At 41.6% G+C, this 243,793-nt stretch overlaps 2 protein-coding genes across 4 annotated transcripts; both read left to right on the top strand.

Annotated features, from left to right (window-relative positions):
* The first annotated feature begins 393 nt into the window (after positions 1-393).
* On the top strand, positions 394-122,016 carry ARR3 (arrestin 3). Of its 2 annotated transcripts, none has more exons than XM_088444975.1 (16): positions 394-467; positions 12,740-12,768; positions 94,950-94,980; positions 95,165-95,225; positions 95,335-95,379; positions 95,957-96,153; positions 96,239-96,298; positions 98,408-98,475; positions 99,174-99,309; positions 102,544-102,628; positions 104,391-104,463; positions 106,624-106,761; positions 107,234-107,317; positions 109,255-109,278; positions 114,773-114,828; positions 121,758-122,016. In XM_088444975.1, exons 2-16 carry the CDS (start codon positions 12,752-12,754, stop codon positions 121,853-121,855), a joined length of 1,173 nt encoding a protein of 390 aa, XP_088301101.1. In that variant the 5' UTR covers positions 394-467; positions 12,740-12,751; the 3' UTR covers positions 121,856-122,016. The 2 variants fall into 2 exon arrangements, with proteins under 2 accessions (XP_088301101.1, XP_088301100.1); XM_088444974.1 differs by having other exon boundaries at positions 395-467; positions 114,773-114,825; positions 121,765-122,016.
* Positions 122,017-162,719: 40,703 nt separating this feature from the next.
* Positions 162,720-228,462, top strand: RAB41 (RAB41, member RAS oncogene family). 2 transcript variants are annotated; one of them, XM_088445006.1, is made up of 8 exons: positions 162,720-162,890; positions 182,407-182,465; positions 191,157-191,210; positions 194,572-194,677; positions 212,695-212,806; positions 214,306-214,399; positions 216,178-216,244; positions 226,711-228,462. In XM_088445006.1, exons 1-8 carry the CDS (start codon positions 162,815-162,817, stop codon positions 226,773-226,775), a joined length of 633 nt encoding a protein of 210 aa, XP_088301132.1. In that variant the 5' UTR covers positions 162,720-162,814; the 3' UTR covers positions 226,776-228,462. The 2 variants fall into 2 exon arrangements, with proteins under 2 accessions (XP_088301132.1, XP_088301130.1); XM_088445004.1 differs by having other exon boundaries at positions 194,569-194,677.
* Positions 228,463-243,793: the final 15,331 nt, after the last annotated feature.

The raw sequence follows: 243,793 nt of genomic DNA, 5'->3' as shown, positions 1-243,793 counted from the left end.
AAAGATCAGATGGCTTGATGACCCATATTTTAATTTCCTCATGCAGTAGATGCTTATTAAATAGGACTGTAGATATAACCTATTCTGTGGGGATTTGCGTACCAGGGCATATAAATGTATTATGTTTGCAGACAACATCCATCTGTACTAACCTCGGCAATGCTTCGGTACAACATGACTTTTGATAAATGATGCTCACCTCTAGTACTAGAATATAAGTCCAGTTCCAACCTTGCCTCACCCTGTAATCCCCCTGAAGCCCTTTAACTAAGCTTCTTCAGAAATATCTTTATAAGTCACTGTTACTGCTTACTATGCCTCTTAGGATTCGTTGGCTAATAGGATTCTAGACCCCCCTCTCAGGCTCTGAGATGGGGGATAAGAAGTATATAAAAAGCAGGGACACATAACATGAAAAGCTGACTATATACAAGAAACCTTCAAACATAGTATAAAACTGAATTCAGGTAACAAGTGCATATTTATCTATATGTATATGTTTACAACTGTGAATTTATATGTATTTATGTATATTATTTATATTTGTGTATTGTTATGGGATTTAAATATTTGTATGTGTGAATTATGTGTCAGATAAGTTGCACTGTTTTGGATATTGTTCCCTATGGCCCTACTAGCACAGGACACTTATACAGAGAGGATGAAATGGAAACTATTAATTACTATGATTTAATTCCATCAAGGTGAATGGAGTAGCAGCAACCACTGATCTAATTGGAGTTGAACCCCAGTTGAAGAATACACTAAAGTTGGGACTTTTTTCCTGACCCCAATCTTGTTCTTTCAACCGGGATGTACAGTCTGTGCAGAGCTGAAATAACCTCCACGCAATGCATAGTTGATGTACTTATTCTATGTACTAGAAAATTACTATAGATATACTGTACACAATATAAATGTAACTTTATTTTAGGAAATTAATAAGCACTAATTCTAACTTTCTTTTTATTGGATCTTATCACCAGTCTGTCCTTTCCTTGTCATTATATTACAACATTAATATATGCCTATGAGTCTTTGCATGTGATGTATTTGAACTTACTGTTATAAATCCTATAAATCATGAAAAAAACATGCATACAATGATAACTCCAGGGGAGAGTAAGTTTTTGCTTGTTCAGAAAAGCGGCGATATTTCCTGTTCATTTTCAGAAGTTACGCTAAATAAATCTGACAAATTTTTGCCCTGATTCCTGACTTTTGCCTTAGTACATCTCCTCTTTGTATTTATTCTACCTACCAGAATACTGATTACTTTTTCACTTTTTCCAATCTGTACTTTGTAACTTATTTTAAAATCTAGTATTCTGATACATGTAATTTGTACTTATAATGTTGCTTCTCCATTTTTTATTTATCAGTTGGCCATGGACTATTTTCATTACAGACTGCAGAAGTGTCTGTTCTCAATTATAGTTATATATAGTTTTAGTTATGCAGTACAGTGGCACAGTGGTCAGCACTGTTGCTTCTCGGAAGGATATTGGTTATATTTCAACCAGGCCCTACTTGTTGGAGTATATATATTCTCCCCATGTTTGCACTTTCTCTGGTTATTTCCCACAGAGGCATACTGTTAGGCCAATTGGCTTCTGATTACTGTTATTAGGGAAATGAATACAAATGAACGCAGTGATTGTTTTACTTTCATTTTAAAGACAATATTCATTTATAGCAAAGTTATATCAATTCTGCATATAACTTGTAATTACTCTGCGCTGGAAAAGAAATAGAGCAGAGAAAGTGATGTTATATTATAGCGATTATTTCATATTTGTCGTTTTGGTCCTGTTTGTGCACATCCAAATCAGCGTCCATTTACAGTTGTTATACTTCTAGCAGGAATGGATATAGGACTGTAAAAATAATTTTATCTTTATATTTTATGGCTTTATTTTGTTGGAATGAGAGATATTTTATTGCATTTTACTATGGTGTGCTACGTTGTACAATATTAGCTGGCCTCTAAAACTATGATATTTATGCACACTAAAATGTCCAATTAATTAAGGGCCTGATTCACTACGGATCGCAACTGTGTATACAATTGCGATTACGCACGCAGTTCAACTGTGATGGTATGCTAATCCACTGCGATCGCTATCTCGTCGCAGCACTACACAAGGACGCCCACTTTACTTAGCACACATACATACTGTTTTGCAAGACTGCAAAACCATCGGTACAATCGAGTACAATCGCAGCCTCACGCACACTTGCACAAGCCCTGACCTTCCTCAGAAATTGCTAACTTCCACGCAGGTTATGAGACCTCAGATTAAGTAGGCCATCGCAGTGGTTATTTTATGCACACCCCTGCAACGGTGTGCGAATGCACTGGGACGCCTGCGTTTCACAGACAACCCCCGTCACCTCCCACAAACGGCACTGTCAAGCCTTCTGCGATGGATCTGCGTAGTCACTGCGATCGCAGTCCTGATCGCAGCAGCCGGTTTGCGCACGCAAACTGCGACCCATACACATGTGCAGAACTCCCAGTAACTGTTACAAGTAACATGCCTGTTTTTTGTCCTTAAAAATATGTTAATTAACCAGTGGAAGCAATAAAGGTTCCATTAGAATCAATATAACATATGACCACAACTTTAAGCGGTTCTGAGCACTGTCATAATACTACTGTATGTAACATTCCAATTTGTTAGGTCAGACAGCAATATAGTACTTTAATCACAGCGTACACATATTTGCCTTTTAAATTATTACCGTTTTAAAAATACAGTTTTGCCTTTTAAATTATTGCTGCTTTAACAATACAGTTTTGTCTTTTAAATTATTGCTGCTTTAAAAATACAGTTTTGTCTTTTAAATTATTGCCACTTTAAAGGTACAGGTACACAGTTAAGTGCTATCTCTCTTTCTATTCCCAACTCCGAATCAGGCCCTTAGTGCTTTATACAAACTATATAATTGGGCCAAATATGATTTATAGGTAAGAGATATTTGTGAATTGCATAAAAAATAGCTTTACATTATACTCTAAACTAATGAGCGGCAGAATTTTCAAGAGTTCCACAAAATATTCACCTCATTCTGCATTTAGCTGCAAAGGTTTGCACATTTTGATTGCAAAATTTGGAGCTAAGTGTTTCCAACCACACCATACAGTGTTCCCAACCACACCATACAGTGTTCCCAACCACACCATACAGTGTTCCTAACCACACCATACAGTGTTCCCAACCACACCATACAGAAGAACAAATTGAGCATTATTAATTTTAAATCCAGAGTATCCTACAATGTAATTGTCTGCTTACCAACTTTGTGTACTATAGTATATAGTACAATTCTCAAATTCAGCCTGTGAAAATCACTTAAGGATGATAATATGATATTTTATTTGTATGATGAGTATATATTACCTTACCCTTCCCCCACTTCAGGTACAGATTAGTGTACAAAGTAAAATAATTGTAGGTTGCACAAAAAATTACAATGTAATCTTTTTGTTTTATATCTAGCAAGTAAATTATAATTTGCACCTCATTCCCATGACTACAGTTGATTGAGACTTAAGTGATTCATTACACAATACAAGAACTAAAACGGGAGTATAAAGTTGAAGATTTTATTTGACAGTATGGGGGGAAATTCAATAAGTCCCGATTATTTTTTGGGCGTAAAAAAGGGACTTACTGCATTTTTTACCGTGGGGCAATTCAATTAAAGCCCATTTTATCCACCCCAAAAATTACCTGTTTTCGGGCGAATGCACATAGGATCCGTGAGAAGTTCACAGACCTAAATGTTTTTGCCGCCTGCTTCACGATAACAGGATCATTATCGGGGATTTTTTTTTCGGAGCCTGCTGAGCATGTGAAGAACAATTGCGAATAAGGGCTGCCAGCGGCCGCACTTCTGGCTAAGTGAATAGCCCCTGGGGGATCTTTACAGCGGCTAATTGAATTCCCCCTATGTTTTGTGCGTGATGGCATAGTTATAGTTTGGCAAATGTATATACTAAAATGTAAAAAATGTGCTTGCCCTCTCACACAAGCTCCTTGTCAGAATCAATTGGTCTATCACCTGGCTTGAATAATTTTTCTTAATATTTACTAACATGTAGAAAGTAGCTGCAGTTTGTTCATAAACTTTTATTTAGGATTAGCAACCTATCAGTTTCTAGCTACTATCTTCTAGAACAGAGGTGGGGAACCTTTTTTCAGCCGAGGGCCATTTTGATATATATAACATTATTCGGGGGCCTGGTGTAGGTCATGCCCCCTCCATGTGATGTGACATGGGGCGGAGCCACAATCGCCGGTGATTACAGCAATGCCCGAAGCATCCTGAGGAGCTGTAAGGGTGGCGGTGTGACTGTCTGAATAATTAAAGTGAGCCGCGGGCCTTATACGGCCCACGGGCCTGAGGTTCCCCATCCTTGTTCTAGAAGGTGCTAGATAAATGTTAAGTAGAATCTGATTGGTTGCTATAGGCAACATTTTGACTTCTAAAAACCCGCACTTTAGTAAATATACAAAATTTCAGTTTGGACACCGCCTTCCCAAATCTAAATCTCTCTGCACATTTTAAATTTGCACCACCTGCAGTGCAGCATGGGTTTACCAAGATGACCAGTTAGTTGCTCTATCTTACTCTATTCCCAAATCTGATTCAGGCCCTAAGTCTACCGCACAAGCACACCTGAGTTTATTTTGGAGAGGTGCTTAAGGTTAGGATGACTCTGAAGCAGCCTGAGATGGATCTCTACCCTGCAATATTTGCCTCAAGATGTTCTAATGTTACATTCCAAACTAGGGCAGAATGAGAAGAAATCTTTATCTGCACTAGTCCACTACGAGATATTCTGATAATTTCAAGTGCTCATTCACATCTATCGGCTTTTTGGAGCTTTTCACATGTTAATAACACATGACATGTTTTATACAACAAATAGAACAAATAAAACCATGGTTAAAAGATTTATTAAAAGCAATGTTTTCTCTGCACAAAGAAAGGCATTAGTTACCGAAGAGGGATCCTTCGAATTGCAAAAATGTAGGCTATAGGCCGTCAAAGACATACAGGGCCTGATTCAGAGCCGGACGCTCTGACCAGAGCGCTCGCTCTGAATCAGGGCCCTCCTACCTAAAATTGGAGCGGTCTCCTGGCCGCTCGCATAGCTGTGGGTGACCACCCACAGCTTATGCGAGCGGCCAAAAAGATGGTCGCGATGGTCAAGAAACCTATGTTTTTAGAAACCTATGTTTTTGCAGTTGAGAAAAGAGGGATCACAGCAGCCATCTGTGATATCTGCTGCGGTGCATTCTTAATATATTGAGGGGATATTTAAGTTTTGTGGAAATGAGCAAAATATGCGTAATACATATGCCCCTTATACACACTACACACTAGTGCCACCTGCAATCCAGTTATCTATATCCGCCACATGGTGACCACCTCAATGCTACATGTTATCATAAGGATCACTGAGTTATAGGGGAAATGTGTATTTTTCTATGTTTCCCTCATTTATGTATCTATCTGTTTTATATCCGTTTAATATATATTTAGATCCATTAACAAATACATAAAAAATTTAAACATGCATCTGTATCAGAACAGGAAATCTTCACCTTGTCCAAGTCAAATATATGATGAACTACATATATACAATCATCAAAACCACATTTAATTGAATTTATAATGCATTGCCATTCAGATTAATGTAGAGTAGTTTAGAGTCAGAATTTGGCATAAACATATATCTATGGATCCATCCTGCCTTGTGTTAATGGATAAGATATGATCCAGGACCCCTAAGGAATGTTTCCAGCGTCTTGTTGAATTCATGCCATAAAGAATGCAAGTTGTTCTGGAGTTAAAGGGGGATCCTACCCAGTATAAGTAAAAAGTGGCCATTGAGTGCATATTAATCTACTAGGCCTCAGTATAACATATGAAGCGTACTTGTCTGCCTTTCATTTCTCCCCTGCTCCATCAGCTGACCACTAATGGAGGTGGGGCCGGGCATTTCATCATTAGGCCTGCCCCCTTGTGGCATAATGCCATACATTTCGACATATTAGCCCAGCATCCTCCTAATAGACCCACAAATCACAGCATTACACCCATTTTAATAGGGAGTGGGCAAAATGCAGGAGGATCATCTTCTTTGGGAGACTCCTTGACAATTTGGTAGTCTCCCATACGTGCTGTGAGAGTAGGTAAGCATTATATAAAGATATGATACTGGAAATAGGTAAAATAGATTTACAGTCAGCCACCCTTTATTTACCCTATAAAATATATGTTGTTTGTTTACTACTAAAATGTAATCAATTGGTTAAACCTATGAACGATACTTCACAGTGATCACTGCATGTGTCAGAGGGCAGATGTATACCTACAAATATTAAGTATCCCCTGAATGTACCATGGAGATACCGCAGCAGATACTTGTGTTATCTGCTGCGGTCCCTTAAATTCTGGCAGTAGCTGCAACCCCCATAGGTTTCTATGGGGGCTGCTAAGATGTCAGATTTAGCGGGCCAATAGACAAACTCCATCTCCAGATGGCATTGCCCTATAGTAGCCTATGGGCTAGTGACTCGTAAAATTTTTCAGAGTGCCTGAAGCTCCCTCCCCATTTCCCCTCAGGTACACATGTGCCAGCTGACGACCGCGCATGCGCAGTGTGTGTCGGGGATCTGAACCAGGGAGCACTGTGATAGCATTACGCTATCACACTGCTTCCAACTCTTCACCAGGATGGGCTCTTATCGGAGCTTGTCTCCTGGCAAGAGGATTTTAGTAAACTTGTGTAAAAATATTTATCTTTAATTTGCAAATTTAAGTGAAATTTTTTTATCATGTCGCCTTACAAATGGGGATTATGATAAATATGCCCTTCAGTAATTGAATCGTGGCTTAGCAAAGATTATGTATTATGCCGGTTATTTGCAGAATTGCATTTGTAGATAGAACAAAGGAAAGTTGGAAGTGCTTTAGTGATCTGTGGAGCTGATTCAGACCCGCTAGCTGGGATACGATCGCTCATAGCTGGCCGATATTTGCAATCTGCGCATGTGTATGTTTCGCAGTGCGCGTGCGCGAACCACTGTGAAAGATCGGGATGCGCTCGCCCAGCATAGACAGCCCAGTTGAATGAGTGACAGGAGAGGCCATTTGTGGGTGGTAACAGGGGCAGGCCACTAGAAACGGGGGAGTGGAGGTATGAACGCAGGCATGCCTGAGTGTTTCAACGGCGTTTCAGGGTGTGCATAATTAATAGGCATTGTCATAGTACATGTCACCTGATTGTATTTCACACTGAAGTGATCGCAGTGCTTGCGGCAAGGTATAGTCAACTTCAAGCGCAGCGAGCACGTCCGATGGTGCTCGATGTACCAATGTTTTTATGCACTTCCAGGATATGACGTGCGCAAGTGGGCGTCTTCAGAATGGCTGGTGGGTGTCTGCATACACAAAGTGATCGCACGCCAAGACATAGTGGGCATACTAATGCCTTGCCGTACGATCACCTGCCTCGCTGGGCGTGTGTTAGATTTGCATACGCTGGGAGCAAGCAAAAGCATCTAGCGAGCGGGTCTGAATGAGCTCCTGTATTTGTACTGATTACAGAATGTACATCCTGTGTCTTAAAATATCTGTACATAATCTTGAATGTGAAAGTGTTTGTGCATGCATCGTGTATAACTTGCTGTGCAGTACGATTGGTGCAGCCTTATATTCACTCTTATATATCATCATATAGATAGATAAAAGTATAGCAACTTCAGTGTGTTATTAGAGGTAGCAGCCTGAATGTCAGTGTAAGTGCCACAAATAGCCATTGTGTACTTTCTGCCCTATACTTTCAGCAGGAACTTTAATGGTGCAAGTAAGAGTAGATGTCAGGTCAACTATGTGTGGTTTCCTATAGTGGTTCTGCTCACTCTTGTGGGGTATAGACAGGAAAATATGATTATGGCTGGACCAACTAATGCAAACCGGTGATAAAAAACACACCGCCTAGCTGTACCTTTTCAGTACAGTTAGCAGCAACAGTACTGAGAGGCCTGCAGAAATGAGATCTACATAGAGCAGGATACACCTTAAGAATGAAAACACAATACTGATACTATAAGTTGGGTGTGGTATATCTTGTCGACATTCACGATGTTGACATTCATCATGTCAACTCTGAAGTAAGAGTCCTTTTTGCCTATTACTATCTCTATCCTTAATGCTAACCCGAAACCTAATGGAAATGTCAACATTCCGGTGTCAACATTCTGTCAGCGTCAACATTATGGTATCAACATTAATGATGTTGACATTTTAACCATCAATGTCGATCTTCTGCTGTCAAAGTGGTGAATGTCGATATTCTGATGGCAGACATTGTGACTGCATGCCTATAGGTCAAGCCACAGGGTAACGAGGGAGAGAGTCACTAATGACTGAATTACATGAACAGCACCATCACAAGCATCATAAATTCAGTCACCACTTGATCCAGATACAGACATGAAGGTCAAACAGCTTAGCCCTTCCATAGAAGGTAATACAGCCTAAGATTTGTATGGAGAGTCTCAGCACACCTGTGTTGATAAGGATTTTATTACAATTAGTAAATTAAAATAATACAAAACCATTCCTAATATTGATCAGTGGGACACAAGGAGCCTCATGCAGAGCTGAACATATATCTGTTTTATTTGCATAAAATACACATTATCTTCCTGTACTTGCATATATCCATAGGCAGCTTTTGACACAACCTATATGTAGACTCCTTATGACTAAAGAGGTGAAATGGAGTAGGCAGTAGCGTACGCAGGGGGGGGGGGTTCTGAGTACCCAGAAACCCCCCCTGACAGACTGAAGAGCAGAAACCATGTTCTTAAGCCCTGCCCCCTCACAGCAAATTGCTGCGATTCGTATGTATATGGATATGGAGGGGGCGGAGCCAATATGACGCAATTTCATTAGACTCAAGTCATTTGACCCCGCCCCCTCCCGATTGACCCGCGAATCGCGGCAATTTGCTGTGAAGGGGCGGGGCTTAAGAACATGCTGCAAGCCTTCTAGGTCCTGGCCTGGTCAGATCTGCTGCAAGGTAAGTTTGTGTATATGTGACATGTGTGTGTGTATATATGTGTGTGCATGTAAGGTATGTGTGACAAATGTATGTGTGTGCGTGTATATATTCACACACACACAAATATATATATATATATATAGCGTTCCCGTTAGGCTGTTTTAGCGGGGCGCGGCACCCTGCCCTCCTCCTGGAGGGCAAAAAGCACCCTGCCCTCCAGGAGGAGGGCAAAAAGCGCCCTGCCCTAACAGCCTGCGGGAACCGTTCTCACCCGCGGGACGCAGTGTCCCGCGGGTGGAGAAACATGCGGTGACCCGGTCACCGCCGGAGAATAGACGCCGGGTGCATGCACCCGGTATCTATTCTCCCTTTCTGCAGCGCTTGGGGGCTGCCCGGCATGTCCGTAAGCGCCGGGCACGCCCCCAAGTATGACGAAAAGGGGACGCGTCTTATAGACACGCCCCCTTTTCATGACCACGCCCCCTTTTCGGTCGCGCGCGCAGAAGGTTGCCCTCTCTAGCTCCGGCGCCCTGCCTGCCGCCGGAGCTAGAGGGAACACTATATATATATATATATATATATATATAAATACAGTATATAATCAGTATATAATATGGAACCCCCCATAAAAATCCTGCTTTTGTCCCTGGTAGGGAAGGCTCAGGCAAGTCTAAGCTGAGTACGGTAAGGACATGTTCATGTAAATACTACTGTCTGTAAAAGACCTAGATAGACATGTCAGGAGGCATACCTGTTGTGGGTGCTGAAGGTCTGGTGCATGAGATGTAACGAAGATGGCGATGATTAACAGCACTGTTTTATTACCTCTAATTAGCTGAGCATTCTCGCTGGCAGTTCTGTTATAGTATATGAAGTCATAACTGTGCATTTTTATTACTTGATATCTCCATTTAGATGGCGGCAGTAAATTAACTTCCCATTTAGTTTTTTAAGCCGAAAACAGATGTTTGTATTTAATTGAATCCAGTTGGTATATTATATTTGTATTTAATTACATTTAGCATGATAATTGCAACTTTTCATTTTTTAATTAATATGACAATAATTAAGACGGCACTTCTTGTGTATGTGTGATGCCACAAGCAGAGCACAAAGCGCCTTTTTCAGGGGGCATTTTGCGCTTGCAACTAAGATGCAAATTCTGCCCAACTCCACAAAAGAGACCCTTAGTGTTTAATCTTTCAAACTGTGTTTGTCTTATACAGATAATCCCATTTCTTATCCATGAGATTTATTACAAAAAAAAAAAAAGGTCATCTTGTAACTTATCTTCTCCTGTCAGATAGGATACAATTACTGCCGTTCTTTCTTGGATATTTCATCATCCAGTTAAATTGTTTTGGAGGTTGCACTTGGATAATGTTCTTAGGAATACTGTCCAAACATTTTGCTGCTTTTCAATTGATATGAAAATCCTTATCCCAAGTTCCACAAAATTGGTTTTCCTCTTGCAGGCGAGTACTAAAAAACATAAAAATAAAAATATCTGTTACCTAACAAGTAAACAGCCCTTAGCAGGGGCCCGGCTTACCTAGAACGGTTTATTTTTTTAGGGTAGGGTTCAGGCAATTTCCTGCAAGCTATAGGAGTGGCCATAAATACAGCAGGTGTTGATGTATCCAGATCTGCACTCATACCATATAGTAGGTCTATATCAGGGACACATACACGCTAATACGCATACACGCAACCAGGTCACAAGCGTAAAACAAAAGTATATAACATTTGTTTTGATAGCAAAAAACACATTCACATTTAGGCTTGATACATAGAACATATGTATAATATTCCATCTCATGCCATACTGTACAAAAAATTGTGCTTAAAATACACATAAAAAATCCTATTATCCATGTATTATCAATAAATAAAACACTGATTAGGTGCAGAGGTGAATCTGTAGTGGATTGCTAGTGCTGGCGCATCTCAAATTCATAGGCATATCCGCTTCTCTGTACAGGTCTGCATCTGCTTGCAATTACAGAAAAACACCTTTAGTTAGTCATCTCTGCCTATGTGAGACCATCCCTTCCCCTCCCTGTCCCTCTCCAGTCACAGGTGCAGTCTAGATGGGATGCAGTCACACATTTACAGATTTTGCGCTATGCAATGGGTGTACATCCAGCACAGAATCAGGTCCTTTGTCTCTATGCAACTGCTTTGAACTAATGTATAGGATAGTGGCTGAGGGTTCAAGGGTCCCAGTAGAAATTATCTGCATACTATATTTGTGAAGTAATGCATGTAACTGCAGTTGTTGATGTGAAAAAGGAGAGCAGACAGGACTTGCTGAAAAGGGAAAATAATCTAAACTTAGAGAGCAGGGTGTGAGTGGTGATGCCTTGGAGAAAAGGAGGAAGGTGGCAAAGGAGGAAGGTGGCAAAGGACTGCTTTCCCAACAACTCTGAGGAAACGAGGCATGTGGTGCTTCCACCTCAATATTGTATGAGATTATTGAGTCATTCATTTTATACATTTCTCAAAATAACCAAAATTAAACAAGGAACCTCCTTAAACATTTTATAATATAGTTTCATAAAGAAACACATAATGTATGCTATAGACAAGAATGGGCTCAGATGCAAAGAAGCTTGTGAGCATGGGAGCGCATCCATACAGCATAGGTTCCACAAGGTAATCTGATGTAAATGGATGGAAGGTTGTGGAGTCCCACGGAAAGGATTTAGCCCCAATATTCAGTCTCATACGGGATCTTCCAGATAGAACCCACTTTAATGAAAAATGAATAACAGTATGTAACAAATGAGGCGTGATACTGGAGCTTACTCTTCAATTACCAATACTAACCATGGATTCTATCCAGACACTTAGTGTGCTGTGATTGCGTATGTTCACCAGCAAGTGGTGTCAAATATTTATTCCTAATAAAATAATTAATAACCACTATCCAAATCACACAGATTAGGATATAACCTTTCATAGGCTAAAACCTCAGAATGCAGATGGGGATTGAGTATTGTAATTCCATATATCAGCATCTGCAAGTCACTGCCTTTGTCATGTCTACCAGAAACTGGTGCTAGACAAAAATGCAGTCAAGTGAGGGACTTTTGTCCATCTATTCTATATTAATATAAGAACGTTGTGTCTGGCTGTTCCAAGTTGATGCGAAAACTACTGAAACGATTTTCATGAAAACAGCATCAATTTGTAGTGGAATAATAACCTGCACTATGTTTCATCTGGATCTGTCAAGCTAAAGCTGAGCAATGACAAACAAAAATATTTACTAACATCATCAATGCAGGAGATAGGTGTGGCAGCCGGGTAAGGGGTTATGGGAGAGGTGCTTTGGGGCCGCGTTCACTTGAATAGGATAGGCTACATAGCAGTCCATGCACAGTGCACTCTGTGAAATTGGAGTGAGAGGTGGGTGAAGGTGCTGCTGCCACCAGTCTGCATAGCACTGCTGATCACGTGGACCATTCTCACGAAAGGCCCCCTATGCAAAGCAATACAACTAGATCACCTCAAAAAAAAAAATGTTGGCAGAAGCGATTTCAACGTGGACAAAGCCGCTGTCAATAGCTAGTAAATATATTATCATTCAAGTCTTACATTAGTTTTTAGTTTCAAACATGGTAATTATATTTGTCTTCTCTCTTTCAGGTTCAAGTCATTATGGCAGATGGCTCCAAGTAAGATTTTAATAATAAAACAATGGCTTGGAAACAAAATATCATAAAACATATATTAGCAACATAACCAGACAGAACCAGATAAATTCACTGCATTCAATGCTCCCACCAGAACATTATAAAGTAAACATCTCCATAATATCAAACACCAAGTTAAAGTTCAAACATATCGCATCTCCAGAATGTTACATACTATCCATCTCCAGTATGTTACACACTATCCATCTTCAGTATGTTACATACTATCCATCTCCAGTATGTTACACACTATCCATCGCCAGTATTTTACACACTATAGACCTCCAAAATGTTACACACTATCCATCTCCAGTATGTTACATACTATCCATTTCCAGAACGTTACACACTATCGATCTCCAGTATGTTACACCATATCCATCTCCAGTATTTTACACACTACTATCCATCTCCAGTATTTTACACACTATCCATCTCCAGTATTTTACACACTATCCATCTCCAGAATTTTACATACTATCCATCTCCAGTATGTTACACACTATCCATCTCCAGAGTGTTACATACTATCCATCTCCAGTATGTTACACACTATCCATCTCCAGTATGTTACACACTATCCATCTCCAGAATGTAACACACTATCCATCCCCAGTATGTTACATACTGTTCATCTCCAGGATGTTACAAACTATCCAACTCCAGTATGTTACACACTATCCATCTCCAGAATGTTACACATTATCCATCTCCAGTATATTACACACTATCCATCTCCAGTATGTTACACACTATCCATCTACAGAATGTTACACACTATCCATCTGCAGTATGCTACATACTGTTCATCTCCAGACTGTTACACACATCTCCAGTATGTTACATACTGTTCATCTCCAGAATGTTACAAAGCATCCACCTCCAGAATGTTACACAATATCCATCCCCATTATGTTACACACTATCCATCTCCAGTATGTTACACACTATCCATCTCCAGTATTTTACACACTATCCATCTCCAGAATATTACACACTATCCATCTCCAGAATGTTACATACTATCCATCTCCAGTATGTTACACACTATCCATGTCCAGTATGTTACAAACTATCAATCTCTAAAATGTTACACTATCCATCTCCAGTATGTTACACACTATTCATCTCCAGTATTTTACACACTACTATCCATCTCCAGAATGTTACACACTATCCATATACAGTATGTTACACACTATCCATCTCCAGAATGTTACATACTATCCATCTCCAGTTTGTAACACACTATCCATCTCCAGTATGTTACATACTGTTCATCTCCAGAATGTTAAACACTATCCATCTCCAGTTTGATACATACTATTCATCTCCACTATTTTACACACTATCCATCTCCACTATGTTACATACTATCCATCTCCAGTATGTTACACATATTCATCTGCAGAATGTTACACACTATCCATCTCCAGTATGTTACACACTATCCATCTCCAGTATTTTACACACTATCCATCTCCAGAATATTACACACTATCCATCTCCAGAATGTTACATACTATCCATCTCCAGTATGTTACACACTATCCATCTCCAGTATGTTACACACTATCAATCTCTAAAATGTTACACTATCCATCTCCAGTATGTTACACACTATTCATCTCCAGTATTTTACACACTACTATCCATCTCCAGAATGTTACACACTATCCATATACAGTATGTTACACACTATCCATCTCCAGAATGTTACATACTATCCATCTCCAGTTTGTAACACACTATCCATCTCCAGTATGTTACATACTGTTCATCTCCAGAATGTTAAACACTATCCATCTCCAGTTTGAAACATACTATTCATCTCCACTATTTTACACACTATCCATCTCCACTATGTTACATACTATCCATCTCCAGTATGTTACACATATTCATCTCCAGAATGTTACATACTATCCATTTCCAGTAAGTTACACACTATCCATCTCCAGTATTTTACACACTATCCATCTCAAGAATGTTACACACTATCCATCTCCAGTATGTTACATACTATCCATCTCCAGAATGTTACACACTATCCATCTCCAGAATGTTACACACTATCCATCTCCAGAATGTTACACTCTATCCATCTCCAGTATGTTACACACTATCCATCTCCAGAATGTTAAACACTATCCATCTCCAGTATGTTACATACTGTTCATCTCCAGGATGTTACACACTATCCATCTCCAGTATGTTACACACTATTCATCTCCAGGATGTTACACACTATCCATCTTCACAATGTTACACAATATCCATCTCCAGTATGTTACATACTATCCATCTCCTGTATTTTACACATATTCATCTCCAGAATGTTACATACTATCCATCTCCAGTATGTTACACACTATCCATCTCCAGTATTTTATAAACTATCCATCTCCAGAATGTTACACACTATCAATCTCCAGTATGTTACACACTATCCATCTCCAGAATGTCACATAATAGCCATCTCCGGTATGTTATACACTATCCAACATCTTCAGTATTTAAAAAACTATCCATCTCCAGAATGTTACACACTATCCATCTCCAGTATGTTACACACTATCCATCTCCAGAATGTTACATACTATCCATCTCCAGTTTGTTACATAATGTTCATCTCCAGAATGTTACACACTATCCATCTCCAGTTTGATACATACTGTTCATCTGCCGGAATTTTACACACTATCCATCTCCACTATGTTACATACTATCCATCTCCAGTATGTTACACATATTCATCTCCAGAATGTTACATACTATCCATTTCCAGTAAGTTACACACTATCCATCTCCAATATTTTACACACTATCCCTCTCCAGAAAGTTACACACTATCCATCTCCAGTATGTTACACACTATCCATCTCCAGAATGTTGCATACTATCCATCTCCAGTATGTTACACACTATCCATCTCCAGAATGTTACACCCTATCCATCTCCAGTATGTTACACACTATCCATCTCCAGTATTTTATACACTGCTATCCATCTCCAGTATTTTACACAATATCCATCTCCAGTATTTTACACACTATCCATCTCCAGAATGTTACACACTATCCATCTCCAGTATTTTACACACTATCCATCTCCAGAATATTACACACTATCCATCTCCAGAATGTTACATACTATCCATCTCCAGTATGTTACACACTATCCATCTCCAGTATGTTACACACTATCAATCTCTAAAATGTTACACTATCCATCTCCAGTATGTTACACACTATTCATCTCCAGTATTTTACACACTACTATCCATCTCCAGAATGTTACACACTATCCATCTCCAGTATGTTACACACTATCCATCTCCAGAATGTTACATACTATCCATCTCCAGTTTGTAACACACTATCCATCTCCAGTACGTTACATACTGTTCATCTCCAGAATGTTAAACACTATCCATCTCCAGTTTGATACATACTATTCATCTCCACTATTTTACACACTATCCATCTCCACTATGTTACATACTATCCATCTCCAGTATGTTACACATATTCATCTCCAGAATGTTACATACTATCCATTTCCAGTAAGTTACACACTATCCATCTCCAGTATTTTACACACTATCCATCTCAAGAATGTTACACACTATCCATCTCCAGTATGTTACATACTATCCATCTCCAGAATGTTACACACTATCCATCTCCAGAATGTTACACACTATCCATCTCCAGAATGTTACACTCTATCCATCTCCAGTATGTTACACACTATCCATCTCCAGAATGTTAAACACTATCCATCTCCAGTATGTTACATACTGTTCATCTCCAGGATGTTACATACTATTCATCTCCAGAATGTTACACACTATCCATCTCCAGTATGTTACACAATATCCATCTCCAGTATGTTACATACTATCCATCTCCAGTATTTTACACATATTCATCTCCAGAATGTTACATACTATCCATCTCCAGTATGTTACACACTATCCATCTCCAGTATTTTATAAACTATCCATCTACAGAATGTTACACACTATCCATCTCCAGTATGTTACACACTATCCATCTCCAGAATGTCACATAATAGCCATCTCCGGTATGTTACACATTATCCAACATCTTCAGTATTTAAAAAACTATCCATCTCCAGAATGTTACACAATATCCATCTCCAGTATGTTACACACTATCCATCTCCAGAATATTACATACTATCCATCTCCAGTTTGTTACACACTATCCATCTCCAGTATGTTACATAATGTTCATCTCCAGAATGTTACACACTATCCATCTCCAGTTTTATACATACTGTTCATCTGCCGGAATTTTACACACTATCCATCTCCACTATGTTACATACTATCCATCTCCAGTATGTTACACATATTCATCTCCAGAATGTTACATACTATCCATTTCCAGTAAGTTACACACTATCCATCTCCAGTTATTTACACACTATCCCTCTCCAGAATGTTACACACTATCCATCTCCAGAATATTGCATACTATCCATCTCCAGTATGTTACACACTATCCATCTCCAGAATGTTACACCGTATCCATCTCCATTATGTTACACACTATCCATCGCCAGTAATTTATACACTGCTATCCATCTCCAGTATTTTACACAATATCCATCTCCAGTATTTTACACACTATCCATCTCCAGAATGTTACACACTATGCATCGCCAATACGTTACGCATTATCCATCTCCAGTATGTTACACATATCCATTTCCAGAATGTTACATACTATCTATCTCCAGTATGTTGCACAATATCCATCTCCAGTATGTTACACACAATTATCCATCTCCAGTATGTTACACACTATCCATCTCCAGAATGTTACACACTATCCATCTCCAGTATGTTAAACAATATCCATCTCCAGTATTTTACACACTATTATCCATCTCCAGTATTTTACACACTATCCTACTACAGAATGTTACATACTATCCATCTCCAGTATGTTACACACTATCCATCTCAAGAGTGTTACATACTATCCATCTCCAGTATGTTACACACTATCCATCTCCAGTATGTTACCCACTATCCATCTCCAGAATGTTACACACTATCCTTCTCCAGTATGTTACATACTGTTCATCTCAAGGAAGTTACACACTATCAATCTCCAGAAATTTACACACTATTATCCATCTCCAGTATTTTACACACTATCCATCTCCAGTATGTTCCACACTATACATCTCCAGAGTGTTACAAACTATACATCTCCAGCATGTTACACACTATCCAGCTCCAGTATATTACACACTATACATCTCCAGAATGTTACACACTATCCATCTCCAGTATGTTACATACTGTTCATCTGCAGGATCTTACACACTATCCATCTCTAGTATGATATACACTATCCATCTCTAGAATGTTACACACTATCCATCTCCAGTATAAAACACACTATCCATCTCCAGTATGTTACACACTATCCATCTCCAGAATGGTACACACTATCCATCTCCAGTATGTTACACACTATCCATCTCCAGTATTTTACACATATTCATCTCCAGAATGTTACATACTATCCATCTCCAGTATCTTACACACTATCCATCTCCAGTATTTTATATACTATCCATCTCCAGAATGATACACACTATCCATCTCCAGTATATTACACACTATTCATCTCCAGAATGTTACATACTATGCATCTCCAGTATTTTACACACTATTCATCTCCAGACTGTTAAACAATATCCATCTCCAGTTTGTTACATACTGTTCATCTCCAGTATGTAACATACTATCCATCTCCAGTATGTTACATAATGTTCAACTCCAGTATGTTACACCCTATTCATCTCCAGTATGTTACATACTGTTTATCTCCAGAATGTTACTCACTATCCATCTCCAGAATGTTACACACTATCCATCTCCAGTTTGTTACACACTATCCATCTCCAGTATGTTACATACTATCCATCTCCAGAATGTTACACACTATCCATCTCAGGTATTTTACACACTATCCATCTACAGAATGTTACACACTATCCATCTCCAGTATGTTACACACTATCCATCTCCAGAATGTTACCTACTATCCAACTCCAGTACGTTACACACTATCCATCTCCAGTATGTTACACACTATCCATCTCTAAAATGTTACACACTATCCATCTCCTGTATGTTTCACACTATCCATCTCCAGTATTTTACGCACTACTATCCATCTCCAGTATTTTACACACTATCCATCTCCAGAATGTTACACACTATCCATCTCCAGTATTTTACACACTATCCATCTCCAGAATGTTACATACTATCCATCTCCAGTTTGTTACACACTATCCATCTCCAGTATGTTACATAATGTTCATCTCCAGAATGTTAAACACTATCCATCTCCAGTTTGATACTTACTATTCATCTCCAGTATTTTACACACTATCCATCTCCACTATGTTACATACTATCCATCTCCAGTATGCTACACATATTCATCTCCAGAATGTTACATACTATCCATTTCCAGTAAATTACACACTATCCATCTCTAAAATGTTACACACTATCCATCTCCTGTATGTTTCACACTATCCATCTCCAGTATTTTACGCACTACTATCCATCTCCAGTATTTTACACACTATCCATCTCCAGTATTTTACACACTATACATCTCAAGAATATTACACACTATCCATCGCCAGTATGTTACATACTATCCATCTCCAGAATGTTACACACTATCCATCTCCAGAATGTTACACACTATCCATCTCCAGAATGTTACACCCTATCCATCTCCAGTATGTTACACACTGTCCATCTCCAGAATGTTAAACACTATCCATCCCCAGTATGTTACATACTGTTCATCTCCAGGATGTTAAACACTATCCATCTCCAGTATGTTACACACTATTCATCTCCTGAATGTTACATACTATCCATCTCCAGTATGTTACACATATTCATCTCCAGAATGTTACATACTATCCATCTCCAGTATGTTACTCACTATCCATCTCCAGTATTTTATAAACTATCCATCTCCAGTATGTTACACACTGTTCATCTCAAGAGTGTTACATACTATCCATCTCCAGTATGTTACCCACTATCCATCTCCAGTATGTTACCCACTATCCATCTCCAGAATGTTACACACTATCCATCTCCAGTATGTTACATACTGTTCATCTCAATGATGTTACACACTATCAATCTCCAGTATTTTACACACTATTATCCATTTCCAGTATTTTACACACTATCCATCTCCAGAATGTTACACAATATCCATCTCCAGTATGTTACACACTATACATCTCCAGAGTGTTACATACTATACATCTCCAGTATGTTACACACTATCCAGCTCCAGTATATCACACACTATACATCTCCAGAATGTTACACACTATCCATCTCCAGTATGTTACATACTGTTCATCTCCAGGATCTTACACACTATCCATCTCTAGTATGATACACACTATCCATCTCTAGAATGTTACACACTATCCATCTCCAGCATAAAACACACTATCCATCTCCAGAATGTTACACACTATCCATCTCCAGTATGTTACACACTATCCATCTCCAGTATTTTACACATATTCATCTCCAGAATTTTACATACTATCCATCTCCAGTATGTTACACACTATCCATCTCCAGTATTTTATATACTATCCATCTCCAGAATGATACACACTATCCATCTCCAGTATATTACACACTATTCATCTCCAGAATGTTACATACTATCCATCTCCAGAATGAAACACACTATCCATCTCCAGTATATTACACACTATTCATCTCCAGAATGTTACATACTATGCATCTCCAGTATTTTACACACTATTCATCTTCAGACTGTTAAATAATGTTCAACTCCAGTATGTTACACCCTATTCATCTCCAGTATGTTACAAACTGTTTATCTCCAGAATGTTACTCACTATCCATCTCCAGAATGTTACACACTATCCATCTCCAGAATGTTACATCCTATCCATCTCCAGTATGTTACACACTATCCATCTCCAGAATGTTATACACTATCCATCTACAGTATGTTACATACTGTTCATCTCCAGGATGATACACACTATCCATCTCCAGTATGTTACACACTATTCATCTCCAGTATTTTATAAACTATCCATCTCCAGAATGTTACACACTATCCATCTCCAGTATGTTACACACTATCCATCTCCAGTATTTTATAAACTATCCATCTCCAGAATGTTACACACTATCCATCTCCAGTATGTTACACACTATCCATCTCCAGAATGTCACATAATAACCATCTCCGGTATGTTACACACTATCCAACATCTTCAGTATTTAAAAAACTATCCATCTCCAGAATGTTACACACTATCCATCTCCAGAATGTTACACACTATCCATCTCCAGTATGTTACACACTATCCATCTCCAGAAAGTTACATACTATCCATCTCCAGTTTGTAACACACTATCCATCTACAGTATGTTACATAATGTTCATCTTCAGAATGTTACACACTATCCATCTCCAGTTTGATACATACTGTTCATCTGCTGGAATTTTACACACTATCCATCTCCACTATGTTACATACTATCCATCTCCATTACGTTACACATATTCATCTCCAGAATGTTACATACTATCCATTTCCAGTAAGTTACATACTATCCATCTCCAGAATGTTACACACTATCCATCTCCAGTATGTTACACAATATCCATCTCCAGTATTTTACACACTATCCATCTCCAGTATATTACACACTATCCATCTCCAGAATGTTACATACTATCCATCTCCAGTTTGTAACACACCATCCATCTCCAGTATGTTACATAATGTTCATCTTCAGAATGTTACACACTATCCATCTCCAGTTTGATACATACTGTTCATCTGCTGGAATTTTACACACTATCCATCTCCACTATGTTACATACTATCCATCTCCATTATGTTACACATATTCATCTCCAGAATGTTACTTACTATCCATTTCCAGTAAGTTACATACTATCCATCTCCAGAATGTTACACACTATCCATCTCCAGTATGTTACACAATATCCATCTCCAGTATTTTACACACTATTATCCATCTCCAGTATTTTACACACTATTCATCTACAGAATGATACATACTATCCATCTCCAGTATGTTACACACTATCCATCTCAAGAGTGTTACATACTATCCATCTCCAGTATGTTACCCACTATCCATCTCCAGTATGTTACCCACTATCCATCTCCAGAATGTTACACACTATCCATCTCCAGTATGTTCCATACTGTTCATCACAAGGATGTTACACACTATCAATCTCCAGTATGTTACACACTATCCATCTCCAGAATGTCACATAATAACCATCTCCGGTATGTTACACACTATCCAACATCTTCAGTATTTAAAAAACTATCCATCTCCAGAATGTTACACACTATCCATCTCCAGAATGTTACACACTATACATCTCCAGTATATTACACACTATCCATCTCCAGAATGTTACATACTATCCATCTCCAGTTTGTAACACACTATCCATCTCCAGTATGTTACATAATGTTCATCTTCAGAATGTTACACACTATCCATCTCCAGTTTGATACATACTGTTCATCTGCTGGAATTTTACACACTATCCATCTCCACTATGTTACATACTATCCATCTCCATTATGTTACACATATTCATCTCCAGAATGTTACATACTATCCATTTCCAGTAAGTTACATACTATCCATCTCCACTATGTTACACACTATCCATCTCCAGTATTTTACACACTATCCATCTCCAGTATATTACACACTATCCATCTCCAGAATGTTACATACTATCCATCTCCAGTTTGTAACACACCATCCATCTCCAGTATGTTACATAATGTTCATCTTCAGAATGTTACACACTATCCATCTCCAGTTTGATACATACTGTTCATCTGCTGGAATTTTACACACTATCCATCTACACTATGTTACATACTATCCATCTCCATTATGTTACACATATTCATCTCCAGAATGTTACATACTATCCATTTCCAGTAAGTTACATACTATCCATCTCCAGAATGTTACACACTATCCATCTCCAGTATGTTACACAATATCCATCTCCAGTATTTTACACACTATTATCCATCTCCAGTATTTTACACACTATCCATCTACAGAATGTTACATACTATCCATCTCCAGTATGTTACACACTATCCATCTCAAGAGTGTTACATACTATCCATCTCCAGTATGTTACCCACTATCCATCTCCAGTATGTTACCCACTATCCATCTCCAGAATGTTACACACTATCCATCTCCAGTATGTTACATACTGTTCATCTCAAGGATGTTACACACTATCAATCTCCAGTATTCTACACACTATTATCCATCTCCAGTATTTTACACACTATCCATCTCCAAAATGTTACACAATATCCATCTCCAGTATGTTACACACTATACATCTCCAGAGTGTTACATACTATACATCTCCAGTATGTTACACACTATCCAGCTCCAGTATATTACACACTATACATATCCAGAATGTTACACACTATCCATCTCCAGTATGTTACATACTGTTCATCTCCAGGATCTTACACACTATCCATCTCTAGTATGATACACACTATCCATCTCTAGAATGTTACACACTATCCATCTCCAGTATAAAACACACTATCCATCTCCAGTATGTTACACACTATCCATCTCCAGAATGTTACACACTATCCATCTCCAGTATGTTACACACTATCCATCTCCAGTATTTTACACATATTCATCTCCAGAATGTTACATACTATCCATCTCCAGTATGTTACACACTATTCATCTCCAGTATTTTATATACTATCCATCTCCAGAATGATACACACTATCCATCTCCAGTATATTACACACTATTCATCTCCAGAATGTTACATACTATGCATCTCCAGAATTTTACACACTATTCATCTCCAGACTGTTAAACACTATCCATCTCCAGTTTGTTACATACTGTTCATCTCCAGTATGTAACATACTATCCATCTCCAGTATGTTACATAATGTTCAACTCCAGTATGTTACACTCTATCCATCTCCAGTATATTACATACTGTTTATCTCCAGAATGTTACTCACTATCCATCTCCAGAATGTTACACACTATCCATCTCCAGTTTGTTACACACTATCCATCTCCAGTATGTTACATACTATCCATCTCCAGAATGTGACACACTATCCATCTCAGGTATTTTACACACTATCCATCTACAGAATGTTACACACTATCCATCTCCAGTATGTTACACACTATCCATCTCCAGAATGTTACATACTATCCATCTCCAGTACGTTACACACTATCCATCTCCAGTATGTTACACACTATCCATCTCTAAAATGTTACACACTATCCATCTCCAGTATGTTACACACTATCCATCTCCAGTATTTTACGCACTACGATCCATCTCCAGTATTTTACATACTATCCATCTCCAGAATGTTACACACTATCCATCTCCAGTATGTTACACACTATCCATCTCCAGAATGTTACATACTATCCATCTCCAGTTTGTTACACACTATACATCTCCAGTATGTTACATACTGTTCATCTCCAGAATGTTAAACACTATCCATCTCCAGTTTGATACATACTATTCATCTCCAGTATTTTACACACTATCCATCTCCACTATGTTACATACTATCCATCTCCAGTATGCTACACATATTCATCTCCAGAATGTTACATACTATCCATTTCCAGTAAATTACACACTATCCATCTCCAGTATTTTACACACTATCCATCTCAAGAATGTTACACACTATCCATCTCCAGTATGTTACATACAATCCATCTCCAGAATGTTACACACTATCCATCTCCAGAATGTTACACACTATCCATCTCCAGAATGTTACAGCCTATCCATCTCCAGTATTTTACACACTATCCATCTCCAGAATGTTAAACACTATCCATCTCCAGTATGTTACATACTGTTCATCTCCAGGATGTTACACACTATCCATCTCCAGTATGTTACACACTATTCATCTCCAGAATGTTACACACTATCCATCTCCAGTATGTTACACAATATCCATCTCCAGTATGTTACATACTATCCATCTCCAGTATTTTACACATATTCATCTCCAGAATGTTACATACTATCCATCTCCAGTACGTTACTCACTATCCATCTCCAGTATTTTATAAACTATCCATCTCCAGAATGTTACACACTATCCATCTCCAGTATGTTACACACTATCCAACTCCAGAATGTCACATAATAACCATCTCCGGTATGTTACACACTATCCAACATCTTCAGTATTTAAAAAACTATCCATCTCCAGAATGTTACACACTATCCATCTCCAGAACGTTACACTCTATCCATCTCCAGTATGTTACACACTATCCATCTCCAGAATGTTACATACTATCAATCTCCAGTTTGTTACACACTATCCATCTCCAGTATGTTACATAATGTTCATCTCCAGAATGTTACACACTATCCATCTCCAGTTTGATACATACTGTTAATCTGCCGGAATTTTACACACTATCCATCTCCACTATGTTACATACTATCCATCTCCAGTATGTTACACATATTCATCTCCAGAATGTTACATACTATCCATTTCCAGTAAGTTACATACTATCCATCTCCAGTATTTTACACACTATCCATCCCCAGAATGTTACACACTATCCATCTCCAGTATGTTACACACTATCCATTTCCAGAATGTTGCACACTATCCATCTCCAGTATTTTATACACTGCTATCCATCTCCAGTATTTTACACACTATCCATCTCCAGTATGTTACACAATAAGCATCTCCAATATGTTGCGCATTATCCATCTCCAGTATGTTACACATATCCATTTCCAGAATGTTACATACTATCTATCTCCAGTATGTTACACAATATCCATCTCCAGTATGTTACACACAATTATCCATCTCCAGTATGTTACACACTATCCATGTCCAGAATGTTACACACTATCCATTTCCAGTTTGTTACACAATATCCATCTCTAGTATTTTACACACTATTATCCATCTCCAGTATTTTACACACTATCCATCTACAGAATGTTACATACTATCCATCTCCAGTATGTTACACACTATCCATCTCCAGAGTGTAACATACTATCCATCTCCAGTATGCTACACACTACCATCTCCAGTATGTTACCCATTATCCATCTCCAGAATGTTACACACTATCCATCTCCAGTATGTTACGTACTGTTCATCTCAAGGATGTTAAACACTATCAATCTCCAGAATTTTAAACACTATTATCCATCGCCAGTATTTCACACACTATCCATCTCCAGAATGTTCCACACTATCCATCTCCAGTAAGTTACACACTATACATCTCCAGAGTGTTACATACTATACATCTTCAGTATGTTACACACTATCCAGCTCCAGTATATTACACACTATACATCTCCAGAATGTTACACACTATCCATCTCCAGTATGTTACATACTGTTCATCTCCAGGATCTTACACACTATCCATCTCCAGTATGATACACACTATCCATCTCAAGAATATTACACACTATCCATCTCCAGTATAAAACACACTATCCATCTCCAGTATGTTACACACTATCCATCTCCAGAATGTTACACACTATCCATCTCCAGTATGTTACACACTATCCATCTCCAGTATTAAGCACATATTCATCTCCAGAATGTTACATACTATCCATCTCCAGTATGTTACACACTATCCATCTCCAGTATTTTATACACTATCCATCTCCAGAATGATACACAATATCCATCTCCAGTATATTACACACTATTCATCTCCAGAATGTTACATACTATCCATCTACAGTATTTTACACACTATTCATCTCCAGACTGTTACACACTATCCATCTCCAGTTTGTTACATACTGTTCATCTCCAGTATGTAACATACTATCCATCTCCAGTATGTTACATAATGTTCAACTCCAGTATGTTACACCCTATACATCTCCAGTATGTTACATACTGTTTATGTCCAGAATGTTACTCACTATCCATCTCCAGAATGTTACACACTATCCATCTCCAGTATATTACACACTATCCATCTCCAGTATGTTACTTACTATCCATCTCCAGAATGTTACACACTATCCATCTCAGGTATTTTACACACTATCCATCTACAGAATGTTACACACTATTCATCTCCAGAATGTTACATACTATCCATCTCCAGTATGTTACACACTATCCATCTCCAGTATGTTACACACTATCCATCTCTAAAATGTTACACACTATCCATCTCCAGAATGTTACACACTATCCATCTCCAGTATTTTACGCACTACTATCCATCTCCAGTATTTTACACACTATCCATCTGCAGTATTTTACACACTATCCATCTCCAGAATGTTACACACTATCCATCTCCAGTATGGTACACACTATCCATCTCCAGTATGTTACATACTATCCATCTCCTTTATGTTACACACTATCCATCTCCAGTATGTTACATACTGTTCATCTCCAGAATGTTTCACACTATCCATCTCCAGTTTCTTACATACTGTTCATCTCCAGTAATTTACACACTATCCATCTCCAGTATGTTACATACTATCCATCTACAGTATGTTACACATATTCATCTCCAGAATGTTACATACTATCCATCTCCTGTATTTTACACACTGTCCATCTCCAGAATGCTACACACTATCCATATCCAGTATGTTACACACTATCCTTCTCCAGGTTGTTACATACTGTTCATCTCTAGTATGTAACATACTATCCATCTCCAGTATGTTTCATAATGTTCAACTCCAGTATATTACACCCTATCCATCTCCAGTATGTTACATACTGTTTATCTCCAGAATGTTACTCACTATCCATCTCCAGAATGTTCCACACTATCCATCTCCAGTAAGTTACACACTACCCATCTCCAGTATGTTACATACTATCAATCTCCAGAATGTTACACACTATCCATCTCAGGTATTTTACACACTATCCATCTACAGAATGTTACACACTATCCATCTCCTGTACTTTACACACTATTCATCTCCAGAATGTTACATACTATCCATCTCCAGTATGTTACACACTATCCATCTCCAGTATGTTACACACTATCCATCTCTAAAATGTTACACACTATCCATCTCCAGTATGTAACACACTATCCATCTCCAGTATGTTACACAATATCCATCTCCAGTATTTTACACACTATTATCCATCTCCAGTATTTTACACACTATCCATCTACAGAATGTTACATACTATCCATCTCCAGTATGTTACACACTATCCATCTCCAGAGTGTAACATACTATCCATCTCCAGTATGTTACACACTATCCATCTCCAGTATGTTACCCACTATCCATCTCCAGAATGTTACACACTATCCATCTCCAGAGTCTTACATACTATACATCTCCAGTATGTTACACACTATCCAGCTCCAGTATATTACACACTATACATCTCCAGAATGTTACACACTATCCATCTCCAGTATGTTACATACTGTTCATCTCCAGGATCTTACACACTATCCATCTCCAGTATGATACACACTATCCATCGCTAGAATGTTACACACTATCCATCTCCAGTATAAAACACACTATCCATCTCCAGTATGTTACACAATATCCCTCTCCAGAATGTTACATACTATCCATCTCCAGTATGTTACACACTATCCATCTCCAGTATTTTATACACTATCCATCTCCAGAATGATACACACTATCCATCTCCAGTATATTACACACTATTCATCTCCAGAATGTTACATACTATCCATCTCCAGTATTTTACACACTATTCATCTCCAGACTGTTACACACTAACCATCTCCAGTTTGTTACATACTGTTCATCTCCAGTATGTAACATACTATCCATCTCCAGTATGTTACATAAAGTTCAACTCCAGTATGTTACACCCTATCCATCTCCAGTATGTAACATACTGTATATCTCCAGAATGTTACTCACTATCCATCTCCAGAATGTTAAACACTATCCATCTCCAGTATGTTACACACTATCCATCTCCAGTATGTTACATACTATCCATCTCCAGAATGTTACACACTATCCATCTCAGGTATTTTACACACTATCCATCTCCAGAATGTTACACACTATCCATCTCCAGTATGTTACACACTTTCCATCTCCAGAATGTTACATACTATCCATCTCCAGTATGTTACACACTATCCATCTCCAGTATGTTACACACTATCCATCTCTAAAATGTTACACACTAGCCATCTCCAGTATGTTACACAATATCCATCTCCAGTATTTTACGCAGTACTATCCATCTCCTGTATTTTACACACTATCCATCTGCAGTATTTTACACACTATCCATCTCCAGAATGTTACACACTATCCATCTCCAGTATGGTACACACTATCCATCTCCAGTATGTTACATACTATCCATCTCCAGTATGTTACACACTATCCATCTCCAGTATGTTACATACTGTTCATCTCCAGAATGTTACACACTATCCATCTCCAGTTTCTTACATACTGTTCATCTCCAGTAATTTACAAACTATCCATCTCCAGTATGTTACATACTATCCATCTACAGTATGTTACACATATTCATCTCCAGAATGTTACATACTATCCATCTCCAGTATTTTACACACTATCTATCTCCAGAATGCTACACACTATCCATATCCAGTATGTTACACACTATCCATCTCCAGTTTGTTACATACTGTTCATCTCCAGTATGTAACATACTATCCATCTCCAGTATGTTACATAGTGTTCTACTCCAGTGTGTTACACCCTATCCATCTCCAGTATGTTATATACTGTTTATCTCCAGAATGTTACTCACTATCCATCTCCAGAATGTTACACACTGTCCATCTCCAGTATGTTACACACTATCCATCCCCAGTATGTTATATACTATCCATCTCCAGAATGTTACACACTATCCAGCTCAGGTATGTTACACACTATCCATCTCCAGTATTTTACGCACTACTATCCATCTCCAGTATTTTACACATTATCCATCTGCAGTATTTTACACACTATCCATCTCCAGAATGTTACACACTATCCATCTCCAGTATGGTACACACTATCCATCTCCAGTATGTTACATACTATCCATCTCCAGTATGTTACACACTATCCATCTCCAGTATGTTACATACTGTTCATCTCCAGAATGTTACACACTATCCATCTCCAGTTTGTTACATACTGTTCATCTCCAGTAATTTACACACTATCCATCTCCAGTATGTTACATACGATCCATCTACAGTATGTTACACATATTCATCTCCAGAATGTTACATACTGTCCATCTCCAGTATTTTACACACTATCCATCTCCAGAATGCAAAACACTATCCATATCCAGTATGTTACACACTATCCATCTCCAGAATGTTACATACTATCCATCTCCAGAATGTTAAACACTATCCATCTCCAGAGTGTTACACCCTATCCATCTCCAGTATGTTACACACTATCCATCTCCAGTATTTTATACACTACTATCCATCTCCAGTATTTTACACACTATCCATCTCCAGTATTTTACACATTATCCATCTCCAGAATGTTACACACTATCCATCTCCAGTATGTTACACACTATCCATCTCCAGTATTTTACAAACTACTAACCATCTCCAGTATTTAACACACTATCCATCTCCAGAATGTTACACACTATCCATCTCCAGTATTTTACACACTATCCATCTCCAGAATGCTACACACTATCCATCTCCAGTATGTTACACACTATCCATCTCCAGAATGTTACATACTTTCCATCTCCAGTATGTTACACACTATCCATCTCCAGAATGTTACACACTATTCATCTCCAGTATTTTACACGCTATCCATCTCCTGAATGTTACACACTATCCATCTCCAGTATGTTACACATTATCCATCTCTAGAATGTTACACACTATCCATCTCCAGTATGTTACATACTATCCATCTCCAGTATGTTACACACTTTCCATCTCCAGTATGTTACATACTGTTCATCTCCAGAATGTTACACACTATCCATCTCCAATTTCTTACATACTGTTCATCTCCAGTGTTTTACACACTATCCATCTCCAGTATGTTACATACTATCCATCTACAGTATGTTACACATATTCATCTCCAGAATGTTACATACTATCCATCTCCAGTATTTTACACACTATCCATCTCCAGAGTGCTTCACACTATCCATCTCCAGTATGTTACACACTATCCATCTCCAGAGAGTTACACCCTATCCATCTCCAGTATGTTACACACTATCCATCTCCAGAGAGTTACACCCTATCCATCTCCAGTATGTTACACACTATCCATCTCCAGAATTTTATACACTGCTATCCATCTCCAGTATTTTACACACTATCCATCTCCAGTATTTTACACATTATCCATCTCCAGAATGTTACACACTATCCATCTCCTGTATGTTACACACTATCCATCTCCAGTATTTTACACACTACTAACCATCTCCAGTATTTAACACACTATCCATCTCCAAAATGTTACACACTATCCATCTCCGGTATTTTACACACTATCCATCTACAGAATGTTACACACTATCCATCTCCAGTATGTTACACACTATCCATCTCCAGAATGTTACATACTATCCATCTCCAGTATGTTACACACTATCCATCTCCAGTATGTTACACACTATCCATCTCTAAAATGTTACACACTATCCATCTCCAGTATGTTACACACTATCCATCTCCAGTATTTTACACACTACTATCCATCTCCAGTATTTTACACACTGTCCATCTCCAGAATGTTACACACTATCCATCTCCAGTATGGTACACACTATCCATCTCCAGTATGTTACATACTATCCATCTCCAGTATGTTACACACTATCCATATCCAGTATGGTACATACTGCTCATCTCCAGAATTTTACACACTATCCATCTCCAATTTCTTACATACTGTTCATCTCCAGTATTTTACACACTATCCATCTCCAGTATGTTACATACTATCCATCTACAGTATGTTACACATTTTCATCTCCAGAATGTTACATACTATCCATCTCCAGTATTTTACACACTATCCATCTCCAGAATGCTACACACTATCCATCTCCAGTATGTTACACACTATCCATCTCCAGAATGTTACATACTTTCCATCTCCAGTATGTTACACACTATCCATCTCCAGAGTGTTACACCCTATCCTTCTCCAGTATGTTACACACTATCCATCTCCAGTATTTTATACACTACTATCCACCTCCAGTATTTTACATACTATCCATCTCCAGTATTTTACATATTATCCATCTCCAGAATGTTACACACTATCCATCTCCAGTATGTTACACACTATCCATCTCCAGTATTTTACACACTACTAACCATCTCCAGTATCCAACACACTATCTATCTCCAGAATGTTATATACAATCCATCTCCAGTATGTTACACACTATCCATCTCCAGCATGTTACACACTATCCATCTCCAGAATGTTACACCCTTCCCATCTCTAGTATGTTACACGCTATCCTTCTGCAGTATTTTATACACTACTATCCATCTCCAGTATTTTACACACTATCCATCTCCAGTATGTTACACACTATTCATCTACAGAATGTTACACACTATCCATCTATAATATGTTACACACTATCCATCTCCAGTATTTTACATACTCTTCATCTCCAGAATGTTACACACTATCCATCTCCAGTATGTTACAGGCTATCCATCTCCAGTATGTTACAAACTGTCCATCTCCAATATGTTACACACTATCCATCCCCAGTATGTTACACATATTAATCTCCTGAATATTACACACTATCCATCTCCAGTATCTTACATACTGTTCATCTCCAGTATGTTACACACTATCCATCTCCAGTATGTTACACATTATCCGTCTCCAGAATGTTACACACTATCCATCTCCAGTATGTTACACACTATCCATCTCTAGTATTTTACACACTACTATCCATCTCCAGTAGTTTACACACTATCCATCTCCAGTAGTTTACACACTATCAATCTCCAGAATGTTACATACTATCCATCTCCACTATGTTACACCATATCCATCTCCAGAATGTTACACCCCAATCCCTCTCCAGTATGTTACACACTATCCATCTCCAGGATTTTATACACTACTATCCATCTAAAGTATTTTACACACTATCCATCTCCAGTATTTTACACACTATACATCTCCAGAATGTTACACACTATCCATCTCCAGTATGTTACACACTATCCATCTCCAGTATGTTACACATTATCCATCTCCACAATGTTACACACTATCCATCTCCAATATGCTACACACTATCCATCTGCAGTATTTTACACACTACTATCCATCTCCAGTATTTTACACACTATACATCTCCAGAATGTTACACACTATCCTTTTACACACTATCCATCTCCAGTATTTTACCACAATATCCATCTCCAGAATGTTACATACTAACCATCTCCATTATGTTACACACTATCCATCTCCAGAATGTTACACCCTATCCATCTCCAGTATGTTACACACTATCCATCTCCATTATTTTATACACTACTATCCATCTCCAGTATTTTACACACTCTCCATCTCCAGTATTTTACATACTATCCATCTCCAGAATGTTACACACTATCCACCTCCAGTATGTTACATACTATCCATCTCCAGAATGTTACACACTATTCATCTCCAGTATGTTACACACTATCCATCTCCAGAATATTACACACTATCCATCTCCAGAATATTACACTCTATCTATCTCCAATATGTTACACACTATCCATCTACAGTATGTTACATAGTGTTCATCTCCAGTATTTTACACACTATCCATCTCCAGTATGTTACACACTCTCCATCACAGGAATGTTACACACTATCCATCTCCAGTATGTTACACACTATCCATCTCCAGAATGTTACACACTATTCATCTCCAGTATGTTACACACTATCCATCTCCAGAATGTTACACACTATCCATCTCCAGAATATTACACACTATCCATCTCCAGTATGTTACACACTATCTATCTCCAGAATGTTTTATACTATCCATCTCCAGTATGTTACACACTATACATCTCCTGTATTTTACACACTACTATCTATTTCCAGAATGTTACACACTATCCATATCCTGAATGTTACACACTATCAATCTCCATAATGTTACACACTATCCATTCTACAGAATGTTATACAATATCGGTTTCCAGAATGTTACGCACTTTCTGTCTCCAGAATGTTACACACAATCCATCTCCAGTATGTTACACACTATGTATCTCCAGAATCTTACACACTATCCATCTCCAGTATGTTACACACTATCCATCTCCAGAATGTTACACACTCTCCATCTCCAGTATGCTACACAATCTCCATCTCCAGAATGTTACACATTATCCATCTTCAGAATGTTACACACTTTCTGTCTCCAGAATGTTACACACAATCCATCTCCAGTATGTTACACACTATGTATCTCCAGAATCTTACACACTATCCATCTTCAGTATGTTATATACTGTTCATCTAAAGTATTTTACACACTATCCATCTCCAGTATGTTACACACTATCCATCTCCAGAATGTTACACACTCTCCATCTCCAGTATGTTACACACTCTTCATCTCCAGAATGTTACACATTATCCATCTCCAGAATGTTACACACTATCCATCTCCAGTATGTTACACACTATCCATCTCCAGTATGTTACACACTATCCATCTCCAGTATCCATCTCCAGTATGTTACACATATTCATCTCCACAATGTTACATACTATCCATCTCCAAGGTTTTTACACATTATCCATCTCCAGTATTTTACACACTATCTATCTCCAGTATGTTACATACTGTTCATCTCCAGAATGTTATACACTATATATCTCCAGTATGTTACATATTGTTCATTTCCAGTATTTTACACACTATCCATCTCCAGAATGTTACACACTCTCCATCTCCAGAATGTTACACACTCTACATCTCCAGAATGTTACACACTATCCTTCTCCAGAATGTTACACACTATCCATCTCCAGTATGTTACACACTTTCCATCTCCAGAATGTTACAGACTATCCATCTCCAGTATGTTACACACTATCCATCTCCAGAATGTTACAGACTATCCATCTCCTGTATGTTACACACTATCCATCACCAGTATGTTACACATATTCATCTCCAGAATGTTACACACTATCCATCTCCAGTATGTAAAATACTGTTCATTTCCAGTATTTTACAAACTATCCATCTCCAGAATGTTAAACACTATCCATCTCCAGTATATTACACATTATCCATTTCCAGAATGTTACACACTATCCATCTCCAGTATTTTACACACTACTAACCATCTCCAGTATTTTACACACTAAACATCTCCTGTATTTTACACACTATCCATCTCCAGAATGTTATATACTATCCATCTCCAGTATGTTACACACTATCCATCTCCAGAATGTTACACCCTACCCGTCTCCAGTATTTTACACACTATCCATCTCCTGTATTTTATACACTACTATCCATCTCCAGTATTTTACACACTATCCATCTCCAGTTTTTTACACACTATCCATCTCCAGAATGTTATATACTATCCATCTCCAGTATGTTACACACTATCCATCTCCAGAATGTTACACCCTACCCACCTCCAGAATGTTATACACTATCCATCCCCAGTATGTTACACAATATTCATCTACATAATGTTACATACTATCCATCTTTAATATGTTACACACTATCCATCTCCAGTATGTAACATACTGTTCATCTCCAGAATGTTAAATACTATCCATCTCCAGTATGTTACATACTGTTCATCTGCAGTATATTGCACACTATCCATCTCCAGTATGTTACACACTATCCATCTCCAGCATGTTACACACTATCCATCTCCAGAATGTTACACCCTTCCCATCTCTAGTATGTTACACGCTATCCTTCTCCAGTATTTTATACAATACTATCCATCTCCAGTATTTTACACACTATCCATCTCCAGTATGTTACACACTATTCATCTACAGAATGTTACACACTATCCATCTATAATATGTTACACACTATCCATCTCCAGTATTTTACATACTCTTCATCTCCAGAATGTTACACACTATCCATCTCCAGTATGTTACACATTATCCATCTCCAGTATGTTACAGGCTATCCATCTCCAGTATGTTACAAACTATCCATCTCCAATATGTTACACACTATCCATCCCCAGTATGTTACACATATTAATCTCCTGAATATTACACACTATCCATCTCCAGTATCTTACATACTGTTCATCTCCAGTATGTTACACACTATCCGTCTCCAGAATGTTACATACTATCCATCTCCAGTATGTTACACACTATCCATCTCCAGTATTTTACACACTACTATCCATCTCCAGTAGTTTACACACTATCCATCTCCAGTATGTTACATACTGTTCATCTCCAGAATGTTATACACTATATATCTCCAGTATGTTACATATTGTTCATTTCCAGTATTTTACACACTATCCATCTCCAGAATGTTACACACTCTCCATCTCCAGAATGTTACACACTCTCCATCTCCAGAATGTTACACACTATCCTTCTCCAGAATGTTACACACTATCCATCTCCAGTATGTTACACACTTTCCATCTCCAGAATGTTACAGACTATCCATCTCCAGTATGTTACACACTATCCATCTCCAGAATGTTACAGACTATCCATCTCCAGTATGTTACACACTATCCATCACCAGTATGTTACACATATTCATCTCCAGAATGTTACACACTATCCATCTCCAGTATGTAAAATACTGTTCATTTCCAGTATTTTACAAACTATCCATCTCCAGAATGTTAAACACTATCCATCTCCAGTATATTACACATTATCCATTTCCAGAATGTTACACACTATCCATCTCCAGTATTTTACACACTACTAACCATCTCCAGTATTTTACACACTAAACATCTCCTGTATTTTACACACTATCCATCTCCAGAATGTTATATACTATCCATCTCCAGTATGTTACACACTATCCATCTCCAGAATGTTACACCCTACCCGTCTCCAGTATTTTACACACTATCCATCTCCTGTATTTTATACACTACTATCCATCTCCAGTATTTTACACACTATCCATCTCCAGTTTTTTACACACTATCCATCTCCAGAATGTTATATACTATCCATCTCCAGTATGTTACACACTATCCATCTCCAGAATGTTACACCCTACCCACCTCCAGAATGTTATACACTATCCATCCCCAGTATGTTACACACTATTCATCTACATAATGTTACATACTATCCATCTTTAATATGTTACACACTATCCATCTCCAGTATGTAACATACTGTTCATCTCCAGAATGTTAAATACTATCCATCTCCAGTATATTACATACTGTTCATCTGCAGTATATTGCACACTATCCATCTCCAGTATGTTACACACTATCCATCTCCAGCATGTTACACACTATCCATCTCCAGAATGTTACACCCTTCCCATCTCTAGTATGTTACACGCTATCCTTCTCCAGTATTTTATACAATACTATCCATCTCCAGTATTTTACACACTATCCATCTCCAGTATGTTACACACTATTCATCTACAGAATGTTACACACTATCCATCTATAATATGTTACACACTATCCATCTCCAGTATTTTACATACTCTTCATCTCCAGAATGTTACACACTATCCATCTCCAGTATGTTACACATTATCCATCTCCAGTATGTTACAGGCTATCCATCTCCAGTATGTTACAAACTATCCATCTCCAATATGTTACACACTATCCATCCCCAGTATGTTACACATATTAATCTCCTGAATATTACACACTATCCATCTCCAGTATCTTACATACTGTTCATCTCCAGTATGTTACACACTATCCATCTCCAGTATGTTACACACTATCCATCTCCAGTATTTTACACACTACTATCCATCTCCAGTAGTTTACACACTATCCATCTCCAGTATTTTACACACTATCAATCTCCAGAATGTTACATACTATCCATCTCCACTATGTTACACAATATCCATCTCCAGAATGTTACACCCCAATCCCTCTCCAGTATGTTATACACTATCCATCTCCAGGATTTTATACACTACTATCCATCTCCAGTATTTTACACACTATCCATCTCCAGTATTTTACACACTATACATCTCCAGAATGTTACACACTATCCATCTCCAGTATGTTACACACTATCCATCTCCAGTATGTTACACATTATCCATCTCCACAATGTTACACACTATCCATCTCCAGTATGCTACACACTATCCATCTGCAGTATTTTACACACTACTATCCATCTCCAGTATTTTACACATTATCCATCTCCAGTATTTTACCACAATATCCATCTCCAGAATGTTACATACTAACCATCTCCATTATGTTACACACTATCCATCTCCAGAATGTTACACCCTATCCATCTCCAGTATGTTACACACTATCCATCTCCATTATTTTATACACTACTATCCATCTCCAGTATTTTACACACTCTCCATCTCCAGAATTTTACATACTATCCATCTCCAGAATGTTACACACTATCTACCTCCAGTATGTTACATACTATCCATCTCCAGAATGTTACACACTATTCATCTCCAGTATGTTACACACTATCCATCTCCAGAATATTACACACTATCCATCTCCAGAATATTACACTCTATCTATCTCCAATATGTTACACACTATCCATCTACAGTATGTTACATAGTGTTCATCTCCAGTATTTTACACACTATCCATCTCCAGTATGTTACACACTCTCCATCACAGGAATGTTACACACTATCCATCTCCAGTATGTTACACACTATCCATCTCCAGAATTTTACACACTATTCATCTCCAGTATGTTACACACTATCCATCTCCAGAATATTACACACTATCCATCTCCAGTATGTTACACCCTATCTATCTCCAGAATGTTTTATACTATCCATCTCCAGTATGTTACACACTATACATCTCCTGTATTTTACACACTACTATCTATTTCCAGAATGTTACACACTATCCATATCCTGAATGTTACACCCTATCAATCTCCAGAATGTTACACACTATCCATTCTACAGAATGTTATACAATATCGGTTTCCAGAATGTTACGCACTTTCTGTCTCCAGAATGTTACACACAATCCATCTCCAGTATGTTACACACTATGTATCTCCAGAATCTTACACACTATCCATCTCCAGTATGTTATATACTGTTCATCTAAAGTATTTTACACACTATCCATCTCCAGTATGTTACACACTATCCATCTCCAGAATGTTACACACTCTCCATCTCCAGTATGTTACACACTCTCCATCTCCAGAATGTTACACAATATCCATCTCCAGAATGTTACACACTATCCATCTCCAGTATGTTACACACTATCCATCTCCAGTATGTTACACACTATCCATCTCCAGTATCCATCTCCAGTATGTTACACATATTCATCTCCACAATGTTACATACTATCCATCTCCAAGGTTTTTACACATTATCCATCTCCAGTATTTTACACACTATCTATCTCCAGTATGTTACATACTGTTCATCTCCAGAATGTTATACACTATATATCTCCAGTATGTTACATATTGTTCATTTCCAGTATTTTACACACTATCCATCTCCAGAATGTTACACACTCTCCATCTCCAGAATGTTACACACTCTCCATCTCCAGAATGTTACACACTATCCTTCTCCAGAATGTTACACACTATCCATCTCCAGTATGTTACACACTTTCCATCTCCAGAATGTTACAGACTATCCATCTCCAGTATGTTACACACTATCCATCTCCAGAATGTTACAGACTATCCATCTCCAGTATGTTACACACTATCCATCACCAGTATGTTACACATATTCATCTCCAGAATGTTACACACTATCCATCTCCAGTATGTAAAATACTGTTCATTTCCAGTATTTTACAAACTATCCATCTCCAGAATGTTAAACACTATCCATCTCCAGTATATTACACATTATCCATTTCCAGAATGTTACACACTATCCATCTCCAGTATTTTACACACTACTAACCATCTCCAGTATTTTACACACTAAACATCTCCTGTATTTTACACACTATCCATCTCCAGAATGTTATATACTATCCATCTCCAGTATGTTACACACTATCCATCTCCAGAATGTTACACCCTACCCGTCTCCAGTATTTTACACACTATCCATCTCCTGTATTTTATACACTACTATCCATCTCCAGTATTTTACACACTATCCATCTCCAGTTTTTTACACACTATCCATCTCCAGAATGTTATATACTATCCATCTCCAGTATGTTACACACTATCCATCTCCAGAATGTTACACCCTACCCACCTCCAGAATGTTATACACTATCCATCCCCAGTATGTTACACACTATTCATCTACATAATGTTACATACTATCCATCTTTAATATGTTACACACTATCCATCTCCAGTATGTAACATACTGTTCATCTCCAGAATATTAAATACTATCCATCTCCAGTATGTTACATACTGTTCATCTCCAGTATATTGCACACTATCCATCTCCAGTATGTTACACACTATCCATCTCCAGAATGTTACACACTATCCATCTCCAGAATGTTACAGGCTATCCATCTCCAGTATGCTACACGCTATCCATCTCCAATATGTTACACACTATCCATCTCCAGTATGTTACACATATTAATCTCCAGAATGTTACACACTATCCATCTCCAGAATATTACACACTATCCATCTCCAGTATGTTACACACTATTCATCTACAGAATGTTACATACTGTCCATCTATAATATGTTGCACACTATCCATCTCCAGTATGTTACATACTGTTCATCTCCATAATGTTACACACTATCCATCTCCAGTATGTTACATACTGTTCATCTCCAGTATGTTACACACTATCCATCTCCACTATTTTACACATTATCCATCTCCAGAATGTTACACACTATTCATCTCCAGTATGTTACACACTATCCATCTCCAGTTTTTTACACACTACTATCCATCTCCAGAATGTTACACACTTTCCATCTCCAGAATGTTACACACTATCCATCACCAGTATTTTACACACTACTATCCATCTCCACTATTTTACACACTATCCATCCCCAGTATTTCACACACAATCCATCTCCAGTATGTTACACACTATCCATCTCCAGAATGTTACACACTATCCATCTCCAGTATTTTACACACTATCCATCTCCTGAATGTTACACACTATCCATCTCCAGTATGTTACACATTATCCATCTCTAGCATGTTACACACTATCCATCTCCAGTATGTTACATACTATCCATCTCCAGTATGTTACACACTATCCATCTCCAGTATGTTACATACTGTTTATATCCAGAATGTTACACACTATCCATCTCCAGAATGTTAGACATTATCCATCTCCAGAATGTTACACACTATCCATCTCCAGTATGTTACACACTATCCATCTCCAGTATGTTACACACTATCCATCTCCAGTATCCATCTCCAGTATGTTACACATATTCATCTCCACAATGTTACATACTATCCATCTCCAAGGTTTTTACACATTATCCATCTCCAGTATTTTACACACTATCTATCTCCAGTATGTTACATACTGTTCATCTCCAGAATGTTAAACACTATATATCTCCAGTATGTTACATATTGTTCATTTCCAGTATTTTACACACTATCCATCTCCAGAATGTTACACACTCTCCATCTCCAGAATGTTACACACTCTCCATCTCCAGAATGTTACACACTATCCTTCTCCAGAATGTTACACACTATCCATCTCCAGTATGTTATATACTGTTCATCTAAAGTATTTTACACACTATCCATCTCCAGTATGTTACACACTATCCATCTCCAGAATGTTACACACTCTCCATCTCCAGTATGTTACACACTATCCATCACCAGTATGTTACACAATATCCATCTCCAGAATGTTACACACTATCCATCTCCAGTATGTAAAATACTGTTCATTTCCAGTATTTTACAAACTATCCATCTCCAGAATGTTAAACACTATCCATCTCCAGTATATTACACATTATCCATTTCCAGAATGTTACACACTATCCATCTCCAGTATTTTACACACTACTAACCATCTCCAGTATTTTACACACTAAACATCTCCTGTATTTTACACACTATCCATCTCCAGAATGTTATATACTATCCATCTCCAGGATGTTACACACTATCCATCTCCAGAATGTTACACCCTACCCGTCTCCAGTATTTTACACACTATCCATCTCCTGTATTTTATACACTACTATCCATCTCCAGTATTTTACACACTATCCATCTCCAGTTTTTTACACACTATCCATCTCCAGAATGTTATATACTATCCATCTCCAGTATGTTACACACTATCCATCTCCAGAATGTTACACCCTACCCACCTCCAGAATGTTATACACTATCCATCCCCAGTATGTTACACACTATTCATCTACATAATGTTACATACTATCCATCTTTAATATGTTACACACTATCCATCTCCAGTATGTAACATACTGTTCATCTCCAGAATGTTAAATACTATCCATCTCCAGTATGTTACATACTGTTCATCTCCAGTATATTGCACACTATCCATCTCCAGTATGTTACACACTATCCATCTCCAGAATGTTACACACTATCCATCTCCAGAATGTTACAGGCTATCCATCTCCAGTATGCTACACGCTATCCATCTCCAATATGTTACACACTATCCATCTCCAGTATGTTACACATATTAATCTCCAGAATGTTACACACTATCCATCTCCAGAATATTACACACTATCCATCTCCAGTATGTTACACACTATTCATCTACAGAATGTTACATACTGTCCATCTATAATATGTTGCACACTATCCATCTCCAGTATGTTACATACTGTTCATCTCCATAATGTTACACACTATCCATCTTCAGTATGTTACATACTGTTCATCTCCAGTATGTTACGCACTATCCATCTCCACTATTTTACACATTATCCATCTCCAGAATGTTACACACTATTCATCTCCAGTATGTTACACACTATCCATCTCCAGTTTTTTACACACTACTATCCATCTCCAGAATGTTACACACTTTCCATCTCCAGAATGTTACACACTATCCATCACCAGTATTTTACACACTACTATCCATCTCCACTATTTTACACACTATCCATCCCCAGTATTTCACACACAATCCATCTCCAGTATGTTACACACTATCCATCTCCAGAATGTTACACACTATCCATCTCCAGTATTTTACACACTATCCATCTCCTGAATGTTACACACTATCCATCTCCAGTATGTTACACATTATCCATCTCTAGAATGTTACACACTATCCATCTCCAGTATGTTACATACTATCCATCTCCAGTATGTTACACACTATCCTACTCCAGTATGTTACATACTGTTTATCTCCAGAATGTTACACACTATCCATCTCCAGAATGTTAGACATTATCCATCTCCAGAATGTTACACACTATCCATCTCCAGTATGTTACACACTATCCATCTCCAGTATGTTACACACTATCCATCTCCAGAATGTTACAGACTATCCATCTCCAGTATGTTACACAATATCCATCACCAGTATGTTACACATATTCATCTCCAGAATGTTACACACTATCCATCTCCAGTATGTAAAATACTGTTCATTTCCAGTATTTTACAAACTATCCATCTCCAGAATGTTAAACACTATCCATCTCCAGTATATTACACATTATCCATTTCCAGAATGTTACACACTATCCATCTCCAGTATTTTACACACTACTAACCATCTCCAGTATTTTACACACTAAACATCTCCTGTATTTTACACACTATCCATCTCCAGAATGTTATATACTATCCATCTCCAGGATGTTACACACTATCCATCTCCAGAATGTTACACCCTACCCGTCTCCAGTATTTTACACACTATCCATCTCCTGTATTTTATACACTACTATCCATCTCCAGTATTTTACACACTATCCATCTCCAGTTTTTTACACACTATCCATCTCCAGAATGTTATATACTATCCATCTCCAGTATGTTACACACTATCCATCTCCAGAATGTTACACCCTACCCACCTCCAGAATGTTATACACTATCCATCCCCAGTATGTTACACACTATTCATCTACATAATGTTACATACTATCCATCTTTAATATGTTACACACTATCCATCTCCAGTATGTAACATACTGTTCATCTCCAGAATGTTAAATACTATCCATCTCCAGTATGTTACATACTGTTCATCTCCAGTATATTGCACACTATCCATCTCCAGTATGTTACACACTATCCATCTCCAGAATGTTACACACTATCCATCTCCAGAATGTTACAGGCTATCCATCTCCAGTATGCTACACGCTATCCATCTCCAATATGTTACACACTATCCATCTCCAGTATGTTACACATATTAATCTCCAGAATGTTACACACTATCCATCTCCAGAATATTACACACTATCCATCTCCAGTATGTTACACACTATTCATCTACAGAATGTTACATACTGTCCATCTATAATATGTTGCACACTATCCATCTCCAGTATGTTACATACTGTTCATCTCCATAATGTTACACACTATCCATCTTCAGTATGTTACATACTGTTCATCTCCAGTATGTTACGCACTATCCATCTCCACTATTTTACACATTATCCATCTCCAGAATGTTACACACTATTCATCTCCAGTATGTTACACACTATCCATCTCCAGTTTTTTACACACTACTATCCATCTCCAGAATGTTACACACTTTCCATCTCCAGAATGTTACACACTATCCATCACCAGTATTTTACACACTACTATCCATCTCCACTATTTTACACACTATCCATCCCCAGTATTTCACACACAATCCATCTCCAGTATGTTACACACTATCCATCTCCAGAATGTTACACACTATCCATCTCCAGTATTTTACACACTATCCATCTCCTGAATATTACACACTATCCATCTCCAGTATGTTACACATTATCCATCTCTAGAATGTATCACACTATCCATCTCCAGTATGTTACATACTATCCATCTCCAGTATGTTACACACTATCCATCTCCAGTATGTTACATACTGTTTATCTCCAGAATGTTACACACTATCCATCTCCAGAATGTTAGACATTATCCATCTCCAGAATGTTACACACTATCCATCTCCAGTATGTTACACACTATCCATCTCCAGTATGTTACACACTATCCATCTCCAGTATCCATCTCCAGTATGTTACACATATTCATCTCCACAATGTTACATACTATCCATCTCCAAGGTTTTTACACATTATCCATCTCCAGTATTTTACACACTATCTATCTCCAGTATGTTACATACTGTTCATCTCCAGAATGTTATACACTATATATCTCCAGTATGTTACATATTGTTCATTTCCAGTATTTTACACACTATCCATCTCCAGAATGTTACACACTCTCCATCTCCAGAATGTTACACACTCTCCATCTCCAGAATGTTACACACTATCCTTCTCCAGAATGTTACACACTATCCATCTCCAGTATGTTACACACTTTCCATCTCCAGAATGTTACAGACTATCCATCTCCAGTATGTTACACACTATCCATCTCCAGAATGTTACAGACTATCCATCTCCAGTATGTTACACACTATCCATCACTAGTATGTTACACATATTCATCTCCAGAATGTTACACACTATCCATCTCCAGTATGTAAAATACTGTTCATTTCCAGTATTTTACAAACTATCCATCTCCAGAATGTTAAACACTATCCATCTCCAGTATATTACACATTATCCATTTCCAGAATGTTACACACTATCCATCTCCAGTATTTTACACACTACTAACCATCTCCAGTATTTTACACACTAAACATCTCCTGTATTTTACACACTATCCATCTCCAGAATGTTATATACTATCCATCTCCAGGATGTTACACACTATCCATTTCCAGAATGTTACACCCTACCCGTCTCCAGTATTTTACACACTATCCATCTCCTGTATTTTATACACTACTATCCATCTCCAGTATTTTACACACTATCCATCTCCAGTTTTTTACACACTATCCATCTCCAGAATGTTATATACTATCCATCTCCAGTATGTTACACACTATCCATCTCCAGAATGTTACACCCTACCCACCTCCAGAATGTTATACACTATCCATCCCCAGTATGTTACACACTATTCATCTACATAATGTTACATACTATCCATCTTTAATATGTTACACACTATCCATCTCCAGTATGTAACATACTGTTCATCTCCAGAATGTTAAAAACTATCCATCTCCAGTATGTTACATACTGTTCATCTCCAGTATATTGCACACTATCCATCTCCAGAATGTTACACACTATCCATCTCCAGAATGTTACAGGCTATCCATCTCCAGTATGCTACACGCTATCCATCTCCAATATGTTACACACTATCCATCTCCAGTATGTTACACATATTAATCTCCAGAATGTTACACACTATCCATCTCCAGAATATTACACACTATCCATCTCCAGTATGTTACACACTATTCATCTACAGAATGTTACATACTGTCCATCTATAATATGTTGCACACTATCCATCTCCAGTATGTTACATACTGTTCATCTCCATAATGTTACACACTATCCATCTCCAGTATGTTACATACTGTTCATCTCCAGTATGTTACACACTATCCATCTCCACTATTTTACACATTATCCATCTCCAGAATGTTACACACTATTCATCTCCAGTATGTTACACACTATCCATCTCCAGTTTTTTACACACTACTATCCATCTCCAGAATGTTACACACTTTCCATCTCCAGTATGTTACACACTATCCATCACCAGTATTTTACACACTACTATCCATCTCCACTATTTTACACACTATCCATCCCCAGTATTTCACACACAATCCATCTCCAGTATGTTACACACTATCCATCTCCAGAATGTTACACACTATCCATCTCCAGTATTTTACACACTATCCATCTCCTGAATGTTACACACTATCCATCTCCAGTATGTTACACATTATCCATCTCTAGAATATTACACACTATCCATCTCCAGTATGTTACATACTATCCATCTCCAGTATGTTACACACTATCCATCTCCAATTTCTTACATACTGTTTATCTCCAGTATTTTACACACTATCCATCTCCAGTATGTTACATACTATCCATCTACAGTATGTTACACATATTCATCTCCAGAATGTTACATACTATCCATCTCCAGTATTTTACACACTATCCAACTCCAGAGTGCTACACACTATCCATATCCAGTATGTTACACACTATCCATCTCCAGAATGTTACATACTATTCATCTCCAGTATGTTACACACTATCCATCTCCAAAGAGTTACACCCTATCCATCTCCAGTATGTTACACACTATCCATCTCCAGAATTTTATACACTACTATCCATCTCCAGTATTTTACACACTATCCATCTCCAGTATTTTACACATTATCCATCTCCAGAATGTTACACACTATCCATCTCCTGTATGTTACACACTATCCATCTCCAGTATTTTACACACTACTAACCATCTCCAGTATTTAACACACTATCCATCTCCAAAATGTTACACACTATCCATCTCCGGTATTTTACACACTATCCATCTTCAGAATGTTACACACTATCCATCTCCAGTATGTTACACACTATCCATTTCCAGTATGGTACACACTATCCATCTCCAGTATGTTACATACTATCCATCTCCAGTATGTTACACATTATCCATCTCCAGAATGTTACACACTATCCATCTCCAGTATGTTACATACTATCCATCTCCAGAATGTTACACACTATCCATCTCCAATTTCTTACATACTGTTCATCTCCAGTATTTTACACACTATCTATCTCCAGTATGTTACATACTATCCATCTACAGTATGTTACACATACTCATCTCCAGAATGTTACATACTATCCATCTCCAGTATTTTACACACTATCCATCTCCAGAGTGCTACACACTATCCATATCCAGTATGTTACACACTATCCATCTCCAGAATGTTACATACTATCCATCTCCAGTATGTTACACACTATCCATCTACAGAGAGTTACAACCTATCCATCTCCAGTATGTTACACACTATCCATCTCCAGTATTTTATACACTACTATCCATCTCCAGTATTTTACACACTATCCATCTTCAGTATTTTACACATTATCCATCTCCAGAATGTTGCACACTGTCCATCTCCTGTATGTTACACATTATCCATCTCCAGTATTTTACACACTACTAACCATCTCCAGTATTTAACACACTATCCATCTCCAAAATGTTACACACTATCCATCTACAGAATGTTACACACTATCCATCTCCGGTATGTTACACACTATCCATCTCCAGAATGTTACATACTATCCATCTCCAGTATGTTACACACTATCCATCTCCAGTATGTTACACACTATCCATCTCTAAAATGTTACACACTATCCATCTCCAGTATGTTACACACTTTCCATCTCCAGTATTTTACGCACTACTATCCTTCTCATGTATTTTAAACACTGTCCATCTCCAGTATTTTACAAACTATCCATCTCCAGAATGTTACACACTATCCATCTCCAGTATGGTACACACTATCCATCTCCAGTATGTTACATACTATCCATCTCCAGTATGTTACACACTATCCATCTCCAGTATGTTACATACTGTTCATCTCCAGAATGTTACACACTATCCATCTCCAGTTTCTTACATACTGTTCATCTCCTGTATTTTACACACTATCCATCTCCAGTATGTTACACACTATCCGTCTCCAGTATTTTACACATTATCCATCTCCAGAATGTTACACACTATCCATCTCCTGTATGTTACACACTATCCATCTCCAATATTTTACACACTACTAAGCATCTCCAGTATTTAACACACTATCCATCTCCAAAATGTTACACACTATCCATCTCCGGTATTTTACACACTATCCATCTACAGAATGTTACACACTATCCATCTCCAGTATGTTACACACTATCCATCTCCAGAATGTTACATACTATCCATCTACAGTATGTTACACACTATCCATCTTCAGTATGTTACACACTATCCATCTCTAAAATGTTACACACTATCCTTCTCCAGTATGTTACACACTATCCATCTCCAGTATTTTACGCACTACTATCCATCTCCAGTATTTTACACACTGTCCATCTCCAGTATTTTACACACTATCCATCTCCAGAATGTTACACACTATCCATCTCCAGTATGGTACACACTATCCATCTCCAGTATGTTACATACTATCTATCTCCAGTATGTTACACACTATCCATCTCCAGTATGTTACATACTGTTCATCTCCAGAATGTTACACACTATCCATCTCCAGTTTCTTACATACTGTTCATCTCCTGTATTTTACACACTATCCATCTCCAGTAGGTTACATACTATCCATCTACAGTATGTTACACATATCCATCTCCACAATGCTACACACTATCCATCTCCAGTATGTTACACACTATCCATCTACAGAATGTTACATACTATCCATCTCCAGTATGTTACACACTATCCATCTCCAGAGTGTTACACCCTATCCATCTCCCGTATGTTACACACTATCCATCTCCAGTATTTTATACACTACTATCCATCTCCACTATTTTACACACTATCCATCTCCAGTATTTTACACATTATCCATCTCCAGAATGTTACACACTATCCACCTCCAGTATGTTACACACTATCCATCTCCAGTATTTTACACACTACTAACCATCTCCAGTATTTAACACACTATCCATCTCCAGAATGTTACACACTATCCATCTCAAGTATTTTACACACTATCCAGCTCAAGAATGTTATATACTATCCATCTCCAGAATGTTACACACTCTCCATCTCCAGTATGTTACACACTCTCCATCTCCAGAATGTTACACATTATCCATCTCCAGTATGTTACACACTATCCATCTCCAGTATCCATCTCCAGTATGTTACACATATTAATCTCCACAATGTTACATACTATCCATCTCCAAGGTTTTTACACATTATCCATCTCCAGTATTTTACATACTGTTCATCTCCAGAATGTTACACACTATCCATCTCCAATATGTTACATACTGTTCATCTCCAGTAATTTACCCACTATTCATTTCCATTATGTTACACACTATCCATCTCCAGAATGTTACAGACTATGTATCTCCAGTATGTTACACACTATCCATCACTAGTATGTTACACATATTCATCTCCAGAATGTTATACACTATATATCTCCTGTATGTTACATACTGTTCATTTCCAGTATTTTACACACTATCCATCTCCAGAATGTTACACACTATCCATCTCCAGCATGTTACACACTATCCATCTCCAGTATGTTACACACTTTCCATCTCCAGAATGTTACAGACTATCCATCTCCAGTATGTTACACACTATCCATCTGCAGAATGTTACAGAGTATCCATCTCCAGTATTTTACACACTATCCTTCACTAGTATGCTACACATATTCATCTCCAGAATGTTACACACTATCCATCTCCAGTATGTTACATACTGTTCATTTCCAGTATTTTACAAACTATCCATCTCCAGAATGTTAAACACTATCTATCTCCAGTATATTACACATTATCCATTTCCAGAATGTTACACACTATCCATCTCCAGTATTTTACACACTACTAACCATCTCCAGTATTTTACACACTAAACATCTCCTGTATTTTAAACACTATACATCTCCAGAATGTTATATACTATCCATCTCCAGCATGTTACACACTATCCATCACCAGAATGTTACACCCTACCCGTCTCCAGTATTTTACACACTATCCATCTCCTGTATTTTATACACTACTATCCATCTCCAGTATTTTACACACTATCCATCTCCAGTTTCTTACACACTATCCATCTCCAGAATGTTATATACTATCCATCTCCAGTATGTTACACACTATCCATCTCCACAATGTTACACCCTACCCATCTCCAGAATGTTTTACACTATCCATCCCCAGTATGTTACAAACTATTCATCTACATAATGTTACATACTATCCATCTTTAATATGTTACACACTATCCATCTCCAGTATGTTACATACTGTTCATCTCCAGAATGTTACACACTATCCATCTCCAGTATGTTACATACTGTTCATCTCCAGTATTTCACACACTATCCATCTCCAGTATGTTACACACTATCCTTCACTAGTATGTTACACATATTCATCTCCAGAATGTTACACACTATCCATCTCCAGTATGTTACATACTGTTCATTTCCAGTATTTTACAAACTATCCATCTCCAGAATGTTAAACACTATCCATCTCCAGTATTTTACACACTACTAACCATCTCCAGTATTTTTCACGCTAAACATCTCCTGTATTTTAAACACTATCCATCTCCAGAATGTTATATACTATCCATCTCCAGTATGTTACACACTATCCATCTCCAGAATGTTACACCCTACCCGTCTCCAGTATTTTACACACTATCCATCTCCTGTATTTTATACACTACTATCCATCTCCAGTATTTTACACACTATCCATCTCCAGTTTTTAACACACTATCCATCTCCAGAATGTTATATACTATCCATCTCCAGTATGTTACACACTATCCATCTCCAGAATGTTACACCCTACCCATCTCCAGAATGTTATACACTATCCATCCCCAGTATGTTACACACTATTCATCTACATAATGTTACATACTATCCATCTTTAATATGTTACACACTATCCATCTCCAGTATGTTACATACTGTTCATCTCCAGAATGTTACACACTATCCATCTCCAGTATGTTACATACTGTTCATCTCCAGTATATTACACACTATCCATCTCCAGTATGTTACACACTATCCATCTCCAGAATGTTACACACTATCCATCTCCAGAATGTTACACACTCTCCGTCTCCAGAATGTTACACACTATCCATCTCCAGAATGATACACACTATCCATCTCCAGTATGTTACACACTTTCCATCTCCAGAATGTTACAGACTATCCATCTCCAGTATGTTACACACTATCCATCTCCAGAATGTTACAGAGTATCCATCTCCAGTATGTTACACACTATCCTTCACTAGTATGTTACACATATTCATCTCCAGAATGTTACACACTATCCATCTCCAGTATGTTACATACTGTTCATTTCCAGTATTTTACAAACTATCCATCTCCAGAATGTTAAACACTATCCATCTCCAGTATATTACACATTATCCATCTCCAGAATGTTACACACTATCCATTTCCAGTATTTTACACGCTACTAACCATCTCCAGTATGTTACACACTAAACATCTTCTGTATTTTACACACTATCCATCTCCAGAATGTTACACCCTACCCATCTCCAGTATTTTACACACTATCCATCTCCTGTATTTTATACACTACTATCCATCTCCAGTATTTTACACACTATCCATCTCCAGTTTTTTACACACTATCCATCTCCAGTTTTTTACACACTATGCATCTCCAGAATGTTATTTATTATCCATCTCCAGTATGTTACACACTATCCATCTCCAGAATGTTAGACCCTACCCATCTCCAGAATGTTACACACTATCCATCACCAGCTTGTTACACACTATTCATCTACAGAATGTTACATACTATCCATCTTTAATATGTTACACACTATCCATCTCCAGTATGTTACATACTGTTCATCTCCAGAATGTTACACACTATCCATCTCCAGTATGTAACACACTATCCATCTCCAGAATGTTACACACTATCCATCTCCAGAATGTTACAGGCTATCCATCTCCAGTATGCTACACACTATCCATCTCCAATATGTTACACACTATCCATCTTCACTATGTTACACATATTAATCTCCAGAATGTTACACACTATCCATCTCCAGAATATTACCCACTATCCATCTCCAGGATGTTACACACTATTCGTCTACATAATGTTACATACTATCCATCTATAATATGTTGCACACCATCCATCTCCAGTATGTTACATACTGTTCATCTCCATAATGTTACACACTATCCATCTCCAGTATGTTACATACTGTTCATCTCCAGTATGTTACACACTATCCATCTCCACTATGTTACACACTACTATCCATCTCCAGAATGTTACACACTATCCATCTCCAGTATTTTACACACTACTATCCATCTCCAGTATTTTACACACTATCCATCCCCAGTATTTTACACACTATCCACCTCCAGTATGTTACACACTATCCATCTCCAGAATGTTACACACTATCCATTTCCAGTATTTTACACACTATCCATCTCCAGAATGTTACACACTGTCCATCTCCAGTATGTTACACATTATCCATCTCCAGAATGTTACACACTATCCATCTCCAGTGTGTTACTCACTATCCATCTCCAGTATTTTACACACTACTATCCATCTCCAGTATTTTACACACTATCCATCTCCAGAATGTTACATACTATCCATCTCCATTATATTACACACTATCCATCTCAAGAATGTTATACCCTATCCATCTCCAGTATGTTACACCCTATCCATCTCCAGAATTTTACACACTATCCATCTCCAGTATTTTATAACTATCCATCTCCACTATTTTACACATACTCATCTCCAGAATGTTACACGCTATCCATCTCCAGTATGTTACACACTATCCATCTCCAGTATGTTACATACTGTTCATCTCCAGTATTTTACACACAATCCATCTCCAGTATGTTACACCATATCCATCTCCAGAATTTTACACACTATCCATCTCCAGTATGTTACACACTATCCATCTCCAGTATGTTACACACTATCCATATCCAGAATGTTACACACTATTCATCTCCAGTGTGTTACACACTATCCATCTCCAGAATGTTACACACTATCCATCTCCAGAATATTACACCCTATCCATCTCCAGTATGTTACACCCTATCCATCTCCAGAATGTTTTATACTATCCATCTCCAGTATGTTACACACTATACATCTCCAGTATTTTACACACTACTATCCATCTCCAGAAAGTTACACACTATCCATCTCCAGAATGTTACACACTATCCATCTCCAGTATGGTACACACTATCCATCTCCAGAATGTTACACACTATCGGTCTCCAGAATGTTACGCACTTTCTGTCTCCAGAATGTTACACACTATCCATCTCCAGTATGTTACGTTACACACTATGTATCTCCAGAATGTTACACACTATCCATATCCAGTATGTTATATACTGTTCATCTACAGTTTTTTACACACTATTCATCTCCACTATGTTACACACTATCCATCTCCAGAATGTTACACACTCTCCATCTCCAGAATGTTACACACTATCCATCTCCAGAATGTTACACACTATCCATCTCCAGTATGTTACACACTGTCCATCTCCAGAATGTTATAGACTATCCATCTCCAGTATGTTACACGCTATCCATCTGCAGAATGTTACAGACTATCCATCTCCAGTATGTTACACACTATCCATCACTAATATGTTACACATATTCATCTCCAGAATGTTACACACTATCCATCTCCAGTATGTTACATACTGTTCATTTCCAGTATTTTATACACTATCCATCTCCAGAATGTTACACACTATCCATCTCCAGTATATTACACTTTATCCATCTCCAGAATGTTACACACTCTCCATCTCCAGAATGTTACACACTCTCCATCTCCAGTATGTTACACACACTCCATCTCCAGAATGTTACACACTATCCATCTCCAGAATGTTACACACTATCCATCTCCAGTATGTTACACACTGTCCATCTCCTGAATGTTACAGACTAGCCATCTCCAGTATGTTACACACTATCCATCTCCAGAATGTTACAGACTATCCATCTCCAGTATGTTACACACTATCCATCACTAGTATGTTACACATATTCATCTCCAGAATGTTACACACTATCCATCTCCAGTATATTACACATTATCCATCTCCAGAATGTTACACACTATCCATCTCCAGTATTTTACACACTACTAACAATATCCTGTATTTTACACACTAAACATCTCCAGTATTTTACACACTATCCATCTCCAGAATGTTATATACTATCCATCTCCAGTATGTTACACACTATCCATCTCCAGTATTTTACACACTATCCCTCTCCATAATGTTATATACTATCCATCTCCAGTATGTTACACACTATCCATCTCCTGTATTTTATACACTACTATCCATCTCCAGTATTTTACACACTATCCATCTCCAGTTTTTTACACACTATCCATCTCCAGAATGTTATATACTATCCATCTCCAGTATGTTACACACTATCCATCTCCAGAATGTTACACCCTACCCATCTCCAGAATGTTTTACACTATCCATCCCCAGTATGTTACACACTGTTCATCTACATAATGTTACACACTATCCATCTTTAATATGTTACACACTATCCATCTCCAGTATGTTACATACTGTTCATCTCCAGAATGTTACACACTATCCATCTCCAGTATGTTACATACTGTTCATCTCCAGTATATTACACACTATCCATCTCCAGTATGTTACACACTATCCATCTCCAGAATGCTACACACTATCCATCTCCAGAATGTTACACACTCTCCGTCTCCAGAATGTTACACACTATCCATCTCCAGAATGATACACACTATCCATCTCCAGTATGTTACACACTTTCCATCTCCAGAATGTTACAGACTATCCATCTCCAGTATGTTACACACTATCCATCTCCAGAATGTTACAGACTATCCATCTCCAGTATGTTACACACTATCCTTCACTACTATGTTACACATATTCATCTCCAGAATGTTGCACACTATCCATCTCCAGTATGTTACATACTGTTCATCTCCAGAATGTTACACACTATCCATCTCCAGTATGTTACACACTGTTCATCTCCTGTATGTTACACACTATCCATCTCCAGTATGTTACACATTATCCATCTCCAGAATGTTACACACTATCCATCTCCAGTATGTTACACACTATCCATCTCCAGTATTTTACACACTACTATCCATCTCCAACATGTTACACACTATCCATCTCCAGTATGTTACTCACTATCCATCTTCAGTATTTTACACACTACTATCCATCTCCAGTATTTTACACACTATCCATCCCCACTATTTTACACACTATCCATCTCCAGAATGTTACATACTATCCATCTCCAGTATGTTACACACTAACCATCTCCAGAATGTTACACACTATCCATCTCCAGTATTTTATACACTACTATCCATCCCCAGTATTTTACAGACTATCCATCTCCAGAATATTACACACTATCCATCTCCAGTATATTACACATTATCCATCTCCAGAATGTTACACACTATCTATCTTCAGTATTTTACACACTACTAACCATCTCCAGTATTTTACAAACTAAACATCTCCAGTATTTTACACAATATCCATCTCCAGAATGTTATATACTATCCATCTCCAGTATGTTACACACTATCCATTTCCAGAATGTTACACCCTACCCATCTCCAGTATTTTACACACTATCCATCTCCTGTATTTTATACACTAATATCCATCTCCAGTATTTTACACACTATCCATCTCCAGTATTTTACACACTATCCATCTCCAGAATGTTATATACTATCCATCTACAGTATGTTACACACTATCCATCTCCAGAATGTTGCAGACTATCCATCTCCAGTATGTTACACACTATCCATCTCCAGTATGTTACAAACTATCCATCCACAGAATGTTACACACTATCGGTCTCGAGAATGTTTCGCACTTTCTGTCTCCAGAATGTTACACACTATCCATCTCCAGTATGTTACGTTACACACTATGTGTCTCCAGAATGTTACACACTATCCATCTCCATTATGTTATATACTGTTCATCTCCAGTTTTTTACACACTATTCATCTCCAGTATGTTACACACTCTCCATCTCCAGAATGTTACACACTCTCCTTCTCCAGTATGTTACACACTCTCCATCTCCAGAATGTTACACACTATCCATCTCCAGAATGTTACACACTATCCATCTCCAGTATGTTACACACTGTCCATCTCCAGTATTTTACACACTATCCATCTCCAATATTTTACACACTATCCATCTCCAGAATGTTATATACTATCCATCTACAGTATGTTACACACTATCCATCTCCAGAATGTTACAGACTATCCATCTCCAGTATGTTCCACACTATCCATCACTAGTATGTTACACATATTTATCTCTAGAATGTTATATACTATCCATCTACAGTATGTTACACACTATCCATCTCCAGAATGTTGCAGACTATCCATCTCCAGTATGTTACATACTGTTCATCTCCAGTATGTTACACACTATCCATCACTAGTATGTTACAAATATTCATCTCTAGAATGTTACACACTATCCATCTCCAGCATGTTACATACTGTTCATTTCCAGTATTTTACACACTATCCAACTCCACAATGTTACACACTATCCATCTCCACTATATTACACAATATCCATCTCCAGAATGTTACACACTATCCATCTCCAGTACTTTACACACTATTAACCATCTCCAGTATTTTACACACTAAATACCTCCAGTAATTTACATACTATCCATCTCCAAAATGTTATATACTATCCATCTCCAGTATGTTACACACTATCCATCTCCAGAATGTTACACCCTACCCATCTCCAGTATATTACACACCATCCATCTCCTGTATTTTATACACTACTATCCATCTCCAGTATTTTACACACTATCCATCTCCAGTTTTTTACACACTATGCATCTCCAGAATGTTATTTATTATCCATCTCCAGTATGTTACACACTATCCATCTCCAGAATGTTACACCCTACCCATCTCCAGAATGTTACACACTATCCATCACCAGTATGTTACGCACTATTCATCTACAGAATGTTACATACTATCCATCTTTAATATGTTACACACTATCCATCTCCAGTATGTTACATACTGTTCATCTCCAGATTGTTACACACTATCCATCTCCAGTATGTTACACACTGTTCATCTCCAGTATGTTACACTCTATCCATCTCCAGTATGTTACACACTATCCATCTCAAGAATTTTACACACTATCCATCTCCAGAATGTTACAGGCTATCCATCTCCAATATGTTACACACTATCCATCTCCAATATGTTACACACTATCCATCTCCAGTATGTTACACATATTAATCTCAAGAATGTTACACACTATCCATCTCCAGAATATTACACACTATCCATCTCCAGTATGTTACACACTATTCATCTACAGAATGTTACATACTATCCATCTATAATATGTTGCACACTATCCATCTCCAGTATGTTACATACTGTTCATCTCCAGAATGTTACACACTATCCATCTCCAGTATGTTACACACTGTTCATCTCCTGTATGTTACACACTATCCATCTCCAGTATGTTACACATTATCCATCTCCAGAATGTTACACACTATCCATCTCCAGTATGTTACACACTATCAATCTCCAGTATTTTACACACTACTATCCATCTCCAACATGTTACACACTATCCATCTCCAGTATGTTACTCACTATCCATCTTCAGTATTTTACACACTACTATCCATCTCCAGTATTTTACACACTATCCATCCCCACTATTTTACACACTATCCATCTCCAGAATGTTACATACTATCCATCTCCAGTATGTTACACACTAACCATCTCCAGAATGTTACACACTATCCATCTCCAGTATTTTATACACTACTATCCATCCCCAGTATTTTACAGACTATCCATCTCCAGAATATTACACACTATCCATCTCCAGTATATTACACATTATCCATCTCCAGAATGTTACACACTATCTATCTTCAGTATTTTACACACTACTAACCATCTCCAGTATTTTACAAACTAAACATCTCCAGTATTTTACACAATATCCATCTCCAGAATGTTATATACTATCCATCTCCAGTATGTTACACACTATCCATTTCCAGAATGTTACACCCTACCCATCTCCAGTATTTTACACACTATCCATCTCCTGTATTTTATACACTAATATCCATCTCCAGTATTTTACACACTATCCATCTCCAGTATTTTACACACTATCCATCTCCAGAATGTTATATACTATCCATCTACAGTATGTTACACACTATCCATCTCCAGAATGTTGCAGACTATCCATCTCCAGTATGTTACACACTATCCATCTCCAGTATGTTACAAACTATCCATCCACAGAATGTTACACACTATCGGTCTCGAGAATGTTTCGCACTTTCTGTCTCCAGAATGTTACACACTATCCATCTCCAGTATGTTACGTTACACACTATGTGTCTCCAGAATGTTACACACTATCCATCTCCATTATGTTATATACTGTTCATCTCCAGTTTTTTACACACTATTCATCTCCAGTATGTTACACACTCTCCATCTCCAGAATGTTACACACTCTCCATCTCCAGTATGTTACACACTCTCCATCTCCAGAATGTTACACACTATCCATCTCCAGAATGTTACACACTATCCATCTCCAGTATGTTACACACTGTCCATCTCCAGTATTTTACACACTATCCATCTCCAATATTTTACACACTATCCATCTCCAGAATGTTATATACTATCCATCTACAGTATGTTACACACTATCCATCTCCAGAATGTTACAGACTATCCATCTCCAGTATGTTACACACTATCCATCTCCAGAATGTTACAGACTATCCATCTCCAGTATGTTCCACACTATCCATCACTAGTATGTTACACATATTTATCTCTAGAATGTTATATACTATCCATCTACAGTATGTTACACACTATCCATCTCCAGAATGTTGCAGACTATCCATCTCCAGTATGTTACACACTATCCATCTCCAGTATGTTACATACTGTTCATCTCCAGTATGTTACACACTATCCATCACTAGTATGTTACAAATATTCATCTCTAGAATGTTACACACTATCCATCTCCAGCATGTTACATACTGTTCATTTCCAGTATTTTACACACTATCCAACTCCACAATGTTACACACTATCCATCTCCACTATATTACACAATATCCATCTCCAGAATGTTACACACTATCCATCTCCAGTACTTTACACACTATTAACCATCTCCAGTATTTTACACACTAAATACCTCCAGTAATTTACATACTATCCATCTCCAAAATGTTATATACTATCCATCTCCAGTATGTTACACACTATCCATCTCCAGAATGTTACACCCTACCCATCTCCAGTATTTTACACACCATCCATCTCCTGTATTTTATACACTACTATCCATCTCCAGTATTTTACACACTATCCATCTCCAGTTTTTTACACACTATGCATCTCCAGAATGTTATTTATTATCCATCTCCAGTATGTTACACACTATCCATCTCCAGAATGTTACACCCTACCCATCTCCAGAATGTTACACAATATCCATCACCAGTATGTTACACACTATTCATCTACAGAATGTTACATACTATCCATCTTTAATATGTTACACACTATCCATCTCCAGTATGTTACATACTGTTCATCTCCAGATTGTTACACACTATCCATCTCCAGTATGTTACACACTGTTCATCTCCAGTATGTTACACTCTATCCATCTCCAGTATGTTACACACTATCCATCTCAAGAATGTTACACACTATCCATCTCCAGAATGTTACAGGCTATCCATCTCCAGTATGTTACACACTATCCATCTCCAATATGTTACACACTATCCATCTCCAGAATGTTACACATATTAATCTCAAGAATGTTACACACTATCCATCTCCAGAATATTACACACTATCCATCTCCAGTATGTTACACACTATTCATCTACAGAATGTTACATACTATCCATCTATAATATGTTGCACACTATCCATCTCCAGTATGTTACATACTGTTCATCTCCAGAATGTTACACACTATCCATCTCCAGTATGTTACACACTGTTCATCTCCTGTATGTTACACACTATCCATCTCCAGAATGTTACACATTATCCATCTCCAGTATGTTACACACTATCCATCTCCAGTATTTTACACACTACTATCCATCTCCAACATGTTACACATTATCCATCTCCAGTATGTTACTCACTATCCATCTTCAGTATTTTACACACTACTATCCATCTCCAGTATTTTACACACTATCCATCCCCACTATTTTACACACTATCCATTTCCAGAATGTTACATACTATCCATCTCCAGTATGTTACACACTAACCATCTCCAGAATGTTACAAACTATCCATATCCAGTATTTTATACACTACTATCCATCCCCAGTATTTACAGACTATCCATCTCCAGAATATTACACACTATCCATCTCCAGTATATTACACATTATCCATCTCCAGAATGTTACACACTATCTATCTTCAGTATTTTACACACTACTAACCATCTCCAGTATTTTACAAACTAAACATCTCCAGTATTTTACACACTATCCATCTCCTGTATTTTATACACTAATATCCATCTCCAGTATTTTACACACTATCCATCTCCAGTATTTTACACACTATCCATCTCCAGAATGTTATATACTATCCATCTACAGTACGTTACACACTATCCATCTCCAGAATGTTGCAGACTATCCATCTCCAGTATGTTACACACTATCCATCTCCAGTATGTTACACATTATCAATCTCCAGTATGTTACAAACTATCCATCCACAGAATGTTACACACTATCGGTCTCCAGAATGTTACGCACTTTCTGTCTCCAGAATGTTACACACTATCCATCTCCAGTATGTTACGTTACACACTATGTGTCTCCAGAATGTTACACACTATCCATCTCCAGTATGTTATATACTGTTCATCTCCAGTTTTTTACACACTATTCATCTCCAGTATGTTACACACTCTCCATCTCCAGAATGTTACACACTCTCCATCTCCAGTATGTTACACACTCTCCATTTCCAGAATGTTACACACTATCCGTCTCCAGTATGTTACACACTGTCCATCTCCAGTATTTTACACACTATCCATCTCCAATATTTTACACACTATCCATCTCCAGAATGTTATATACTATCCATCTACAGTATGTTACACACTATCCATCTCCAGAATGTTACAGACTATCCATCTCCAGTATGTTACACACTATCCATCTCCAGAATGTTACAGACTATCCATCTCCAGTATGTTCCACACTATCCATCACTAGTATGTTACACATATTCATCTCCAGAATGTAACACACTATCCATCTCCAGTATGTTACATACTGTTCATTTCCAGTATTTTATACACTATCCATCTCCAGAATGTTACACACTATCCATCTCCAGTATAATACACTTTATCCATCTCCAGAATGTTACACACTATCCATCTCCAGTATTTTACACACTATCCATCTCCAGAATGTTACACACTATCCATCTCCAGTATATTACACATTATCCATCTCCGGAATGTTACACACTATCTATCTCCAGTATTTTACACACTACTAACCATCTCCAGTATTTTACATACTAAACATCTCCAGTATTTTACACACTATCCATCTAAAGAATTTTATATACTATCCATCTCCAGTATGTTACATACTGTTCATTTCCAGTATTTTACACACTATCCATCTACAGAATATTACACACTATGGATCTCCAGTATATTATACATTATCCATCTCCAGAATGTTACACACTATCCATCTCCAGTATTTTATACACTACTATCCATCTCCAGTATTTTACAAACTATCCATCTCCAGACTGTTACACACTATCCATCTCCAGTATATTACACATTATCCATCTCCAGAATGTTACACACTATCTATCTCCAGTATTTTACACACTACTAAACATCTCCAGTATTTTACACACTAAACATCTCAAGTATTTTACACACTATACATCTCCAGAATGTTACATACTATCCATCTCCAGTATGTTACACACTATCCATCTCCAGAATGTTACACCCTACCCATCTCCAGTATTTTACACACTATCCATCTCCGGTATTTTATACACTACTATCCATCTCCAGTATTTTACACACTATCCATCTCCAGTATTTTACACACTATCCATCTACAGAATGTTATATACTATCCATCTACAGTATGTTACACACTATCCATCTCCAGAATGTTACAGACTATCCATCTCCAGTATGTTACACACTATCCTTCTCTAGTATTTTACACATTATCCATCTCCAGTATGTTACATACTATCCATCTACAGAATGTTACACACTATCGGTCTCCAGAATGTTACGCACTTTCTGTCTCCACAATGTTACACACTATCCATCTCCAGTATGTTACGTTACACCCTATGTATCTCCAGAATGTTACACAGTATCCATCTCCAGTATGTTATATACTGCTCAGCTCCAGTTTTTTACACACTATTCATCTCCAGTATGTTACACACTATCCATCTCCAGAATGGTACACACTCTCCATCCCCAGAATGTTACACACCATCCATCTCCTGTATTTTATACACTACTATCCATCTCCAGTATTTTACACACTATCCATCTCCAGTTTTTTACACACTATGCATCTCCAGAATGTTATTTATTATCCATCTCCAGTATGTTACACACTATCCATCTCCAGAATGTTACACCCTACCCATCTCCAGAATGTTACACACTATCCATCACCAGTATTTTACACACTATTCATCTACAGAATGTTACATACTATCCATCTTTAATATGTTACACACTATCCATCTCCAGTATGTTACATACTGTTCATCTCCAGATTGTTACACACTATCCATCTCCAGTATGTTACACACTGTTCATCTCCAGTATTTTACACTCCATCCATCTCCAGTTTGAAACACACTATCCATCTCCAGAATGTTACACACTATCCATCTCCAGAATGTTACAGGCTATCCATCTCCAGTATGTTACACACTATCCATCTCCAATATGTTACACACTATCCATCTCCAGTATGTTACACACTATTCATCTACAGAATGTTACACACTATTCATCTACAGAATGTTACATACTATCCATCTATAATATGTTGCACACTATCCATCTCCAGTATGTTACATACTGTTCATCTCAAGAATGTTACACACTATCCATCTCCAGAATATTACACACTATCCATCTCCAGTATGTTACACACTATTCATCTACAGAATGTTACATACTATCCATCTATAATATGTTGCACACTATCCATCTCCAGTATGTTACATACTGTTCATCTCCAGAATGTTACACACTATCCATCTCCAGTATGTTACACACTGTTCATCTTCTGTATGTTACACACTATCCATCTCCAGTATGTTACACATTATCCATCTCCAGAATGTTACACACTATCCATCTCCAGTATGTTACACACTATCCATCTCCAGTATTTTACACACTACTATCCATCTCCAGTATTTTACACACTATCCATCCCCACTATTTTACACACTATCCATCTCCAGAATGTTACATACTATCCATCTCCAGTATGTTACACACTAACCATCTCCAGAATGTTACACACTATCCATCTCCAGTATTTTATACACTACTATCCATCCCCAGTATTTTACACACTATCCATCTCCAGAATATTACAGACTATCCATCTCCAGTATATTACACATTATCCATCTCCAGAATGTTACACACTATCTATCTCCAGTATTTTACACACTAAACATCTCCAGAATGTTATATACTATCCATCTCCAGTATGTTACACACTATCCATCTCCAGAATGTTACAGACTATCCATCTCCAGTATTTTACACACCATCCATCTCCTGTATTTTATACACTACTATCCATCTCCAGTATTTTACACACTATCCATCTCCAGTTTTTTACACACTATGCATCTCCAGAATGTTATTTATTATCCATCTCCAGTATGTTACACACTATCCATCTCCAGAATGTTACACCCTACCCATCTCCAGAATGTTACACACTATCCATCACCAGTATTTTACACACTATTCATCTACAGAATGTTACATACTATCCATCTTTAATATGTTACACACTATCCATCTCCAGTATGTTACATACTGTTCATCTCCAGATTGTTACACACTATCCATCTCCAGTATGTTACACACTGTTCATCTCCAGTATTTTACACTCTATCCATCTCCAGTTTGAAACACACTATCCATCTCCAGAATGTTACACACTATCCATCTCCAGAATGTTACAGGCTATCCATCTCCAGTATGTTACACACTATCCATCTCCAATATGTTACACACTATCCATCTCCAGTATGTTACACACTATTCATCTACAGAATGTTACACACTATTCATCTACAGAATGTTACATACTATCCATCTATAATATGTTGCACACTATCCATCTCCAGTATGTTACATACTGTTCATCTCAAGAATGTTACACACTATCCATCTCCAGAATATTACACACTATCCATCTCCAGTATGTTACACACTATTCATCTACAGAATGTTACATACTATCCATCTATAATATGTTGCACACTATCCATCTCCAGTATGTTACATAGTGTTCATCTCCAGAATGTTACACACTATCCATCTCCAGTATGTTACACACTGTTCATCTTCTGTATGTGACACACTATCCATCTCCAGTATGTTACACATTATCCATCTCCAGAATGTTACACACTATCCATCTCCAGTATTTTACACACTACTATCCATCTCCAGTATTTTACACACTATCCATCTCCAGTATGTTACACACTGTTCATCTTCTGTATGTGACACACTATCCATCTCCAGTATGTTACACATTATCCATCTCCAGTATGTTACACACTATCCATCTCCAGTATTTTACACACTACTATCCATCTCCAGTATTTTACACACTATCCATCCCCACTATTTTACACACTATCCATCTCCAGAATGTTACATACTATCCATCTCCAGTATGTTACACACTAACCATCTCCAGAATGTTACACACTATCCATCTCCAGTATTTTATACACTACTATCCATCCCCAGTATTTTACACACTATCCATCTCCAGAATATTACAGACTATCCATCTCCAGTATATTACACATTATCCATCTCCAGAATGTTACACACTATCTATCTCCAGTATTTTACACACTACTAAACATCTCCAGTATTTTACACACTAAACATCTCAAGTATTTTACACACTATCCATCTCCAGAATGTTATATACTATCCATCTCCAGTATGTTACACACTATCCATCTCCAGAATGTTACACCCTACCCCTCTCCAGTATTTTACACACTATCCATCTCCTGTATTTTATACACTACTTTCCATCTCCAGTATGTTACACACTATCCATCTCCAGTATTTTACACACTATCCATCTACAGAATGTTATATACTATCCATCTACAGTATGTTACACACTATCCATCTCCAGAATGTTACAGACTATCCATCTCCAGTATGTGACACACTATCCATCTCTAGTATGTTACACATTATCCATCTCCAGTATGTTACACACTATCCATCTACAGAATGTTACACACTATCGGTCTCCAGAATGTTACGCACTTTCTGTCTCCACAATGTTACACACTATCCATCTCCAGTATGTTACGTTACACACTATGTATCTCCAGAATGTTACACACTATCCATCTCCAGTATGTTATATACTGCTCAGCTCCAGTTTTTTACACACTATTCATCTCCAGTATGTTACACACTATCCATCTCCAGAATGGTACACACTCTCCATCTCCAGAATGTTACACACTATCCATCTCCAGAATGTTACACACTATCCATCTTCAGTATGTTACACACTGTCCATCTCCAGAATGTTACAGACTATCCATCTCCAGTATGTTTCACACTATCCATCACTAGTAGGTTACACATATTCATCTCCAGATTGTTACACACTATCCATCTCCAGTATGTTACATACTGTTCATTTCCAATATTTTACACACTATCCATCTCCAGAATGTTACACACTATCCATCTCCAGTATATTACACATTATCCATCTCCAGAATGTTACACACTATCCATCTCCAGTATTTTACACACTACTAACCATCTCCAGTATTTTACACACTAAACATCTCCAGTATTTTACACACTATCCATCTCCAGAATGTTATATACGATCCATCTCCAGTATGTTACACACTATCCATCTCCAGAATGTTACACCCTACCCATCTCCACTATTTTACACAATATCCATCTCCTGTATTTTATACACTACTATTCATCTCCATTATTTTACACACTACCCATCTCCAGTATTTTACACACTATCCATCTCCAGAATGTTATATACTATCCATCTCCAGTATGTTACACACTATCCATCTCCATAATGTTACAGACTATCCATCTCCAGTATTTTACACACCATCCATCTCCTGTATTTTATACACTACTATCCATCTCCAGTATTTTACACACTATCCATCTCCAGTTTTTTACACACTATGCATCTCCAGAATGTTATTTATTATCCATCTTCAGTATGTTACACACTATCCATCTCCAGAATGTTACACCCTACCCATCTCCAGAATGTTACACACTATCCATCACCAGTATGTTACACACTATTCATCTACAGAATGTTACAAACTATCCATCTTTAATATGTTACACACTATCCATCTCCAGTATGTTACATACTGTTCATCTCCAGATTGTTACACACTATCCATCTCCAGTATGTTACACACTGTTCATCTCCAGTATTTTACACTCTATCCATCTCCAGTTTGTTACACACTATCCATCTCCAGAATGTTACACACTATCCATCTCCAGAATGTTACAGGCTATCCATCTCCAGTATGTTACACACTATCCATCTCCAATATGTTACACACTATCCATCTCCAGTATGTTACACATATTAATCTCAAGAATGTTACACACTATCCATCTCCAGAATATTACACACTATCCAAATCCAGTATGTTACACAGTATTCATCTACAGAATGTTACATACTATCCATCTATAATATGTTGCACACTATCCATCTCCAGTATGTTACATACTGTTCATCTCCAGAATGTTACACACTATCCATCTCCAGTATGTTACACACTGTTCATCTTCTGTATGTTACACACTATCCATCTCCAGTATGTTACACATTAGCCATCTCCAGAATGTTACACACTATCCATCTCCAGTATGTAACACACTATCCATCTCCAGTATTTTACACACTACTATCCATCTCCAACACATTACACACTATCCATCTCCAGTATGTTACACACTATCCATCTTCAGTATTTTACACACTACTATCCATCTCCAGTATTTTACACACTATCCATCCCCACTATTTTACACACTATCCATCTCCAGAATGTTACATACTATCCATGTCCAGTATGTTACACACTAACCATCTCCAGAATGTTACACACTATCCATCTCCAGTATTTTATACACTACTATCCATCCCCAGTATTTTACACACTATCCATCTCCAGAATATTACAGACTATCCATCTCCAGTATATTACACATTATCCAACTCCAGAATATTACACACTATCTATCTTCAGTATTTTACACACTACTAACCATCTCCAGTATTTTACAAACTAAACATCTCCAGTATTTTACACAATATCCATCTCCAGAATATTATATACTATCCATCTCCAGTATGTTACACACTATCCATTTCCAGAATGTTACACCCTACCCATCTCCAGTATTTTACACACTATCCATCTCCTGTATTTTATACACTAATATCCATCTCCAGTATTTTACACACTATCCATCTCCAGTATTTTACACACTATCTATCTCCAGTATTTTACACACTACTAAACATCTCCAGTATTTTACACACTAAACATCTCAAGTATTTTACACACTATCCATCTCCAGAATGTTATATACTATCCATCTCCAGTATGTTACACACTATCCATCTCCAGAATGTTACACCCTACCCCTCTCCAGTATTTTACACACTATCCATCTCCTGTATTTTATACACTACTATCCATCTTCAGTATGTTACACACTATCCATCTCCAGTATTTTACACACTATCCATCTACAGAATGTTATATACTATCCATCTACAGTATGTTACACACTATCCATCTCCAGAATGTTACAGACTATCCATCTCCAGTATGTGACACACTATCCATCTCTAGTATGTTACACATTATCCATCTCCAGTATGTTACACACTATCCATCTACAGAATGTTACACACTATCGGTCTCCAGAATGTTACGCACTTTCTGTCTCCACAATGTTACACACTATCCATCTCCAGTATGTTACGTTACACACTATGTATCTCCAGAATGTTACACACTATCCATCTCCAGTATGTTATATACTGCTCAGCTCCAGTTTTTTACACACTATTCATCTCCAGTATGTTACACACTATCCATCTCCAGAATGGTACACACTCTCCATCTCCAGAATGTTACACACTATCCATCTCCAGAATGTTACACACTATCCATCTTCAGTATGTTACACACTGTCCATCTCCAGAATGTTACAGACTATCCATCTCCAGTATGTTTCACACTATCCATCACTAGTAGGTTACACATATTCATCTCCAGATTGTTACACACTATCCATCTCCAGTATGTTACATACTGTTCATTTCCAATATTTTACACACTATCCATCTCCAGAATGTTACACACTATCCATCTCCAGTATATTACACATTATCCATCTCCAGAATGTTACACACTATCCATCTCCAGTATTTTACACACTACTAACCATCTCCAGTATTTTACACACTAAACATCTCCAGTATTTTACACACTATCCATCTCCAGAATGTTATATACGATCCATCTCCAGTATGTTACACACTATCCATCTCCAGAATGTTACACCCTACCCATCTCCACTATTTTACACAATATCCATCTCCTGTATTTTATACACTACTATTCATCTCCATTATTTTACACACTACCCATCTCCAGTATTTTACACACTATCCATCTCCAGAATGTTATATACTATCCATCTCCAGTATGTTACACACTATCCATCTCCATAATGTTACAGACTATCCATCTCCAGTATTTTACACACCATCCATCTCCTGTATTTTATACACTACTATCCATCTCCAGTATTTTACACACTATCCATCTCCAGTTTTTTACACACTATGCATCTCCAGAATGTTATTTATTATCCATCTTCAGTATGTTACACACTATCCATCTCCAGAATGTTACACCCTACCCATCTCCAGAATGTTACACACTATCCATCACCAGTATGTTACACACTATTCATCTACAGAATGTTACAAACTATCCATCTTTAATATGTTACACACTATCCATCTCCAGTATGTTACATACTGTTCATCTCCAGATTGTTACACACTATCCATCTCCAGTATGTTACACACTGTTCATCTCCAGTATTTTACACTCTATCCATCTCCAGTTTGTTACACACTATCCATCTCCAGAATGTTACACACTATCCATCTCCAGAATGTTACAGGCTATCCATCTCCAGTATGTTACACACTATCCATCTCCAATATGTTACACACTATCCATCTCCAGTATGTTACACATATTAATCTCAAGAATGTTACACACTATCCATCTCCAGAATATTACACACTATCCAAATCCAGTATGTTACACAGTATTCATCTACAGAATGTTACATACTATCCATCTATAATATGTTGCACACTATCCATCTCCAGTATGTTACATACTGTTCATCTCCAGAATGTTACACACTATCCATCTCCAGTATGTTACACACTGTTCATCTTCTGTATGTTACACACTATCCATCTCCAGTATGTTACACATTAGCCATCTCCAGAATGTTACACACTATCCATCTCCAGTATGTAACACACTATCCATCTCCAGTATTTTACACACTACTATCCATCTCCAACACATTACACACTATCCATCTCCAGTATGTTACACACTATCCATCTTCAGTATTTTACACACTACTATCCATCTCCAGTATTTTACACACTATCCATCCCCACTATTTTACACACTATCCATCTCCAGAATGTTACATACTATCCATGTCCAGTATGTTACACACTAACCATCTCCAGAATGTTACACACTATCCATCTCCAGTATTTTATACACTACTATCCATCCCCAGTATTTTACACACTATCCATCTCCAGAATATTACAGACTATCCATCTCCAGTATATTACACATTATCCAACTCCAGAATATTACACACTATCTATCTTCAGTATTTTACACACTACTAACCATCTCCAGTATTTTACAAACTAAACATCTCCAGTATTTTACACAATATCCATCTCCAGAATATTATATACTATCCATCTCCAGTATGTTACACACTATCCATTTCCAGAATGTTACACCCTACCCATCTCCAGTATTTTACACACTATCCATCTCCTGTATTTTATACACTAATATCCATCTCCAGTATTTTACACACTATCCATCTCCAGTATTTTACACACTATCTATCTCCAGTATTTTACACACTACTAAACATCTCCAGTATTTTACACACTAAACATCTCAAGTATTTTACACACTATCCATCTCCAGAATGTTATATACTATCCATCTCCAGTATGTTACACACTATCCATCTCCAGAATGTTACACCCTACCCCTCTCCAGTATTTTACACACTATCCATCTCCTGTATTTTATACACTACTATCCATCTTCAGTATGTTACACACTATCCATCTCCAGTATTTTACACACTATCCATCTACAGAATGTTATATACTATCCATCTACAGTATGTTACACACTATCCATCTCCAGAATGTTACAGACTATCCATCTCCAGTATGTGACACACTATCCATCTCTAGTATGTTACACATTATCCATCTCCAGTATGTTACACACTATCCATCTACAGAATGTTACACACTATCGGTCTCCAGAATGTTACGCACTTTCTGTCTCCACAATGTTACACACTATCCATCTCCAGTATGTTACGTTACACACTATGTATCTCCAGAATGTTACACACTATCCATCTCCAGTATGTTATATACTGCTCAGCTCCAGTTTTTTACACACTATTCATCTCCAGTATGTTACACACTATCCATCTCCAGAATGGTACACACTCTCCATCTCCAGAATGTTACACACTATCCATCTCCAGAATGTTACACACTATCCATCTTCAGTATGTTACACACTGTCCATCTCCAGAATGTTACAGACTATCCATCTCCAGTATGTTACACACTATCCATCACTAGTAGGTTACAAATATTCATCTCCAGATTGTTACACACTATCCATCTCCAGTATGTTACATACTGTTCATTTCCAATATTTTACACACTATCCATCTCCAGAATGTTACACACTATCCATCTCCAGTATATTACACATTATCCATCTCCAGAATGTTACACACTATCCATCTCCAGTATTTTACACACTACTAACCATCTCCAGTATTTTACACACTAAACATCTCCAGTATTTTACACACTATCCATCTCCAGAATGTTATATACGATCCATCTCCAGTATGTTACACACTATCCATCTCCAGAATGTTACACCCTACCCATCTCCACTATTTTACACAATATCCATCTCCTGTATTTTATACACTACTATTCATCTCCATTATTTTACACACTATCCATCTCCAGTATTTTACACACTATCCATCTCCAGAATGTTATATACTATCCATCTCCAGTATGTTACACACTATCCATCTCCATAATGTTACAGACTATCCATCTCCAGTATTTTACACACCATCCATCTCCTGTATTTTATACACTACTATCCATCTCCAGTATTTTACACACTATCCATCTCCAGTTTTTTACACACTATGCTTCTCCAGAATGTTATTTATTATCCATCTTCAGTATGTTACACACTATCCATCTCCAGAATGTTACACCCTACCCATCTCCAGAATGTTACACACTATCCATCACCAGTATGTTACACACTATTCATCTACAGAATGTTACATACTATCCATCTTTAATATGTTACACACTATCCATCTCCAGTATGTTACATACTGTTCATCTCCAGATTGTTACACACTATCCATCTCCAGTATGTTACACACTGTTCATCTCCAGTATTTTACACTCTATCCATCTCCAGTTTGTTACACACTATCCATCTCCAGAATGTTACACACTATCCATCTCCAGAATGTTACAGGCTATCCATCTCCAGTATGTTACACACTATCCATCTCCAATATGTTACACACTATCCATCTCCAGTATGTTACACATATTAATCTCAAGAATGTTACACACTATCCATCTCCAGAATATTACACACTATCCAAATCCAGTATGTTACACAGTATTCATCTACAGAATGTTACATACTATCCATCTATAATATGTTGCACACTATCCATCTCCAGTATGTTACATACTGTTCATCTTCTGTATGTTACACACTATCCATCTCCAGTATGTTACACACTGTTCATCTTCTGTATGTTACACACTATCCATCTCCAGTATGTTACACATTAGCCATCTCCAGAATGTTACACACTATCCATCTCCAGTATGTAACACACTATCCATCTCCAGTATTTTACACACTACTATCCATCTCCAACACATTACACACTATCCATCTCCAGTATGTTACACACTATCCATCTTCAGTATTTTACACACTACTATCCATCTCCAGTATTTTACACACTATCCATCCCCACTATTTTACACACTATCCATCTCCAGAATGTTACATACTATCCATGTCCAGTATGTTACACACTAACCATCTCCAGAATGTTACACACTATCCATCTCCAGTATTTTATACACTACTATCCATCCCCAGTATTTTACACACTATCCATCTCCAGAATATTACAGACTATCCATCTCCAGTATATTACACATTATCCAACTCCAGAATATTACACACTATCTATCTTCAGTATTTTACACACTACTAACCATCTCCAGTATTTTACAAACTAAACATCTCCAGTATTTTACACAATATCCATCTCCAGAATATTATATACTATCCATCTCCAGTATGTTACACACTATCCATTTCCAGAATGTTACACCCTACCCATCTCCAGTATTTTACACACTATCCATCTCCTGTATTTTATACACTAATATCCATCTCCAGTATTTTACACACTATCCATCTCCAGTATTTTACACACTATCCATCTCAAGAATGTTATATACTATCCATCTACAGTATGTTACACACTATCCATCTCCAGAATGTTGCAGACTATCCATCTCCAGTATGTTACACACTATCCATCTCCAGAATGTTACATACTATCCATCTCCAGTATTTTACACACCATCCATCTCCTGTATTTTATACACTACTATCCATCTCCAGTATTTTACACACTATCCATCTCCAGTTTTTTACACACTATGCATCTCCAGAATGTTATTTATTATCCATCTCCAGTATGTTACACACTATCCATCTCCAGAATGTTACACCCTACCCATCTCCAGAATGTTACACACTATCCATCACCAGTATTTTACACACTATTCATCTACAGAATGTTACATACTATCCATCTTTAATATGTTACACACTATCCATCTCCAGTATGTTACATACTGTTCATCTCCAGATTGTTACACACTATCCATCTCCAGTATGTTACACACTGTTCATCTCCAGTATTTTACACTCTATCCATCTCCAGTTTGAAACACACTATCCATCTCCAGAATGTTACACACTATCCATCTCCAGAATGTTACAGGCTATCCATCTCCAGTATGTTACACACTATCCATCTCCAATATGTTACACACTATCCATCTCCAGTATGTTACACACTATTCATCTACAGAATGTTACACACTATTCATCTACAGAATGTTACATACTATCCATCTATAATATGTTGCACACTATCCATCTCCAGTATGTTACATACTGTTCATCTCAAGAATGTTACACACTATCCATCTCCAGAATATTACACACTATCCATCTCCAGTATGTTACACACTATTCATCTACAGAATGTTACATACTATCCATCTATAATATGTTGCACACTATCCATCTCCAGTATGTTACATACTGTTCATCTCCAGAATGTTACACACTATCCATCTCCAGTATGTTACACACTGTTCATCTTCTGTATGTGACACACTATCCATCTCCAATATGTTACACATTATCCATCTCCAGAATGTTACACACTATCCATCTCCAGTATGTTACACACTATCCATCTCCAGTATTCTACACACTACTATCCATCTCCAGTATTTTACACACTATCCATCCCCACTATTTTACACACTATCCATCTCCAGAATGTTACATACTATCCATCTCCAGTATGTTACACACTAACCATCTCCAGAATGTTACACACTATCCATCTCCAGTAGTTTATACACTACTATCCATCCCCAGTATTTTACACACTATCCATCTCCAGAATATTACAGACTATCCATCTCCAGTATATTACACATTATCCATCTCCAGAATGTTACACACTATCTATCTCCAGTATTTTACACACTACTAAACATCTCCAGTATTTTACACACTAAACATCTCAAGTATTTTACACACTATCCATCTCCAGAATGTTATATACTATCCATCTCCAGTATGTTACACACTATCCATCTCCAGAATGTTACACCCTACCCCTCTCCAGTATTTTACACACTATCCATCTCCTGTATTTTATACACTACTATCCATCTCCAGTATGTTACACACTATCCATCTCCAGTATTTTACACACTATCCATCTACAGAATGTTATATACTATCCATCTACAGTATGTTAAACACTATCCATCTCCAGAATGTTACAGACTATCCATCTCCAGTATGTGACACACTATCCATCTCTAGTATGTTACACATTATCCATCTCCAGTATGTTACACACTATCCATCTACAGAATGTTACACACTATCGGTCTCCAGAATGTTACGCACTTTCTGTCTCCACAATGTTACACACTATCCATCTCCAGTATGTTACGTTACACACTATGTATCTCCAGAATGTTACACACTATCCATCTCCAGTATGTTATATACTGCTCAGCTCCAGTTTTTTACACACTATTCATCTCCAGTATGTTACACACTATCCATCTCCAGAATGGTACACACTCTCCATCTCCAGAATGTTACACACTATCCATCTCCAGAATGTTACACACTATCCATCTCCAGAATGTTACACACTATCCATCTTCAGTATGTTACACACTGTCCATCTCCAGAATGTTACAGACTATCCATCTCCAGTATGTTACACACTATCCATCACTAGTAGGTTACACATATTCATCTCCAGATTGTTACACACTATCCATCTCCAGTATGTTACATACTGTTCATTTCCAATATTTTACACACTATCCATCTCCAGAATGTTACACACTATCCATCTCCAGTATATTACACATTATCCATCTCCAGAATGTTACACACTATCCATCTCCAGTATTTTACACACTACTAACCATCTCCAGTATTTTACACACTAAACATCTCCAGTATTTTACACACTATCCATCTCCAGAATGTTATATACGATCCATCTCCAGTATGTTACACACTATCCATCTCCAGAATGTTACACCCTACCCATCTCCACTATTTTACACAATATCCATCTCCTGTATTTTATACACTACTATTCATCTCCATTATTTTACACACTATCCATCTCCAGTATTTTACACACTATCCATCTCCAGAATGTTATATACTATCCATCTCCAGTATGTTACACACTATCCATCTCCATAATGTTACAGACTATCCATCTCCAGTATTTTACACACCATCCATCTCCTGTATTTTATACACTACTATCCATCTCCAGTATTTTACACACTATCCGTCTCCAGTTTTTTACACACTATGCATCTCCAGAATGTTATTTATTATCCATCTTCAGTATGTTACACACTATCCATCTCCAGAATGTTACACCCTACCCATCTCCAGAATGTTACACACTATCCATCACCAGTATGTTACACACTATTCATCTACAGAATGTTACATACTATCCATCTTTAATATGTTACACACTATCCATCTCCAGTATGTTACATACTGTTCATCTCCAGATTGTTACACACTATCCATCTCCAGTATGTTACACACTGTTCATCTCCAGTATTTTACACTCTATCCATCTCCAGTTTGTTACACACTATCCATCTCCAGAATGTTACACACTATCCATCTCCAGAATGTTACAGGCTATCCATCTCCAGTATGTTACACACTATCCATCTCCAAAATGTTACACACTATCCATCTCCAGTATGTTACACATATTAATCTCAAGAATGTTACACACTATCCATCTCCAGAATATTACACACTATCCAAATCCAGTATGTTACACAGTATTCATCTACAGAATGTTACATACTATCCATCTATAATATGTTGCACACTATCCATCTCCAGTATGTTACATACTGTTCATCTCCAGAATGTTACACACTATCCATCTCCAGTATGTTACACACTGTTCATCTTCTGTATGTTACACACTATCCATCTCCAGTATGTTACACATTAGCCATCTCCAGAATGTTACACACTATCCATCTCCAGTATGTAACACACTGTCCATCTCCAGTATTTTACACACTACTATCCATCTCCAACACATTACACACTATCCATCTCCAGTATGTTACACACTATCCATCTTCAGTATTTTACACACTACTATCCATCTCCAGTATTTTACACACTATCCATCCCCACTATTTTACACACTATCCATCTCCAGAATGTTACATACTATCCATGTCCAGTATGTTACACACTAACCATCTCCAGAATGTTACACACTATCCATCTCCAGTATTTTATACACTACTATCCATCCCCAGTATTTTACACACTATCCATCTCCAGAATATTACAGACTATCCATCTCCAGTATATTACACATTATCCAACTCCAGAATATTACACACTATCTATCTTCAGTATTTTACACACTACTAACCATCTCCAGTATTTTACAAACTAAACATCTCCAGTATTTTACACAATATCCATCTCCAGAATATTATATACTATCCATCTCCAGTATGTTACACACTATCCATTTCCAGAATGTTACACCCTACCCATCTCCAGTATTTTACACACTATCCATCTCCTGTATTTTATACACTAATATCCATCTCCAGTATTTTACACACTATCCATCTCCAGTATTTTACACACTATCCATCTCAAGAATGTTATATACTATCCATCTACAGTATGTTACACACTATCCATCTCCAGAATGTTGCAGACTATCCATCTCCAGTATGTTACACACTATCCATCTCCAGTATGTTACACATTATCAATCTCCAGTATGTTACAAACTATCCATCCACAGAATGTTACACACTATCGGTCTCCAGAATGTTACGCACTTTCTGTCTCCAGAATGTTACACACTATCCATCTCCAGTATGTTACGTTACATACTATATGTCTCCAGAATGTTACAAACTATCCATCTCCAGTATGTTATATACTGTTCATCTCCAGTTTTTTACACACTATTCATCTCCAGTATGTTACACACTATCCATCTCCAGAATGTTACACACTCTCCATCTCCAGTATGTTACACACTCTCCATCTCCAGAATGTTACACACTATCCATCTCCAGAATGTTACACACTATCCATCTCCAGTATGTTACACACTGTCCATCTCCAGTATTTTACACACTATCCATCTCCAATATTTTACACACTATCCATCTCCAGAATGTTATATACTATCCATCTACAGTATGTTACACACTATCCATCTCCAGAATGTTACAGACTATCCATCTCCAGTATGTTACACACTATCCATCTCCAGAATGTTACAGACTATCTATCTCCAATATGTTACACACTATCCATCTCTAGTATGTTACACACTGTTCATCTCCAGAATGTTACACACTATCCATCTCCAGTATGTTACACACTATCCATCTCCAGAATGTTACACACTATCCATCTCCAGTATTTTACACAAAATCCATCTCCAGAATGTTACACACTATCCATCTCCAGTATGTTACACATTATCCATCTCCAGAATGTTACACACTATCCATCTCCAGAGTGTTACTCACTATCCATCTCCAGTATTTAACACACTACTATCCATCTCCAGTATTTTACACACTATCCATCTCCAGAATGTTACATATTATCCATCTCCATTATGTTACACACTATCCATCTCCAGAATGTTAAACCCTATCCATCTCCAGTATGTTACACCCTATCCATCTCCAGTATTTTATACACAGCTATCCATCTCCAGAATTTTACACACTATCCATCTCCAGTATTTTATACACTATCCATCTCCAGAATGTTACACACTATCCATCTCCAGTATGTTACACACTATCCATCTCCAGAATGTTACATACTATCCCTCTCCAATATGTTACACACTATCCATCTCCAGTATGTTACACACTATCCATCTCCAGTATGTTACACACTATCCATCTCCACTATGTTACACATAGTCATATCCAATATGTTACACACTATCCATCTCCAGTATGTTACATAGTGTTCATCTCCAGTATTTTACACACTATCCATCTCCAGTATTTTACACACTATCCATCTACAGAATGTTCTATACTATCCATCTACAGTATGTTACACACTATCCATCTCCAGAATGTTACAGACTATCCATCTCCAGTATGTTACACACTATCCATCTCTAGTATGTTACACATTATCCATCTCCAGTATGTTACACACTATCCATCTAAAGAATGTTACACACTATCGGTCTCCAGAATGTTACGCACTTTCTGTCTCCACAATGTTACACACTATCCATCTCCAGTATGTTACGTTACACACTATGTATCTCCAGAATGTTACACACTATCCATCTCCAGTATGTTATATACTGCTCAGCTCCAGTTTTTTACACACTATTCATCTCCAGTATGTTACACACTATCCATCTCCAGAATGGTACACACTCTCCATCTCCAGAATGTTACACATTATCCATCTCCAGAATGTTACACACTATCCATCTTCAGTATGTTACACACTGTCCATCTCCAGAATGTTACAGACTATCCATCTCCAGTATGTTACACACTATCCATCACTAGTAGGTTACACATATTCATCTCCAGAATGTTACACACTATCCATCTCCAGTATGTTACATACTGTTCATTTCCAATATTTTACACACTATCCATCTCCAGAATGTTACACACTATCCATCTCCAGTATATTACACATTATCCATCTCCAGAATGTTACACACTATCCATCTCCAGTATTTTACACTCTACTAACCATCTACAGTATTTTACACACTAAACATCTCCAGTATTTTACACACTATCCATCTCCAGAATGTTATATACGATCCATCTCCAGTATGTTACACACTATCCATCTCCAGAATGTTACACCCTACCCATCTCCAGTATTTTACACAATATCCATCTCCTGTATTTTATACACTACTATCCATCTCCATTATTTTACACACTATCCATCTCCAGTATTTTACACACTATCCATCTCCAGAATGTTATATACTATCCATCTCCAGTATGTTACACACTATCCATCTCCATAATGTTACAGACTATCCATCTCCAGTATTTTACACACCATCCATCTCCTGTATTTTAGACACTACTATCCATCTCCAGTATTTTACACACTATCCATCTCCAGTTTTTTACACACTATGCATCTCCAGAATGTTATTTATTATCCATCTCCAGTATGTTACACACTATCCATCTCCAGAATGTTACACCCTACCCATCTCCAGAATGTTACACTATCCATCACCAGTATGTTACACACTATTCATCTACAGAATGTTACATACTATCCATCTCCAGTATGTCACACACTACTATCCATCTCCAACACGTTACACACTATCCATCTCCAGTATGTTACACACTATCCATCATCAGTATTTTACACACTACTATCCATCTCCAGTATTTTACACACTATCCATCCCCACTATTTTACACACCATCCATCTCCAGTATGTTACATACTGTTCATCTCCAGATTGTTACACACTATCCATCTCCAGTATGTTACACACTGTTCATCTCCAGTATTTTACACTCTATACATCTCCAGTATGTTACACACTATCGATCTCCAGAATGTTACACACTATCCATCTCCAGAATGTTACAGGCTATCCATCTCCAGTATGTTACACACTATCCATCTCCAATATGTTACACACTATCCATCTCCAGTATGTTACACACTATTCATCTACAGAATGTTACATACTATCCATCTATAATATGTTGCACACTATCCATCTCCTGTATGTTACATACTGTTCATCTCCAGAATGTTACACACTATCCATCTCCAGTATGTTACACACTGTTCATCTCCTGTATGTTACACACTATCCATCTCCAGTATGTTACACATTATCCATCTCCAGAATGTTACACACTATCCATCTCCAGTATGTCACACACTACTATCCATCTCCAACACGTTACACACTATCCATCTCCAGTATGTTACACACTATCCATCATCAGTATTTTACACACTACTATCCATCTCCAGTATTTTACACACTATCCATCCCCACTATTTTACACACTATCCATCTCCAGAATGTTACATACTATCCATCTCCAGTATGTTACACACTAACCATCTCCAGAATGTTACACACTATCCATCTCCAGTATTTTATACACTACTATCCATCCCCAGTATTTTACACACTATCCATCTCCAGAATATTACACACTATCCATCTCCAGTATATTGCACATTATCCATCTCCAGAATGTTACACACTATCTATCTTCAGTATTTTACACACTACTAACCATCTCCAGTATTTTACAAACTAAACATCTCCAGTATTTTACACAATATCCATCTCCAGAATGTTATATACTATCCATCTCCAGTATGTTACACACTATCCATTTCCAGAATGTTACACCCTACCCATCTCCAGTATTTTACACACTATCCATCTCCTGTATTTTATACACTAATATCCATCTCCAGTATTTTACACACTATCCATCTCCAGAATGTTATATACTATCCATCTACAGTATGTTACACACTATCCATCTCCAGAATGTTGCAGACTATCCATCTCCAGTATGTTACACACTATCCATCTCCAGTATGTTACACATTATCAATCTCCAGTATGTTACAAACTATCCATCCACAGAATGTTACACACTATCGGTCTCCAGAATGTTACGCACTTTCTGTCTCCAGAATGTTACACACTATCCATCTCCAGTATGTTACGTTACATACTATGTGTCTCCAGAATGTTACAAACTATCCATCTCCAGTATGTTATATACTGTTCATCTCCAGTTTTTTACACACTATTCATCTCCAGTATGTTACACACTATCCATCTCCAGAATGTTACACACTCTCCATCTCCAGTATGTTACACACTCTCCATCTCCAGAATGTTACACACTATCCATCTCCAGAATGTTACACACTATCCATCTCCAGTATGTTACACACTGTCCATCTCCAGTATTTTACACACTATCCATCTCCAATATTTTACACACTATCCATCTCCAGAATGTTATATACTATCCATCTACAGTATGTTACACACTATCCATCTCCAGAATGTTACAGACTATCCACCTCCAGTATGTTACACACTATCCATCTCCAGAATGTTACAGACTATCTATCTCCAATATGTTACACACTATCCATCTCTAGTATGTTACACACTGTTCATCTCCAGAATGTTACACACTATCCATCTCCAGTATGTTACACACTATCCTTCTCCAGAATGTTACACACTATCCATCTCCAGTATTTTACACAAAATCCATCTCCAGAATGTTACACACTATCCATCTCCAGTATGTTACACATTATCCATCTCCAGAATGTTACACACTATCCATCTCTAGAGAGTTACTCACTATCCATCTCCAGTATTTTACACACTACTATCCATCTCCAGTATTTTACACACTATCCATCTCCAGAATGTTACATATTATCCATCTCCATTATGTTACACACTATCCATCTCCAGAATGTTACACCCTATCCATCTCTGGTATGTTACACCCTATCCATCTCCAGTATTTTATACACAACTATCCATCTCCAGAATTTTACACACTATCCATCTCCAGTATTTTATACACTATCCATCTCCAGAATGTTACACACTATCCATCTCCAGTATGTTACACACTTTCCATCTCCAGAATGTTACATACTATCCCTCTCCAATATGTTACACACTATCCATCTCCAGTATGTTACACACTATCCATCTCCAGTATGTTACACACTATCCATCTCCACTATGTTACACATAGTCATCTCCAATATGTTACACACTATCCATCTCCAGTATGTTACATAGTGTTCATCTCCAGTATTTTACACACTATCCATCTCCAGTATGTTACACACTATCCATCTCCTGTATTTTATACACACTATCTATCTCCAGTATTTTACACACTATCCATCTCCAGAATGTTATCTACTATCCATCTCCAGTATGTTACACACTATCCATCTCCATAATGTTACAGACTATCCATCTCCAGTATGTTACACACTATCCATCTCCAGAATGTTACAGACTATACATCTCCAGTATGTTACACACTATCCATCACTACTATGTTACAAATATTCATCTCTAGAATGTTACACACTATCCATCTCCAGTATGTTACATACTGTTCATTTCCAGTATTTTACACACTATCCATCTCCACAATGTTACACACTATCCATCTCCACTATATTACACAATATCCATCTCCAGTATGTTACACACTATCCATCTCCAGTATTTTACACACTATTAACCATCTCCAGTATTTTACACACTAAATATCTCCAGTATTTTACATACTATCCATCTCCAAAATGTTATATACTATCCATCTCCAGTATGTTACACACTATCCATCTCCAGAATGTTACACCCTACCCATCTCCAGTATTTTACACACCATCTATCTCCTGTATTTTATACACTACTATCCGTCTCCAGTATTTTACACACTATCCATCTCCAGTTTTTTACACACTATGCATCTCCACAATGTTATTTATTATTCATCTCCAGTATGTTACACACAATCCATCTCCAGAATGTTAGACCCTACCCATCTCCAGAATGTTACACACTATCCATCACCAGTATGTTACACACTATTCATCTACAGAATGTTACATACTATCCATCTTTAATATGTTACACACTATGCATCTCCAGTATGTTACATACTGTTCATCTCCAGATTGTTACACACTATCCATCTCCAGTATGTTACATACTGTTCATCTCCAGTATTTTACACTCTATCCATCTCCAATATGTTACACACTATCCATCTCCAGAATGTTACAGGCTATCCATCTCCAGTATGTTACACACTATCCATCTCCAATATGTTACACACTATCCATCTCCAGTATGTTACACATATTAATCTCAAGAATGTTACACACTATCCATCTCCAGAATATTACACACTATCCATCTCCAATATGTTACACACTATTCATCTACAGAATGTTACATACTATCCATCTATAATATGTTGCACACTATCCATCTCCAGTATGTTACATTCTGTTCATCTCCAGAATGTTACACACTATCCATCTCCAGTATGTTACACACTGTTCATCTCCAGTATGTTACACCCTATGCATCTCCAGTATGTTACACATTATCCATCTCCAGAATGTTACACACTATCCATCTCCAGTATTTTACACACTACTATCCATCTCCAACATGTTACACATTATCAATCTCCAGTATGTTACAAACTATCCATCCACAGAATGTTACACACTATCGGTCTCCAGAATGTTACGCACTTTCTGTCTCCAGAATGTTACACACTATCCATCTCCAGTATGTTACGTTACATACTATATGTCTCCAGAATGTTACAAACTATCCATCTCCAGTATGTTATATACTGTTCATCTCCAGTTTTTTACACACTATTCATCTCCAGTATGTTACACACTATCCATCTCCAGAATGTTACACACTCTCCATCTCCAGTATGTTACACACTCTCCATCTCCAGAATGTTACACACTATCCATCTCCAGAATGTTACACACTATCCATCTCCAGTATGTTACACACTGTCCATCTCCAGTATTTTACACACTATCCATCTCCAATATTTTACACACTATCCATCTCCAGAATGTTATATACTATCCATCTACAGTATGTTACACACTATCCATCTCCAGAATGTTACAGACTATCCATCTCCAGTATGTTACACACTATCCATCTCCAGAATGTTACAGACTATCTATCTCCAATATGTTACACACTATCCATCTCTAGTATGTTACACACTGTTCATCTCCAGAATGTTACACACTATCCATCTCCAGTATGTTACACACTATCCATCTCCAGAATGTTACACACTATCCATCTCCAGTATTTTACACAAAATCCATCTCCAGAATGTTACACACTATCCATCTCCAGTATGTTACACATTATCCATCTCCAGAATGTTACACACTATCCATCTCCAGAGTGTTACTCACTATCCATCTCCAGTATTTAACACACTACTATCCATCTCCAGTATTTTACACACTATCCATCTCCAGAATGTTACATATTATCCATCTCCATTATGTTACACACTATCCATCTCCAGAATGTTAAACCCTATCCATCTCCAGTATGTTACACCCTATCCATCTCCAGTATTTTATACACAGCTATCCATCTCCAGAATTTTACACACTATCCATCTCCAGTATTTTATACACTATCCATCTCCAGAATGTTACACACTATCCATCTCCAGTATGTTACACACTATCCATCTCCAGAATGTTACATACTATCCCTCTCCAATATGTTACACACTATCCATCTCCAGTATGTTACACACTATCCATCTCCAGTATGTTACACACTATCCATCTCCACTATGTTACACATAGTCATATCCAATATGTTACACACTATCCATCTCCAGTATGTTACATAGTGTTCATCTCCAGTATTTTACACACTATCCATCTCCAGTATTTTACACACTATCCATCTACAGAATGTTCTATACTATCCATCTACAGTATGTTACACACTATCCATCTCCAGAATGTTACAGACTATCCATCTCCAGTATGTTACACACTATCCATCTCTAGTATGTTACACATTATCCATCTCCAGTATGTTACACACTATCCATCTAAAGAATGTTACACACTATCGGTCTCCAGAATGTTACGCACTTTCTGTCTCCACAATGTTACACACTATCCATCTCCAGTATGTTACGTTACACACTATGTATCTCCAGAATGTTACACACTATCCATCTCCAGTATGTTATATACTGCTCAGCTCCAGTTTTTTACACACTATTCATCTCCAGTATGTTACACACTATCCATCTCCAGAATGGTACACACTCTCCATCTCCAGAATGTTACACATTATCCATCTCCAGAATGTTACACACTATCCATCTTCAGTATGTTACACACTGTCCATCTCCAGAATGTTACAGACTATCCATCTCCAGTATGTTACACACTATCCATCACTAGTAGGTTACACATATTCATCTCCAGAATGTTACACACTATCCATCTCCAGTATGTTACATACTGTTCATTTCCAATATTTTACACACTATCCATCTCCAGAATGTTACACACTATCCATCTCCAGTATATTACACATTATCCATCTCCAGAATGTTACACACTATCCATCTCCAGTATTTTACACTCTACTAACCATCTACAGTATTTTACACACTAAACATCTCCAGTATTTTACACACTATCCATCTCCAGAATGTTATATACGATCCATCTCCAGTATGTTACACACTATCCATCTCCAGAATGTTACACCCTACCCATCTCCAGTATTTTACACAATATCCATCTCCTGTATTTTATACACTACTATCCATCTCCATTATTTTACACACTATCCATCTCCAGTATTTTACACACTATCCATCTCCAGAATGTTATATACTATCCATCTCCAGTATGTTACACACTATCCATCTCCATAATGTTACAGACTATCCATCTCCAGTATTTTACACACCATCCATCTCCTGTATTTTAGACACTACTATCCATCTCCAGTATTTTACACACTATCCATCTCCAGTTTTTTACACACTATGCATCTCCAGAATGTTATTTATTATCCATCTCCAGTATGTTACACACTATCCATCTCCAGAATGTTACACCCTACCCATCTCCAGAATGTTACACTATCCATCACCAGTATGTTACACACTATTCATCTACAGAATGTTACATACTATCCATCTCCAGTATGTCACACACTACTATCCATCTCCAACACGTTACACACTATCCATCTCCAGTATGTTACACACTATCCATCATCAGTATTTTACACACTACTATCCATCTCCAGTATTTTACACACTATCCATCCCCACTATTTTACACACCATCCATCTCCAGTATGTTACATACTGTTCATCTCCAGATTGTTACACACTATCCATCTCCAGTATGTTACACACTGTTCATCTCCAGTATTTTACACTCTATACATCTCCAGTATGTTACACACTATCGATCTCCAGAATGTTACACACTATCCATCTCCAGAATGTTACAGGCTATCCATCTCCAGTATGTTACACACTATCCATCTCCAATATGTTACACACTATCCATCTCCAGTATGTTACACACTATTCATCTACAGAATGTTACATACTATCCATCTATAATATGTTGCACACTATCCATCTCCTGTATGTTACATACTGTTCATCTCCAGAATGTTACACACTATCCATCTCCAGTATGTTACACACTGTTCATCTCCTGTATGTTACACACTATCCATCTCCAGTATGTTACACATTATCCATCTCCAGAATGTTACACACTATCCATCTCCAGTATGTCACACACTACTATCCATCTCCAACACGTTACACACTATCCATCTCCAGTATGTTACACACTATCCATCATCAGTATTTTACACACTACTATCCATCTCCAGTATTTTACACACTATCCATCCCCACTATTTTACACACTATCCATCTCCAGAATGTTACATACTATCCATCTCCAGTATGTTACACACTAACCATCTCCAGAATGTTACACACTATCCATCTCCAGTATTTTATACACTACTATCCATCCCCAGTATTTTACACACTATCCATCTCCAGAATATTACACACTATCCATCTCCAGTATATTGCACATTATCCATCTCCAGAATGTTACACACTATCTATCTTCAGTATTTTACACACTACTAACCATCTCCAGTATTTTACAAACTAAACATCTCCAGTATTTTACACAATATCCATCTCCAGAATGTTATATACTATCCATCTCCAGTATGTTACACACTATCCATTTCCAGAATGTTACACCCTACCCATCTCCAGTATTTTACACACTATCCATCTCCTGTATTTTATACACTAATATCCATCTCCAGTATTTTACACACTATCCATCTCCAGAATGTTATATACTATCCATCTACAGTATGTTACACACTATCCATCTCCAGAATGTTGCAGACTATCCATCTCCAGTATGTTACACACTATCCATCTCCAGTATGTTACACATTATCAATCTCCAGTATGTTACAAACTATCCATCCACAGAATGTTACACACTATCGGTCTCCAGAATGTTACGCACTTTCTGTCTCCAGAATGTTACACACTATCCATCTCCAGTATGTTACGTTACATACTATGTGTCTCCAGAATGTTACAAACTATCCATCTCCAGTATGTTATATACTGTTCATCTCCAGTTTTTTACACACTATTCATCTCCAGTATGTTACACACTATCCATCTCCAGAATGTTACACACTCTCCATCTCCAGTATGTTACACACTCTCCATCTCCAGAATGTTACACACTATCCATCTCCAGAATGTTACACACTATCCATCTCCAGTATGTTACACACTGTCCATCTCCAGTATTTTACACACTATCCATCTCCAATATTTTACACACTATCCATCTCCAGAATGTTATATACTATCCATCTACAGTATGTTACACACTATCCATCTCCAGAATGTTACAGACTATCCACCTCCAGTATGTTACACACTATCCATCTCCAGAATGTTACAGACTATCTATCTCCAATATGTTACACACTATCCATCTCTAGTATGTTACACACTGTTCATCTCCAGAATGTTACACACTATCCATCTCCAGTATGTTACACACTATCCTTCTCCAGAATGTTACACACTATCCATCTCCAGTATTTTACACAAAATCCATCTCCAGAATGTTACACACTATCCATCTCCAGTATGTTACACATTATCCATCTCCAGAATGTTACACACTATCCATCTCTAGAGAGTTACTCACTATCCATCTCCAGTATTTTACACACTACTATCCATCTCCAGTATTTTACACACTATCCATCTCCAGAATGTTACATATTATCCATCTCCATTATGTTACACACTATCCATCTCCAGAATGTTACACCCTATCCATCTCTGGTATGTTACACCCTATCCATCTCCAGTATTTTATACACAACTATCCATCTCCAGAATTTTACACACTATCCATCTCCAGTATTTTATACACTATCCATCTCCAGAATGTTACACACTATCCATCTCCAGTATGTTACACACTTTCCATCTCCAGAATGTTACATACTATCCCTCTCCAATATGTTACACACTATCCATCTCCAGTATGTTACACACTATCCATCTCCAGTATGTTACACACTATCCATCTCCACTATGTTACACATAGTCATCTCCAATATGTTACACACTATCCATCTCCAGTATGTTACATAGTGTTCATCTCCAGTATTTTACACACTATCCATCTCCAGTATGTTACACACTATCCATCTCCTGTATTTTATACACACTATCTATCTCCAGTATTTTACACACTATCCATCTCCAGAATGTTATCTACTATCCATCTCCAGTATGTTACACACTATCCATCTCCATAATGTTACAGACTATCCATCTCCAGTATGTTACACACTATCCATCTCCAGAATGTTACAGACTATACATCTCCAGTATGTTACACACTATCCATCACTACTATGTTACAAATATTCATCTCTAGAATGTTACACACTATCCATCTCCAGTATGTTACATACTGTTCATTTCCAGTATTTTACACACTATCCATCTCCACAATGTTACACACTATCCATCTCCACTATATTACACAATATCCATCTCCAGTATGTTACACACTATCCATCTCCAGTATTTTACACACTATTAACCATCTCCAGTATTTTACACACTAAATATCTCCAGTATTTTACATACTATCCATCTCCAAAATGTTATATACTATCCATCTCCAGTATGTTACACACTATCCATCTCCAGAATGTTACACCCTACCCATCTCCAGTATTTTACACACCATCTATCTCCTGTATTTTATACACTACTATCCGTCTCCAGTATTTTACACACTATCCATCTCCAGTTTTTTACACACTATGCATCTCCACAATGTTATTTATTATTCATCTCCAGTATGTTACACACAATCCATCTCCAGAATGTTAGACCCTACCCATCTCCAGAATGTTACACACTATCCATCACCAGTATGTTACACACTATTCATCTACAGAATGTTACATACTATCCATCTTTAATATGTTACACACTATGCATCTCCAGTATGTTACATACTGTTCATCTCCAGATTGTTACACACTATCCATCTCCAGTATGTTACATACTGTTCATCTCCAGTATTTTACACTCTATCCATCTCCAATATGTTACACACTATCCATCTCCAGAATGTTACAGGCTATCCATCTCCAGTATGTTACACACTATCCATCTCCAATATGTTACACACTATCCATCTCCAGTATGTTACACATATTAATCTCAAGAATGTTACACACTATCCATCTCCAGAATATTACACACTATCCATCTCCAATATGTTACACACTATTCATCTACAGAATGTTACATACTATCCATCTATAATATGTTGCACACTATCCATCTCCAGTATGTTACATTCTGTTCATCTCCAGAATGTTACACACTATCCATCTCCAGTATGTTACACACTGTTCATCTCCAGTATGTTACACCCTATGCATCTCCAGTATGTTACACATTATCCATCTCCAGAATGTTACACACTATCCATCTCCAGTATTTTACACACTACTATCCATCTCCAACATGTTACACACTATCCATCTCCAGTATGTTACACACTATCCATCTTCAGTATTTTACACACTACTATCCATCTCCAGTATTTTACACACTATCCATCCCCACTATTTTACACACTATCCATCTCCAGAATGTTACATACTATCCATCTCCAGTATGTTACACACTATCCATCTCCAGAATGTTACACACTATCCATCTCCAGTATTTTATACACTACTATCCATCTCCAGTATTTTACGCACTATCCATCTCCAGTATGTTACACACTATCCATCTCCAGAATGTTACATACTATCTATCTCCAATATGTTACACACTATCCATCTCCAGTATGTTACACACTGTTCATCTCCAGAATGTTACACACTATCCATCTCCAGTATGTTACACACTATCCATCTCCAGAATGTTACACCCTAACCATCTCCAGAATGTTACACACTATCCATCTCCTGTATGTTACATACTGTTCATCTCCAGTATTTTACACACTATCCATCTCCAGTATGTTACACACTATCTATCTCCAGAATGTTACAGGCTATCCATCTACAGTATGTTACACACTATCCATCTCCAGTATGTTACACATATTAATCTCCAGAATGTTACACACTATCCATCTCCAGAATTTTACACACTATCCATCTCCAGTATGTTACACACTATTCATCTACAGAATGTTACATACTATCCATCTATAATATGTTGCACACTATCCATCTCCAGTATGTTACATACTATTCATCTCCAGAATGTTACACACTATCCATCTCCAGTATGTTACATACTGTTCATCTCCAGTATGTTTCACACTATCCATCTCCAGTATGTTACACATTATCCATCTCCAGAATGTTACACACTATCCATCTCCAGTATTTTACACACTATCCATCTCCAGTATTTTACACACTACTATCCATCTCCAGTATTTTACACACTATCCATCTCCAGAATGTTACATACTATCCATTTCCAGTATGTTACACACTATGCATCTCCAGAATGTTATACCCTATCCATCTCCAGTATGTTACACACTATCCATCTCCGGTATTTTATACACTACTATCCATCTCCAGTATTTTACACACTATCCATCTCCAGAATGTTACACACTATCCATCTCCAGTATGTTACACACTATCCATCTCCAGAATGTTACATACTATCCATCTCCAATATGTTACACACTATCCATCTCCAGTATGTTACATACTGTTCATCTCCAGAATGTTACACACTATCCATCTCCAGTATGTTACACACTATCCATCTCCAGAATTTTACACATTATCCATCTCCTGTATTTTACACACTATCCATCTCCAGAATGTTACACACTATCTATCTCCAGTATGTTACACATTATCCATCTCCAGAATGTTACACACTCTCCATCTCCAGTGTGTTACTCACTATCCATCTCCAGTATTTTACACACTACTATCCATCTCCAGTATTTTACACACTATCCATCTCCGGTATTTTACACACTATCCATCTCCAGAATGTTACACACTATTCGTCTACAGTATGTTACACACTATCCATCTCCAGAATGTTACACACTATCCATCTCCAGAATATTACACATTATCCATCTCCAGTATGTTACACCCTATCCATCTCCAGAATGTTTTATACTATCCATCTCCAGTATGTTACGCACTATACATCTCCAGTTTTTTACACACTACTATCCATCTCCAGAATTTTACACACTATGCATATCCAGTATGTTACACACTATCCATCTCCATAATGTTACACACTATCCATCTACAGAATGTTACACACTATCGGTCTCCAGAATGTTACGCACTTTCTGTCTCCAGAATGTTACACACTATCCATCTCCAGTATGTTACACACTATCTATCTCGAGAATGTTACACACTATCCATCTACAGTATGTTACACACTATCCGTCTCCAGAATGTTACATACTATCCATCTCCAATATGTTACACACTATCCATCTCCAGTATGTTACATACTGTTCATCTCCACAATGTTATACACTATCCATCTCCAGTATGTTACACACTATCCATCTCCAGAATGTTACACATTATCCATCTCCAGTATTTTACACACTATCCATCTCCAGAATGTTACACATTATCCATCTCCAGTATTTTACACACTATCCATCTCCAGAATTTTACACACTATCTATCTCCAGTATGTTACACATTATCCATCTCCAGAATGTTACACACTATCCATCTCCAGTGTGTTACTCACTATCCATCTCCAGTATGTTACACCCTATCCATCTCCAGAATGTTTTATACTATCCATCTCCAGTATGTTACGCACTATACATCTCCAGTTTTTTACACACACTATCCATCTCCATAATGTTACACACTATCCATCTACAGAATGTTACACACTATCGGTCTCCAGAATGTTACGCACTTTCTGTCTCCAGAATGTAACACACTATCCATCTCCAGTATGTTACACACTGTCTATCTCGAGAATGTTACACACTATCCATCTACAGTATGTTACACACTATCTGTCTCCAGAATGTTATACAATTTCCGTCTCCAGAATGTTACACATTATCCATCTCCATAATGTTACACACTATCCATCTCCAGGACATCACATATCTCCATAATATAAACATGATGCATTATAACTTATTTCAACATCTAATACCAACATAAAAACTGAACATCTACATCTCCTTGGTAGGTTACTATGCTTCCCAATTTTCTTATTCGTATCTTGGGGACATAGTGAAATACAGCTCCAAGCTGGAACAAAATCCCACAACTAAAGATTTCTGCTGTGGTTGTCACCTTCTCTGGAGAACTTACTGGCCTTCTTATGTTACACAAGAATTTCAAAATATTCTGCGCAATGTTGAATATTTTTGTGCTTACTGCAAGTAATTACTTCATATGAATCAGCTACAGACATATTTTCATCACAAATCATAGATACAGAATATCTCACAGCTGTAGCTGAATAAGATCACAATACCAGCTTCTTCATCACTCTAACCAAGGATTTTCACATTCATTTTCAGAGTTTTCAAGAAAACCAGTTCTGATGGAAAGGTAAGAACAAGCTTTTAAATTGCCTTATATAGTTTTCTTTACAAAATGCAGTTTATTTCCACATGTGCAGCTTAATCAAATGAAGAACATAATTAATAATGATAAAAAAATGGTACATACTTCAGAATTGTCTTACTTTAACGATAACAATGTAAAACAGCTTTTGGTTTTCCTGTTCTTCTAGTTATCCATCTATCTTGCAAAACGGGACTTTGTGGATCATGTCGAGTTTGTAGAGCCTGCAGGTCAGTCTCTTATATGCTTTCTTACATCACTATAAATAATATTCATAATAAGACCATGCAGCCTAATCTCACAATCTTGGCATCCTTACTGTCTCCTATCTTCCTGCAGATGGAGTGATTTTAATTGATCCAGAGTATCAAAAGGACAAGAAAGGTAAACAGAATTTATTTTCAATGTTCTTTTGCTAATGTTCCCATGGGCTTGCTCTGAATTTATTGATTGCTTTTAATATGAAGATTTATGTCATGATTTGCAATAACTACATGTATCACCTAACACAACATTATCCTTTTTTGGAAGTGTTTGATGGCAGATTGTGTAACGAATTAGAGAAGGCAAACGCTAAGATGTTAGCTATGTGGACTCTGTATAAAGGCAAATATGGAGGAAATAGTAGCTCATGTTTACCTGGGGATGGACATCTTGTGTTGGTGGCATGAATGGAGATTGAGCGACAAAGTTGATGAGATTAATCGTTACCAAGTATGTAGTCGCCTCCATTCACTCCTCCATGCATCAAAATCTTCCATCATCTATGAGGTCAGCTTTGCTGTTTTGAGCAGAGTTGCATTCTATGTAATAACTGTGGGTCTTTGTGTGTGTCAGGACTTTAAGTATGTTAGGGCTCTATGAAAATTAGGGCTGTGTATATGTTAGTATGTTAAGACTTGGTATATGTCTTTCTGCATCTATCCTGGATATACATTCTTCCCTACTCTATTTGTTTTAGTATTTGTGACATTGACTTGTGCTTTCCGCTATGGACGAGATGACATGGAGCTCATTGGCTTGAGTTTCAGAAAGGACCTCTATGCACTGTCTTGTCAGGTGTATCCCCCTTTGCCAGAGGACAAGAAGTCACTCACACAGCTTCAGGAGAAACTGCACGCAAAACTGGGAGCAAATTGCTTTCCTTTCTGTTTTAATGTAAGACATTAACAAATTTGGATATGGAAAGGAAGATCCCCTGCCAGTGACTTTTGTTTTATCTTCTTTATCTCATGTATTGCAGATGGCCAAGAACTTGCCATGTTCTGTGACTCTGCAGCCTGGGCCAGAGGATGCTGGGAAGGTAAGATAGGGTAGTACCTTCAAGGCAATACCACAAATGTGTGATAAAAATCACATATGCACTAAATAAAGCATTATTGCTAAGTACAAGACATTTGGCCATGCCTTTTTTATGATTAACCTCCATTATAAATGAAATTAAGTTCCATGTTTACTGTTCAATTTTTTTATTCTCTTATTCACAGTACTCATTCATATTCCCACATTCCCATAAGGCTAAAAAAATCCATTTATCAGTCCTAAACCCTAATTTTATACAGCTTCACACAGAGATAATTTGTATTATTATTTTCCTTAAGGCCAATGAACCTTAAGAAACATTCATTATAAATTCTTAGCCTCTGGCATTCTGTCTGCAACTTTTCCTTCCCAGTGAGAAATGTCCTTTTTCCATATGTCTCTCTGCCCACCCCAAGTGTGCTTTGATTTTGGGTGCTTTGAGGTGCAGTAGTATCATCACCTCAAGCGCCTCCAACCCACCATAATGTAACCCTTATGTTTCACAATCCACTCAAATAGTGAGCTTGGAGATATGTTGTAGAAATACAGTAGTCAACAGGACTGTACTTTCAAACCTCTGCTCAGGGCTCAACAAATCTGTCCAGAATCCAGTAGCCAACTCCAAAATGTAATGGCTAAGAGCATTCTACTGTCTTTCTATAAAGAATCATGGTTTAATTAAATAGTTGTAGTGGGTCATCTGAAAAGAGCTGCGGATATATACAGACAATACATGTACAGTTCTCATTTGGCCAGTGGACATATCCAGTGGCGTCCCTCCCCGTGGTGTCACCCGGTGCAGGGAGAGACATTGTGTGTATGGCACAGCTGCGCTCACCCCGAAAAGGGGGCGTGGCCTCATTGTAAGGGCGTTGCCTTGTGGGACAGGGCATGACCTCACGTCCCGATCCCCCGTGGTCCCGTTCTTAATATTACTAGACGGGGGTGCAGACTGCCTTCTCTTACAGTGCCGGCTCGCTCACAGTGTCAGGAGCCGGGTGCTGCACTTAATACTACAGTGCAGCACCCGGCTCCTGTCACTGTGGGGGAGTGTCAGTCTGCACCTTGGTGTCACCCCTCGGCGGGTGACACCTGGATGCGGCCCGCACCCCCCTTATGACGCCACTGGACATACCATCACACTTCATTTAATCATGCTACAAGATGGGCCCATTCTGGTGACCAGCTAAATTTGTTCCACTGGACTGTGTTCATGCTATTATTTGGAAGATCAGCCCAACCCTAGCTAACTAAACTAAATCATGGGGCCCATACATCAGCAATAAAAAAAAAACATGTAAGCTTTAATAAAACTTTACTTTTAATGGTGTGTGTGTGTCTTGTGGTTCTTTTAATATTTCTTTTGCATGTGAACTACAGGTACCAGCAGGCCCTTAATGCTCTGCCTGCTGGTATTTGTGTTTCTCCAAGTGCCCGCATGCGGGAGAAGCTTGCTGGGACCTGTAGTTCTCCAGCAAAAGACAATATTATTAAATCTATTTTTTACAATACACTTTAACACAATCAACCCGGCACCCACCGGTCAGGGGTGCCGGGGATACTTCCGGGCCCTGTTTATTGGGGGGGTCCCCACCTCCCCAGGGATCCTCCGCCTGGGCTCACTAACGGTCAGGTGTAATGCTTTGGCCAAGGGGACCCGGTGAAAGGGTTCCCCTGCATGTGGTATTGCACCCCCGTTAGAAAGAGTCCAGTGTTGGTTATGGAAAATACAGGGGACCCCTACTCATTTTGTCCCCTGTATTTCCATAACCATGACCGGCTCAGCAGAGCCTTGTGAACGTTCGTAAAATACAGGGGAACCCTACGCATTGGTCTATCAAATTCAACATGTTGGACAACCTGATTCACCAATTCCAATCACTTTTTGGCCAGCATCTGCAATCTGTGAACCCCAAATATTGCCATTTTTTTTTACATAATCATCTGCAAAATGCAGAATTGCACCAATTGATTGTTGATGTATGCGCCCCTTTAGAAAGGGACCACTTTCACAGCTTGTTTCGAGCAAGGTGTTTGCATTATTCATAACACTCATTTTATCTTTTCTTTTACTTACCGCCATGTCCTAGTGACTGTTCTTCTCTTGCAGCCCTGTGGGGTGGATTTTGAAGTGAAAGGATTCTGTGCAGAAAATGTAGAGGAGAAAGTCCATAAAAAGTATGATTCCTTTTTTTATGTTTCAAAAAATAAGTTCTGGCGATTATATTATTTGTTTATGAGTCCCCTCACCAGTGACATAAAGCAATCAATCAACTATGCACTAAAAATAATTCAAGTCAATAATATAGATGTATGTTACACAGCAATCTGTTGGCCGTCACCTGAAGATCTGGAGACCATCCATACTGTGCCAGAAGCATCTATTGTAACATACCTGTCATTTTAATGATAGAGAGAAAAGATAGAATAGTATACACCTATTTTCAATTATGTATTCAGGGGTAAATCATTTTAATTGTATATTGTGAATTTGTTAAAACAGTTGGCAGAACGTAATTACCTGTTAATTTTTATTATCTGGTATTCAGTTAGTTGGCTTGGACAAAAACATATGTATAGATTGGTCTAATATTTTAACAATTGCCATGCAAGCATATAATGCAGATTTTATTGTATTCTCATTAAGGGATCCTGGATTCCCTTTATATCTTAAGAAGGCAGCCAACCTCATTGGTTGCCTTATTTCAAAGGAGTGGCGTGGAATTTAACTCTCTGCTAGTTTCATTGTGTCTGTACTTGCAGTAGGTGCTTATTGGTATGCAGCAAATAATGTTTTCTGCTATTAATAATAAATAATAATTAATATATATAATATATTAATAATAAATACCCCTCTCTCCCTTCCCCATAACCAGGAACACAGTTCGCCTCATTATTAGAAAAGTCCAGTATGCCCCAGAAACATCAGGAATGGCTCCACGTGCAGAAATTACACGTCAGTTCATGATGTCAGACAAACCGCTGCAACTGGAGGCGTCGCTAGACAAGGAGGTGAAACTTATCTCATACCAGTCATAATCTTCTTGCTTTTACCTTTTGCTAGTATGCCTAGCATTGTCGATCTGTGCAGGGAGTCTTGTAGCATATTTGTGCCCAACAGACATGTGATACCCACACAAATTGACACAGTTTAAACACACAAGTAACCTTTGACAGGTAATGTCTCTGTCTTGGAGACTTTCTTTCCTGATCTTCCCCTATACAAGGAGTGAAAAGCGTGGCGACGTGGACCAGTGGAGAAGTTGTCCATAGCAACCATTCAGCTCCTACCTATAATTTATAGACTGTATAAATCTATAAATTACTTGATAAATGCTACTTCAAAGCTGATTGGTCGCTTTCATTGCTTGATACAGCAACCTCTGAGAGCTGTTTGTCCCTCTGCTCACAAACTGAGAGGCCATATCCATTAGTTGCCTGGTTTTCACTATGTGACTGACCCCCTGCACCCAAAGAGCAACTCTTTATTATTTAATCTTGTCTGAAAATCCTTTCCAGCTAACTGAAACCATAATTTGGATCTCCCCTTCAGGAGATGCTAAAGGGGAGGGGATCTAAGAGACAAGTGCATGGGACATCATAGCAGAATGGCCATGATGATGCACTTTGCATTGAATCATGTAATCAAGGCCCCACCCTTCCCACATTAGAAGGTGGCATACTCTGCCAGGAGGACTCCCCAAAATTCGTGAGTCTTCCAGATATTTTGTGAGAGTATACAAGTATGATTGATCATGGCCATCACAGTCACTTCTACCCAGTTCACCCTCCAAATGTTCTCCCCTCTCGTTAGCATGTAATTTCTCACGAGCAGTGTCCTCCTCCTTCATATTCCTCCACAGCACTATCCTTTCTTCCAGTGTTACTTGTTTCCTTGCCCCTCTCAGTGTCTCTGTGTGCTTGCCTTTGATGGGTACAGGCTCATTGAGTGCTGATCTCATGACCCTTCCAATGACTCACCTCCACTTGCCTGTCAAGAAACAGTGAATACCCAACCTTATTTTTCTAGACCATATCCTACCTAGTTTGTCAATTCATTTGCTCTGTAATGTCTGTAATATATCATTGTTGTACATTTAGGGGCATATACAATTGGGAACAAGGTCTTTTCCGCAAAAAATCACCTTGCGCCTAATTGTGGAATACCGCGGTTATGCACTCTCCCGATACCCACGTTATTCAATTTAGAAAAATGCACTCAGGATTTTCAGCACTGAAAACTCTGCTGTGCGAGAAAAATAAAAATACTTACCGGTCCGATGGTCTCTGATGATCTTTGCACTGGGGAGGGGGCTGCTGGGAGGCCAGGGGGCTGCTGGGAGGGGAGGTGGCTGCTGGGAGATGTAGTTCTCCCTGCAGCTACCTCTGGGGGGCTCACACATACACAAGGGATGCAGAGACACTCACACACACACACAATCACTTACACACACACACTCACACATTACTACACACACTGACACAACATACTTACACACACCGCTGCTGCAGGACACCAGGTCCCGACACTGGAGGGAGAAGACACAGCTAAGGAAGGTGAGCATTTACTGACTAATTAAGCTAATTGGAAACTTCCAATTGCTTAATTAGTCATTAGGAGGGAAGCCGCCAATGTCCCAGAGCATTTCCCAACCATTTATCCTGAAAATGTATTTTAGGAAAAATTGGTCATGCTCTGGAGGTGCTCAAAAAAAAAACTCCCGGCGCTCAAAAAATTAAAAACCCTTCACCTAATTGAATAGCAAAAATCCCACACCTGCAGGAAAAACCCAGTGGGCTATGGATTTTTGGTATTGTCGCACCTAATTGAATATGAGCCTTATACCCCTTTCACACTACTGTACCATTGATCTGTCACGTTTTACTGTTACTGTGTATATACCCTATACGGCACTGCAGAAAGTTTGTGGTGCCTTAAAAATAAAGGGTAATAGTGATGATGATGTAGATGATGATAATAAGAGATATAATATAGAATGATATTAGATAGCTAGCTATAAATGAGATGCATTGATATAGAGATATATATTACATTAATAAAGGTGAGATATATGTGAGGTATTCATTAAATACATAGGAGATAGATTAGACAGATATGATAGACAGACAGATGTCAACCTCCCTAATAAAATAGTGCATGTTTAAACTTATTTTATTCTCCTCCTATTGCTTCTCCTTGCATATGTTTTTCTAAAATCTGTCATTTTTTTGTTTCATTTAATTTACAGTAGTTATACTCATGAATGTGCTGCATAATGCTCCCAGACATTAGATATTGTTTGTGCACCTGATTCAGAGATGCATACAAGTTTGATTTGCAGATGTATCTTGCAATTTTTCGAATGAGCATAAGTAACTACGAGCAACTACGGGCATTCAGTATCTTAGCTGCTTCTCAACTGGCGGCTGAATGGGCATACCTGAGCAGCATCCGGGCATTCGTATGTGTACCATATGCTGTACGGACGTGATGTAAGCATGTAGACGGAATTGCGGGTTATGTAGATGTGAGCGTATTGTGATGTTCTGGGGTATGTCGCCCAGTAGAGTGGTCAGTGGTCAGTCACTATCACTATTATCTCAGTGCTCAAATAAGGGTCACCACACAGCTTGTCTGGGACAAAACAAACATAATGGTACTTTTAATATTGTCAGTACGCAGTATGAGAAAGCAACAATAAGCCTCTCAGGAAGCTACCTCACTTCATCTGCCTTATTTATTCAGGACAGCTAGTCTGCAAATGGCTTCTCAATAAGTCTCACAGTCCTGCCTGCTTTTTGCAGGTATGGTCACTGGCATCCGGGCCTAGCCTGGTTGCCTCAGCCCCACCTGCGTGGTGTCCTCAAGACAGCCCCCAGGAGTGGGCACACCCCCTTTTTCTTACTTGTATGGGTGGATACCTCCAGCTTAACACCGAATCAGTGTCTCACCACCCCCACCTAGCCTAACTCTACCACAGTATGCAGTGATTCATCTGAGTTTAGATGGATCTCTTGCACCAGGGATAGGGCTGGTGCAAATGTGCACTGATAATGATGAAGGCTATTTTCTCAATGAGATGGACAGGAGCAGTGTATCTGCATAGATGGTGAAGAGCCGCATTTATTTCTGTACGCGCAACGGGGACGCAATTGCCTGCAACTCTGAACCAGGCCATAAATTATCATCACTATATTCAGTTGATCTATCTTGATACTTGTAATCTTTTTTTTTCTGTGTTATAGATACATTACCATGGTGAACCCATCATTGTTAATTTGACAATCAACAACACAACCAATAAGGTTGTGAAAAAGATCAAGATCACAGGTGTGCAAATCATTTGCCAGGGTTTAGTTGTGTTTATGATTGACATCCCATGTAAAGTGTACACAATGTTCATCAACCAAGGGAAGAAATTTACACATACTTTTACAGCCGGCCAACTTTTTAAAGGACAACTAAGTCCCAAAATAAATTTTCATGTAGAGAACACAGTGGTAAACTATATTGTTCACTTACCCTGACTTTGCAGTGCATATTTCCCAAGTATATAATTATTCCCAGATCTTCTTTTCCTGCAAAACAAATAACTTTTGCTACTCACTGGACTCTTACATAGTGTACAAATGTGATTTGCTACAGGACTGGCAGCTCACATGATAAAACACCGAATAGTCATGACATCAGATTTGCCCCTGTGAATGAATTTACCAAGCTGTCTGTAATTTATTGTTCTGATACCATCTAGCAAGTCAGGTGGTCAGTGCTTCCTCAGAATTCTTAGCGCTTCAGAAAGCATAAACACATGGAGAGTGAGATCACATAGGGATCGCTACACCCAAGCATCTTGACGGAACACTTCAGGAAGAAATGTTGATGTGATTTTCATCAGAGAAAGGGGTGTTTCTCAACTACATTTATATTCAATTTATTAACTGGTTAACACAAGAGAAATATCAGTTTGAGCCACCTACCTCTGCATCAATAGACCTCTATGGGGATGGAGGTTACCGCAATTTATTACACAATGAAAAGTTTTGCTTTTTGTTGCTGGCTGATGCTATCTTGAGATGATATTACCCTATAACTGGGACATGTGAAGCTGGGAAGAGTTTGCTTTGACTCCCACAAGGTCGAGCTACTGTGGGCATCTGTGCAAACTGGTTATGCTAAGCAATTTACTGTGACCCGTCACTGGCAGCGCTAGACTGCTGGTGAGAGAAAACCCTCAAAAACGGGTGTGGCTTTCACAGTCATTCCAAAAGGATTGAAAAATAGCGGCGTAACTAAAATTTGTATTGCTGCAAAAATTGGTGATTCCGACTTTTGTTGAGTATGTTTTTAATAAATAGATCCCAAATCTGGATTTAGACCAAGATCAGCTAAGCAAAAGCACCCCAACAATTGGAGGATGCATTTACAGGCTCTCACATAAACTTACATGTTTACATCAACATTTTGTAGATCATTTTTTTTTTTTAAACAATATTTGTTATTGAGATAGAAATAGACTTACATATGTGAAAAGAAGAAACATTTGAAAGACATAAAATGCACGGATTAACCATAAACAAAAGTATATTGTGCAGTACGAAGGTTAAGTCCACGGACATTACATTAACATTAGATTATATTTTTCAATGTGAATTCAAATGTCCTTTGAGGAAAGGTTCCATATGAACAACCTGTGACAGGTGAAAAGTCCTTGTTCATTACGAGTTTCATAGATACATTTTAAAAATATATATTTAATAAAAATCTGACACAGCACAAAAATATGAAAAATAGTAAATCCTTAAGGGCACCATTTTGCACAGATCCCTAGCAAAGGAACGGTTAAAATGTCATTATTTGTGCTTTTGAGTGTACTCTTTACATGATGCGGTTGTATGCTTCCTCCATGCACTGGAAATCACTGATTCCTGTGACTATCACAATCCAAATATCTGTTCTCATATTATCCCAAGTAAAGGCGCCATAGCCCATAATGCAATGGCTCAGTGTACTTCAAAGCACAAGTTAATTTGAATGGTTCTGTGTTTTGTAGTTAGTTAAAATGTAATGACTGTCTTCCCATAACTCCCCACAGTGGAGCAGGTGACAGATGTGGTGCTGTACTCATTGGACAAGTATTCCAAGACTGTTTGCACTGAGGAGATTAAGTGAGTATATGAAAAAGAAGCTGATTAATGACATGAAAGAATAAGGAGTGCAGTCATCTGGTAACTCACAGTACAGCTTGAATTTAGAGAAAATGGTCAGCATATATTTTATATAGTAAATGCTATAATAGATAATATGGTGAAAAACACTGGCAGATGTGCGCTAATGGTTTATTTAGTACAGGTCGAGTCTCCCATATCCAAAATGCTTGGGACCAGGGGTATTTTGGATAATGGAATATTCCGTATTTGGAATATTTGCATATCATAATGATATATATTGGGAATGAGACCCCAATATACACACAGCATGCATTGATGTATTATATACACCTTATACACACAGCCTGCAGGTCATTTTCTACAATATTTTCAATAATTTTGTGGCTCAAGCAAAGTTTGTGTACAGAAATGAAATTAATTTATGTTTTCATATCCACCTTATACACACAGCCTGAAGGTAATTTTATACAATGTTTTTAATAATTTGTGCCTAAGACAAAGTTTGTGTACATTGAACCATCAAAAATCAAAGGTTTCATTATCTCATCATGACAAAATTATTCCGTATGTTGGAATATTCCGTATTTCGGAATATTTGGATATGGGAGACTCAACCTGTACTTGTAAATATGTGCTTTAAGTACACCTATCAGCTATCACTAAAGGCAGAGGGCAATATCTGCTAAATACAGAGTATGTGCATCTAGTTTACCAGAAAACATTAGATATCTTGTTCTGAAACAAGATTAAAATTATTACTGAAATTAGATAAGAGATGAAAATACAATGATGTGATGTGGAGTGCACAGCTATTGCCACTCCCCACACAGATATGATTATTGCACTAGCTCTGAGCTGGCGAATATTGTCTCTTGTCTTATACTATTAATGGGACGCACCCAGTTGTATTCCAACAGTGAAAATTAATCTTCAAACACAAAAAAGCACACAAAGCACCATATTTGATAGTCAGTTCCAATGTCCCCTCACTATAATAATTAGCTTGAAGCATAAATCTGACAGTATTTTAGGAGTAAAGCTGAAAGGATTTTTGCATTAAGCACCTAGTGCAGTGGTTCCCAAACTGTGCGCCGTGGCACCTTGGGGTGCCTCGGGACACTTGCAGGGGTGCCTCAGGTTGGTGGTTCAGCACCAAATCAAATTATTTGTGGTCAATGTAATGTAAATATGTGTACAAACGGAAGCACAAACCTGCCCACCACCACATACCTCAACCTAAGAATGACAGGATCACAGTATAGAGCAAAGGTTGTGAATACTTATGTACATGTGATTTCTTCAGTTTTTTTTTTATTTAATTTGCAAAAATCGCAAAAAAACTTTTTAAACGTTGTCATTATGGGGTATTGTGTGTAGAATTTTGAGGACAAAATGAATTTATTCCATTTTGGAATAAGGCTGTAACATAACAAAATGTGAAAAAGTGAAGCATTGTGAATACTTTCTGGATGCACTGTAGTTTGCTTGGGTAAATTTGCCAATGTTATAATAATATTTAAAAATATGTTTCTGCTTTTTTGAAGTCTGTAAACGGCACCCTACTTTGTGTAATTGATTGTTTAATCAAGTGGTTCCCAAACATTCTTGAATCACGGCGCCCTAGAGTATCAGTACTTTTTCACGGCACCCCTAGGCCAAAAGTTTAAACTGTGCTTACTGTACCTGTTATCCAGTTCTGTGGTGGTGGACAGGGTTGCGCTTCTGTTTGTCCACATATTTTATGATAGGTAAAACCAGGGCTGGTGGCTGCTAAGCATTGTCCATAAATCTGATTTGGTCCTGGACCACCTACCCTTGGCACCCCTGTAGGTGCCCCACGGAAACCAGTTTGAGAACCACTTGTTTAGCCTGTTTTCTATTCTTTATGAGTTGGAAAGGTTTGCACAAATAAGTCAATAAATAACATTTATTCCAATGCGAATAATAGCAAAGCTGCCAGTCCCAGGTGATTATGTCACAAAATCTCTGCAGACATAGTTATCTACTTACAAAACCATAACATTTTGGTAAACATGCAATGAAGCATAGAGTGTTGCATACAGTGTTGGCCCTTGTATATATTTACAGTGACAGCTCAACTCTGTGTAAACTGGGTGTATTTTAGAACAGTAATACATTTATCTTACCTCTTTATAGTGATACTGTAGCAGCTAATTCCTCATTCACCCGATCATATTCGGTGACTCCAATCTTGGCCAATAACCGGGAGAAGCGTGGTCTGGCGCTGGATGGCAAACTGAAGCATGGAGACACCAACTTGGCATCATCCACAGTGTAAATGTGAACCTCATTATTTGCACCATACCAACACAGTATTCACATTAGCTTGCAATGTCAGATATCAGGGGTGTATCTTCCTATTGACCAGGTTGGCATCGCCAGGAGTGCCGGCCGACCAGTGCCACCAACGGCCAGTTCAGTCTATGAAATGTCTGTGCTGCTGCTGATTTCTCAGTCAGAAGCAACAACGTTGGATGATGAGGGAGGGGAAGAGGGGCAATCGCCTCCCATACAGCCACCACAGTGTCTTTTTTATTAACTTACAGCAGCAGGGGCACCAGTCGATTACTTTGCCAGGAGCGCTCAGACCCCTAGATACAACCCTGTCAGATATACATGTAAAATATTTATTTATCTTTATATTTGTGCTTTACATCTATTCTACTAATAATATTCATCAAATCATCTATGCCATATTTATTAAATACACCTACACTGACTCTTTCCTCTTGTTGTTTTATATCAGCCTGCGCCCAGGGATGGATAAGGAAGTGCTGGGAATGCTGGTGTCATATAAAGTGCGAATTAATTTGATGGTGTCCAGAGCTGGGTATGTAACCTATAATCTAAGTACACAATTGTCTTTCTGTTTATACACAGGATACTTCCTATCCTAATAGCTACGTTCTTGTGTGTACCCAATTCCAATTGTCTTTTCTTTCCTTTTATCTCATTTGTGGAGTTCACTGACACAGTCCTCAAATGCTGCTTCCTAAACTCAACATAATGACATCAGTGTATACAAACATGATTTGTGAGGCAGAAATAGCTTTGTATTTTCATGCTGTTTTTGGAGTATATTGGCTACACATACATAGGCAAGTACGGAGTGTGCTAAGACTGTAAGCCCTTAGGGTCAGGACACTCTTCTCTTGTTTGCTTCTCCTAGCAATATCCCTGATACCAATGATGCCTAGTCTCCGTTTCTCCCTTTCCCCCACATGCGGCTCTGATTCTATCTGTTCCTAACTCTGTGGGAATTGGCTCACTGAGCGCTGGTTTATGTCCTACTCCCCCGTCAGACTTATCATTGGCTGCTATTACTAGCCATAATGAGTTTCCCTATCCTCTACTCCCCCTTACACCTTTATCTTGCCTCTGGTTGTATTGTTGTATTACACTTATTCTATGTATTTATGTATACTATATGCTTATCACTGTACTGCGCTGCAGACACCTTTTAGCGCCATATAAATAAAATACAATAATAATATTAAGAAAAGCAAAATTTTTCACCTGTGTTATATACATAAAAACATTACTGGGTACTATTGACTTTATATGCAATTTGCTTTCAGGCCATATTCTAGCTGCCCATCCCATTCATTTCCATCTCCGACCACTACTTGTTATGATTGTACATGAAATGCTTCCTATATAGTTCTGCTTCCTATTACAAACACCAGGTTCTCATATTCTCTACTTAACCAATGCCCAGTTTCTTCATGAACTCCGATATCATTGATATGCATAATTCATATAACTTTTCATGTTTACTAGTAATAGATTTAGTAAAAATCTACAGCTGAAGAAATAGATTAATTTCATAGAGCTAGGTCCTACAACTACACTGAATCAATTATAATAGTTCATCTTTCCAGGTTTAAAGCCTGGATGTAGTTATATAAAGTACATAGTGTACAATCTCAGAGATGGGTAACATGGATGGGTAACTTTTTTGAAGTAAGTGATAAACAAAGGCTGCATACAAAATATATTGTATACACTGTGGCAACAGGCAATAGCAGTACAGTAAAAAAAAAAAAAAAAATTACAAATTGATCCTATACAACGCTCCCCTCCACTTACTAACTTGCACAGTAAATATAGATAGTAGACAGCTAAAGTAGTCAAAAGGAGAGCAGTAATAAAAAATATACTAAAATATGTATGCAGCACGGCAAAATAATAGGTTTACTAAGATGCTTCATTCAAAATGATTAAACATTAAAAAAAAAAGATAATAATTTTCTGTCCAATACTCTGCCCTTTTTTACCCACTTCTTATTTTAAAGGGGATGTGCATATTTGGAGAGCCTCCCCGCTGAAAGCCTTGTACAATGCTTTCTACCATGCAACTGCTCTAAGAGCCTGAAGAAGCAGAGTTGTCAGTAAAAAATTCAGTTTGTGTCAGTGAGGTGTGTAGGGAATGTGTCACTTTATCACTGATGAAGAAGTTGAATTATTAACCACGGTTCCAGAGTACAAAGCAAGAGTGTATTAACACCCGAGGGGGCACGTGTGCAGTGGGGCCCACCAGCCCCGCATATACTTACCTCGTACCAGCAAGCAGGTCCCTCCTCCATGACCCCATCTTCCCAGTAATATTTGGGAAAATGGCGCATGCCTGATTTAAAAAAAAGGAAAAGGTGGTAATGTTCAAGAGATGATGTCCAAATATGTTCAGTATTTCTTTGAGTAAACTGTTGTTATGTAGGCAAATAATATCTGCCTTCCTGTATAACTGAATTTAATTTTCTTTTACAGCATTCTTGGTGACCTCACCTCAAGGTAATTTAAATAAATAATACTAACATATTCATATTATGTGCCTTACTAGTGACAATTTTAAATAGAATAAAAATATTTTTCATCCATCTTTAAAACGAAACTTTTAATTACCATACAAATATAATACTACTACTAATTACAAATACTACTACTAATATAATAATAATAATTGATATTATGGGAATTATTACTAAAATAAATATCTCTAGCTTTTAATCAATTATCTATCCACCTTAATATCAGAATGAAAACAAAATCACCAAGAAGTCAGAATTGTGACTTTGTACTGTATAATACAGGGGTATAACACTAACAATATTAGGGCTTATATACAAAAGAGTAAAACCACAGTGTATTGTGTCTACTTGACTGTTTGCCCAAATGCACCCCTTTCATGGGCAGAATCTGGGAGGACCTGGGTAAAGCGGGTGCATTCCATGCTGATTGATGATTAGGTGCATGAATGTGCTTAATTCTGCTCACACACACAAATATGAGGTTTCATTTTGTGGGATGAGACTTTAAATATGATATAGTGGTAGAGAAAGTGCATCTAGGAGGCCCTTGCCGCTTAGTAGGATAATGCAAAGTCTATTCTTAACAACCATTTTGTGAATTTCAATTTTGAATGCTGATCGCATTTCCTATACCTGTAATAGAAATTGTGATCTGTTCAGATTAACTATGCCAAATTGTAAAATACCGAAGGCTGATAGATTCTGCTACAAAACAGGTAACTTACTACTGGTCCATTAACTGAACTTGAAGTTTAGTCATGTGGGCATGAGGCTGTGGACAAAAGCAAATGTGTGTGTTAAGTCACTAGTGGGGTATCGTGATGAATCATGATGAATAGACTATGTATACGAATGATGAAGCATAGCCCAAAACCTAGAGAGTCTTTTTTTTCATTCACTGCAAAAGCAAACCTTCACACACAGTTCTAGCACTGGAACGGGGATTTTGTGTTTATCATTAAAATATTTCTCACATCTAATGGATTTGGTAAAGACAGACAGAAATTAGCACTGGACTGTTTGGAAATCATAAATAAATAAGTCTAGTGCAGAGAAGAATATACTGGCAACTTGGGGGTTCCAAAAACAATAACAAAAGGTAACCCTGAACCCCAAGAACTCTTGAAAAGCTTGAGATAACATGGACTTCCATCCATATAAAGGAATTGCTTACAAACTTTATTAATGCTATATGTTCCCCTCTGATTTACTGTTTTCACTCAATCAGCCACAGATAAATGGTGCAGAAGATATAATCAATCTGGAACAGTGGCTCAAATTTGGTGGACATAACCCAAGCTATAAAAATTTTGTCTGGACATTTAACAACACTTGCCAAAGCACTACCAATTGCCCAATCACTTCTCAGAAACCTGAAGCATTAATAATCTAGTAAGGCAAACTTGTGAAGCTGCAAACTGCCAATTACCTGCCTTCTGCGGCACGGGCACACTATGGCATCTACTTCAGCATTTACAAATGTATGGGATCTCTGGATGTCCTATTTTAGTACATCATCTCCTTTTTCTTAATTGTAGCTGATATTTTCTCCTCAAATAGTTTTATGACTATAGTTTTCTGTAAGGCAGTATGTAATGTAAATATTGTATTTTGATAATGTCTAATACAAAATTTTATTACATTTTTTTTAATAAATTGTTAATATAAAAATTGTTTTTTACTGTTTCTGTCAAGGGCACTAGTATTATATCCACTTTGCTGCTAGTAGTTGGCGCTAGCTAATCTGGGTTATGAAGCCGAGAGAGTATGTGGTCTTTCCCAAAGGACCTTGTAAGTATGCTGCGCCCACAATGCATGAAAGATCAATGACACATGATGGCTCTTGAGAAATTAATTAAATAATATAAGAATTCAACCATGAATTGGGATAAAGTGTTCTTTCCAAATCCCTGTGATTGCATGGGTTTCCTCCGGGTGCTCCGGTTTCCTCCCACAATTCAAAAATATACAGTATAGTTGTAGGTTAATCGGCTCCAAACAAAAATTAACCCTACTGTGAGAATGTGGTAGGGAATGTAGATTGTAAGCTCCTCTGGGGCAGGGACTGATGTGAATGGACAAATATTGTCTGTAAAGCGCTGCGGAATATGTGTGTGCTATATAAATAACTGGTAATAATAATAATAATAATAATAGCTAGAAGTACTCTTTCCCAATTAAGTAGTTATTTTAAGTAAGGGAAAATGTACTAGAGACAGAAACTAAGTTTATTGTAATGGGATAGGACTGCCACTACTTTGGATCAATAGACATCTACTTCAAGGCAGAAAGCTAGAGTAAAGGGCCACAATGTGTTATACTGGAGCTGTATAGAAAGCTTTCCTCTAAAACAAAAAGGCAGACACTGCTTTGGAGACCAGCTAGAAAAAGATGCCCCCTTCTTAGTGACAGTAATAATGACAGCAACCAATGATAAATTGCTGAGGTACAGGGGAAATTCCCAGTGGTTCCCACTGCCTGAGGACCCTACCTATTCCTCTAGAGGTCAAGTTCTAGACCATGCACTTAAGTTATACGTTGTTACTCTACTACTAGATGGTCAATAACTTGGTAGAGCAGGATCGTGGATGAACTTGGGTGCTTGCTTTATATCTGTGAAAACTACACCAAAATTTAGCCTCCTGCCAATCAAAGTGGGTGGTCCTGACACCGTTTTCTCCCCTCCATATAGGAGTCTTGATCTTTGCATACCTTCTCTAATGGTTGGCAAAATCCCTCTGTGGTGGCTGTCCATACCCATGCAGTTTGGACCCCTTCCACTGTATTCACTTGTGGGCCTTTCATGCCCCAGTCCGACACTGGGTTCTACGAAAACAATCAAAAGAGTACCAAGATAAACTGAAGGAGTTTTTTACAGTCATTTTATTCAGTAACCTATAGTGAATACAGGAATATCTGCAACTACCAAAGAAATTGATTGATCTTTTTGTTTTATGAAATATTAAAACATGAAGCACCTCATGAAAGACTGGAATTCTAATCAATGGCTTAAGCGCATTATTGGAGCTAAGGCGAGACAGGTTTAGACATCACATACAAGGATATTTTTTCATATGCAGAACTCTGAATTGTAAGCTGTTAACAATGTTTAAAATAATTTCTGCATAACCACTTAGGCTTTGGAGTTTTCTGGGGACACTGGCTGACAAAACTGGCCCTTGGTGCCAAAATGCATTTTGTAAAATAGGGTTGTTCCTTTACCAAAGGAGTGAGGCCCAGACTAGAGCTTTACCTGGGTGTAGTGACACGTTGTATGCTCAAAGATGAAGTTTACAATGTCACGAATAGAGCTGTTGTACCTGGTGGGTCGTGGTCTCTGCCTGTGCGGGTGCTTTGGCGTGGTCCTACCGGTGGGGGTACTGGTGTCTGGAGGTTGGCGCAAGGTGCACGTGGATGTCCGAAGGGTACAGGCCATGAGGTGACAGGTGAGACTGGCAGCGCTGCCGCGCTGGGGATTGCTGAGCACCGCCATCTTGGTTTTGGGCATGTGACCTGAATGGGCCAATCAGGTTGGAGCATTTTGTGTGTACTCTCAGCAGCCTATCATGCACTTTCCCATGGTACTTAAAGGTGTTAAGCAAGCCCTCTAGTTGCCAGTGCAACGTATACACAGCACAAGCTGTGTGAGAGTTATCGGTGTGATATTTGCAGTCCCAGCAGTGCTCCGTTTCCTGCTCTGTCTCCATCACAGGCTGTTCCCGGATACCCGCATCTACCCTGCTATACCCCATTACTCACCCCACGGTTTATGAACCCTCCAGCTCTCCAGACTCAGAACCCACTCCAGTACTTCAGACCTCTGTTTATCAGTCACACCTCCATTGGACTTTGTTTTCTCTGCCTAACACCTGTTTCCAGCCTCACTAATTGGACTTTGTTTTCCTGCCAGACATTTGTTTTCAGCCACACATCACTTGGACATGTTTATTTCTGCCAGTTTATATATCTATCACCATTTCATGAATTATAATACTCCTATTAAACCTGCTGCATTTCAATACTGCAAACTCATTCCAGTTTCTTCTCCTGCGTCCAACCCGGGTTCAAAAACTACTCCAAACCCGACATACAAGCTCTAACTGAATCTGTATAACACTTTGATTGAAAAAAACTCTACATGCCTGGGGATTTCAGTTGTGGCAATGGTTGAAAAGGAATGTGCAATGGCTTTACAGGCACAGCAGGTAATAGAACAAGAATGATGGAAAAAGCTCAAGTATGCTTGTTGCATTGAGCTGCCATTGCAATACAGTGTGAGCAGATAGGTGTGCAGTCTCAGACATGCTCCTGGAAAGAGGGCAGTGATCATAAGTGGATCATCAGCACAAAATGCACCAGGATCATCGCCTCTATCATATACACAGAGATGGTGGTGCACAAACCCAGAGAGGACTATGAACAGAAAGGTGTGTGAGGCCAAAGGCATGGTTGCATAATAGTGGATATGGCCACAACACCCAAGTGGTGTTTTTCCCAAAAGAATGTCATTCGGTCTCTGCAGCAGGGATATACCCCCCTACCAAACCCCTAAGGACACTTTATTATAGTGAAGATTTTGCATCTGAACCATCCTCTTGTCAAAACATTGAGCTTCAGAACTGCTCTAACCTGCAATAATAGGCAATCACCTACCTTCTATAAGACATACTTGCTGACCCCTCAATGTGAAGTAGACACCATGTATTAATGGGAGTTCTTCCTGAAGAGTCTAAAAAACTCATTGAGGCCAGGCTAGGTTTGCACAACACAGTAATGATGTCATCACTCTCTGCCCACCAGGGATGAAGCACTTGGGAGAAGAATAAGCATGAATAAGAGTGGCTTAGGCCCTTTCGTATGTGATGAATAACTGGTGATTTGTGCCCAAGAAAATGTGCTGTTTTACTAGAGATGCTGTTTGTGCTCCATTACAGGACTTGAGTGTTGCATTACAGTGTGTGTGTAGTTCACTAGTGGGAGTGTGGGGTTCATTAAAGGGTATCTGTTACCAAGAATGTGTATTACATTACATTGGATGTGTGATGAATTGCATTAATCTGTTGGAAGAGACAGAGTTAGAGGGGATCATTTAAGATGCTAGAAAATAGTAAAGGGCAGCATATTTATAAAGCAGTCATGTCTATGCAGGGGCAAATTACACCTCCTTTACTGAGTGCAGGCAGTGATAACATCTAAATACTGAGATCACATGAAGTACCACTGCAGATCTGCACTCTGTTTGGTATAATTTTCTATTTATTTTAGTGTATGTTAAAGTAATTGAGCTTAGTTTGCTTTCATTATATAGCATAACAACTACACTATTTTATAGAGCCTTGAGGTTTTTTTTCTGATTTGTAAAAGTTTCCTCATAAACTAGTTAATATAGTATGGAGGGTTGTAGACTTATAGAATTGTACAAGGCTTATTTGTATGGTTTTTAGTTTTAATTTGGACACTCTCCTTTGATTCTTTAGTGATGTAGCGGTGGAGCTGCCACTTACTCTAATGCATCCCAAACCACCTGAAGGTGAGTCCAGATAAGGATATATTGGACATTTGAAACATGTAATTTAGACAACTGTACAATTATAATAACAAAATAGGTAAGGAAGTATAACAAAGATGGAGGAGAGAATGTTAGGATTTGTTCAGAACTACACAATAAAAACTGTTGGGAATTTGACACCAACATAGATAATTGCCTGTGGGAGAAGGACAGTACACATAAACTCAATTATCTGGGCTAGTAAAGTTCCAGCAAATATATATAAAATATTGTTGCAACACTACAACTCAACTAATCCTAATTTGTTAAATGGTGCAAAATTATTGTTAATTGCTGCTATTATTATTATTATTATTAATAAATATATAGGGATTTTCTCCACCAAAAAAAAAACAAAAAACTTTTTTTTTTCAATAACTTACTTAGAACTTAAAGATCATTTATAGTGTACAATTGCTTACTTGTCATTGACATAATTTAACATATAATGGATCTTATTTATCAATGAATATTTGTGGGATACACCTGTTTTTCGGGGGGGAAGGGGTACCCACAAATTTTGAGTATCCCAGGCATTTATGTACAGGTGACTGCAGCAGTTATTGGAGATATCTGCTGCAGTCTTCCATCTTTGACTGCAAAAGCAGGCCCTATAGGTTTCTAAGGGGGCTGCTTTATAGCCGATGGCATAAGCCACAGTAGCCTATGGGCTGCTCTTTGCAGAAATTACCAGAAGAGGGTTCCGTAGGAGCTGACTGCGTATGTGCAGTAGTGCTGCAGCCTCCTGATCGAGAAGTCAATTGACCTTTTACACATCGCAATTACAGGTGACTTTTGGAGCTCCTGTCCCTGCATTAGTTTTTTAATACATTGTGACAAATCTTAATTTCTTATTGCCATGTATAGCAGCAATAAGAAATTATAATTATCGGGTCTAATGCTGCACATCCACTACCCGACCCAGGGAAGACAGTACGATTATGACATCGTAATCGTACAGTCATTCCCCATCCCCTGCAGTGCCTACGCTGAATGATCAGTCATTCAGTGTAGGCACCCTCCATCATCCCCGAACATGGGCAATCTGTCGTTATTGGCAGATTGACCAGCATGTTCGGGCGATGATTAATGTCAGAAACGACCACCGGGTCGTTTCTGACATTTGCATGCCCGATTTGTGCACGATTAACGAGCGATTGAACGATAACGATGTCATTATCGTTCAATCGCTCTGTTTAATCAGGTAGTGGATATCTGCCTTAAGACCCGATAATTAATAAATATGCCATTAAATCTCAAGAGCATCTTTCTCTGATGAAAAATATTTTATATGGGAATCCATATGAACTGCAGGGATAATAATGATTCCTGATTTCACTAAATTTTTCAAAAACCCAATGGTAGTTATAATTTTGTATATAAATGACTCATGATCCAAGCATTACCCTTTAAACATTGACACTTTGGAAATATTTGTTATTATTTATTACATATTAGTTATTACTTGTAAGCTGCAGCTAGTTTTAAACTAAATCTCTAAATTAGCATTTTGTTTTGGCAAGTGTTAGCTAATAACCTATTTAAGAATCAGTTAGTTGTGGTGAAAGACACATCATGACTTTTACAAACGTTTTGTTTTATTGCAGATTTTTTCTACGTGGTGAGATTTCATAAAAGTCCATCTCACCTACTGTAGCACTCTGTGTTATATACTTTTTTCCTACAATAAAGCACAAACAGCATTGCTCCTGTGTGACTGATCCCTAAGTTAGACAATTGTAGCTTGTCATGTAAAAAAAAAAATAATAATTTGAATCACAAAAGCTAGAAATCTGGAACCACACTAGGGAAAAACACAATTGTAATCTAAAACAAAAGATTAAGTTCCCCGCACTTATGGAAATTAATATTTAATAATATATCCTATAATATAAGTGTGTGCAAGTCCAAACTATCTATGGATCCCTACCAAAACTTTGTTGGGTTTGACTGACCTGCAATTTGGCACAATAGAACATGCAGTAGAGTGATAACCACAATTTGCTAGTGATCACTGATGAAGCCACCATGCAATAAACTTTTTTTGGTGCGAACACAGACTGGTCTGAACTGTATAATTGTAACTTGTTGCTCACCATTCTGAAGAACATAAATAAGTCCTATGTGGGCAGTTTATTATGACTTGTCAATTCTATTCAGGAATATGAACGCTGTCTTGCTTTATCTCTTTCTCCTTTTGCCTGAATCTTTGAAACTGAAAGTTTCAGCAAGGTATGTGGAAACAAATTATTACCGGTATATTATAATTATCACATTCAACATGTTACAGACCCTCTTGGCTGCTTTCGTTACACTTATCTAGGCAGCGTGCAAATGAGTGTTTTACAGTTTGTCACCAGCCACCTGCAGACCTCAATGCACTGCTTGGGTTAGTGAAGAAAAAAAAACAGTATTGGAGCATACACTTACATTAATGCTAAAAATAACTCTGAAAGTAAAAATGTAAAACAGTATCTACATGTTGCAGTGATATGCCACTTTTTTTTAATGAATACACGTATATTATAAGAATGACTAAGGTACATGCACCCCGTACTACAGCTAGGGAAACCCTATCACCGGGTTTCCCAGCCAAAACATTACTCTAACATTAACCACTAGTCAGCCCAGGCCGGGAATCCCTGAGGAGTTGGGGACCCCCTCAATAAAGGGGTCCCTCTCTCCAGGGCACCTCAGGCCTAGCTGATAGCCCGGCACCCGTGGGCTGTGGGTGCCGGGTTGATACTGCAAAAGTGTAGTTTAAAATGATAAGTGTAAACATTGTCTTTACGAGCAGAACCGCAGAATCACCTTCAGTAACCCTGCGGTCCTCACCATTGACTTCAATGGTGGGAGCCGTTCATTGGCTGAGAGAGGTGGGGGCTGACCTCTCTCAGCCAATGAATTCTCAGACACGGCACTACAAAGGGAAAAGCCGCATCTGAGCCCTTCATTCAGGAATTACCATCCATTGTGGTTGGTACCTAATTTGTGGGTTGTTTTCTTATTTTACGAAGACCAAGGATGCCTACAGGGAGAAGAGGACCAGTCCTGGTAATGTAGGTATGTGTGAGTGTGTATGTATGTATTAAAATTATACTATCACGGTGTGTGTGTATTGTCTTTATTTAAACATTTCTTTACATGTGAACTACAGGTACCAGTTTGCCCTTAATGCCCCGCATGCTGGTACTTGTGGTTCTCCAAGTACCAGCATGCAGGGGAGGCTTGCTGGGACCTGCAGTTCTAATTGTAAAGACAATGGCCCTGATTCAGAGCCGGACGCTCTGACCAGAGCGCTCGCTCTGAATCAGGGCCCACCTCCATTAATATGGAGCGTCCTCCTGGACGCTCGTATAGCTGTGGGTCACCACCCACAGCATATACGAGCGTGCTGGATGATGGTCGCGATGGTCTTGACCATCGCGACCATCGAAACTGCGAGCAAAAGCCTGCGGTTGAGTTTTTCAACTGCAAGGCCAGGAGTGATTTTGGCTCTATCAGAGCCAAAATCACTCCCACTGACATCACTAGTGATGTCAGTGGGGCCGGCTTCAGACGGTAGGCGTTCCCTTGGGAACACCTCCGTCTGGCAGGCACGCCCCCGGCACGCCCACCAAAGGGGGAGTGCTGTCAGTCAACATCGACAGCACGCCCCCTTTGATGAGACACTCCGAGCGAAGGAAAGTCCTTCGCTCGTCGGGTCTTGCGCATGCGCACGACGGAGCTCCCTCCGTCGTGCGCATGCGCAGTGCGGACCATCGACCCACTTGCGAGCGGACAGCCGCTCGCGAGTGGGTCTGAATGAGGGCCAATGTTTACACTTATCTTTTTACACAACACTTTTACACTATCAACACAGTTATCAGTCTAGGCCTAGGGTGCCCTGGATAGGGGGACCCCTTTATTGGGGGTTCCCCAACTCCCCGGGGATCCCTGACCTGGGCTGACTAGCAGTCAGGAGTAATGTTTCGGCTCGGGAACCCGGTGATAGGGTTTCCCTGGCTGTGATATCACCCCCCCCCCCCTGCTAGAAAGGGTCCTGTGCTGGTTGTGGAAATTACAGGGGAACCCTATGCATTTTTTCCCCTGTAATTCCAGAACCAGGACTGGCTCAGAGCCTGGTGCTGCTTGCGCTAAGTACAGGGGAACCCTACGCAATTTTTCCTCTGTACTTACACAACCAGGACTGGCTATGAAAAGTTTAGGGCTGGTTATGACCCCACATCATATTTTTTTTTAACATTAACTCTTTACAAGCTTTTTACAGTAAGATACATGCATGCATCTCACTGATGTATGCATGTATCTGTGTCAAATCGAACTGCTAATGCTGAAAACGAAAGCATGAAGTTCTTATATTCATATGGGGATTTGCAGTTTGATTTTGTTTGAGTTAGTGTTTCATTCGATTTGCAAATCGAATGTTAGTAAATGAAAGGATCCTATAGTCCTCTATGGGAAAATATTGATGTTTTTCAGAATTTCATTTGAATTTCATTTCATTCCTTGTTCTGTTCGATTTGACATTCGATTTGGCCTTTAGTAATCCCTTCTTTAAAAAATCAAACCAAAATCGAATGCAAAATGGAACAGAAAACAAAATCGAACCTTTGTAAATATACCCCCTGGTGTCTCTGGAGAGTGACAGGTTATGGACTTGATGCTCTAAAAGGGGCTTTTGGCGTGATTTAAAAGGTATTTGTCCAAGGTGAGAATAGAGTATAGTGAGTAGGTAATAAAATATCACTTTTCACGGTGTGTGTGTACCCTCTTTATTTTAATATTTCCTTTACAGGGGGAATATAGGTACCAGCGGCCCCTTTATACCCCGTATGGTGGTACGTTTGCAAGTACAGCCATTCGGGGAGGCTTGCTGGCACCTATACTCCCCATTTTAAATAACACTATTAATTTATTTCTATATTATACCCCTATCAACCCCGCACCCAGGGGACTGAAGCACTGGGCTTCAGTCCCGGCCTGGGGTTACCTGGAGAGAAGTACCCCTTTATCAGAGGGATCCCCACTTCCCCAGGAATCCACTGATTAAGACGGGGTGCGGAATGCTTTGACAAGGTGACCCTGTAAAGCGTGTTCCTCTGCTGTGGATTACACTCCTGCTACTAAGAACCTGGTGCTGGTTGATGAAAATACGAGGGACCCTTACATCTTTTTTCCCCGTATTTTCACAACTAAGACGGCTCACACAGCCCGGTGCTGGTTGTGCTTTTGGGGGGGACCCCACATAATTTTTGTTTTTCTGTTTCAACACTTTAACACACAAGAACCATGCTAAAATCAGCAGCATGAAGCAGGTCCATTATTCTGGGAATGTTGCATTCGATTCTCTATTTAATTTTTTAGGGGATTTTATGTTCGATGCTGAAATGGATATCAAAAACCCGAACAAGAAATCACTAGTCATAAATCGAATAAAATTTAATTAGATTCTGAAATAGAAATGAAAATCAAATTTTTGTGAATATGTTTTTTGACATAGCCGTATATTTACAAAAGTTAGATTTTGGACGATTTTGGATTTAGATGACTTTGCATTCGATTTGTGATCAATTTTGGTCATCAGAGAGTTACTAAAGTCAAATTCAAATGTGAAATTGAATATAAAACCGAATCCCCTTCAAAATTGAATATCATCAAAATATTGGTACTTTCACATAGACCAACATAGGATCCCCGGATTTACTAATATTCTAATTGAAAATCGAATTTTAGTAAATGTGAAATCGAATTTCTATTTGATTCGATTTCAGGTGAGTTAAATTGAACATAAAATCGACTGCAAAATCGAACTTTCATAAATATACTGTACCCCTAAATTCTGTTTATAACACATATAATAAGAAATAAAAATCTCATATTATGGGATAATGTACTCCTTATTATTAGTTATGAGTAATATACCGAGTTATGTAACCATAGAAAGATTCTAGACTGGAGGCCAAATGCTTTTCTACAGATCACAGATCTGAAAGGTGATATCTAATAAGCAAAATAATTTAAGGTAGGGAGAGCATTATTCCTTATAAAATATATAGGGCCTGATTCAGAGGCGCACGCTATTGCAGCCGCAACTGAGTGTCTTGCCCATCTCAACTGCATCTTCATGCTAATGCTACAGCCGATGGTATTCATACAGAGACGGCCACTGGCTGCAGGGTAATCTGCCGCTGTGCGTGTTAAGACCCACCATCGGTCGCACCATCAGACATTGCACCAGCCCTATGGAGGCACAGATAATCTGTCTGAATATGGCTGCCTGAGTCAGTGTAACCGCGTCCTTATATGCAGTCCCTGACCGCGACACATCTGCGTCTATTTAGTCACCCCTTTGTTACCTCCCAAGAACGCCCACTAAAATCCCTAGCTCTTGCATCCAAATTCATTCTGGGGCTCCCATCTGTAACTCGGCCGCAGACTGAAAACATCGGCCGCTTGCAAACGGCATGGACATTACGTGCACCCCTGGATCAGCCCCAAATTCTCCTATTAAACACTGAAGAGATGACCACAACTTAGCAATTGTAAGCAATAGTATAAGAATTCAATGATAAAAATGGGTATTATTTACAGGAGAGTACACACACATACTACAACATCACTTATGTATTGCAAGGTTATTAACAAGCAGCAACAATCATTATTTTTTCTCTTTCTGGTTTTTGGAATATTCTGGATAAGTTAGGACTCACTGTCTTACTAAGAACAGTCTATCAATATGTAGCTATAATATATGGAACACAGAAATAATATGATAGAGTTCACTGACATGGGCAAGCAATTTTAACATATTACAGAGGCGTTCTGCTTTACAGGAACACCTTTCTTCTATAGCTCTGCTCACTAAGCTTTGTCTTTGCTTCACTAATATGTAACCCTGTTCTGTCATCCAATTACCAGTGCGGAGGACGTGGTGATTGAAGAATTTGCTCGGCACAAGCTGGAAGGAGAGCAACAAGATGATGAGGAGGAGGAAGTGGAAAAAAGTTGACCTGATTTCCCTTACCTGCAGAGAAATCATACTGCACATCACTCCCTCCTGTCACCTTTACTTGAATGATCACAATGTTGTAGAAGCAAGTCTAAGTAGGATTAAACTTAATCGGTATATTTCAAGATGATTAAATCAGACATTTCAAAAAAATAAATATAAATTTTAACATATTGCTATGCTTGTCTTGTATACGTTCAATGTCCAGATTACGTTTACAAAGGATATATATTGGTTCAATATTTGCCACAGAAATTGAGATGGCTTATATTTAAGATGTTCAAAAACATCTGAACAACAGCTGTGGAAACTTTTTGAATATCTTGAAGTGAAGGCTTCCAATTGTAAAAGGGGGGATATTCCTGTCAGTAATGGGGGAGTGGTATAATAGATCGGCAAGTAATAGTTCGACATTGTGTAGCTTGACACGAAATGGTCAACAGGGTCAAAAGGTACACATGTACAAAACGTCGACTGACAAAAGGTCGACAGTGCAAAAGGCCGACGGACAAATGGTCGACACACATTTGGTCGACACTAAACAATGATCTACTTTTTTTATGTTAAACTTAATTCTAATCCTCTCCCATGTGCCTGAACCCAACCGCAGCCTAACCTTAACCCTCCCCCAAGTGTATAAACCTAACCGTAGCCTAAATTATACCCTCCCTCTAGTGCCTAACCCCAACCGTCCCCTCCGGAAGCCTAAACCTTACCCTCCCCAAGTGCCTTACCCTATCCCCTAACCCTAAAAAAAAATTTTTAAAAAGCCACGCGTCGATCATTGGTGCATCGACTATTGAACATGTCAACGTTTTGCCAGTCAACCTATTTATTGTCGACCTTCTTACTGTCGACTTGTCATCCGGATACCCTGTAATGGAGACGGACTTGATCTGCTGTTTCTACTAATTTGACCAAGGTTTAGTTGGACTTCTCAATTGGCAGTTACAATGTGAAAATGGCTGATTACCCATTGGTGTTAGAAAAACACCAATGACATATAGGGTCTGATTTTGAGTCTGATGAAGCAGCGGCCATGTGTGCGTCTTTTGCCACTGTAGCATCTATGACTTTATGCTAAGGCTGTTAGAAAGCCCTTTCCTGTGATTAACTGTCTGTGAACTCAACCACTTTCAGGGACATACCCATGGCCCTCCTATATCACTCCCATAAGACGTAGCATCTCCATGGGTCGGAATAGCCAACCCCTTGTCACATCCCAGGATCACCCAATAAATTTCAGAGACGGTGCGTCAGAATCAGTACTATGTCTCTGTGGCAGACAATTGGAATGCATGCACGGAGCAACTTAGACACCTGCACATTCCAAAAACATCACGTCACTGCATCCGACATCTACAGTGCATGAAACTCAAAATCAGGTCCATAATGGTTGACATTCAGACCTAACCGGTGCTTGCATGAGAGGTTGGGAGAAAGGAGGTCAACGGAGGACACTGTTGACCCCAATGCATTCACTTGCAGTGAACACAAGAAAACAGAGCTGGGTGAGTCCAAAAAACATTGCTATACCACAATAGCTCCCAACAATAAATGTAAGTTGGCATGGAGTTTGCTCCCATATGCATTTACATTATAGAATAAGGGGGTATCCAATTAGCCGCAATACCGATAACTTTTCACCGGCGAAAACTTTTCGGGCCCATTGCACGAATTTGCCGCTTATCGAATGTATGCGCGCTCCCGTTTATTGTGCAATCCAATTACAACACCCAGGGGCATTTCTAGAGAAGAGGGGGCCCGTGTGCAGTCTCCAACACGGGCCCCCTCCTCTCTGTCCGGCGGCCGGCAGCGCACTGAGCTGTGCGTGGCCAGCACCGGAGTTATAGACTCTGGGCACTAGAGTGCGCCCAGAGTCTATAGAGTATGCACAGGTCACCGGGAAAATGGCAGCGGCGGCCATTTTCCCTGTACTGCCACGTCGTTTTTAGAGCGCCGGACCCCCGCTCCGACGTGGGATTCCGGAGAGGTAAGTATGCTATGGGTGCAGGGTGTGTGGTGCGGGGCCCCCGTGGACCCAGGGGCCAGTGTGCCCCGCACACCCTGCACCCATTATAGATATGGGCCTGACAACACCGGCGATAACACATTTGCACAATAATTCTTGCAGGGATGACAGGCGAAAAGTACAGGTGAAAATGGGGAAATCAGCCTGTACCCCAAAAAAAGGTAAACTAATATTGAGTAACAGTGTAGAAGTCTTTTATTGGCCATAATTAAAGGGTTTTGAGTTCTTAAATAGTGACAAATGGCTGTTATGTACATATTTCTATAACAGTAAAAAAAAAAGATATAAATACATTCTTGTTGGCCAAAGGTAATGCTCTAGTTAAATTAAGGGTACATAAAATGGGGGTAAGTATATTTTTAGAGTAATTTTAGGGCACTTTTACAAAATTTTAAAAATACACCTGCTGCAATGCAATGAAATGTTTACAACACCTGCCCCATCCATACAGCCCCCCAAAATACCTAACTCACTACTTTGAATCCATTTTACTGCACTTTTTACTTTTTCACCCCAAAAATGACATGTCATTAATGGCCCAAATAAGCTAATTAAAATAATATTTTTGTCTAATTAGTCATTAAGGGGAGTGTCCCTGGGGTTCTGCACCAAGTCCAGACATTTTAGACCAAAAATGGGAATTTTGCCCAACTTTTCATCTACTCAGAGATGGTGAAAACTAATTCGCGATAATTGCATATGGAAGACTTCAGAAAGCAGCTAATTGGATAGCACGATAACCATTTTTGGAGAAAGGTTTTCACAAGTGACAACTTTTCGCCTAAAAACTGGTTATCGCGGCTAATTGAATACCACCCTTAGGGCCATATTCAATTAGAGGCGAAAAAACCTGCCGTATTTCCTGGGGATAAAGTATCGGGCGTGTGCCCGCGTATCCCCGTATTCAATTAGTAATCGGCGAAAAAGGGACCCTGCGGAAAGGTAAGTATCGAAAAGTCCTGTCACTTTTGGGGAAATCAGCCTGTCACCCCCCAAAAGGTGGTCTGACATAGAGGATCACTATGGGTACCCCCAAATTGGTTTGCTAAAGGTAATTAGGGTTTTTAAACGGCTGCAACAGGTGAATTAATGCGTCTTTCAAGAAGTGATGAAGAATAGCATTTAGCTTAATTTTTTTGAAAAATAACTAGTCCCATCAAATTTTGGGTACATGAAAATGGGTGCAAGCATATTTTTAAGTCCCTAAAGTGAAGTATTAAAATTCTTCAAAAATCCACCTGCCGCAACCAACCGCATTCTAGAAAACACCTGCCGCATACTTGGGGACCCCCCTGACTATTTAGTTAGTTTTTAAATATGTCCCCCAACTTTTTTTTTTGGCCCCCTAAACGAAACCTCTTTTTTTGAGGTGTCCTATTGAACTTTTGAAAACATTTTTGACACAGATAACTTTTAGGGGACATTCAAAGGGCTGCAGGGTACTTTTTTAAAGTCTGCACCCATAAACCCCAATTCTGCACTTTTTTTCGCCATCTATTCTATGGTGAAAACTTATCCCAATTTTTTGACAAAGACTTTTCGCACCTTTGAAAAGTCTTTGAAATTGAATATGGGGATAAGTGAAAATGGCGAAAATGACGTCATCGGACGAACTTTTCTCTCCAAATTGAATATGGCCTTTAGTGTTAAAAATAAAAAAAGGAAACATTTTTTGTTGTTGTTTATTTTACAACAGTTGGAAAGAAGCCTGAGACTGAAAACGCTCAGATTTTTGACAATTGATTTTCTGTTCAGGTGACCAACTTAGTCAAAGGTCAGGTTTTTTCAGACACTGCATTAAACACTGGATAAAAACACACATTGGCCCTCACAGAAAAAATAGAACACACATAGGCCCCCTCAGGAAAAAGTAAAACACACATTGGCCCCTACAGTAAAAAATGAAATAAAACATACATTGGCCCTATCGATTCCTACCTATCTATACACTCTAAAAATGTCGCTATTTAGCGATATGAGTCGCACAAGAAATAATTGCTTTCAGACTTTGATTGTGGTTCCAAAGCACAAAAAGATATTATTCAACAAAAAGCAGATGGTTACACGCTGTGATCTAAATACAATTAGCGCAAACAAATTATACAGTCACAAGGTACAGTCATTACATACGCATGCGCTCTGGATCCAGATCCCGACATCAAAGATGAAACCTCTGTCAACAGCAAAGAAAGGATGACTGCTATCTAGTTTCAGAGAGCCTGCATATATACCCTTACAGAGATAGGCAATACAATAGAACAGGTTGGCATGATTCCATTGGTTCTTCTTCCTAGTTCTTCTGTTACAGTACAGTTCATAGGTCAGTTCGTATGATCACAGTCCAGCCTCCAACAGCTATTTGTGTCCTTTTTCCTGCTGTATAACAAATCTAAACTGACTGCATTACATAGTCCTTTTTAATGCCTAACTCTCTATGATCCATAATTTGCAGACACATGTTACGATTTCCTCACCAATGGAACAGGAAATCTGCAAATACACAGTAGTTTAGAATGACACCAAACAGGGTCTGCTTATCATGTACTAAACCTCAGATATCAAATAACATGTATTCCACAACATTGCTGATAATGAGTAAAACCTTAAATATTAACCTTAATACTAGAGAACCTTTTTATGTAAGTGTGCAGTGTGTAAGTGTAAGGATAATGCGTAAAGTCACTAATTAGCGTTGTGCATCTACGTGTTTGTGAAGTACACCGTGGTACGTGTTTTGCAGGGTTGGTCATATTATATGTTTCAGTAAATGTATGTAATTGTATAATGAGGACTTTTAACCTGGGTCAGCTACGGATGCACAATGCTAATAATCATTACAGCGTCATACACGGGGTATCGTACAGTCGCTACTATGCGTGTTGTGTTCACAGCGCAACTGTGCGTATTGTATATTATATGTATAATTTTAATGTGCGCATGGGGTATGGTGGGACTTTAAATAATATGCGGTAGCAATGTAATCGCACGATGCTAATAGTAGCATCGCCGTATGTACTGATATTGTGAGATTCACTAAAATGGCGCTGGGCGGTCATTCGCAAAATGGCGTCTCGTTGCCATTCGCAAAATGGTGTCGTGCTGATTTTAATTTTAACAAATTCTGTCTCAGCCAATTATCCGGCTTCGACAGCCCCTACAGAAATTTTTTTATAAAACATACATTGGCCCCACAGAAAACTAAATAAAACATACATTGACCCCACAGAAGTCTTAACTGACATGATATGAAGACAGACTTTGGCGCCACTTCGCAGAACTAAGTTGTAAACTCACAAAAGTGAAGTCAGGATCGGGGTGACAGGACCGTGAACGACAATCCTTTGGTAACAGAGTGAAGACATTTAGGGGCGGATTGGGATGGAAAACCAGCCAAGGAAATTTATGGAAGCAGCCCTAATGGGGCGGGGTCTGTTGAGTGGGTGGGGTCTGTTGAGGGGGGGTGGGATCCCTTCTCATAGGGCCTGATTTTGAGTAGGATGCAATAGCAGCCTCCTTGCATCTTTTGCTGCAGTTGTGTCTGTGACTTTAGGCTAATGATGCTACAATGTCCTTCCCTGGTGTACTGCAGTGCGTCAGAATATGCAAGGACTGAGATGCCCACTGTCAGTGTCTAATGCCGGGTACACACTAAGCGACCGGCAGATCGTAGCAACATATCTAGCACATCTTCAAGTGTGTACCCACTATGTCACTGACGATGTGCGCTCCCACACATCATCAATGACATCGCCCATCGGACCTGCATGCAGGTCTTACGGGCAACATCGTAAGCGAGGGTCATGCTGCCAAATGCAGCATGGCCCCCGCTCTTGCGCCGTTGCTCCTGGCATCAGCAAGTGTGAATGCACTTGCCGATGCCAGCACCCAGCCCAGTCTCGTTGCTAACGAGGTCGGTACATACTAGACATCGTCTAGTGTGTACCAGCCTTAAGTCTTTAGACGCCAACATCAGTCGCAACATTTGAACTTTCAACAGCCCTATGCTAGGTGCAGATCATCCATCTAAGTATGGCCTCCAATGTGAGCAATTCAGCGTCTCTAGAGCCAACCCCCTGTAACCACCTAGGAACACTCAACACATTTCTAATACTCTACTTGGTACATGCGCCTGATCCGCACTCAGGCCTGGTGACAGGGGGGACTATGGGTACACCCGTACCGGGCCCTGAGGTCCAGAGGGGCCCCAAAGACAGGACAGGCACAACACAAGTCCGCCTTGTTCCTGCTGGGCCGCATCTGCCGGGACCCATAGTCACCGCCCAGCCTCAGTCCGTTTCCCTTGTAACCAGGCCCGAGCAGCGCTGGGCTCTTCCAGCGGGCTCAGCTGCAGCCCAGGCTGGGCCTGACCTTTAAGTGGGCAGCGCGGCAGCGTGACGTCATAGGTCACGTCGCCGCACATCTTCCATGCTGGGCCATCAGGTAAGGTAAGCTGCGTGGTGCGCGTTTTATACTCTTCCTAAGCTGCGCTGTAGAGGGGATGGTTGCTCATACTACTAGGGATAGGTGATTATAGAGGAATAGGGGCTGCGTGCTGAGGACCGAAGTAGCTGATAGGAGCTGGGGCAGAGGAAGCTGATGGGGGCTGGGGCAGAGGAAGCTGATGGGGGCTGTGGCAGAGGAATCTGATGGGGGCTGGGGCAGAGGAAGCTGATGGGGGCTGGGGCAGAGGAAGCTGGTGGGGGCTGGGGCTGAGGAAGCTGATGGGGGCTAGGGCAGAGGAAGTGTTACAAGTCCAGTCCAGGACTTGTCTCCTGCCAGTATTCCTCCTGCTCCTGACCATGCTTCTAGGTTGCCGATTGCTAGGAGACCCAGACATCAGAGGATTTCACATGTTTCCTCCTAGTGTTGCCTGATTGGCAGCTGATCCTATTTGAACTTCCTGGACTGTCGCCGCCCTGTCGGCTATAGAGTTTTCATGTGGAACTTTTGGTTATGCAACCTGTTTTCTGTGCATCCAGACTTCCAGCTATAATTTGTACATGCTGCGTGTATTCTGCTCACCGGCTTCTAAGTGACTAAAGTACCCTGGGTTCAAGCATCGCTGTCTGCAGAGCCCTCCAGGCCATACAGCTACCCTGCTTCAATACCACGTTTCAGGCACCGCTGTCAACTAGGCCCTCCAGGCCGTACAGCAATCCTGCTTCAACACCACGTTTCAAGCATCGCTGTCTACTAGGCCTCTCCGGGCCATACAGCAATCCTGCTTCAACACCACGTTTCAAGCATCCCTGTCTACTAGGCCCTCCAGGCCATACAGCAATCCTGCTTCAACACCACGTTTCAAGCATCGCTGTCTACTAGGCCCTCCAGGCCATACAGCAATCTTGCTTCAACACCATGTTTCAAGCATCACTGTCTACTAGGCCCTCCAGGCCATCCAGCAATCCTGCTTCTACACCACATTTCAAGCATCGCTGTCAACTAGGCCTCCTGGCCATTTAACAACTTTAGTTTGGACTGTAAGTCTACAGTATATTCTATTGACTGTCCTATTGTTTCAACTCCTTATTACATCATGGACATGTTGTGTTTGTACTGGCCCTCCTGGTCCACTATATCATTTATTAAGTAAACTGCCATTATTCTAATATTCTGCTTGTGACTGTTCTTCTATGTGTCACGTATCTTCAATACCTCCATCTCGGTCCTAGCAATTGCTAGAGGATCGTACCATTGTAGCCGACCAAATCTTTGGACTACGATGAAGCATACACAGAATCCAGCACAAATTCTGGCAGCTCAAATTCAGACTCTTACTCAAAAAGTTAATGAACTCTCACTTCAAATTGAAGATGTCCATACCTCCTTATTACAAGCTGCTCTTACAGAGACCAAAATGAACTTGCCTGATCGATTTGCTGGAGACAGAAACTTGTTTGTGAATTTCCGTGAGGGTTGTAAACTTTATTTCCGCATGCGTCCAGTCTCTTCTGGTTCTGAGACACAAAGAGTTGGACTTATAATTTCCCTGCTTCAGGGTGATCCGCAAACATAGGCATTTGGACTGCCTTCCTCGCATGTTGCCCTTCAGACTGTGGATGCCTTTTTCCTCCAGCTGGGCCTGTTGTATGATGACCCAGATAAGGTATTACGTGCAGAATCCAAGCTTCGCTCTCTTAAACAGGGTCAAAAAGCTGCAGAGGATTATTGTTCTGAATTTCGTAGATGGGCAATGGAATCAGGCTGGAATGATTCAGCTTTGCGTAGTCAGTTTCGGATTGGTCTTTCTGAGGTAATAAAGGACATTCTTGTACAACATTCCCCGGCAAAGACTCTGGATGACTTCATGCAGACAGTTATCCGTATTGACCATCGTTTACTTGAAAGACGGAGTGAGCAGCAGTTGCCTACTAGGTCTCCCCGATTTTCTTCGTGGCCCCCTTCACTGGATCATGAGGAGCCTATGCAAGTTGGAGCTTCTCGCCTGTCTCCGGGAGAAAGGCATAGAAGACGTTCACAAGGTCTCTGTATATACTGTGGAGACAAGGCTCATTCCATAAAAGACTGTCCTTTGATATTTGTTAAAAGGCAGGGTCTAAGTGTACAGAAGGGATTACACTTAGGTCTAGCCTCAATTTCCTCCAAGAATTCAGTACTTGTTCCTGTATCCATTCATTTAGCTGATAAAGACTTCAAGACACAGGCTTCTTTGGATAGTGGAGCAGCAGCTAATTTTATGGACTATGAATTCTTTCAGAAGTTAAAGATTCCTGCAGTTCCATTAAAGCAAGAAGCTTCCATTTGTGGCCTGGATGGAGGCTTAATCTATAAAGGAACTCTTAAGGCTAAGACACCTCTAATTCGGCTTACCGTGGGTGTTTTACATATTGAACTCATTTCATTTTTTCTTCTGCATTGTCCTTTGGTTCCAATTGTATTGGGCCTTCCATAGCTTAAATTACACAATCCATCCATTTACTGGTCCTCTGGGGAGATTATAAAGTGGAGCCCTGAATATCAGTCCTCATGCCTTTCACTCAGTGTGCGGATGTTACAATGTCCTGAAGTTTCGTCCGCTTGTAGCATTCCTCCTCAATATTTGGATTTTGCTGATGTGTTTTCTAAACAAAAAGCTAATGCATATCCTCCACATCGATCATATGATTGCGCCATCAATCTGGTTCCTGGAGCCAAGTTGCCTAAAGGTTGTTTGTATTCTCTGTCCATTCCTGAGAGTAAAGCTATGGAGGATTATATTAAAGAGGATTTAGCCAGAGGATTTATTCGTCCATCCAAGTCCCCGGTCGGTGCAGGCTCCTTTTTTGTCCAAAAGAAGGATGGGTCTCTACGTCCATGTATAGACTTTAGAGGACTTAACAGTATAACCATCAAAAACTCATACCCGCTACCTCTTATTTCTGTACTTTTTGATCAACTCAGAGAAGCGACAATTTTCTCCAAAATTGATCTCAGAGGAGCTTATAACCTTATTCGCATTAAGGAAGGTGATGAGTGGAAGACCGCTTTCAACACCCATTCAGGTCACTATGAGTATCTCATCATGCCATTTGGACTCGCTAACGCTCCTGCTGTTTTTCAGGATTTAATTAATGACGTCCTTCGAGAGTTTCTGGGTGTTTTCGTGGTTGTCTATTTGGATGATATCCTTATTTACTCCAAGACAGAAGAGCTCCATGTTCAACATGTTCGTTTGGTTTTGCAACAGCTTCGTGAGCATCATCTTTTTGCTAAATTGGAGAAATGTGAATTCCACATTGCTCAAGTATCCTTTCTGGGTTATGTCATCTCCACTGAGGGATTTCCAATGGATCACAGTAAAGTCAAAGCAGTTCTTGAATTGGTTCAGCCCAATACTTTGAAGGGCATCCAGCATTTCCTTGGATTTGCTAATTATTACCGGAGATTTATCAATTCTTTCTCTACCATTGTGGCTCCTATCGTGGACCTTACCAAGAAAGGAGCGGATACAGCTAATTGGCCTTTGAAGGCTATCCAGGCCTTTGAAGATCTGAAGACTGCCTTTACTCATGCACCTGTTCTACGTCATCCTGATCCTGAGTTGCCATTTATTTTGGAAGTTGATGCATCAGAGGTTGGGGCTGGAGCAATTCTTTCTCAAAGAAGACCTCCAGATAAGAATTTGCATCCATGTGCTTTTTTTTCACGCAAATTTGCCACTGCTGAACGTAATTACGATGTGGGGAACAGAGAATTGCTAGCCATTAAATGGGCTTTTGAAGATTGGAGACACTGGCTTGAGGGGGCCAAACATCAAGTCACGGTTCTCACTGATCATAAAAATCTGGCCTATATTGAAACAGCTATGTGTCTCAATTCCAGACAAGCACGTTGGGCTTTATTTTTTACTCGTTTTAATTTTATTTCCTTCCGTCCTGGTTCTAAAAATGTTAAAGCTGATGCTCTCTCCAGAAGTTTCTTCTCTGACCAACAAGTCTCCGTTTCTGAAGAACCCATCATTCCTAAAGATTTCATTCATTTTGCCTTAACCTGGACTCTAGCTGAGACACTCCAGAGATGCCAATCTAAGGCTCCATCGAATGTTCCTGCTCATCTTCTTTTTGAAAACTGTCCTTTTGGATTTTCATTCTAAAAAAGCCTTTGGTCATCCAGGCATTACAAAGACTATGGACATTCTCTCTCATTCTGTCTGGTGGCCATCCTTAGCTAAAGATGTCCATGAGTTTGTGTTAGCATGTAAAGTCTGTGTCCGTAATAAGACTCCTCGGAAAGCTCCTCCTGGTCTTCTTCCGTTGTCTACACCTAAGAGACCTTGGACGCACATTGCCATGGACTTCATTGTGGATCTTCCAGTTTCCTCTGGATGTTCGGTTGTCTGGACGGTTGTGGACCGATTTAGTAAAATGGCACACTTTGGGCCTGATTCAGAGCTGAACGCACTGACCAGAGCGCTCGCTCTGAATCAGGGCCGTCCCAGCTAAATTTGTAGCGGCCTCCTGGCCGCTCGCATAGCTGTGGGTGACCACCCACAGCTTATGCGAGCGGCCAAAAAGATGGTCGCGATGGTCAAAGACCATTGCAACCATCGGGCTTGCGACGAGACCCTGCTGTAGGGTCTCGCTTCCGCAAGCCCAGGAGTGATTTTGGCTCTATCAAAGCCAAAATCACTCCCACTGACATCATTACTGATGTCAGTGGGGCCGGACTCAGACGGTAGGCGTTCCCATGGGAACGCCTCTGTCTGGCAGTCACGCCCACCAAAGGGGGCATGCTGTCAATCAACATCGACAGCACGCCCCCTTTGGTGCGAGACCCGGAGCGACGGAGAGCCCATCGCTATCCGGGTCTCGCGCATGAGCACGACGGAGCTCCCTCCGTCGTGCGCATGCGCAGTGGGGCAACATCGACCCGTATGCGAGCGTCCTTTGCTTGCGAACGGGTCTGAATGACCCCCTTTGTTCCTTTGTCCAAGCTGCCATCGGCCAGAGAACTTTCTTCATTATTTATACAACACATTTTTAGACTTCATGGATTGCCTTTAGATATTGTGTCTGATCGTGGCACTCAATTCATTGCACAATTTTGGAGAGCATTTTGTTCCTCGATGGGTATTTCTATCAGTCTCTCTTCAGGATATCATCCACAGTCCAATGGTAAGATGGAACGTGCCAACCAGTCTCTGGAGCAATATTTACGTTGTTTCATTTCCAAATGTCATTCAGATTGGACTCTGCATTTGCCTCTGGCAGAATTTGCGTTCAACAATGCTTGTCATTCAGCTTCATCTGTGTCTCCATTTTTCTGTGTCACCAGTAGGCATCCCAGATCTAACTCCTTTGAACCTAATGTTTCCAGTGTGTCTACTCCATCATCTGTGTCTCGGCTTCGCTGTATTTGGACTTTTCTTTCAGAAGTTTCCTGATAAACCTGGATCTGGGGGTTCTTCAACCCCGCATCAAGGGGGGGGTACTGTTACAAGTCCAGTCCAGGACTTGTCTCCTGCCAGTATTCCTCCTGCTCCTGACCATGCTTCTAGGTTGCCGTTTGCTAGGAGACCCAGACGTCAGAGGATTTCACATGTTTCCTCCTAGTGTTGCCTGATTGGCAGCTGATCCTATTTGAACTTCCTGGACTGTCGCCGCCCTGTCGGCTATAGAGTTTTCATGTGAAACTTTTGGTTATGCAACCTGCTTTCTGTGCATCCAGACTTCCAGCTATAATTTGTACATGCTGCGTGTATTCTGCTCACCGGCTTCTAAGTGACCCAAGTACCCTGGGTTCAAGCATCACTGTCTGCAGAGCCCTCCAGGCCATACAGCAATCCTGCTTCTACATCACGTTTCAAGCACCGCTGTCAACTAGGCCCTCCAGGCCGTACAGCAATCCTGCTTCAACGCCACGTTTCAAGCATTGCTATCTACTAGGCCCTCCAGGCCATACAGCAATCCTGCTTCAACACCATGTTTCAAGGATAGCTGCCTACTAGGCCCTCCAGGCCATACAGCAATCCTGCTTCAACACCACGTTTCAAGCACCGCTGTCAACTAGGCCCTCCAGGCCGTACAGCAATCCTGCTTCAACGCCACGTTTCAAGCATTGCTGTCTACTAGGCCCTCCAGGCCATCCAGCAATCCTGCTTCTACATCACGTTTCAAGCATCGCTGTCAACTAGGCCTCCTGGCCATTTAACAACTTTAGTTTGGACTGTAAGTCTACAGTATATTCTATTCACTGTCCTATTGTTTCAACTCCTTATTACATCATGGACATGTTGTGTTTGTACTGGCCCTTCTGGTCCACCATATCATTTATTAAGTAAACTGCCATTATTCTAATATTCTGCTTGTGACTGTTCTTCTATGTGCCACGTATCTCCAATACCTCCATCTCGGTCCTAGCAATTGCTAGAGGATCGTAACAGGAAGCTGATGGGGGCTGGGGCAGAGGAAGCTGATGGGGGCTGAGACAGAGAGAGCTGATGGGGGATGGGGCAGAAGAAGATGATAGGGGCTGGATACAGAAGAAGGTGATAAGGGCTGGGGACAGAGGAAGGTGATGGGGGCTGGGGTGGAAGGTGACACTGGCTGGGGGCAGAGGAAGGTGATGTGGGCTGGGGATGGAGGAAGATGAAGGGGCAGAGGAAGGTAATGGGGCTGGGGGAGTTAACAATATTGCGCTTCACATATCACACATGCAGGGGTGGAATGTGTGGGATCGGGGGTGGTGGTGAGATGGTGGTGCCCCCAGAGACATCAGTGTACCAGGCCCCGAGATTTCTGTTGCCCAGCCTGTCCGCACTGCAACTCAGACTCATGCGCAGATGAAAAACAATGCACAGGCAAAAAAATAAAACACTTACAGGAAAAAAACAAACACATTGAACTCCGACAGGGTAAAAAAAAAATGATCCCCCACAGAAAAAAATAAAACACATTGGTCCCCAGTGGAAAAACAAACACATTGGCCCCTACAGAAATCAATAAAACACAAACCCTGACATGTAAAAAAAACTCAACAAATCACTGGCCCCCACACAGGAAAAAAACAAACAAACACATTGTCTTCCACAAGAAAAAAATAGAGTGAGCAGTGTATGTCCCCGGGGTTGGCAGAAGGTGGGGCCCTGGGGATGGTGAGTAGTGTATGTCCCTGGCCATGGAGGTACTGTATGTCTAGGGGGCCAGGGGGTAGGGTAGGTTATGGGTATGTTCCAGAGGGGGGATGGTAGTTAAGGTGGGTGCTGTACTGTGAGGCCAGGGGGTAGGGTTGGTGAGCAAATCGCCCCCTCCGGAACTAGCAGCAGAAGCACGTGCTTCATAAACTTCTCTGCTGCTGGGGTCAGGATGGGAGTAGCAATAGTGGGAAGCAGGATGGGAGTAGTAATAGTAGTGGAATGCAGAGGGCAGGATGGGAGTAGTAATGGGAAGTGGGGGCAAGATGGGAGCAGTAGTAGTGGGAAGCAGGGGGTTGAATGGGAGTAGTAGTAGTAGTGCTGACCAGGGGCAGGATGGGAGTAGTAGTGGGAAGTAGGGGCAGGATGGGAGTAGTAGTAGTGGGAAGCAGGGGGTTGAATGGAAGTGGTAGTAGTGCTGATCAGGGGGCAGGATGGAAGTAGTAGTGGTAAGTGGGGGCAGGATGGGAGTAGTAGTAATGGCAGAGCAGGGACAGGCTTAGAGTAGTAGTAGTGTTGGGCAGGCTGGGAGTAGTAGTTCAGAACAGGGGGCAGGATGGGAGTAATAGTGGAAAGCAGTGGCAGGCTGGGAGTAGTACTGTTGAGCAGGGGGCAGGGTGGTTGTAATGGTGGGAATAAACAGGCAGGATAGAAGTGGAACTGACTCACCAGGAAGAAGCTGAACAAGAATCACCTAAACTCCAGGGTCACTTCAGCTCACCGCAGCTCATGGTTCCCGGCTGCAGTCCCTCACTGCTGACAGCAGCCTCACACAGCCAAAGTGAGTGGGCCTCTGCGATCCATGTCCCGCTCCTCCGGCTCCTACTCAGAGGCCCTGATTCAGAGCCGGACGCTCTGACAGAGACAGGGCCGGGTATTTTTATTTTTTATTTTAGAACGGCCACCTGGCCGCTCGCATAGCTGTGGGTGACCACCCACAGCTACAGCGAGCGGCCATGATGATGGTCATGATGGTCAAGACCATCGCGACCATCGGGCTTGTGACGAGACCCTTGTGGTAGGGTCTCGTAGCCACAAGCCCCAGAGAGCTTTCGGCTCAAACAGACCCGAAAGCTCTCCCACTGACATCACTTGTGATGTCAGTGGGGCCGCCGCCAGATGGTAGGCGTTCTCATGTGAACGCTTCTGTCTGGGCAGCCACCCCCCGGCCCGCCCACCAAAGGGGGCATGCTGTCACTCAACATCGACAGCACGCCGCCTTTGGTGTGAGACCCGGAGCGAGGGAGTGCCCGTCACTATCCGGGTCTCGCGCATGCGCACAACGGAGCCGGCTCCGTCATCTGCATGCGCTCTGGGCCACTATCGACCCGGTTGCGAACGCTCAGCGCTTGCGACCGGGTCTGAATCAGGCCCAGAGTCCATTCCAGGCACAGTTGCGTGGTTCACCTCATGATCTCCAGCAGTCCCAGGGGACGGTACGGCCCAGACCGACTCTGACCATCCCAGAGAAGGGGCTGACAGCGGGCGGCAGAGGGAGGGAGGGGACACCGCGGCGCACATTGATATTGGAGCCAGGAGCTTCTGGTTTGCGTTCCTTCGCGCAACACAAATCTCGAAAGTGCGGCAGCTGGCAGGCATCCGCAGTGTCTGCCCAACCCAGCCAGCATTGTCCTCCAGCCCAGCAAAGGAGTTCATGGAGCCGGCCCAGCGGGAACTTTCCCGCTTTCCCTGCAGCCCCTGAAGACATCAGACACAAGGATAGTTAAAAACCCAAACAGTGGGTGTTGAAGCATTCAAGAAAAAATGCTTCAACTACAAGATTCCTTCTTGGTGCACTCTGGGCCTGATTCAGACCCGCTCGTGAGCGCTGAGCGCTCGCAAACGGGTCGATGTTGCCCAAGTGCGCATGCGCACGACGGAGGCGGCTCCGTCGTGCGCATGCGCGAGACCCGAATAACGGCGGCCAAGCCGTCATTATGGGTCTCGCACCAAAGGGGGCATGCTGTAGATGGTGATTGACAGCACGCCCCCTTTGGTGGGCGTGCCGGGGGCGTGGTTGCCCAGACGGAGGCGTTCCCATGGGAACGCCTACCGTCTGGGGCCGGCCCCACTGACATCACTAGTGATGTCAGTGGGAGTGCTTTTGGCTCTGATGGAGTCAAAAGCACTCCAGGGCTTGCGGCAGCGAGACCCTACCGTCTTGACCATCGCGACCATCATTTTGGCCGCTCGCTATGCGAGCGTCCAGGAGGCCGCTCCAAGAAGGAGGAGGGATGGCCCTGATTGAGAGCGAGCGCTCTGTTAGAGCGTCCGGCTCTGAATCAGGGCCTCTTTTCTGACAATACTGTCTAAAACTTAGCTTTTAATACAATCAAAAAATATAAAATGGACTAAACAACAAAAACAGTTTGCTTGTTTTCAGGCTTGATCCTGCAAACGATTTTTAAACAGATATATCGCTGCAAGGGTCTTCTCCGATTCTAGAGAGAATATTTAATACATGATTAGTATTATTCTGGCTCAAGGTAGTGTAGGAATACTTAGCGTTCCCGCTAGGCTGTTTTAGCGGGGAGTGGCGCCCTGCCCTCTTTCTGGAAGGCAAAAAGCGCCCTGCCCTCCAGAAGGAGGGCAAAAAGCGCCCTGCCCTAACAGCCTGCGGGAATTGTCTTCACCCGTGGGTCGCAGTGTCCCGTGGGTGAAGAAATGTGCGGTGACCCGGTCACCGCTGGAGAATAGACGCCAGGCGCATGCGCCCGGCATCGATTCTCCCTGTCTGCAGGGCTTGGGGGCTGCCCGGCGTGTCCGTAAGTGCCGGGCACGCCCCCAGGAGTGACGAAAAGGGGACGCGTCTTACAGCTATGCCCCCTTTTCAATGACCACGCCCCCTTCTCGGACGCGCCCTCTCTAGCTCCGGCGCCCTGCCTCGCGCCGGAGCTAGAGTGAACACTAAATACTTGTGGTATTTATAGCAACAAAATATTTTTCAATAAAGAAGCTGCATAGCTTTCAATATAAACACATTGTTGCTTTAGTTAAGTATCAGGTATTCCAAAAGACAAGGGGCCTGATTCAGAGCCGGACGCAAGTGGCCGTTCGTTCGGCGTACGAGCGAAAAAATTTAAATTCAAGCGCTCGCTCGTATGTTCGCTCGCAGCTAATCTTCCGCCCCACAGTCTCCCAACCCCTCCTCTAGCTAGCGAACGTTCTAAATAGCGACCGTCCATCTCCTCTTTGGTTGCAGGGAACGCTCGCACAAGTCAAATCCGGAAGTGGGCCTGTCATTTTTTGATTGCCTGCTATTTCATTCTGCAAACATACTTGAATCGATTAATAGCAATCAGTATATTCATTAGCTTAATTGGTATTCACATGTTTGCAATGTTTTTTTTTTTCACTGTCAATAAACTTTATTATTGTTCGTGTGTGTCATTCCTTCCGCAGAATACGTACGTTTGTACCAAGGGGATGGTTTATCAAATTTTAAAGTTTGTTTGAATGCTACTATTGTTTTGCGTTAGTTTATATGCAGATTTTTCATCTTTATTAATAATATTTAAATTAGCTGACGCATGTCACTGCATCAAGCCTATCATAACTCACATTATATTTGTGAGGGTGTAGGTCACATGACTCATACAATAACCAATACAATGCTTTCTGTTAATTTTCAAAGTACATTAGCCAATCAAATTTTTTCTGGGACTTTTATTAAAACTGTTTTGTGTTGAAAAAATCATTGCCATCATGAGAGCGGCAGCATTTACTTGCAGAGAACTCCTGGTCCTCACAGATGTGATGGACCGGAGAATCACGGAGCATCCGGCCCCCATCACTAACCTCCGCAAGCGGCTCGCCTATGCGGAGGTGCGGCGCCACCTGCGTAACTTGGTCTACCGCCGCAATATCGGCCAGCTGGAAAGGCTGGTCCGATCTCCACCGCAGATCCCCACGCCTTTTGGCCAATTTGCGTCAGCAAATTAGCGAAAGTAAGTGTATTTTTTAAACATTTTAAATGTAAGCATACCTGCTTGTGCATGTTTTCCGTCTAGCCCTGTTTCTTTATTTTGGACATACCTGCGTGTGCATGTTTTCTGTCTAGCCCTGTTTCTTTATTTAGGACATACCTGCGTGTGCATGTTTTCCGTCTAGCCCTGTTTCTTTATGTAGGACATACCTGCGTGTGCATGTTTTCCGTATTGCGCTTTTTTTTAATACATTTTTTGGTTGGGTTAATTTTTTACAAAACCAAAAAAAAATTAATATTAAAAATTTTTATCCATCATTTAGGGGCTGAGCGCAGACTACGATGTCTACTACGTCAACGACGTCGGCCTCGTCCCCTATCCCCCACTCCCACCCAAACCTCCTCTCCCCAACCTTCCCCAAATTCCCCCTCCACCCCAGACCGGCCAGACCGTGATGCCCCTCCCTCTCATAATATTCCCATCCCTCAAAATTCACCCTCCCCTCCACCCCCCCTCTCTTTTCATCACCCTCCCCTCCACCCACCCCTCTCTTTTCCTCCCCCTCCACACCAAGCCAAATCACCCCTCCTCCATCCAACCAGCACTGGCCCACCTCAGAGGAGGACGATGTCGGGGCTCCAGGACCAGTCATCATTCTGACCGGTATGTTTCCCTTTTAAACTATGGTTGCTTTGGCATTTTTTTGTTTTTGGGTGATGTTGTCCTTTTGCCTGTGCATTTCCAATTTGTTAAGTATTTCTAATGTTTTGGATATATATCTTTGCCAAACAATGTCTAGGATGTTTTCCCCTCACACATATCACACATGTCCAAACACTCATACTTGTGTCTTTCTTCTTTATGGAACCAACAAATGTAGTTTTTTGGCGTACTTCTCCCTTTTATTTTTTGGATTTTTATGTGTAATTTTTAAAGTTTTGATTTATACAATCTTTGCGTTTGCCATTACTTTGTTTTTTTAGGATTTGTTTCTATTTTTGTAAAGTATAGTCTGATTTTTAAGTTGCTTGGTAACATATAAATTAAGGTGTCAGTTTAGTAATCCACACATTTTTTTAACCCACAGAGGACCAGAGGCGGATGCAAGAAATGCAGGATGGCTTGCACAGGTTGAGGGGCCATGTTGTAGGCATGCTTGTGGTCCTGGATCACATGTTGGCGCTCCTGCGCCACTAATTTTTTTGTTTTTTCACCATAAAAATGTTCAAAAAAATTAAATATATTTTGATTTATTAAGGTCTCATTCCTTGTCTGTAAATATTAGATTGTTTAACCTTACATAATTCGACTATTGGAGCATGTTTTTTGAAGTAATGTAAATTAGATTGTAGAAAGCTCAAGTAAGTATGTAAGCTGGCACATTAAACACCTAACAATACCAATAGGTTTATAGAATTACCAGCAATTTTGTTTTCTTTTTTTTGGTGGGTAATGTAAATATTAAATCATACCTGCTTAGGCCTAGATTAGAAAACATACTGATTCACCATAATACCTTTGGTGTTTGTTTTTAGCCACAAAGCATGGTAAAATACTTTACAATTTAACACATTACAGGATTAGCCATTAAGCAAGTTTGCCTTTTTTGGACCAGGTTACACTTGCTTGTAATTTACCAAGGAAATGTTTTTTTCACGTTAACCAAAAATTTATTCCACACAAATAATAAACACAAAGTGAATTGTCACAATCAATTCACACAGTGAAAGCACACTCAAAAATACAACCAACACCAAAAATAACAAAATAACAACAACAATCAAGAACTGTTTGAAGAAGTAGCATGCCAACATCAATCCACAAATGAGGCGAAGAAATCATTGTTCCAGAAGTCATATCCAATGTGGCCACATGAAGTAAATTTTTAGGATTAGGTAGTAGGCATCATTTTTTCGTTTAATTTTATGGAATAAAAGACAAATAAAAAATAATAAAAAATTAAAATTGCCCATTAAAATCTTACATGTCTACATTGTGTCAATTAACTACATTTTTAACAATAATTACCTAAAAAATCTGGCCCCCACATCATCGCGTATGGCCCCCCCACATACTGACCTCCGACCAACCTCGGGGGGGCCATCCTCAGGCAAAGCATCCTCTGGCTGCATTGGGACACCGCTCCTTATGGCGATGTTGTGAAATATCCCACACAGGACCACAATTTTCGAAACCATATCCGGCAAATACATGAGCTCGCCACCAGAGCGGTGGAGGCATCTGAATCTGCCTTTTAAAAGGCCGATACAGCACTCCACCACCTGCCTGGTGGCTGTAAGTGCGGAATTATACTCACTCTGTGGCCCTGGTGTGGGAGCCAAATAAGGAGTGAGCAGCCAGGGCGTGCAAGGGTAACCACTGTCTCCTGTGAAAAAACAAAAACAAACATCAGGACCATTGTGTAACAAGCTTTGCATTGGTTGCAACAGAAGGTGTCAACTTATCCAGAAGCCACGCATCACCAGCGTGTAGGTTGTCTAATTTGTGCCAAATCCCTGATTGCCGGATGACGAAGGAATCATGTGCACTCCCGGGGAATTTGGCATTCAGGGACAGGATCTGGAGGGAGGCATCACATACCACCATTACATTCAGTGAATGAAAGTGTTTGCAGTTCCTAAGAATAGCCTCCAGCCTTGCTGGAGGCTGAAGTGGTATGTGAGTGCCATCCACAACCCCTATGATGTGTGGGAAGCCAGCTATTTGGTAAAAATTGGCCTTCGCCACACTAAGGGAACCCATATCCAATGGCACTGTAATAAAATGATGGAGGTGTTTAAAAATGGCCTCCATCACTGCCCTCAGGATCCTTGAAAAGGAGGATTGGGAGTTTCCTGGCAACTATTCCCACAGTGGTTTGAAAGGATCCGGAGGCACAGAAATGTAACACCGACATTAATTGCGTAAGTGGTGGTATTGCTGTAGGACTGTCAATTTGCTGCTCAAGATCACTCTCTTAATGAGAGAGTGTCTAGGATGATTTGGGGAGGAAGACGGTATCGTCTTAATACCTCATCATCTGGCATTGCAAAAAGGGTGACACGTGTTCTATATATCTGGGGCCTTGCACGCCTACGAGGCCTATGCCTGGGACGAAGTTGAGGTTGGTCAGGTTGTGGAACCATGGCCAATATAATACGACCAACATCAACCTGAAATGGTAAGCCAGGTAGTTATTGTTTTAGACAAATGTGTAAGGAAAAATATACTTATCTTTTCTAAGAAATCCAAAGATGCTTACAGGCCGGGGTCTTGTCATGAGTATAACAACCTACATTTCAAAAGTAGAAAATATTTTTAGCTTTTTTTTTTAAAACTTGGATTGTAAAAACATTTTTTTGGGGTAAAAAATAGAGAAGGGAGCACACATTAGTTCGGAAAATCGCATGCTACATTTAGTGGTAAAACATGATTTTACAATGAAAAAAAAACAAAACACATTAGTGCGCTAAATAGTACGCATTTTTTACAGTAAAATAAGGAGACATTAGTGCGCTAAATAGTACGCATTTTCTACAGTAAAATAAGGAGACATTAGTGCGCTAAATAGTACGCAATTTATACAGTTAAATAAGGAGACATTAGTTCGCTAAATAGTACGATTTTTTTCAAAAGTTACATAAGGAGACATTAGTGCGCTAAATAGTACGCATTTTTGACAGTTACATAAGGAGACAGTGCGCTAAATAGTACGCATTTTTCTACAGTAAAATAAGGAGACATTAGTGCGCTAAATAGTACGCAATTTATACAGTTAAATAAGGAGACATTAGTGCGCTAAATAGTACGCTTTTTTTACAGTTACATAAGGAGACATTAGTGCGCTAAATAGTACGCATTTTTGAGTTACATAAGGAGACATTAGTGCGCTAAATAGTACGCATTTTTGACAGTTACATAAGGAGACATTAGTGCGCTAAATAGTATGCATTTTTGACAGTAAACTAAGGAGACATTAGTGCGCTAAATAGTACGTTCATTTTAAATTAAAAACAACTCAAACATTATTTCGTAAAAGAGTACGCTATATGTAGTGGTAAGACATGATTGGTCCAAGAAAAAAAACAAGATTACTTAGCGAAACATATGCGAAGACCAACACATCGAAATTGTAACTTCATGAAACTAAAAACACTTACCAAAAACAGACAAATATCCCAAAGTACAAAAACTTCAATGGGGCAATGCCAAAATAACTGTAAAAAGAAAAAAAAATTAAAATAAGTACTAACATTTGTAAACTATTTACTATTATTTTTTACGGTGGTTTTTAAAAAGACTTACTCAAAAACTCCAAAAAAAAAAGCTAAACAATAAAAAAAAGCGAACGGAAATTAAATAAGTAAGAAAACAAACAAAACGATCACAAGTGTAGACAACCGCCTCAAACTCCAAATACCGCCAACAATCAACTCCTACGCCAAACCTCCAACATTCATAACCCGCCACCTCGACTCGAGTCACACCAAGCCATAAATAGTCTTTATTTTCCCGCTCAAATTAAGGACGGACAATAGGAGCGCACAATCAATGATGCGGCCTAATAATGCTGACGCATGTATAAAAACGTCACTGAAAACCCCAATCGGTCTGCTGTAGTGAGACCTGAAAGTCAAAAATTGCTACAGAGCAGCAAAGCACTGGCCAAGAGGCGCCAGGTAAGTATTTGTCTTTTTGGGACTAAAGGTTTATGTTTAACAATAATTTGGGTAACATTTGACATTATAATTTTTACAATCTTTTTAAAAAAAGGAGTGGAATATGCCATGGAAGAGGCTGCTGGGCCTAGTAGGCCAACTAAACCCCAAAAAAAAAAGGCAGCCACAATTCACAAGAAAGGAGATGGAGGTTTTGGTGCAAATGTGCAATGACAACCTGCCACAGGCACCAAGGAATATGGGTGCAAGCCAGAAATGGAAAATGTGGGATGACATAGCCAGTGGTGTCAATAGGGTGGGTGATTGTGAACGTTCAACCCGGGAGGTCAAACGCCGGTACGTAAAAACTACATTTTAGTTAAAAGTGTTTACAGGTCCAAATACTGCAGGAATAATGCCAACTTTTTACCCCACAGATGGAGCGACTTCAAATATCGTCTTAAGCAAAAACTGGCTGATAGGGCTAGGCATGCAGGGGGGGCAGGTGGGGGTCCCACCCCTGTGTCACTGGAGCTCACAGATTTGGAGGAGCTGGCCCAGGGGTGTGTGCAGGATGAGGAGGTGTTTGGCGTGTCGAACATGGATACCGACATGCCAGACTTTGCGGCTCCTCATGTTGCCCCAGGTAAATGCTGTAATGTTAACTCAGAAATGTGTTTGGGACAATATCTAGATTATAATGTTACTCTTTTCTCCTTTTTCTCACAGAGACACAGGCGGATGAGTCTGCTCCAGAGGGGAGCTATGGCCGCAGAATTTCTGCTGGCTCTGCAAGGGAGGAAGCAGTAGATCCGGCTGTGGACCCTGTGGCAGACAGTCCAGGGCATTCCCCCTCGCAGACAGTGGGCCTCCTCACTGATCTCAATATTAAAACGGATCAGCAGACCGAGATTCTGCTGAGGATGGACGCCAATCTGCTACGGGTGGCGGACGCCCTGGAGCAAAGTGCTGCGGCCAACGTGACCATTGCTAAGGCCCTGGCGGAAAATACTGGCGCCAACGTGCGAATAGCAAATGCCCTGGAGCAGCTCGTTCGGCAGCACATGTTGGAGCCGGCCTCCCTTCCTGCCGGAACATCAGGACCCTCCACCTCTGGCACAACAACAGCCATCCCTCCAAATGTGCCTAGCCCTATGCCTAGTCCAGAGGCCACAACATCTGCCTCTGGCCAGGCCAGCAGAAGGACATCCCGGACCCGTTCAGGCTCCCTCCCTACCCCGGCCAAACGGGCCAAAAGGCGATGACAGCACTGGCTAATTTTCCCACAATCCTTCTCTGTGTTTACCCCATATTCCTTAATGCCCAAAACCTCCCTCTCCTTTCTTGTGAATTTTTTATTAATTGTGTTTGTTTGTTGATTTCAAATGCCACTTATTTTGTTTGTGTGTTTTTAAAATCATTTGTTATTTGTTTTTACGTTATCAAGTTTTTTTTATTTCCCCAAAACTTGTTTAGAAATAAACAAAAAAATAATGTTCAAAATCTGCACAATTCTATTGTTAATTAATTCAAAAACTGGTTAAAAGGTAATCCCGCAAACAACATTACAAACTATACAATGGAAATCTAAACATTTTTGAGGGAAAAATAAACCAAGGGTTAAAAACAATTTATGAGTTTTAATTAATACTTAGCAAAAAACAAAAGGACGATTGTTTTCTTGGCCCCTAAAAAATGAAGAAAAACTACAAACCTGCGTACAATATTGTTGCCTCAAAAAAAAAAAACAATTTGGAAAAAACACGCAAATGTAAAATAAATTTGTAAGCTAATTGATTGTCTAACCCAGAAATTATCAGCTGAGTAGTTCACCTGCGTACGGTTTTTTGCAACTAAAAAAAGGCTATTTACTAAACACCTTACAAGCATTTTTGCAATTCAAAACTGATTGTTTTTGAGGCCTCAATTGATCAATCGGGAAACCATCGATGAGCCACGGGAAGAACGAAGAGACCACCATCATTGCGGTAGACCACCAGACCACAAGCTGAGCAAGCAGTTTGAATGGAAAGTGGATCAGACAGTGACGTAACGCTTGTTCTGTTCACATTGGCCGTTCGCATCAGATAATTTATGTACGCCCAAAAAACGCCTCGACACGCCTGCATTTTCCCATCTCCACCCCCGTCACCGCCCCAAAACGGACAGTTCTGTCAATAACATTTGACATGTCACTTCCTGTTCGCTATTCGACGAACGACTGGAAAAATGATCGCAAACAGCCGTACGCACATGCGCACTGTTACACCGACGCATGCGTGGTTTAACAACATCGGATGACTACGAGCGTACAACCGCTCACGGACGGCTCTGAATGAGGGCCAAAGAGTGAAATAACTATTGTTACCAATTTTTTCAAATAATAGTATTTAAATGACATTAGACCATATACCAGATTTGTTTATATTTCATGCATCAGTTCAATACCTTAATTTTTGTAATCTGTGTACATGGTAAATTGTCTATTGCAAATGTCACACTGTTGTAATAAATCTCTATTAACTGCTAATTAATTCCCAAAAGCATTTGATCAGGCATATGCAGATTCATATTTTCCTATCTCAAGTCCTGTCACCTATGACATATAACAATTCTTACTACAATAGTCATCAAAATGTAATTGCCTCTACTGTGTTGCAAAATTAATATCAGCTAGTTTACAAACAAAAATAGAAAACAATTGATATTGCATACTTGAATAAAGGCAGGACAAAGAGGTCAAAGGATTCTGACTTGTTGGAGGAAGACCCCTCACCTCTGTCCCTGTTTACCTGTTGGTATTGAACAGAGCAGAGGGAGTGCAATACCCCCTACGTTTAGAATAGAAGCAAGGAGAATAGGACCGGCTTCTTCTGTCCATGCGGTCTCCAGTTATTTCCTATTGTGAGACCACATTGCAGGGTGAACACACCGGAGATCCCTGGATAAGAGAGCCAGCAGAAATACCTGTACAGTTGAGGGAGCAGTTTGAGTACGGGTGTGCGGGAGCATGGTCCTGAGTTGCAGCGTTCAGGTGCTGTCGAATGCCGGGTCACGTGGGCACCATACAGAGGCCCGGCAGTTCAGACCTCACAGATAGATGACGTACGTTTCACTGAGAAGCTTGTTCACATCAGAGCCTGTGAGTTCTCTGTGACAAAACCTCTTTTAAAGCAATTGTGGGCGTGTTTAATTAATTGTAATCATACTCATATGATTGCCATTTTAGATAGATACATTGGGACTCTATATCCCAGATCTAATTTCATATGATTGGTTATTCCGAACTTAGGGGGTCTCGCTCTCCCTCTGTTCAATACCAACCGGTAAACAGGGACAGAGGTGAGGGGTCTTCCTCCAACTAGTGAGAATTCTTTGACCTCTTTATCCTGCCTTTATTCAAGTATGCAATATCAATTGTTTGCTATTTTTGTTTGTAAACTAGCTGATATTAATTTTGCAACACAGTAGAGGCAATTACATTTTGATGACTATTGTGGTAAGAATTGTTATATGTCATAGGTGACAGGACTTGAGATAGGAAAATATGAATCTACATATACCTGATCAAATGCTTTTGGGAATTAATTAGCCGTTAATAGAGATTTATTACAATGGTGTGACATTTGCAACAGACAATTTACCATCTACACAGATTACAAAAATTAAGGTATTGAACAGATGCATGAAATAAAAACAAATGTGTTATGTGGTCTAATGTAATTTAAATACTATTATTTGAAAAAATTGGTAACAATAGTTATTTCACTCTTTTGGTGCATACACACGGTCAGATTTTTCTTCAGATCTGAACGATAACGATTTAAAAAATCGTTTAATCGTTCATATCTGAAGGAAAATCTGACATATCTGACATGCCTGACCGATGAACGATGTGCGTTCCCGATAACGATATCTGACATCTGATGTGTTTGCAGTCAGACTTGGATAATTCCATTAATTTTAATGCAGTCAAAAATCGTTCAATCGTTCAAATCTTTGGTAAAATCGTTCAATCGTTATATCTGACAAATCTGACCGTGTGTATGCACCATTTGTCTTTTAGAATACCTGATACTTGACTAAAGTAACAATGTGTTTATATTGAAAGCTATGCAGCTTCTTTATTAAAAAAATATTTTGTTGCTATAAATACAAGTATTCCTACACTACCATGAGCCAGAATAATACTATTCATGTATTAAATATTCTCTCTAGAATCGAAGACCCTTGCAGCGATATATCTGTTTAAAAATCGCTTGCAGTATTAAGCTTGAAAACAAGTAAACTGTTTTTGTTGTTTAGTCCATTTTATATTTTTTGATTGTATTAAAAGCTAAGTTGTAGACAGTATTGTCAGAAAAGAGTGCACCAAAAAGGAATTCTTTTTTGTAGTTGAACCATTTTTTCTTGAATGCTTCAACACCCACTGTATGAAGTATACTGTACTTGCCCGTGGTGCACCGCCAACCATTGAAATATTAGATTAAATTTCAAACCCTTAGAATAGAGACAAATTAGGTTGGTTTAATATTCTATAAATGTATTAAAAAAATGTTTCCTGTGCAGAATCAACAAAACCCCCCTCCATATAGTTCAAAACCCAGCCAGCCGATGGGGATAGTACATACAGTAAAGAAAGATAAGTCGTATCTGTATGTGCTGGACGGGAGGTGTGGCCTGGAGTAGCTAGGAGAAGGGTGCATGTGGCTGGCTCTCCTGCCTATATCCTGTTAAAAATCCTGTTATTTACAGCTAATTCCTTTTCAAGCTGACAGCAGTGGTGGGCTACCTTTTCCTGCATGCCGGGAGATCAAAGGTGGAATTCTGCTGGGCGCCTGTGGTGATATATCCCTGGTGTTTTCAGAGACCAGGATCTCTGCCTGCAGAGTGAGCTGTCCCTGATTCCAGCTCCGGAGGCTGCATCGTGTATTGTACTTACCTGAAGTCTCCGTCCTGCGCCCCGATCGTATTGTGATCCTGTTGTGGTTTCCTGATGTCCATCTCATCTTCGGATCTCATCCGTCTGTTGTGGCGTTTGGGGAGTGTTGGTTGCTGTGCGCCGCCATCTTGCTCCTCCTTGGCTGATGTGTAGATCCTCCTGCTGCTCTGTGCTCCTGATCCAGCATGTTGAACTCTCTCTGCTTGGATTGTTATTGCTGATGTTGTGGCTGTTCTGTTCCATGGTTTCCTGAGCCAGCAGTCATCCTGCATGGTACTTTTCTATTTAACTGCTGCCAGCTGCCTCCTGTTCATATATGGTGAGCTCCGGTAGTGTGCTAGCCACCACCATATTTGCAGCTGGTTACTTTCTGACCTGATATATTTTTTTCCCTGCTGTGCTGGACTCCCAGTATTTTACAGTGTGGTAGCCTTTATACCACGCTCCAAAATTTGCTCATATCATTGTCCTTACTGTGTTGGACTTCCTATATGCTGATAAGTGGAAGCTTTTAAGCCACACTCCATTAACTCCACCTATAATCCTGCTATTATTCCTGCTGGGTATTTGTAAAGACGGCTGCCTCTCTGTTACATCTTATCCGGGCTATTAATGCCTCTACTCAGAGGCTTCTTATTCAGATTGATGGCGTATTGGATAAACCCCAGTGTTCTGCAGCAGCTGAGTCCACATCCTTAATTGAGGAACACTATAGATCTATCCTGTTCAGTGGCGGAGCCCACTCCTGAGTTTAATACCATCCAAGCTCCCGACGACTCTGCTCTGAATTATCTGAAGTTCAGTCCAATTTGGTTACAGCTACAGATTTTATCCAAAAATCATTTGTTCTACTTTGTGTGTCATTGGATAGTCGGGAGTTTTCAGGATTTATTGTTAATGTTTTATGTGTATTTTTCTTTGTTTTTCTGGGGAGTTGGGGACAGGACTGTCCATACATTCTCGCAGGAAGCCGAGACCTGGCCAGTCTAATATATTAAATATTTTTGAAACCCATCGCTCTGTATTAATGTTTGGTCACTTTCTCTAAGTAACTGTTTTATATGATAGTTTGAAACATAGTATAATATATGAAAGGAACGCAATTTTCTGTTTATAAGGTGTGAGAGTTGGTTTCACCTAGCTTAGGGCCATTAGTATATTGCCTCTGTTAGTTATGTGTTTTTTTTCTTTTGATATCCCTTAATGAGGGAAGAGTGAGGGTGTTTATGTTAGATTAGCATAGTATAGCGGGTTGGGGGGGGGTGTTTAGGGATCCAAGTATGCCTGGGTTGGGGTTAGGTTATACAGGGTGGCGGGTCAGGGGGGGTTATTTTAATTTAGGGGTATATACTGTATATTATTTTGATATTTGGACAGGTATGGAGATTTTATTATATTGATGCTTTTTGTTATCTTGATATGTGATTTCTATATCTAAGCGGGCTGCGATGAGAGGTCTGTATCACTTAATTCTATATATGGTATTTCTAATACTTGTCATATTTTCTGATTTATGTGCTCGAATGGCGCCTTCGAGCCCTTTTTGATATAAATATAGATGTTAGGAAGTAAATAATTAACATTTCCTGTTATTTCTATACCATAGTGCTTATATGTACACTAAAATGTTTCTGATCAACATGTGATACATTTGTCTTCCATATCTGCCTCAATTGAATTGCTATATATCTGTAATGTTTGTTTTTCTTTTTTGTATGTTTGAAAACTATAATAAAAATTACTGAATTTTAAAAAAAAAAAAAGTATGTGCTGGACAAATATGAGTTATTCAGACACTGCATGTTGGAGCACAGAAGTAGTGGGACAGGGGGAGTAGGGGAACATAAAGAACAGGTGTCTCAGAGAGTTGAATGTTACATCAGTGCTATGAGGAAGCAGGGACAGGGACCATGATCCAATCTGGCCGCATACAGAGATACTATCGTAAGGTGGCCTCTCTACTGCGAGACTCGAGACCCAGTTCCTCCCTTAGCCGTGGTACGCAGCAGCCTCAGTCAGTGACTCCGGGGCCCATTTATCAAAGAGTATTTGAGGTAAAATACTAAGTATCCCCTGTATGAATTAAGGAGGGACCGCAGCAGGTACCTCCGATACCTGCTGTGATCCCGCCAATACCGCTGGCAGCCGCCTCCCCCATAGATTTCTATGGGGGATGCAATGCTGCTAAATTTACCAATATCGGGAATGCGGTGCATTCCAGATATTGGCCCCCGCAACTACTGCCATCTGAAGATGACGTTAGCCGATGTAGCCTATGGGCTACAAAGCGCACTATTAGCCGGCGGAGAGTGCCGCTGGATCCCTCCCCAGCTATGGCAGATGTGCATATGATATAAACACAAAGAAAAAAGAAACCCTATATGAGTGCACAGATTCTTGCCATTAACCACTTAAAATATAACCTTTATTAGAATGATTAAATAACCACCTCAGTGGTAAAGTTTAAAAACACAACAAAATATAAATCAAAAGAAAAAATTAAATAGTATGTATAATACTAATGCGTGCTCAGTCATGTGTGTTCTACTTATGAATACTCAATGGTATGCTAAAGATATGTTGATAATGTACATTATATATCAGTGTCTCATGATGGTGATAATATCAGCTGTGCATATGAAGTCCAAGGGACTGCGCATTTGCAGCACCCCCTGCACTGGCCGGCAGCTCTCCGGAGACATCGCAGGGACACGGGTTCCTTTCAGAGCCCATGTCCCTGCATGCCTATGATGATACATCTGGCCGATATGATCGCTTTTTGCAATGCGGTCATGGGCGTTACTGGCATGCCCTGACCGCATTGCAAAAGCGATCATTGATAAATGGACTTCTCAGTCACTGTATTGCAGTGCACTGAGCAGAGCATTGTGCGCTGCGTGACCTATGACATCACACGGCCCAGAAGATGAGCTCAGCGCTGTCCGGGTTAGCCAGACATTAGTTAACTGCAGAGGTTGTGTCGCAGTGCTGTCAGTTGCCGCCATACCCACCAGTCAAAAGTCCTGGGCCCTGGCGTTGGCCACACTGCACCCCCTATGTATGAGGAGGCGCCCTTGTGTGGCCGCACTGCTGGAATGGCCCTGAAGCCAGCCGTGACTTCCAATCTGGCATAACTGCTGAGGCTTCTAACCCTAAACGTCTATTTAATGTATTTTAAATCTCTTCTGAAAACTCTCACACCGAAACCACCAATTACCAATTATACATGAAAATGAAGAACTATGTAAAAATTAAAGTGATGGGTTATTTGATGCATTAATATTTCTTTATTTGTATGCACGTAATAAATATGTATTTTTTATTGATTTCAAAGGTGGTTTTAATTTTTCTATAATATTCAATCTAGTAAGCGCTGTATAATCTTTGGTTTTTGCCCTTAGTAGTATTAGAAGGAGACCGGCCAGTCTCCAATGGTAGCAGCAGTGTACGTGACCTTTCACACTGTGGACCTCATTCAGAGTTGATCGCTTGCTGCAAGCGATCGCTCTGAATGAGGGCGGCCACTTACTTTTTTAAGTGCCGCCTTCTGGTCGATCGCTAGGCTGTGGGTTACCACCCACAGCTCTAGCGACCGACCAGGGTGATGGTCGCGATGGTCATCACCATCGCGACCATCGGGGCTTATGACCAGACCCTAAGGTTGGGTCTGGGCTCTCGAAAGCCCCAGGGAACTTCCTGCTGTTTGAGCAGGAAGTTCCCCACTGACATCATCAATGATGTCAGTGGGGCCGCCCCCAAACGGCAAGCTTTCCGACCGGAACGCCTCCGTTTGGCCGGGCACGTCCCTGGCCCGCCCAGCAAATGGGGCGAACTGTCACTCAACATCGACAGCTCGCCCCATCTGCTACGAGACCCCTAGCGACGGAGCGCCCGTCGCTAGCCGGGTCTCGCGCATGCGCACGATGGAGCCGCCTAGAGATGACCATTGGTGGGGTGTCCATCGGTGATTACCATCGATGGCACATAAACCATCTATGGTGCACTAGCGATGATTTGCACCCCTCGATAGCCACTGCTGCTGTGGGCAAAGCAGACCGTGGGCCTATCAAAAATGGGGGTGAGGCTTAGTGGCCACTAGGGGGCAGGGCTAAGCTCCGTCTCGTCATGGGAAAAAAAAAAACTATCGGCTCCCACTTGATTGCTACCTATCGATGACCATCCCTACTTTGAGCCACATTATCAGAGTTGTACAGATCTCAGTTGTATGTCCACTTGCGGTTAAGAGGCTTTAAATAGGTGATGGCATGTAGGATAAGGGTTTAGAAGGCACGTCATAGGCTCATACAGTGTTCTCCCCAGAAATTTTTTCCAGCCGGGTGGCATCCAAAAGTAGCTGGGTGGGGGCCTCCGCAAATATGCACGCGCCGGGAAAAGGGGTGTCTCTCTTACCAATCCAGCCCGACATGTCTCAGGCTGCTCCCCCACTGGCTCTCAGTCAAAAGTGCCCATTATGCAGTGCCCCCTGTATTTGTGTTCTTTATACAGTGCCCACTGTAGTTTAGCTTTGTCCTTATGCTGTGCCCCCTTGCTGAAGTAGTGCCCCTCTCCTATACCCGCCACCGAGCCAAGGCATCTCAGTTTCGTTGGTGTCCGGCCAGGAGTCGGATCACTTGCAAGCAGAGTGGGGCTATAATGGCCCCTGAAGTTTTTCTACAAGCAGCTGTAGCTGCACAACTGAGCTGTACAGCATGGACAGTCAGTACTGACGTCCTTGCTGTCGCTACTGCACCCTGCCGGACCAAAACACCGGTACTGATCCGGGGATGCTGGTAGGTATCTGGGGTCGCAGCTAGCGGTGACCCCTGATTACCTGGTCTGTGGCCGGTTTCAAGGGGGAAGGTAAGCGGCGGTGTCCCACGGAGGGTACCCGCCGGTAACACAGTCCTGTAGGTCTCCAGGCAGGGAGCTACCTGGGGACAGGCTACGCGTGGAGTCAGGTATTAACCTGCGCTTCCACTAGACCACCAGGGACAGTGGGCCGCAGCATGTGCAGTACAGCGCGGCGTCCCCGGGGTTAATAGCATGCCAGGGGAGCACGCCTTCCCTGTCTAACAGCTGGCGCCTCTCCACAGCAGTCTGTCAGTGCTCCTCCCCCGGGCCCGGCTCCTCTCTGCTCCTCGGCGGCCATTTTCTAATGAAGTGTGCAAACCCTGTTGGAAGCTAATACAGGTGGCATCGCGATCCGTGTCCCCCAGCATACCTCTCCTCCAGAGTAAGGTCAGAGTATGCTGCACTGTTTCCTACCAGGCTCTGTGTCTGCATAGTTGATCTCAGTGCTGATAGTGCAGGGATTTATTTCTGCATTGTATGTGACTTAATGCTAGCGCTGTCTGCCTGTACTTTCACTTTTGACTGTCAGCCAGGTGTTGCAGGGTATTCATTGCCTCAAAATATTGTCTGTGAGGTATGTCACATACACTCCGTTACACTCATCATGTCTGAGAGTGAACATGAATTTCCTCTCCAGCTAAAGTGTACCGCGTATACTGTACCAATAGCGGAGGGTGAGGGGCACACTGAAGGTTTATGTCGGGCATGTTATATAATTTCACGCCCGATTTCTGTAACTGCGCCTGTGCAGGAACCGCCCTGGGCTTGTTTTGCTAAAGCACTTACAACCTTTGCGGGCCAGCTGGCGGCGTCCCCTGCGTTTCCCCAAATGGGGTTATTGCAGCAGTCGGTAGGGTCATCACCCATGCAGTGGTTCCCTAGACTGCTGATGGTACCCCAGTGTCTCCCATTTTCGCCCTCCCCAGGTCTCCCAGGAACCTTCGTGGGTAAACTCATTGTCCAATACGGTACAGCACCTGACGGATGTTTTACAGGGGGTGTCAACATTGCGGCCTGCTAAGCACCCTTTAATGTCTCAGACAGGTCATTATGATGAGGATGACATAACGTCTGATGACGGGGAGATTTTTGACCTCTTAGACCAGGAGCTCCCTCGTACTAAGGAGGTGGAGTCCAAGTCTAAAATATATATATCTGGCCTTATACGGGCAGTCCGTGCGGCCTTAGTTATTACAGATGACGATCCCCCCATGGCCAAATCTAAATATGCCTTCTTTAAGGATATTAAGGGTGATGCCACTGTATTCCCTCTATTTGGTCAGTTAGTGGATCATTTAGAGCAGGCGTGGAAAAATCCAGGTAGGCGGTACCAGCCTCAAAAACATTTGGCTTTTGCATACCCCTTTGCGGATATTTTTCCAAATGGGAAGCCCTCCACAGGTGGATTCTCATGTCACACGCCTAGTGAGGAGTGCTACATTGCCCATGCCCTCCTTAAAGAATGCTACGGATTGCAAGGTGGAAAAATGCCTGAAATCCATTTATTCCCTTGTGGGGGGGCGTCCAGACCGGCAATGGCCGTGTGCTGGGTTGCCAGAGCCATGGAGCGTTGGACTGATAGCTTAGAGATGTCTCTAGACACTGACTCGTCACCTGAGCAGGTGGAGTTAGTGGGTAACCTCAGAGACTCAGCTACGTACATTAATGAGGCAGCCTTAGATATAGGGCTTCTCACTTCCAGAATCTCCTCAGCAGCAGTGGCTACGCGCCGCACCCTCTGGTTGCGTTTTTGGAAAGCAGACACAGATTCCAAAAAGGGATTGGAATGTTTGCCCTTTAATTGACAGGTCCTGTTTGACCCTGATCTGGACAAAATTGTGGCCACTTTGACATCAGCTAAGTCTGCGTGTCTGCCTAGGGTATAGGGCCCAGGGTAAGTTCAAAGTGCAGTCCTTTCCTAGACAGGCAGGGGACAAGAAATCTGCCAAGCCAAAGAAGCAGGCTTGGAGTACAAGACGTCCAACTCCCAAATCGGATAAGCCCTCAGCCTGACGCGACCCCAAAGTGGGAGGCCGGCTTCTTTAGTTCGCCCAGTGCTAGTGTCTCACAACCGTAGACACTTGGGTAACAGAAGTGGTCTCTCAGGGGTACTCCCTCTCCTTCCGGCGGAGGCCTCCCAGCCGGTTTTTCACCACGGGCCTTCAGTCAGACCAAGACAAGGCCAGGGAATTCTAGAAGGTGATCCACTCTATGCTCCAGGCTGGAGTTATAGTGCCGGTCCTGTTGTCCCAGAAAGGATCGGGGTATTACTCCAATCTTTTTCTGGTATAGGAACCCAATGGGTCTTACAGGCCCATCCTCAAATCACTCAACAAATTCTTGAGAGTTCCTCGGTTCAGGATGGAGACCCTGCGTTCCATCATTTTGGCGATGGAGCCGGGGGATTTTATGGTGTCGCTATTCAGGATGCTTACCTGCATATTCCCATTGTCTCAGCACACCAGCATTTCCTCAGGTTTGCAGTAGGAGACCAACACTTCCAATTTCAGGCACTGCCCTTTGGTCTGGCCACAGCGCCTCGAGTGTTTACCAAAGTCATGGCAGCCCACCTGCGGATGCAGGGGGTCCGCTTGTTGCCCTATCTGGATGACCTTCTGCTGTTGGCACGGTCTCCAGAGATCCTTCAGCGCCATCTGCAATTGACAGTCTCTGTGTTGCAGGCTCACGGCTGGCTGATAAACTGGAAGTCATCTCTGGTGCCATTACAGAGGATGCTCCATCTCGGAGCCCTGTTGACTCCCAACATCAGAGGATCTTTGTGCCGGAGGAAAAGATCTCTGCATTACAGACAAAATTACGCATTTGCCTGTGGAGTCACCGGGTGTCTATTCACTCGGCGATGAGGTTACTGAGTTCCATGATGTCGATGTTCGACATGGTGGAGTTTGCCTAGTTTCACTCCAGACCTCTGCAGAAGTTAATAGATTGGAGAGCGCTAACACAGTTTCAAAATATAAAAGTAATAATTTATTAATACCTTCTTTAAAGAAGATCTACCAGCTCTTTAACACATATGTATAGCCATTGTTAATAAACCAAAAATGTACAATATTAAAATTTGTGTCAAAATATCTATGTTGTGATGACAACAAAATTAAATATCTAAATTTTTACGGCCACAGTGAATCTGTATTCAGACAAAAAGAAAACTCCCTATTAGGCTGTTGCCTCTACGTATTAAACACTGCTGTTTTCTCTGTTCTGACTATTAATTAGCAGCACAACGTGAAGACAGTTAGATTTTAAACCTTCAACTATTTGTGTTTCCACAGTCAGAAGGATGACTTCTCAATGTTCACATTTGAATTAATGCGTACATATTTAAAAAATCATGGCCATGAAATATATGTATAAAAATTATTAACACGTCCTCCTAATTCAACAGGGTTAATGGGTTATGTAGATTTCAGGTATTTCTCCCCTTTCTTTATAGCCACTGCTCTGTGGTTTGTAAACTGCGGCTGTGATTGTGATTCAGCATCCAAAGTGCCGGGGAGTAGAGGAGGTTTCAGGAGGCAGGGAGAGGGCCGATTTAGGTACCCGGAGGCTCCCTCTCGGGGTGACTCCTTGCCGTGTGCTCTGTAGCCGCTATGTATTAGCGGCTGCCTTCCAGGTCTGTATGAACAGATCGGACACACTGGTAGTTAGTGTCCGCCTCCTTCCCTTTGCCGTCCACTCCGTAACCACTCTGTGATTAGCGGCTACCTCTCAGGTCTAACAATCAGACACTGGGCCACCAGGGGAGACAAGGGCTCTCAAGGACGTTGAAAAAGACAGCTGGTCTCTCAATGGAAATTAAAACAGCATAAAATGCGTTTCTCCACCTCTGTGCATGCTGAGTTTACAAACCACAGAGCGGTGGCTATAAAGAAAAGGGGAGAAATACCTGAAAACGACATAACCCATTAGCCCCGTTGAATCAGGAAGACGTGGTAAATCATTTTTACACATATTTTTCATGGCCATGATTTTTTAAATATGTACGCATTAATTCAAATATGAACATTGAGAAGTCATCCTTCTGACTGTGGAAACACAAATAGTTGAAGGTTTAAAATCTAAACTGTCTTCAAGTTGTGCTGCTAATTAACAGTGAGAACAGAGAAACAAATGTGACATATCACTTTGAAACAATGTTTCAATTCAAGCATTATGATATGTAACTTTTAAAACACAACAGTGTTTAATACCTAGAGGCAACAGCCTAATAGGGGGTTTTCTTTTTTTTTTTTGTCTGAATAGATTCACTGTGGCAGTAAAAATTTAGATATTTAATTTTGTTGTCATCACAACATAGATATTGTTACACAAATTTTAATATTGTACATTTTTGGTTTATTAACCATGGTTATACATATGTGTTGAAGAGCTGGTAGATCTTATTTAAAGAAGGTATTAATAAATTATTACTTTTATATTTTGAAACTGTGTGTTAGCACTCTCCAATCTTTTATTTTTGTAGTGCATTTTATGGGGACTGACTAATCCCCCTTTATGTGAGAGCAGCAGATACTCTAGTTTTTAATCTACTATTGGCGCTATTACTTACACTCTATTTTCTATTGTTATTAATTTATACTCTGCAGAAGTTGATCCTCTCCAGATGGAATGGGTTGCCCCACCGGATTCTGGAAGAATTTACCACCGAGTATGGCATATTTTCTTTAAATGGTGTTGACCTAGAAGCTATGATCCTCAGGTTTTTAGGATATTCAGGATTTGGGCTTTCCTACAATCAGGCATAGATCACGGTCTTCGCCTTGCTTCACTGAAGGTGCAGGTTTCCACCCTCTCAGTGTGGTTTCAGCGTAGGATTGCTACTCTTCCTGATGTCCACACTTTTATGCAAGGTGTACTTCGCATACAGCCTCCCTTTGTTCCACCTGTGGCTCCTTGGGACTTGGCTGTGGTCCTTAGGGCTGTCCAAGGACCGCCATTTGAACCACTGGGCTCAGTGGATTCAAAATGGCTCCAGCTAAGACTGTGTTTCTTCTGGCTATTGCCTCGGCCAGAAGAGTGTCAGATTTGGGGGCTCTTTCATGTCGCCCACCCATTCCTTTTTCATAGGGACAGGGCGGTGCTGTGCACTCGCCCTGGGTTCCTACCTAAGGTGGTATCTAGTTTCCACATCAATAAGAAAATTATAGTACGACCTTTAATTACCCAGACCTATCTGCTGGTGAGGCCTCCTTGGATGTGGTATGGGCTCTTAGGATTTATGTTGACTGTACCAGTTCATTTAGGAAATCGGACTCTATGGTTTCCATAAGAAGGGTTGACCTGCCACTAAGCAAACCTTGGCAGGATTGATTCACAAGGTAATTTCTGAGGCTTACATTCATGAGCGCCTGTCTGTACCATCCTCTCTTAAAGATCACTCTACTCGGTCTGTGGGTCCTTCATGGGCAGCTCACCTTGGTGCCTCTGCAGTTCAGCTGTGCAAGGCAGCCATGTGGTCTTCTGTCTGAATCAGGTCTAAGTCTTGTTTTATTACTTGTTCCCAATTGCAAAGTGCATCAGAATATGCTGTCAAACTACAATTAAACAAATGTATAGGCAATGTAGAATTCACTATCACTTGTGGTATTTATATCATGTTAGTAGACTTTTGCAGCAAACGGCTTAGACCATCGCAAAAATAATCAGGCTTATAATACCCCATTCAGATATAAAATCCAGGCTTCAACCCAGCTCGGACCCAGGACACTAAGCACGGTTGAAGCCGGGATACACCTTTCATTCAAAGGTGACGACCTGAGTTATTTCCGGGTTGTCACGCTTCACACCGGATCCGGGTCTTTCAGTGACCTGGGTCTTCCGGTATTCAGTGGGCGCTTGGAGATGATGACAGCTCCAAGTGCTACTGTCCCCAGTCAATCGATTTATTTTAGGCATGACCCGAGTCGGTCGCACCTTTCAGACTTGAGCCGGGTCGTCGTTCCGGGTTGCAAGTCCTGGGAAAAAACGATGGTTTTGCAATATTGCTAAGTATTACGGATGTGTATAAGGTAAGGTAGACGTCCTTATATTGTGCTGCGACGGCATAGCAATCGCAGAGGATTAGCATATCATCGCAGTGAGACTGTGCGTAATCGCTATTGCATTCGCAGTTGCGATCCGTAATGAATCAGGCCGATGGTTTCAAGCCGTGTCACAGCTGCTCAAAACCCTTTCACACTGCACGGTGGACCCAGGTAGTCCCCTTTCACACTGCATCCATGTCTGTCCTGCAAACCCCTTTTACACTGGCCAAATAACCCGGGTTATTGCCGCGTCAACCCGGGTCGCGACTCAGTGTAAACAGGTCCCTGGAAAATAACTGGGGTCCATTGACCTGGCAATCCAACCCAATCCGGGTAAAGAGTAGGGTTGAACTCGGGAAAGAACCTGTTTACAGCATAGGAACAGTCAGCTCACCAGCTCTTGGAGATGATGTCATCTCCAAGTGCCAGCAGAAAAGTTAATACCGCACCTGCGTGCAGTGTGAACTGCAGCTGTGTGCAGTGTAAATGGCTCCTCATACTCAGAAATTGCTAACCTCGCCACGTGCAGCAAGTACACAAGCTGCATAAGCCGTTGCAGTGGCTAATTTATGCATGCCCATACGCTGTACACAACAATCGCCCACCTGCGTACACTATCACAATAGCGATCCATGCTGAATCAGGCCCATTGTTTGAAAAATTACAGGAGCTGTTTGGTTGGTACTTTATCTCTCTCCAAGCTTTGATACATCTCCTCCTAAGGCCCGTTCTCAATTTGAGGCGAAAAGCCGAAATCGGCGAAAAAGTTTTGCCGATGACGTCATTTCGCCAGGCGGAAAAATATCTCCGTATTCAATTTGAAGGACTTTCCGCCTAGGCGGAAAGTCAATGCAATGTAATAGCGGAAAAGTTTCGCCTATGAATAGCAGGCGGAAAAAAGTGCAGAATTGGGGTATAGGGGTGCAATCCTGCGGGAACCCCCGTGCAGCCTTCAGACAGTCCCCCAAAGGTAAACTGTGTAAAAAAAAAAACTTAAGGACACCCCAAAAAATCACTTTGAATTTGGGAGTGAAAAAAAAAATGTTGGGGGACAAAGTTCAAAACTAGCGAACTAGACTCCAGGGGGGTCCCCAAGTATGCCCCAAGTGGTTTTTTCATTGCAGGTGCTTGCGGAAGCTGTATTTTTCACGATTTTTTAAACAAGTTTATCAACTTTTAAATATGCTGGCCCCCATTTTCAAGTACCCCAAATTTGCTGGGATAAATTATTTTCTGCAAAACAAACTCCTGAATACTATTCTTCACCACTTATACAAAAACGCTATTTAGCAGCTATTGAGCATGTTTAAAAATACCAAATACCTTCAGCAAGCCAAATCGGGGGTAACCATAGCTAACCCCCATGTCAGAGCATCTTTTGGGGTGGTGTCAGGCTGATTTCCCCAAATCTGACAGGACTCTCCGCTGGTTTAAGTTTCGCCGGGTCCCGTTTTCGCGTACTTTCAAATTGAATACGGGGCTACACAGGCACACACGCGATACCTTTCCACCTGCAAAACACGCGATGGAGGCGAAAAGTCAGAAAGGGCAGAAAAGTATCACGGGTCCACTCAAATTGAATACGGCTCTAAGAGGGGAATTCAATTAGAGGCGAAAAGCCATATTCGCCTGTTTTTTTTGTGAAAAATTCACCTAAAAAAAAATTCGCCAAATTCAATTCCAGGACAATTTCGAATAAGTGGAAACAATTGTCCAAAAATGATTCTCCAATCAATAGCTGGTGAAAAGAAATGCAAAATCTTTATTTTGGGGTGCAAACGTGGGGAAACAACTCAGACCCCTTGGGACAGCCCTCCAAAGGACAAATACGCAAGAAAAACAGAAACTAAAACCCAAGAACACCCCTAAAAAGACATGTCATTTTTGGGGTGAAAATTTTAAAAGTGGGGGGATAAACATTAAAAGTAGCGAAAAAGACTTTTTGAGGGTCCACAAGTATGGGTCAGGTGTTTTTGGGATGCAGGTGCATGCAGCAGGTGGATTTTTCACGTTTTTTAAAAGTTCACTTTAGAGACATAAAAACATGCTTGCACCCATTTTCAAGCACCCCAAATTTGACAGGACTACTTATTTTCACCAAAAAATATAGCTTTATGCCATTCTTCACCACTTTTACAAAGACGCTAATAGCAAGCAATTTACACAACTTAAGTACGCAAAATAGTTTTATTAGGGCTATTAGTACACTTCTATATTGATTCCCTATGTTAGAGCCGTTTCCCCAATTCTTTCAGTACTTTTCACCTGTTCCGCATTTGCCTATTTCCGTTTTCGCCTGTTTTGCAATGAATTAGGCGAAAAGCGGGGACAAGCACGGAGTAAATTCTCCTCTGAAACAGGCGAATAAAGCGAACAGTCGGACAGGCGAAAACTTCGCCTCTAATTGAATATGGCTCTAAATGTCTAACATTGCAGCAAATTACCTCACAAATGAGTAGAATAAGTTGCACTGTACAGATTGTCGCTTATAGGGAAAATAAAATGATATTCTCAGAAGAATTCCTGGGACTTCCCACGGAAATGAAGAAAACTATCTGTGAAAATAATATAATAATTTGAATGCTTGCCAGATTTGAACAATATCTAAGAGACTCTTCTCTCCGAGATTACCTAATGCTCATGCTTCAACAAAACGCCCAACCTCCCTCAATACCACAGTAGACGCCAGTACGTCGTTTTTCCCCTGGGTATAGCAACATGGCGGCCTGAACGCAAGGCGCGATCACAGTGCGAGAGCGCGCACGGCCCCTCCCTCCCACGCACAAGGGAACGGAGCGCGCTCGAACTCGTCTGCGTGCCCGCGCTTCGGTATTGCTCGGTTCTGCTCCAGCCTGGTGATTCGGCGCCATCATCATGAGCTCGGCAGGCGGTGGAGAGTTCGGCAACCCCTTGCGGAAGTTCAAGCTGGTCTTCCTGGGAGAGCAAAGCGGTCAGAGCCTGGGAGAGGGATGGTCTTATTGTTTATGTGCAGCCAATAATAATCCCCAATAGTTACATATGTGTTTATTATCATATATATATATATACAATACATCATACATACGGGAGTGGTTCTATAGACAGGCAGGAGAGGCTCATGCTACTGACAGCCGTGCAGGGTACATAAGAACGGTATGGGCCGTGCAGAATATGTATGTATGAAAGCTATGGGCCGTGCAGTATCCTGGCACAAGGATGGGCGTCTTCATATACCTTTGTGCTACAGTGTATAGGATGCATGTCACTGTGATCTCTGTTTATCATATGAGAGGTTGTTAATGTTCCCTACATCACGAGATGGCTATACATGCCACTAATGCAGCAGTAATGTGTATATGAAATATATTATTGGTGTTCATGAAAGTGTCATTTTTGCATCAAAATTGTCATAGTGGATGATCTCTATTTGTGTCTAACGTCATAGCTTATAATAGCTTGCTTCATTTATTTTCACAAAGCTTTTTGGATACCAACTGTTAACTAGTCTTAATGGAAAATTGCTAACTTACCCATTGGCCAGAGACTAGCTTTGTACACACAGCTGTTGATAAGGGCCTGTCTGTGTTCTGTCTACAGAACTGTTTGTAGCCTATACCAACATGTTTGAAATACCTTCAATTATTGTTGGGCAATATTGTTGCTGTTTTGTGTGAGTTGGACACTAGGTCCTTCCACCCTTAGAGAGGAGGGTTGGGTATGATATCCTGGCTGTCGGGATGCCGCTAGTCAGAATACCGACAGCTGCATCCCGACAGGCAGAATCCCGACATCCATTTGAGTGAATGGTAAGTATTTTTGTAACCCCTACCCTAACCTCCCCCTCTAGTGCCTAAACCTAACCTCCCCCTCCCATCACCCTAATCCTAACCCTCCCTCCCCAGTGCCTAACCCTGCTAGGTAACGCTACCCTCCCCTTCACCCCAATACTTACCTTCGGGATGCCAGTGGTAGGGATACTGGTGTCCTGACCTGTTGGGATGTCGACGTCGGTATTAGGACCATCGGCAACTTCATTTTAGTTAGAGCCTGACAGGCTAGGATTTATATTTATGATTTGGTTTGACTTTTTTTTTTTTTTTTTTCCCCCTCTCCAACACGGTATATATTCAGCATGAAGGGAAGGCTGGTCACATAAAACTGGCATATGAGTTAAAACTTGGTCCATTAATGTAATCTCAATCATGTCTCTTTAAAATGGGACCACATGGTGCTCAGCTTATTTGGTTAAAACTTTTTAAGTTGGCTCATCAAATCCCTGTTTTGCCAGTGTTTACCCCTAGCTGGATACCTATCGGGGCATTATTGTACTGTGAACATGCACTAATGGGAGGTTCTGTAGCCCTGTCCTGGTGTTGCCATGTGTTCAGCTGAATGGCCCTTCAGCTTGCAAATTTGTTTAAATAAAAAAATAGTGAATAGATCACAATGGTGAGTGTCTTAAAAACAATTTAAGTATCTTTGGACTGATCATGAACTTATTGGGGGAGATTCAATTGTTCTCAACTGCGGCTGTGAATACTACGCACACTGCAGAGCAATTCAATTGTTGCTTCGTTCGGGTGTGAATGCCACTGGTGGACACATTTCTGCTTGCACCCTCCTGAGGTTGTGAGCATAAATCTTCAATGTCCTGGTTTTGGGCGACCAAACTGCTATTTGGACACTCTAGCCAGGACTTTTAGATGGGTTTAGCTATTTTACATGGCTAAACCCGGTCCATTTGGGTGCGACACGCGCGAAAATAACAAAAACAATACAATATCTCCCCCCTGATCTTCCGCCACTTTAGAGGGGTGAACGGGCGCGATAAAACAGTTTAATCGCCCCCGTTATGTTTTTGGTCAACTTAGTGGAATAGTTGGTGTTTTGAACAATGCTGTATAGCATTTATTTAGAGGTCTTATTATTTTAGTGTCTTTTCTTTTTGTTTGTTATCTTTCCAATCTTCCAGTAGATATCCCCCAAGGTTTCTTATAAGATTTGCTGAGGTTAAAGTTGGCTACTGAATTTTAAAAGAGCCTATGTTTCTATTGAGTTTTGAACACGTCATTCCCAGTCTGGGTAAATTCATCGTAACCTTTTACTAGATTTGAAAAATGAAAAAATCTGGAATAGGTGAAGCGGATGACTTAATTGGTAAATTACTATTTGCTTGTGGTCTCTCCTGAACCACTGTGATATTCATCTCGCTTGTCCAGTGTAAATAAGCAGCAGAGCACTTTGGATAACTTTATTTTCCAGAAGACAGTTGACTAATTTCTCTTGTATATATGTTTTATAATACAGATAACTTTGTTTCTTTTAAGATCTATACTGTATTTCAGGGGTAGGCAACTCCCAGCTTATGTGAAACTACACATCCCAGCATGCCCTGGCACAGTTTTGCCATTCGTGTATAAAATGAAAGCAACACAAGGCATGCTAGCAACCTATTCCCCACTTTCGATATGGAAGAAGTGCAATAAGGTACATCGTGACCAGTAACATTGCTAGTTTTTCTTCGCCTCCCATATAGGTGCGCAGGAAAAGTAGCATTGTTGCAGTTACTGGATATATGCACAGATTAGTATCGCCATGATGCTCAACGGCACAGTCCGTTAAATTGCCCCCAAACTATATCCGCATATGACGCATACACATTACTGCACACCAAGCAATGCTGTACATTTTCCATACAGCAGGCCAAATGCGGAGTGTATCTTGTGTGTTTGTGAACCGCACATTCTCTAGTGTATGCAAGTATAGGTAATGCGGAAACGTACGCATTTCAATTGCATTGCTACACTTATAGCTGACGATGCATAACTGTAATGTATCAAGGCATTCTCACGTAGGCAAGTTTTAGGGGCATATTCAATGCCGTGACAAGCCATTTTCGGCGAAAAGTGTTTCGCCTGTGACGTCATTTCGCCAGGCGAAAACTTATCCCCGTATTCAATACCAAAGACTTCGCCGGTGTGGAAAGTCAATGCATCGGACTAGTCGAAAAAGATTTGCCTATGAAACTAGGTGGAAAAAAGTGCAGAATTGGGGTGCAAAATTGCGGGAACCACCCTGCACCCTTGGGACAGCCCCCCAAAGGTAAACTGTCAAAAACAGTTAAAAAAAAAAAAAAAACCTTAACACCCCAAAAAAGTACTGTACTTTAATTTTGGGTGCGAAAAAGTACAAAGTTGGGGGACAAACTTAAAACTTGAGAAATAGACTCCAGAGGGTCACCCTAGTATGCCCCAGGTGTTTTTAAGATTGCAGGTGGATTTTGTAAGTTTTTTTTAAAACTTCACATTAGTAATTTTAAAATATGCTTGCACCCATTTTCATGTACCCCAAATTTGCTTGGGCTAGTTATTTTCTCCAAAAAAACCTGCTAAATGTTATTCTTCACCACTTGTGCAAACATGCTAATTAGAAGCTATTGAGACCATTTAAGTACCCCAAATACCTTCAGGGCTATTCAGGGGCATCTATAGTGTTCCCCAATGTTAGTGCAACTTTTGGGGGTTGTCAGGCTAATTTCCCCAAATCTGAGAGCACTTTTCACTTGTTTGAGTTTCGCCGTGTCTCGTCTTTGCGTCCTTTGGAATTGAATAGGGCGAAAAGCAGCCACGTGCACGCAAAGTCTTTTCTCCAAAAACACGCAATTTAAGCGGACAGTCCGGCAGGCGAAACTTAGCCTACTTTTCGCGGGTAATTGAATATGCCCCTTAGTCAGGGTGCGTCAATGATGCAACCACCATGTGTAGCTAGCATGAGCTGTATGTGCCATGCCATTTAGTTTACAAATGTTTTGATTTGTGCCACAGGTATGCAGCAAATGTCTTTCAGTATATGCCTTTTTTACATACTGTCTGGGAATAAGCCCATAAATGCCTAATTGGATTAGATCTGGTAACTGGCCATGACATACGGATAATGCTGGCCACACACATGGCGATCTGCACACGATCAGCCGATGTGTACGATTTCCCTTGAAACTCTCCCCGGCAGCTCTGCACACGATCTCCACACGATCTGCACACAATTTGGTGTCCAATCTTCAAACGATCTCTCCTGCATCCAGACTTTCACAGTGCATCGCCTCCTAGATTGTCAGATCTGCCCTACTGCACGGCAGATCCGATGATGCGATGTGCGACCAGCGGGGACGCGCATCTTGGTCGTGAGTGGAGACTCACGATTTACTCAGGATTTGGCCATATTTTACACGATCTGTCGTTCCAATGTGTTGGAATCGGTCAGATCGTGTAAAATATCGCTATGTTTGTGGCCAGCTTAACTTCCGTTTCGTGCACATTGAACTATCACACCATCACATGCATTTTGTATGGCTACATTGTCATTCTGAAAGGCACAACCTTCTGTCTAAAAAGAGGATTACACGGAACACCAAGAGGTCAATCCTATTAGCCGCGATGATCTCGCATAGGGCTACAAGCAAAATTCCGCAAATTCGGGCTCAGAGCGGGCCGCGAAGGGTGCGAGGTGACGGTCCGTTGCCGCCATTTTAACGCCGTTGCAACAGCAACTCGCACCCCACGTGGCTAATTGGATTCACCCCCATTCAATTGTTTTAGTGAGCCGGATCTTCCGTCTAAAGTGACGGGACTCTATTCAATTGATGCCGATTATCTCGCACGTAGAGGTCAGGTTTAGCCGCGATCGCGAAAAGTGCCGTTTGGGCGCCCAAACGGGTCACTTTTCGCCCATTCCAGCTCAAACCCCCCTGGTGGTGCGAGCTGAAATGGTGCGCCGGCAGCTGATCGCGCCTGACAGGAGCAACAATTGAATAACTCTGTCGGGCATGAAGTGGGGGGGGTAGAAACAATTGAATACCGCCCCAAGCTGGGATGTTATTTGCTTAATGAATGCATTAACCACTGCTATTTGGAAGCTCTTGCTTCCTATAGGCATGATTCCCCTCTAATTTATACTCCTTTAACACAAAAAACCCGGCTTCATTCCGGGACACTGACCACAGAGTTTTCACGTGTCGGAGCTGAGTTTTACCCCTTTTACACTGGTGGCTGGAACCAGGTTATTCCCAGGTCTAGCCATTCTCATCAGGTCTTCCAGCGTTATAGTGACGCTTGGAGATGATGTAATCTCTAAGCCAGGGGTTCCAAACCATGGTCCTCAAGGCACACTAACAGTCTAGGTTTTAAGGATAGCCCCACTTGAGCACAGGTATCTTAAGTACAGCAGTTATTTTGATTTAACCGTCTGTGCTTAAGCTTGGATATCACTAAAACCTGGTCTGTTAGTGTGCCTTGAGGACCGAAGTTGGGAAGCACTGCTCTAAGCACTACTAAAGGCAAACAATCTGTTTGTTTCAGGCAAGACCTGGGTCGCGCTGTTTCCACTGCACAGTTACCCGGGTCTTTCAATTGCCCCGGGTCATATTTCAGGGACCCTTTTTCACTGAGCTGCGACCCGGGTAGACCTGGCAATAACCCAGGTTATTGTGGCAGTGGAAAAGGGGTATTATACATCAGTATTTAACAGGAACATACTAGTGCTTGTATACATGAGTCTGAATACCAGCATACAAAGCAACGATAATGGTATTGTGAATTATGCATACTTACTTACACTGTAAAGATGGCATACACTGTCAGATAAAATGTTTGTCAGACCAACAGACATTTTATCTGACAAGCTGAAACCTATCAGATATCATGGCCATACACTGAGAGATATTTCAGAGTGTATAAGGCCGCGATATCTGTGTTCTTCCCCTAGGGAGGAAACATTTCCCTTTCCTCACCTCTGAAGGAACAGGGGAAAAGTCAGGCAGTCGGCTGCTGCAGCAGCCAACCATTTACCAGAACTATCGGACACACTGGACGATTTTACATGCCAACAGACTAATAATTAATGATTGGTCGTGGCAATACACTGTTCAGCTTATTGGCTGGTAGGACCATAAACTGGATAGTGTATGATCAGCATAACCTAAACTGAGAGAACAATATGGTATTGTGTAGCTGTCCATAAATAGAATTTACCTGCTGAACAGTGCAGTTTTTGCCACGTTGAATATAAAAAGATGAAATCAAACACTTCTCCTGTCCTGTATGTGTTATGCCATTCATATGTGCAAAGTAAGACTGCATATGAGAATTAAATTGGGGTATAAACAGGGTAAGTATTCATTGCTGCAGATTATTAAAGAAGGTTATGAAGAATTCACTACAGTAAGTATATTAGAGTACATTTTATAAATTGGCTATTGTTTTTGAAGTTAAAATGAACTCATTTAGCATTAATATTTTGGCAATACTGTATTCGAGGATAGATTTAGTGCCACTATCTACCTGGGAATTAAGTTTCTCCTTGCAGACTCTTTTTTTTTCTCTGAGCTACACGTTTGTTCACGCAACCATGCTGAAAATTGTACTGTGTGAGGTTTTAACAGGATGGTGTTAGCTGGAGACCAGTAAGTAGCTGCAGTCACTGAATCAGAAGTCCTTAATTCATGTATCTCTGCTGTATGCGCTACTTCCTCTTTTCTATCTCAGTGAATGTATGCCCCGCCACTGTGCACTTTCTGGTCTAGTCAAGAAGTTAGAGATGTGTCCTGAACACTAGCCTCAAGCCGAGATGTCTGGTGCGAGTAAGCCGCCAGGTCCTGTGCGGCAAGTGTTTTTTTTCTTCCGAGATTGCTTAGTATACAGATTCACTCACACAGATACACCAATGTCGCATATCAAATTAAACAGTGTGGTTAGTTGCATTAGTTTGCGACTAAGGGCCGGATTCAATTAACCATGGGCTTATGCAATGGCTGGAGCTATTCAGTTGTAACCAGCTGCAGGGTGCACTTAACGTGGATTTCTGTTTGATCAGATCCGCGGTAAGTACCCTTATTGTGGTTGTCACGGACGCATTAACCCATAGTTACAGGCACTTATCCCAGAATCTATAGGCTAACGTTAGCTGTGGATTTACTTTGTAATGTAAAGGCCTTATAATTTAATAGCTCTGGGCGTAAAAGTCCAAGGTTACTAGCACTTTTCCTCGCGCTGTAAGTTTTGTGATTAATTGAATCTGGCTGTAAGATTCATTTGGGTCATTCCATGAGCTATAGGACCCATGAAAATTAAATTGTATCACAGAAGATGCCAAGACATTTTCAACTTCATTTCTTTCTACTGATGAACTTAATGTAACTGTTACAGTGACTTCAGATATTGTAGCTAACATTGGTGACTGGTTCTATGTAGAATATGATGGAAAGTTACCCAGCTGAGATCGAGGACATCAGAGATGGTGAATACTTAGTGAGCAGAATGGAACAATCTGGCAGCAATTGGAAATGACCATAATCACCAGATTAAATATTTTATACAGTTTGTTAGTCAGGAAGATAAACAGACCTATATTGATTAATTAACGTAGAATCTACAGGTTAGAGTAATTTGTTTTAGAGCCCGACTGGGGACAAAAATGTAATGTGAGTCACATTTATATGTAACCTGAGTCACATGTCAAAATTGATTTTAAGTATAGTTTGGTTAACATTCAGATTTTTGTTTGCGACAATCATAAGTTTAGTCTTATAAGTGTAAAGTATAACAATAATATTGTAAAAATTATTAGAGCAGGTTTAAATATGTCCATTCTGTTGTAACATGAGTCACTCATATAAACAACAAAATGTAACTACTAAAGCTGCATACACACACAATTTTGTTACCAACGATTTTCTGAACGATTTCAGATTTTTTAAAGTGTTATGAACGATTTTTTTTTTTGAACTGCAAACGATTTTTGCATATTCCCTTAATGAAAATCGTCAGTTGGTCAGTCTGACTGAACTACAAACATGAACGCGCATGAACGATAATCGTTTTAACTCAGAAAGTGAACGATTTTTACAATGATTGAACGATATCGTTAATGATCATTCAAAAAATCGTGTGTGTATGCACCTTTAGAGTGTACATTTTTTCTGCTTCTAAGCATTGATTATGACTACCTACGCCATATATTATTGTCTTATTTTTAAAATGTTGAATTTCAGCTTCATTTTTGTGTGTGGTGCATTTAAACTTCAAAAAATTAACATGAAATGTAACGTGAGTCACATGGGGGCGAGCTCCCGGAGCTATTCAATTCAGTGCACTGTGTGGTCGGAGAATGCCAGTTATCGCGCCTTAACAAGGGTGTGAAGGCGCGGTAACCGGCATTCTCTGACCAAAGTGCCGGGCGTGCAACTGTTAGCTCCGCGCTATGTATAAAAACAGCCGCGCACCCGGCACTTTGGTCGGACTTCTCTTCGCATCCCCAGGGGGATGCGAGAAGAAATCCTTAGCGCGTCCAAACAGCGCGGTGTATTGAATAGCTGCTGGAGTCCCTCCCGTCGCTATTCAATAGCGCGTTGAATTGAATCGCCCCCATGGAATTACCGGTTTTCGGGCAAAAAAGATGCTCTGCACAAGCTGTATAAAACGTGACCTGGCACACACAGAAGGGCTCTTTGGTGCGGCTGCAGTAATAGTGTATGAAGACACATCTGTACATACACCTGCCACTTCACGGTGCTTCTAATAATGGTGGGCCTAACTCTATACAATGAGTATCCCTACATTTTATCATACATTTGTGTTTTTGATATGTAGCTCTGAATTACCTGAATGTACCCCAAGAGCCTACAGTACAGTGCTACAAGGAACATTACTTTCTGAAAGCTACTAATCCAATATATATGCCTCTCAGACATTGATACACAAAATGTATTATTTATTTATTACCAGTTCTTTATATAGCGCACACTTGTTCCGCAGCGCTTTACAGAGAATATTTAGCCATTCACATCAGTCCCTGTCCCAGTGGAGCTTACAATCTAAATTCCCTACACACACTTACACACTAGGGTTAATTTTGTTGGGACCCAAATAACCCGCCAGTATATTTTTGGAGTGTGAGAGGGAACTGGAGCACCTGGAGGAAACCCACGCAAGCACAGGGAGAATATACAAACTCCACACAGGGCTGTAGAGAGAAATGAACAGCTCAGTGCTGTGAGGCAGTAATGTTAACCATTACACCATCTGTGCTGCTCAAGAATGGAAATTGTTAAACTCAATATATACTGGAGGCAGGTGAGGAAAGCTCACAATAGAGGGGCATGGCATTGCCACAGGTTCAGGTCTTTTCAAATATTTCATACCTGTTAAGTATATGTGCAGCACAGTATCGCAATGGTTAGCTTTGTTGTATCGCATCAACAGCCCCGTGACCGGCACTTTAGTCGGAGAATGCCAGTTCTTGTGACTAACACCCTGCGTTAGTCTTGAGAACCGCCATTCTCCGACTTAAGTCAGACTAGTCTGACTAAACTGCAAGGTGACTTGAATAGCTCCGGGACCAACTTCCTGGTGCTATTCAGCTCGCTCTTAATTTAATTGCCCCCATAGATTGTAAGATCACTGGGGCAGGGAATGATGTAATTGACATGTAGCTCACGTCTAAAGTGACGGGAGCTATTAAAGAGCTTTTGGGTGCCCATCACGTATCACGGGTGTTGCGCCCAAAATGCAGGGGTCTAGTTACGTAAACTGGTTTCTTCCATCTGAAGTGCCAGTTAAGGCGCCCAAAAGCCACACTTAGCGTGTATTTCTGCTCGTGACTCAAGCTGGGCTGTCAGACCGACAGACATTTTATCTGGCTGCCTGCCAGACCGCAGATGTACGCGGCATACACTGTGAGATAACTCACAAAGTATTAGCCTGACATCTGCGCTTCGCCCCCGGAGGAGGAGACTTTTCCCTGTTCCTTCCATGGGAAGGAACGCAGGAAATGTCTGTCTGCTGCGGCTGGGCATACACTGCCCAATGCGACTGACATTTTAACTCATAAATATTGCATCAGACGAGCATGCTGGACAATCCGGCATGCCTGACTGAGCGATATTTAACCCTCGGTCACCAGCACACACGCTACAATTATCGGGGCGATCCGAAGATATCGGGCGGATCGCCCCGATAATTGTAGCGTGTATGGCCAGCATTGAGAAGGTGCAAGCAGAAATCTGCGATAGGAGAAAACAAATGAGTAGCTCCCGGTCACTTATGGGCGTCGCATGCCATTAAATTCCCCCCTCAAAGTTTATTTTCTATTTTATTGGAATCCGCCGGATCCAAAATTAATTATTGGGTGAAGTTATCTTTAATTTTCTTCATGTATATAATCTGTTCTGTTTCAGTCGTAGTGAGCAGACACATTACTTTAATGTCTTTCCAACCTTCAACTTATGTTTATTTCCTACTACAGAGTTTTCCGAACTCCGCCATTACAGTCCAGGTTTTAAGGATATCCATGATGAAGTTCAGATGGTTAAATCAAATTGACTGAGGTACTAATTAAGTCACCTCTGCTCAAGCATGGGTATCCCTAAAACCTGGACTATAATGGCAGAATTTGGGAACCTCTGCCCTACTGGTTTTCTGGTGGAAGTACTATTGTATCCATTGTAGGCACATATTTCCCCATTCCCTCTATTATGCTTCCCTATGACCTCAGACTGCCCGTTTTTGTATACCTATTTACATGGTTATGAACGGGCCCCAGTGAGCAAAACTCATTCTGTTAAGGCACTAGTATCAACGCAACAGGGGACCAAAGCCAACGGCTTCAGTGCAAGATGGTATTTAGCAGAGGGCAATAATAGATCTTCAATCTGCTTAGATTGTACAGTGGTCTGTACTACTGTAAATTACCATCGCACCAGCTAACAAAACACTTAAGGGGTGATGCACAGAGTGTCTTAGCTGCGAGGTGCTGTTCTGGAACATCATACTATGGTCAACGTTGCTAGTTAGCTATATCCCCTCCAAGGAGACGAGCAGGAAAAAATTATGTTGAGCCTAAAGTAATAGGCCGTTACGTTAGTACCAGAACATCGCGGGACAGCGCCTCTAATCAAATCTGTTCCATAGTCTGAAAGTGCTGGAGGACTTACTCATTAAAAAAAACAATGTCTGAGATTTATGTGTTTGGCTGCATATAATATATTGTTCTGTAAATATGAATTAAGTAAATAGACAATAAGTAGGGAAAGGGAAGGTGGGGTTCCCGCACTATAGATAGATAGTAATTAGATAGACAATGGGCTCTATTCAATTGATCACAAAGTAAATAGCGCCGGGAGGGAGCTCCCGGCGCTATTCCAATCTGCACGCTGGTAGGTCGGGGAATGCCTATTCTCCCACCCCTCGCACCTTAAACAGGGTGTTTAGTTGCGAGAACTGGCATTCTCCGACTAAACTTCCTGGCGCAATGCTGTTTTCTCGGTGCTAAGGGCAGATAACAGCATCGCGCCTGGGGTGTGAGCAGAAATCCTTAACGGCGCTCTGAATTGAATAGCGCTGTGAGCTCCCTCCCGGTGCTATTTACTTTGTGATCAATAGAATCGAGCCCAATGTCTAGATCAGAGCTCGACAAATCCCAGGGGCCAGTTCGCCATGACTACCAGATTTTGCTGTCTGGCTACCAGATTTTGCAGTGAGGGAGGAAGCAGATCCACATCAGCCTCGGCAGAGGTTCTTGCCTATAGTATTGTGCATTCGTTTCATGCACAGGAGTGCATGTGCTGAGTGTCGCCTACGGTGACTGCTGTGTCTGTGTCCGTCCTGGCCTGCGCTGACTCCTCCTCTCCATCCTGGCCTGCTAATAGGGTCTATGCGTTGCCAGATATTGTGGCGTGGCTTCGGAGTGATAGTAGTGTGACCACGAGGGGAGGGGGGTTTTGTTGTACTTTCTAGCACCATTGTTTTATGTGAAATGTGGTCTGTTATTACTGGAGGGTGGAGCAGGGGAGCTGTGCAGAGTAGTGGGGGGGGCTCCATTTTACTGTATCCATTCAACTGCGACCATTTTGTGGACTAGTATAGTGTGTATAACAGTTGCATAACACACAGACCTGTGCTCCTCACTCACGTCATTTTTTGGGGGGGACGGTGGTCTGGCTCCTACACTTACATCCTGGCTCCTAGATTTTATAAAAATTTGTCAAGCCCTGGTCTAGATAGACACCAGATGTTAGTCAATAGTTAAACAGGGACAAAAGTCAGACACACTACAGTTAGACATGTAAAAAGATCGACAGGTACAGAAGGTCGACCAGGTCAAAAGTTCGACATGAAAATGGTTGACAAATTTTTATTTTTTTTGGTTAGGGTTAGGCACTTACCCAGACGGTTAGGCATCGGGAGGGAGGGTTGTGTTTTCATGTCGAACTTTGGACCATGTCAACCTTTTGTACCTGTCGACCTTTTTACATGTCTGACTTTAGTGTGTCTATCTTTTCTCTGTCGACCTTTTGTCCCTATCTAGCTATTGACTGTCTAACATCTGGTGTCTACCTAGACATTGTTTCTCTCTTATACCACACCCGAAAAGGTGATGGGAAAAGGTAAAGATGTGTGATTAAGCTCGAGGTGGGGGCAGCTTTTAGAGATCCACACCTGATGCAGTACCCAACAGTGGGAATACTAAAGTATTGGAGTACCAGGTACCCCATGCCAGATGAACGTGAATGTTTTTTTTTTTTTTCTTGGCTAGTAATATTCTCCGTTTTGGAGACAAACCAGACACAACTGACATATTTTTTTATACTGTTGTGCAACATATGTGTAATATAAAACTGTTGTCGAAATGTGATTATGATCGATATATCGGCACATAGTAATCCCATCATGTTATGTGAACTTATTGATGTCCAAAAAGAGGTAATTTTAGGTCAGGTCCACCATGTGTAGGTAAAACTGCCCATCTGGTCACATTTCCTTAAACAGTGGCTGGTTATGTTGGGGAAGTTTTTGTGGAGATGGTCTGGGATCAGATACCACCTACAGCAGGCTTTCTGGGATATGTCTTTCAACACTAAGCTTATTGTACATGTAGAATCTCTAGTTTAAATTTTAATCTACATACCTGCATAGAAGGGGGAGGCTGGGTTATGTCCATTTTCCAATACAAGTTGGAAAGCTGTTTTTTTCCAGCTGAAGAGCTACTAGAATAGCTCGATAGAGTAATAAAAAGGAGCATTTATCAATGGAGGTGTGTTCTATTTGAGTAAGTTGCCATGGTGCTTACTTTAACTGATGATTTGACAAAAAAGATGGATGTGAAGGTACTGACAGAATATCATACGAGGGAGTTGGCTTCTCTTGTAAAGCTGGCCTTACACCAGATCAACTTTTCTCCAACCATCCAATTAGTTTGTTGGTTGGAATGAAAATCCAGTAATGCATGAGAGCAAATGACAATCCACTTTCGTCCATTTTCCGGTGTTTGGGAGCAAATTGCTGATTGTCATTTGCTCTCATGCATTACTGGATTTTCATTCCAAATAACTAGTTGGATGGTTGGAGGAAAGTTGATCTGGTGTATGGCCAGTTTAACTCTGTGAATGAAAGTCGTGCACATTTTTGTTAAGATGTGGAGTAATCTGGTGATCCCTACTGCCTTCATCTAGCAGAATAAATTAATTGATATTACTTTAAAGTAGAGATGAGCAGCGGTTCGGTTTTGGCTGTTATTTTCACCAAATTAGAGCTTGTAAAGTTTGGATTTCTCTTATTGGCTTTCAAAACACACGAGTTCTAGATTGCCAGTAAAATGCCATTTTTGCGATTCAAACATAACCAAGTGAAACTGAGCAGCTCATGTCTACTTTAAAGCACTGTGGTTCTGTCTTCTTATAATTGTGTACTTTCACAGTATGCAGGACATAAAAAAAAGGTCTAGGTGTGTGGGGATCAAGATGATACACACTTTTGTTTGCTTCAAGTTAATTTGGTGGACCTCCACGTTCATTGTTTCCAGATAATGAAGATAGAATATATGGTGATTGGAGGTGTTGATTTCTAATGCCCTTACTAGACAAAATATTTCTTATGTCAATCACAGTTTCTTCACGTCCTGGATACTGCACCAACTCCACCAACAAGTATTTTGTTTGCCCTCAATAGGTCACTATAAAAATGGAACAAGAGGAAATACAGTAAAAAGTTATTTATTATTCACTAGCAAACTGAACACTCACATTGACTAAATAAAAATGCATCATATTACAAAGATATTGCACAAAAAGTCCCAGCCTGCCTACCAGAAATTGAAAATCTGCAATTTTGAGGACATTTTTAGAATAATATTTAAGGAGGAATTTATCTTTCAAAGAATAAAGTTCAACTCCTTTTGAAAATAAACCTAATTTCAATAAATACATTTGTCCTATTAAGTCAGCCAGGTTTTTTTTTTTTTTTTCTTTTTACCAAATAGTCTAAAGCTGGGTACACAATAGAAAAGTGTACCCAGCAACGGCAGATGTGACTGGACGATATATCGGGAGGTCCATACACATGGCATGATCTGGGGTACAACCACCCAATATGTCGTACCTCTTCTGCATCCAGAAGCATGGTGTCATTCCTCGAATCTTCGGATTTGCCTGCACTGCAGGCCGACCTGAAGATGCGACGAAAGACGTGCTGGAATGAGCAATAGTACGTTTTGTCGTTCCGATTCGTCGGAAATTGGCAAATTTGGCATTCACTGTAGCTCCGGTGGCAGGCAGGGCGCCAGAGCTAGAGAAGGCACTTCCGGCGCGTGCGCACCCGAAAAGGGCGTGGCCATTTAAAAGGGGGCTTGTCTATAAGACGTGTCACTTTTTCGTCGGTCTTGGGGGCGTGTCCGGCACTTACGGACACGCCGGGCAGCCCCCAAGCGCTGCTTACAGGGAGAACAGATGCCGGGTGCATGCGTCCAGTGTCTATTCACCAGCAGTGACCGGGTCACCGCACATTTTCTAACCGCGTGACACCGATGAAGACGGCACCCGCAGGCTGTGAGGGCAGGGCGCTTTTTGCCCTCCAGAAGGAGGGCAGAGCGCAGCGCCCCGCTAAAACAGCCTAGTGGGAACGCTACAAATCGTCCAGTATGTCGTTTAATGTGTACCCAGCTTAAGGGGTCAATTCAGTTAGGCGTGAGATGGGTCCTGCGAGCTGTTCTCACAGCGAACTCGCACTGCAAATTTATTGAATGTTGTGCACCCTCAGTTACTTCCGCTGTCAAGTTACATTAAGTAGCTTTTGTGTATTTTCTTCTACCTCAATATTTGTTAGCAACGATTTTATGAACGATTTTCTGGCAGATTTTTTAAAGTGTAATGAACGATTTTTTTGAACTACAAACGATTTTTGTAACTTCCCTTAATGAAAATCATTCAGTTGGCCAGTCAGAATGAACTACAAACGGGAACGAGCATGAACGATAATCGTTCATCATTATAACTCAAAAACTGAACGATTTTTTGAACGATAACGACGTCGTTATAGTTAAGTCGTTCAAAAAATGTTTACGTGTGTATGCACCTTCAGTATTGCTGGCCTAATAGGTGCAGGATCAATATATAATTGTGAGTGACCAACCAAATGATCATCCTTAACATTAAAAATTTGACTTGTATGGGGATATGTATATTATGGATCAACAACATAATGTGCAGTGTATGAGGTAGCTGTGGGCATCAATAAAATTCCATCCAAAGCGTGGCCACAAACAGTACATTTTTAGCCGCAGTGGCTGCCTTGTTCCAGGGATTTGCTAGCACTGTTCTAGACTGTTCTGTCTGCTTTAAGCAATCTAATGCCAAGTACCCATTGATGTTTTTAAATGCGTTGCTACACTAGGGCAATGTATAAAAAACGTGCTGATGAATCCTACTTGCCGACTTTTGGGACCTGCCACCCAGAAGGTGTGCAAAGCATCATGGCTTTATTAATATTTGCACTGCACATTAGTACTTTATAACAAATTACTAATTATGTATTTACCTTTGGTATATATAAAATGGTACATTTTCCAAAGTGTGTATTGCAGGAGAATGTTTCCTTACTTGATTGTCAATAGGTTACTAGTAACTCTCCAAAGCAATTAGTAAAATAGTCACTTTTATTGTAAAATCCTTAAGGGTTTCCGTAAGCTGATTACTGTCTGATCTTTATCAGTGAGGCCAGAAGGTGAAAGGGCAACGCGGACAAACTGATAACCAAGCTTCTTGTCTGATGGGACATCCCTATGATCAGATTAATGTGCACAGTTTGTTTTATACTATCTCTGGGGCTCTGGCAGTCTGATATCAAATCAAGCGAAAATCTGCATTGATTTTTTGTTGTTTTAATTTAAATGGGTTATGAATGTATATGTAATATTTGGTTTTTTTTTTGGTTCCATAATCCCAGTTTCTCTCTCTAAAAACAGCGTGTTGAAATTTAAGTAAAATCTGCAGATTGTGACTGCAAAGACTTGCCGGAACTTATGGTGCATACACACGGTCAGATTTTTCTTCAGATCTGAACGATAACGATTTAAAAAATAGTTCATATCTGAAGGAGAATCTGACATGTCTGAACGATGCGTGTTCCCGATGGTCAGATAACGATATCTGACATCTGATGTGTTTGCAGTCAGATTTGGACGATTTCAGTCATTTTAATGCAGTCAAAAATCGTTCATAGTTCAAATCGTTGGTCAGATCGTTCAATCGTTCATCTGACAAATCTGGCTGTGTGTGTGCACCATTGAGGTGCCTACACACTAGACAATTTTTGAAACGATATGCCCGATTCCGACACATCAGAACGACATATCGTTCAAAATCTTCTAGTTTGTATCCAACATGTCGCATGGTGCACGCTCCCGTGGGGTCGTCTGTCGCATGGTCAAGTTGGCCTGCATGTAGGGCCAATCTGACTATGCAGCTGACGACCCCATGCAGCGGGATGTGGCAGGGGCCGACATCTGATGGTTAGGCACCGAAACGTCTAATGTGCAGTGTTCGCAAAATACGCGCTATAGTGTGTATTTACGCGTTACAGACGATAAAGGACTCTGTTTTAAAAAATGACCAGGTCCTGTAGGGACCCGCTGTGTGCCCGCCGCAGCAGCCGGGCCAATTACATCCTAAGCAGCTACCCCACCAATCACCATAGGCGGCAGCGTCTTCTCTTCCAATCGGCATCTGAGTCTCCGCCTCCCGGTCATGTGACGCTGCTGGGCTTTCTCTACTCAAGATCTCTGCAGCACCGAGTCCTGCCTCCTGTTCCCTGACACCCTGCGCGCATACGGCGGTCAGCACTGACATGCGACACTGGCTGGCATGTGACACTGTACGGCTACAGGCTAGGTGACTCCGGATCCCCCCTTCTCCTCCTGGGCCGATCCTCAGACCCTAGCTGTGTCCAATATTGTCTGCCGAGTTCATGGGCCCCAAGAACAGGCTCCTGAACAGTGAGTAGCCACTGCCGGGTGCTTATGAGCTTGAAGTCTTCCCCGAGCTGCAAGTGTGTGGTGGGATCTTTCTGTGTGGTGCCAGGGTGCTACCCCTGTGAGCCTTCTTTGCGGTGCCACTATGTGTTGGGACCCTACTGTTTGGAAACAGGGTGCTGCCAGTGTAGTACCAGTGTTGTGGTGGGACCCTTCTGTGCAGTGCCAGGGTTGTGCCATTGTGTTTTGGGACCCTTCTGTGTAGTACCAGTGTATGGTGGGAGAGGACCCTTCTGTGCACTGCCATAGTGGTGCCAATATGTTTTGGAACCCTTCGATTTGGTGCCAGTGTATGGTATGGCCCTTCTGTCTGGTGCCAGTGTGCTGCCAGTGTTTGCTATGATTCTACTGTGTAGTGCTAGTGTTTGCTGAAACATGTTTGTGCAGTGCCAGGGTGCTTTCAATGTGTGGTGGGACCCTTCTGTCTAATGGCAGTGAAATGCAGTAACCCCCTCCTTGTCCCCCAGTACTGCACCAGCTGCTACTTACCCTTGCCCCAACCCTACCCCCAGCCCTGCCTGCACCTTGTCTCCTCCTTGCCCCCCAAGCACTGTCGTAACTGCTGTTTGCACCTACGCCCTCCCTACCCCTAGCATTACCTGCCCTTACTTCCCTCTACCCTCAGCGCTATCCCGTCTTCTCCCTGCCTTTACCCCCCAGCTCTATCCCAACTGCTACTTGCCCTTAACCCCCTTCTACCGCAACTGATACCTGCTCCCAGCACTGTCGCAACTGCTGCCTGCCCTCACCCCCCATAATATGTGATGGGACCCAGAAACAGTGGAGTAGGACCCCAATTTTCTAAACTGAGGGGTCCCCGGGACCAGGGCTGCCATCAGAAATCGTGGGGCCCGGTACTGACAAAATAGGCAGGGCCCCCCTGGGGGATGGCGCAGAGGTGGGCGGAGCTGTGTATAATGTGGGTGGAGTTACACCGTGGGGTGGGACGTCAATTGGTGATTAAACCAGTTTAAAAATTCTCAAAGTTTGGGGTTGGGAAGGAAGGATGGACGTGGGGGTACACTGCTGGGAAGCCTGGACTGGGAGGGCACAGAAAAGGCTGAGCTGGGGGGTGCGCAGGGCAGAGAAGGCTGGACCGTAATTGGGGGGCACAGGGCAGGAAAAGATGGCTGGACTAGAGGGGGGCAGGGCAGGGAAGGCTAGGTGTACTAGGGGGGGAGGCACAGGGCAGGTAAGGCTGGACTGGGAAGGGGAGACAAGGCAGAAAAGACTGGCTGGAGTTGAGGGCACAGGGCAGGTAAGGATGGATGGATTAGAGGGCACAGGGCAGGAAAGGCTGGCTGGACTGGGGGGGCACAAGGCAGAGAAGGCTGTCTGGACAAGTGGAGCACAGGGCAGACGAAGGCTGGCTGGAGTAGAGGGTTAGGGTAGGGAAGGCTGGCTGGAGTTAGAGGGTTAGGGTAGGGAAGGCCAGCTGCACTAGGTGGAGGGGCATAAGGCAGGGACTCTGTCCTACCTTGTTTGTCAGCATCAGCGGGGCCCGGGAGACAGCGGCGCAGATATACAATGGCAGCCTGGGAGAAACGGCACAGCGCTGCCGGCGGTCTTTCAAATATGGCGTTGGCTGCGAGCCAATCACAGCTCGCGGACCAGCAGCCAATCAGGAGTGGCCATCTGATTGGCCGCCGGTCCGCGAGCTGTAATGCTCGCGGATGGTGCCATGTTTCAAATCGGCGGCGGCGCTGCGCTGTTTCTCCCAGGCGGCCGAAGCCTGATTCTTCACATCTTCTACCCTGCTGTCACCGGGCCCCCACTATCTCCGGGCTCGGGACTCCAGGCCCGGCAGACCCCCCCTGATGGCGGCCCTGCCCGGGACCCACAAATTTTTACGCTCAGCGCGATCACTGAATGTGTACTGGTCGGCCCATTGGCGGGGTACACACAAGTGTTTACCCAGCTTTATGCAACTCTATTTATTGAGTTTTCCTCTATTGTATTAATGTGACAGGTATATATATTTTTTTACTGTAAATTTAACTTGAAGAGTCTGATGCACTACTAAACTAATTACTTACTGTGCAATATATTGTTCTAGATTTGCATGGTTATAAGCAGCTAACAATTTACAGGTTATATTTGTACTGAGTAATCTCTTCCCTTTTTTCTTCGTGCAGTTGGCAAGACCTCTCTCATTACTCGATTCATGTATGACAGCTTCGACAATACTTATCAGGTGAGTGTGTAAGACCCTGACCTCTGACCGCAGAGTAATGTCATTACTACTCCTTTATTGTTTAAAGAGATTAATCTAGCCTGAGGATTAGTCAGAGCATGATGTTCTTAGTGAGGCCTCTAATCACCTTTCATCTGAATGTTGTCTGGCTGTAATCACCTGTTCAATATTTTATTGTTTCTGTGCCAGCTACAAGGTGCACTTTGTACACATTTGTCCTGATAATGGGAAAACATTAAACCTTAATGGGAAGGTGTGGCCTTTCTTTTAATTGCACCTACTGTTAGATGTAAGCATTCTACATCTACAACTCCCTAGAGTAGTATACACAAAGCAAAGGATAAGTAGGAAGTAGTAATTTAAACTGTGTATCTACTAGCAGATACTGGCACAACAGTACGATTAAGACATCGTAATCGTACCGTCGTTCCCCTTCCCCCTATGATTGATCGTTCAGTGTAGGCACATCAATCATCTCTGAACATAGGCAATCTGTCGTTGCCCAGCATGTTCAGTAGATAATTGATGTCGGAAACGACCAGCAGAAGCGCACATTGCTGGTCGTTTCCGACATAATATTGCCCAATTTGTGGACGATTACTGAGCGATTGCACGATAACGATGTCTTAATCGTGTGCTCAGTAACATCGCGTAGTGGGTATTGCGGCTTTAGTGTTTCTTCCAGACATGCTGTGTTTAGCACGACCATTGCTAATTGCAGAACCATGACGTACATAATGTCCATAATGAATGCTTCTTTTTCTTGACATGAACTTCTGCCTACTGGAGATTATCGGAATGTTGAAAATTGTACTTGATAGTTAATCAACAGAACTTTTTGTTGATCATATTGCTATTCTATAATTGCAAGTTAATACACTTCAACGGGTTATCCATGTGAAACTAAAATCATGTATGTTCTCCCTGTGGACAGTATTTATTTATTTATTTTCTACTTCAGGGTCCATAGGGTATCCACAGGATACCTTGGGGTATAGGTGTGACGTCAGTCGCAGGGCACCAAAGAGTTAAGCTTTCAGCCTCCCAGGATGCACTAGGTCCCCCTCCTATACCCCGCCCCCGAGCCAAGGCACCTCAGTTTAGTTTGGTGCCCGGCCGGAGTCGGTTGCACCTGTTGGAGTGGGGGCTAGAAGAGCCCCTGAAGCTTTTTCTTCATGCAGCTGTGGCTGCACATCTGACGTCCATGCTGTCTTCCCTACACCCTGCCGGTACCAGAACGCCGGTACTGATCCGGGGATGCTGGTGGGCATCTGGGGTCACAGCTAGCGGTGACCCCAGATGTTCCGGACCATGGCCGGATTCAAGGGGGACAGAGGTAAGCAGCGGGGTCCCGCGGTGGGTCCCCGCTGATCACATGGTCCTAAGTCCCCAGGCAGGGGGCTCCCTGGGGACTGGCTGCAGCGTGGAGCCAGGCGACCAACCTGCGCTTCCACTACCCCCTGGGACAGCGGACCGCAGCAGAGCGGTAGCGCTGCGGCGTCCCAGGGGTTAAATGCATGCCAGGGGAGCGCGCCTTCCCTGTCTCACAGCCGGCGCCTCCCCCGCTGCACACAGCCCTCTCTGCACTGTGCTGACTGGCCCTGTGTCAGCGCTCCTCCTCCAGGCCAGCCTTCTCTCTGCTCCTCGGCGGCCATCTTTTCAGAAGCATGGTGAACGCTGCTGGAAGCCTGCATTGGAAGCATCGTGGTCTGGGTCCCCCTGCATACCTCTCCTCCGCTGTGGTCAGGTCTGTGTATGCAGCGCTGTGTCCTACCAGGCCCTGTGTCTGTGTAGTTGAGTGATCAGCGCTGTTAGTGCAGGAATTGATTTTCTTTGCATTGTATGTGACTGTGCTAGCGCTGCTGCCTGTAACTTTTCTTCTCAAGACTGTCAGCTTTATTACTGTCCCTGTTCTTTCTGCTAAGCCCTTGCGGTGCGGTGCTGCAGGGTGGTCTCTCGCCTATTTAATATATAATTGGTGAGAGGGGTCACATATGTGGTGCCATCATGTCTGAAAGTGATTTTCCCCTCCGGCTACAGTGTACCACGTGTAATATACCGTTAGCGGAGGGGGAGGGTAGCGCGGAGGGCCTTTGCCGGCAGTCTTTGTCCATGGCGCGGCCTCTTACGGTTACAGCACCGGTACAGGAGCCGCCCTGGGCTTGTTTCGCTCAGGCGCTAACAGCTTTAGTGGGCCAGTTAGCTCCGCAGCCCGCGTTTACTCCGATGGGTTTGTCCCTGCAGTCGGTGGTGTCGTCACCCATACAGGGTTTCCCACGACAATTGGTGGTACCCCACAGTCTCCCTATTTCCCCGCTCCCGGTTTCTCAGGAGCCAGCGTGGGTTAACTCCCTGACGAGTTCTGTACAGCACTTGTCGGATGTGTTGCAAGGGGAGTCTGTGATGCGGCCTCATAAACGGCCGGTGGCGTCTCTGTCCGCTCCTTATGAGGATGACGAAGGGACGTCTGATGATGGGGAGATTCTGGATCCTTACGATCAGGAACCTCTCCATACTAAGGACGCTGATGCTAAGTCCAAAGTATATATTCCTGGACTTATTCGGGCGGTCCGCACAGCCTTGGTGATTGAGGACGAAGTTCCCCCAGCGGCTAAATCTAAGTATGCCTTTTTCAAAGACGTGAAGGGCGATGCCACAGTCTTTCCTCTTTCGGGTCAGTTGGTGGACCATTTAGAGGAGGCGTGGAAACAGCCTGGCAAAAGATACCAGCCGCAGCGACGCCTGGCGGTGGCTTATCCGTTCGCGGATAATTATTTTGCTAAGTGGGAATCCCCTCCACAGGTGGATTCTCACGTGACCAGTCTTGTCCGTAGTGCCACATTGCCGATGCCATCCATGTCCTCCCTTAAGGATGCTACGTACCGCAAGGTGGAAATCTGCCTGAAGTCCGCTTATTCCCTTGCGGGGGGGGCAGCACGGCCGGCTATGGCCATTTGCTGGGTTGCCAGAGCGATGGAGCACTGGGCGGATTCATTAGAGGCTTCTTTTGATTTCGACTGTCCGGCCGAACAGGCGGAGTTGATTGGCAATCTCCGTGATTCGGCCACCTACATCAACGAGGCGGCTCTAGACATTAGTACTCTGGTGTCTAGAATTTCTTCAGCAGCGGTAGCTGCTTGTCGCACCTTGTGGCTGCGATCCTGGAAGGCGGACGCAGATTCCAAGAAGGGTCTGGAAGCGTTGCCGTTTACCGGAGAAGTTCTCTTCGGTCCAGATCTGGATAAGATTGTGGCCACGCTGGCGGCAGCCAAATCGGCTTGTCTCCCGTCGGCCGCTGCTCCTTCTGGTTCTGGACCATCGTCCTTTCGGTCATCTAGGGCCCAGGGCAGGCCCAAACCACAGTCATTTCCTCGTCAGGCTGGCCCTAGGAAATCGGTCAAGCCCCGGAAGCAGGCATGGAGTACCAGACGTCCGGCCCCCAAGCCAGATGACAAGCCTGCGGCCTGACGGTCCGGGCCTCCCTTTGGGGGATCCCAGGGTGGGAGGCCGCCTGTTGCAGTTCGCCCAGTGTTGGTCGGTCACTACGACAGACACTTGGGTTCTGGAGGTGGTCTCCCACGGGTACGCCCTCTCCTTTCGGCACAGACCCCCTGCTCGATTCTTCACCACGGGTCTACCATCAGACCGGAACAAGGCTACGGTGCTGCGGAAGGTATTGCACACTATGCTCCAGGCTGGAGTTATAGTGCCTGTTCCATTCTCCCAGAGGGGCCAGGGTTTCTATTCAAATCTTTTTTTGGTACAGAAACCCAATGGGTCGTATCGTCCGATTCTCAACCTCAAAGCACTCAACAAGTCTTTGCGGGTACCGAAGTTTTGGATGGAGACCCTACGGTCCATCATTCTGGCGCTGGAACCTGGGGACTACATGGTGTCATTGGACATACAGGACGCTTACCTGCATGTCCCTATTCTTTTGCGCCATCAACAGTTCCTCTTTGCAATCCGCAGCGACCACTTCCAGTTTCGGGCGTTACCTTTTGGCCTGGCGACAGCACCACGTGTTTTCACCAAGGTGATGGCGGTCATGGCGGCTTCTCTGCGGCTGCAGGGAGTACGCATGTTACCGTACTTGGACGACCTGTTATTGGTGGCGGGATCTCCAGAGCTCCTGTTACGCCACTTGGACCTGACCATTGCCCTGCTGCAACGGCACGGCTGGCTAATCAACTGGCAGAAGTCCACTCTAATCCCGTCTCAGAGGATTCTGCATCTTGGAGCCTTATTGGACTCGGGACAGCAAAAGATCTTCGTGACGGAGGAAAAGTTCTCTGCTTTACAGTCAAGGGTGCGCAGTTGTCTGCACAGCCGCCGGGTGTCTCTACACTCGGCGATGAGGTTACTGGGCTCCATGGTGTCGGTGTTCGACATGGTGGAATATGTCCAGTTTCACTCCAGACCTCTGCAGCACCTGATCCTGTCAAAGTGGAACGGGCTGCCTCAGTCTCTGAAGTCCCAGACGATTGTGTTCACCCCGGAGGTTCGCCTGTCCCTTGCTTGGTGGTTACAGACGACCCACCTCAACAAGGGACGTCCGTTCTGGGTTCCAAATTGGGTCCTGTTGACAACGGACGCCAGTCTTCGGGGCTGGGGAGCGGTTTTGTGTCCACATCTGTTCCAGGGCAGGTGGATGCCGACAGAAGCGGAGCTTCCAATCAATATCTTGGAACTCCGTGCGGTCTTCAATGCTCTCCAGCAGGCACATCGGTTTCTCCAGGGTCACCCGGTACAGGTCCAGTCGGACAACGCTACCACCGTGGCCTACATAAACAGGCAAGGAGGAACCCGAAGCCGGGCGGCTCTCGTAGAGGTGTCTCGGATCCTGGTTTGGGCGGAGCGCAATCTTCCAGCCATATCAGCGGTCTTCATCCCGGGAGTGCTCAATTGGGAGGCGGACTTTCTAAGTCGCCAGGACGTTCATCCGGGGGAATGGTCCCTGCACCCGGACGTTTTTCAACTACTGGTGGACAGATGGGGTCTTCCAGAGATCGACCTCATGGCGTCCCGGCACAACAAGTTGCAGGTGTACGGGTCTCGCACAAGAGACGAAGGGGCGTCTCTGGTGGATGCTCTGTCCGTCCGGTGGACGTTCCGGTTCGCATACCTGTTCCCTCCGGTCTCCCTTCTTCCACGGGTAATCCGGAAATTCAAACAGGAAGGAGGGATGCTCCTGTTGATAGCTCCCGCGTGGCCCAGACGGCACTGGTTCTCAGACCTTCAGGGTCTGTCCGTGGACAGTCCTCTGCGGTTGCCGCTACGACCGGACCTCCTGTCTCAGGGTCCTTGTCGTCACCCGGACCTGACTCGGCTGTCTTTGACGGCGTGGCTGTTGAGACGGCCATGCTGAGGTCCCGGGGGTTTTCCAGCTCTGTGGTGCGTACCACGTTGCGAGCTCGGAAACCGTCTTCCGCGAGGATATACCATCGCGTGTGGCATACGTTCTTCCAGTGGTGTCGACCGAGAGGTTATGCACCGCGGGAGTTTCGTCTGTCTCGGATTCTCGCCTTCCTGCAAGCGGGACTAGATCATGGGCTTCGCCTTGCTTCTTTGAAGGTACAGGTTTCGGCCCTGTCTGTCTGGTTTCACCGTAGGATTGCTACAATCCCGGATGTGCGCACCTTTATGCAAGGTGTTGTCCGCATTCAGCCGCCCTTTGTTCCACCTGTGGCGCCTTGGGATTTGGCTGTGGTCCTGAGGGCTCTCCAAGGACCGCCGTTTGAACCACTGGGATCAGTGGATCTTAAATGGCTAACAGCTAAGACTGTTTTCCTTCTGGCTATTGCTTCGGCCAGACGTGTTTCTGAGTTAGGGGCTCTTTCTTGTAGACCCCCTTTCTTGGTTTTTCTTGGGAACAAGGCAGTACTCCGCACTCGGCCCGAGTTTCTTCCCAAAGTTGTTTCCCAGTTTCATGTTAACGAGGAAATCGTTGTTCCGGCCTTTAACTCACCGGGTCTTTCCGTGGGTGAGGCCTCTTTGGATGTTGTGCGGGCCTTAAGGACTTATGTTGACCGCACTTCTTCGTTTAGGAAGTCGGACGCTTTGTTTGTCCTCTATGGCTTCCGTAAAAAGGGTTGGCCTGCTTCAAAGCAAACTTTGGCAGCCTGGATCCGTATGGCTATTTCTGAAGCTTATCTTCATGAAGGCCTACCGGTTCCTCCTTCTCTGAAGGCTCATTCCACTAGGTCTGTGGGTCCTTCGTTGGCAGCTCGACGTGGTGCCTCTGCAGTCCAGATCTGCAAGGCTGCTACGTGGTCCTCTGTCCATACCTTCGTGAGGTATTACAGGTTTGACACCTTCGCCTCTCAGGATGCTTCCTACGGGCGGCGGATTCTCCTTTCTGCACAGGAGCGTCCCCACCCTTAAAGGATACTGCTTTGGGACATCCCCAAGGTATCCTGTGGATACCCTATGGACCCTGAAGTAGAAAATATGAGATATGGTAAGAACTTACCCTTGTTATCTCTATTTCTACGAAGTCCATAGGGTTCCACAGGACTCCCGCCCTGTCGCACCTGTGCTGCAGATGGGCTTTGCTCTGGTCACCGGTTTTCCGTCTCCCTCTGGTGAGAATGTGATTCTTGTATGTGTCCAGATCTTTGTTCTCTCTCTTCCTTCTCCTCCTCCGGCCTATGGCTTGGTACCTAACTGAGGTGCCTTGGCTCGGGGGCGGGGTATAGGAGGGGGACCTAGTGCATCCTGGGAGGCTGAAAGCTTAACTCTTTGGTGCCCTGCGACTGACGTCACACCTATACCCCAAGGTATCCTGTGGAACCCTATGGATTTCGTAGAAATAGAGATAACAAGGGTAAGTTCTTACCATATCTCATATTTTTTCTCTTGAAGCCTGTGGTGTGTGCTCCAGTCACTCAGTACAGCACAAAAACTCTGCTGGGGCTTGGGCCCTTTTCAAAATGAGAAGGGCTCCGTTTTCTCCATCTCCTCAGAGCCAAAAGGAACCATTGAGGTGACACGGGAATCTTCTGGACTGCCTTCGCCACTTTAAATCCCTGGAAGTCCCTCAAACAGTTTCTTCGGCTCTCCCTAGAAGAGAAGGGATTCAGGCAACTTGGGAAGAGGGCGGCGGAAAAAGGGTCTCTGCCATACCCCCACAAATGTGAAACACGCACACAAAAAACATAAAAAATGTGTGGTAAAAAAGCTCCATAAATAAATAGACCCCAGCCTTTCGGCTTCACCTTGGGCTTCAAGCAGCTGGCCTCTTGGCTAAAGTAGCAGGTGAGGGCCCATTGCCTTCAGGGGCACTTTAAGCCACACAGCATACATAGGTATATACAACACTTGCTTCTCTGCCTTTTGGCTAAGATCAATATGGACAGTATACAATGAAACAGCAGTACACAACCTCACTGTCCACCATGGTCTTTTCAAGCACCAAACTTTGCTTAAAGCTTTTTCTTTTTGCGCCTTGCGGGTGTCTTGACAAGTACAGTGAGCGCCACTCTAAACTACAGGTAATTTCTAAACCTCTCTGCACATGGCTTGCCCTAATCTCCAAGTTATCCAATTCGAAACCAATTGTTCAAAATGCAGTTTGAGAAAAGAAGCCAGAAGTAAAATGGGGAGTGATGGGAAATCTGGTGGAGTTCTTCCATGTCTTTCTGCATTGACTTAAAGTCAATATGTAGGTAACTTTCAGCTTTAGGTGGACAATTCATTTAAACCTTCTCTACTGACTATTCTCTGAGCCCATTTTGGCGCTCAGAGTATATATTTTATGCAGTTCCCACACAGATTTATTTTGTTGTCCAGTCCCCACAGAAGACTGTATTTTCAGAAAATAGACTTCATATTTTTTTACTGCTGACATGGCAAATACAAATTACCTAAAATTCCTGTACCCTGCCAGAACTTGCAAGACATTTTAGCCAGAGTTCTCTGTAGGTTACCTACTGAATGGGTAATTTTCTAAAAACGGCTGTAGCTACAGAGATATCACTGATTTCTGCAGAACAGTAAAATGTAACACGTCACGTAGATGGAAATAATAGCTAGTTTGGTAAATCCGTGACCAAAGGGAACCTAGTATTGGCTTTCCAAAGTTTTGTGTGTGCCTGTTTAATTATTTGATGTATCAAACTATCTGCACACGTCTTGGGTTGAAAAAGGTGGACCAAGTCGCAGCCTAAAAGCTTACTAGCTTCCTCTGCTGGTGAAAATGAAAAAATAATATATAGTGCTTCTGGCGCGTACTAGTGAAAAAAAGGAAAAAATCCACTGTAATACAATTGTATTTAATAACTATATATAAAAATGTGTATATCTATACGAGATATTGTAATGTAATACACACAGAATAAATCACACAATTCACAGGACAAAAATCATTACATCCAACATTTTAAAACATAATTGCAATAATATAGCCTATGAAAGGGGCAACACATTGCTGAGTTACAGCGAGTTTTGGATTATCAATCTAGTATAGCAAGCTCAATATGTTCCACCTAATCGGTGTACATAATATAGTCCAGAGACCTTTTATATATAGTTATTAAAAATAATTGTATTACATACAGTGGATTCATTCCTTTTTCCATTTCCTCTCCTTCCTATTTTCACTTTTCCTTATTTCTCCTATCTTTCACTAGTACGCACCAGAAGCACTATATAATGTGCCTGTTTAATGTTATGTATTCTGCTTATTTGCAGGCTACAATTGGCATAGATTTCCTATCCAAGACGATGTACCTGGAAGATCGCACGGTGTGTGAAGAATACTTGCGTATTTTTTATGTTGCTGTTTATTGCAAATATATTTAAAATGTGCAGCTTTTAGTAAGAGTATACAAAAATATTTACCAGCAACTAAGTGTTTTAATTGGATGCTTAGAGTAGACAGATAAAAGATAAAGCTACAAATCACCTTATTTTTGATCAGAAATGCAGTAATCATTTACATTTAACAGCTAAATTTTAGCTACAACACACTAAAGTTGTGTTCACACTATACGATGTGTACCCAGCCAACCAGTGACTTACAGTACAATACAGGACAAGAATTTGCTGCATTAGCAATTATAGCACTCAAATTAATCAAGTGTTAGATGCCCTTGTGGGGAGTTAGGAGTAGAAGAAAGTATAAATAGAAGCACATGAGGGAAGAGGGCCCTGCTCGTGAGAGCTTACAATCTAAAGAGGAGGGGCAGACAAACAGGCGTGACACAAATGGGGTAGACGGAGGAAAGAGCATGTAGTAGTGGCTTACGATGAGAGCTGGTAGGCCTTGTTGAAGTAGTGGGTCTTGAGAGCCCGTTTGAAGATTTGTAGAGGAGGAGAGTCTGATAGGGAGAGGGAGACAGTTCCAAAGGTCCGGGAGCAACATGGGCAAAATCTTGGAAGTGGAAGGAAGTAATCAGTTGGCAGGAGAGACGGCAGGCATTTGTTGAGCGAAGTGGACGGGCGGGAGTGTGAAGGTAGATGAGGTCAGAGATGTAAATGGGAGAAGATTGGGTGAGGGGTTTGTAGGTGAGTGTAAGAACCTTGAATTGGCTTCTGAAGGGGAAGGGGAGCCAGTGTAAGGCTTGAAGGAGAGGGGAGGCAGTTGTAGAACGTTTGGAGAGGAAGATGAGCCAGACAGCAGAATTGTGGACATAGTGGAGTGGAGAGAGGTGGGAGTCTGGGAGGCCAGATAGGAGGGAGGTTACAGTAGTCCAATCTGGAGATGACTAGTGAGTGGATGAGGGTTTTAGTAGCATCCAAGGTGAGAAAGCATCTAATCCTAAAAATATTTTTGAGATGGAAATGGCAGCACTGCGAGAGGTGTTGAAGGTGTGGTTTGAAGGAGAGGGATGAGTCCAGGATAACTCCAAGAAAGCCCACTTTGGGGGTAGAGGAGATAGTTGTGCCGTCAATAGATAATTAATTGGGGGAAGTGATATTATGCTGGAGGGTGGGAAGATGATCAGTTCAGTCTTAGACATCTTAAGTTTAAGAAAGCGCTGGGACATCCAGTCAGAGATAGCAAAGACATAGTTGGAGATGCGGGTGAGGAGAGAGGGTGAGAGGTCAGGGGAGGAAAGGTAGATCTGAGTATCATCAGCATAGAGATGGCATTGGAGGTCAAAAGAGTTGATGAGTTCACCTAAAGAGGATGTATATAGGGAAAGTAGGAGAGGTCCAAGAACAGAACCTTGGGGAACGCCTACTGTTAGTGGAAGTGGGGGGGGAGAGGAGACAGAGAAGGAATGGTCAGATAGGTAGGAGGACAGCCAGGAGAGGGCAGTGTCACGTAAACCAAGGGAGTGAAGGATTTGCAGGAGGAGAGGGTGGTCCACAGTGTCAAGAGGCAGAGAGGTCAAGGAGAATGAGCAGAGGGTAGTGGCCCTTTGATTTGGCTGCAAGGAGGTTATTGGTGACTTTTGTGATGGCAGTTTCAGTGGAGTGGAGAGAATGGAAGCCAGATTGAAATGAGTCAAGGAGGGAGTGGGAGGAACGAAAGGTGGTAAGGCGGTTGTCAACAATACGCTCAAGGAGTTTGGAAGCAAAATGGAGGAGCGCGATGGGTCAGTAGTTGGAGAGTTTGTTAGGATGAAGGGTAGGTTTGTGGTGGGATATGATGTCCTGACGTATGGAGTAAATTTTAGATGTAAAGTAGATTGCAAAGTCAAGGGCAGAGAGCAAGAGGGGAGGCAAGGAGGGGAAGGGCAGAGGAGGGAGTTGAAAGTGGTGAAGAGACACTGGGGTTTGAGGACTGGGAGGAGATGAGGTTCTTGAAATATATAATTGTTTGGAGAAGGACATGGCAGCACTGTAGGATGAGAGCATGAATTTGAAATGGAGGAAATCTGCCTTTAGAGCATGATTTCCTCCACTGTCGCTCGGCGATTCATGAACACTTTTGCAGTTATCTGCTGCATTTGGAATGCCAGGGTTGAGATGTGGATCTGTGAGGGTGAGTAGTGATTGCTAGAGCAACAGAGTCCAGAGCAGAAGTGAGTGAGTATGGCGTCATTTATCACATCGTCCCATCTGCTGTGCAGCACAGCAGATGGGACAATGCAACAAACGCAATCGGGCTCACACACGATACGATCCGCATGACATCGTTCTGATCTGCATTGGAACGATATATCATGTGATATATCTTCTAGTCTGCACCTAGCTTTACAGTCTGCTGTCCCCATAAAGTTATTTGCACCTGAATTCCAAAAATGTTGTAGCAATAGGAGATAAAATGTGACAGGATTAATCTGCACAGATCATAATGACAGGGACATGCATGGTAAATACTCTACTTATATTTTGGCTATAAAACTACCATTTTGTAGTATTTATCCACTAGCCCTGGATTTTTGTCTTGCAGGTTTTTGTTCAGGTTCTTCTATTTGTATTTATCTTGATGGTTATACAATCAGTGTGTATGCACACAAGGATCTGTTCACATGAATGCTGATATGCTCTGTGTCCTGCAGGCAACAGCCATAGAGCTCGTCAGTGCCCTCTGCATCTACATCGACCCTGTGCTCATTGAATAGTTCTACATTTACTAACATTTCTGGAAAAAAATACTTGACGTTGTCAATAGCCAATTAGATTCAATCTATCAGTTCATTTCAGTGCCTATTTATCAAAATTCTAATGCCGAGACAGAGGCTCCAGTAAGAGCCTGTCTTGAGAGAGAGAGTAAAAAATAAAGTTATAGTTTATGCTCTCTCTTTACAGCCGGGTTCGGACATGGATTACCTGCTGTGCTAGTGCAGATATATTTTGCCTGCGACAAAATAGTGAAAGGTAGCCTTTTGGTGAAGACTGCAGTCCCCATTGAAAATATGGGGGATGCGGTATGTACTGTAGCTGAATATAGCCGATATACAATGTTAGCAGCCCTCGTACTAAACTTGTGCCTTAATAATGTGAAAACGCCTGTTTCCACATGGGTCTGGCTTAATAAATAGGCCCCTCAAACGTATTGCAGACTCTTCATTGTGTTCGTCAGCTGCTTACCATTCCTTATTTAACTTTCATCCATGTCACTTCTCTATATTTTTCTTTCATGTTCTTATCTCACAAAATCTGTCTTTTTTTTTTTTTTTTGTCTTTGCTTTCATTGGCCTGGTACCAGCAGGTGCGGCTGCAGCTCTGGGACACCGCCGGACAAGAACGCTTTCGCAGTTTGATCCCAAGCTATATACGGGATTCCACTATCGCAGTTGTAGTCTATGATATCACAAGTGAGTAACATTGGAACACAATCTTTCTTTTCTTCTTCAGGATCTATAGGGCTCCACAGGGAGACATTGGGGTAGAGGTGGGATCTGGAGCACCGGACACCAACAGCAAAGCTTTTCAATCCCAGGATGCTCCGGTCCTTCCCCCTATATTCCGCCCACAGTCTGAGGGCACTTCAGTTTCACTGGTGTTTGGCAGGAGCTGGATCACCATTATAACAGCGGGCTGCATTAAGCAGCCCAAGCTATTCTCTTATGATTTAATTTACTATTTCTTCTTCAGGGTCCACAGGGTTGACCTTGGTGTATAGCTGGATCTGGATCCACGGGCACCACGCAGTTAAAGCTTTAGCTCCCAGGATGCACTGGGTCCATCCACCTCTATAATTTATTTTTTTGCATCAGTATATATGATATTTATGCATGTAATATCATTAAGTTTTCCAGCGCTGTTCACATTTATCCTTTTCCATCCACCTCCTATACCCCGCCCCCGAGCCACAGGCACCTCAGTTTTAGTTGGTGCCCGGCCGGAGTCGGGTCACCTTTATGCGCAGGAGGGCTGATTAACAGCCCCTAAGCTTTTATTTATTTTAGTTTGCTAAATTTTTATTTTATTTTGGAACTCTTCAGAGCGGCAGTGTCGGACTGTCCATCGGACGTCCAAGCTGCTGCTCCTACACACCGCCGGCGCCGGGACGCCAGTGCAGATCTGGGAATCACAGCGGGATCCCAGAATCTGTGCCAGCCGGGCTCTGGGGGATCCCTAGACTGCTGCCGGATCTATGTGGGAGCAGGTAAGGATCGCAGGTCACCACTTGCGGTGATCCGCGTGTGTATCACGCAGTCTCCTGCCTTCAGTCTCTGGGGACAGATCGGATGCGCTGGCAGTGGCCGCGGGCCCCCCCCTATCCGGAGGCATATCCCGTTCGTTCACTAGACCACCAGGGATTTATGCGGCAAGCGGGAGCCAGCATCCCGGGGGTTAATAGCCGGCCAGGGGAGACAGCCTTCCCTGTTTAGCGGCTCCTCCTGAGGATAAACCCTCTGCCTGATGGGACAGGTCTCTCTCTGGGGATCCCAGAGTGGGAGGCCGACTTCTTCAATTCGCTCAGTACTGGTGCAATACCACCACGGATGCTTGGGTACGAGAAGTGGTCTCTCAGGGGTACGTCCTATCCTTTCGTCACAGGACCCCCTATCGGTTTTTCTGCACGAGTCCTCCTCTGGACAAAGCCAAGGCCTTGCAGATTCAGGAAGTCATAGAGTCCTTGCTGAAAGCGGGGGTTATTGTTCCAGTCCCGCTTTCTCAGTGTGGGATGGGGCTACTACTCTACTCTGTTTCTGGTTCAGAAACCCAATGGGTCTCATCGGCCTATTCTCAACCTGAAGTCTTTGAACAAGTTCCTCAGAGTGCCCAAATTCAGGATGGAAATTTTGCGTTCCATCATTCTGGCTATGGAACCTGAGGACTACATGGTTTCCCTGGACATCCAGGACACATGCCTTCATGTTTCCATAGTGCCTTCACACCAGCGGTATCTGCGGTTTGCTATACGGCAGCACCACTTCCAGTTTCAGGCTCTACCCTTTGGCCTCTCCAAGGCCCCAAGGGTTTTCACCAAAATTATGGCAGTCATGGCTGCCCATTTTCTGAGCAAGGGTATACGGCTTCTGCCGTATCTCGACGACCTCCAGATGCTGGTGAGCAGAGGTACTTCTACAACATCTTCACCTAACAATCGCTCATCTGCAAGCGCGCGGGTGGCTGATAAATTGGAAGAAATCCTCCCTAATTCCCTCACAAAGGATGGTCCATTTGGGAGCCCTTCTGGATTCTCAGCAGCAGAGGATTTTTCTGACTCCAGAAAACATCTTATCCTTGCAACCACGGGTGCGCAGTTGCCTGTACAGTTGCAGAGTGTCTGTTCATTCGGTAATGTGGTTTCTGGGGTCCATGGTGTCGGCATTCAACATGGTGGAATATGCCCAGTTCCATTCCAGCCCCTACAGGGGCTGATTCTATCCAAATGGAACGGGTTACCACTCCGGATCAGGACTCAGATGCTGGTGTGGTCTCCGGAGGTGCGTCTGTCTCTGTCTTGGTGGCTTCAGACATCTCACCGAAGGTCGCCCCTTTTGGATCCCGGACTGGGTTCTCTGACAACGGATGCCAGTCTCCGGGCTTGGGGGGCAGTGACCGGTTCCCTCTCACTTCAGGGCCGTTGGACAGCGGAAGAAGCAATTCTCCCGATCTACATTCTGGAACTTCGGGCCGTATACAGGGCCTTCCAGTTGTCAAGTCACGTTCTTCAAGGAAGAGCCGTGCAAGTTCAGTCCGACAACGCCACCACGGTGGCATAAGTCATCCATCTAAGGTGCAGTCGAGCAGCGATGACAGAGGTGTCACGCATTTTGCCTTGGGCGGAGTGCCACTTTCCAGCCATCTCAGCAGTGTTCATTCCACGAGTCCTCAATTGGGAGGCGGACTTCCTCAGCCGTCACGACGTGCATCCCGGGGAATGGTCGCTTCACCAAGAGGTGTTTCAGCTCCTTGTAGAAAAATAGGGCCTGCTGGAGGTGGCCCTCATGGCCTCCCACCACAATCACAAGTTGGCAGTGTACGGATCCAGGACAAGAGATGTCAAAGCTAGCTTAGTAGACGCTATGTCGGTCAGATGGACCTTCCAGTTTGCGTATCTATCCGCCCGATATTCCTACTTCCTCAGGTTCTTCGGAAATTCAAGCGGGATGGTGGCAAGCTTCTGCTGGTGGCTCCAGCTTGGCCCAGATGTCCTTGGAAATCAGATCTTCGGAGTCTCTCCATTGACACTCCGTTCCTTCTGCCTCAATGTCCGGACCTGTTGTCTCTGGGTCCCTGCTTTTACCCAGGCCTGAGTTGTTGATGTTTGCCGGCGTGGCTTTTATTACATCCATCTTAAGATCCAAGGGCTTTTCTAGCTCAGTTATTGACACAATGCTTCGGGTGCATAAGCCTGTCTCTGCCAGGAATTACCACAGAGTGTGGCATACTTTTTTTGAATGGTGGGACACGAGAAATTGCGATCCTCAAGTGTTTCGTGTTTCTAGGATTTTGGCATTCCTTCAGTCTGGTATGGACCTCTGCTTACGCCTGGCTTATTTTAAGGTTCATGTCTCGGCACTATCTGTGTGGTTCCAGAGAAGGATAGCTTCGTTGCCAGACGTCCGCACCTTCTTCCTGGGTGCTCTCAGGATTTAGCCTCCCTTTGTGCCCCCAGTGGCTCCTTGGGATTTGGCGGTGGTTTTTTGGGCTTTCTAGGGGCCTCCATTTGAGCCTCTTGAGTCCATGGACCTCAAGTGGTTGCTTACTATATGACCCTTTTTTCCTGGCTTTTGCTTCGGCCAGGAGGGTGTCAGAATTTGGGGCGCTTCCCTGTTGTCCTCCCTTTCTGATATTTCACCAGGACAGGGCGGTGCTTTTCTGCTTAAAGTGGTTTCTAAGTTTCATATTAATAAGGAAATTGTTGTGCCGGCCTTTAAGTCACCTGACCTTTCAGCTGGTGAGGCTTCCTTGGATGTGGTCCGTGCTCTCAGAATTTCTGTGGACCGGACTGGTTCTGTTCAGAAGTTGGATTCCTTGTTCGTCCTTTGTTTTTCACAAGAGGGGCTGACCTGCCAACAAACAAACTTTGGCCCGTTGGTTTTGTTTAGTTATTTGTGAGGCTTGTACACAGGAGGGTTTGCCTGTTCCTGCCTCTGTTAAGGCTCATTCCACTCCAACTCTGGGCCCCTCGTGGGCAGCTCGCTGTGATGCCTCGGCTGTGCAGCTGTGTAAGGCGGCCACGTGGTCTTCCATACAGACCTTTCTAAGGTTCTATGCCTTTGACACCTTCGCCTCTCAGGATGCTTCCTTTGGGCACCGGAATCTCCTTTCAGCACAGGAGCCCTTAGTTGAACTGCTTTGGGACATCCCCAAGGTCAACCCGGTGGATGCTGAAGATGAAAATGAGAGATATGGTAAGAACTTACCTTTATCTCGCTTTCTTCGAAGTCCTGGCTTCATATGGGCTGTGTGGCTGGTCACCTCCGGTTTTCCGTCTCCTTTTCTGTGAGTATGGTTCTTGTGTGTTCCAGTCTTCCTTCTCTCTGTTGTTCCTCCTCCAGCCTTGGCTACTTACCAACTGAGGTGCCTGTGGCTCGGTGGCGGGGTATAGAGGAGGATGGACCCAGTGCATCCTGGGTGTTAAAGCTTTAACTGCGTGTTGCCCGTGGATCCAGATCCAGCTATACCCCAAGGTCAACCCTGTTTACTCTATGGACTTCGAAGAAAGAGAGATAACAAATGTAAGTTCTTACCATATCTCTCATTTTTTACTATAACGGCGCCGTGACACCAGGCCTGTGCTAGGTACTCCCGGCGGGGCTCCTAGGAAACTAGCTAGCAGGTTCCCCGGACCCCAGGCTGTAGCCCGGAATTCAAGGGACATGTAAGGCGGAACCCCATTCGCGGGGATCTGCATTTTTGCACAGTCTTATTTCCGGTTTCAGGAGACAGATCGGAGGCGTTGATGCGGACACTTGTGCGCTCACAACTCCACTAGACCACCGGGGTATATAATACACTGGCGCAGGGCATATGTAGAGGCCAGGGAACTCTGTGGTTAACGTCAGCAAGGCGAGAAGGCTCTCTCCCTGCAGCCCATCCCCCAGTCCAGGGCGCCATTCCACTGTGTTCCTGGTGTTCCCTGGGCTGCTCCTCCCTCACCCTCCACCCCCTCAGACGCATGGCAGCCATTTTATGCAAGCGAGTCTCCGGGAACGCTGGGTCCAGTCTCCCTGTAAACCTCTCCCACGGGCTAGGTCATACAGACCTATATCCTACCAGCCACTGCGGTCTGTTCCTTTAGTGCCCATTGTAGACATGTAATGTTTTTCTGCGTTTGTATGTGACTTGTGCTAGCGCTAATCTCTACTTTTCATACTATAACAAAGAAAAGATATCGACTGCGCACACCAGATGATGCAGCCAATAAGGGGAAAACAAAGACTCTTCACAAATCTTAATGGTCAGAAACTAATAGTGCAAATATCCCCTCAAAATATGGCGCTTCACCAAATAAATAAGGTAAAACACACAAAAAATCCTTACATCAATTATTTTCCAGTTATTTTCCGTTCCTTTAATAGGATAGTCTTTTCCATATACAATTATACTGTCTCAAGCATATGTAGAGATGGAATCCACTTGTCCAAGGGTATAATCTTCAGTCACTCAAAATAAACAAAAATACATAGTGTGATATTGTCACACAAAGAAATACACAAATTTTATTAGGATTTCAAACTCACATTTAAAAAAATTAAAATGAGCATATCACCACACAGTGGTATTAATCGGTGAAAGAATAGCTATATCTCATCCAACAAATGTTACCGTCCCGATGGTGCCAGGTAAGAGGTCAAAAAGTCCCGGAAACTTGTTTCCTCCACAAGGTAGCAGTTTAGGATGATTCCAGCCAATTCACCACAAGGTCCACATTAATTGTATCACCGCAGCTTAAAGCTTTTCGGACCTATAGTCCTTCATCAGAAGCCTGGTGACACAATGAACAAATAGCCATATATATACTGGTTCTAATTAGAATGATCCTCCCATCTGTTTTGGCGCCATTCGCGGCACATGCCGCGAGCGGAAATGACATCAACGGAGGCCGCCGGAAGTGACATCATAGGAGGCCGCCGCACCCGGAAGTACGCACTCAGCAACCGCCGGAACCGGAAGTCATGTGTTCCGCGTCAACCTTTAGGAGTACCTAGTGCGTTTCACCATGCGTTCCAACTGAATCCCGGACCGGAAGTGTATCATTTAAAAAGTTATTTACTCCATCAAATAAAAAAGGATCCATTTCAAACAAACAGGTTTTAAAATGTAGAGTTCACATAAAAGTCCATATATAGCCAACAAAGGGGAGATAAGAAGAGAAAAAATATGTATAAATACATAATATTAATAATATAAAATAACATATAATAACATAGAAACCGAAATATAGGAAGTATATAAATACATAGAATACATTAAAAAATCCTATAAAAACCATTTCATTTCAAAGTCTCCATTTAAGCCATTAGGAGTCAAAGTTTTTAATCTATATATCCATTTCATCTCTGCCTTAGATAGTCTAATTTCAAGGTCTTTGCTTTTCCATGTTGGCATGATAGCCTGGATGCCCCAAAACATTTTTATAGAGCCGGGATTTTGCTTATGAACATTTTTAAAGTGCATAGATACGGTATGAGTTTCTAGTCCTTTTTTTATGTTATATACATGTTCAGCAAGACGTGTTTTTAAATTCCTGCTTGTTTTGCCAATGTAGACTAGATTGCATTGGCATTTTAGAGCATATATTACGTTTTTTGTATTACAAGTGATAAAGTCTCTAATTTGGAAGGTTTCGCCATTCGCTTGAAATTCCTTAATTTTACTTTGCCCTTCCGTATTACGACATATCACACAAAAACCACATCTGTGAAAGCCGTGACTACGTTCACTCGTTCTCTTAGGTTCATCAATTGCACTATGTACAAGTTTATCCCTGAGGTTTGGTGCCCTTCTATAGATAAAAGTGGGTTTTACAGGGAGCAATTTACCTATAGTAGGGTCTTCTTTTAAAATACCCCAATGTTTTCTAAAAATGGACTCTATTGTCTTATATTGGGAATTAAAACTACTAATAAAGGACCATTGATGATTAGTACCCTTTTTCTCCTTATTTTTCTTCACTAGTAGGGTCCCTCTCTCAATTCTTTGTACATCTTCATGAACCTTTTTGATATGTTCTTTTTTGTAACCTTTATCTAAAAACCTATTTCCCATCTCAGTTAGTTGTTCATCACATATAGCAGCATCTGTACAATTACGTTTAACACGTAAAAACTGTCCATACGGGACACCATCTAACCAGTTTTTATGATGCAAACTATTTACATCAATATAACTGTTCGAGTCCGTAGTTTTCCTATAGGTTTTAGTATTTAAAATCCCATCTTTAATATAAAGGCATAGATCTAAAAATGTAATATCTGTCTGACTAATGGAAAAAGTAAATTTTATATTAAAATCGTTAAGATTAAGGGATTCACAAAATAATAAAAGATCATCCCTCGAACCCTTCCATATAAATAAAACGTCATCAATGAAGCGTTTCCATATGACCAGATTCGCCCCCAGTCTATCACCACACCATATTATAAGATCTTCCCAATAGGCCATGTAGAGATTAGCATAACTGGGGGCGAACCTGGTCCCCATAGCTGTACCTATGTTTTGTATAAAATAGGATCCATTGAAGTAAAAATAATTATTATTTAAAATAAATTTGATGCCTTTTAAAATAAAATCCTTTATATCAGCAGAAAGATCCGATTTATCTAAAAAATATGATACGGCTCTTAGGCCCAATTCAGTATCAATGATGGTGTATAAGGTAGAAACATCACCACTGACTAGAATAAAATCATCCTTCCATTCTACACCTTCTAATAAATTTAAAACATCACCAGTATCTTTTAAAAAGGCTTTTGTTTCTTTTACTAAGGGTTGAAGATAAAAATCAATAAAAGCTGAGAGGTTGGAAGTAATACTATTAACTCCTGCAATTATTGGTCTACCAGGTGGGTGGAGGGGATCCTTATGGATTTTTGGCAAAACATAAATCGTTGGTACATTCGGATATTTTATATTAATAAATTCATACTCACATTTAGTTATTGTACCTTTTAATAAAGCTTCATTAGTAAGTTCCTCAAGACTTTTCATAATCCTCACTGTGGGATCACTTTTTAATTTTTTATAAGTTTCTCCACTGTCTAATTGCTTTAAAATTTCTGCCATATAGTTTTCTTTATCCATAAGGACCACCCCTCCACCCTTATCAGCAGGCTTGATTATCAATTCATTATCTTCCCTAAGTGCTTTTAAAGCTATGAATTCTTTTTTAGTGAGGTTACATTTTTTCCTTCCTCTCTTCTTTAGTACTTGATCTACTTCGTTATTTACAATTTTGCTAAAACATTCTAAAAAACTTCCTTTAAGATGTGTAGGAAAAAATTTAGATCTTACATCTGTTTTGTATAAACTAGAAAATGCTGTTTTAAGAGAAAATAGAATGTGGTGGGAAATCATAACCCTAGAGAGATATGAGGCAGATGGATTAATACCTAAAGGTTTAAAAATCCACAAAAGACCGTCATTTAATACCAATAATGAGAATTTTGTGAAGGAATGGGATTTAATCCTAAAACAATGTTCACTTAAATTAATCTAATTGATTTTAAAAGAACGTCAAAATAACTTTAAAGAGTTGAATGAAGAAATAAGGATCCCCTCCACCCACCTGGTAGACCAATAATTGCAGGAGTTAATAGTATTACTTCCAACCTCTCAGCTTTTATTGATTTTTATCTTCAACCCTTAGTAAAAGAAACAAAAGCCTTTTTAAAAGATACTGGTGATGTTTTAAATTTATTAGAAGGTGTAGAATGGAAGGATGATTTTATTCTAGTCAGTGGTGATGTTTCTACCTTATACACCATCATTGATACTGAATTGGGCCTAAGAGCCGTATCATATTTTTTAGATAAATCGGATCTTTCTGCTGATATAAAGGATTTTATTTTAAAAGGCATCAAATTTATTTTAAATAATAATTATTTTTACTTCAATGGATCCTATTTTATACAAAACATAGGTACAGCTATGGGGACCAGGTTCGCCCCCAGTTATGCTAATCTCTACATGGCCTATTGGGAAGATCTTATAATATGGTGTGGTGATAGACTGGGGGCGAATCTGGTCATATGGAAACGCTTCATTGATGACGTTTTATTTATATGGAAGGGTTCGAGGGATGATCTTTTATTATTTTGTGAATCCCTTAATCTTAACGATTTTAATATAAAATTTACTTTTTCCATTAGTCAGACAGATATTACATTTTTAGATCTATGCCTTTATATTAAAGATGGGATTTTAAATACTAAAACCTATAGGAAAACTACGGACTCGAACAGTTATATTGATGTAAATAGTTTGCATCATAAAAACTGGTTAGATGGTGTCCCGTATGGACAGTTTTTACGTGTTAAACGTAATTGTACAGATGCTGCTATATGTGATGAACAACTAACTGAGATGGGAAATAGGTTTTTAGATAAAGGTTACAAAAAAGAACATATCAAAAAGGTTCATGAAGATGTACAAAGAATTGAGAGAGGGACCCTACTAGTGAAGAAAAATAAGGAGAAAAAGGGTACTAATCATCAATGGTCCTTTATTAGTAGTTTTAATTCCCAATATAAGACAATAGAGTCCATTTTTAGAAAACATTGGGGTATTTTAAAAGAAGACCCTGCTATAGGTAAATTGCTCCCTGTAAAACCCACTTTTATCTATAGAAGGGCACCAAACCTCAGGGATAAACTTGTACATAGTGCAATTGATGAACCTAAGAGAACGAGTGAACGTAGTCACGGCTTTCACAGATGTGGTTTTTGTGTGATATGTCGTAATACGGAAGGGCAAAGTAAAATTAAGGAATTTCAAGCGAATGGCGAAACCTTCCAAATTAGAGACTTTATCACTTGTAATACAAAAAACGTAATATATGCTCTAAAATGCCAATGCAATCTAGTCTACATTGGCAAAACAAGCAGGAATTTAAAAACACGTCTTGCTGAACATGTATATAACATAAAAAAAGGACTAGAAACTCATACCGTATCTATGCACTTTAAAAATGTTCATAAGCAAAATCCCGGCTCTATAAAAATGTTTTGGGGCATCCAGGCTATCATGCCAACATGGAAAAGCAAAGACCTTGAAATTAGACTATCTAAGGCAGAGATGAAATGGATATATAGATTAAAAACTTTGACTCCTAATGGCTTAAATGGAGACTTTGAAATGAAATGGTTTTTATAGGATTTTTTAATGTATTCTATGTATTTAGATACTTCCTATATTTCGGTTTCTATGTTATTATATGTTGTTTTATATTATTAATATTATGTATTTATACATATTTTTTCTCTTCTTATCTCCCCTTTGTTGGCTATATATGGACTTTTATGTGAACTCTACATTTTAAAACCTGTTTGTTTGAAATGGATCCTTTTTTATTTGATGGAGTAAATAACTTTTTAAATGATACACTTCCGGTCCGGGATTCAGTTGGAACGCATGGTGAAACGCACTAGGTACTTCCGGTTCCGGTTTCCGGTCCTAAAGGTTGACGCGGAACACATGACTTCCGGTTCCGGCGGTTCCTGAGTGCGTACTTCCGGGTGCGGCGGCCTCCTATGATGTCATTTCCGCTCGCGGCATGTGCCGCGAATGGCGCCAAAACAGATGGGAGGATCATTCTAATTAGAACCAGTATATATATGGCTATTTGTTCATTGTGTCACCAGGCTTCTGATGAAGGACTATAGGTCCGAAAAGCTTTAAGCTGCGGTGATACAATTAATGTGGACCTTGTGGTGAATTGGCTGGAATCATCCTAAACTGCTACCTTGTGGAGGAAACAAGTTTCCGGGACTTTTTGACCTCTTACCTGGCACCATCGGGACGGTAACATTTGTTGGATGAGATATAGCTATTCTTTCACCGATTAATACCACTGTGTGGTGATATGCTCATTTTAATTTTTTTAAATGTGAGTTTGAAATCCTAATAAAATTTGTGTATTTCTTTGTGTGACAATATCACACTATGTATTTTTGTTTATTTTGAGTGACTGAAGATTATACCCTTGGACAAGTGGATTCCATCTCTACATATGCTTGAGACAGTATAATTGTATATGGAAAAGACTATCCTATTAAAGGAACGGCAAATAACTGGAAAATAATTGATGTAAGGATTTTTTGTGTGTCTTACCTTATTTATTTGGTGAAGCGCCATATTTTGAGGGGATATTTGCACTATTAGTTTCTACTTTTCATACTGTCAGCTTATACCTTTCCCGTTTATTCTACTATACCTGACATACTAAGGTACAGGGGATTCATTGTACCTCACATCTCCTATATAATTGTGAGGGTTATCAAATACTATATAGCGCGGTTGCATAGTACACTGTGCCATATTATACATACTGCAGGGTGTTCACTGCACTGTATCATACTGTGTATTTTATTATTCTTGTGGCTATGTCTGGCAGAGGAAAGAATAACAAGCATCCTGATGCTGCTGCTCCTACTCTGCTGTCTTGTAAGTCATGCTCAGCGGGCTTGGCTACAGAGGACCTCATTCAGGAGGGTCTTTGTTACACCGCCCCTCAGCCCTGGTGTCTCTTCCTCAGGACCCACCCTGGGCTGCCTTTTCACAGATGCTGGCAAAACTTGTGGACCACATAGCAGTCCCCGTGGTATCTCCCCTTGTGGGGAGCAGGTATTCCCTGCAAATCCTTTGCCTCTCCCATGGATAGATGTCTGTCTACCTCAATAAAGAGTTTGGCTAATACCTCTACTGTTTTTAGCAAATGCTGTAAAAGAAAAGCGTTTACCTACTAAGCCTACTATTCGTGCTGTGTTATCTTACCAGTCCACACAGATATCTCAGTTATCTGATTCTGATATATCATCTGGGGAGATAGAAGACGCAGACCTCTCTCACTCTGACTCCGTCTCAGGAGAAGAGGAGCCACCCTCTAAACTAAATATACCTGCTCTTGTGAGAGCTGTTAAAACTATTTTACAAATAGATGAGGATGTACCCACTCCTAAGATAAAACACTCCCTTTTTAAACAACAAAAGGTAGTTTTACCAGTTTCCTCACTCTGACCAGCTATCTGATCACATGAGTGAAGCTTGGAATATGTCCGGTAAAAGGTTTTAAATTCCAAAACTGTTCAGTTCCATTTACTCTCTTTCAGCTTCTGATTGTACTAAATGGGAAGTTCCTCCAGCAGTGGATTCTCATGTAACACGTCTGGTTGAAAATGCCACATTACCCATTCATACTGCAACCTCCTTGAAGGAAACTACTGATAGACCTACAGAAGCTTGTCATAAATCTATACTCTCTTACCGGAGCAATTACTTTTCCTGCTAGGGCTACGGCCTGAGTGGCAAAAGCCATTGAGACTTGGAATGAGGACCTAGAAGAGACATTTCCCTCTGATGCTTCGAGGGAACAGCTGTCCTACATATCTCACATTAGATATGCAGCCTCCTACTTAGGTGAAGCAGCTATGGATACGGCTCTCCTGGCCTCCAGGATATCTGCCACTTCGGTAGTGGACCGCCGTATTGTTTGGCTACGTTCCTGGAAAGCAGATTCGGACTCAAAACGGGCTCTGGAGTCTGCCTTATTCTGGAGATAACCTATTCGGTCTAGAATTAGATAAAATTGAGACTACTTTGGCGACTTTCAAGACGGCGTTCCTGCCCTCTGCATATAATACAAAGACTCAGACGTCATCCTTTCGGTCCTTTCGCCCTCAAGGAAAAGCCAAGGGCCAGTCCTTTCCATGACAGCAGACATCAGCCAAGGCCTCCAAGCCTAGGGCCAAACAGGCCTGGGTCACTAGACGTCCACCTACCTTCCGAGGACAAGTCTGAGCCTGACAGGGCAGGCCTCTCCCTCGGGGCTTCCAGGATGGGAGACCGACTTCTTCAATCCATCCAAGTTTGGCATCAAACCACGTCAGATGCCTGGGTAAGGGAAGTGGTCTCCCACGGATACGCCCTCTCATTCCTGAGGTGACCCGCCCCCCCCCCTTAGCTGTTCATTTGTACTGGACCTCCATTGGACCCAAGCAAGGCACTGCTGCTCCAAAAAGCCTTTTCTGAAATCAGGAGTAATAATTCCGGGTCTCTTCCTCACAACGGGGTAAGGGCTATTATTCTACCCTTTTCTTAGTTCAGAAGCCCAATGGGTCTCATGAGCCTATCCTCAACCTCAAATCTCTGAACAAGTTTATCAGTGTGCCCAGGTTTTGTATGGAAACCCTCCGTTCCATTATCCTAGCTATGGAGCCTGGGGATTTTATGGTATCTCTAGACATTTAGGACGCTTACCTATATGTACCTATAGGTTCTTCTCATCAACAATATCTCCGTTTTGCTATACTACAGCAACAATTTCAGGTTCTGACGTTCGGCCTTTCAGTGGCCCCCTGGGTCTTTACAAAGATTATGGCAGCCTTTCTTCGTCATCAAGGGATCAGATTGATCCCATACTTGGACGATCTCTTGCTGTTGGCCAGCTCCCCAGAGACTCTTCACCGCCATCTACAGGTATCCATTGCCTTTGTTCAAATGCACGGTTTTCCCTATCACCCTCACAAATGATGGTACATTTGGGAGCCCTGCTGGACTCTCGAGTTTAGAGAATCTTCCTAATGGCAGACAAGATTTCAGCAATCCAGCACAGACTGCTCCACAATTGCAGTGTGTCAACTCATTCTGCCATGCAGGCCTTGGGATAAATGGTGTTCACCTTCGACATGGTGGAGTTCACCCAGTTTCACTCCAGGCCCTGATCCTGTCCAGGTGGAATGGGCTACCCCATCTGCTCAAATCACAGATGATGAGCCTCCCCCCAGCGTTTTCGCCTGTCTCTAGCCTGGTGGCTACAGAGTTCCCATTTGAACAGGAGTCGTCCCTTTTGGATCCCGGACTGGGCTCTCCTCACCACGGACGCAAGCCACGAAGGGTGGGGCGCAGTAACCGGCCAGCACTCCTTCCAGGGCCGATGGTCCCCAGTCGAGGCACTGTTACCAATGACCGTCCTGAAACTTCGAGCCATCTACAGAGCTCTCACTCTGGCTCAGAATATTCTGAAAAACAGGCCGGTACAAGTACAGTCCGACAACGCCACGGCTCTGGTAACCTCAAACGCCAAGGGGGCACTCGAAGTCAGTCAGTAACGACAGAAGTGTCCCGCATTCTCCCAGCCATCTCTGCAGTGTTCATCCCGGGGATTCTCAATTGGGAAGAGGATTTTCTCAGCCGTCACGACGTGCATGCAGGAGAATTGTCTCTACATCCAGAAATCTTTCAGCTTCTAGTGGGCAAATGGGGTCTTCCAGAAGTGGATCTTATGGCCTCAAGACACAACAACAAACTTCCATTTTGTGGAGCCAGAACACAGGAACCCGACGTGGCCTTCATAGACTCATTGTCAGTGAAATGGAACTTCACTATCCCTACTTCCTCGAGTGCTTCGATAGTTCAGACAGGAAGGGGGCACAGTCCTGTTCATAGCTCCGGCTAGGCCCAGACGTCATTGGTACTACGATCTTCAAAGGCTCTCCATAAATGTTCCTCTTCAACTTCCTCTGAGTAGACCTGTTGTCTCAGGGTTCATGTCTACATCCGGACCTAGCCTGTCTGTCTTTAATGGCTTGGCTCTTGAGACATCCCTCCTAACGGCTAAGGGTTTCTCCAGCTCTGTGGTCCAGACCATGCTCAGACCATGTATACCGGCCTCAGCCAGGATTTGCCACAGAATATGGCATACATATTTCCAATGATGTGCTCCAAGAAACTGACCCGCAAGTCTTTAAAGTTTCTCTAATTCTTGCCTTTCTTCAGGCTGGACTGGATCTAGGCCTTCGCCTAGCATCTCTGAAAGTGCAGGTCTCTGCTTTGTCTATCTGGTTTCAGCGCAGAATTGCTACTATGCTGGATGTTCACACATTCATGCAAGGTGTTCTACGTATATAACCTCCCTTTGTCCCTCCTTTGGGCTCCATGGAATTTGTCAGTAGTGCTCCAAGCACTTCAGGAACCTCCATTAGAATCGGTGGATGTCAAGTGGCTCACTGCGAAGACTGTTTCTTCTGGCTATAGCATCTGCCCGTAGCGTATCGGATTTAGGGGCGCTTTCACGTTGCTCCACCTTTTTAATATTTCATCAGGACAGGGCTGTTCTTCGTAAACGCCCAGGTTTCCTTCCCAAGGTGGTTTCTCACTTTCACCTGAATAAGGAAATTGTGGTTCCAGCATTTAATTCACCAGACCTCTCGGCAGGTGAGGCCTCGTTTGATGTGGTCCGTGCTCTGAAGATCTACGTGGACCACACTACTTCCATCAGGACATCGGGCTCCCTCTTTGTCCTATATGGATGCCACAAGAAGGGATGGCCAGCTAACAAACAGACTCTGGCCAGATGGATTTGCATTACTATCTCAGAGGCCTACACGCAGACTGGCCTTCCTGTGCCGTCTTCAGTATATGCTCATTCTACTCGCCCGGCGTGGTGCCTCAGCTGAACAGCTATGCAAGGTGGCCACCTGGTCTTCTGTCCACACCTTTCTTAGGTTTTATGCCTTTGATACATTTTTCTCTCGGGATGCTTCCTTCGTGCGTAGGGTTCTCCTATCAGCTCAGGAGTGTTCCCGCCCCTGAACTGCTTTGGGATATCCTCCAATGTCTCCCTGTGGAGATCTATGGACCCTGAAGAAGAAAAGGAGTGTTATGGTAAAACTTACCTTCGTTAACTCTTTCTTCGAAGTCCATAGGGTCCACAGGGCACCCGCCCTGACGCTCCTAGCTTCTATGGGTTTCTTCTCCAGGTCACTTGTTTCCTTCTCTTTGTGGGAGTGTGATTCCTTAGTGTACCAGTCTTCCTTCTCGCCTATCCTGCTCCTACCTTGGGCTTGTTGTGGACGGGGTATAGGAGGAAGGGCCGGAGCATCTTGGGATTGAAAAGCTTTGCTGTTGGTCTCCGGTTCTCCAGGTCCCACCTACACCCCTTAATGTCTCCCTGTGGACCCTATGGACTTCGAAGAAAGAGAGTTAACCAACGTAAGTTTTACCATAACTCTACTTTTTTATTCACTTTGGGAGACATTGCTTACCTTGAGCCGCTATTGTAGGAGAAAGCGCTTATGTAAAACAGAGACAAACAAGACCTATTAACCACTTAACTGACCTTTTTTTTTTTTCTTCTAAGAAAACACTCTGAAATTGTCGTGTTTTTTTTATGAGTGAAGAACATGTATTTCAACTTATCCAAAATGATTTCATTAAAAACAAAAAAATATCTAATTTTTTTTATATATATATATATAATATATATATATATATAATATATATATATATATATAATTTGTGAAAAAAAAATATTTAGTTTCAAACATCGGATCACCACCATTGGAATATCTGGACCATCGCGATTTCCCTTTTCACAGCCGTTCATGCAGAAGGTACACTTTAGGGGGTGAGGGGGGGGATAATTTACCTTTTCCCCAGCGGATGCTAATCTCTGCGCCCACATTGTTTATCTGACTGGTTGCATTATTGCGACCAGATCATATAACGCATATCCTTGTGTGGGCGAAAAAATTTGACCGTGCCAAGTAAGTGGTTAATAAGTATGGTGTATTTACATACTGGCTCCCCTAACAGCACAAACCCCAGCTAGATACCCATCCTTACAACTTGTTGGGTCACAGAAGTTTGAAGTTTAAGCTTCTGAAGGTCATCTTGGTTGCTCGTTGTCAGAGTCCTAAGGTGTGAGCACAATTGAACGGTAGGTTCCAACAAGTGTAAAAATAAAAGTATGATGCACATCAAATGCTAATCCAATTGTAATTACCAAGCTCGTAGCATTAATACATAATGCAGAATGGTAAATTATTTATAATGCTGTATATGGAATAACCGCAAAAAAGGCAACAATGTGTTGTATTGTATACCCCCATAATTGGATTTGGGCCACTGAAAACTAATGTTTAATATAATAAGGAAAATTAACATCCCTCCAAACAAAGCGAAGCAGGAACAGTCAGTAATAGGGAGGGACCTGCAGCCCACATCACGGGACCCCATTTCTTTGCGGGTCCTACACTATCTGTCATACTTATGGAAACCTGGTAGCTGCTATCGCAGAGTTTAAACTGAAAAAATGTTACCTGGTTTAAAGCTCATCTGTCAACTAACTTATGGCTTTTAAAGGCAAGACAGTCACCAAACATAGCTTCTATCATACTACCAAAAAGGCAGCTGACACAGGTTATTATAAATGAGCTTACACATAAGCTTTAAACCAGGTAACATTTTTTCAGTTTAAACTCTGTGATAGCAGCTACCAGGTTTCCATAAGTATGACAGATAGTGTAGGATCTGCAGAGAAATGGGGTCCCGTGATGTGGGCTGCAGGCTTAAATGCATTGATCAATGAACCAAAACCCTGTTATTGTGAGTGATTGAGCAATGGTGAGTGCAGTGTTTTCTGTGTTTGGTGTATATAAATATCTATCTATCTGGATAACCATGTAAGTAAAACAGTTGATCATTCATAATAGGCTGTTTAAACACTAACACTATCCCGAAAGATATGATGCCGGAGCCCAGGTTGCTGGCGTTGGGATCCCGACACTGTCAGAATCCTGGTGTTGGCATCCCGACGGTAAGTACTTGGGTTAGGTGGAGGGTTAGGCAATAAAGGGAGAGGGTTAGGTTTAGGCACTAGGGGAAGGGGGGGTAGGTTTAGGCACTAGGGAGGATTAGGGGTAGGGAGAAGGGGGATGGTTAGGATACTGACCGACAAATGTTGGTATCCTAACCCTGTCGGGATGCCAGCGACGGGATTCTGACCACTGTGGACCTGTGCACCGGCATCCTGTACCCAACCCGTTTAAACAGTTGAACATCAATGACTACTGTAACTTTAAGAGTGGTTCATTTTGGAAAGAAAACGTGTTGAACAGTGAATTGTTCTGGCAGGATGTGCTTAATGCTTCTTCCGAGCCAAAGTTGGCTTGTCTACTCTGTTTGCGCTGTTCTGGATTCTGAAATGGCTGCTCAAGTTAGTTATATTCAACTATTTGGTGAAGATTGTTGTCCGGTCCTTTGGGTTATGGAGTCATTTTGACATTTCTTGAATTTTTCTGTCAGAAATGTGTATTTCAGTGAAGCAGTGATGTGCTGCTTTTCTGTGAGCAGTGTCTCTATGAGAGATGTTATTGTTTACACTTGTGGAGTGATACAGCAACAATTTTTATTTTATTTTTTTTCCACACAGACCTAAATTCTTTCCAGCAAACCTCCAAATGGATAGATGACGTGCGGACAGAAAGGGGAAGTGATGTCATAATCATGCTTGTGGGGAATAAGACGGACCTGGCAGATAAGAGGTACAAGAAGGCAAGGTCACATATAACCAGTCCGCTTACAAGAGGAAGTTTGCATGACTGTTTTATTGCGGCCTGCTAGAGATACTGGGCTTTGGCACTGGGCCAGCTCTTTTTCCATTCTTTACTAAACCAGAGCGCACACAAAATATAAATTTAAAATCAAACTTTACAGATTTATAAGCTTAAGTATTATATCCATCACAATTTTTTCCATTTCAGTAATTAAAAATGATTTTTAACTGCTTTCTGAATTATTGTTCAATTGTTAATTGATAACTTGAGTCTTGTAACCACTATTAACTGTATTTTAGCAATTGAGTCATAATTTGACTTCTCAATTTATTTTGACTAAACATCTGACTTAAATGGTAAAAACTGAGCAGTCGTTACATATAAGGGTTGATGCATCAAGCAATGAAAAGAGTGGAGGTTACCCATAGCAACCAGTCAGTTCTACCTCTCATTTTATAGAACATACTTGATAAATGCTACCTTGAAGCTGGTTGGTTGCTATGGTCCCCTTCTCCTCTCTATTCACTGCTTGATGCATCAACCTGATACCAGGAACGTGGCTGTTATCTTTTCTGAGATTAGACAACCAATTGAACATATAACACATAAACAAACAATTGAACATATAACGGTGTTGCCTTACTCTTGTAGTTGTAGACTGTCCCTGCAGTAGCACCATGAAAAGCTTATTAGGTAGCTTATAAGCAGTTGTTGTTTTCTTTTTTTTAAACATAATTTAGTTTTACGCATGCTTTAGTAAAGTTGTCTGCTGTTTTGTCTGTTTTTTCCTGCATATCCTTATATTTCAATGTTAATATTATACATTTGTAATTTTCTTCTTAAGCCTGGTAGTATGAAACGTTTGTACAGCAGTGACAACACAATTGTGACTGTATGGAAGTGTTTGTGTGTATCTTTCATGGCCTATTTTGTTATTTTCCATTGCTTTTTTCTTAAGTTGTAGACTACTTCCCTGGCTGTTTATGTCTCCATATTTCTTTTTGATTTGCACAACTTTTATTTCCGTTTATTTGGTTTTGTTCCATTGCTGTAGACAGGTTTCTGTACAGAGGGCACGAGACAACTTGGGAACTGAATGTCTTGTATATTGCATCAAGTGCTAAAGCAAGATGTATTGTCACACAGGTACGTGTCACGCTGTCACATGCTGTGAGCAGCACACCTCACTCTGGGCTCTGTCACCCTCTCCACTGCTGGCTAAATGCATTGTCTAGAAGGTGACTAGCTGTGCTACACCCCTTGGCACATAACTGGTGAGGTATTATTGTAGCCAATCATTAACACCATGTTTGCTAATCTGTAAACTTTTTTAATTTTTAGTACTGTGTGTGTGTATATGAATATTTATCTATAATATACACACACAAATGTGGTGTGAAAGGTCATTTGGCAGTCACATTGGCTGTATGTGCAAGAAATGGGGTTTGCTTGAATATGCATGAATATGTTTTGTCTTTGTTCACCAGACAAATAACTACTGAGGAGGGAGAGCAGAGAGCCAAGGAGCTCAGCATCATGTTCATTGAAACTAGTGCTAAGACAGGCTACAATGTGAAGCAGGTAAGACATTTCCCTCCCTCTCCCAGTTACTTTCATGCTTACTCTGTGGACTATAAATCAGACCTTATTTTGGGTGTTCTAAAAATGAGAATACAGTGGTAAATATAATAAAACCTATACACAACAAAATGGCAAATATGTGTATGTGTGTATATATATATATATATATATATATATATATATATATATACACACACACACACACAAGGTGAGAACATGTGCCATATAGTGTAGTATTTAAACGGAGCTAACCCACACTCCTGCAAATATAAATGCGTACCGTGTGTACCTATTCAATGGGCATGTAGTATGTTTATGATACAGAACAATAGGCAGCGCTTATAGCATAAAGATATTTTTAATTTAAATATGCAAATACAATTCTTTATATTAGATAGCTGAATAAGTAGTAATCACAATAAAAAGGGGAACAATATTCCAAGAGCAATACAAAAAAGTAGAATACCTAAAAATTTAAAAACATGAATAAATAAAAGTAGCTGGAGGGTATATAGATATATACCAAGACACATGCAAATTTGTTATAGTCCAAAACAAATCCAATTTAGTGTAATGTTATCCACCTGACAGTTAAACAATTTGTCTTAAGCAATTGCAAGCTGTTTCAAAGAGTTATATGCAAAAGGGTTACCATGCATGGGTGCCATGTAAATCCCCTGAGTGCTGTGTGCTAGACAGTCCCAAATTATTCCACACTGTGGTAGATGACAGTACCTTAATTCCTTTTTGGCAATCAGCGAGAAGGTGCAGTGGGAAATCCGGTGGAGCCGTGAAGGTAAATGGATGGATCGCTGTTGATATGACAGTCCCCCGTTGATAAAGCTCTGTGTCCCTGTAACGGATGGTGCTGACTCCAATAGAGTATATAAGTCCTGGGGCACAAGCGAGAGGCAGGTGCGGGCGGTTATTGGCAGCTGCAGTCTGCGGATAGTATCGCCCTAATAGAAGGTGAAAGTGCAGCCTCTCCAATGTGTAGACCGCCGATCTCCTGCATATTGAGCCAAATGCCTCAGGGCTCCGTCGGGTGGCTGCCCGACTGGCACGGACCACTAGGTTTGCAATGCACAGGATCCCAAGATGTGAAACAGCTGATGTGGTGGATTTATTGCAGTATGTTTCTCTTGAATCTCCTCAATCCTTCCCTTAGTTCGCTGAGTGGGCAATACAGTTCGGCCTGTCTGTGTACTCATACACTGCTGTTACCTGTTCCTGGGAGCAACAATTATTAATACAAAGCAGCCTGCAGGGTGCTTGATCTCACCTTTTGTATTTCATACATTTCTGGGACCTTGCAACAAGGTCCATCTGGAGAACATTTGAGCAGCCACCGTGAAGTCGGGACTATAGTGAAGAAAAAAACTGACCAGCAAAAGACTATATTGTGATTAGAACCTCTATAGGGGCTAGAACCTATATCACTAAAAAAAAAAATATATATATATATATATTTATATATTCTCTCCTGTGCCACGTCATGCTAGTATTTCCATGAAACTGCAAACAAAACTAAGCAAATCAACCCCCCCCCAATTTAGTTGCTAGTCCTAACCCGGAACATATCCAATTAAAGCCTACTTTTCTGCTAATGTCTGACCAACACAAGTAGTGTAGACAATCAGCACTACTGTCCAATCTGTAATGCATGTGTAGTTCACCTGGTGACTACATTACTGGGCGGGAGATATTCTTCTTACGTGTACACTATGATGTACCATGCGGAACAAAGCCTGAATGAAATGATCTTTTTACATTTCCAGCTCTTTCGCCGTGTAGCTGCTGCTTTGCCTGGCATGGACAGCACACCAGAGAAAAGTAAAGAAGATAGTATCCTTTACTTATCATTGAGAGGAAATAGAGGAAAGCTAGCAACACAGGATGTGATCATATTGTGGTTTGAGATGGACTGATCAGTGTTTTGGGTATTGATATAAAAGTACATCCATTGCTTGCTTGGTAAAGGGAATAGTGGTCTAGACAAATCTGCATGTGTGTTAACATTAGACACATCTATCTAAACCTCTATAAATGTCATTTCTTATTCGCTCCTCCATGGCAGTCATTACTCTGGGATAGTAAATGTTTTAAACAGGAAGTTTTTCCAGGGGACCGTTGTCCTGGTGTATATATACCAGCTCCTCCTCTTCCCTTTTGTTGTTTTTCTTGTCTTCTTGTAAAGATTAGTGTAGGGAAGTTTGTCTTTTTTTGTGTTCTAAGGATTCACCTCAGATTGATGTCCTGCTAGAGCTGCAGTTTGTGGCATGCGTGGCACCATGGGGATATTGTTTTGGAAGGCTTGGTGTGCAGCCCAGTGTGCTGGAATGGTGCAGTGATGTCTCCGGCATGAGGTCTGCGGGCTGCCTGAGTCTGTGGCCTGGCAGGTTTTGCTGCTGGTAGGGTCACAGCATGACATAAGGTGGGTACACACTTAGCAGATATATCACTCGATCTGCCGATATATCTGTAGATGATGGTCGTTCATATACACTGAACGGCCATCATCTGCCAGGCAGCCGCTGGCTCGAGCACGACTGCTGGTGCATGTGTACGGGCGGGCTGCTGATCGCCCGTACACAATTGCCGATGGACCGATATGTCTGCAGATATATCTGTCCATCGGCTGTGCAGCACAGCCGACACACATGTCTGTGAACGACGTTGTTCAGACATTGCACTGGTAAACACTGGCCAGCGGGCACCAGATATATTGTCCAATCAATTGATCGGCCAATATATCGGTCAGTGTGAACCCAGCAATAGACTTGCAGCCAGGAGAATAACAGCCCTGTGTGAGGTGTGACGATCCCATCACCGGAGAGCCAGTGCAGGAAGCGGTCCCCATTCTATATCAGGTGGCGGTGAGCCTGGAACAGTGCGCAGCATGCATGCTGGAGGGGCCCTATGACATGGCCAGGATGCATTGCTGGGCGGTCTGCGCATATGCACCCAGCCTGTCAGAGGTCTAAGGTTTTTAAAAAATGGTGCCCCGCACCAGAAAAAGGAGCTGCCCTCCATTGATTCTGAACAATGATGTTTCTGTGACTCCTCTCAGACTGATTCAGCCAGGATGGGCAAGGAGCCTAACCCCCGCACAAGGGCTGGTCAACGCCAAAGAACAGTAAGTCCTCATTAGGCAGACTCTTAAATATGCCTATTTAGTTTAGGAATATATATTAGGTGCTGGCATGTTTTAATTCTGCAGTGTGCCTCCAGCAACTTTGGGTCCTAGGAAGAAAGTATCTAGGAAGAAACACTTTATAAATATATGTGCAGCCTGTGATAATTCCTTTACTGGTATTTTGTGGTGATTGTGTGCAGGAGCCTGTGCTAGGTCCTAGTCCGCTGTAGGAATTTATGGAGTGGATGAAGAAATGTATATGTTTCTAAAGAGGAGTTCTTTGCATTACACTGGCCTAAAAGATCTAGGTCCCGGACGAACCTTGATTAATGAGTATGGTGCAGCTTCTTTCCATTGTGCTTTAGAAGAAGTAGTTGAGGATGTCTTTAGTAAAGAGTCAGGAGAAATTTAGGAGACTGTTTAACATAGAGCTTGTGGAGAGTATGTTGCAAGACGTTTATAAATCTATGAACTATAAAACAACATCTGAGCAGTGTGCGCCTGTTTGAAGCTAGATCAAAAAGTAGTTTTTCCTGTACACATGGTTATGAAAGAAATTGTGACTAAATAGTAGCAGAATTCTGGATAAACTGCAGGACAGTCTTGCTAGATTTGAGCACCTGTATCCTGTGAACGATAAGCAGTTTCTCAACTGGAGTGTAGTGCCCTGGGTGGATGCTGCAGTTGCAGAATTGATGTCTAGAACGGGTTAGGAATGGGTTGTCGGCAGTCAGGATCCTGACAGGATTAACATACCAACACTTTTTGGTCGGTATACTAACCCTCTCCCTGCTCTAACCCTCTGTTCCTGGTGCCTAACCCTAGCCTCCCCCCCTAGTGCCTGAACCTAACCCTCCTGTCCCCACACCCTAAACCTAACTCTCCCCCCTTAGTGCCTAACCCTCCCTCTAGTGTTTAACCCCTCACCCTTACCCCCGATACTTACCTTTGGGAATCCGACGGTCTGTATTCAGGAGACGGAATTCCGACTGGTATTTAGACCGTCAACATCCCATCAGCCGGGCTGCTGACTACATCCCGTCTAGAACACCCATTGTTTAGATGCTGGAGCTTCGTTTAAGGACCTATGGATAAAAGAATGGAAACCTCTTTAAAGAAACAGCTGCAATATGTAATTTCTTAAAAGTCTGGTATGGCTATAGCTTCCGTTTCCCGGGCTTTAAGACTGGAGTTCATCTGTGTACACAGATTTAGAATGAAAAATGTAAGAACATACATTTTTGAGAAATTTGGAAATAATGCAAAAAGCGGTGGCATATCTATGTGAAGCGTCTCTTGATGTAGTAACATTTTCAGCAATGCTATAGCTCAGTGTTCGCAAATACGCGCATATTTTACCCACTTTTGAGGACCAGGGACTCAATATTTACAAATGAGTGGGTCCCCGGGGACGCGCTCCGCTACAACCAATCCCTTGCCGCCAATTAAGTGACTGACAAGGGCCGGCTGGGCTGCGAGGCGCAGAGAGGGGAATATGCTTCCCGGGCTGGACCCCTCCCTCTGTAAAGTACAGTAGCTGTAACTATTGGTAGTAACAGGAGTGGGCGGGATGTTGCACATTTGCGCGGAGGAATTCTCGTTTGCCACGAGGCTTCTCCCTTCTCTGCTTGCTCCGGTCCTTCTCCCTTCGGCACTGTCAGCAGTGGGGAGGAGAGTGACCACGCCGCTGGAGCAACAGCACTGACTGCAGCCGGGAAGAAATCCCCGTGAACCAAATGTGTTTACTAGAGAGGAGACAGCCTTGTCTGTCTCTGCCCCCGGAGGCCACCTGCAGGAGCGACGGAGCTATTACTGACAGAGAGCTGACTGGAAGAGCTCTCTGCACAGAATGTCTACGCCCACATGGACTCCTGCAGTGATCTCCTACTCCCTCTCAGCCCTAAGTTTTGTAAGTACTGTATGTATGGTGTGTGTACAGTATGTGTGTATGTATACTGTGTGTAAGTATGCTTATGTGAATGTATGTACAGTTCATCCGGAAAGTATTCACAGCGCTTCACTTTTTCCACATTTTGTTATGTTACAGCCTTATTCCAAAGTGGAATGAATTCATTTTTGTCCTCAAAATTCTACACACAATACCCCATAATGTCAACGTGTAAAAAGTTTAGTGTTTTTTTTGAGATTTTTGCAAATTTAATTAAAAAAAAAAAAAACACTAAGAAATCACATGTACATAAGTATTCACGGCCTTTGCCATGAAGCTCAAAATTGAGCTCAGATGCATCCTGTTTCCACTGATCACCCTTGAGATGTTCCTACAGCTTAATTGGAGTCCACCTTTGGTAAATTTAGTTGATTGGACATGATTTTGAAAGGCATACACCTGTCTATATATGGTCCCACAATTGACAGTGCATGTCAGAGCACAAACCAAGCATGAAGTCCAAGGAATTATCTGTAGACCTCTGAGACAGGATTGTCTCAAAGCACAAATCTGGGGAAGGGTACAGAAAAATATAAGCTGCTTTGAAGGTCCTAACGAGCACAGTGGCCTCCATCTGGAAGAAGTTCAGAACCATCAGGACTCCTCCTAGAGTTGGCCGGACGTCTAAACTGAGCGATCGGGGGAGAAGGGCCCTAGTCAGGAAGGTGACCAAGAACCCAGTGGTCACTCTGTCAGAGCTACAGCATTCCTCTGTGGAGAGAGGAGAACCTTCCAGAAGGACAACCATCTCTGCAGCAAACCACCAATCAGGCCTGTATGGTGGAGTGGCCAGACGGAAGCCACTCCTTATTAAAAAGCACATGGCAGCCCGCCTGGAGTTTGCCAAAATGCACTTGAAGGACTCTCAGACCATGATGAAACAAAGATTGAACTCTTTGGCGTGAATGCCAGGCGTTATGTTCGGAGGAAACCAGGCACCGCTCATCACCAGGCTAATACCAATGTTTTTCAGTGACAGGAACTGGGAGACTAGTCAGGATAGAGGGAAAGATGAATGCAACAATGTACAGAGACATACTGGATGAAAACCTACTCCAGAGTCCTCTTGACCTCAGACTGGAGCGACGGTTCATTATTCAACAGGACAACGACCCTAAGCACACAGCCAAGATACCAAAGGAGTGGCTTCAGGACAACTCTGTGAATGTCCTTGAGTGGCCCAGCCAGATCCCAGACTTGAATCTGATTGAACATCTCTGGAGAGATCTGAAAATGGCTGTGCATTGACGCTTCCCATCCAACCTGATGGAGCTTGAGAGGTGCGCAAAGAGCAATGGGCGTAACTGCCCATAGATAGGTGTGCCAAGCTTGTGGCATCATATTCAAAAAGACTTGAGGCTGTAATTGCTGCCAAAGGTGCATCAACAAAGTATTGAGCAAAGGCTGTGAATACTTATGTACATGTGATTTCTTAGTTTTTTTTTGTTTATTAAATTTGCAAAAATCTCAAAAAAACTTTTTACACGTTGTCATTATGGGGTATTGTGTGTAGAATTTTGAGGACAAAAATTAATTTATTCCATTTTGGAATAAGGCTGTAACATAACAAAATGTGGAAAAAGTGAAGCGGTTTTTCAGGATGCACTGTATACCGTGTGTAAGTATGCTTATGAGAGTGTATGTACAGTACGTATGTATGCTGTGTGTGTATGTATGCTTATGTGAGTGTATGTACAATATGTATCTAAGTGTGTGTGTGTAAGATATTTATGTATGCTGTGTATGTATGCACACTGTGTATGTATACTGTGTACTGTGTGTATGTATTTATGTATACTGTAAGTGTGTATATGTACTGTATGTATGCTGATATGTATGCTGTGTGTAAGTTTGCTGATGTATGTGTATGTATACTGTGTGTAAATATATGTATGCTCTGTATGTATGTATGCTTGTGTATGTAAGCTATGTGTTTGCATGCTTGTGTGTTTGTTTATACACAAAGATCTATCAAACCCCCCCCTTAAAAATCCTGCGTCTGCCCCTGTAACGGGGAGCAAAGTGACCGTGCCGCGGGGATTACCAGCGTGGAGGAGTAGTGACCATCAGTGAGCTGCAGATCTACCAGTGGGACCCTGGAGAGTTGCAGTCCAGGTGACTGGGGAGGTAGTGTCCCACTATAATATTGTTAAAAATTGAGGGCACTCCTGTGTGTTACACTCTCTAAATGCACTAGTGTCTATGGGGTACTCCTTTGTGTGATGCACTATAAATATGCCTATCCCTAATCTCCTCCTTGCCCCAGCTGCTGTCTACTCTTACCGTCTCACTACCCCCAGCACTGCCTGACCCTTGCCTCCAGCACTGCCCCAGCTGCTGTCTACCCTTACACCCTCCTTACCCTTCAGCACTGCCAGCCACTAACCTTTTTTTTGCCCCCTGAACTGCCCCAGATACCTGCACTTTCACGCTCCCTACCCAGCCCTTACTTCCTCCTTGCCCACAGTACTGCCCAAGTTGCTATCACCCCCTCCCTACCCCCAGCACTGCCTGCCCCTAACCACCTCTTTGCCCATAGTACTGCCTAAGTTGCCATCTACACTTGCCCCCTCTTTACCCTCAGTACTGTCTGCCCCTAGCCCCCTCCTTGCACCTCAATACTGTATTCGCTGTTCTCTATCCTTGCCCCCCAGCACTGTCGCAATTGCTATCTGCACTTACCCCCCTCCGTAGCCCCAGCACTGCCTGGCCTTACTCCCCTCTACCCCATCTTCTCCCTGCCTTTCCCCTCAGTTCTACCCCAACTGCTACCTGCCCACCAGCACTGTCCCAGCTGCTGCCTACTTTCACCCCACCATAATATGTGATGGGACCCAGAAACAGTGGCGTAGGATTCCAATTTTATAAAGCGAGGGGTCCCTGGGACCCACAAATTTTTTCGCTTTTCGCAGTCACTGTAGCTGCTGGTCTAGTGGCAAAAAGAGCATTATTATTGCACTTGTGGGTGGCAGAAGCGCAGTCCAAGAATAGATTGGCAAGTTCATTGCTATTTGGAAGCACACTTGATGCACTGATGCAGAAAATGACAGGAGGCAGGTCTACCAGACTACCACAAGATAAAAGGATCCAGTGCAGTCTCACAGCCAGCAGTTTAGGGAGATCAGTGGTTATAGGCCATGCTGGCAGGCAGTACAATAGAATACTAATTACTAATCAAGGAAGACAGTCTTTTTGTCAGACCTAGGAGATCCAACCCAAAGCAATAATGACTGAGGTCCAGATTCAGACCCGGTCGCGAGCGCTCGCAACCGGGTCGATGGTGGCCCAGAGCGTATGTGCACGACAGAGCCGGCTCCGTCATGCGCGAGACCCGATAGCGACGCGCAAGCCGTCTCTCCGGGTCTCGCACCAAAGGGTGCAGTGATAGCACGCCCCCTTTGGTGGGCGGGCGGCTGCCCAGACGGAGGCGTTCCCATGAGAACGCCTACCGTCTGGGGCCGGCCCCACTGACATCACAAGTGATGTCAGTGGGAGAGCTTTCGGCTCTGTTTGAGCCGAAAGCTCTCTGGGGCTTGCGGCAACGAGACCCTACCACAAGGGTCTCGTCGCAAGCCCGATGGTCGCAATGGTCTTGACCATTGCGACCATCTTCCTGGCCGCTCGCTATAGCTGTGCGAGAGGCCAGCCCTGATTCAGAGCGACCGGCTCTGGGTCAGGGCCTGAGCCTAACAACTATGCCAGTGGGGGGGCGCAGACTTTTAAGATTTGCCAAAAGATAAGTGTTTTGTTCAGGACAGAGTATTGGACATGGTATCCCAAGCGTACAAGATAGAATTCAAAGAAGGCCCCAGAATGAACTGATTTTGGAAGTTGGACATTCCAGCTCCAGTAGTGGAAATCACCGCCTTGGAATACAGTTTAAGAAATCTGATCAGTTTACAGGCAGTAGAACCTATACCTCTAGCAGAAAGAAGGAAAGTGTTTTATTCTGGTCTGTTCCTGGTAAGAAAACACTTGGGGGGTTTCAAAACAATATTGGATCTCTGGGAACTGAACAGGTTCGTTCGAATAAGGCAGTTTCACATGGGAGCGCTAAAGTCATGTGCCAGTCAGCAGATGATGCCCTACGGTATTGTGTCCTATGTAAACCTTTCAAGATCACTTGCCTCCCGCTTGGTTTGTCAATCCCACCAAGGATGTTTACAAAGTTTCTTGTGACCCTCATGGCTAATCTAAGAAAATTAGATGGAGGGTTGGACATATCTCGACCATATATTGGCCTCTGGGAAGTCAGAGGAAATAGTACAAGACTGCATTGACTGGACGATAGAATTTCTCCGATTCCATGGCTGGATCATAAATTAGGTAAAGAGCCAACTAACACCAATACAGCAGATACATTTTCTAGCCGTACAGTTATATACTGTAAAAAGAATTCAGAAGTTATCCGCATTGAGTCAGGTCTGTATAAGAGTCCCTGCTCCGCACAAGGCTTCGTCCTCTGGGTATGATGTCCTCAATTGTAGACCTAGTTCTATGGTCGAGATGGCAAAAAAGAGAACTGCAATGGAATATATTAAAGTAGAGCCGAATAAGACTTCGGCTGCAGGTAGTAGCAGTTTTGCCTTACTGGCCAAGAACAGCATATTTCTCAAACGCTCTGGAAATGGCAATAGAAGAGACATGGATATTGTCGATCAGATTTGATCTATTACTTCAGGGCCACTACTCCATTAAAATCTACAGGGCCTCAGGTCGACGGTATGGAGATTAGCCGAAATTGTTGAATTATTTGATCAGAGCCCTTTTTGTTTCAACTCCTTATACAGGCAAGGTAAGGAAATCTCATAAACCTATTATAGAACATGGAAATCTTGAATTTCCTGGACAGGTTCTAAATTCTACATTATAAAAGCAGAAACGTCAGTCTTGCAGTTTCTGCATGATGGCTTTATGAAAGGTCTAGCAGTAGCAACAATAAAAGTAGATATCTGCTCTAAGCATCCTTTTGGACATAAAAAGAATTTGTCCACATATTAGATAATTTATAGCTCCCTGGGACATAAATTTGATACTAAATGCTCTGTAGTCATCTTTGTTTGAACCCTTGCAGGAGGCTTCCCAAATTTTTTTTAAAAAAACATTTTATTGTAAGACTGCAATAAACGTTACAATAGAATGTTACGGTCAGAAAAATTACATAACTAAAAAAGCAAAAATAAACTAAAACAAAGCCATGAAGAATGTAGAGTTTCCAAATCACAAACGAGGCACGGTAATATCTGCAAAGTCAAACAAAATACCACAACAGTGAAGACCGAATACAGCAAGGAATATATACTTTGAAAACAATTATTTATTTTCCTTTTCTTTTTTTTTTTAAAAGGGGAGCACCTGTTCTTCATTATTCTCTATAATTCTTGAATTGGAAAGTGATATTCTTAATTGCAATGACTATGAAGAAAACAAATGGATACTAGCGCACCAAGATTTCTAGAGGGCATAGGATGCAAGCGAGCTGCTGTATAGGATATCTGACTTGATCCTTAAGTATTGACAGAGAAAAAGATATACTGCGCTCAGCTAGCAAACATTACTAACGTGCGGTATCTATGAACCAAGTATGGAGTTAATCTATGTTTAGCACGTATGATATGATAAGACAATATGTAACAAATACTTAGTAGACAATGTGGATATTATGTAATAAAAAATGATTTCTTTTCAAAGTTGGCTAAACCATATAGAGTGGAAAACATACGTGCTAAACATAGATTAACTCCATACTTTGTTCATCGATACTGCACGTTAGTAATGTTTGCTAGCTGAGCGCAGTATATCTTTTTCTCTGTTAATTGCAATGACCTCAGCCAGGAAATTACAAGCCTTATGGGCAGAAGAGCCTTTCCTAAATATTATGCCAGACAGAGTCGTAGTAAGAACAAATCCAGCCTTTCTTCTGAAAGTCGTACCCTCATTCCATTTGAATCAGTAGATCATGCGACCATCTTTTCCTGCAACCTAAGGATGAGATGGAAAAGAAATTCCACACGCTAGATCTTGTCAGAGCAATAGCTGTCTACCTAGTCAGAGTTAATGAATTCTGTAAAACGGAGCACTTGTTTATTCTTCCAGAAGAAATAAAGGAGGTTGTGTACCAACGATGCAGACCATTGCAAGTTGGATTAGAAGATTAATTGTCTACCTGTTGGAGGAGGGACGTAAGATACTGAAAGTTCTTAAGGCATAGTCGACTAGGGCAATACTGACCTCATGAGTTAAAAAGGCTCAGACTACTGCGCTGGTACTAAAAATTCATATGGTAAACATTATGCTCTCTATTATCAGACAGGAGGCTTGTTTAATGATACCAAACATAGGTTTATTTAAAATATACATAAAACATTGCACATACCTGGGTATAAATGTATGAGTTTATTGCTGCTGTGTGTGTAAATTTGGGAATTGTATTACTAGGTTGCAGGATTACCAACAGATACAGTAACTAGAAGTGACATACTGTTCTGTATATTTAGTGGGAATTTCTTTTGCATATTTTTCATAGATTTTTCTATTTATTCTGGTATTTTTATTGCTGCTATATATGTGCATTGTTTTATGTATATTTTAAATAAACCTATGTTTGGTATCATTAAACAAGCCTCCTGTCTGATAATCGAGAGCATAAATGTTTACCATATTAATTTTTAGTACCAGCGCAGTAATTATTGCTAATCACTTAACTATTTTTTATTTTTTTTTATTTTAGATCATATTGATATTTGGTCTTTTACTAGACCCTGTTAATTATCTGCAGCAGGTACCTATCTAAAGTCCTTTATAAAAGTGCCAGGAATTGTAGTGTTTCAATACATAAAGTGTGTATCCCAGAGTAATGGCTGCCATGGAGTTACTTGGAAGACACTGAATGATCAGTGATTATAATTCATCCTTTTCTATAGCATTATAATGTAAAAATGTAAGCCAATAAGAGTGTAATACTCTACACATACTGTGGACCAATGATATTGATTCCTACTACAGGGGTTCCCAACCACGGTCCTCAAGGCACACTAACAGTCCAGGTTTTAGGGATAGCCATACTTGAGCACAAGTGACTTAATTAGTACCTCAGTTATTTTGAATTAACCATCTGTGCACAATCATGGAGATCACTAAAACCAGGACTGTTAGTGTGCCTTGAGGACCGAGGTTGGGAATCACTGCCCTACTACGTGTGTACTTTTCCTTAACGTATGTCTGCAGTGATTGACATCAAGTTGGAGAAGCCTCCTGAGCAGCCAGTGACGGAGAGCGGCTGTTCCTGCTAACAACTCTGTATTGGAGATTCTGCTGCTGTCCAAATGCATTAACAGAAAAAGCAAAGCATTTATTTATCTCTTAGATTCCCAGTGTGTGGATGCAGTGTGTGCTCCATCATCTTTAAAGGGGCATTGGGACCCCTTTGAACAAGCCACAGCCCACCTCATCTCACTCAAACTGCATGGTGTCGTGTACGGTTGGAGAATGAGAATTTTCCATATGTATAGTTTTTATTTTTTGCACTTTGGGCACCCATATGGGGCCGGCTCAATTCTCTCAATGTGACAATGAAAATTTGTGCGAACATGTTTGTTACGGTGTATGATTCAGGATGCAGCCATGATACAGGAACATGAATGCAGCCTGTTTATTTCAACCCTCGCTACTAGAAATGTGTACAGGTTACATGAAATGAATGAGGGGTGTTATTAGTGTGCTGTAGCCTAGAGAACCACAAATTGTCAGATTATTTTCATACTTGGTCCCTTTATTCTAGTGCCATTTCCTAGTTGACATTTTATTTAAATTTATCTTTCAGATTTACCACCTTTTCTATTCTCATTGTGTGATCAGCCATCCTTTGTATGTGTTTACCCTATGACCTGTGCTAGCACTAGCAGGCTAAATGTCTGATTTTCACACAATTATAACTTGTCTACATACATACAGCATTGGCTGCCATTTTGTGGGCTTAGCAAACCATCATAGGCTGCTGCACTTTATGCCTGAGTAATATAAATAATTCTTAATACAATGCCTGCCCCAGTGTAGGTGATAAATCATTGTAATTATGACTTCTTTTGTACAAAACACTTCTTCATAAACTTCTGCCAGACAGACCAGTGCTCTTTACAATATGCCTGCAGATGGCGTGTAGTAGCACATATCTACAATCTGTTAGAGTTCTCCCTTACTATGCCTATTGACCTACTGTATGAAATGCTACAGCTCTACACTGAACATGTCTGATCTTGGAAAAACCTCCATTCTAAACACAGTGCTTATTTTCTGCACTACATCCACAATGTCGTCCTGCTCTACGGCCCTAACCAACAATAACACTTTTTGATTTTTATTTGATCATTGGTTTCTAACACTCTAGAATGAAAATAAGTAAACGTTAATACATTTTGTTATCTGATCGGAATAAAATTTTTGTTTAAAAATGAAAGCAAACCTCTGATCTGTGTGCACTGGTGGCTCCTCTGTATGTACTTCTCCTGTACACTGCCTGTGCTGCATCCTGGTCATGTCACCTTACTGTTTCTCTGTGTACAGGGTTTTCCCAGTACTCTGGGTCAGAGCCTTTGATCTGTGTGCACTGGTGGCTCCTCTGTATGTACTTCTCCTGTACACTGCCTGTGCTGCATCCTGGTCATGTCACCTTACCGTTTCTTTGTGTACAGGGTTTTCCCAGTACTCTGGGTCAGAGCCTTTGATCTGTCAGTTGTATTGTCATTGCAAATCTCTGGATTGTATAAAAATAAAATATTAAAAATTAAAATATTGATAATGGATAAATTATATAGTGAAAATGTTCTCTCCACTTGAATACTCCTTGGATGTCTTCTATTGCGTATCTTTCCCATATTACTTCTCCATAGCTGTTTATACAAGTAGGTGTAACTATTACTGAGTATCTACTATATGAACACAGCTGTGTCACTGAATGAATAAAATCTTCGCCTATCAGTTTGTGATCTCATTGTCTTTGTTTTATTGTCCTCTAACAAGTTTTTATTTAAAAAGAAAAAAAAAAAATCATTTTTGGGTATGGAACATATTTGAAACCTATATCAGAATTCAATAGGCCCATGTGATACAGCCTGACCAGAGTTCAGATATTCTAAATGCAAGCTATGAATTTGGATTAGTTTATCACATGAAGAGAGAACCATTGGTAAGTAAGAGTCCATGATTTTGTGTAATCTACTGTCAAAGGTACCATATCTGAGATTCGGGCATATCTCCTACAGGTTTAGAGAGTTATAAGCTTTGCAGTATGGTGTAATAGTTTATACCTTTTAAGATTAGGAGAAAATGCAGTTACTCTCCTATAGGCATCGTCACTGTGGCAGAGGAGTTACAGAGCTCTTTAGTAGTAAAATGATGGAGGCCTGAAATGTTTAAAGGAAATGGTTGGGAACAGTACAGTTTGTTTTCTTTTGTTTATAACATGTTTTTCTTGAGCATATCACATAAAGAGTGCAATTGTCAATAATAATGATGGTACATTAAACAGACTATGCATATAGAACAGTAGAAAAGAGGAAGAAAAAAGAATTTAGTACAACAATATTCACTTTACAAACTACACTCTTAATACATACTGTATAGACATAAAAGAAAAAAAAACATAATTTGTTTGTTAACCATAATAAAGAATACAAAAAATAGAAAATGAAATAGAAATAAACTAGTAATAAACAATAAAGGAAAGAGTGGAGGAAGGGAGGATAATAATGGTCCCCCATGGGAGCAGCTTCTATACTACACATCAAATTAATTATCCTTGAATAGGTTAATCTTCCAACAATAATCTGGTTTCATACCAACCCGTGTGTTGAAAGCAAATTTTAACTTGCAATTGTGTGGCAGTTGGTAGTGTCTACATTACTTTCCCAAAATTAAAAAAAAAAAAAATAATTGAACCCTAGCCTCCTTATGAAGCGTGGACTCCATCCAATCCATCTTTAAATAGCTTTTACTAAAAAAGGATAAACTAGGAGGGTTTGGATGAATCCTTTGATGGAGAGCTGCTTTTTTGCAGCAGCAGTGGAGATAAACTGGAGCTTCCTAGTGTCCCTGGTATATCTAGATCCGAGAGGACTCACTACAAGAATGGCCCACTCAGGTGTCAGCGGGAGACATCCCGTAGCCAACCATGAAGAAGATGGTCCGTAGCAAAGGTTTTAATTTGCACCCAAAATCTTTTAATTAATGAGCAGTGCCACACACAATGATAGAGTGGCGTGTCCACAGAGGCACACTTAGGACAGGATGAATGAGGTTGTAATCCCATCAAACTACGCCTGGAAGGAGATAAATAACCTCTATAAAAAAGTCGGACATGCTTTATACATAGTTGCTGGTAGGGTTTTGTTCATTTAAAGCAATTGATTCACAAGTGTATTTTCATCTACATGAGGAAATTGTTTTCTTTTAAAATGAGAAACATTGAACCAGATTTGATCTGGTGTACTGTTGATCCTGGATGGTGATAAATATGTCCTAAACCCTTAGCGGGTATTAGGGGAAAACATATTTGTTTCTGCCCAGTTATGAACAAAGGACAGAGAGCAGAAGAATAAGAAAAACAGGCACCTGCAACACACATGCTGAAAGGGAGTCTAGTGGGCCTGGACCTTCACAACCCTAGAATAGAACACCCCCAAGCAAAGCCAGGGCCGTAAGGGCAGATGTTCAGTGTCCCCCATGTAATTCAGAGAAAAGGATTTATCATGTAAGAACCAAAATCCCACTTTCTCTTTCATCCATGGGGGACACTGGATTTACACTGTCCACTAAGAGAAGGATCGCTCCTGTGCTGTGCTTAGGACCATTCGCTCGAATCTAGCGTCACTAGAGGCAAAGGTGTCAAAATGGCAGAATTTTATGAAAGTGTTAGCTGAGGCTTATGTAGGGGTCTTGCAAAGATGCTTCACCAAGTGACCACGCCGAACCACCCAGGAGGACCCAACTGACCAAGTCAAGTGGGCTATCACTAAGTCCGGAACAGTCATGACTGCTCTAATGCGAGAGATATTGTCTGCTTGGAGGCTTACCATCCCTTTTTATGTTATAGAGCACGAACAAAGAGTTTGTCCATCTAAAAGCGTTGGTCCTGTCAGGATGTAGTCAGCATGCTGGTGGTCAGAATCTCGAGCGCTGATATCCCGACAGTGAGTGAAAGGCACTAGGGAGAGAGTTAGAGTGGGACAGGTGGGTTAAGTTAAGGGTTTTTCTGCCAGGATTCTCACTGTTGAGATGCCGCTGTCTGTATTTCAACCATTGGTGTCCTGACCACTGGGATCCCGTAGCCAACCAGTCCTGTCAACCTAAATGCGTAAATACATTACCAAATGCTGAAGGACAACTGAGGATTCTTCTGATCCTCCACAGAAGAGCAGGAACCACCATTCCCTGGTTGATCTGAAACTGGGAAATAACCTTTAGAAGGAAATCCATTTAAGTCTGCAGGACCGCACTGTCATGGTGAAACGTCCTGAAAGTTGACTGGGAGACAGGACACTCAATTCTGAAGCCCCGCTCCTCTTGTAGAGGAGATAGCGAAGAGGAACGTTCTGCCATGTAAGCCATCTAAGTCCTGAGTCCAAAGGTTAAAATGGATGGCGCTGAAGAGACAGAACTAGGTCCCAAGGGACAACAAGGGGTACAAAGGAGGACTGTATGTGGAGCACCCCTTGTAGCAAGGTCTGCACCTTAGAAATGACCGCAACCCTTCTCTGGAAAAAGACAATACCGAGACGTACACATTTGACAGTGATATGCCCTACCGTAAAGAGGTTTAAGTGCACACGCATTAACGGTGCTGGAGAAACCCCTAGATTTCATGAGTGCTGTCTCGACAACCACCCCATCAAAGCCAGGCCAGATTTTGGTTCTGGAACAGACTTGGGATGAGAGAGGTTCGACTAAGCAGGCGACACCAGGGAGGAACCATCGACAGCCTGCGGATTTTCGCATACAATTCCCTGCAAGGCTATTCTGGGGTCACCAGAATGGCTGTTCTACCTACCAGCCTTAGCTTGTGAAGCACTATCAGAAGCAGGGAAGTGGTGGAAAGATGTACATGATGTGAAACATCCAGGAAATGAAGAACGCCTAAATCGGCATCCTGGAGCAGCACCTGTCCACCCTGTTGGTCAGGTAGTAATCCCGTTCCCTTTTCCTCATTAATATCATTCTTGAAGCAAATATTCTATTTTTTTATGATTTAATAATTTATTGTGATTAATAACTAATTATGAACCAATGATAGCTTACTTGCAAGGTTATTCCCAGGAAATATACCTTTAAATCATTAGGAAAATTCTATTCATGAAGGATTGCACACTAAATGTAGTAAAGTATATTTTCATTAACAACTGATTATTAAATAATCACACATTATACAATATCACAATTTCTAGAGAGAGAGAGAGAGAAATGATGGAGTCTGGTGTGAGGGAGCTCTGGGGGATAGAAGATTGCATGGCATATGGATTGCATAACCAATATATTAAGGCCAATATACCCCATATGAGGGATGGCACATATCTACCATCTTGGGTGTCCCTCTGGTTTCCATCTCCTTTTGTTCCCCACTCCCTTACTCCTCTAATCACCATCCCTTTCACAGACTGCAGACTCACAACTCATAATTATATGCCTAATCTCTATCTTGGCTTTTCTTATGATATGCTTCAAAGTGACACAACCTTGTGTGTATTCTGTTCTGTACATTAAGGTATGCATGCGTCACTTCAAAGGGGTATACTTTTTCCATTCTATCGAGACACCATTTTGTTAAATAACCAAATTCATATTCAACCCATTCTTAAAAATTATTTTAATAAAAGTCAAGACTCTATGATAATAGCCTTCAGTTCTTTGCATTGGAAGTTGTAAAGAGGCCTTAGCAGATGATTTAGCATAATTGGGGGCCCATTTATCAAATATTTGCGGTAACTGCAAATATTTAGTATCTCCCGAATGTAGGATTGAGGGACTGCAGCAGATATCTCCCATACCTGCTGTGATCATGCTCTGAGGCCTCAGTCTGCTTATGCTGGGCTTAATTATGCATACCCCTGCAATGCCATTAAAACGCACTTACATGCGTGCATTCGCCTGACGACTTCCCGTCACCACCCACAAACTGCATGATGGGTCTACATCGTCACTACGATCGCATTGACTGAATCAAACACTTCAGTGAATCAGGCCCTATCAGTAGTGAATCATCCCCTTAGTCCATCTTTGTCTGGTTTAAGTATTACTATGTGTCATACGACAAACTAGCTGGAAGGATTCTGTTGTCAGGTTGTCACTGGCAGTTTTTGAAGTGATCTAAATGTCACTATTTGGGAGAGTGGTGTGATACATCGGTGTTCCGGACCCCTTTACCTGACCTGGCGGCACTACCTTCTGGCCATAGGTGCTCATGCTGGCTGCTGGAGACATCCTTGAGTTCCATGCCTGCCAACCAGCAAGGAGGTTTGCGTCCTTCCAGAGTCCTCTCCTGCTCTGGCCGAGCATGGGCCCTGCCATCTTGGCCACTAACCTCTGACTGCCAACTAGGTTTCATTATATGCTTACCTTGCCCATTCAGCCTATCAGCAGGGACAAGAACGACCGATTTAAACCAGCTCTGGCAGTTCACCCTTTGCCGGAACAACTTCTCTACTCCTAAGTCATGGCTCAGGGCCTGAATCAGCAGTGCACTGCTGAACGCAGATTCCCAATGTTTGAGAATCTGCACAGGCGCCAGACCCATTCTGCACATGTGCAGAACGGGTCTGCGAGTCCGCTTGCAAACTGGCAGCAGACTGTCAGTGATTGACAGTGTGCTGCTGTTTAGGGGTGGGGAGGGGGCGGCGACAGCCTTACCCGAAACGGAGGGAAGAGAAGAGGTCAGGATCTCCGTTTGGTGACTAAGATGTCCTGGCCTCTTCCTCTAAACTGCCGCTGCCGGCCGATGCTGCGTTGAGCAACACAGGTCGGTTAAGTAATGCATAGTGAGCGTGATGCCTCTTGTGCATTGCCATATCTGCAAAGGATCGCAAGTGCAGCTTTGCAATTACGATCCTTACAGAATCAGACCCTCAGTTTGCCTGCATCTGTTCCAATCAATTCCTGATTGTACATTATCTCCTGCTGACTCTTATCTTTATTCCAGGCTGAGCGGTATTCACAGCAAGTTCTAGCATCCATTCCAAGCGCTACGCTCTAAACATCATCCATCTCAAGCTGTATGCTATACTTAACAAGTTCCAATCTCCATTCCAGGCTGTGCAATATATACAGCATGTTCCAACAGCTATTCCAGGCTGTGCACTATATAAAGCAAGTTCCAGCATCCATTTCGGCCTGTGCACTATACACAGCAAGTTCCAGCATCCATTCCAAACTCTGCTCTATACAATAAGTTCTAGTATCCATCTCAAACTGTATGTGTAACACAGAGGCCCTGATTCAGAGCTGGACGCAAGACCATCGCGACCATCGGGCTTGCGACGAAACCCTTGTGGTAGGGTCTTGTGGCCGCAAGCCCCAGAGAGCTTCTGGCTCTAATAGAGCTGGAAGCTCTCCCACTGACATCACTGGTGATGTCAGTGGGACCGCCCACAAATGGCAGGCGTTCTCATGGGAACGCCTCCTTTAGTGAAGCCACGCCCCCGCCACGCCTACAAAACGGGGCGAGCTGTCGATCAACATCGACAGCCGCCCCTTTTGTAGTGAGCCACGGAGCGAGTGCTTTTTGCGCTCACTCCGGGGCTCGCATACACCGCGTGTGCGCGCTGGGCCACCATCGACCCGCTTGCGAACGGGTCTGAATCAGGCCCAAAGTTCCAGCATCCATTCCAGGCTGTATGATGTACACAGCAAGTTCCAACAGCCATTCCAGGCTGTGCACTACATACATCAAGATGCAACATCAATTCTATACTGTGTGCTTTATACAGCTTACATCAATATAAATTCAGACTATATACAGCTGAGTCTAATATTTAATCCTTGCTGTGTGGCATATACAGTAAACTCAGTTTAAACCAGCAAGACTCCATCACCAGTGCCAGACTGTGCTCCATATCAAGCTGTGTGCAAAATCCAACTATATCTCCCACCAGCTTTAGCCGCGTACTATACTAGACTCATCAACGTGCCTGCTGCATTTGTCTGATTGAGTCCGTGCTGTCTGCTTCATGTTACTATCCGTTCTCCACTAGTGGACTGTAAGGGCTAATTCACATTTGCCGGTTTTGGCCGGCCAGGCAAGAACCGGGCGGTAGCAGGCCGGGTTTTTACAGGCACTGTGTGCCTTTCACAAGCAGCGGATTTGAGCCACTTTTTATGCGGGTTTTTTTGGCAGCCAGTTAGGCATGCGCTGCTGTACAAGCCCGGCCGGCAGAAGCAAGTGTGTGTGAAAGGAAGTATTGTTTCCTTCACACTACTGGCGTGCAGGGACGGCATGGCACCGTCCTGCACAGTAGATATTTCCAGCTGTTGGACGGCGACCGTGCCGTCTGAAAGGACCCGCTGATTCCCTGCATTTACTAGATTTCACACCCGGTTGAAAACCGGGCGGCTTTTTGCCGCTCGGCCAAAACCGACAAATGTAAAATAGCCCTTACAGTTGATTCAGTAATCCAGACGGCAAAGCTCACCGGCCTGCTCTGCATTCTGCCTCTCATCCACTCTAATAGATACTTGCCTACCCTCCAGATTTGGTTGGGAGCCTCACGAAAATCGGTTGCGCCTCCCGGCAGCTGCCGCCCCCTCCCGCGATCACATAAGAATCCCTGGCAGCGAGGGGGTGGCCTGTGACGCGATTCACGCTGAATAGTGTCGTTTTGGCCCCGCCCCCTGCTTCACAATCCCGGGATTATCAGCATTGTGTAGCGGGGGCGGGACCAAAATTATACATTTGTGTGGCCACGCTCCGCCCACAAGCGCAGGCCAAGCCCTAGATTTTGCCGATCTGGATGCCCTCTCTCCTTCTGGCAGCCGGAATGTCGGCATCTCTTACCAACCCGTATGAGGAGTAGCTTCATCAAGCTGCCTAGCTTCTATTACTCTCCTAATACAGAAGCCAGCCCTAGGGTTCCTGACCCAGGACAACAAAACCTCAGTGACTTCACAGGTGGTAGGTAACCTAGCATGGTACAAAATCACAAGGTAGAGAATGGTCTGATGTAGCAGTAGTTAGTGTCAGGCTTAGATTCAGAACAGTAAACAGACAGAGGTCAGGGTCTCAGGCTTAAGGTTGTATTTGGTAGGTCAGGCAGGCCAAGGGGGCATGCAGATATCCGGTACACAATAGTCAAGCACAATGTCCGAACGAATAGTCTGCTTTCATTCTGAATTTGGGGTCACTTGTTTTTATATCATGTGACTGCCCTTTTACCTTCAGTGATAGAAAATAACAGCGGAGGAAACAGACCACTTCGGTTGGCCTGGTTAGTCGGTGCAAGGGGTCATTTTGTGACCCTATAATTGTAGAATGTGTGGAATCAAAATTGATCTAACCCAATGCCATGTTTCTGTAATTATTCCAGTGTCTTAAGCGGGGAATCCTTTTTTTTTTTTTTCTTCTTCTTTTATGGCACTTAACAATGGGTCCTATAAATTTATAGGCAAATATTTTTGTTTAAGTCAGCGGAGGCTTTTCTTTTTTTCCTCGACTAAACATGATAAAGTTTCTGTAGCTGTGTAATTATTTCTTACCTGATCACCTTTTTATTTGCGCTCCCGTGCCGCACATAGTATATTTTTTATTTTTTTTGGGAGGGGGCCATGGCCATGCCTCCTCCGGTACCTGGGTCCGTTCCTGCAATGAATGGCCCTATTTGCACCAAGTATAGGCTGGTGCAACTGTCCACTGTAATAATGACTAGTAGCAAGCCAAGCATACGGATAGGGGTTAGGTGCACCGCAAGATGCTTTCACCTCTGCAAACAATGAATATACACACTTTGTTTTCTATGCATGCAATGTGGGAAGAGGACGCCCAATTTTTGTCCAACTCTGCATTAGCCACAAGAGTCAAACAAACCAGAAATGACTACCGTAGGAGGTTTTGTGCTTAATGAGGAAAGTGGGGGGTATTTATCAGTACTAACCTATCTAAAGTTGGAGATAGGATAATGTTGAAAACCTATCCTACCAGAAGCAGTCCTTTATGTATTTTTTTGTCATCCTCTAAAAAAACAGTTAGCAAACTTAGGGCCTAAGTCAGAGATGGACGCTAATGCAACCGCATCTGCGATTTCGCATAGAACGCAGCTGCAAAAATATGCTAATGTTTCCAAAGCTTACCCAATCATAGGGACACCCACTGCTGCCCTCTCATCTGTCCGCGTAAACAGCCGGAACTCTGACCTGTCTTAAAATCAACATCTCTGCTGACACACAGAGAGCTCTCATGCTGCGAAGGAGATCGCAATTGGTCATTTATTCATGCTCCTGAAATAGTGTTTAAACAGTCAGACATGCCTGTGTTTGCCTAGTCACTTCCCGTTACCTCCCCCAAACGCTGACTACCTGTCACTCACTTTGCAAATGAATCCTCTGTGCTAGCGTAATTGCAAAACAATCGATGTGCTTGCACAGTATGGCTTAGAGACATGCACAATGGCCAGTGGCGTAACTAGGGGGGGGTCGAGCGGGGCACATGCCCTGGGCGCCCTGGCAAACCCGGCAGAGGGGGCGCCGACAGGGCATCATACCCGCACGCACACCCGCCCTTCCCCCCCCGCCATCATTGTATCCCGACTAATAATGAGCAGGTCAGTGTGCTGTGCCTGCTAGCCTGCTGCTAATTGGGCTGCCTCTAGGGGGAGCTGCAGTGGAAGTGCGCCGCGCAGCCACTCACAGGCAGTCTTGTTGCTGAGAGAGTGAGAGCTCTTCCTGTTCCCTGACCTGCCTGAAACGAGCTGCCATCTGACTCCGGGTACCAGGAGAGGAGTGATTCTTCCTTCCCTGCTCACTGCAGGTGGGTAATGGGGGGGGAGTGTGTGCAGGTTGGTGTGTGTTATGTGGGGGGGGTGTGGAGGTTGGTGTGTGTTATGTGGGGTGGAGTGTGTGGAGGTTGGTGTGTGTTTTGTGGGGGTGTGTGTAGGTTGGTGTGTGTTATGTGTGGGGAGGGGGCTGCTGGCTGCTTTTGTGTGAAAGACATGTGTGTCTGTGTAGGCTGTCAGTGTGTGCATGTATATATGTGTCAGTGTACTGTATATGTCAGTGTGTGCATGTATATATGTGTCGGTGTACTGTATATGTCAGTGTGTGTGTGTATATATATATGTCTGTGTGTGTGTATCTGTGTCTGTGCTGAGAGACAATGCAGGGGAAGATGATGGTGTGACAGAAACGATGCAGGGGGGGAGCTGATCGCGTAACTGAGAGACGATGCAGGGGGGGAGCTGATTGCCTGACTGAGAGACAATGCAGGGGGGGCGGTGATGGTGTGCTGAGAGACGACTAGGTGGGGAGTTGCTGGTGTGCTGAGAATTGACGCAGGGGGGGCGTGATGGTGTGCTGAGAGACAACGCAGGGGGAGGCGATGGTGTAGCTAAGAAGAGATGACACAGGGAGGGAGATGATGGTGTGGCTAAGAGAGGATGCAGTGAGATGATGGTGTGGCTAAGAGAGGATGCAGTGAGATGATGGTGTGGCTGAGAGATGCAGGGGAAGGAAGTTACATCGGGGGAACGAGTCTGGTTGAACCGCTGTTTTATGATTACTTTTTTAACACACAAACAGGCATCTTCCGGACGACGTCACCTACGTGAATAGTGAATACCGACTGAAGACGCCATCGTCCCAGGGAGGATACATTTCTTCAGAGGTTCCACATTGTGAGAAACTACCGCAAAGGTAAGGTGCTTATCGAATGTGAAAAAAGGTGTGTATGGAGCGGTAATGAAGATCAGGTGACCACGATGTGTAAATTGTATTTATTAAGACTCTTCTAAAAAATGAGAACGTGCACACAGGATACAATAACTGATAAGTATCAAATCACAATAACAGAAAAAACGTGGGTAAAGGGCATCTGAGAACACCTGGAGATGTAATATGGATAAATACAAGGTAGCAGAGACTCCGTCTTAGGAGAGGGACTTTCATAGCAGTTCCGTATTACATCTCCAGGTGTTCTCAGATGCTCTTTACCCACGTTTTTTTTTATTGTGATTTGATACTTATCATCTATTGTATCCTGTGTGCGCGTTCTAATTTTTTAAAAGAGTTTTAATAAATACAATTTACACATCGTGGTCACCTGATCTTGACTAGTGCTCCATACACACCTTTTTTCTTGTTTATCATATTAGCAGGTGCAGATCCTGCTGTAGGAGCAGCCTGTCATAATCAGGATATACTATCTAGGTGATCAGCGCACTCAAATCTATCTAGCATATGGAATGTAAAGGAATGTGACAAAAAATGGGTGGCGTGTCATGTTGACATGCCCCATTTTCAGTAGCCACGCCCCTTCTGGTAGGTGACCACGCCCATATTTTTGCCGCACGCCTTCGGCGCGCAAGATATTTGGCTGTGTATTGGGGGGGGGGGGCGCAAATCTGAAACTTGCCCTGGGCTCTGAAGACCCTAGTTACGCCACATTGTCAATGGCAACAATCGCTCGTTCTGCATAAATATCGGCATTGTGTACATCTCTGATTCAGGCACTATATATCTTGGAATTTTATTTTATCAGCGAGGATAGTAATAATGCTGCTTGCATAAGTATTCAACATCATGTGATGTGGAAGCTCTGGGTTTTCACACATGAAATATATTGCCCTAACAAATTGGCTTTCAATTAGCTTCTACATGTGAATCATTATAAAGAAGTCTGCTTTTATGCATGAAAGACCCCTAATTCAAATAACATTGGTCATACTGTGAATCTGAAGGTAAAATGTGTTAAACATGCACGGCTACAAAATCATATCCAAGTGCTTGGGGTTTGACTGGCTTGCCGGGAATTAGGGATATCTACGGTAGGACCCACCACCTGTGTGTTCCGCCCCTTTCAATATAGGGTGGAGCCTAATGCAGTGAGCATACTCTGCAGTGTCATCAAGCAGAGGCCCTGATTCACAGCCGGACGCTCTGAATCAGGGCCGTCCCTCTGAATTTTAGAGCGGCCTCCTTGCCGCTCGCATAGCTGTGGGTGACCACCCACATCTATAACGAGCGGCCAAAAAGATGGTCGCGATGGTCAAGACCATCGCGACCATCAGGCTTACAACGAGACCCTTGTGGTAGGGTCTCGTTGCCGCAAGCCCCAGAGTGCTTTCGGCTCTTTCAGAGCCGAAAGCACTCCCACTGACATCACTTGTGATGTCAGTGGGGCTGGCTCCAGACGGTATGCGTTCCCATGGGAACGCCTCCGTCTGGCCAGCCACGCCCCTGTCATGCCCATCAAAGGGGGCATGCTGTCACTCACCAACGACAGCACGCCCCCTTTGTAGCGAGACCCATAGCGACGGCTTGCCCATCGTTATCCGGGTCTCGCACATGCGCACGACGGAGCCGCCTCCGTCGTGCGCATGCGCACTGGCCTAACATTGATCCGCTTGCGAGCGCTCAGCGCTCGCGAGCGGGTCTGAATTAGGCCCAGAGTCTGCTTAATGCCGTGAAAGTGCATTGAGAGCAGCAGGGGCAGAGCCTGTTGCTGTGAGGTTCGGGGATACTTGCAGTTAGCTTTATTATGGTGTTAAAGTGCTCCTTGCTGGCAGGGCCGGATTAAAACTTGTGGGGGCCCTGGGGCAACTAAGTTGTGGCCAGGGCTTTACAGAGACAGCCAGGGCCCGGGGGGGGGGGGGGGGGGGGGCCGTGGCCTAATCGCGGGAAGAAAAAAAAAGTTTGCGCCAGGGATGGGGTCGCTGTGAGCAGTCTCCCACTGCAGCCCAGCACACACTGACAGCTGTGAGGGAGGGGGTCGGCGTTGGACACTGGCCCCCTCTAGCAAGCCCGGGTAATTAGTACGCGCCCCTGGACACATGGAGCCTACCCCACACACATACCAAGGCAAACGGAGCATATCCACCCCTTACCTCCCTCCCAGGGCCGGCCATAGGCCAAATATTTTTGTAAGCGAGTATATTTTTTGGCGCCCCCCTATGCAGTGCCCCTTTTACAGTGCCCCTGGTAGTGGTCCCCCCTGTGCAGTGCCCCCAGTAGTAGTCCCCTTATGCAGTGCCCCTTATATAGTGCCCCCAGTAGTGGTCCCTCCTGTGCAGTGCCCCCTCTGCCCCCAGTAGTAAGCCGCTTATATAGTGCCCCCAGTAGTACTCCCCCTATGCATTGCCCCCAGTAGTGGTACTCCCTATGCAGTGCCCCTTATACAGTGCTCCCAGTAGTAGTCCCCCCAATAGTGGTACCCCTTATGCAGTGTACTTTAAACAGTGGCCCCAGTTGTAGTTCCCCCCCTATGCAGTACCCCAAAATTGCCCTTTATATAGTGTCCCCAGCAGGGGCGTATCTTCCTATTGGCCTGGATAGCCCTCCCCAGGGGCGCGCCGTTGCCACCCGACATCATTAACAAATGATCCTGTTTGCTCTGCACAGTGTCCCACAGACAGCTGTCATTAGTAAATGATCCCTGGTCTCCTTCCCGCTACGGCCGCCACCATCTGCTCCCATTACCCACTGCGGGAGCCAGAAAGCTCCAGTCCGGCAGTGGGCGCAGTAGCCAATGAGAGTCTGACTGACTCTCACTGGCTGCTAATCAAAACAAATACACAGCTGCCAGCGCCGGCGGCTGTGTGTTTGTCACTGTGTAGTGCTGACCGGCCCCCACAAGCTTTAATCCGGCCCTGCCAGCAAGGAGCACTATCACAGAGACACAGTCGTCCCTTCGGCCCGCATGGTCGCAGCTGAGCTGAGGCTCCCTCCACTATGTGGCGCCCTACTCAGCTGCGTACCATGGGGAATGGGAGAACCGGCCCTGCTCCCTCTCCATCTAGCATGAATCTGGCTCCCTGTTCAGCCAGTGCTACTGCATACAGCGCAGAGCAGCTCTCGAGACCCCACATCAGTGATCAGCGTTGTGGATGTGATGTGTCACGTGACGCTGATCAGGGGACTCAGGAGCCGCTCTGCGCTGTTGCAGCAGCACTGACTGTGTTGCAGCATCTAGAATACAGAACTGTGGCAGCTGAGTCCCCATCCGGGAAAAGGTGCCGCTGGACACGGCAGGGTCACACGACCCTGTGTCTGGGCCCCTCTGTGTGGGGGCCCCTGTTGCCTCCCCCTTAATTGTGCCTGCTTGCCGCCTCTCAGGGGCCCTCTAATCCAAGTTTGCCTGCCCCTTGTCCTCAGACTCCTACTGCATGCTGCTCTGCTCTCTACAGTGAGAGAACTCTAGAATTGATGGATGTGTCAGCCGCAGTGAGTAAAGCTGCCGGAACGTCTGAAGGAGAGCCGTGTCTATGAAGAGAACAGCTGACCAGGCACAATAATGGTGAGTAGAGATCTAAATTACAATCACAAAGGACTTGAGACTTCTGCTACCAGCGGTTAGTAGGGGGTTATGAGGAAACAACTTCTAGCACGGCCTCTGTGCATGGCAGAAGTAAGAGAATGATACCGATATTTTAGTGGCCTTTTAAAAGAAACACAAAAAAGCTTCCCATATGACAAAGATATTCCTTAGGATAAGACTGATTCTGAGTCAGACGCAGCGTCTTTTGCCAGTTGCACGCCTGTGACTTTATGCTAATGCCACTATATGCCCTTCCCCTGGTGTACTCCTGTGTGCATGAATGTGCAAGGACAGAGACCCCCATTTAGAGCGTCTCCAGACACTGCAAACATGATTGCTGCTTCTTGGTGCATCAGAACTAGCACCAGCTCCATGCTAGGCATGGAATCTGTGCTCCAATGTGAGCGAATTGAATAAGGGGTCTATTTACTAAGCCTTAGATGGAGATAAAGTGAACGGAGGTAAGGTACCAGCCAATCAGCTCCTAACTGCCATGTAACAGGCTGTGTTTGAAAAATGGCAGCATCTGATTGGCTGGTACTTATCACAGTTTACTTTATCTCCTAACAAACCTTAGTAAATAGACCCCAAAGTGTCTGTGTACACACCCATTTCGGTGTCATGCCCGGGACACACCCATAAGACAGATCATCTCCGTGTGTCTGACCAGCCACCTCCCTGTCACCACCAAGGAATGCCCAATACATTTTCTATACACTCCTACATCCATGCATCTGAAATCACTACTGTGACTCTGTATCGGAATGTGTATGCAGTAAAATACATTTAAAATCGCTCAACTGTTTCCGGAATCGACATATTGTCCGACTCAGAACACATATTCTGACATCCACCTCACTGATACATACATCCTGCACCCACCGCACTGATATACGCAACCTACACCCACCTCACCGATATATACACACCCTGCACCTACCTCACTAATACACACTTCCTGCACCCACCTCACCGATATATACACATCCTGCACTCACCTCACTGATATATACACATCCTGCACTCACCTCACTGATATATACGCATCCTGCACCCACCTCACCGATCTATACACATCCTGGACCCACCTCACTAATACACATCCTGCACCCACCTCACTGATATACACATCCTGCACCTACCTCACTGATATATACACATCCTACACCCACCTCACAGATATATACATATCCTGCACCCACCTCACCGATATATACACATCCTGCACCCACCTCACCGATATATACACATCCTGCACCCACCTCACCGATATATACACATCCTGCACCCACCTCACCGATATATACACATCCAGCACCCACCTCACCGATATATACACATCCTGCACCCACCTCACCGATATATACACATCCTGCACACACCTCACCGATATATACACATCCTGCACCCACCTCACCGATATATACACATCCTGCACCCACCTCACCGATATATACACATCCTGCACCCACCTCATCGATATATACACATCCTGCACCCACCTCACTGATATACGCATCTTACACCCAACTCACCGATAGACACATCATACACCCACCTCACTGATATACACGTCCTACACCCACCTCACTGATATATACACATCCTGCACACACCTCACCGATCTATACACATCCTGCACCCACCTCACCAATCTATACAAATCCTGCACCCACCTCACTAATACACATCCTGCACCCACCTCACTGATATACACATCCTGCACCTACCTCACTGATATATACACATCCTACACCCACCTCACAGATATATACATCCTGCACCCACCTCACCGATATATACACATCC

This window comes from Taudactylus pleione, unplaced genomic scaffold (genome assembly GCF_031769625.1).
Source record: "Taudactylus pleione unplaced genomic scaffold, aTauple2 ptg000375l, whole genome shotgun sequence".
Lineage (NCBI taxonomy): Eukaryota > Metazoa > Chordata > Amphibia > Anura > Myobatrachidae > Taudactylus > Taudactylus pleione.
Note: the sequence above shows the minus strand (reverse complement) of the source record. Positions and strands in the feature narration are given on the sequence as shown.

Excerpts from the sequence above, each read along its gene's own strand:
- ARR3 (XM_088444975.1), top strand. Across the intron at positions 102,629-104,390 it reads GAAAAAGATCAAGATCACAG|TGGAGCAGGTGACAGATGTG; the intron begins GTGTGCAAATCA and ends AACTCCCCACAG. Across the intron at positions 114,829-121,757 it reads TCCCAAACCACCTGAAGGTG|TTACCAGTGCGGAGGACGTG; the intron begins AGTCCAGATAAG and ends TCTGTCATCCAA.
- RAB41 (XM_088445004.1), top strand. The coding sequence starts at position 162,815 with ATGAGCTCGGCAGGCGGTGGAGAGTTCGGCAACCCCTTGCGGAAGTTC. Across the intron at positions 182,466-191,156 it reads GCTTCGACAATACTTATCAG|GCTACAATTGGCATAGATTT; the intron begins GTGAGTGTGTAA and ends GCTTATTTGCAG. Across the intron at positions 216,245-226,710 it reads AGAGAAAAGTAAAGAAGATA|TGATTGACATCAAGTTGGAG; the intron begins GTATCCTTTACT and ends GTATGTCTGCAG.